Source organism: Poecilia mexicana, unplaced genomic scaffold (assembly GCF_051168715.1).
Source record: "Poecilia mexicana isolate PSO_F unplaced genomic scaffold, ASM5116871v1 scaffold_16, whole genome shotgun sequence".
In the NCBI taxonomy this organism is placed as follows: Eukaryota; Metazoa; Chordata; class Actinopteri; order Cyprinodontiformes; family Poeciliidae; genus Poecilia; species Poecilia mexicana.
Genome location: NW_028263385.1, coordinates 13,309,097 through 13,591,783, shown reverse-complemented (window position 1 = coordinate 13,591,783; position 282,687 = coordinate 13,309,097). Strand labels below are relative to the sequence as shown.

Genomic DNA, 282,687 nt, shown 5'->3' with positions numbered 1-282,687 from the left:
CACACTTTTGAAGGGTTCAAAATTATATATATTACTCTTACAGGCTAATATATATACATATACACCTCGTAATATTTGCCTAAATTTTCCTCAACAAGTTCCACCTTAAAAGCAAAGTCAGCTGCTGGTACAAATCTGACTGGATATTTTGATCACTCTACTTGGCAGAGTTGGTAGATTTAATTTAAACTGCTTGATATCTTGAAATAAAACGTGCTTTATCCCATCAATTTTCTAGACTAAAATCAGTTGTAAGAAATGCATGTTTAAAGAAAAACAGAAATGCTCCACTGGAGTATATTTTGCATTTATTTAGAAATTGTCAATGTAAGGGAACCACGTTCATTTTACTTATACGGTTCAGTGTGTTCAGATACTTTTCAACAAACAGAGAAATTGTCAACTTTGGCTTGGAAGTCTGTTGGCAGATTCTGATTCATCAGTGTCGGTGCTTTAAATCAGGGTCTGGAACGATTCTGCTCCGCCAGAGAATTGTGCAGCAGAGCAGAGCAGAGCAGAGCAGAGAAACACGCAGTGTAAATTCAAGAGAATACAGACATAACATTGCATCACATGGTAACTCTTAGAAGCCCCACCTGATAAGTCATTTACATTCACCTCCCTGGCAACTACCAGGGCTTGGAGACACAACTGCACCGTCCACAAATGTCTTCCAGCAGCACATTCTTTAATTACCTATTACCTATCCGTGGAGTCGTAGTTAGTATGGTTATTCCTGATAAAACAATCTTTGTCTAATCTAATCATAAACCTCTTCTACAGAAGGCATTTGACTTATCTGTGTGGGGGACTGCCATTTGCATTAAAGCATTTGGATAACAGTTGCGCAGCAGGGGCTTCTTTCTTTTCATTGTACTCTCACTTCAGGTACACGTTAAACTTGCTACACTAAATACAGAGTCTTCCAGTAGTTACCAGAGCCTCGGTGAGGCTTTGATTTTCTTGGACATCTTAACCATTTTTTTCTGTTTATCTTAGGGTCTCATTAAATACTCATACTCCTTCAGAGTCTGTTGATGAGGAAAGAATCTCTAGTTCCAGAACATGTAACTTTATGCTCCATTAAATTATATACACACTGGTGCACGCTGAAATGCCTTTGGATTTGGACAAACGGTAAGACAAAGATTGTGCTTTATGGCCACATTAACATGAGGAATGAGTGGACGGGTCAAAGTGTGGCTTTTAACCCAAAAAGCAATGTACAAACTGTTACGTTTGGTGCTGGTAGTATTATCTCATGGGGCTTTTTCACCTTTAACAAATCATTTTAACGATTAAAAATTTTTTAATTGGCAACACAAGCCTAATATACATGCAAATACACCTGATATTTGGTGTACATTATTATGTGTACAATGTGCATCTAATAATAAGGGGTATATTGCTACTTCTTATTAACAAGAAGTAGCATAACCTCAAAATTCTTTAGAATTGAAACTTGGAAACAATTGTTTGTTTCAGCAGGAAAAGGTCCAAAACATCCATCAAGACTGTTTTAGGAAAGATAAAACAAGCAAACACTAAACTTTTGAAATAGCCCCACCTTAAAGCTAATGTAAATTTGTAAACCATGTTTAAAGTTAGGCTCTTGCCAGGAAACCATTCATCCATTGGCTGTATCATCTTATCCTTGAAGGGTCACACGGGGGTGGTGACTCTCTGCAACAGGCATAGGACGGGAAGCAGGACAAACACTGGAAAGGTCGCCAGTCCACCGCAGGATAACACAGATACAGAGGGCAAAAAGACATGCACACACACTCAAACCTAGGGGCAATTAGGAATATTCAATTAACCCAACAGTCATGCTTTTGGACAGTAGAAGGAAAGCTACACTTGCATAGGGAGAACATGCAACAAGATTTGAACCCAGGACTTTCTTGTTTCAAGCTATCTGTGTTCACCACAGAGTTATTTCAAAACCAACCAATTTGAAATAACTCTACCAATTGTGCCAAGAAGGGTAGTCTCACGTGGAATTACATCAGAAGCTTGTTAAAGTATCAGTTAGGGTGTATGTATACTTTTGAGACTGCAGGTACACTTTTGACCTTGTGTGGCTTAGAGAAGTTAGTGTCATGTCCATAATGAGTGAATTGAATTTTTCTCACCGTAGTTGTATGTATTCATTTGGGGGCTGGCTTGTATTTCCTGAGCTGCCAGCTGATAATTGCTTTGAGTTGCTAAACTGCAACAGGACAGATTGGATTACACGCCACCAGGGTGGTTCCCCTGCTAACCTTCTTGTTTCTCCCAGATTACATCACATGTTAGCAAGCGCATACCTCACAGTCACATCAGAGGCCAGAAAATAGCCTAGTGTTTTAAGACAGAAAGGGGATAATGGGATATTATGGATGAGGGCAAGAAGCGTAGCAATCCTTCCTGTGCACGGCTTTCTATTTAACATCATACTCAAGATAAGAGAAGACGGTTGATGGTGATCTGGTTTCTGTTTATGCAACCCGTGTGTGAATGTTTGCCCATTGTTCACATCTGGCCTGAGCCAAGTCTCTCCTGTGTTCAAATCATAAATAATGAACAACTGAGAGGGAAATGAAACATTATCCGTATAAAACTCCCCGGGGTGTCTTATCTTGAGTGACATTGATTCATTCCTGTCGTATTACTATTGCAGGGTAAAAGTTGGCCAATTATAACAACACAATTGAGACAGATAAACACGACTTGCAGCCACAGTCTGGGCTTCTTTTTCCCAAAAGTATTTATTAATTAATCTTCAAAGGAAAGGGGTCAGGTCAGCATTGTAAAGCTTAATGGATAAACGGTAAGTGCGGAACAACGAGGTGAAGGCTGGAGTGTGTGAACCCAGTCGCTCTTTGCGGCGTGTTTGTGCAGAAAGGAACTAAGCTTAGAACTGGATCCAGTGAATCTGGTGACTCCCTCTGTTTTGTATATTTTGGTCAAAGCCTCATATAACGACCCAGTGCGGTTTCTTGGCTTTTCGACCCATCTGAAACAGCTGACATAAGGCACATAGGTGGGTGTGTGAGCTAAGCTTTGAGTTGAAGTAGTGAAAGGCCTGGGCAGACAGGATGGATGTTTAATTTTTTTTTTTTTTTTTTTTTTTGTAAAGCGAACCCCTGGGAAGTTTGGACGACCGACAGCTGAGGTGGAGCCTGAGGCAGCCAAGCAGGAGGGAGAGTGTTTTCATGTGTTTATGCGTGTGTTTTCCTTCACTACTGGGACTTTCTCTCAGGGCCTCACCTTACTGTTACAGGGTTCAGTTGGGGGGTGCAGAAACAGGTCTTAGGGACAACCTGTTGAAGAACTCCTGTTTCCTCCAGGGAGCAATACTTTTGACGTACAGCGCCTCCCCATCCTCACCCTCCGTCTTCAATGTGCCGAATCAGTGGAAGGCAGAAACCCGGAGAGTATCTCTGACACTAATATGGAAAATAGCCTGTTTGGAATGAATATAAGGGCAAATATTATTCTTCCTGAGCGTAACCACGGCGAGCACCTCTGACCTGGCAATGAAAGTGCTGAAACAAAAAGCCCAAAGACTTTCTCTGCTCCATCAAAGGAGAGCTACATAAAATAAACACGACCATCAGATTACCGCGCTGAACACGGGGCTGCGTTAGCCCAGCGCCGGCTGCCCTGCCGCCCAACCCCAGCAGCTCTATGGGAGTTAAGTGTGGGGTCCGCTCAGTCAACACCATGACGCAAAATGGAACAAGCCTCTGACAGAAGCCCCAGGCTGATGGAATAAGGCCCCTGCCCACAGGCCCGCAAAGCCCCCAAGCCGGGGAGAAGCACACTGAGCAAGAACAGGATGGAAGATGAGGGGAGAAGGTAGATGAGGAAAAAGAGTGCTGGTTCCAAAGTGATGCCACTGGCTCTCTCCCAAACTGAACAGCACACACATACATGCCCCGTTGCCACAGGGAACCAGCAGCAGCCGCAGGTCAGGACAGACAGCCGCCAGTGGAGACAAGGCCGGGGCAGGGCACGGTAAGGTACAGTGGTTAGTGGTGGTTGCGGTAGCAGCCAGTGAGACTGTGAAGCTCAGGATGCCCCAGCGCAGTCGGCCTGACCTCACAGGGGTTCTTTTATTTCTCTGCGTACGTCTCAGAAAGTTCGTGTGTCGGCGTGTGCGTTAAAAAAAAAGAGTCGGCATGTTTATGTTTACGTTTCTCGCTTGGGTGATGTAACCGCGAGAAAACAAATCCGTCCCTTGAGAAATCACCACGGCCTTTCTCTTGGCCTTTCAGTCACCTCACTGAGGCTCTGCTGTCCGTGTCAGCCACAGCTACGGTCTGTCAGACGTAGACTGATTTCCCCCCAGGCACCTCTGACCTTCTCCTCGTCATCTCAAGCCTCATTTTTACACCCCCAGTCTGTCGTTCTGTCAGAGATTCCCCCTGTTTCCTTATTTCCTTCCTGGCCTTCGCACAGGAGTCAGCCTGCACAATATATTCCACTCTCACGTTGTTTGAAGCTGACTCTCTGGTGAATGTGTCTCAAAAAGCCAGGTTCTGAGACCCGAAAGGAAAAAAAACCCACATTCCAGAGTAAAACTGGATTAGGTTTATATGCTCACTCTTTCTCATCTTATTTCCTCGAAAAGGTTTTTCCACCAAGCTGATCCAGTGCTAAACAGTATTAGTCTTTGCTTAGAGAGAATAACCAATCGGATTATTGTAGTTACAATGTTTAAAACTCATGAGTTAATGTAACTTTTTGATACAAAAAAACTGAAAAAAGCCAGAGGTACAATATTAAAAGAAATATTAGCATCAGAATAACAAGACGTCACCACCTCTCATCTTCCCACATTTATTAAGTCACAATTTTCCACTAAATCCATAAACTCTCTCCCTTATTAAGTTCCTAAATATTGCTGGACTTAGGATACTTTCAGCTGGTGTTACTACTGTTACTGCGACAAACTTTTAGCGCAACCATAGCTCCATAGGCTTCCCAGGTCCTGGTTAATTAATTGGTTTTGGGCTCCTGCTTGAATAAAAATTGAATTTTTACACTCAAAACAAACACTTTGAAAAACAGACGCACATGGGCACACGAGGCAATCAGCAGCAGCTCTTAGGAAATATGAGGGCAACCTACATCAACCTAGGAAGTGTACGATTAGCTAGTTAGCAAGAGTTCTTCCGTTCTGATGTCAGAGAGCTTCACAGACGTAAGCAGCGAGTCTATGGAAATGAAAGGTCAAATTCCAAGGGCGAGTTCAAGCTACATGGTTACACCGATAAGATCGCACATCAGCTGAGTAGGATGACAACTCAGTTCCTCGAGAGCTAGTGTCCAGGCTAGCTTAATTTGATTCCTGCTGCAACACAACTGAATTATTACCTCATTCAGGTTGGAGCTGAGGCATCAATTGGCCTGACGTTTTCTGGTGGGAGGATTAGTTACTGGATGAAATGTTTATGCTGACAAAATAAAGTGGCTCAGTTTTGGCAAATGGATTGTGGAAAACCTAATTTCTTTCATGGAACCAGTTAAAAACTGGCTGCAGTACCAGTCCTGGTAAGAGCACCAGAACTGCTCGGTGGAAAAACTCAAAAGGACTGCTTCTTCTAACCCCATGGTTCTCCAACATGCTACTGTTGGTGTTAGCTTTTAGTAGTATTGAGAAGAAATGTTGTTGACTTGCTTTGGTAATTATTTACAAATTGCTGTCATTGTTCTTTTGGCACCTCTTACTATGAGGTTGCCACAGCACAGCAGTCTACCCCACTTAACAGCTGTCTGCACATGGAGTCGGTAGACGTTTTATGCCGGATGCTCATCCGACTCATAGCTATACTCAGGAGAAAGGGAACGAGGATCAAACCAGGAACATCCAGGTCTGTGGACACTCAGCTGTACCACCTTGTATTATTATACAAGTTGATTAACCATGAGCTAATGAGCATCAAACGTTCAAAAATCACATTGGTCTTTCTAAATACTACTGGGTCACACTATGAAACAAATAGTGTGAGCCATTTTTTCTTCTTTTAAAAAAAAATACAAATGCCAAGACCTTGTTACGCTGCCGCCTTAAAGTCAGTCAGTATATTGGTTTTTGGAAAACTGGGCACCTACTGAGGAGGTTTTAACTTTGTGAGAACAATTGTTCTAAGCATCACATTCTGACCTTTATCCTCCTATGACGTGTGGCTTGAAAAGAACCCTCAAGGCTTTAAGATGACGCAAGGCTCAGGTAAAATGTTGCCAGATCAGAAACTTAAAGCCCTGCCAGGTTGTAGCTGTTTCAGCGTCAGAGCCATGGGCCTTCTTTCTGGTTCCTGAAAATGACTCCCGCGTGCGCTAGAACGAACACAATCACTGTGGTCCACCGGGCCTCACACCAGCAGCGTTGCATTACCACGTTCGCTTCCCTACTGTTCTCCTTTTCTTTTCATCCTTCCCTCGTTTCTCCTCTGACTCAGCTGTTTTTGTAGGAAACTCCATCTCTTTGAAGAAGGGGCTGGATCTTTCATTACTCCGCAGCAAGAAGAGAGAAGGAGATGATAGGGGGCTGAATAAGTGGGCCATTGTCTTCAGCCCTTCCCTTTATGGACCACAGGTAATTCTACTGGGCTAATTACAGAGAACGGCTGCAACAGGTGTGGGACTCTGCACCTGGGTTAAAAAAAAAAAAAAAAGGTCTGTGTGTGATTGTACAGATCAGAGTGAAAGTGTGTATGACTTTATGGATTTGTCAGACATTTCCAGACAAATTTAGTCTTAAAAAAAAAAAAGATGACTTATTGTGGAAGAATAATCTCATCTGAAAGCGTTTAGAAAAATCCAACCTTTCGTTTTAGTAAGTTCAAAACGGAAAATCCCATGTTAAGAAATGATTATTTTTCCCAAAATAAAAGTAATACCCTTTAACATTTCCCAAGATTGAAACATACAGAGAAATGGATCTTGGACTATTCATCTTTGTGCAATATCATTGGATCACCCACATTCCTCTCTAGTGGTCTCTTCTTTTCAGCCAATCCCACAGCTTTTGCTCACAATTTAAGCGTTGGGGCTGAGATGGCCACTGATTTTGATTTTGTGTCTGGTAAACTGTTTCTTGTTTATTTGGTCATATATTCTGGTTCACTGTGCAACTAAACGATCCAGTTAGGACACATTTCAAGGAGTTAATAAAATGCACAATGCAGAAGAAGTAACCCACAGCATCGCATATTCCCCAATGTTCCAAAATTTGATGCTTTTCCACATTTTCATCATTGTTTGTTCCTAAAAACCTGACCGGTTCCACTAAAGTTTATCATACACCACATGCTTACATTACAGACGTACCATTCTTTTCTCAAACAGTGAGTTATGGATATTTTTTTAGCTCCTTTACTTAGGGTTAGACATCGTTTGAAGTTGAATGATCCTGGTTCATATTCCAGTTCCACGTTTTGATGCTCAAAAAAGTCTACATGCCTTTATTGAGTTAACTAACCAGAGTTGCTAATGGATTTAAAAAGTCCCAACTTCTCAATTATTGTTATTTTTCCCCACATCAATACTTCCAACTTTTATATAATATCAAACATGTACTTGATATACATGTCATTAATCTTCTTTTTATGTGGGTTCACTTTCGCAAGACCTTTATCTGATGAAAACACTTTTACAGCTATTATCTGATGCTGCAGGCGCTGAAAACATGTAATTAAGCTCCCACTGATGTGCTAACATGGTGCAGAAGAGCAAACAAAGAAGAATAACTTGTAAAACCTAGTCCAGGTCAGCAGTAGGTACAATATATAATCATGAACGGCGAGTCTTTTCAACTACCTGGCTAATGCTAACAATTTTCAACTTCAAGTTTGTGGAAACTTTCTGATTTTTCTCTCCTGACTGTGACTGCAGTCAGGCAGGATGAAGTTTGGCGCACTGCATCAAAGACAAGCACAAGGCCGGAGGTATTGAAGCAGGTTGGTCGCGCTCCCTCCGTTTGTACAAAATATTCCTGTTGGAAATGTTGTGCTGAGCCGACGGCTCGGTTCTTTTAGTAAAGTGTAGCCACACTTCCAGCTGATTCTTCTTCAGTGTTACATTGGGGATCTGAATATCAAAACTAGCAATCAAAATTTAATAAATAACTGAACAATCCTGGGAGAATTGAAGTGCTAATCCTGGTTCCAATTGATTTTTGAGACTCGATGCCTGACCGTACCGTCCTCCTGGCTGAGTTTGTAGCAAAATAAACTCGAGTCCTTCTCTGGACTTGTGGACTTGCACGGAAACAGACCGGTGTATTGTGTAATACTTTACTTACAGATTCACTTATTGAGATGTCTCCTGTTTACGAATTCCTAAGATAAAGGGGCATCAAGTGGTACACTACGAATTAAAGTTCTTATGCTTCGATTAACTTAAAGTGGAAAGTATTAATAAAAAAAATGACAGAAATAATCTTATTTAAAGAAAAAATCTTAATGTGGGATTTTAATAGTTTGTAATTTTTTTTTTTTTTTACAATGGAGTGCCCAATAAATTTATTTGTCTGTAAAACACAGACAACTAAGTGTGTGTGTGTCAAATGCCTACTGAACCAACCTGGTCACACGTTCACACTGCAATGTATCACGACAACAGAATGGCGTACAGCAGTCATTGCATCGTACAGTAATGTCACACAATCATGGCATGGATCTATACCAAGCTGAACCCCATCTGTGTTTAATTATAGCCACAGGCTGCGTCTGCATGACATTACTGGAAAGCTGAAATTAGCGCACAAACACACTCTCACTCATACACCACACACCGAATCTCAAATGAGAGTGATTACAATCACTTAATTGATAAATCCTAACCACAGAGATGGCTCTTTACATGATTCACAATCTTTTACCGTGGGTTGTTTTTCATGTCATCTCGAGAGAGAGAGACAAAGAGAGAGAGAGAGAGAGAGAGAGAGAACCGGATACATCAGGGAGATGATGTAAGCCGAGGGTCTCTCTCTCTCTCACGGGATTTGTGTTTTGTTTTTGAGCTTTTTTACCGTAAGGGAACTCTTAGAAGCTGACCGGAAGAAAGGAAGGAAGCCGTCTGGCTGCGCACCAAGAGAGCAGCACGACAACTGGAGTTTTCTTAGACGTCAGAGAGCTTCTGTCTCAGGAGAAAAAAAGAAAAGTGAGGAATTGTTTTTATTGGACATCTGGCTGACTAGACGGTGAAACTGACTGGATGTTGCCAAATTGTGACAAACAAGCTCAACTTACTCACTGAAATGGTGATTTCACCTGGCTGGTGCGCGTGAGAGCTGGCTGCTCTTTGTGATAAATTGGATGACCTTTTTCTGGAGTTTTTTACCACCGTATCAGATACCAGAGACTGGAACCCCTTCTTATCAGTGTGCCTCATCTACTGTAGGGGAAATTAAACCTTTCCCGGCTTTTAAGTCACAAGGATTTAACCTTTACCACAGCTAACTTTGGGAAAGGTAACTTTTGTGTGTGGTCATCTTAGCCTCATTTACTCGCCTGAGTCACGACCCAGCGCAAATTGCTACCTTTATTACAGAAAATGAGACGGTTACTCTGGAGCGGATGATAATGTACTTGTGTCAGCTCCTTAGTCAGGCAGTTCCACACACTCATCATTTAACGTCAAAGGGGAGTGAGTCCTGCATCGCCACCTTGTGGAATGTTTAGGCTTCTTTTTATGGTGTGGGAGCCGAGGAGCATGCCAAGCCCCAGGGGCCCGGCTGTGGGGAACAAAGACCAAACGGAAACTGTAAGCCTCTTAGACCAGAATTCAGCATTTTATTAAAAACAAGTCATTTGAAAATACGCAGAGAAGCCAAGAAAAAGAGCGAAGTGAAGCCCAACAATTTTTGGATGTTCTCTCCCTGCTTTAAAACTAATTCCACAAAGACTAAACAAAGACACGATAACTGATTTGTTCAAAAATATTAGAAAGGGAATAACTGAAATGAAATTAGGATCGGACGAAGAGCGACTGCTAGGCAATTAAATGCAGAAATCATTTCCGGTTTCTTTCATTCTGCTGATATGCGCTCTTTCAAAGCCGCGTCCTCTGATTTGCGGGGAGCTCGTCCTGATCGAGTCCCCACAGGAAGGTGCGGAGACGCGTGACTTCCTTCTGGAGCTCGGGGCTTGGGATTGGCTGGGAGAGGTCGAGGCGAGGCGTCTCGTTCGGCAGGATGAGAGGAGGGTGGTCTAGAAAGCTCTCAAATATGTCTAAAAAAAAAAGAAATAAGAGATATTAGGAATAATTGAGTTGCGGCAGTGTGTTCACAAGCACCCAGCAAACATTTGTATCCTATTTTGTCACGCCACAACCACACAACTTGGTGTTTCTATAGCTTTTGTTAAAATAAAGTAACAGATAATTGTGACGTAAAAGAAATATGATGCTTTTCAAAAATTAAGAGGGATTGTAAAATAAATGAAGTCCTGTTTGGAGTTGGACGAAAGCAATGAAGGGAATCCAACAAACGTGAAGGCAGCTGCTAATGACGTAACGATAAAACTTTATGTCATTTCGAAAACTGACAACGCACATCACCCTGAACCACGAAACATGGTGGTGGCAGCTTCATGCTGTGGAGACTCATTTTTGGAAACTCTCTATATAAAATGGTGGAAGTAGGTAAATACATGATGGAAGAAAACCACTTAAGAGGGGGGAAAAATAGAAACCGGTGTAATGCTCCACCTTGGAAGGTGGACAATGACCCGTAAGATAAAAATCCAGAACCACGTTGGAAGGCATGTTCATATCTTAAAATGACCTGGTTGCAGTCCAGACCTTAGTCTAATTGGGAATCTGAAAACTTGAAAACTGATCAATGTGTTATGTGACAAAAAATTTAAGGATGTGAATATTTTTGCAAGTCCCTGTCAGAATAAACCTTTAATGGTTTTATCTATTAAGCTGTACCTCCGTTCAGGTCTGCGCCGGGCGGGGGAGCCCAGGATGCTGGCGGAGCTCGGGTGGGTCCCAGCTTGTAATGGGTGAGCAGGTGGTGCAGCTGGGCATGACTTAGCAGTTCATGCTCCTCTTTCAGACTGGTCCAAGACGACTGGAGGATGAGACGTTAAAGAGCCAGTGTTACACTTAATTAAAGGGTCGTATTTTTATTTTGAGCTCTACGGGGAGACGCGTGCATGCTGCAGTGCTACGAGCGGTGCAGCACTTGTGCCAAACCAGACACTCGCTGGGGCCGATACAAACATGTCTCATTTTGAGTAACAGGAGAAACTACCTGGACTACAAACAGAGGCAGAGAGAGTGAATATAAATCTGTGTTGTGAGCTTTTGGCTTGTCAATGTGTAAACTAAACCCTTGCATGCAAAACAGACTAAACAAAATGAAAAAAATTACGTTTTTTTATTGTTTTTTTTTCCCCCCCAAGCGTTTCAAGCAAAAAAGCAGGAGATGGTTAATTTGATTTAAAAAAGGGACAAGAAACCAATTTTAAGCAGAAAGACCTTCGGTTTTGTTCGTTATATAGGCGGGATGCTTTCAGCTGGCTACCTTCACACTTACTGTAAAGGTAGGGAAAGTAATGAGTGAGGTAATGAGTGAATGAGCTTCACTGGGCTGTTCGCTGTGATCTACCAGGAACAACAGTCTGAGACGTAGTTTTGTGCAGCTGTTCTTCTGAATGCCGTAATGCCATGAAGTCACTGACCTGAAGGCCTTATCCTGTTCAGTATTAGTATGAAGGTGAACTTGTTTAGTCGTTTAAAACCGAGCTCAGGATGAACAAGGGAGCTGATGAAGAAGCAGGAATTTTATGAACTTCGGCTTAAGTGGCGATAAGAAGATGAATTTACCTGGATCAGTCGTGTTTTGGGAATACATAGAAAGTTGACCGTAACTGAGAGTTTCTTCATAAACTCCGAGGCTATGTCTCCTAACCCCGCGCCCTGCAGCCAATCTAGAACCAAGTCCAGATTTGTCCGGATCTGCACCGCTCTGGACCATGAAAACAACCCATCTAGAAAAAAAAAGAAAAAAGAGAGGATGCAGAAGAGGGGGGAACCCCCCCCCCCCACAAAAAATATTGTATTTGTAACTTTCATCTCCCACAACAAATCCCCAAAAATAGCCGACCCAGTGCTGTCTCTTACCTCTCTCCAGCAAAGTATTCAGCAAGGAAGTGTTGGTGAAGAAGAAGAGGTAACCAAACGTTTGGGAGGTGAGCGGCGGAGACAGACACGCTTCTCGGGACAGCATCAAGGAGCAGCGATACACTTCCACCAGTCCGGCGACCTTCGGAGGCAAGACGGACACGTCGTCCTCAGCTCCGCCCTCTCCTTTATTCTCGTCTCCCTCTGCGCCCCGAGCGCCGTCCTTCTCCTTCTCCTTCTCATCACTGGAAAATGGGTTGGTGTCCAGGAGGGCTGGCAGGAGCGAGTACAGGGTCTTCGTGGACAGGCAAGACAAAAACTTAAGTTATTTTATGGAGAGGTGAAATTAAAAAAAAAAAAAAATTGTATTGACGTATTTTGGCTTTCCATCAGTTCTATATATGCATTGCTTTGCACAGTTGTCAGATTGTTTCCTCTCTGCCAATCGATGATCTAAAGTAATATTCTGCAATCTGATCGCAGTCTGCTGTAAGGAAATCTGTGTCTGTGACTCCAATGAACGACGCCTACCAGTTGGAGACCACTAACATTTAATTTAGTTGGCCGTCTGACCCAAAAAGGGATCAGAACCACAGTGAATAAAAAAAAAAAAAGTCCTTCAAAAATAATAAACAAGCAAATTAAATTATAGATAAGTACTTAACTACAAAGGATGCAGAGCGGACCCCGCCTGTTTGCGGTTCAGCATTCACTGAATACTTATTCGTGAATTTTTCTGTGGAACATGAAGCAGGGACGACTCAGCATCGCACTGCTCCAAAAAGCGACATAAGTTGGGGTGATGATTTTACCTTGAGCCCAAAGAACTTGTTTAATTTAGATAAATGAGCCTTTGTAACACCAGTCTCATGTAAGTTGGATGTAAAAAGCCTCAAATATATCAATTGTTTTCATTGCACGCCTGTTTTAACTGTTTGTTTATTCTGTTGTAGACAGAGAGGGATTTCAGTGTTGCAGTCTTTTCAATGATTTCGGAGACATGTAAAAAAAAAATCCTCATTGTCCCCTATTTACTTGTTGGTCTGGTGACGCGCCTTCGTTGAGCGATAGTTTAAAAAGTGAGAAGGTTTTTTTTTTTTGTCACCTTCTCTGGACTGATAGATTCTGATTCATTTCAACCCCTCGGCTCACAATGGACATGAAAAACTGGGATGATGGCAGGAAATTCCTAATAGGGCGTTGGACAACAATTTTGGGATACTTTACAGCTGACTCATTCTGCCCAGTAAAATCTTGCAGAAGAGATTGTAAAATATAATTTTGCCTTCCACCAAAAGAAAACACGCATTTGAAAAGTAGAAAATTCAACAGATGAAGACGTCTGCTGATGTCTAATGTCGTCAGACGCTCTTAGCGTTGATCGAAAAAGGCTAGCAGGCTTGACTTTCAACATATGTGGCTAACTTTGGAGAGAACATTTGAACATTTTTTTTTTTTTATCTTCTGGACCAAATAAGGACAAGAACTGGCTGACCTGAAGCTGCCATAAACGAGACATCCGCTGCGTCCTTGTCAAGCCACTTCGCTGTTTACTTGCAGAGTTTAGATGTAAAAGAATGAGACCAGCTTTATTGTTGTATTTTGATTTACCTTGGTGAGATGATACACACACTGCTGGAAGGTGTGCATTATGACATCGTCCAGCTGCGCAAGAGCCTCTGAACAGGTGTCCATGTCGGCTGTCAAAACCGGATCCCCGGGGGCTTTCCAAGAAACAATCAGCAAGAACAATTAGAGGCCGAGCAGCAGCTTTCATTTCTGTGCTGGCTCTTTTGCTAATTTGAACTGTAAACCCCCCGCCCCTCAGTATAAGTAATTTCCACGTTTTTACCTTCAAATTCCCACTCTTTCTCCATTGTTTCGACTTTGACCTGGAAGAAGTTCAGGAGCTCTGTGGCATTCGACATCCAGAACATGAGGGGTCGCAGATCAGAAGACAGCTGCTGGACATTTGGAGTGTTTATCTCCCCGTCCTGGTCTGGCGAACTGCACAAGACATTTAGGTAACTCCAAAGTTATGTTATTGTGTACATTCTCCGAGCTCACTAAAAATAGACAGAGTTATTTTTACCCGGCTATATTTGAGAAACTGTCCGACTGATGTGTTTTAAAAGGCCTTCATCATGTTAGAAAAATGTCCCAAAGACATAACAGCACCAACACAATCATGTATTATGAAAACAAAAGCAGGAGATCTCTAAACAGAGGAAACATTACGTAGGACAAAAAATGTTCTTACTTTTGCGTGGGATGCTTGTCCCCGAATTCCTTAATGTTATCCTGCAGAGAGAGTTGAAGAGGCGTCTTAGTGTGTGGTAGAAGGGGGTTAGGGGGGGTTGCAGAGTCTAGCCCTGCAGCCAGGACAATTACGGCACATTTTCCAGCAGCAGGGCAAGTGACATCAGCTCATCCTCGCTACCCAGCAGGCCACAACGGAGGGCATTTGTCTGTCTGCTGGTTTCTCTGTCTGACTGAATGTGGTTGTCTCACTCGTCTTACCTGATGTTTTTCCTGCCAACTTTGTTTGAGTGCTGTCTGGGTCATGGTGTCATGAAACGCTATCCTCAAAAAGTTAATTTGTTCCAAACGGAGACACTCCTAAACACTGGGGGTATTATGAACTTACTTGATCTTTTGTTTTGTTTTTTGTTTTTTTTTGTTTCAAATTACAAAGCAGGTATATTCCTCTATGGTTGGCAGTCAACTCATTTCCTTTCAAAAATTAAACTACATTATGCAGTTAAACGTGAAAACAGTGTCTTACAGCCCAGTATTCACAGCTGACTGAACTTTTTCCGGTTTTCCCAGATTGTAAACTTCAATTTCTTTCGAAATTTGTTGCAACTAAATGTAGGACATTTGCAGAAGCAGGAAGGTTTGGAGCTCAACACCCCCAGTGTCTCATTCAGAATCACAACGTAGCACGTTATTGAACAACGAGACAAAAAACTCAGGCTGCTGTTTAAACATTTAAAATAAAAATCTTACACATCTAAAGACTAAGATTTTTTCCCTTTATTTTTCAAATTCATTTTTATGAGTTTATGTCCAGGGTCATTATCATGCTGGAATGTGAAGGACTACCCCCGCCTCAACTCTTTTGCAATCTCTAAGTGGTTTTCTGCAGAACACCCCCACAGCAGGATGCTGCCACCACCATGAGTCACCATATGAATGATGTGAACAGGGGCATGATGATTGTTAGTTTTTCTACAAACAGCTCCCGAAAAAATTAAGAGACCACTTGAGATGATCAGTTTCTCTGATTGTATGTTTTATAGGTATGTTTTTGAGTAAAATGAACATTGTTCTTTTATTCTATGAACTACTGACAACATGACTCTGACATTCCAAGCAAAAATGTAGTATTTATTTGCAGAAAATGAGAAATGGTCAAACTAAGGAAAAAGATGCAGTGCTTTCAGACCTCAAATAATGCAAAGTAAACAAGTTAATATTTAGGAACAACACTAATGTTTTAACTCAGGAAGAGTTCAGAAATCAATAATCAGGAGGTTCTTAATGAGGTTCAGTGAAGTGGTCTCTTCATTTCTTCCAGAGCTATATATAGTCATTTAAATACTTAGTTATATTGATCTTCTGTGTGTTTGCTGCATCCCCTACATCTCTACAAGGATTATTATTATTTTTTGGTTTTCTTTAACAGAATTACTTTGTTTTGACCAGATTTTTTTGTGTAAATTACTACTAGGTCTCCTGTCAATGAATTCCTCCACATGAGCTGTGGATCTCTGCAGCTCCTCCAGAGCCTCCATGGGCCTCTTGGCTGCTTCTCTAATTAATTCCTCCTTCTGGTCGGTTTGTTAGATGGATATTTATTTCTTGGAAAATTTGTAATATTGCCATGCAATGTGTTTCAAACCTTGTCATACTGTTTTATTAAATAAGCCTAATTTTAATATTTTTAGAAACACAAATAAGATAAAAATACACATTGGTGTAATAAATTTATTTGCTATGTGATTTTTAAAGCTTTTTTTTCATAGGTATCAGAATAAAGGCGGCAGAATACAAATAGACGCAGCATTTTTCAGATTTAGGTTTAAAAAAGTATTTGGAAATGTCTTTCTTCCACTTCACAGTTATGGAAGTTTTTTGTGTTGGCCACTGAAGCACGCTTAGGTTTGTAGATTTGATGTGATATAATGAGAAAAGGCTTCAAGGGAGCCAATACTTTTCCATTCCACTATAGTTCTTAGAATTAAATAGTAGCTTGATGAAATTACACAGCTGGGTTTTCAACTCCAATGCTTGGTTTACACAAAAGTCTGTTGTTTTTGTTCCTTCTTACTTACCCACACAATTTCTTTAATTAGGTTGGCTGATTTGAGCAATATCTGCGGTGTCAGAGCGGGGTCCAGATGCTTGGAGGCGTGATCTATCATGATGGACAGCAGATAGGCAGGAGCTAAAGGTCCACCACCAGAGTCTGGAGAGGAGTTTTTGGAAATTATCTCCTGAAAAAAAAAAAAAAGAAGAGAAGGAAAAAAAAAAGAAAAAAACATAAATTTTATGCTTCCAGAGTTTACAACTCGCTCCAAAATGATTAGAAAGCCTTGTAAAGATCTAGACATCAGCCAAAGATATAAGGCTGTTATAAAGACTTGGAGGCCCCAACATACCCAACCAATGACCTACAGGGTTGTTTTACCCTCCTTAGCATCCACTTCATATTGTGTGGTGGTAAGATAAACTTGTTTATTACAGCTCTGTTTGTTTGAAACTTTAACCACCGCCTGTAAAAATGGGCATGTTGGGACAAGTAGCCAATTTCCAACGTCGTCTTTACTTGAAGCCTGTGTCGACACTATAGCTACTGACTGCTTTAGATATTTTTAATTGATTTTTCTTCCACCCCTTCTCTTGCCCAATGCCTGCAGGAGATAGCCTGAGTATGCACAATAGATGAAGAATGTTTTGTTTTTTTTCCCCTCTATCTTTGAAAAAGTAAAAAACTGTTTTCTTTGAAATTCAAATGGAAAATGCTACAATTAGTAATTAGTGCCAGACAGTAGGTGGGAACAATATGGACATTAGTTGCATCAAAATGTAAAGGGAGAAGACTGTGAGAATAGCTAAAGCAGAGCTGGGTTACAGATTTCAAAGATTTCTCCAAAGCAAAATTGTAGTTGTTTCTCCAGATTACAATTTTTGAGTGAGGATAAACTGAGACATATATGAAATATACCAGAAAATGGCTCCATTGTGTTTTTGGTTTAAAGTAGGAGGCATATGTGCAAAGTTGGCCTCTACATCATTGTTTTAATAACTTATGGATATTCACTACATGCATGCATCTCACTTTAAAAATAACTGGGTTTTTTCCATCAAAAATTCAATTTACATATATGATGAGATTCACAAAATTTCATTTTTGCAAACTATATATGTTGGAGTGGACAGGACCTCAAACATTATGTTCCTTTGGTTTTCTATTTTGATGAGTGGCTGAAGGAAATGTGCCTCTCTTTCATGTCACGTGTACATTTTCAAAAATTCTGAAAGAAAAAAGAAACGTAAGTTCCAATTATTTAAAAAAATAACTGGAAATGAATAATAATAACCACTGGTTTTGTAGAAAACAAACTATATCTCAAATCAGAATTTCCCTTCCACTTTATAAAAATACTCAATGTAAAGATAAGATTTCTCAAAAATTGTTCAATGTAAAATCTTCTGCAATACACAGGTGGACAAAACAGTTTTTAACCCGTGTTTTAGTAACTTATAACCCTACAACGTTTATTGAAATAACTTGAAACTGATTATTTCAGTAACCAGTTTCAGAATTATACTCAGAATTATCTGTTTAAAATCAGAACAACCTCCAAAGAAATCAAAGATGAGCTCCAAGGTCATGGTTCATCAGTGTTAGATCGCTTCTTCAGTTACTGATTTAGTCGAGGTGGGAGACAACCAAGAAAGCAAACCATAAATAAGCGAGACTGAATCTGCCACACTGCATATTGACAAGCCACACAGCTTCTGTGATACTGTCCTGTGGACAGATGAGACAAAACTGAAGTTTTCTGACAAGGCACTTAAGCTCTATGTCCATAGACACAAGAACAAAGCAAACCAAAAAGAGGACCCTGTCCCTACTGAGAAACATGGAGTAGGCTCAGTACGGGCGAATTCAAACCAGCTCTGGTTAGTCTTTAATAAAACTTTTGATATCCTAGACTTTTATTGCCTAGACAGTTTGGTTGGGATGAGGTGTGAATGTGCAATCAAACTGATTGATGCAGAACAAAAAAAGAAGCCTAGCCCATCTGAAAACCTACAGGTCTCAGTTCAGTTGAGGTGAACTCTAGAACGGCTTGAATGCACATGGCGGACGGGAGAGCACTCTAAAGGCAGGACGCGAACTATAGCGCAGGGCAATCTGGGTAAATACAACCAAAACAAACGTAAGAGTCTAGCGCTAGTAGGAGAAATGGCTCACAGTCTTTTGACCAAAAGACAAAAGAGAAATCCTACAACCGCAATAATCTGACCACGCTCTGTTTTTGTTTACATTTCGTGAAGAAGAAAGTTGTGCTGTTGTCTTCTCCAGAGGGTTTCGTGTAATTTCTCTCAGTGGTTTCTGGGTCAGCGTCGCCACAGGCAAAGGGGCAAAACAGGCTTGACGAAGGGTTTAGATTGTTTGACACAATGCGGTGTGAAAGCAAACAGCACCAGCTGAAAATGCAGCAAACGCTGCAACTTTGGTCCCCAATTGAACCGAGCCTACCAGACTATCAGGTGTGAGAAAACCTTAAGTTTGTCATGTCCACGAAGCGGTGCTGTGAGTGTGTGTCTCCTACTTTCTCTCCTGCAGGGCGTGTCGGACAGGAGCGGCCAGCTGGAGCTCATCTATCCATCAGGAGGAGCGGTTAAATAGAAGCCGGATCCTGATAGCGCTGCCAGATGGTTCTACGCTTCCAGTGAGTCATCGTTCCTGGTCAAAGAGTCCTCGTTCCTTGGTCTGAAGTAATCCTCGTTCCTGGTCTGTAAGAGGGTCTGGTTTGGCTTCTCGTCCAGCTCCACGCGGCTCCTGCTCACAGCCGTTCCCCGTCTCCTGCCTGGCTCCGTTTCCTGTCCGTCCGCCTTCGTTGCTGGATCACCCCCGCTCAACGCGCTCGCCTGCCTGTCCACCCATCGGCCCCCAGTGGATGCTCCGGCTCTCCCTCCCGGGACCCCCCCCGCCCCCCTCGCCTCCTACAAGCAAACCCCCGACGGGTCCTTACCCGCTGCCTGCTGCTGCTCCGTCCACCTGTCTGCCCCCCGCTGCTGGTCACAAATAAATTCGAACTTACCTTTTGCTGGTGTGGCGTTTGTAGTTGTTTCTGCTCTAGAGTCTAGTAAACAATCATGTCAGAACCATCTGGCCAGGTTGACTCTGCAGCGCAACTACGAAATGCATTAACGGAGCAAGGAGTTCTGTTAGGTCGCCATAACAACGCGCTTCAGGCTATGCAGCAGCAACAGTCTGAGCTAACGCAGAGCCTCTCCGAACTGTCGCAGCAGCTGAAGGAGATAAGTGCTAAAATCGAGCCGTCTGCTGCAAGAACCGGTACTCCTGCCGCCTCGCCAGCTCCCGTCACTACCTCCCCTTCACCCAGCTTCCGCGAGGTTGTTTCCCCTCCACCGGAGCCGTTTTCCGGGGAGCAGGGTAAGTGCAGGGGTTTCCTGCTCCAGTGCGCTCTGGTTTTTGGCCGATCGCCTCAATCCTTCCGCGATGACGCCAGCAAGATTTCATATGTCATTGGTCTTTTAAGAGGTAAAGCCCTGAAATGGGCTGAGGCTGTAATTAACGAGTCAAGCATGCATCTTTACTCGTATGATGACTTTATTGAGTCCTTCAAGCAGGTTTTTGATATGGCAGCCAGTAGGGAGGACGCTAGTAAGAGACTTTGGGAGTTACGACAGGGTAACCGGCCTGTCTCTGAACTCGTAGTGGAGTTCCGCATTCTGGCTGCTGAGACGGGGTGGAATAGTGCGGCTCTTAAAGGAGCTTTCCGCAACGCTCTCTCCGAGAGGATGAAAGATGAACTCTCTTACCGTGACGAATCTAAGACTCTCGAGGAGCTAATTAATCTAGCAGTCCGCATTGATAACCGAATACGGGAGAGGTCCAGACAACGATCCGGGACCTCCGCAGTCCCGTCGAGGGCCGAGGTTCCCAGAGTCACATCTCCGACCCCAAATCCTCCTTCATCCCCATTACCACCGCCTGAACCTATGGAGATCGGTCGGGCCCGGCTCACTCCCGAGGAGCGTCAACGGAGGAGAGACGCCGGATGCTGCTTGTACTGCGGGGTTCCCGCCCATTTCATCGCCAACTGCCCTGTTCGCCCAAAAGCCGGGGCCCGTCAGTAAGCGTGGGGGTACTGGCGGGCAAACTCACCACCAAACCTCATGTGAGTATCCCTTCCCTTCTTTGTATCCGTCGAGAGACGCACCCCATACTAGCATTTATTGATTCAGGGGCCGAGCAAAACCTAATCAGTCCAGAGGTTGTTAAGGAGTATGACATCCCGATCCACACTCTCTCTGCCCCCATTCCAGTGTCGGCGTTGGACGGAGGCCCATTAACTACCATAACCTGCCGCACTGACCCACTCTCGTTAGTGGTTTCAGGAAATCACCATGAACAGATTTCATTTTTTGTGTTTCCGACCAAGTCTGCCCCCCTGGTTCTTGGTTACCCTTGGTTACAGACTCACAACCCGCACATTAACTGGTCCACTGGTCTCATTGAGTCGTGGAGCGAACACTGTCATAGTTGCTGTTTACAATCTGCCGTCCCCAGGGGGCCCCCCAGTCCTACTGCAGAACCTGAACCCCCAGACTTATCATCAGTTCCCACAGAGTATCATGATCTTAAGAGAGTTTTCAATAAGACATTAGCTCTATCTCTCCCTGCACACCGCCCTTATGATTGTGCCATTGAATTGCTCCCTGGAGCCCCCCTGCCTTCAGGCAGACTTTACAATCTGTCAAGACCCGAACATGAAGCCATGGAGAGATACATTTCTGAGTCTGTTTCCGCGGGCATAATCCGTCCATCCTCTTCCCCCATGGGGGCGGGGTTTTTCTTTGTCCAAAAGAAAGACAAGTCACTCCGTCCCTGCATTGATTATCGGGGGCTTAATCAAATTACCGTCAAGAACAAATACTCTCTCCCTCTCATCTCTTCATCCTTTGAGTCAGTCCAAAGGGCCACCATTTTCTCCAAATTAGATCTGCGCAATGCTTACCACTTAGTGCGAATAAGAGAGGGAGACGAATGGAAGACTGCTTTCAAGACCCACATCGGACATTTTGAATACCTGGTTATGCCTTTTGGACTTTGCAACGCTCCAGCAGTTTTCCAGGCCCTAGTAAATGATGTCCTTCGGGATTACTTGAATGTTTTTGTGTTTGTCTATTTGGATGACATTCTAATCTTCTCCAACAGTCTCACCGAACACCGGACCCACGTAAGGAAGGTTCTTCAACGTTTACTGGAGAACAACCTGTTTGTGAAAGCAGAGAAATGTGAGTTTCATAAACCATCCTTGACCTTTCTGGGTTTTGTGTTTGAGGGAGGACAGGTGAGGCCCAGCCCTGAGAAGACTCAGGCTGTCCAGGAGTGGCCAGTTCCAACTTCCAGGAAGCAGTTGCAGCGCTTCCTAGGTTTCTCGAACTTCTACAGGCGGTTCATCAGAGGCTTCAGTTTGGTGGCCGCCCCCCTCACGGCTCTTACCTCTATCAAGAGACCTTTTTCCTGGACCCAAGAAGCTGACCGGGCCTTCTCAGAGCTCAAGAAGAGGTTTGTTAATGCACCCATTCTGATTCACCCAGACCCATCTACTCAGTTTGTATTAGAGGTGGATGCATCCGACACCGGGGTAGGGGCTGTTCTGTCCCAACGGTCTCACCTCGATAATAAGCTTCACCCATGCGCCTTTTTCTCTAAGCGTTTCACTCCTCCCGAACGCAATTATAACATTGGTGACAAGGAGCTCCTAGCCATCAAATTGGCTTTGGAGGAATGGCGACACTGGCTTGAAGGCACAGAGCAGCCCATCCTGGTCTGGACAGACCATTAAAACTTAGCCTACCTGCAGTCTGCTAAGCGCCTGAACCCTAGACAGGCCCGCTGGACGCTGTTCTTTTCCCGTTTCAACCTGACAATCACATACCGCCCTGGGTCCAAAAATTCTAAGCCAGACGCCCTCTCCAGACAGCATTCCCCTGACAGCTTGGACAACTCCTCCAAGAGTATCCTCCCGCCCACCTGTACGGTCGGTTCCATCACATGGGAGCTGGAGAGTTCCCTCAAAGCTGCTCAAGCAGGTGAACCGGACCCTGGAGGAGGTCCCCCCAATCGAACCTTTGTCCCCACCTCTGTGCGATGTCAAGTAATCCATTGGGGTCACGCATCAAGGTTTTCCTGTCACTCTGGGGTTAGCCGCACTATTGGACTCCTCCGACGCTATTTCTGGTGGCCATCCCTTAACCAGGATGTGCAAGAATATGTCAGGGCCTGCAGCACCTGTGCTAGGGGTAAATCGTCCTACCGTCCTCCTGCCGGCCTGCTTCAGCCTCTCGAAGTCCCTTCACGTCCCTGGTCTCACATTGCCCTGGACTTCATCACTGGTCTTCCCCCCTCCCATAATAAATCAGTCATTCTCACCATCATTGACAGGTTCTCCAAGGCATGCCACCTAGTGGCATTGGCCAAGCTCCCGTCGGCCCCCGAGACAGCCAGACTCCTTTTGCAGCATGTCTTCCGCCTGCACGGCATCCCATCTGAGATTGTCTCTGATAGAGGGCCTCAGTTTGTCTCACATGTGTGGAAGGATTTTTGCTCCGCGCTAGGGGCCAAGCCCTGTCTATCTTCTGGCTTCCACCCCCAGACCAACGGGCAATGTGAGAGACTTAATCAGGAGTTGGAGAATACCCTGCGTTGTGTTTGTGCATCTAATCCTGGTTCTTGGAGCACCCACCTACCTTGGGTGGAGTATGCACACAACACACATGTCTCGGCCGCTACAGGCTTTTCCCCGTTTGAAGCCTCTATTGGCTACCAGCCACCTCTCCTACCGTCCTCTTTTCCAGAATCAGCCACCCTTTCTGTTAAAACCCACCTCAGAAGGTGTCAGAGAGTGTGGGAGCAAACTAAAGCTGCCCTGCAACGCACCTCCTTTCAGAATAAAAGGTTAGCAGACAGACGACGTATGCCAGCTCCCCAGTACACCCCTGGTCAAGAGGTTTGGCTCTCTTCAAAGGATTTTCCCCTGAAATCCACCTCCAAGAAACTCTCTCCTAGGTTCCTTGGCCCTTTTACCATCATTTCGGTCATTAGCCCCTCTACAGTGCGCCTCAAACTCCCTTCTCACCTCCGGGTTCACCCGGTTTTTCATGTTTCTCAGATCAAGCCTGTTCGTTCCAGTCCCTTGTGCCCTCCACCGGACCCCCCTCCGCCCTCCCGGCTAGTGGATGGCCATCCTGCCTTCTCTGTCCAGCGCATTCTGGCGGTCCGCCCTCGTGGGCGTGGCCGTCAATATCTGGTGGACTGGGAGGGGTATGGACCTGAACATCGGTCCTGGATTCCCCGTTCCTTTATTTTGGACCCTGATCTCATCTCTTCGTTTGAGAGGTCATATGCTTCTACCTCTAGTTGTCCGCCAAGAGGCGTCCATTAAGGGGGAGGGTACTGTCATGTCCACGAAGCGGTGCTGTGAGTGTGTGTCTCCTACTTTCTCTCCTGCAGGGCGTGTCGGACAGGAGCGGCCAGCTGGAGCTCATCTATCCATCAGGAGGAGCGGTTAAATAGAAGCCGGATCCTGATAGCGCTGCCAGATGGTTCTACGCTTCCAGTGAGTCATCGTTCCTGGTCAAAGAGTCCTCGTTCCTTGGTCTGAAGTAATCCTCGTTCCTGGTCTGTAAGAGGGTCTGGTTTGGCTTCTCGTCCGGCTCCACGCGGCTCCTGCTCACAGCCGTTCCCCGTCTCCTGCCTGGCTCCGTTTCCTGTCCGTCCGCCTTCGTTGCTGGATCACCCCCGCTCAACGCGCTCGCCTGCCTGTCCACCCATCGGCCCCCAGTGGATGCTCCGGCTCTCCCTCCCGGGACCCCCCCCGCCCCCCTCGCCTCCTACAAGCAAACCCCCGACGGGTCCTTACCCGCTGCCTGCTGCTGCTCCGTCCACCTGTCTGCCCCCCGCTGCTGGTCACAAATAAATTCGAACTTACCTTTTGCTGGTGTGGCGTTTGTAGTTGTTTCTGCTCTAGAGTCTAGTAAACAATCATGTCAAAGTTATGTTCTGGGATTGCTTTGCTCCAAATGGCACGCAGCGCCTTGAATCTGCTCATCATCCGATACAATCTTAAGGATATCCAAGGATTTTGGAGATAAATGTGCTGCGTAGTGTCAGAAAGTTTGACCTCAGTCATGTGAATTACACATTTAAAATCTTTTTTACACGTATTTACCAGTGGCGCCAATAAGAGTGAAGTACGTTGTCTGCGTATCTCACCTGTAGCAAGACATCAGCGTGACGAGAGTGAAATTTCAGAAGTGCCTCAGTGGAGCCCAGATACTGCCTCAGGGCCTCCTGTCTGTCCACCAGCCCTGAAGGACAGCAGGGGGTGGAGGTGTCCGCCTGCCACGGCAGCGTCAATGCGAGCGGTGGGGAAGGAGTCACACGAGGGTCTCTGTAGAGGAAAAGGAAGTGGTCCCCCAGACCGACCACGTCTCCGGGCTTTAGGACCGTCTCCCTGTACACGGTCACTCCATTGTGGGTGACTGCGCCTCCTCTGAAGGGTCGCATTAGAGCTGCGGTGGAAGAAAATAATATTGTGGATTGGATTTGAGTGAACCCTGTGATCATAATGGTTTTCATTCTGAATTACTGATGTGTTTTTAGGTACCGTGTCCCTTGGGCGTCTCTGGAACAGCAGCGTCTCTCCTGACCAGCAAGTGCCTGGCCAAAATATCAGGAGCAGAAAGGAACGTGTCCACCTTCAGGGGTCTCTTCCCTTTCCTCTCTCTCTCTGTGTCCTTCTCCCTCTCCTTCACTGTAGGCTTTCTCCCGAACACGTGTGTAAATCCCGCCATGATGTACAAAACAAAATCCTACACAAAACACACACAGCGGAGGCTCAGGGAGGTCTGTTATCTGCCGAGAGCTGTAGTTTATATCAGATGTTAAGTTGCACAGAAGGCAGCTGATAAAGAGTGAAGTGTGTCACAGGTTGTTATAATAAACACCTGTGTGAGATCATTGTTTGAGGTGGAGTGCACACAGGGGGTTATTGTGCAGGCCTTTTGCTGTTTTGTGCCGGATTCTAAACAGGAGAAGGCTGTGAAGGGATGGAAACCCCGATGGTATGTGGCGATTACAGACATGCAGGTATGATGTCATGCGCCGGGTGTGTGCATGCACGTCCTTCTGCACAGCTCTGCTACCCCTCATTTACATATGTGCACATCAGACCACTTCGCTGTTTGGTGTGTTGCAAAAATATGCCCACGCCCTGACTTGTTTTCACATTTTGCCATGTCATAACCGTAACTTCAGTGTATTTTATCTGACTTCTAATGGCACAGGCCAACAAAAATGTGAAGGGGAACAGAAATATTAGAAAGCTTTCAAAAGCTTGAACCAATAGAAATCTGAAAAATGTGGCTTTTTCTATGCATTTACTCTGCTTTTACCTAAAGTCCCTTAAAAAAAAGTTGTGCAACTAACTGCCTTAAACCTAACTAGTAAACAGATACGACCAGTCCGCACTCAGAATTTACACACCTGAAGACCTCTGAAGTGTTTTTAGACAACATTAGTTTACAAACAGCATCGTGAACGCGCAGGAGTAACACAGGTCAGACAGAAATTTGCTTAAGTTAGGGTTCGGTTTGCTAAAAGCCTCATGTGGGACATAGCATGTTAAAAAAAAAAAAAAAAAAGATCCTCTGGTCAGATGAGACCAAAATTTAAAAAATGTTTTGGCATAGAAGTGGAATCCCTCCTATGTGTGGAGGAAAAAAACAGCCATGACAATGGTGAAACATGGTGGTGGCAGCATTGTGCTGTGTGAATGCCTTTCTTCAGCAATAATCTTATCATGTTTGAACTGTAAATACAGCATAACACCAGATTTAAGTCCAATCTAGAACATGAAGCAATGAAAATTGCTGCCCACAGATGTTTCCCCTGTCCAAACTGAGCTGAGAAAGACGGACAAAAATGTCTTTCGATGTGGAGATCTGGTGGAGACAGACCCCCAAAGGTCTGTACCTGTAATTGCTGCGAAAGGTTCCTCTACAAAGAGTCGAACCAGTGAGGCTAAATACAAATGTATGCCACATTTCTGACCTGTGGAAATAATGCATCCCTCTCCTCCCACGTCTCAGCTGTGCATTGTTTGTTTTGGTCAATCACGTAAAACAATGTGACGAAATGTGAGAAAGTCTGAATACTTTTGCAAGGCGCTGCAGGTATATGCAACTGTAAATTCTTTCAGAGTTGTTCAGCGTATGATATCATCTGTCGGCATGTCTTGCCTTGCTCTGATCATAACCCTGCAGCAAAAGGAAGTATGGTCGGTCTGTGGGTGGAAGGATAAGGCTCTGTGACATCACTTCCAGGTCGCAGTTGGAGTAATGCTTCTCTTCATCTGCTGGCTGATTTGTCCATCCGACCTTCGCCTCGGCTCTCGATGCTCTGACCTGAGGACATAGACATGATGGTTAGATACATTGAAAATGAGATGAAAATAACATTTTGTAAAAACAGAAAATTTCAAATGATCACAACACAACAGAATCATAAAGAGGAAAGCCACCTGACCGGCTGAAAATAATGCAATATATCAGAAATAACACATTTCTGGAGAATTAAACTAGTTTTCTGAAGGTTTCTTTCATCTTTTTTTTTTTAAGTTCTGTGGGGGAAAGCGGGGTTTGTTGTTGTTGTTGTTGTTGTTATCCAAACTCTCATCCTGTTTTTCCCATGGTCTGGATGTTGTTGTTTCGTAAATCTCAGAATCACTGCACTTAAGAGTTCCAAATGAGCACATTCAGTCCCGACTGCATTGTCCTCATTACCTCTCCAGGCTGCGGGTTGATCATGCTCACAATGTTCTTCCTGTCCTGCGCTCCTCCACCGTTGTTGGGCCGGTTCCCTGTACCACGGGACTCGTTGCTGACGTGGTTGCCCTGTCGCCGGCGCAAGCTCAGGTTCATGTCGCTGATGCTCCTGCGGAGCTCGGTGTTCCTCCCACGGTGACCTCGCTCAGCCTCCTCCAGCCCACCGCCAGACGACATCCGGCTCCGCCGCCAGCGCACACCTGCTACCCCAAATATAATCGCATCATTTATCAGGTTTACCACAGTGTCCTACATTAAGAGGTACGGCTCACTGTACATGCAGAGACGAACCTTGGTGGCTCTCCCCCTCCCTCTCCCGGTCCTTCTCCCTTTCTCTTTCCTCTCTTTCATAGTCTTCCTTCCTATAAATTTCAAAGCGTCGCTCGAATCCATCCTTGGGCCGCCACATGTCCACCAACATCAAGGGACATTCCCATGGGGCAACACCTCTCCGGCACTCTGTCTCCCATTTGATGGCGCCATCTGGCTGCTGGACAGGCTTTCCGATGACATCACACAACAGGAAGTCTTCAGGGCTGTGCTTCTGGATAACTAGAGGACCGTACAAGGAGGAAAGAAGACAAAACAAAGAGCAGTCATGTTTCTGTGGAGCTGCTGGTTTTGTTTAAAATGACTTGGAAAATCCAGATCTCATTTTTCAAGAGGAACCCGGGCAAAAAATCTGCAACACAGGGTCAGGGATATTTGTTGCATTGTTTTATTTAGGGGTATCAGACTAAAAGGGGGACTGAATGCAAATACTCACCAAACTTTGCAGATCTTTATTTGTGAAAAGCTTTGAAAAAAATGCATTGTTTTTCCTGATACTTTTTAATTACGGGTTAGTTAGCGACTTTCGGATAAAGCTCCAACTCAATATGTTGAATTTTGTGCTAATAAAATGAACAAAAAAATTCAAAGGGTCCAAGTGCTATTGCAAGACATTGTGCATCAAGTAACTGACGACTGGTTGCAATTTGATAAGATATGAAGGGATCTCAGCAGAGGTACACATGAGGGATCCCATACCTGCATCTTCTGTCTCCTCCCTTTCTCTTTCAGTGTATCGAGTGATGACCTGAGCGATGAGCTGCCTGGATGTGGAGTGAATGTTGGCCAGCAAGGAGCGATAGTTGGCTCCACTGGCAAAAGCATCCCCATAGATCTTGATCAAGCCAGGGGCCGAGGAGGAGGCGACGGGCAAGTAGTGGTGGGCCGACGGGGCGACAGAGGTAGCCCAAAGCTCTCTCTCCCTCTCCCCCACGGCCCGGTCCCGGTCGCTATTTGAGCGCCCCCGCAGGAAGAGCTGAGAAATACGCTTTGTCCGAGACTGGGGGCCGGCGGGCCGGGGCCTGAGGAAGGCCGGGGAAGGAGACGGGGACGGAGAAGGGGAAGCCAGCGAGGGGGTGGAGTTGGAAAGGGAAGAGGACGGAGCAGAGGGGGCCTCGTGGAGCGAGGCCGCGTCAGAGCTGGTAGTCGACCTGGAGACAAAAGAGCGAGGGGGAGGAGAGGGAGGAAGAGACGAGTCAGCTGTGAATTATAACTGAAAAACAACCAGGACTAAAATAAAACAGGGGAAGCAAACAGGGCTGACAGGATATAATGACAGTGGAAGTAAGATAAGATGGCATCAACACAGAGGCTGGGCCTTCAACAATTCTTATCAGGCTCTGGATCCTACCCCGATGATAACTGGCTGTGATGTCCTGTAAAAAGCACACAATGAGGAAATTGAAGGTAGCAAAAAAAAAAAAAAAGGTTTAAACTGACTTGACGGAGATGGCGCTGGGCCAACGACGTCCCAGCTTGGCAAAATGTTTCCTGGGCGAGTTGATCCACAATCCGACTGGGAAGTGAAGCTTTCTGAAGCGAGGACTGCCAGACCCCTCCATCTGATCCCCCACACACCCCCCAAAAAAAAAAAAAACAGGACGCATATGTCATTCAGACAGATAAACATTTCTATTATTCCTTTTTCTCCATTCAAACTATCTATGCGTGTCAATGATGCCAGGACAGAAAACAATATAACAATGGAATGATGTCATCGTCAAAACAATACAAGCAGGATACCTGCAGCAGGTTGTCAACGTGGTGCAAACAAACTAAAAAAGAAATCATCCCCGCTTCCCCTTCTCCCATAAAAAAGCCCCTGAAAATCACAGAGTGTGTGTTTCCCATTCTCAAACAGGAAGTGTGTTTTGTAGGACTCAGGTCCAGCTGTCGCGGAGGCCGGGAAAATCCCACTCCAAAGGTCACTGCCCCTGCGTTTCTTGGGAAACCTCAGCGATTAAATCCTAATTGTAGGTGAAAAAGCAAAACGGAAGACACCTGCTTTCTTGTTCTCTACAATCAAATTTCGGGGTCGAAGACAATCATTAAGCCTTTGTTGAAAAACCATAATAATCTCTGACTCCTCACATCCTGACACAGAAATCCACACCTCGAATCTTTTCTTTTCAGTCTGCAGGCGGAGACCATGGCTCACTGTGCGCCAGAGTGGGCTGAGAAAATTAAAGAGCGTTCATTTGTCTCGTAATGAATAAACTTACCCACTTTCACTTTGGTGAAATAAGATATGATTGTCGTTATCCACCCAAAGATAAATAAGCAGCTCAAAGAAGTCCAGTAACGGTGCGCGTTTCCTTCTCCTCTCCACAAAGATCCATTTTTGAAAGGCCTCGGCCTGACGCACTCACTACAGTACGAATGTGTTTCGATTTAAAATAACCCAAAAAGTACTTTACGCAAGTTTTTCTTTCTAAGTGGAAAATTTCTGCTGCCTCCCTCGCTGTGGTTCTCAGCCGCTCTGGGTCTATAGATAGAGTAACGGGCCTATTGTTCCAAGTGACAGAATTTCCTTCCTTTGCTTTGGACAACACCTATATCCTGGCCGAGAGAGAAAGAAAGGGACAGATTGGTAGAAAGAGTGGGAAGGGCGGATTTACATGTGCATGTTGGAGTTTAAAACGTTTCACATTTGGACGTGTAGGCACATAAAAATGTCAGTTTCTCATAGAAGCAGCCACTTTTTCAAATGTTTAATAAAAATCGAAATATTTCAATCGATCCCTAATATGTGTCCAACGTAAATCCAGCAGAGCAAAGTGAATTATAATGAGGAAGGCGATCCAATTCCAAGCCAAATCACACAGACATGGAGTTTGTGTGATGTTTTGTTGGAAAGAGGATGAAGGAAACACATGCAGTGACAGGAAGCGTGATGTAGACACCTGTGATCTTTGGCCTAGTCTTCAACAGGAAGATGCTGATGGAAAGGGAAAGGCCACTGTCCTTGTGTTTCAACTCATGTGCTTTCAAGTTCACAATGCTAAACCATATTTGGTAAAACAGAAAATTGTGGAATGTCTCATTCCAAGTACCTTGTGTAAGTATTCACACCCCTTTAACTTTTTTTTTTTTTTTTAACCACAAACATCGGCATATTTTGTTATGATTTTACATTAAAAAAAAACTACATACTTGTGAAGTAGAAGAAAAATGATACGTACTCTTTATCAGCAGACTGGTAAGAAAGAAAGCTGAAGAAGTTAAAGGATTTAAGTACTGAACATCTCGCAGAGCCCTGTTCACCCATCATTAAGTACTGGAAAGATATGGAACAGCTGCAACAACAATTCACCTGAAAGAAGAAAGACACCTGTGGTGCTTCTTTCTGATTTTTACTTAGCACAACCATGTACCAGTTTCTTACCGTTTCACATTTATGGGCTACTTTGTCTTAGTCTTTCACATGAAGTCCCAACAAAACCCTATTTATTTGACATTTGAATGTAGCCAAATTATGTCCATTTAGTCAGAATTGTCTGCAGTAAAACTAATATAAATGTAATGTAGGAATAAGAATGACACTTACTTACCTAGAAAAGAGAGAAAGTTCTGCTTGGAGGTTGCGTGTTTCCCCATGCCTGCGACGGTTTCTCTGGTTTCTCCAATGTAGATCAGAAGGTGATTCTGAATTGAATATAAGCATGAATAGTTGCTTGATCAAGATTGATTTTAGATACATACAAACTCTTCTTGTAGTAAGACGACGAAAACTGAGGTGGATGTAAAATTTAACAAAATTTTGGTGACGTACCAGTACTCTCACATCAGTTATAGGAGGATGAGCACATAGAAGATTGGTGGCAAATGAAGATTGGCACAGAAAGAAATATTCACTATCAAATTTAAGATGTGACAATTTGATGATATGCAGCAACATTCTGATGCACAGCAATACTAAGCTTTAGTTAGACTGCAAGTAATTTCCCATTACTATTAATAAAAAAAAAAGATTAATATACCTAGTGCTAAGCAGAAGGGATGTGAAGCCAGGTCAGTATTACATTCAATTTTTACTGTAATGATGCTGAGTGGCAGTCAAACGTCATTTTATGAAATAAGACTGTTTGTTTACAACATTTTTGCTACCATTGTGCCATTTGGAGGTTAGGTTAAGGTACAGTAATCACCATACATTGTCATTGGGAGTACTTTACCCTGCTCTAACTGATCTGATTGATTAGTTTCAAAGGCTTTAAATAATAATAAAAACAGATTGTGAAAAGTGTTATTTCTGCTTAAAATGTGCTATTTTGTAATGATCTTATATGTATTCATTTTAAACTATTTATTAGTCTTTAAATTGCCGGAATTTGCACGTACGTTTACATTTCAGAGAAAATCTAATAAGGCATCATATCCCTTATTTTAACCAAATACCTCTTTTCTCTTACTTGAGTGATTTCTTAGATGGCATGTTTTTACTTTTACTTGACGGAAAAAAAATGCCTTGAGGTAATACTTACATTTTTCTACCCACCTCTGTTAACAACTGCGATTAACTTCAGTTGAGCACAGCGTGATGATAAACTCCAATCGTGCCTCCCTGTACTCCCACAATCCTTTGCGGAACCGGACCTCTTTCCCGTGAGGACAAAACGAGCAACATCTCAAGGTTAGCTGTAATTAACTACGAGAATTAAGGGTTTCCTTAGACCATCTTCTCGACTAGCACTTATTGGTTCGTAGTCGAAAACGTAGATGATAATCTGCCGTTCTTTGAATATGTGTTAACAATGGAAGCTCTATAGCTCAAGTCCTTCAATCCGTTAGCTTTTAGCTAGCAAAGGGTGACCGTAACGACTTTGTCAAGAAAAGCTATCGGACTACCCCAACCCTATTTAACATAAGCAGCCAACTATCAGCTAGCCTTCTAGTTTGCAGAGTCTTTTTTAATAAAGCATCAACAGCTCTCAATACGTAAGCTAACAAAGCGTGAGTGATTAAGACAAAATTAGCTAAGCTAAAAATTAGCTTAGCCGACTTGAAATATTATGTTTTATAATTTAACCATAGGATAAATTTGACCGTCATGATATTCTTCCACGCACTGTAAGTGTTATTTATCGAAACTTTCCGTTGTTTTCAGCATCCCTTTGACCGCTTACCAAAGCCGACAAACATGGCCGAGGCTATGGATGAGAAGATTAAAAACTACAGAACGGCTCCCTTTGACGCCAGGTTCCCCAACACAAACCAGACCCGCAACTGCTTCCAGAACTACCTGGGTGAGGACATTCCCATATCCCGATGAGACGCATGAAACTGTCACATATTCCTCATAACTCCTGTCAAACATGAGCTGAAGTTTAAAAAAAAAAGGTACTATAAAGGTCATTAACAAATTAACTCCATGATATTGACACTGCTACTTATGGGGTTTCAGTTTAAACTAGAAATGATATAGAATTTGTTGCAATGGTCATTTTAAACATGTATTAAAAAAACAGACATTCAACATCATCCCAGTTTTATAGGATTGATTTGTCAAAAAATAAATAAATAAAAAAAGCTTTGCCACACAGGGATTTCGCTTTAAATTTATTCTCAATGTGTTAATTTTAGGCCTAAGAAAATCAGAAACATGTTGTACTTTAACTCCTGTTGTTGTTTGTTATAAACAAACAAGCTAGTAATACTGTGCTGGGCAGTTTGTTGCTAAAGTACAACTGAGTATTATAGGAAAATGTTGTGTTAATACATTTACTGCGTCTTTTAATTTCTGAAATATTCACAAATATTTGTAGCAACAATATAACACTGACAGCTGAGATCACAATTTTGATTATTTCAGCATTTGTACTTCAGATTTTCATTATTTTTGGTCATTTTGAAATAATCAAAGGTGTGACGTCAGTGCTTTCTAACATTAAATATTACAGCAAGTATAAAAACATAAGATCTGATCATTTTTGTACCAGCTCCTCTTAGTAAAGTGTAAATTATGAAATGTCCTTCACTTGTCACAAACGTCAGCATGTTGCGAGTTCTAACCGCAGTCGAACTGTGAGTTGTATAACCGCAAATACTTTCATTCGTTGATGTGCGAGTTTCTTGTGAAATAACAAAGGTTCAACCTCTGCATTATTTTGTGCTGCAGATTTTCACCGATGCAACAAGGCCCTGTCGACCAAAGGCCAGGATGTGGCCCCCTGTCAGTGGTACCAGAGGGTTTATAAGAGCCTCTGTCCAATGGGCTGGGTGAGTATTTTTAATGATAGTAATAAATTAATATATTTTACTCAAAGCCTCTTTCGAAACACTCGAGGACACTGTAGCAACTGTGAACCAACAAACTATCAGCAGCTTCTGCTAATCAAACATTACGCAGAATATTCAGGTTTGAAAAGATGAGTTTTGAGGCAGTTTATAAGCTAAAGTAAGGAGTCAACGTGATGGGTATCAGGTGGCAGTTGACTTCCTTCTTTTTCTTTATGCCTATGAAGCTTTATTTGTATTTCATACTATTGATTTGATAGCAACTGCAGTGCAGAGTCTCTGGTTTTTGTTTCTCACCTACACCTCTTTAACATCTTGTTCCAGGTGGCTAAATGGGACGAACAGATAGAAAATGGAAGTTTTCCTGGAAAGATCTGAAGTCAGAAGTTTCTTTCCGGTCGTGATGTTGTTACTCGAACCCTTACCTCTGTAGTGTGCCTGAAGACATCTCCATCACGTCCGTCACTTTTGTCATCAGTGCGACTAATTTAAACTGTAAACACGCACAGCTGTTACCATGTGAAGCTTTAGTTCTTCCCCTCCCTTTATAATCTCTCATATTGCATTATTGATTCTGCAGATTCAGTGTAGAGTAATAATCACATTGTTACAAAGTTTTAAGAAATGTGTTTAGTTGTAGCTTTCTGCCAGGCACAGTAAACATTTCCAAGCATATGTTTTATTCTGGTGGACATGTTACAAATTTCTGTCCCTTTGTAGTTGTTACTTTAACCCAGATTGCAAAGCATTTCATCGCACAGCCACAGATAAAATCATCTGGGAACTCACAGTTCATCACTAATAGGACTTCCTCGGACATTGTGTTCACATGTGTAATTTGGTCAGATTCAGATTGAGTTTTAAAACATTTGTAAAATAAAAATAAATGTTTCAACTCCTGCTGATGCTGTTGACTGATTTTTCTCCGGCCATGGTAGCTTCCAGGTTACTCTAAAAAAAAAAAAAAAAGATTTTGTCTTCATAGTTGCAGTTCTGGTGACCTGGAAGTAATAAAAAAACATTCATATTGAACACTTTTACCATGTAAAATTCTAAACTATTAATAAAAAAAATTATAAAAATAAAAAGGTTATTTCTGTGTTGAAAATCTTTGGAGTCATGTCTGTTAAAGATGCTATTATAAAATCAAGACTATTACAGGTGTTGGAGATGTTTTTATTTTTTATTTTTCTATTTATCCATCAGTCATTGTGACCGGAAATAAAACCCTATTTCTTAATATGATAAGCATGGCGTCTCCGTGTAGATTAGACAACTTTATGTAAAAAATAAATGTATAAAAAAAAAATCCGAGTGTGGTTGTAGTTCCCCCTGTTGACCACACAGTGGCGCCATGAGATCAGTTGGAAAAGAAAACGTCAGACAAAAATGGAAATGAGGAAAAATACGTGGTCAGATTAGGCACAACAAACAACCGCATTCATTTAACATTTCCAACAATTACAATCAATGACTTGTTCATTTCCACCAGGAAGCTAAAGCAGTGGGAAGCTTTTCATTGCTATTCAAAAAGAAATAAATTTCCCTCTTGTTCAGCTTCTGAACATCGAGATAAAAACCTCTAGCTCTCAGTGTTAATATTTTGACCTGGAACGTAACTTGGATAGCTGATTTAAAATCTTTAAAATAAGAGAGAAGAAACATTCTTCTGTCTTATTTCACAACTTGGGGAAATACCTTTATGTTTTTGATACCTTGAATCACAGCTGCACACGGATTAACAAGCATGTTGCTGATTGCTTCATGCAGATTAATGTAACACCCAGATTTCTTCAAGTCTGGAATCTACAAACGGTATGTTGTATCAGAAAGGGCTGTGTGGAAATGCACACTATTAACCCATGTCAATTAAACAGGGAAAGCTTCAGTTAAAACATAAATGTATAAAACACCATTACATTCTCATAACTTGTTAATCCATGGTTAAACCATATGTTTATGCTGATAAAATAGGCTTCCCTCTTGGGTCTAGTGGCTGACAACAGAATGAAGGTTTCTCTGTTTGCAGAGCGTGGATGAGTAAAGTTGTGTGTTAGCCATTTCCTTCATTGTGAGTCAGACGTTGATGACAAAACTATTCTTGTAAAACAATTGTTTCCAATCTCCATGGAAGTATTTAGTCGTTGAAAGGTCAGGATCAAATTGTATCTGCTGTAGATACGGTGCGGTGCATCTGGAACGCATTCACAGTGCTTCATGTTTTGCACGTTTTGTTATGTTGCAGCCTTATTCCAAATTGTATTGGGCTAATCTTGTTTTTTCAGAATTCTACATGCAAATATCAAATTGTGACGAAAGAGGAATAAAAGTGTTTTGAGCGTTGAGTAGAAATCCAAAATAAAATCACATTTACTTCAGTATGCACATTTTCTCAATACTTTGTTACTGAAACTCAAAATCGAGATATTCCCATCGATTGACCTTAAGATGTTTCTAACTTGCATTTAACCTGAAATCAAAGGAATTGCCTTGAGGTGCAAATCTTGGGAATGATACAGATCTGGCATCATGGAGCTTGAGAGGAACTGCAATAAAGAGTAGCAAAGAATGACTCAAACTGATGAAGTCAAACTTACAGCCTTAAGGTTGGCTTAAGGCTATGGTTGCTGCCAAAGGTGGATCAACAAGGTATTAAGCTAAGACTGGGAATGTGATTTGTTGGTTTTCTATTTTTCATAAATTTGCAAAACACACCCACTTTTTTTTTTACACGTGATCATAATGGGGTATTTGTAGAATGTTGAGGAAAGAAATTAATGTTATACTATTTGGAATAGGGCTGTAATAAACCAAAATGTGGAAAAGGTGAAGCACTTCCTGGATGCAATGTAGATAAATGAAGAGCAAATGGTGCATCAGTAGCAAAATAAAGAATCATTGTAAGGTAACAGGTGAAATCAAATAGGTAAAACTATATGAGTAAGTATGGCTACGCTTTACAAAATACTTGTACTACTGCAACTTCTTCATGTTTGATCACATTGTACTTGTGAAGCAGAAGAAAAACTTTGCATGTTTCCAAGTTCTAATACTCTCACCAGATAAAACATGAAGTGCGGTGTGTATTCATATACAGCCTCCTGTACTCTGATCCCCTTGAATGAAATCCAGCACAACTAACTGTCTGAGAACAAAAAAGGTTATGAAGACCAAGCAGTACACCAGACTGGTCAGAGAAAAAAGTTAAGAAGCTTAAAGCAGGGTGAGTTTATAAAATAATATCTCAAGCTTTTAATATATTAAACCTGTTCCATCATCTACAAATATTGAGATCATAGCCAAACTGCAAACCTACCAGTAACTGACCGTGCCCTGTGATATAGAGACTATGTATGTATGATTTTTATCACTTCACAAATACGCCTTAATTGTTGTTGTTCTTTTACAGACAGTCTGAATAAATATGCTGGTATTATTGCAGAATAATGTGACACAAAGTATTTAAGGGGTATGAATGCTGTTTTGAGGGACTATCATTTTGAACACTAAACTAAAATCACAAATTCTGCTTGAATGAGTGACATTCATTGAGGTCACTTCCTGCTGTAAGGTCAGACATTATGTAGATTTACAGATGGTGTTCAGCACACCTTGGATATAGGAAGTAGTTAATACTGTGGCTTTTCTATCATCTGAAACCAGTCCGCCTGTTCTCCTCTGAAATTACCAATGCATTTGTCGTCCACACAACTGTGGCTCACGGGACATTTTTTTCTCTTTTGGACTTTTTTTGGTTTGTGTAAACCTGACATATGGTTGTGTTTGTTAAAATCCCAGTAGATTAGCAGTTTCTGAAATGCTTTGACTAGCCTGTCTGAGCCAACAGCCATGGCATTTGGCAGGCTTCAGCAAGTCCATAGCTAGATGCCTGGCTCGATTGAATGGCTGCCTTGTGATTGGCTGACTCGTTATGTGGCGTATTTAACAGTGGTTGATAAGTGCACTCAAAGCTGACTTCCTGGAATACTACTAGACATGAGATGAAATTTAAAAAACCTAAATATTCAAAATATTTAAAAAAAAAAAAAAGAACCAAAGACTTCAGGGAACAAAATGTCCACATCAGAAATTTAATGTTTGGTAGCAAAGTTCAAGGTGACACTAAAACCTGGTTCAAAGTTGGTCTGTCCCAACTGCAGGAAGTTACTGTGTAATGAAATGTCATTTGAAAAGATGTGGCTCACATTATGGGCTAGATTTATCGCTTTCTTTCCTGTCTCTCTTCCTGTGTTTCTGGGTAAGCTCACTTCAGATACTTTATCAAATTTCGGGTTCTGATGGTTAAAGGAGATTCTGCTAAATTTGGCTGAGGATCCAGCTGATGTAGCTGGATAGATCGGTATGTTTTCACACTCAAATATTAGATTTTTAAGCATTTATTGACCTGAAAGCACCAGGCATGAAGATCAGCACGTCGCTGTCTGTAGTTCCTATTTACGGCCGTGGGAGGTTTTCCTTGCTGCATGACAAAAACGAGTTCTACAGAAGTTTAGAAGATCTTCCTGTTTGACCTTGAAAAAATAGATTTGTGACGTATGTTTTTAGACACAATCACATTTTCCCTGACGCTTTGGATTTACTAATTTCTGATGTCTAAATTCCCTGTTAAAATAACACTTATAGAGATATCTGCACTACATAGAAGTGGTTATGCGTTACAATCTTTCTCTTTATCAAAAAAAACATTGCTATTTGTGACAGAATATGCATGAGACAGAAAATATAGATTAGGTCTGCAGAGGAAAATCTAATTCTGTGCATTGAAGTGTTATAAAAACACTTTGTGCTGGATGGTTTCAGTCATTGTCATTGAGGCAGACAACAACCACACAGGAAACAGAAGCATGGCTGCCTTTGTCTTTATTATTAGATTAAAAAAGAAAAAACATCTGGGCTTGATTTTAACTACTTCTGCCACAAATAAATGAATGCATTTATGATCTTGCTGACAGAATTAGGTTTTAATAACATACTAACTTTGTAATTCTAATATAACTCACTCAGCACTCAGTCATGTTTGGGTTTTCCAGCTTTTAGTATTCTTTGATTAATTCTAGTTTTGTCATGTAAATTGATTCAATCTCAGGTAGATTACATATCAAGATGTGATGCTGGAGTTCACTGAGCTCCTGAGACCAACCCATTCTGTCACAAAAATGAGTAGAAACCGTCTGCATGCCAAGGTGTATGATTTTACACACCTGGGACCATGGAAGCCATTTGGAGGAGTACCCCGATACTTTTACTTAAACAATTTGTATAACCCGATCCATTATTTCAAACAAATTTATCCGATGGCTCGCCTGCTTTTGGCTTGTGTTTGGTTTTCGTTCCAAATCTTTATTTTTCATATTTTCATCTTACTGAATCTAAGCTTGTAATGACTTGCTTGTGGTGTATTACTACACTCAAACCTTTTAAAACCTTATGCCGATCTTTTGTCTTGAACTGTCTGTTGATTTATGTTTGTTTTTCATATCCATGGATCTTTGAAATCTCTCATCCTGGGAGTTCCAGTCAGTTCATTCCTTCCCTAATTCACATCCCCATTTCACTGTCATTCATTGGAAATTCATTTCTTCTTGTTTTTTCCCACTTCGTACATGCGAACAAATCGATTTTTACAAATATTTAGCCTATCAGTTTATTTTGTCCAAGTAGTCAAGTATTTAGAAGTGCTGTGAGAGTTATTAATCATAAAAGTGCTTAAATCTCACAGATTATTTGCATATTACCTTCTGAAAACTTTGAATCATGCAATATTTCATTGTGCCTACGCCTTTGACCAAACCATAACGATCTGTTACTTCCATCGTTTTTTTTTGTTTGTTTTTTTTAACCATTGTTTTTCTTTTACTACATTTTTTCGCAGCACTCTTAGTAGATTGCATAAAATGCTTTGAACTCTCTGGTTATCAAAGTTGCTACAAAACTTCTCCTGGTTGGTATGAACTGAGGCGTCGACAGTACCAGATGTCTGACCATGCAAGAGCTACAAAAGGGATACATTCTGCGTAGCTGTGAGACTGTAGGTCAACCGATCGAACAAACAAAAAAAAAATGCCCTGAAGTTATAAAAACGAGACTCCAATAAATTTAAAAAAATCATAAACTATTCCCTCTGTGGCACACTCCTACATCCTTGCAATTTTATTGACCCTTAACAAAACTTACACGTAAAAAGGTCAATGAGACTCAGAGTATTTTGCAAGTCTGAGCTTTCTTGAGAAAACACGCAAGTGCAATCAGCCTCTACTTTTTTTGCTCATTACTGCATTTCATCAAAGCCAGGAACTGCAGCAGGAAGGTTATTTCCCAATTCACACATAGACCTCAAGAGTCATTTGAGGGTGGATCTCAACCTCCACCCCTGCTGTGGATCTTGTCTATTCATCTAAGGGCCAGCAGAGACGTCCATCTCCTGCAGGATGCCTCTCCTCATTGAACATTTGCCTTTCAGCTTTCCACTCTTGTTTATTGCTCTTTAATAATTCCTTTTGTTTCCCTTTCCTTTGCGCTAAAAAACCTGTTGTTTCTAGGGCTTTCTATGGTTTCTGGAGACACATGAGAAAAGACAGAACATCATACAGTCAGTTATAAAAACCTTAAAACACATAGAGGCTTGGTTTAAAATGTGTAGCAATAAGAATGAAACTTGCAGAAATCTGTATCTCTAATTCTTTTTTTTAAAATGCTCACAAAAACTCTGGCCTCTGATAATAAAACCATTTGACTGAACCCGTGCATAGCAAACTGTGTCTGTGGGTCTTTATCTTCCTGACTCTGTGGATTCAATGCTGGTCAATTAGTGGGAGTCAGTTCTTAAGGAGTCAGAGTCCAGCTGTCTGGAGACGTCCACGTTAGAGCTCTCTGGACTCTTTTACTGACTTTTCAATCAACAAAGAGATGACCTGTTGATGATCCTTACTGTGGCAATGCTGTAGTGTATCAATGAGCTTAACGCATAAACGCCCAGTTAATGCACATGTGATGGCATTCGGTCAAATAATGCAAATTAGTTTATAGTTAAAAAAAATAAGTGGCATTAATAAGTTGGTAAGTAAGTTCATGGTTAGCAAACTGTATGATTAAATTTATGCTAAGAATGGTTTGAAATTTGATCAGAGTATCACATTTGTATTGCAAAAATCTTTGTTATAATGTATTTGTAAAAACGTGGCCGAGTGATCGCTCTTTTGAGTAAACTATCAGTGACGTAATTTTCTCCGGTAACCATGGCAACAAGAATTTAAGCAGTTAGGAGAGGGTAATGGACTCATGAACACCCTGAATGTACTTTAGCCGCTTTGTATCCTCGGAAAACTTTGTAAGTATGCATGTGTTTGAAAGACACGTAGACATATGTTGTGGTTGTTTTATTTGGATAATAAAGAAAAATGTAGAAAAGTGAGTAGCATATGAGCTAGTAATGCATTTCCTTTCTGTTATATTACAAAAACGTTCTGAGTTATAGCATTAAAATCAGAGTAGCCTGTAATGTATTTTTCCCCTCTGTTGCATTTCAGTTCCAAAATAAATCCGTTAACAAAAGGCCTTCAGTTAAGAAAAGCAAGCCAATGTTCGACAGCACACTTTTGTTTTAGTCTTTTGACGAAATTAATGTCATTTAATTTTAGTCAAAGGAATCGTTTTAGTTTTGTCTAGTTTTTAATTAGAATAAAGTTTTAATCGACTAAATAAACAAAATTGATAAATTTATTTGAATAATTAATACAAAATTAATGATGTCTTAACCAGTTATGGCATATAACGTTATTGTTATACATGCAAAAACAGATTTATGGCGTGTATTCTTTTGACCTTTATTTAAACAACAACATGATATTTCATAACACGTCGGATGCGCGCGCACCCAGACTGCAGAAAGAGGCTGCGTTGCCATAGTGTTATCTTGTCCGATGAAGGAGGCCACTGAGCTCATTGGGTCCTTCAAAGCAGCAGGAATGTTTCTGTATCCTTCACCAGATTTGTGCCTCAAGACAATGCTGTTTCGCAAATCTACAGAAAAGTCCTTTGATTTCATGTTTGGTGTTTCTGTCATCCACTGTCAACTGTGGGGCCTCATATCGTGTTCGTGTGTCTTTCCAAATCAAGTCCAGTTTCATGGCGATTCCCCTGAAAGGGCCCTCAAATTGTGAGGATATGTAATGTGCTTTGCGGGTTTGTTTTTATTAGTGTGGCAATAGCGGTGCCTACTATTAAATTTTAAAACATTACAACCAACAATGGCACCTGAGATCTTGGCCCCAGGACTATTTAGCTTCTAGTGTAAGCTACCCTGTGAGGATGAAAATAAATGCACACAAAAACTTCAGATTTGCTTGATCCCAAAACTCTAATAACACATGTTGAAATTTGTGGCATTCACATAAAAAAAATAAAAATAAAAAAAACACAAAACACTCCAGGGTATCAATACGCCTGCAAGGCACTGGGTTTAAATATTTGCTATATATGTGTTAAAAGCCCAGTTCTCTGGTGGTGGCAATGCTGTGGCTTACCGGACGATTTAAATCTGCAATATTCACGTCACATAAATCCTCTGTCCAATAGACCAGAGGGTTCAGCTCAGGCTGAATATAATTAAAGGGAGTCAGTGTAGCCCTTACTATGCTGTTGGGCTTGTCCAGGGCGGAGTAAGCCCTCTGTAGCAAGTCTGATTGCATCATTGATACTGACTGTGTATCTTGCACCTCTGTCACAAATCCCTCCATCAACTCCACCCTTCCTGCACTTTCTTCTTCACCTCTCCTGCACACCCTGCAGGTACTTAAATTATGTTTTATTAAATTAGATTATTTTGTATTCTTTCTAACCTGTATCAGGTCTGTCTGAGTTTGTGATATATTTTCCCCTATGTTACAGACAGTGAGCTTCCACAAAAAATTGCTTATAGTTTTTTTTTTTGACTGCATCCAACTAGTTATGAATTAATCTATGCTTCAATGAATGATATTCATTAAGACAGGGAGGAAAAACTTTCAAACGTTACTATTTTCTTTTTGTTGTTGTTTGTTTGTCCTCCTGAATAATTTGCTAATGTTCAGAAATAAGCTTTTGGCGGCTGTAAAGATTACGTTAGGGCGAGAATTAGACGGGAGCCCGTTCGTTTACCTCCCACTGAGCCGGTCTCATGATTTCTGCATGACCAGGCTTTGGGTCTGACCTGTGGGGGTGCAGCCTTTGTTGTAGCAGCCACGGTGGGCGGCCAGCGGGGCCACCAGCAGCCGGACAGAGCCTCCATTCAGCCGGCAGGGTTTTACTGTGCCGCCCCTTTTTTAAATGCGTGGTACGTGTCTACGTTCGCCGGAGCACGTATCCGAGCGGCAGCGCGTCAGCTGCGTTTCCGCAGACATCACTGCGCGGACGCGTTACTCACTTGAGATGCTCCTATTTGCTCATGAATAACAGAGACGTAACGTGCCGACGAGGCTTGTGTCACTCCGTATAAAAACACCCCACGCAGATAGCGTGAACACTTGTCAGAGCAAACACATCTGGAGAGGATTTCTTTGTTGAAACAAAAGATTTAAAGAAACAGTTCACATTAAAGGTAATTAGTCATTTTTATTTAATTACTTTTTATTTATATGCTTTATTTTAAAAGTGTGTTTATAACCTCGTCGTAGGAAAAATACACTATTCAAATTCAATTGTGTAGGCCAGATCACGATATGTTTGCATGACAAAGTTATTGTATTTATTAGCGGTAATAAGAGACAGTTCATACTGCAATTGCTATGTAAAAAGTTGAAGTTTTCGCGGTGTCATAAACTGGAGGAGCAAAAGAGGAGAGTGAGTGTGGAAGAGAAGGGAGGAGTTTACTGTTAAGTTTGAGAGTCTGACTGCTGAATTCATTCATATTTCAAGTCAGCATCCCTTTTCTTCTGGCGTGTGGTAAAAGCTTTCAGACTAGTTTTCCTCAGAATCGATTTGATATTGAGAAGATGCTGTGGCATTTTGTCTAAAAGTTATTGCACTGAAGGGTCTAAATATAGTTATTTTATATATATTTATTTGTTTTGATTGTTTCCAGGTTTTCCTGCCGCAGTTTTCCAAGAAGAGCGTGCTGGTTAGGCAGTAGAAACATCCATCCCTGAAGAATCCCAGAAGTCTTCGTCCTTACATCTTTAAAGGAGCAACGAACAAGATGCAGCAGCTGGACGAGGGCGAGGTAAACAAAAAGCCATTCACATGTCACACCAGAACTTAGTGGTGTCCTTTTAACAACTAATTAGCAATAACATTCAAGTTCTGCTGTTTTTTTTTTTGCCACATTAGCTACATTGTAATGGATGCGAGAGCTTATCAAATTGGGTAACAGAACTCCTGGTTCCAGTGCTGTGGTATTTTTCCACTCAGGAGCTCCGGATGAGAGTTGAGCACTTCAGGACATGACTAAGGATAGAAAAAGTGTGGCAGGATTCTTAAGGGGCAAGTTGGGACTTGTGTGTCCTTAAGTTTACTGCATTCAATTCAAAATTGTAGAAAATGACATTGTAGAAAATGTGTAGCACAAACAGAACCCTTACACAATATTCTAAAAGTTTTATAATATTGAGTAAAAATGGCATCATTGCAGTGTGTCATCATATATGCCCCAAAAACCTGAATGAAAATGTGCTGCATGATGTAGGGGCTTTTATTTAAGACCGAAACACTGTAATTGTTTCAGCTGATAGTCATTCTGAGGTATTGATTTGTAGTCAATAGAGGTGACTCTTGGACCCCGTTTGATGCAGTCACAAAGCACGTCCAACTCAAGATAGACTTTAACACCAGTTTACTTTGATTTGAGCCTTTTGAGTTGAAAAGTCTTGCTATCTTTTACTGAGTAGAAAGTCTTTAAAAAAAAAAAGTCCATCGTTTAAACATCTCTTGACTCAACAGACATTTACTTAACTCAGAAACCAAGCAAGAAGCTTGACGTTGAGAAACACACTGCAGTGTGGAAAACATGTAAAACTGCATTTAGATGTTTTTGAAACTATTTAGAAGAAGAAGAAGAAGAAAAGAAGAAGAAGAGAACTAAAATTTAAGATTTGATTCCAGAAGAGCATGTCTTGACTTGGTTCTTAACTTTATACCGGTGAACTGCATAGCAGCCACTTGATTCAAATCTTAGTTTTCAATGTGCTTATTGTGCAGGATTATAACAGAATATTAGGGCTGCGCTTGGAAAATAATATGACAAGAATAAAGTCATACTATTACGACTTTATTCTCGTAATACTACGACTCTGTTCTTGCATTATTATGACTTTATTGTTGTAATTATATATTCTTTTCCTCGTGTGGCTCTAATGCATTGTCGTACAGAACATCACCTCTTTGTAATTTGTAGCTTTTTCTCAAGTAACAGAAGTAAGCTGTTCTTAATGGTGGAGCTGTTTTAATTATGTAACTTATTTGAAGAGCTTTAAACCTTAGGAATAAGACATGTTCCTAATGTTTCTACCACATACATGCAAGATGTTTCTAGCAATGTCCAACAGAGTGAGACTTGTACAAACAATCTTTTTAAAGTAGCAAATAAAAATGTTGCATTCTTTATAACAAACTACACGTTTTCAAACATTTGTTGTAGTTGGTCTTTTGTAAGCAGTTGCTCCATTTGTGGATGTTGCTTAAAATATTTGCTTCATCTGTGATGGGGAAACTAATTGCAAGATGACATGAATGTGGAAGTTAAGCGTTGCAAAAAAAAAAAAAAAAAAAATCAGGACCAGTGTGATCGCTTGTGGCTTTTAATAGGTCAATTTATTTTCCAGTGAGTGTAAGAAAATAAAAAAAATAAATAAATAAAAATAGGACTGTGGGACTTTACAGGGGATTTCCAGTTTTAATGTCTCCAAACAAGAACTAACACAGATCACATAATCATCCCAACTTTTAGTAATATATTGCTGGGCAGTCTTATTCAAATCCTGATCATTTTTTTTACTGTAAATCTGAGATGTTGTGCAACATCACATGCTGCGTTGCCAGGCTTCATGACATGCATAAAAACAGACTGATGTACTCTGATGACTGCATGTCTGTGCAACCACCAGCTCTGAGACATGTTGCTACAGCCCCTCATCCAGCCATGGAATGATCATATGACGCTGCCGCTTCTTGCACAAAAGGCCGCTCCCCGTTTTGAGTTGCATGTTATTCATACCCTGATCATTTTTACTGTGGGTTATTACAAGTCTAACGTTCTCTAGATCATCAGAAATACCGTATCTTACACGTAATAACATTAACATTTGTTAATCCACGTGAGTTCGCTCTGTTCTGCACCCCAATAGAATGAAATGCATGTGATTTTTTCTGTTTTTGGTTCCCTCACACGTATGTGCCATTATATCTGTCTTGGATCTCTGCGTTTGCGTTTTCAGACCAAAATGCTGTTTCCTCCTTGAAAAGATCTGCAACTCAAACCTGCGAGCAAAGCTGAGCTAAACCATAAAAGCCACTGTCACAAGTTTTCACATCACTTTAATATCAGTGTTTGAAATTTAGGATGTGAGATTTTCTGCTAAAGCTAAAAGCGTCGCCTACTGACATTTTTTTTTTAATGTTATCGATTTGCAGTATGTCATAAAAAAAAAATTCAGGATTTCCTGTTTTTTGCCGGCTCACAGTGACTCGGCTGGAGCTTTACGTTAAGAGGCATCTGATGCAAGCAGCTGCAGACTTACTGCTTCTCTCTTAGAGTAAAAAAAAACCCTAAAAGATAAATGGCAGACTATACAAGAACAGGCTGTTTCATTTCTAGAGAGTTTGTCCTGAATAACACGAGGAGTGCACTTTAATAATGACTTATGTAATCTGTGCAGAAAGAGATATGATGAAAGACAGGACAGACCTTTTTGTGCTCATTTTGGTCGGCTTGCTTCTGAAAAGGTTCTTGATCCGAGCATGGGAACCAATTAAACAAAACAATGTACACAGCGAGTTGGCCTTTTTTCAAGTTGTCAGCAGCAGTGGGAACAGAGAGGGAAAAAAATAAAGTATTTCTGTCCGATAATGAGGCTGTTTGGATGGCAAACCGTTTCTATTAGACTCGACCCACTGCCCATGAAGTACTCAGTGATTTAGTAGTTTGAAGGGCATTTGGTTATGCAGTCAGTTTTTAAGTCAAAGTGAAACTTTTTGGAGCGCTGCCTCCACAAAGCATGCTTAAAGTCACAACTTTGTAAATACCTGGATTCGTTTCTGCTTCTCTACATTCTACAATTTTCACTTTTGGCAGCTTTGTAGAGAACTGTGAGAAAGAATTAGCCACGTTACACATTTGTTCTGTCCTACACTTGCATTTTGATTTTATCAAACAAATTCTAAAATCAGACTAACCAGGAAATATAAAGTGCGGTTTTCAAGCACCGTATTTTCCGCACTACAAGGCGCACCGGATTATAAGGTGCACTGTTGGCTTTTGAGGAAATAGAAGGTTTTTAGGTGCGCCTTATAGTGCGGAAAATACGGTAATTGTTTTGTTTTTTTATCAGGAGAAAAAAATCTACCTCGTCATATTTAAAACTGTGATTGTGGTCAGATTACTGCAGATCTGCAGAATCAAGAAATAACTTAAAGGGAACCTGTCAGACAGCATGAAGTATAGACTTAAATATCTCAAAAAGCAACGCATCCCGCTGCAATCTAAAGAAATTCAGCCACAGATACAAACCAAATTTACTCACATCTATCAGTCCAGAAAGGCTTACAAAGCCATTTTTAAGGCTGTGGGACTCCATTGAATCACAGTGAGTGCCATTATCCACAAATGGAGAAGTCATAAAAAAGTGGTGAACCTTTCCAAAACTGTCCAGCTGACCAAAATTACTCCAAGAGTACAGTTGATACTCATCCTAGAGACATCAGATGAACATCTTAAATGTTCTTTGAGCTGATGAGAGAGTTAAACATGATGTTGGTGCTTTGATGGTCTGGAAACGCTTTGCTTTTTCAGGGCCTGGACAGCTTGCTGTAAATGATAGAAAGATGAATTCTGCTCTCTTCTGGAAAATCCCAAAGGAGAAGAAGATCTTTCAAGATCTTGAGGTTGTGATTAAACCTCTCAGATTAAAGACTTTATTATAACAGATATTCCTGGGACATTCACAGCAATAAGCAGGGAATTCATCCTCAAAAAACCTCCAGTTTGGCGGAAGTAAAACGGCTGTGTGGTTGTGTCAGATTGGTCTGGATAGGTGTTTTGTTTTTGCTCCGCTTATGCTTGTCCAACGTTCGTTTGAAGCTCTTAACACATCTGAGTGTGACCAAAAAGAGAGAAAAAAGGATGCAAGAGAGCAAATACTTTGTCACAGCACAGTAACCAATTTTTTGTCAGGTGAATTAGCCAGTTATTAAAAGCTGAGCCCACTTTAATTCTTAAACCAGCAGGAGAAAACGTTCACCGAAGGATTTATGCTCTGAGCGCCTGTTTAGCTCCTTTTCTGAGAAATACCTCCGACCCACAAATCAGAGGACACGTGCGGCGCGCTAAAACCTGCTTTCAGAACTCGGCCTGCAGCTGCTAATGCGCTGATCTGAAAACAAGAGGGAGAGCATTTACAGAAAAGCCTCATTGTGTGTAATTACCAGTGTTCGTGTAAACAACCAGAGCTTTGTTTCTAGCCTGGAACTGGACACATCCAGCATTCAGACCCAGGGAGCCATTTGTACACGAGCTCCATCTGCTTTTATCTGCGCTGGCCTGTCATAACGCTCTGCCTTTTTCTCTCCCAACAGCCCAAGAAGAAGGTGAACCCCTACCTTCTCTTCTGCGTCTCAACAGCAGCGATCGGCTCACTGCAGTTTGGATACAACACAGGAGTCATCAATGCACCTGAGCTGGTGTGTGTCTAGTTATGCACTCATAGTTGTAGTCTCTATTTGGTGTTAGACGTGCAAGCTGGGTCACTGCGACCTACGTTAAGAACTGTGACACCAAACATGGGCCTCATTTATTTAGCAAACGTGCCCATTTTAGCAGTCCCGAGGTCTAACTCTGCCCCCATGTGGACAACATTAAAATTTCAGTTTGCTTTCAAATAAACATTTTTTTTCCTTTTTATTTTTCTCCAGAAATTACGAACCTTTTTCGAGAATGTGTCCAGTGAGCGCTACGGACAGCCCTTTTCTCCAGGATCCATCACCATAGTGTGGAGCTTCGCTGTGGCCGTCTTCAGTGTGGGTGGCATGATCGGGTCGCTCTCTGTCGGAGTCATTGTGAACAAGTTCGGCAGGTGAGCAGATGAGAATGTTTGCAGCGTTTTCTATTGTCTTTGTAGCTGCATCTCAATAAATTAGAATATTATCAAAAAGTTAATTTGTTTTATAGATTTTATTTTTTGATTAGATGTCAGTACTTATTTTATTTTAGATTATAAAAACCCAGTTTCATTTGATCAGAAAACAGGAATGTCACTTACATAAAAACTATAAAAAATGGTGTATAGATACAACTGCTGACTCGACAGTAACCAATAAAAGATCATTGCTCAGAAAACCGGCTGAAAGTGTTGTACCCAAGTATATCAATAGGAAGTTTAGTAAAGGGAAAAAATAAAAGATAGAAAAGGTTATAGAGGAAACAGGAATTCACATGGCTAGGAGACAAATGACTGATCTGTTGTTAAGTGGTTCAAAGTATTTTTTCAGAAGAAAGTAAACTTTGAATTTAAATAAGAGCTTAAAGTCCTGGAGTTTGGAGGAACATCAGAAAGGCACAACAACTAAGTACTGAGCCCATACACTGTGAAGTATATAAACACTCATTTTTGTTGTGTGTTTATCTTTATGGTATTTGAATCTGTGTTTTCATTGGCTGTAAGTCATTACAAGCTAAATGAACAGAATCAAACACTTGAAAATATCTCTCCGTCTGTGGAACAAAATCAGAATGGGTTTTTCTTTCTTCAGGTTGAGTAACTGAAACAGATAAACCTTTTGATAACATTCTGATTTATTGCAATGCACCTGGAGTTCAACAAGATATCCAGTTGCTTTCACAAATTCTTATCCAGACGTGTTTGTCTCCGCTTCTTTCTCCAATAACCAGGCGAAAATCGATGCTGTTTTCGAACGTCCTGGCTCTGTTGGGCGGTGGTCTGATGGGATTGTCGTCTCTCTGTCGCTCCTTTGAGATGATCATCATTGGTCGATTGATCATAGGTGTTTTCTGTGGTCTCTGCACTGGTCTGACCCCGATGTACCTGGGCGAAATCTCCCCAACCGCCCTGCGAGGAGCCTTTGGCACCCTGCACCAGCTGGGTGTTGTTGTTGGAATCCTTGTGGCGCAGGTATGCTCGTTTCCTTACTTTAATCGGGTTTTTTTTAGCTTTTGATCTTTGTTGCACACTTTTGTAACTTACTAGGAAGACACTGAATTGAAAAAGTATTTATACCCTTTGAACTATTTCATTTTTTTTTCATGTTACAACCACAAACGCTGTATTTTAATGGTATTTCATGTGGCAGACCAACTAAAAGTGGTCAAAAAATGCATTAAGCTAACGTGTATAAATGAATAATTTGAATTCATTTTAGTCCGATTTATGTGCTTCACTTCTTCCTCTTTGTGTCTCAGATCTTCGGCCTGGAGGCTGCTTTGGGATCAGACCGTCTGTGGCCTTTGCTGCTCGCTCTGACCATCCTGCCGGCCCTGGTGCAGAGCGCCATGCTCCCTTTCTGCCCTGAAAGTCCTCGCTACCTCCTCATCGTCCTCAACGAGGAGGATGAGGCCAGGAAAGGTTTGTTTGTTTTTTTTCCCTCTGGCGTTGTCTTTGACACTTTTGAAACGACACCTGCCTCCTCCTTTCACTCCGTGTCTACACCCGCTGATTTCATCTGCTTCTTGCCACAGCCCTTGAGCGTCTGCGCGGCACCGATAACGTGAACGACGACATCAAGGAGATGAAGGAGGAGGGCATGAAGATGGCTATGGAGAAGAAAGTGTCTATACCCGAGCTCTTCCGCTCACCAAAATACCGCCAGCCGATCATCATCGCCATCGTCCTGCAGCTCTCCCAGCAGCTGTCTGGCATCAACGCTGTGAGTGTACACCGCATGCGTCTCAGCGTAGATCTGTAAACTCGAGCGGGAAAGCTCACCCAGCTTGACTTGAACCTTTTTTTTTTTTTTTTTTTTGACAAACACACACCGAGAGACGCCTCCTGGGACTGTTTGAGTGGAGTCCCGTAAAGTGATTTATTAAAGGTTTTGACAGCAGGGTCACGCAACGAGGCCGTCTAGATTCATCAGTAGCTGTCATGTCTGTCATGACATTCCCCGCGCAGCCACAGCGATCCCAACGTTGATCGAACTCCAACAAACACATTAACTTCATTGACCTTGTGTCGACAAGCAGCTTATTCTCTTAACCGCATCCTTGTGAAAGCGTTGCTACAGCTGAACACATCCATATTTTCCTAAAAACAATTAATCAGACTAAAATATCTGGACTTGAATCAGGAGTATTAACACCTCTAAGTCCCTTGTAGCATTACAAAACGTTTCTAATCTTCACTTTTACTTCTAATGAAGCTTGTTTTTAGCTGCAAGCAACAGGAAACTGAAATCCCTGGTGGGACTCCTTGCAGGACATAATGGACTGTTTAGCCTCTGAAAAAAACAGTCGTTCCCTCAGGAGCACGAAAGCCCCCCAAAAAACACGACGACTTACTGTGTTGCTTGAAAGCTTAGTGAACACTTAAACTGTACTTCTGCATAATTAATAAATCAGAATTGTCGACTGCTCCTCAGCCTGTAAGTAAGGGTAAAACATAAAACAAAATCGAGAGATGTCCTTGATATTTTGTTGTAAAAACTGTATAAATTGATTTTAAATCCCTTAAAAAAAAAAAAACTGAAACTTTTTATTCGTCTTTTCAGTACAGATGTTGATAACAGTTTTCTGGAACTTCTTCGTAGTAATATTCAGTTTTTCTGAAGGATAAACATGACATGATACAGAAACCAAGACAAGAGAACGTGTTTGATAGGTGAGACAGATGTGTGTTGATCTTCATAAATATGTCCGCAGCGACAGAGCAAAATCAAAAACAAAAAAGTTAAAGTAAGTTGAACTGTGACAAGCAAGATTGGAGGAGACTCTGCATTTACGCTAAGAGCTTAAAATCTCCAAAGCTCATTGACAGAAGATGAACAACAGAGGAAGAGTTCCTTAAATGAGCACGTTTTATTCATTTAAATAACCACTCCTCGATAATGACCACTGTTTTCTTTTCCAGGTTTTCTACTACTCGACAGGCATATTTAAAACTGCTGGTGTCCCTCAGCCCGTCTATGCCACCATCGGCGCCGGCTTCGTCAACACTGTCTTCACCGTCGTCTCTGTAAGTGTCCGTGTTGTCCTGATTCGGTTCTCGTTTCCCGTTTGCTGACCGCTGATCGACCCGTCTTGCTCCCTGCGCTCCAGCTGTTCCTCGTCGAGCGGGCCGGAAGAAGGACGCTGCACCTGGTTGGACTGGCAGGAATGGCGGTCTCTGCCCTGCTCATGACCATCTTCCTGTCCTTAGTGGTGAGCCAGACACACAGGGAGTCAGTTTACTGTTAGGCTTCATGTTAAATGCGTTTTATCTAAGCTGCTGTCCTCTCACCATGCAGAAAACCAACCAGGTTATGAGTTACCTGGCTATCGTGGCTGTGTTCACCTTTGTCGCCAGCTTCGAGATGGGTCCGGGTCCCATCCCTTGGTTCATCGTTGCTGAGCTCTTCTCTCAGGGGCCTCGACCTGCAGCCATGGCCGTTTCTGGTTGCTCCAACTGGACGGCCAACTTCTTGGTGGGGCTGGGATTTCCTCTATTGGAGGTATTTATCCGCATACCAGCAGTAGACTATTTCTCACACGGTGCCTTATGACCATGATTATTGCCTTGAATTTATTTTCACACATTTTGTCAGATTACAACCATAAACCTTGTTAAATTGTTAAATTCTCAAGAAGAACCAAGACAAAGTTACATGTGTAGATAAGTGGAAGGAAAATAACTCTTGGTTTTCAAAATGTTCATACACGAAAACCTAAAAGGTGTGTTGCACTCGGACCGCTTTACTCTAATTACATCCAACACCTTCAGAAGTAGTTGCACACTGCCTGTGTCTGTGGCGACTGTGAATAAAAACGTGCTAGAGGCAGCCAAACACGCGAGACTTGGGCGGGGCTTTTATCATCCAGCAGCATCCAAAGAGACGTTTATATTGCAACGTGACAAAATGTGTAGCGTAACAAACGTGCTTCCTTTTTTTTTTTCCAGGAAGTTTGCGGCCCATTTGTCTTCATCATCTTTTTCGTCCTCCTCATCCTCTTCTTCATCTTCACCTACCTGCGAGTCCCTGAAACCAAAGGACGGACCTTCGATGAAATCGAGCAGGGATTCGCCGCCAAATCCGCTCCCTTGTCGGCGCCCGACTCGGCGCCCATGCCCACCACATAAATACTTCCCCCGGTGGATGTACCTTCAGAGAATCAGTAATAAAGTTGGTTGGTATGGAGGGAAAATAAACTGCAGCTTCTTCCAGTAAGAGTCAAAATGATACTCTACTCTCTTTGAATTATCTTGTACAATACTTCCCCCATGAAGAATAGGTTTATAATTAATAAAACCTGGGGTTAATCCTGACCAAACTTGACTGCTGCACCAGTGCTTAGTGTTTAAGGGCATCTTCAGCCCTGGCCCGTCTCATTGTGCCACATAAGAGGATCAATGTATGTTTGAATTTTCAGCTGCCCACAGTGTTCAAAGGTTGCAGGCATTACTGGGTTTATGGTATTGAGGTCAACCCTGAAAAGCCGGTATTGGACGAAGTCAGTTTGGTCCCTAAATTAATTAAAGAATTAGAAAAAGTCCCTTTGAAAAAGAACACTTTGCTTTGCTGCCACCGGAGGACAAGACTGAGTAAAAGCAGAGAAAGCACTGCAAGAAAGAACCCCCCCATGAGCATGAAAAATGTCATTTTTATACACTGAAGACATATTTTTAAGCACATAAAGGACATTTCTCCTTGCTGTCGCTGATACCTCATGAAAGCATTTTTCTCTTTTTTGGGGGGTTTTAAATTTTGCATTCGGCTGTGTTTGTACTGATAAGGAAACAGGACAAGAACAGGTTCGTAGGGGACTTGCAGTAAATATAATATTTTTTGTAAAAACAGAAAATGCTCCCTGAATTTAAAAATAAAACACTGTGTTAAAAGTGTCTTCGTCCCTAAAGCGTAAGCTTTACGGCTCCAGTTTAAGGATTTTTACTGCAGAAAACGATGTTGATGACAAGAAAAAAAAAATAATCCTGCCGTAACCTAGTTCTTTACATCATGCATATGCAGTTAAATTAAAGAAACTCAGGTTGTTCATTTCATTTCATTTCGTTTTTTTTTTTTTTTGTAAATATTTTAAGGTTTTATTGTACTTGAAATTATGTCAGCAAAAACTACTGGATCACAGGTCATCTTATCACCTATGAAACATTGTTTTGCCCATTTGAAATAACGTGTTCTCATTAGTCCTGTCTACTTACAACTTACTGTACAACACATCCTGAAAGTCACCAGCCTTGTGAGATTGTGATGTTGACTAGAGACACTAAATGGACTGTATTTATTTATGTGTTTAACGCACAGCATGTGTCATTAAATGTGTGTAAACTTGTTACTGATAACACGAGATCACGTGTGAATATTCTGTAGACTCAAGTTGCTGCATCAAGATCAGCTGGTTTAGGCTTTTTTGCTCCAAACCAGGTTGATTCTTGTACAGTTGCATTTTCCTTCCGGGTTTGCATAAACTGAACGAGGAAGCGCTTTTCTTAGTTCCAGCTTTTCACGTTGCATTCAGCAGTCAGACTCCTTTCTAATAATATTTATTCTGAAATTTGTCTCTTCCTGGTTTATGAAATTTGTTTTATTCTCTTTTTGTCCCATGTTTTGCTTTTAGTCTCATGTTTTTTTTTTTGTTTTGTTCTTTGCACAATTGTTAAAGACAACGCATTGATGCTGCTTTGCCATTCACAACATTCACATGTACAATTTGTATATTTTGCTGTTTTAATAGAATATTTGTGTAAATAAAGCCAGTCCAACTACATACATAAAAGAGTCACATTCAGATGAGAGCTGACCTTTGTTGTAAGTTATAATTTAAGCTCGCCATGTGTAACGTGTGACTTTAACTGATGAGGATGTTCGTGTGTGCGTGCGTGTGTGTGTGTGCGTGTGCGTGTGTGTGTGTGTGTGTTTTCGGTGCATGGTCCCGGCTGCTGCAGTATTTAGCTGTCATGAATGTTTAATGCAACTGCTGCTCTGTAAAACTTTATTAGGTCTGTCTAGTATCCGCGACTCCACGCTGCGGCTGTCTCCGTTTCCCTTTCCTGCTGTCGTAAAAGCTCGTTTATAGGAGTGTGTTTCCCTAATTTTAAAAACTGAAACTGAGTGCATACATCTCACTGAAACTGAGATGTATGCACTCAGTTTCAGGGAGGGCAACTGCAACAATAAATCAATTGTACTAAATGAAAGGAGAATGGAGAGGTATACAGCAACATTAGAAATGAGAATGAATATCAAAACATGGGCTAAAATTACCACATTTTTTGACTAAAATCTTCATATTTACCCTTTGAGTGCAATTATTGCCCAAGGTGTCTCAACTTTTTTTCATGAAAAAAACCCAGAAAGAGGTAAAATAGCCAGAAGAATATTATACCACCACTCAAAAGTTTTAAATCACCCCAGTTTTTCAAGTTTGTTATTGGAAATTATGCAGTTTAATGTCTCGTCGCACTCTGAAGTGAAAACGTTCAAATACGTAATTGGAGTTAAAACAGGAATTCACTTGTAGATCATAATTTATTCTAAGATTTTGACCCTCTAAAGCAGCCGCCTTCAGCAGATTAACCAGCTGAACGCACCCGTGGCGTTCTTTCTGCAACAGAAATCACATACTCTTCAGTAAGTTATTCCCATATCTGTTGCAGACGTTCCCATAAACATGTGGCACTTGTGTGCTGCTTTGCTTTCTCTCTTCTGTCCAGTTCATCCCGAACCAGCTTGACGTTGTCTAAGTCATGCTTTCAAACTTAGCATCTTGTTAAATTTTCCTGAAGTCGTTCTGGCATAGCTTGGACTTATGTTTTGGTTAATTATCTTGCTGAAGGATGAATCCTTGACCAACTGGACGCGTGGCACAGGGTACTGCCTGGTACTGCGGAGGGCTTGGGTAGCCATTTTGGTTCATGACACCTCTCACTACAAGTGGATCCAGCAAAACAGCCCCAGATCATCACACTTCCTCTTCCATGTTTGACAGTTGACGCCACACACACTGGAGCCGACCTTTAGCCTACTTGACGGGGTGCAAAGTTTCTGTGTGATGAAATGAAGATTTCAGATTTTGATTCACCATTCCATAAACCTTCCTCCAACCTTCAGTAGTCCAGTAGTGGTGTCTCATGACCGAGGCAAGCCTCTTTCCCTTATTTTGATGTTTTAGCATGGCTATGCTGCTGCTTCTCATCCTGTTTATTATATATCACTATGTTGTGACAGTATGGTATGAGACAGATAATCTGTGGGAAAAAAAGATCGAGCTTCTTCTAATGCAACTGTTTCCATCTGCATTTAAAGAACTGCTCCACAGAAACAACCAATCAGAGCCAGGAGGAGGGTCTTAGTCTTCCTCCTCAGCTCTGATTGGTTGTTTCTGACTCAGTGGTGTGTTTCTGCAGATGGCATTGGGACTACAGAGAGAAGACAGAGGAGCTAAAAAAAATAAAATCACAGATTATCTGTCTTATATATAGTGACAGTTTTAAAAAGTATGTGAAAAAACATTGTTACCTACAGCAGGTTTAAGCTGTGTTGGAAGCTAATGTCATGTTAGCCCCCGATCACACAATCTGTTAACTCTCTTTGCTCTCTGGCTTTTCTTTTCTGTCTCTCTTTTTCAACTTATACTTTATATTTTTGTTTTCATTGGTTTGCCTTTATTTATATAAATTTGTATAATTGTTTTGTGGATTTAATTACACGTAGGGGACACATAATAAAATTAGAGAAACATATTAAAACACCAGAGAAGCATAATTAGGACAAAAAAAAAAAAATCCAGAAAAGAGCAAATCAAATCTAAAATAAAACCTCAACACAGAAGTGAGATTTAAAGGAACACAAAGGCATGAATACAATATATTTTTTAATCATTTTAACATTTGTAATTAACAAAACAACAACAACATAAAACAATTATGGTTATCATTATTTTTGTAGTATCGTGTCGATTCTGTCATGTTTAGGGAAACCTTAAATAGAATGGAATAAAATAAAGCTTTTGTGTGTAGCAGCGGTTCTGATTGCTACAATTCTTTCCCCTCTTTGCTTTCAGTTCTTCTGCCCCCTTGGATCACGTAGCTTTGGGCTCAGACCCCCCTGGCTGGCTGGGGACCGGGCCATGTAACTGTGTCAAACCAACGAGCTGCATTTTCAATGTCAGAGGCCGCGGCGGTCTGACTGATCACACGAACTGGAGCATGAAAACCCAGCAAAATGCTGCAGTTCTGCAGATTGTCCAGTGAGGGGCGTGCAGAGACCAGCAGGTGTATTATGCTCTGGGGGTGTGTGTGCGTGCGTGTGTGTGTGTGTGTGTGTGTGGTTGTTAGTGCACGCTGTCTGGGTGATCTGTCTTGAGAGGCGAGGAGTGTGTCTGAGAGGAATAAACAGCGGGGGTTGTTAGGAAGAGAGAAACCACCAAAAGTACATGGAGAGCATCCAAAATGATTTCTGAATTATGCTCATTGTTTTTCTTTTTTCACCAAACCGACATCAACACACACAAAAATAGAAAAGTAAATAAAAGAAGAGTTGAACTCCCACATGCCACAGCTTTAAAAATGCAAGTTAGCGCAGAGTCCAGACATGCGAGGGATGCCGCGGCTTTCCGGGCGGCACTGGAGGAGCCAGCTGGAATGGACCTTAAACATGTCATGACAGCGGTTTGTAAAGACCGGACAAACTTGTATTCATCTCCTCTGTCTGGCAGACAGGGGGAACATAACTTTCACTGCGCTCCTCTCCCTCTTTCTGATGTCTTCATCTATGCCTCCCCCTTCCCACCCCCCCACTCCCCCATCTTACAGCAATGTTTTGCCGCTCTGTAAATATTTTCTTTACTCCCTCCTTCCTCCATTCATCCACCACCACCACTCTCCCTCCATCTTCTCTCCCTCCCTCTTTCTCCCAGGGAAAAAAAAGGAGCAAACAGACTCCTCCCCCTCCCCCTCCTCCTCCTCCTCCTCCTCCCTCTCTGTCACACACTCCATCTCCCTCTGTCTCTGTTTTTCCTGCTCCTCTCCCTTCCTCTCTGTCTGTCAGTGTCATTCTGGAGTGGAGATGTGGAGTGTCTTTCTGTCTCTCTGCCTTTTTTTCCAGCCCAATTCAGCTGAGGAAGGTAAGAGATAAACTTTTCCTCTCCCCCTCCAGATTCTTGGTGCCGAAGCCGCACAGACCCTCTCGTCAGGAGCTTGTAATCAGCATTGTCGGGCTTCCGCAGTTATGATGATATCTAGGAGACTTTGACAGTGTGTGAAACTATGCCACGTGGGAGCTCGGTGCTGCCGCACCTGCAGCTCTTAATAATTACCACCTTTATTATTATTATTATTATTATTATTATTATTATTATTATTTTTACCCCCCCTTGTGTGTTTGCGCCACTCTGTGAATATGCACGCGCAGATATGTTAAAGTGGCAGCAGATCAGACTGGACTTTGTTGGCGTGGAGGTGCAGGTGCCCCGGCGCAGCACCGGGTCCCATCAAGCTCCCACAACAAAAGGATATGGAAATAAGTCGAGGTGGGGGGAACAAGTGAATAATGCGTTGCATAATCCATTTTTTTTGCCTTTGGGCACACCAAGCCACCCCCGTCCAATAAGCCCCCACCACACCCCTCCCTCCTTCCTGTCACTCATGATCTCTCAGATGTGACAACCCGAGACCCCTGTCTTTCTCTCCCCCCCGCCCCCCACCCCTCCAGGACTCCTCTTTCACCAGAGGATGTTTTTGTCCACGACTCAAACTGCTGCGCTCACTAAATGGGAGCATTAGGAGTCTTTAAAAGTCGACGAGTGGAGTGAGTGTGTGTTCGCGTGTGCATGAAATTGATGGACAGCTAAGTGAGACTGCATCCTTGAAGTGGTCTGTCAGAGGCGAGCAGAGTGGGCCGACTCAAGAAAAGCATGCCTGCGATCATTTGGTGACTCAAAACCACCTTAACGTTGCACATAAGTGGCGAATGCTCAAGTGCGCGCATAGTAATTATCAACTATCTCTCTACGTCTCGTCCCCAACACCGGAGAGCGTGTCGGCAGTCAGCGAGCAATTTATTTTCCAAAGGTTATATGGCTGTACGTTGGAGGGAGCTGCACCTGTTCACGCTCATCTGGCTCTAGGAGTCTGAGTCAGTGTGTGTGTGTGTGTGTGTGTGTGTGTGTGCGTGTGTGCGTGTGTGTGTGGGTGTGTGTGTGTGTGTGTCTGCAGGGGGAAACGTATATGTCAGACTCACGGCACCGGATTTGAGCCGTGTTTGTAACAGATGGCTTGGACTTAGTTGAGACAGAATAACAGCGAGGGGAGAGGCTGCGCAGAATCACTGGCCCACTGACTCTTTTATGTGGAATAGAAGTGGGGGGTTCTAACATAATACAGTATTAACCCAATAGCATGACCGTCTCTATAAATCCACGCAGGCTGAACCGTCAAGTATCATGAGGATGAGCCGCTGTTGCACACTTTGATTCAGTCGTTTGATACAGGTTGCTGTTCTTTCTGCTCCCTGTGTGTTTCTGTGTTAAACATTTCTTCGCAAAGATCCCCACTGCCCTTGAATCGTTGCACATTTGATGTTGCAACTTCAAACTTCTCTGTGTTTTAAGGAATCCCGATACAAAAAGCGGAGTAGTTTAAAGTTCCGTTATGGACTAGAATGTGAGTGGAGAAATGTGCTTCATATTCAGCCCTGTTCACCCCGATAAAATGAGTTAGAACATGGGTTCAAACTTTTCCATACCAGGCCCCCAAACAGTTTGCTTCTGGTTGGCACAACTCCCACTTTGAAAACTGACTCTGGAGGAGCTGCAGAGATCCACAGTTCAGATGGAAAAAATCTCAGGACAGGAAAACTTCTAGTCATGCACTCCTCATATCCATTTTTTATGAACGACAAGCAATAATAAAGCCACCGTTGAAAGAAAACTATAAGAAATCCCATTTGCTGTTTGTCAAAAGCCATTGGAGAAGGTCCTGAGGTCAGATGAGATCGAATATGTGTGATGGAAAATTAATACTGAAGGTCACCCCAAACACTCATCCTTATGATTGAACACTGTGGTGGCAGCATCATGTAGAGGAGAAGCTCTCCTGCTGTTGGTCTTGGTGATGTCTCTCTTGCAAAAGAGATTTTTTGATCTCAGTGGGACAAACATGGTTAAATAAAGGTTATTATTAAGTTGGTAAGCTGGAAGATGATAAAAAAATGAAGGGAAAAGTGTTAAAAGCTCAAAATGACTGTGAAGAAGAGGTTCACCTTCCAGGATAACAACAGTGCTAAACCTGCAGACGGAGCTTCAAGGGAGTGAATTCGATTGAAACATCATGATATATTAGAATGGCTTCAGAACCAAACCTCAGAAAGATCCACAACTGGAGCCGCAGCAGTGTTTCAATTTCTCCCTCTCACTTTACAAATACTACTCCATGTTAGTCTATCACATACGATCCCGCTAAAACACAGTGACGCTCGTGCTGACAAAATGTGAAAACGTTCAAGAGATTTGAATTCTTCTGCACAGCACAGGCGCGACACTTTGCCTCAGTTTCTTGCACCCGCAGCCGCAGGAGCGTTGCGTCTTCTCCTTTTGCGTGCGGCATAACTGGGGAAGGTGCGACTTTGGATTTGTCACCCTCACGCGCTGCATGTGTGAGTGTTGGTGCACTGTTGATGGGAAGCCACATGGCCGGGCTCTGGAGTGCTGGATGTGTGTGGGAGACTGTGTGCTCACACTGGATTAACACGACGCATTAACAGGAAGGAGCCCGCGCTGGGAGCGCACCTGATGCCCTCCGGTGTTTCCCATCGTGGGTGAGCAGAGGCGCAATGATGCTCCCTGACATGTGCAATTACTGAAACTTGTGTTGTGCATTTCAAAGTTAATGATGTTCGATTCTGTTCAAACGGGTGCAGGCAACGAAAACGCCAAACAAATATCAGTAATCTCCTAGAAGAATGCACTGAAATTCGCGTGCAAAAATCCCACAAAGGATAAATTAGAGACTCTTATTTTCATCTTTATGAGACCTTTAGCAGTAAGAATCCTTTTTGTATACTTTTTATTTTATTTTTATGCAACCGAGAGGAAGATTTAATTCTCAAAGGATCTTTATTATCATCTCCACAACTGCCAAATACAGCACAAAGTTTAGTAGGGCACAGCTGACTTGTTTTACACACAGTGAGGCTTTTGTTTTACTCCAGTGGATCAAAGGGGCATAAAATACCATAATGTGTTCATCAAGTGTAAGAGTAATAATAATAAAAAAAAAATCATCAAAACACAAAATGCATAAAAAAATAACTCAGGATTTGCTTATAGAAAGTCAAGGGGAAGTACATGAATGAATACATAAAGTGAAAGAGAAGCTAGAATCAGATGTTTTTATTAATCATGATGGACATAAAATGTAAGAAGAGAATGCAAACTTGCATTAGGAAGAATCGGATTTGTTTCATATCCAGAGACTTTAGAGAATAAGTTGTGGACGCTGAACGGGCTGGAAAAAGTAGTCAGAGCTGCAGCGATCACAGATTCTTAACATGTTGAGAGGATTCGAGACCATCTTTAATCTTTTCCAGCAGCGGTCGACCTGCATAGATCATTCTCGGGCCAGGCTTCAGAAGAGAACCGAACAACAGCGACTCAGAGGATACATGTGTGCGCTGACAGGCGATTTATTGCTTCTCCTAACTCTGGTATAGATCAGATGGATGTCACATGATTTTTTAAAAAACATTTTTTTATCTTTTTTCACGGAACAGATGAAATCGAGTCAGATTTTTTGGATCAAAAGCGTAACATTAGAAATGATCTGTAAAACATGCTGGTGGTGGTTTTGTGCTTTGGGTCCATTGTCTCCTGCATCTGGGCCGGCGCAGTCTGCTGGTGTTCATGCAACGATGGGTCCCGAGCTACACAAGTGAACTCTAAGGGAAATTGTCAGGACATCTGCTCATGAACTGAATAACGACAGTAAGTGGGTCAAGCGGCAAGAGCCCAACAGCCCAAAGCCCAAGAGTCATTTTACCGCCTAAAGACGGATAAGGTCAGAGTTTGGAAAGAGCAGAGGCTGAAGCCTGGCTCTGATCCGATGTCGGGGACGGGCTCACGGTTCATTTGAGGGAACCGTTGCGCATCACAGAATTGATTTTAAAACGAGGTGAGGAAAGGAATACAATAGTTTCTATTCAGGTTCGTGTTGAACAATGTAGGCGTACAAAACACGTGACAAATACGCTGCCACTTTAAATTTAGAATGATGATCGATATGCAATCAATCTGGAGTATCGAGTTTTGACGTGAAGTATTTAATAAAAACGGTTTTATTTAATTCACTGACGATGAAGAAACATTAAATTTAATTAGATCTTGTGCTCAGGACAGACAAATCTTTGCTGCTAGTCTGGATTTTCTTATTTTTTTCTTAAATAACGACACGTATCTCTCAGTTATTTGTTTGCTCATTTGTTTGTTTATTCAGGAACTGATTTGTTCATTTTTAGTAATTATTTTTTTATTTTTCCACCATTTATAATATATGTATTTATTTATTTAATAATTTTGGAATTTATTTATTGTAGATAGTTATTTTGTATTTATAGTGCCTTGCGAAAGGCATTTTTTTGTGTTTTGCTGCCTCACAACCGAGAATTAAAATGGATTATTGTAGAATTTGCACCATTTCACATCACATGCCTGCGAGTTTAAGCATTTAATTTGCTTTGTATTGTGACACAAACAACAAATAGGACAAAATATCAGGAAACGTCAGTGTGCCTAACTATACGCCCTCCCCTAATTTCAGCTGTCATTTGCAGAAATTACAGCTGCAGCTTCTTCAAGTTTCTACTGGTGAAGAGCAACCATTTAGTCTCACCACAGCTTCTCAATTGGATTGTGGTCTGGGCTTTGGCTAGGCCATTCCAATACATTTATGTATGCATTTCCTCTTAAACCACTTGCGTGTTGCTTTATGCTCCTGCAGAAGGTGAACCTACGCCCCAGTCTCAAATCACTGACAGACTAAAGCAGGTTTTTCTCAAGAATATCTTTACATTTAGGCTCCGTCTTCATATTTCTCTGTTTGTTTTTTCTTAATTCACTTCATAAACTTGTAATATACAAGGTGCATCATATACAATTTGGATACATAAAACACACATTTAAATACAAGTTGTAAAGTAATGAGACAAAAACTGCATACAGGTGTATTTACTTTCACAAGGGGATGTTTGATTAATTTATTGTTTTACAGATTTATGTCTTTTAAATTATTATGCGATTTCAACAATTTATTGATTGGTTTATTTGAATTACTTTTTATTTTCCACCATTTATTAATTTATCTGTTTATTTACTTACTTGAATCTGTCTATTCATTAATACATTCCTTCACTAGTTTAAGAAAATATTTTAATTTAGATAAGAAATAAAACTTGATGACATTTCTTAGTTTATATATTTATTAGTCTGTTAATATATTTTTAACTTCTTGTCATTGTAATGTTTCTTAGTATTTTTTTTTTCCGGAAAATGTTCTTTAAAATGACTATTTCTTGTATAAGTGGTACATTCGTATTAGTTTCATTTTCTTCATACAGTTTGTATACACTTTAATCTGAAATCCAGCCTCATTCTTAATTATCAACATAATATTAAACACACTGTGGATAAACTAAGACAGGATTTGTAGGTCCGGTAGTCTAAAGGTGTTATGCATCATCCTGGGGATGAGCAGCCGCTTCCCAGCAATGAACCTGTCTGCATGTGGACAGTTCCCACCTCAGGGTCGCCTGGGCCGCCGCTCCAGCTGTCAGCTGCCACTCTCTAGCTGGGTATTAATTGGCCACATTGCCTTTCACCTTCTGAGTGTCATAAGCTGGAAATTAGCAAAGTGTCGTAAGGAAACAAATGGCACACTTGTCACAGATGTTCCGGATGCCGGCGACGTGTCTTGAAAAGCGTCGCCTTCCCCGGCCTCTCGTCCCCTCGCTGCTCGGACTCTGTGAGCTACACAGACCCCACGCTGATGGGAGTGCGGACGCCACATCCTCGTCCGTGGCGCTACAAAACCTACCTGTGTGCGTTACTTTCACGTGCAACGTCAACGGCATCTGTTGAGAGCGCAGCGACGACATTAGGTCACATTTCCCTCAGATGAATCACCCAGCTGTCTTTTGAAGGCGGGGAGGCCGAAGCCTCCGGGCGGCTGTGAGGAAAGACGCTCTGTTAGGAGTCAGACAATTCATTTGTGGGGTTATAAGTCGCAGCATGAATATAACTGAAAGATAAACACGATCTGTCGACTGCCACAATGGAGGAATGTTGTTTAAAGTGTTGGATTTCGCGTTGAGAGCTGCTGCTGCTCGGTGGTTGGTGCACTGGCTCCGACAGAACTTCGTGATGAGGAAAGACTCGGTGAGGCAGCAGAAAACTGATCTCCCCTCGTATTTACATTCCTTCAGCAGCCACGGTGCAGAAGGAGGAAACCGTGATGAAAATAGGTTTAATCCAGATTTCTGTCCTTAAAAGCAATTCAATATGACTTTTACTGGCAACGTCTGGGCCGTTTAGAGCCAACTGTCTGGTTTTCTGGTTATCCTTTATGATTTTAAGCCCTTTGTAATAAGCATGACTTGGACAGGGTGAGATTTTGCAAAAATACTTCTGTTCTAGTTCTAATTAAATCCTACAAAGTGATTAGCACTTATCCTACACACATATATCTATAATGTTATACAGTTAATGTTAATTATATTTGCCTAGTTGTATTTAATACTTCACTTTATGCACTCACAGCCTTATGCAGCCCTTTGTTTGCACTGACATTAGTTGGATTGCAGATAAAACAAGCCTGGGTAGGTGATAAATCTGCCTGCTGACACACGCAGAGCTCAGAAGTGAATGTGTCATTTGTTTGTCAAAAAGAAAGAACATTACAGACTGCTATTGTTTTCTCTGCTCATTACATGCAGATAATTGCAGATAGAAACGTCTGCGCTTTAAAAACACAACCGAGCCTCGTTTCTTTACGTCTGCGGGTTATTATCCGTTTGAAACAGACACCATGAGACATTTGCCAAAAGCTAATTACTGTGGATGTTCCTGTTTCTGGGGGTTATCAAGAACCTGAACGAAATGGAAGAACCTTGGGCTGCAGTGGTCTGGTGTTGCTAAAAGCTGAGTTTCATGAACTACAAAAAAAAAGAAAAAAAAAAGGAAACGAGTATTTTGATTAAATTTAGGATTCAGCTTTTGTCAATATGTACGTTTCTCCAGCAGCGATGGTCAATAACAAATCAGGATACAGAACTTAAAACGTTTCATGTGATCTAATTGTGGTGGTGAATTGATATACTGATTACTACCAGTCTAAAAAATAATATACTATGCAATAATATTAAGTTGATTTATTTCAACTTAATTCACTAAGTGAAACACGTTATTTAGATTAATTACACACAGACGGATGTTTCCAAATTTGGTGAGTTTTCACTAATGAAAACATGGCAGATAAGATTAGAATATTAGACAAAAAAACATTTTTAATTCACAAATGTGAGCTTAATGAAAAGGATGTCTAACACCTGCTTAAAGGTTATTTTCAAAAGGTAGTTTTAATCTGACAAATGAATATCACCACATCAAAATTCCAGATTTATTGCGTTTGGCCAGACTGGATCAGCTTATGTGTTTCAGCAGCTCTTTGTTTAGATTATTTTCACGTTTTCCAGAGTCTCGTTTTGTACTGAGTTTTGTAGTTTATCTCTGTGTGGTTTTCTTTGGATTATTTCTGAAGAATCTGCATTGGTCTTCTAGTTCCTTTTTTGGTATTGGCTCTGCTCCCTTTGGGAAATTAATTCCCCGCAGTCCTTTTTATTTTATTAGAGTCTCCCCAGTTGCTCTGCATCCTGTTTATTGTTTCCAGCTGGTCTCTATACCACAGTCACACCTGCAGAGTATTTAAGCTCCTGGACGTCCAGTGCCCCCTGCCGGGTTCTGTCTCTCTTGTGTGCTTTCGCTTTGTGCTTTGTAAATTGTTTTCTGTTTGATCACTAAATTAATCTTCATCTTCATCTCAAATCTGCTGTTCTCCTGCTGATACTTGGGTCCTCTTTGCAAGCCACAAAACACAATAATCCTGCAGCCGGTTGCTTTATAGATGTGCTGCACAGTTGTACCTTTCCCTTGTGGTTTTAAAACAGTCATGATTGGGGCTTCTTTGGTTTCCCATGCTGTCTGTGTTTTTATGAGACTAGAAACATTTCCTGACTACTAAATTTGTGTTTCTCTGAAGGTAAAAGGTGGCACATTTCAGCCAGTTGACAGAAAGTGTGCAGCAACATGTGTCGCTTGTGTCGCCAGGATGAAATTACAGCTTGTCCTGCTCTTTTCCCACATCTCCTCAAAAAGATCAAGTTTTACTTTGATCTGTACCTCACCTGTACTTATTGTACAGTCATTTTGCTTTGAAGAACCTAATTTTTGTTTTCTGTTTTATTTTCTGCTGCATTCCTGTCATCTGTCGGTAACACACCTGGAGAGACGAGCAAATCTTTGCATAAACTTATTTGAGATTCTGTGGCGGGATCAAATGCTGCACGGTTTTGTCCAAACAAGTCACTGTTTCTGTCTTCAGCAGCAAAGAGGACTCGACACATGGGAGTGCCAAGTTTCCATTGACTCCACATGAATAAAAACAATAGAAAACTTGTTCAGATAAGTTAATTTTTTTTTTATCTGGTTTTCATGGTGCCCTGGGCAACGGCCCATATGGTCCGTATCAAAAACAGCCACGGCTACCAGAACTGCAGGAAGCCTGGTTTGAGAGTTGTCTCAGCTTGTTAAGATATTATCTAGGAAGAACCTTTGCCGAATGTAATATCCTACAAGTGTTGTTCGTTTGGTCAGAAATCTGTATTAGAGGTGGCTAATGTAGAAAAGTGTGCAAAGTAAGCTGCAGAGCCAGAGCCAAATGCAGCTGATGAAGAGAACCAGGAGACTACGTACCGACTGGCACAGAAGAAAAAGCAAAGGCAGAGCGACAGCTGATCAGAGCAAAAATAACCAATCACAGCAAAACAAAAGCATCCACTCAATATACAGAAGAAAAGTGTTTTAACACAAAATACTTGAGTACAATGGAGAATGATCCAAAATCAATGAATCATGCCCCATTGATTTTCTCACTTCACTGTGATTAAGAACAACAGATGGAAAGAAAGTGCACTGACGGCATTCTTACTTTGGGCTTAAAATCAGGTTGGACAACTTAAACTCCAGTTTTGTTTGTTTTACTGTCCAAACTCCTTTCACAGGAGGATCAAGTTATGATTTGCTGTTGCAAAGTAAAACAAGAAATAGAAAAAAAGAAAGTGCAATACAGCAGCTTCATGATAAACCATCAGTACTTTGAGTAATCTTTTATCAGAAAGTACAATCATCTATAAATACTCAGAGCTTGACTTTTAGTCGTTTGTAAATAAACGGACTAATTTTCAAGTCTCACAAAGCTCTTCGACCAAACACTCATGTGGTACAACAACAACAGCATCTTCTGTTTGTTTTTGTTTTTTTATTTCTGTCACCTTTAAATTTTTCAGGCATTAAACTAATTGTGATATAAGATTTAAAAAGCTGAACAAATATAAATCAGTTTTTAAATTATAATTTATTTTGTTCAGGGGAAAAAAGCGACTCAAACCTACAGCATGTCTGAGTACAACCAGACCAGACGGCAGAAAATCACCGACAACAACATTAAGCAGAATAAATCAATTCAAGAAGACATAAAAAATAATAATAATTGACGTCTTTCATTCTGTAAAGGGTTACAAAGCAATAGCTGGTGCTTTGGAAATCCAGCAATTCACAGCGAGGACTTTTATCTGCAAATAGAGAGAGCATAACCTTCTGAAGACTGGATGGACAAATTATGACCAACATTATTCCAAAAGGTCATAAAAGACTCATGCAGGTCACAAAAATCTGAGCAATACCTAAAGCACCTTTTTGAATTACATATAAAGTCAAACCTGCTGACCAGAAACCCCCTTTTCTGTTGCAAAAAACATCTTGACTTCTGGGAAAATATTCTCCAGACTGATGGGGCAAAAGTTGGGCTTTTTGAAAGGTATTCCATCTGACGTTAAACTGAAAGAACCTCGCAGGTTCATGGGGGTCGCAGTGCAGTCAGAGACCACTGGAAAACCTGCAACCCTTAAGCCCAAGCGCATTTGTGTAAGGCAGCAGCAAAGCCAACCACTAAGTCCACATCTAAAAACCAAACAAAACAAAATGAAGATCTGAAGACGGCCGGGTCAAAAAGTTTGATTAAAAACACTGCGGCAGGACAAAAACTTTCCAACTGAGATAAAATTAAAACTATTCTGCAAGGAAGAGAGGGACAAAAACAGCAATGCAGTAGAAATATTTGCATTTATTACATTTGCACAATCTGGTATTAAATCTAGAGCGCTTATACTTTATGACATTAGTTAGTTTGGATCGCCTTTTTTCCCTTAATAAATAAAATCACCAACTGAATTCTCACCTAAATCTGTCACAAAATGAACAAAAAAAAAGTTGTTAGCTCAAGACAGGATTTTATGATTCAACTTATATTTGAAACATCAGCCTGTCTGAAAGACAATTTACCTCAAATACCCTATGTGGATCCAACAATAAAACAGCTTGGCAGATATAAAAGAATATTTTAAGAACATAGAGGTGATTTCCAAAAAAAAAAAAAAAAAAAGCTATGACCCGAAACTAGTTAGAGAAAAACCCTCTTCCCAGACAGATAATGAACATCTTGTCATCCAGCCGTCAGTTTTTGTGAAAAGTCTCCCCTCTGCCTGTTGCTACCTGCTCAGAGTTTCTTTGGAGATTTCACTCTGTCATCTTTCTCTGCTTAAATACAGTATTTTTGCAGCTGCACTTTCATTCAGCTTCAACCGCCGCTGACTTTTTTTTTGATAACTCCCTTTGACACGTGCATGCTTATTTCTGGCTTCACGTTAATCCCCCGCCCTCCTCTTTGCCTCCTCCTCTTCCCTTTCTGTCGTGGCGTATCACTCTCGCTGTGGTTGCTTGTAATGAAGGTTTAGCGCAGGCCTTGTCCTTCGCCGACTGTCTGTGGGTGGGAGCATCTGGAGCTTATAAAGAATGGGTGGGAAAGGGAGGATGAGTGGACAAAAGACAAAACACAATCTTAGAGTTCTTAAAAAAATAAAAACATTCGCCGACGCTGTGGGAACTGCTTTGCTAAAGTGTCTCAGTACACAGGTTCTTAAGAGCTGCTAATTCCCTTGAATTTTTGCATAAACTTTGGTGTATTTATTTGGATTTTATGCTAAGTAACATATTATTTGCGAGGAGCAAGAACATTTCTTTTTTTACTACAATAAAATCTAAAAATTTGATAGGCTTTTGCATTCATGCACCTTTACTCTAATTTCCAAATGATCCTTAGTAAATGAGTAAATCTGTGTGTAATTTAATCTCAGTATAAATCCAGTCGTTCTGTGAAAATTTCAGGACATACAGACCAAAGAACAGCAGACGGGTCAGGGAGGAAAATCTTTAACTCCTCAACTGCAACAGCCTTCCTTTGAAGTCCTAGATGCTTTCTCTCATAATTCCCAAAACTTCAGACAGAAACATGCATGTGACGGGTTTTTTTTTGCATAATTTTTTTGTTTTTTTTTTGTTTTTTATGTTCTTTTTTTGTCATCTTGTTGTGTTTTGTTTCTCTTTTTGCCACATTCACACCACTCCTAAATTACGTTTTGGTGAAAAATGGCGGTGGCAGGAGATGTTCTTCCTGAGCTCAGACAAGGAGAGCTGATCGAAGTTGACGAGACGATGGCTGGAGTAAAATCCTGGCCACAGCTACAATAAAACGGTTTAAGTTGAAGCTTATCAATGTGTTAGAATAGCCTAGTGAAGTCCAGAGACAAAAATCCAATTAAAAACCCTCAGTAAGACTTCATAGACACGCTCCATTCACTCTGAGTGAGCTTGACCTATTTTACAGAGAACAATTATTGAATACTGTAATTGTAGTAAAATGGACAAAGCATTGACTTGGGAGGGAAAAATTGAAATACACGTCTCACTTTTCAAATTTTAATTCGTAATAGATGTAAAAGAAAAAAATTTTTAGTTTTAGTTCCACTTCACAATTTCAATGAAAAACATTCAACTCTGCAGCTGCAAACTGATAAAAGTCCAAGAACTGCAAACACTCTCAAAAGGCGCCATGCATTTCCGTCCGCTCTCCTTTCCACTTTGACGCAGAAGCGTGATTCAAACTCGCATCTCTCAAGTGTTTGCGAAATACTAACAGCAAAGTCCTTCGCTGAGCACCGGGCCGAGCTCTGGAAAAGCGTGCTGTAAAGTAGCATACATGTGCTGTCAAGAGGTGTAACATAGGCGACAGAACAACACTTTAGTGCAGGAGAGGGTGTCAGTGCATGCATGGCCACACTGAGAGGGAAATGTGCTGGGCACGGCGACGTGAGTGGCGAGAGCAGAGAGGGGGTCATTCAGCTGAAGTGCACACTCCAGAGGCAGAGGGGACAGCCAGAAAGTAAGGCAGGTCACCTCTGCAACAAGAGAAAAGAGCATTTTACACCCACGGCATGCGCAGTGAGAGAGGAGAAACGAATTCATATGCACAAGCACAATCATATCACCCCTTTCCTTTCATAACCAGAACCTTTTTTTCTACTCTATTGTATCCCATTTTCTTTTGCCTTGGATATCAAAGCACTTTCCCAACAAATCCAGCATCAATAATGGAGCACAGCGTTATCTCCCTCCTTTATGTTCAGAGATGCCATACCCTGCTGTCACTTTTCAGATGAATAATACACACACAAAAAAAAAAGAAAGCAGAGGGCAGACGGGGGAGGCGGGGTGGATGGAGTTTAGACAACTTTTCCAACAAGAGAGAGTGGAGCGAAAACCGGCGAGGGGCCTCCGTGCATTAAGACGGCACTCAGGTGGAGACTGCAGACTCAGCGGTTCCTCCGACTGTTGGGGACAAACTTTGAGTGTTTCGTCCCTCAGATGGACATCTTTGTGGAGATGCCACAAACGGGGAGTTAAATAAAGGGGCTTTTACGACCACCCGAATGTCCGAAAGTCCCCCTTTCTCTTCGGGCGACGACACACATGAGCGGTGATTTTTTTCCCCCCCCCAAGTAATCTTGGAATTTGTGCAGCTCTCTGCTCTTACCTCAGCATGTCGCGATGAATAATTCAACGCGCTTAAGTCACACAATGAGACACACGTGACGCTGTTTGAACTCTCCTTCATGTAATCCTCGTGTACAAGTTTGTAGCAGAAAAAGAGCAGAGGAGAAGCGAGGGCCCGGGTCCCCCACGACGAGAAACTAAATAGCAGCCGCATAAATATTAATGTCAAAATTGTTTGCTGCGTGTTTTTTATGCATGGCTGCGCCCGAGGAGGATGGCTAAATGAATCGGCAATGACACATTTGCGCTACTTATGCATGTGTGTGTGTGTGATGTATTTGATGTAAAAAGGATGATACTTAATAAGGCCACAGCACACGATCTGTGAGCTTATGTGGTGCAAATGTGTTTTGTAACTCGCAGATCTTTGTAAAAGTATTCATCCCCCTGGAACTTGTCACAGGAACTACAGGGAAAAGGACGCATGTCTTTGAAATCTGAAATGTTTTTCAGCCGTCTCTCGGTCAGATTAGATGGAGAACACATGCCAACATATTCTCCTGACTACCAAGAAAAAAAATATTGTCCAATCACCATTTTTTTAAATCCCACATTCTTTGTAAGGTAATAAAAGGTTTTATGCCCTTACTTTGTCTCTTCCCATAAAATGTGTTATTACTGATGAACGCATTTTTTATGAATTGGAAAAAGTACGTACAAAAGTCCCACCCCTTCACATGTGGTATCATTGAAAAGCCCTAAATGTCCTCTGTAGATACCAAAAGGAATTAATTCAGTAGAATGCAGGGGGTGGGAGATATTCAAGTTTAGAAATGTCCTCTACAGAGGACACAAATGAACTACTGGTAGTCAGGAGGATATTTCTTCAAGTCTTATTGCAAATTCTCAAATGAATTTGAATGTGAACTTTGACTAGGTCATTTCAATGCATCAATATGCTTCCATCAAAACCGGGGATCTTCAAATCCAGGCCTCAAAGGTTGAGGTCCTGCAACGTTCAGATCTGTCCTGTTGAAATGTAGATATAAGCTCAAGTCTTAAGTCTTTAACAGGCTATACAAGTTTTTTTTGTTTTTTTTTCCAGATCTGCTCTATATTTAGTTTCCCTTCATTTCTGTCCAGCTCCTCTGTCCCAGCTGAAATAAAAGCATGGCCACAGCATAATGATGCCATCACCATGTTTCATGGGTTGGTTTGTTCAGGTTTACGTTTTCTTCCACGTTCAACGTTGTTGATGGAGACTAAAAGTTGGTCTCACCAGACCATAACTTTGTTTGGTCTCCATCTAGCAAACTTCAGTCTTCGTCTAAACTCACTTTGCCGACTTCTCCATAAAAGATTTATGTAGAGTGCATCTAATTGTTGCCCCAGTAAAAGATCAGCTGGGGATTTCTGCAGCTTCTCCACATTTAATTTACAGGTAGTTGGTTGCACTGGATATTATTTAGGAGTATCATAATAAAGGGGGTTAAGTGGCAATGCGTGTCACGTTTTTAAGATTTGTGTTTGCAAACCACTTTCCCTTCTGCTCCACAGTTGCGCTCCACTTTGCACAAATTACAAAGGTTTGGTGTTGTCATGAGAGAAAATTTGGAAAAGTAGAACTGGGATGTAACCACACACACACACACACGCACGCACGCACGCACGCACGCATGCACGCACGCACACAGTGTAATCAAAATAATTAAAACAAAAATTGTTTACAGATATTTGTAAAATTGTGTGCTTTCTGTGGGCTTGCTGTCTTCCGCTCCCCTCGACAACTTGGCTATTTGTGCTGCACGAACCTAAAAACACGTCACAGTCCATTTGTATTCCAGCAGCTGATGCAGCTTGTATCACCTCAAATCCTGGAGGACGTCCATGGAAAATCTGTGACTTTAATGAGATTGACATGAAGACAAGCCGGTGGGTGAAATCAGACAGACCCACTGAGGAATGAAGGCTTGCCGGACAGATTTGTGGGTTCTCCATCTGCGAGTTTAATCCTGCAAAACAGAGAAGGGGGGAGAAAAAAAAAAATCAGTTTTCAGAACAGCCGGAGAACAGCGATGTGTATCAGGGGCTACAGGAGATAACCGTGTTCTTTTGGTTGTCTGATTTATTGAGACAGGCAGCAGATTTTTGTGCACGTCTCTCTGCATTTCCGGGACTAAAGATGTATCTGTCGTTCTCTGTGGGTCACTGTTGTGTTTGTGGGGGTTGGCATACTTTTTAAATTCCCGGTGTGCAAACGGATTCAGAAGATACCATTACTCCATCTTTGTTTGGCTGTCAGGGAGAGCAAAAGAGAGCCGTTAGTTTCTCCAGTAGGCAGCGGGATGACATTAAATGGAAATGAAAGCATAAAAACATAACAACAATGAGAGGAATTATTCATCTGTAAAGAGCGGACGATGGTTCCTCTCTCCCACGGTGCCTCGTCTGTGAATATGTGTCTGGAGCCCTTTGGGTGATTAGTGCGCTCTGTGTTTTTTCCTCCATTAGCTCCGAGCGCGCAGGCCCGAAGTCTGATGCGTTCGCCACCTCTGCGTCAACGGCAAACTTTGGCGTGCATTCAGTTCCCCCGATGCAGGCTGTGCCAAGCTGAATGAAGAGCAACCGCCACAGTTTCTGAATACTAATGGAAAATTCAAGGGCTTCGAATCTGTGTGGGAAGCTGCCATGTGTCAGCATGCAGCACTCAGCATTAAAGTCACTCTGTGAGAGTGAGCCAGTGAGTGAGTGTGTGAGGGAGTGTGCGTAATTTCTTTGCCAGTTTGCTTTTTAAAGCACTTAAACCCCCAAAAGCAAATTTATGGGAAAACACCCTCAAGCGCAAAAAAAAAAAAAAAGCCTCATCCTCATTGCTCTCTCTCTCCAGATCATCTGAGGGAATGAAAGCATTTCTGATAAGACATGCAGCAAAAGTTGAGCGCTAAGCATGTTGATCCAATGGAGGAAATGTAAAGGGTAAAACCTGCAGGTTTCTATAAACATGTAACAGTAGCTGTCATTGCATTTTTAATCTTGGAAATTTGGTTTATAATCACGGTGCCCCTGCAGGTCAATCAGTTTTAATTTACTAAATCCCAGAAGTCGGTGCCAAAATGCTTCATCACTCAGAATCGGCTATCGGGTTTGACAGATGCACGCAGTTGGAGATTGCCCTGATTTCACTTCGCAGAGAAGGAAAGGAAAAAAAAAAATCAAAAAGAAATGTGGTGCAGCTACACAAACTGTGCTGCGACTTCCAACTTTGCGGGATATCAAACAAAAACTCTTAATCTAAAAGGATTCTTGAAAATGAATACCTAATGTACTGAACAGAGTTTCAGATCTTGATGGGATTCCAGGGTCCCAAAGGGTTGGCTGTTCTCAAATCTTCAAATATTGATTCTGGTTCACGGGTTCTTGTCTTACTTCGGTGCTCAAGCTGTTCCTCCGTGAAGCTATCAAGATTCAAGCAATTATTTTAAACAGAACGCTGCAGATGTTGTCTGTTTTTTTTTTTTTTGTTTGTTTTTCTCAAAACTTGTCTATGTTTCTGCTTGTTCCTCCTTCCAGTGATGCTGCTGGACACCACAGAGACTACCTCAGAGCTGGGCTGGACCACCCATCCAAAACTATCCGGGGTAAGTATTGATCTCATCTGCACATGTGGCTTCCAGGTGTTTTTGGGATTAACTCTGCACACACAGGTCTAAAATTATAATTTAGCTTATTAAAATGATCAAAGTTCCTGACTTAACCCCACTCGACTCCCAGTACGTGCTGTTGATGTTCTGACTGCGATTTTATCTCAGCTGCCCCCATAACACTGTAGCCAACACACAGTGTGTTTATGTTCTGCATTTTTTTGTTTCTGAAAACTGAGGAGTTGTGTCTGTATTTCTATAAATTGCACTCATTACATTGTTGATCTGAAAGAATAAGGATTTTCTGCAGCACTTTTCAGCCCTTACAATGACATTCTCAGAAAAACTGAGACTGAGTTGGCTGCTGCTGCTTCCATCCTGTCTTACTTATATGAGCTTCATACCATCAAATCTTTATTTTTTTCTCTTTTTGTCTGATGGATCAATCATGTTAGATAAAAATCAACTTACAATGAAAAGTTTGTTTGTTTGGATGCGTTAAATTACTCAAAATAAACTTTGGCTGATACGAGAATAACCCTGGTCCAGAATAAATATACATTATTCATGTTTGCATCAGGTCGTAGTTTTCTTCTCTTCAGACACAGACGCAGCAGCCAGAGGTGATCGCAGTGAGTGACATAAACGGGCATTTCAGGCCATGGTACGACCAGGCCGCTCTTTCTTTGACGACTGGACAGATGCTGGTTTGCACATGTTTAGTGGATGCAGTGACTTTGTGAATTTGGGCCAGGGTGAGCATGAAGTTCCTCTACGGCTCTGAATCACCGGTTACCAATTGAAAATGTCTGCTTTTGCTTAATGCTTGGTCAACTTGGAGGGGTGGGATGCAAATTAAGCCTTTTGACAGATTTATTACGATTATCAATCTGTGTGATAATGTTGCTTGATTGTTTGTATTGCGTCTAAACAAATAAAATGATTTAGCACACTAATGTAGAAATCACAACTGCATGTCACTGTTTGCAACATTCGTACAGCAAAGAACTGTTTGGAGTGCAATAGTTCAATTCGGTTCAACTCGGTTTATTGATATAATGCCAATATTTTCAATTAATCACATACATTCCAACTGATTATCAAACAGAGCAGTAAGCTCAGTTAATGGCTAATGTATTCTGAGTGTTATAAGCTTGCATTGCACATGCTAATATTACATTTAGCCCAAATCATGACAGCAGATGCTCACACCAGACAGAAATGAAATTACCCATAATCCTAAAGGCCAAAAAGAGAAACAGAGGAAAGAAGAAAATAGACATTTTTCATTTTTATCATCGTCACAAGATTTTCTACTAGAAATATAAAAAAATGTATTTTTTTTTAACTTTGTATCAATGTCTTGTTATCTTGAAATCCTGGTTGACTTCCTTTACTTTTTTTTGTGATGAGTGAAAAGGACAGGTTTATAAAAGTTTCAAAGAAACACACTTGCTGACAAGGGACAAAATCTTTTTCAGATTCATTGCTACCTCTGCTTATGAAGCCAGAGCTGATTTTTATAAGTAAGAGAAAAACTGAGAGGTTGGAGCTTTACAGAAATCAGAAAAGGCCAAAGAAAGATGCAATTTGAGCCTCTCCATGAATAACATTATATTGTTACTCAAAGGATCGAGGTCTTCCTTTAATTCAGGCAATAGATTTACTTTTTTTGTCAGCGTGCATTTCTGGGAAGAAGGGGAGAGAAAGAGTTCAGCGTATGAACCTGGTTGACTGCTGGCGTTAGTTTTACAATTGCAGACACAAGAGGCTTTTTCAAAACCAAAACCAACCAAATAAATCAAGGAAATAACGGCGTCAGAGAGCGAAAGAAAATAAATCTATTTTCAGGGAACAACAGATATTTTTCTGTGGATCAGCAGGTTTTAAATCCGAACTCTGAAAGGTGAAAGGATTGATTCAGTTCAAACGCCGCAGGATATACAGGACCTAACACTCTGACTGGATTCATTTCTTTAAAATCAGAGACACTCACAGTCACTTTCACACATAAACGAGGTGCTAATTTGTGTTCAAAGCAGACAGCGTCGCTGAAACCAGCCTCACGCTCTCACACATGCACATAAACCTAAACGCGCAGCTGAATTAGCACAGTTTGCTCCACACGTTTTCCACGATTACAGCAACTGAAAAGTACAGCTGACTTCCACAAACATCCTGGTTTCTCTCTCTCCGTCTCTCTCTCTCCCTCTTTCTCTCTCTCTCTCGCTGCATTCGACGTCTCTGCTTCTCGGTGTCGGTTCTGGTGCGCAGCAGGACATGTCAAAAGGGCCACTAGCAAATAACTGTGTTGCAAAACAGTTGTTCAATACAAAACGATTTTCAGGCTGTTGTGCAGCGTGTCGCTTCCTTTATTGGGGCACAGGCAGAAGAGCCTTGGGATCATTCCCAGGATATTCAAATCCAGCTTTTGCATGGTCACTTTTTCAACTAATAACTTCAGATTTACAGAGGGCTTGCAAAGGCACGTCTAATATATAGTTACGGGTTGGAGACAGGATTATTATCTTTTATAGTAGCTGAAAGCTGACTTTACGAGAAGCAGCCATAACAGGCCCCACCTCTCATTTCTCAGGAGACTTAAATGCCTTTTTCTCGTGTTTTTCCTCTATTGTTTATGGTAATCCACGACAGAATTACTCACAGTAAAGCAATGATGATGTTTGAACTCGGTGTGCTTATATTCAACACCACTGAGTCAACATGTTGGAGAAGCTCCTCTCGCTGGAGGTACAGGTGCAACTCTTTTATGGCAAGTTTCACCAGATTTGCACATGTGGACACTTTGCGCTTCTGCCCATTGTTCACAATGAGATGACTCAAACTCAGTCACACTGGGTGGAGAACTTCTGCCAACACCAGTAGTCAGTTTCTGCCGAGAATTCTGGATTGGATTTCTGTCCTTTGACTAGGCCGCTAATATATGTTTTTGATCTATGCCATTTTGTTGCACCTCTAGAACAAAAATGTTGTCCCACAACAGGGACATTTCAAGTGCAACAGCAGTAAAGTGAAAGGCAAGCAAAGCAATCACAGAAAGAATAGCAAAACATTTTAACATTAGTACAGTGCAGTTATTAAGAATAGCTAATTTGGTCCAAATAAATGTGCAGGTAGGTAGGTTAGTTAAACATGTTCAAAATGTACAGGTGTATTTGTGCATTAGATTGACAATCAAAACAGTGAAACAGCAGAAATGAACAGATAGTAGCAGAAATGTAATTTAAAATGAGTAAAAACTGTGCAAATACCAGCATCTCCTTCCTCTTAATGACTCCTCATTGCTCTCTCTAAACACCTGAACACCAGTGTCACTCTGTTAGTGGCCAACGCTGTAATACACAAAGTGAAAACATAACATTTTTCCCCACTTTTTTCCCCAGTTAAGACAAATCTTCACCAGTCTGAACTAGATGTTTGCCACAGTTGTGTGAAGGGTTAAGATTTGATTCTGTAAATGTCTGACTGAACTCCAGCTGATGTCAGCCAAACATGTTTTAACTTTTAGAACCAAATCTAGGAGAGCCGACTGCCTGAACCGTGAACAAGCTTAGCAACAGTCGATGTTGCTAAAACCAAATCCCAAGAAAAAAAAACAAACAATTACAGCAAAATCTAGACTTATTTCATGTGACTGAGGTCAAACGGTTGTGTTCACAGCCAAAAAGACTTTAAAAAGAAACTGGAAGAAGAGTTAAAAGGAAGTAAACAATATAAAAAACAAAATCTAAGAAAGACGTGGCAACAATTTATCCAGAAGTTGTTCAATGTGAATACAGCAGCACTGCAAAAACACAAAATCTTAGCAAGTAATTTTAGTCGAATTTCTAGTTAAAATGTTCATCATCACACGTTACATGCTTTTCTCACTTCCTGCAGCTCTGCTACCACATATTGTTTTTCACTCAACAGCTATAGATGCCTTTGTGTTGATCTGTCACATACAACACACCCAATAAAATACACTGAAGTCTGTGGTTATAACAAGATGCAACAAGAAACATAAAAAAAAAAAAAAAAAACTTTAACCACTTTTGACTGTCATGTTTTTTTTACTAGCTGATTTTATTAGTTTGTGCTCTGACGCTTTTGAGGCTAAATGAATCTGTTTCTCTGGTTGAATGTAAATGTTGGTATTTTTGAATGGTGATGCTGTTTTGCCGGGTCTCTTTTGTAAAAGAGACTGTAGATCTCATCGAGGTTTTTTATCTGGTAAAGTAGAAGTTATTGTTCTTATTACAAATACTCTTGCGAGGCCTTATAATGTCTTTAGGCCACCTTGAGGGTGTGTGTGTGTGTGTGTGTGAGTTTGGGGGGTGGTTTCTGCTCGCTATGTGTGTGCTTGCGTGACTGCGCGAGGGTCAACTCCTGGGTCAGTTAAATTCATTCATCTGTGAGTGATTATGGCTCAGTTCTAATATGGCTCATAATTAGACTTATACATTGTTCTGATGCTTTGACGCTTGTGAGTGAGATTTCCATTTTAAAGAGACCTGAAAGCAGACCGCCGGTGCAGAACGACTCCGTGTAGAGATGTTCAGATTTTATATTATATTAAGAGCATCAAACCACACTGGGAAGTCGCTGAAAGTGATTGGAAAGGTTTGATTGTAAAGCAGAGCAGATTTAAATTTTAACCAACATCTGGCAGGCAGACGCACCAACGTCAGCCTCTTATCTCCTTCTGCACTAACTCTACCTTCTGGCGGCGGCGGCGGCGTCCCGTTCTGTCTTCCAGCGACGGGACATAATTGAACATGATGTTTGATTAAAAAGGGCCTCGTGTGTGTTAGAAAGTTGTGAACCGTGATGGCAGCTGCTAATAGGAGGGACAGTGTGTGCGTGTGTGTGTGGAAGAGAGAGGAAGTAAGTCCGGGGATGAGCTTGAGTTTTCCTTTTTTTTTCCTTTCTTCCGCGGTCCCTGGATGACAAGTGCTGCTGAGATGAAGATATGGTTATTTGACCTGAGGGCATCGAGCTGAGAAAAGTAGAAAGACAGACCATGAGAGGAGCCGGGGAGGAGAGATGGTGTGTGTGTGTGTGTGTGTGTGTGTGTGTGTGTGTGTGTGCATGTGTGTTCTTTTTAACCCCGTTCTCTCCTTTCTCTTCACATCCCAGCTTTTCTTTCGCTTTAGGGTCCATGGATATCAGTTACTGCAGTCATTCCTTCTCCATCTTTCTGCACTCTTACTACTGACTTTCTCCCCATGTGTGCAACTCTTTCCTCCATTGCTCTTCACACACTCATTTCATCTGTCCTCCCACAATCATCTTGATCCTCTTCTTTTCTCTTTCAACCCCAAATCAGTGGAAACTTCTCATTTAGTTGCCTTCTTTTGCGCTAGTTATTTCCACTCTCTGCTAAGTGTGCATTTTAGTTTTGCATAAATAAATGTAGTAAATGTGCTGCATCTTCACTTGTGTGTACAATCCCGTGTGTGTGTGTGTGTGTGTGTGTGTGTGTCGTGTCAGAGGCCCTGCCCCTCCCTGTCCTCTGTCACTGGAGAGCTTGCACGGCCCTCTGACATTTCACTTCAAATTAAATCACAAAGATGAGTGTTCCTCTTTGTAACTTTTCCAACGACTCATCCACCCCTCCTCCCCAATTTGTTCCATTTTATCCCTTTTTTTTTCAAGGCAAAAGAGAAAAAAGGGCTGGAAGGGTGAGGAGTAATGGATGAGGAAGGGGTTTAAAGTCACAAAAAACAGAAAACTGTGTTTTTGCACGCAATCATGCAGACTCTGCTCTGTATACCTGTTAAGAATATTCAGTTAATTTGTTTTCTGATCATTTTTGCTGATAAAGCAAAATGGAATTTTTAAATGATTCATTTTTACAAAATAAATAAATAAATGTAAATGTGGCAGAGTATCTGTAATGATGTGGGGAAACCAACCTGGTCAAATGAGATCCTGTGTGATAAAACAGATCCAGTTGTTAAATAATAAATTAATTTCGATTTTGTCATGAGCGGTGTAGTTGATGGTGGTGAGGAGAGACGCAGGGAACCCAGGTTATGGTGAAAATAACGAATTTAATGATGAAGCTCTCAGTCCAAAAAAAACAGGCAGCACGGCAGAAAGACAGGCACACAGCCAAATACCGGTAGCAACTGATACACAGGACAAAAACGAGAGCTAACGCTATCCAGGACTACACAGTTCTACTGGAGCGAAAACAAGACGTGACTTAGACACAGATTAACGACAAGGATCCGACGAAGAACACAGACACAGGTGGGTTTAAATACACATGGAGGGTAATCAGGTAAGTAGACACACCTGGGGAGCAATCAACAGGGAGGACAGGACAGAGACTCACAGGGAAATAGGAACACATTGAAAAAACTCAAAAACACACAGAAAACCACGGATCATGACAGATTTACAACATTCCTACGCGATCTGTAGAGTCAAGAAGTCACTAAACAAAAAGCAGCACTCACCCTCTAATCTACAAAAATGAGAAAGTCACTGACATCTATCACTGTGAAAAGTTGTACTAAGTCCTTCTGGAGGCTCAGAGACGTCGGCAGACCACAGGGGAAGCCGTGACCCACAAACAGAGGAAACACTGAACAGAGCTGAGCATTCCCAGTCGCCAGCAAACAACTCATCCAGGATGTCACAAAGGAATCCTGAGCATCATCTTCAGCATTCCCAGTTTCACATGTCTCAGTTGAGCAGGAGTTTACCGGGAACAAAGAGGCCGGGGCAGAAACAGTTTGTTTAGCACAGCTGCAAAACCAAAATTAAACATCTCAACGATCCTCAGGAGTTACAGGAAGCTGTTCTGTGGACAAAACCTTCTGGTATAAAAACTAATGCATGTCTGGAAAAAAAACTGCTGAACTTTTACAAACTACCTCTCAGTCCAACTCACTTAAGAACGGTTGTAAGTGGCATAATGGGAAGGCATTGCTTTACCGAAGAGCAGGAGCTTCTTAAGGTGCAATTTCAAGGTGATAAAGTCAAATTTCTTTAAAGTTATGTTTGGTAAATACAGGATTTTTATTCCGTATGAAGGTAGGATACTTAATTGTGCTATAAAATGACATTGTTTGCCTGGAAAGTACATCATATTGCCTTTTTAATCACAGTTGTGTTGAACAGCAAGACAATGATCTGACCGCTAGTGAGGATTAGCTCAACCAGCTATTAGTTTTAGAGTCAGGTTTGCCGTTGAGACAAATTGGTTCAGATGTGATTTTTACACTCACAAATCAAATCATTATTCGAGAACTACTCAGGTTATCTGATTTTAAAATGAGCTCCGTGATCTGCGACATCTAAGTGTGGCAGTAAAGCTGAAGCACAATAAATCTGTGGAGGAGAAAACACTTTCTCACAGCCCAAATACAAAGCCTATCAATGTTTTACTGCACAATGGCTTTTAAACGCAAACCCATAAAACTTCACACCGCTGCTCAATTTTCAGCTCGCAATTTTTTATTTTTTTTCTCCACTCTCCTCATCTGCATCCGTCCACCCGAGCGTTCACTCTCCGTTGTTTCCTGGTTCCAATTTCCCCTCGTTGCCTGGTCTGAAGGAGTGAGTCAGAGCCTTGGAAAGACATTTTCTGTCCTTTCACTCCATTAGACCGACAGCGCCTCAGACGCTTTTTATGTGCTCACTGATCATATCATTATTCCAGCTGGTCCAAATACCAAATCACTCTCTGATGTGTGATGCTATGAAGATTTTCCTCCCCGCTGACTGTCAGAACCACAGTGAGTGAAACAGACCTAAGCGCGCCAAGATGGAGTAGCACGTACAAAACCATGAATCACACATGAAATGCGCCCCTGTTGGCTGGTTGGACCTTTTGTCTTCTGTCCTCTGTTGTACGGGGGGATAATGACGATCAGGGCCTAATACATAATTCTTTTGAATTAAGCCAGAAAAGGTCCAGCTTGTCCCTTCGGGGGCCAGGCGAACCTAGAATCAGAGTCTTTTCATCCCTGAAGGGAGCGAGCTCTGCAGCTGGTAAACCTAAAACCCGCTTGTACATTTGCATTTTACAAAGTCGAACCGAGTTCCTTGCCGAGTTCACTTAAATCTAAGTTTGTACTCTGCTGAAGGAAAATAAAACCGGATTATTTCTTCACCTGTCACAGGTGCACAACTCCAGGCAATGCAGAAGGATCAGAACAAGGCTGCTGAAGCGCAAAATTATTTCCACACTATTTATCGGTATCATGTAACTGTAGCAAATTGTTCAAAATGTGTTGTAAAATACGCCCGGTTCTCAGTAGTTCGCTGTGTCAACATTGAATTTTGTCTCTGATCTCTCTTTTCAAATAAATTCAGCATCAACACGTCTTTTCATGGGCGTCCTTGCTGCTCCGTCCTTTATACTGAGGGAGGATTCATTTTGAAAATCGCTTGCGTTATCTCCGCTGTTGTTATCCGTTAATATAAAAATAAACGTTTTTTGGGATATGGCGACTTTATTTCATTACTTTTTGGCATCGTCCCTTTGAGTCACTGAAATATTAGGCAAATTGAAAACAAATGAGATGGAAGGCTATGGAGATGCTTTGGGATCATTATTTATCCACACAAAAAAAATTCTAATATTGTGTAAATGGATTGATATTTAAAATGGTTATAGTTTTTTAAAGTTTTCCCTAGAGCATAAAGGACGGCAGGATTCACCTCACAGGGCTGCACAGATTCAAAGCCAAAAGTTAATGACACGTTTCTGCTTATGTTGTCACCTCGTTTCTTAAGGTATGTGGGCCACAGCTGGTGAACATGTGAGGGAGTGGCAACATGAGAGCCCTATGGATGTGTGTGTGTGTGTGTGTGTGCGTGTGTGTGTGTGTGTGGGGGTGTGTGTGCGTGTGTGTGTGTGTGTGTGTGTGTGCGTTTGTTTGTAATACCTTGTGGGGACGATTTTCCTGACATATACTACGTTGTGGGGACCAATCGCTCCTCGTGGGGACCTGAGCCTGGTCCCCACGAGGGGAAACCCTGTTTTTGGGTCAGGGGTCAGATTTAGGGCTAAGGTATGAATTGAGTTTTGGTTAGGGTTAGGTATGTGATGGTTAGGGTTAGGAAAAGGGTAAAGTTAAGGTTTAGGCTGTAGAAATGAATGGAAGTCAATGGAAAGTCCCCACAAAGATAGCAAAACAAACGTGTGTGTGTGTGTGTAGGTGTGTGTGCGTGGGGGTGTGTGTGCGCGCGTGTGTGTGTGTGTGTGCGTGTGTATGTGTGTGTAAATGGGAGTCATGCTTCTCAGCTGTGCAGCTGTCAAAATGTCAGCTTGTTATTTGAAATCACCAACATAACACCACAGCCACAGTTTTCAGCAGGAGAATGCAAAAGAAAAGCTGGGATGTGAAAAGAAAAGAGAATGGGGTTAAAAAGAACACACACACACACACACACACACACACACAAACACACACACGTGGACGCACACGCACAGACAAACACACACAGGCGGCATCACGTTTGGTAATTTTATTGCTCTTGTCTGGGATTCGAGATTTTTTTATTTTTTTTGTTTGGTTCTGTGAAAAGTGTTTCCCAGTTATTATCAAGGCTAGTTTTTATAACTGGACTCAATTTTATTTTATTTTGTGCGTTCGCATGCAGCTATAACGCCAGCTACGATTGTAAGCGTTCCTCTCAGTTTGCAAACTCAAGATTTCACACGGTTGGAGCATAAAGAGAGAGAAATCTTTGATCTCTTCGCACAATCTCTCTAGATCATTCAGGTCGTCTCTTGTTCTCTCTTCTCCTCAGTCGCCTCAAACACTCTCTGCAGGGTTTATGTTTGAAGGCTGAGCTGGCCATGAAAAGTACAGATTTGTTTCTGATTGTCTACTTCTGTGTTAATCCACATTCTGGATCGTTATCCTGCTGAAAGAGCAAATGACGACCAGCTTTAGGATTTCTGGCAGAGACTTAAAATGTCCCGGTATTTCAAAGAATGTGTAATGCTGTGCACTTTAACAAGTTCGCTTTGCACTTTGAAAAAAAATATGACAGGCCCACAGCATGACAGATCCTCTATCGTGCTTTATGATAAGATTGATGGGAGCTTATTATAATGGATTTTTCACATTTCCATCTGTTGTTTTAAGCAACCAGTGCTGTTTGATGCTAAAAGGGACATTTTATCATCATCTGCCCAAAGTGTCCAGTTTTGCTTTGAAACCGTTCAAAGCAAAACTGGATATTTATATTCATGATGGTGGGGAAGAAAACACTTTTTCTTTCTACTATCATTCTGAAATTACAAGTTGGCACACTGATTAATAATAGTTATTATGGAGGATCAATGATAACAAGAAGAAACTCTTAACTAATCAAGAGGCGATGAGCAACAAGTGTAGCGAAATGCAAGCAGGGAAACTGAAGGAGAGCGACTAATTAACACAGAGGGGCTGAACTAAGACTCAAATAAACTACATTTAAAAGAAAAACAAAACTACAGTGGTCTGTGAGAACCAAATTTAAATGCACAAATAAGAACTGAAGAACTGAAATATGGCGAGACCCAACGAACATGAGTAAACAACAAATAAATGCTTAAAACATCAACAGAAATAAAAAAAAAAAACGTAATACACACGTGGATCAGGGCAAGAAAGCAGAACATAAATAAATCCTTCAAGATAACAGTTTAAGTATTATTTTATCAACCAAATCACAGCAGCTTTTATCTGCACACTGTTAAATTAGATACATGTGAAAAGATGTTCAGTATTATTTAGTATCAAGAAGTACCCATCGAATACAAACACAGCTATTTAGTAATATTTCACCGAGTTTGTTAGTCGGTAGTTTTATCAAACGACTGGTGGAAGTAAGTCATTCAGCATTTCTGTTTATTTGTTATTCTATGCCCAGAATGTGGAAATAATTTACCAAAAGCGGAACATATGTGAACGAAAGTAGATTCTTCTAAGCACAAGCTGGCTCCGTCGTTCACGTGAACGACTGAACTCACACAAACTCAATTTGGCCCGGGCCGACGCGTCACATGATGTTTTGCAACTGCGAGATAACAAGCCGCCATCTAAGTCGAGTTAAATCGCTGCTTCAGTAAGAAAAAATAAAAATAAATAAAAAAACAGACAGCTTGTTTCAAGTGTAATTCAATAAAGCTGGTTTATTCTGTAAATTACAACTTTCTGTAAGGTTTTTCCATGCTTTAATTTGTTAGTTATTTTAGATTTGAATGCAGCTGTGACTTGTGCTTTTGGCCTGGCCTTTCTTATTTCTTTCTGCCTTGGCCAAAAAAAAAAAAAAAAAAAAAAGGTTAAAACCCATTTGAGGAGCTTTGATGGGCTGTAGCAATATCAAAATTTAATTTAGCTTTAGATATAATTTTATTTATACGAGCTCCAATTTTTGTTGCTTTGCTACACTTGTGTTGGATGTGACTGCATTTAACATAATGCATACAGTAATACAGTTACGACGACTAAATCCGCAAAACTGCAAATTCTACTCAAAGTGCCTCTTTTGATAATTAAATATTTGGTTACTTTCGAGCCGTTTCTTCCTATTGCACTAAAACATCTCCTCGGCTGAAAGACGTGAAACACACAGCATGAGTCATGCTGTGGGTCTAATTACTGTTTCCTAAGGGAACAATTTCCATAATGTCAGAGAACCATAAAACATTTATGGACAGCTTGAGACATCAACGTCGAGGTTGCCCAGTCGAAAAACACAAACCCACCGGATGACATCATTGTAACAAAGCTTTTATCTTCTGCTCGACTAACCTGGAGGAGAAAGGACGCAGAGACATAAAGGATGCTGCGCACGTCTGTGGAAATGTCACAAGTAGCAGAGAGGGGAGTGAAGCGTTTCTGAAAAATCTGAACAGCCTGGGTTAAATCTCAAATTATTTTATCTAGAAGAACAAATCCACGGTGAAACATTTCGAGACATTTTCAAATTAATATGATATTTAACGGGCAAACAAACAAATTAGTTTGACAAAATAACGTCGAAAATACAAATTCTTTAACAACCGAGTTGCACAGGTGGGTTTAGTGTATTTGAGTGTTTTTACAGCACAGATGTGATGCATTTATTTAACATTTATTTAACAAAACTATGTGCGCCAAGTTTAAAGTCAAAGCAACACTAAATTGATACATTAGCACGTCTAAAACCAGATTTTAATTGAAGTGTACTTTTTAAATAAAAGAAAATAAAAATAACTGTAAAACAAATCACAAATCAATTCAATTTCAGGGAGGAAAAAAATCTTTAATTAACCTTCGGAAGCAAAGGATTGGAAAACAAACAAAACAAATAAATAAAACTGTTCTGATGAAATAAATCAGATTTTATTCTTAGTTTGCATGTTTATTTTCTTTTTGTTTTGCGAGCCCTGTAGATATAAAACAACATAAATTTAAAGATCTACACATCGCAGCTACCTAAAAACATTATTTAAGTCATGACGAAGAGGTCTTTATTTAATGCAGGAGAAACTGCAGGCGGTCATATTCACCATTATTCAACAGCATACATGCCGTCTCTAAACCCCGGTGTTGTACTAACTGCTGTTTCCTCATTTAGATCTATTCCCTCCGCTCTGCACAGAAAACATAACTCAGCACAGCACCTGGAGCAGATGTGTTTGTTGTTGCAATTTTTTTTTTCTTTATTCCTTGACCTTAAATTTCAGTAGCGTAAGTGCTTATCAGCTGCTTCTTATGGCTGACTTTGGTTTGCAAGTGTTGAATTAATTAAACTAATTATCTGAGCTGATATCTCAAAGCTCTGCTGAATAAATCTCATTAATATCAGGTGCTTTTTGCAAAACAAGCAATATTTAACCCACCTGTGTTGGAACATGAAGGGAAAACTGCAGAACCAGAACATTTAAAGCTGAAATTATCTCATGGATTTACCTCGAGGGGAAACATGCAGAAATTAATTAGGTTATCTCTTGGTCATTAGTTTTTATCTGCAACACTTAAAGCATGTTCCAGGCACTAAACGAAAGGCCCAAGTGGTTTAATTACTGGGTTTGATAATCATGATTAATTAGACAGAGGAAAGGCTGGCGTGTGTGGACACAGACGTGGCCTACTTTTGGAGTGATTGTGATAAATATGCTTTTGTTTTATCTATGGATTCGGAACAGATTTGTTTTTGCACCTTAAGGAACAAAAACAAACCTGCACAATAGTTCTTGCAGATCAAAAACTAAAACTGATGCAGGATACTAATCTGATTTATCTCTCTCCCCTCCTCGCCACCTCCCTGTGTGGTCTCTGCCTCCCTCAGTGGGACGAGGTCAGCGTCCTGGATGACCGGGGGAAGCTCATACGGACCTTCGAGGTCTGCAATGTCAATCAGAATTCCCGTCAGCAGGACAGCTGGCTGGCGACACCTTTCCTCTTCCGTCAGTCGGCTCCGCGGATGTTTGTGACGCTGCGCTTCTCTGTGCGCGACTGCGCCAGCCTGCGGACGCCGTCGCCCACCTGTCGGGAAACGCTCACCCTCTACTACAAGCAGGCCGACTCGCAGGCGGAGCTAATGAAGACCTGGAGCCCGGAGGTGAGATCAAACACGGGAACGTTTGTCTATTTTGTCATTCTAGTTTGTCTGGAAACTCTCACACCGAGTGTCGAAGTGGTAAGGAACGCCACGTTCCAGATAATGTTAACCTCAGTTAGAGGTCAGCAATTTAAATCCTGCCTTTTCAAAATAGTTTGCAGATTTTTGCTTTGTTTTCTTTTTGAAACATCCATGCCTGTTTTTGCACTGCTTCTGAAGCACATGTCTAAATGCTATTTGTTGATAACGCAAGAGGAAAAAAAAAACCTGTGTCATTTAAATTTGCCGTGATTGGTGGCAAAGGCCACTTTAAATGGCCGTGTGCTGGATGGTAACTTTAAATGCCTCTTGGCGATTCTCAGCTCTGGTTCCTGTCTTTTTCGGATGATGTCACGAAACATGAAAAAGATGAGAACAGAGAGCAAAGATTTTTTGAAAAACAATGCTGCATCTGTTTAGTCTGACCATAGATGTAGTTTTACACATCCGTCACCTCCTGTCAGAATAAAATCTCTTCACACACACCAAAAGGAGACGGCAGAGTTTTGGCTTTTGGGTCAGTTCCTCTTTGGGACTTCAGAACTTGCTTTACAGATTCTTTCACATTGTAAAATACATATTAAAAAAAAAAAAAAAAGCCCAGTAAACTTTTCCACATTTGGTCACATTACAGCAGCATCTTTACTGGTTTAATTGGTGTTGGCCAAACTGTGCATAGTTGTGGCGCGGTAGTGAAATTACATCTGAATGTCAGTTTGCTGTTCTGTGAAGAAATCAGAGGTTTGAAGACAAAGGAACAGCTTAGGCAGAAAGTTGTGAAGAAGTGTCCAAGATTTAAACATCTCAAGGAATAATATACAATCCATCATCTGAAAGAAGAGATGCAGAAGAGAGCTGCACAGATCCACACCTCAGTTGGCAAAATCTGCGGACAGAAGTTGTTCAATCCACAAATCCGGGTCTTTTGCAAGAGTGGCAAGAGTAAAGTGAGAAACGGCAATGTAGTGGTTTACATAAGTGCTGAATGGCTCAGTCAAAGTCCAGACCGAAATCAAACTGAGAATATGAAGTGAAATATGGAAAATGCTCTTGATAGATGCTTCCCGTCCAGGGTGACTGGATTTGAATTGATGAAAACTTCAATCTCTCGGTGTGAAAAGCTGGCAGAGACGAACCATGAGAGACTTCAGTTGTTACAGCAAAAGGTCAAAAGGACTCTAGAAAGCACTGATGCAGGGAGACAGTTTCTGTAGTGGTAAAAATAAAAAAACTGAAGATCGTGTGTCTATGGAGTCTACACCAACATGGAGTTAGTTCTCTGTGATGGTCTGTCACGTAAAATCCCAACAGAATATACTGAAGTTTGAGGGTTGTGGACAAAAAGTGAGAAAGTACAGTGATGGTGTGAATTATTTTACAATCTGCTGTATTTTTATTTTTTTTTTGTTTGTTTTTTATAGCAGATAATTCCTTAAGGATATAATTAGCATACTTCCTAAGTAAAAAAAAGTTATTCTGCATACAGTGGAATGATGAGCACACACACCACTAGGACATTCCCAAATCCGGTGTGTGTAATTTATCATTTCATGACCATCTGAGTTTGAAAGTTGTGCTGATTCAAAGTACTCTGACTGCTCTGTTGTTTCCTCTTGGATAGTTACGAGTCTGCATCTGTTTCTCCCCTTTTTTTTTTTTTTTAAATTGGGGAGAAAATAAAGGAAAGAGAGAGAGGGGCTTCTTTTTATGGACTTGTCTTGTCCTTCATCCTGACTGCTGTGATGGTATGACCAGGCGATGCATTTATCAGCTGGCCATCACCACACACTGCCTTGACCTTTGTAAGGCGCATGTGTGGAAGGGCGCGCGTTGCTCAGCGCTCACACAGCGATGATGTCTTCACAGATAAACCTCCGGATTCTCAGCCTAAGGGGAAATAACCACGGCTACATTTCAGCAGGCATGTCAGAGCAGAGCAGCACGGTGCTGCAGAGACGTCACCGTCTTCCACATCCATTAAAAATAAAAGGCTTAAACCCAAAAGGTGTGGAGTGGTGTGAGAACTGAGAGGGGGACAACATTTTCCAAATGCGTACACGGTTAAAGTTTGCTAAATACATTCGATGATTAATTAAACGTAGCACCCAGAAGAATTGGCCTAATTTGGTCCTAATTTTGCGCACATGCCTGCAAGCAAATGTTTTAGTTTGCACGGCTTGGCTTGTCTAGGACGGGACCCGGAGGGAGGAGGAGGTAGCGCCATCGTGAGTGAGCCGCTTTGTATCCCGGCCCTGAGGGGGGCCTGGCATGTGACCATCTGTGTGCCGGTGCTACCAAATCTGTGATCCATTTGACTTTACAACAAAGGCAATATGGTCACGGGACCCCCGACGTTTCCTCTCCACACCGATGGAGAGCTTAGCACTCCCTTTTCTAGTTAGTCATCTGAAACCGTTAATTATTACTAGTGAGTTTAAGTTTGCGATGTTAAGTTGTTGACTGCCAGATCTGTCTGGTATTAAGTGTCTATACTTTGTAGTAACAAAACTGAATTTAATAGTAAATTTACAAAACTCTTGTGCATGTAACGTGCTGCTACCCAAAGCTGTTAATCCCCGAATGCCCACTGCAAGGCCCAAACGACTTCCTGATTAAGTAGTCTGGCCACAGCTGATTTAAACAGGTATTATTTTAGTCACTGCTTGAGGCAAAGCACCTCCAGACAGAATTATTAAAGTCATCATTAGTGATTCATCGCTGTTAACATTAAAGCGGCGGTCCTTTCATTGTCGTCTGACAATGACTGATTGCATAATCACTCTGATTACTGCAGAAAAAGCTGCTGGGATTTGTGGTTTCTTTAGACCGGACACACGGGCGGCGGTTTTTAATATTTAAAGTCTTTCAGCTTTCACCTTAAACGTCACATCATTCCTACGACGTGATGATGATAATAATAATCTTTAAGACATAAAATCAGGCCTTTGAATCTGGTGCAAACCAAAATGACTGAAATCAGACGCTGTTTTTCTTCTTACTTTTTCTCTGAGGTCATTAGAGTTTCAGTGATTCAGATTTTCTTTTTCCTGAGGACAACAATGCTTGGAGAAAGAACTTCTGCAGGGGAAATGATCACACACATTTATGACTCATCTCTCTGAAAGTCCAAGCAAGGACTAACACATAAGCCCCTGCTTGGGTCTGCACACACTCAAATCTGCAGTCACAATTATTATACAATATCAGTTGAAAGCATGAATATGCTAAAATAAATTGTGCTTGATTATCTAGCTACAGCTGGAACAAATGTATTGTGTGTTATGATTTCTGGTTTCATTATTATTGCATTTTATGCGACGCAAAGCAGTGCACTGCTGCAAAGTGCAGCGTAAGGGAAATACAGTTTCCAAGTTCTTTCCTATAAATGCTTTAAAAGTGAGGTGTGCATCGGTGTTCAGCCGCCTTGAGTAATTACTTAGAAGAACCTGTTAGCTGTTCACCACTCTGGGTTTTATAGCTCCATCTGCTTGCTGTTTCCCTAGCTATAGCAAACTGCTAACAGGATCTTTTATGGCCATCTTTCAAAAATGACTTTCTCTGCTTTACTCTTCCATTAAGCTGAGGTTATATTTGGCAGGAACATGACCAGTACCTCCGTAGGAGTCGATGTGTCTCATTACTAACAGTGATCAAATGTGCTTTGTCCTCTCTGCCTCTGCAGCCGACTAGCAGCGATAAAGAGTCGAGGGAGGGCTGGGTGAAGATCGACACCATTGCTGCTGATAAGAGCTTCTCCAAAGTGGAGCCTAGTTCACCTCACCAGTACCAACCCAACCGCTACAGTCGCATTAACGTTAAAACGCGAAGCTTCGCTCCTCTCACACGTGGCGGGTAATCAGCGCTGCGCCGTTTCCTGTATCTTCTGCTTCCTCTGTAAAACAAAGAGTCTTTAACACTCCCGTCTCTGCGTGCGACCTTGGTTTCAGGTTCGTCTTGGCAATTGTGGACAGTGGCGCTTGCGTTTCCCTCATGGGGGTGTCCATCTTCTACCGGCGTTGTCCAGCCACCAGCCTCCACTTGGCGTCCTACCCGGCGACTCCCTCTGGCGCAGAGCCGACCGCTCTGGTTCCCGTGATGGGGAGCTGCGTCCCCCACAGCAGGGCGCAGGGCGGGACGCCCCCTCGCATGCACTGCAACGCCGAGGGCGAGTGGATGGTTCCCGTCGGAGGATGCGTCTGTGACAAAGGATATGAGCCGAACGTCAACGGATCTGCCTGCCTGGGTGAGTTCAGAGGCCTGTGGTGAGGTTAATTACAGGCTGGGAAAACTCACAGGCTGGAAACAAGCAATTCTCTGAAGAACCTCAGCAAAGCCTGGAAGATCCTTTTGTGTTCAGAGTGAAACTGGTTTGCAATTAATGGAATCTTGTTATTGGAGTCGCTGCTGGGTGAAGGTCGGCGCTCCTGGCAAAAATAAAAAAAATGCACGGCGCTTTGTTGTAAAATATTACTAGGCAAGTCCACGGCTTTCTATAAATGAAGGATCTTCTGGCAAAGATGTGCATAAAGTGCAGCCAGCTTCTATTCCAAAAGCATTTAAGCTGCATCTTGCTCATGTTGTAGTAACAACAAAAAAAAAACTCCTCACCTACTATTGTTGGTCCAGGTCTCAGTTGCTTTGAACTTTTAAAATTATAGATTAATGTTTCGGGATATGTTATTTCCTTGTCGTCATTGCCTGAATTGTGAAGAGCAACGTACATCTTCGATTCTTATCTTTTACATTTCAAAGAACAGCTATAAAAAAGCAAAAAAAAAAAACATGTATTTCATAGTGATTGTCAGAGACACCGATAAGCTTCATGACGAAATGTGCATTACAGCGTCGTGTCTAGATATTTCAACTTCAGCATTTTTGTTGGAATATTTTCTTCAAATAGGCAACTTTTCCAGAGAATATTAGGAGTTGTATTTATGTCAACAATTATTTCTTAATCTTTGAGACAATTACAGTGCTTTAAAAGCTAAGAAGTGGCAATAACAGTAGTGTGCATATAATGTTTCAGTTCATCTTTGGAGCACAGGGTGCAGGCTTATTTATTGTTTTGTATTTTCAGATCAGTAACAGCCAATCGTGTCTCCACGGCAGATAAAAAGACAGATGCGATATCCACACAATTTGATAGTCTCACAAGTTCTCGCTGCATTCTTTCCAGCACAAGTTTCTCGTTGGGCATTTTTATCAAAGCAGCCCATTTGCAGTTGTAAAAATTCCCCGGCCTTATAAAAGTGCGGAAGCATAAAAAGCTGAACATTCCTCCACCAAAAGATCCTCGCTCCCTCCACACCACATTCTGACATCATCTCAGCCTCTTAAGCTTTGCCGACCTGAAGGTGCTCGGATCTGGATTTTGTGGCTGATTTCTTGTTTCAGTCTTTGCCAGCGCTTCGACCTCCGCTAATTTTGGCTGATTCCACTTTCTGTTGCCGGACTGAAATGTGAGAAAATGTACATTTCACTCAAAATTGTTTTCATAAGCTTTCCTGCCAAGATTATTATTATTTTTTTCACATTAAGAACAGAGGAAATGCCACTCTGTCTGTAAAAGCATGTATAAGCCTTTCTTTCGCTTCACATTTGTGTTTTACTTTACATTGATCTCATAATGTTGCATCTGTGGTTGAAGAACAACAAATTGTGTGGAATTTCAAGACGTTGATAAAGTTTGTTTTTTTTTGTTGTTTTTTCACTCTCGTAGCTGTGAGCTTAATAGTTTATCACGCCGTCGTTTCCTGATAGAATAAACGGTCTTGAAAGTCTTGTGTTTGTGATAAATGTTGCCTAGAGTGGAAGCAGAGATGTGACAAAGACCTCCTGTTCCCACAAGGTGCTCCTTCTCCTTACGGGTAATCCAGCCCTGACGTGTTGTGACATTGCCTTCTAACTGTCTTTGTGCGAGTTGAGCTCATTTGAATTCGGGTGTCCAAGGATCCGCGCTCGCAGTCAGTCAGCTGTTTGGATCAATTTTTTATTTTTTCCCCTCCCTGTCAGTTTTCCTCTGTGTTTTTTCCTGAGTCGCGGAGCCTGTTGATCAATACTGCTGTCGCTCTGATGCACCTCTGTGATTGATGAGGAGACCAGAGGGAATTGAGGGCAGGCAGGATGAGGCGGGATGAGACGAAGAGACTCTATCCTCTCCATACGGTCAGTAATCACTGGAGGTTTTTCATCCAGAAATACAGATAATTTACTGTCAAAGTGGGATTAATGGATCAAAGGAAGAAGGGATGCTTGTACAGCCAAGAGACAAAGAGATTAAGAAAAGGTCAGAAATGGTAAAACTGGTTAAGGAGCACTTTACACTTCACAAGTAAGGCAGAAAAACTGAGACGTCCAGATGGACAGGAAGGAATATATATGAAGAGAGAGTGGGGAGGGGGGAGGGTCAGAGGAAGAAAGGGAAAGAACTGTAGTGGGAGGGAAGTGACACATTTAGGTCATGGCGATGTAATGGCCACTCGTCTGTGAACAAGTGACAGAAACCGCAGGGGGAGAGAGTGGAGGAAAACTGGGGAGAGACTGAAAGATAGGAGGATGCAAGTTAATGACTTAAAGAACTGAGCAGGCAAAAAAAAAAATGTAAAGACGAGGAGGAGAATTTGGAGAGTTGCTGTGTGCATGTGAGTTTATGTCACTGCGGTGCTGATGTTTGCTCGGTGGAGGCCTTGAGAATACAAGGACCGGAGTCAAAAACTGCATCCTTACAGGAATTTCACCAGACGTAGTTGCTCAAGTCTTAACTAACGGTTAATCTTCAATCCTGCCAAGTCAGCTGTGAAATGTGTTTGCGCTCTTTGCCTTTGCATCTGCGCTCCGCCTGCCGCTTTGTGTTTGTTGCATCTGACTGATGTCTGCTGACAAACCGGCCCTCGAAAACGCTCGGCCGCTGCAGCGAAGACCTCCGGCGGCCGTCTGCGGCCGTCCCGACGCGTTGCTGCCCGCGCCGTGGTCGCTTGGTGTTCCAGTTTGTGTTTTGTTGATCACCTCACTGACTAACGACGGAGGCCGGCGTCTGGTGCATTGTCCTCTCTGGTTCCACGGGAATGATGAGGCAGCAGGAAGATGGTTAACTGGAAACGCAAAGACCAAACCATCGTTCCCAGTAGAGACGAGTCCCAGAGTTTCCTCAATCAGACATCTTGTTCCTAAGATTCAGATTTAATAATAAGATTTTTTTTTTTCGTCTAGATGTTGTAAATGAAACAAAAAGTGTTTTTTGGGAGGGGAAGAAAAAACTTTATCATCAAGACATAATTCAAATCTTTATTTTTGTACAACTACTCATATTTGTGGTGACTCTGGAATTTTTATTAAAGTAAATCTGCTATTTTTATGGAAATTATGGCATAACAATAAAAAATAAAACTTTTTAAAATAACAATATGATAGCAGTGTCCAAGCCTTTTGTCACTTCCTCGTTTTAAACCTGTAGCCTATTTGCCAGAGGCAATTATGCGTTACTCTTAAAGCCATTCCAAAGTGTTTATTAGCTGTGTGAGGGTTCTCACATTAACCAGCCAGAGAGACGCTGAATGGAATTCAAAAAATAATCTTAATTTATTACAAAAAAGTTCAAAAATAATCAAACAATGAAGAATTGGGCCCAAAACTGAGGTCAACATAACAAACTACAACTCAGGTGGTAACACAAAGAACTCAAGCTCAAAACTGACCTAACAAACAAGACATGAGGGGAACTTAAATAGTGGCTGATCAGACCACTGCTGACACACGAGGGGTAATTAAACATACAAAAACTTAAACAAATACTAATCAATACAATACCAAATCTTTAAATTAAACAAACATTAGACTGAAACTACCAAATAGAAGAAACATTAAAGAAATAGTCAAATTAAATTGAAGAAAACCAAATTTCCCCGTGCCCTGGCAAACAAATGGAACGGCCCGCTGAGGAGGTTTTGCCAGCCATATATGGATGTCAATTAGCTGGAGCTCTTCTGTGACCCTCCAGGAGCAGCTCCAAAGGAAACTGGTAACTCAAAACAAATAAATTAATTTGTTGCTTTTAACAAAAATATAAAGAACTGACAAATAAAGTTAACTAAATGTGTGCACTGCAAATAGTTAACTAAAAGGTCAGACTAATGAAAATAATTTTTAATAAAAATTTAAACTATTCACTAATTAATGTCTAAATTAATGTAAAGGGTAAACAAACAAAATGGTTACCATTCAGGTCTGTGTGACAGTAGGGTCATCTGTCACAAGCTGCAAATGAAATATGTTAATTTTCTCAATGCACAACACAAGAAACGGCAAAGCGAGAGAATGGCACATTTTACTCAAACAATATAAACTTTAACCACAGCTGCAAAAAGACCTGAAAAATATCACACAGGAAAAAAAAAAGTAACATTTGTTTTTATTCAGTGTAGAAAAATCAAACCACGTGAAGAAATAATTGTTTCTAATGAAAATCAAGGAAAACAGCCCACAGCATCATAGGTCCTCCATCATACTTAAAAGTGAGCGAACATGAAGTGTTTTCCACATGTATATTTTTCTTCCATCCCAAACGTGCAGTCTCTTTCCCAATGAAGAAAGTGAACTCAGTATGAAGTAGATTAGAGTGTTTGCTCTTCAAAAGCCTAACCCTATTTTAATGCATTTTACACATTTTTAACCTTTAGCTTTTGAAAAGTCTGGATCCTGTCTAGAGACTCCATCACAGCTTTTCAGTTTAATTTTATGTGCCCAAAAACAAGACTGCCAGCTGGCTGCCTAAACAGGCTGAAGCAGCTGCAATTTATTTTACTGGTTTTTTTTCCCCCTCGTTGGAAAAATGTCCCCGATTGGATCAGAAGGACAAATCCTAAAGAAAACACAGAAAGTACAGCTCTGACTCTGTAGGTGGCAACAACGTGAACATTAATTGGCAAGCCGCCCTGACTCTCAAATTACAGAAGAGCAGCACTCTAAATATAACTATTGAGATTCCCAAAACAAAACTGTTGCTCATTATTTCTTTCATGACTCTCACGCATTAATTTTGTCACCGCATGATACAACTTAATGGCCAAACAGTCAGGAAAATGTGAGCCAGACAAATAAAAAAAAATAAATAAAAAATGACAAAACAACTCGAATGCTCTTGTGGTTTCTCGTACACAAAACAATGCCGGTAATGCACAACGCAGGCAGTTAAATGGTTATTGTTCCCAGCATCTCATTTATTCATGTTTACGCATATTCGCAAAAAGAGGTTGAGTTTTCAGTCGAAGCCTAATCCCGCCAAAAACGTGTCGTTGACATGCGAGTGCGAGGCGCGAACTGTCTCTGTGAGCGCTGCTAGATTTTAGGAATAGATTCCTTTCATCTCCTATGGCGTGGACGCATTCCAAGATGGCAGCATTTAGGGCTCAAGTCGTGAAAAGAATAGTCCAGAAAGCATGAGACATCATTTTCACATGTCCAGATCTCGACTCCTTTGAGAATTGTGTAAGCCTCTGTTAATCTATCACATGCTTCTTGATTCTTCTGGCGTCATAGTCACAAAAACAACAGTTGGACTGATGATAAATTGAGACGCTGACTGAGACTTTGGACACTTGCAAAAAAACAAAGACAGCATTTTTGCGAACAGATGATTAAAACAAAAAACGCTTTTAATTTATTCTAAGAACTGTTGATCATATTTAAAAGAACACCCAAATTGTGACTGATCGGTGTGACATTCAGATGTCAGAAATTTGCTTGTAAGTCTTTAGAAAAATTACAGAAGATGATTGCGCCAGCAGCTGCCTGCTGGTTTTTAATAATTTTCCTGCCAAACAGCGTAAGGATGAGTTGGCCTTTTGACATTTTCAGCCCAAATGTGAAAGGGAGAAGCAGGGAGCGCACAGAAACATGACATGATTGCACCTGTTTGGTACAACATGAAACAGCTCTTCAGTTTTTTTTTTTTTAGCCCCCCCTCTGAGTTGCTTCCTCCTGGCGTCACATCGTCCTCTGACAGACGTCGTTTATTTGATTCCCTGTAAGCTACAGATGAGGATTTAGGACAGAGATTAGTGCCAAATGCCAAAATGAGCCTCGATTTCATTCGGTGCAACATGCTGCTGTTTGCGAGTGTGACCTGAAATATCCCACATGTCAGACTGTCCTGATTTGCCAACGAAGAGAGGTTAGTCAGCACAAATCTTCATGGTGTATGTCCGGAGGTGAAATCAGAGGGGTGGCACGGTGCTGTAGGAATGTCTTTCCACACACATTTTTAAGGTCAAAGATAAATCCACAAAGCAGTTTTCATATATACCAGGTTTACAATTATTCCATGTTTCTAGATAGTGGCTCTCAGTTTGCTCAAGTCCCAAAGACAAATTACTTTGCATCCCAAAGACATTAATCAACATTGACAAGTTGATTAATGTCAATGATCTTGTTTCTCTCAAAAGCTTTTATACCTGGGCGTGATGGTTTGCTTTTTGAGTTTTTTACGACAGGTTCTAGAGTTCAAGGGTTGATTACTTTTCCCTTTGGTTCTTTGGGTCTTCTTGATTTTGTTCATAGCTCCGTATTATTAGCAAGTCTTTTCAGGACTAATTTCCGAAATAAGTTCTTGCTTTGGGGCAAAACACGAGCAAAGCAATCAATGAAATAACTGATCAATGTTGACCTCTGGCTTGACCTCGCTGCAGGACGTTTCCAGGCCAACAGGGTGATTGTGGTTGAACACGCACAGCCAAACCAAATCAATCGCATGTTGGGGATTTTATTGAGCAGTGTCAGAAAAAGGTCTGTGATGTTTACTCTAAAGTAAAATGGTTTAAATTATGCTTCTTAAAGGAGAAATGATGGCAATCAGGATGTGTGTTAGCGAGGTTTAACATTTTTAAAGTGCATCTTTTAGGCTAAAATATGAGCAGATCTCGATTTTATTATGATACCTGCTGCTTATCAATTAGGGTTTGGGAAGAAGGTGAGTTATGTACATAAACACTGTGATAGAATCCAAATTGATGGATTATTTCCTGTTTTAGTTGTTTAAGGTAAGAAAATGCTTATTGGTTAAAACCTCTTTGTCAAGCCTGTGCTGTTTTTTTATTTGCTTTTCTTACAGTTTTTAGTTGACAGTTTTGTTATGTGTTAGGTTGAAATGATCTAATCCTCAAGACCAATGCAACCATACTGAAACCCAAAGAAACTGAAATATGCAAAAAATAAAAGATATAAAGAAATGTCACCCAAAATTTCAACAACAAAAAAAAAAGATAAAAATGTGTTGTGTTTTGGTAATAGTTATTTTTCAAAACTGAAAGATAAATGAGCCCTTACAGGACTCTGAGCAGTCGACGCATGCTGTCTCTAAGGCAATACAGTTAAAACAAGCTAATCCTAGCTCCAGGATAAATCATGTAACTTAATCCGGCGTCTCTCCTAAAACCTCAGATAAACGTGTTTAGAGAAAGCAGTCGTGAATGTTGCCAGGGCTTTTGCTCTTGGCTGCCTAAGTGCAGAGCAGTACAGATTACAAAAAGGACACCGTGAGCACATAACTTCTTAGATGTGCGGTCAGTTCGCGCTTTACTTTCTTCACAGTCGATGTTTTCCATTGCAGCTGTCAAAGCTAAATATATAAAGAATGTCATGGTTTGGATGCGTCTGTCTGTGGCGCAAAGAAGCTAAGTCATCGAGTGATAAATAGGTTTTGATTTTTATTGTCCCTTGTTCACAGAGTGACGAATGTGTTGATTTAAAAATAATTTGCATCTAAATGGTGTGAGTGAGCGCAAACAGAAAACGGGACAGGGGATAAACGTCTACATTAACAGTTTGTCCTGCTCTGCAAAGTTCTGGAAACACTAAAACTGGTCTGGCTGGGAAATCTCTCAAAGAAGTCCAAAATCCATCCTGTGTGCCTCCAGGTGTTATTTCAGGAGTGCAATGCAGGAGGGAAGAGACTTCAGAAGTCCTTTCTAAAAGTTTTGTTAGATCATGCAGTAAAGAGAACTGCATGAATCACCAGTCCTGTGACCTTTGTAGTGATTTGCAGTCTGTTGTTTGTGTGTTTGGCTAACTCGCTGCTTTCCCAATTTTCCGTTTCTGCATCTGTTTTCTGGAAAAACCCCCGTTTGAATGTGACGACGCAAAATTTGCATGTCGTTGGCAGCCTGAGCGATCTTAACCAATCAGAATTGGCGGCAGTTGTGGAAATTCCTGATGCAGAAATGATTTCAGCTTACACAGATCTGACTCAGGTCTACTTATGCTCACTCTATGTACATTTCTAACGTTGTCCAGCATCGATGCCCCTCATGCTTTCAGTGCGATTCTTGAGTTGCTGTGGATCTGGCAATGCAGCCACTAGAGGGCAGTTCTGAGCTTCTGAACCCAAAGGAAAGTTTAAAAAAAAAAAGACCAAACATGGCAATGAAGGAAATTATGATGATGTACACTCAGGAGGATACATAAAGAGTACAGTAAAGGTGGTACATCACAGCCATTCTTGTCATTGTGTCTCTTTTTGCTGGTTTGATGTGAGCTTTACTACGCCACATTTCCACCATGATCAACAGCGGTAACGCTCTGTTTGTTAGACACAGGACTTTGTATATGTCTGCATATCTAAGGTTGAGCATGAACAGGACTCGAAATGTTTATTTTTTATTTTATGTAATGGCTGCAATACAAATGTCAAGTTTATTTGCGTCGCACATTCTCAGAAACAAGGCACTTCAAAGTGCTTTACATGGTAAAAACATTTTATAGACATCAATTATGAAACGTGAAATATGTTGATCGATGTTAGCTAGCTTTTACTTTGAGACAGTGAATACAGTTTGAGTTTTCAAAGCTCCCTCCTTTATAAACATGTCACAATTTGCTGTTTCGTCTCACCCCTTATGAAAAACATATTGAGTTCTTTGTTTTGCTTTGTTGTGCTGAAAGCCTTTTCATTTAGGCTGCTTTATTTGTGAGCCACCAGAAGGGGGCGGCAGTCTTAGCAGCCCATCATCTCCCAAAGTATTCAAAGCAAATTTGAGACAGAGAAGATAAGAAGGAATAACAAGACATTTTTGAAACAATTTGCTACATTCTGGCAGCTTTTCCTCTGATTAACCATTTTGTAAAACAGCATCTCTGTGACGTTTTGCCGCATTTAATCGTTGCCGTGTATCTGCATGTCCGCTGGCCACTCCTCGAGCTCTGAAGCATTGACTGGTTTTTAATCAGCAGCTCAAGCAGCAGATGATAGCCGATGGGTTGTCAGACTGGGCAGAAGGAGCCAACACACCCATTCAAGGACTGGCAGGGAAACAAAATGTAAATAGTGGAAACCGAGAGAAGAAAAAGCCGGAGAGTCGACAGCAACAGGACTTGAGATGACAATTTTGCCTCGTAAACATGCATTTTCAGACAGATTCTTCAAATAAATGTCCCCCCAAGTAGCTCAAAAACTGCTTGAATCTGAGTTGCGCTTGTTTAGACCAACCACATGCAATTTTTGTTTTTTATCCCGCCGTATGAGCTCCCGTCATGATGATGCCCTGCTCCTCAGAGGGGATAATAGAATGGTCTGAATATACTCAGTGTCGCGCTACAGAGGGTTTATTTCATAAATTACGGTTCAAAATGTTCTCATCTGTCCAGGACAGAAGCAGCACACAAAGGGGGGGAAAAGAAGCGTAATTTTGCTCTTTGGAAACTGCAGATTTTCAAAAGTTTAATGACTCCAGGTCTGAAGTAAATATCCCAGTGAAAGGAACTGCTGCAATTATGATAATTTGCATTTGCTAATCTTTTCTTTTACATGGATGTTTGCTTGACAAAGACTGAGAGGGCCGTTATTCAGTTTGTGGGAAGTCCTTCTTTGAAGATTCTTCTAACGCATTAATTCACCTCACCGGACTGAATGCGACTCGCACAAGAGAGCAGAAATTATTTCTTTTATCAGCACCTGAATGAAATGTTCAAGCTCAAACAAACAACACGGCTTATTTGTGTGAGGAAATCCAGAAGGAGGCAACGGCTGTTTGTTTTTTTTTGTTTGTTTGTTTTTTTACTTTTTACATTTGGGAGCGTGATTCTGGAGCTCAGACAAAAAACAGAGAGCAGAAACGCTTCAGCTGAGAAGACAGGAAGTCAGAAAGACGAGGGCCGCTGAGAAAAACTCAAAGGTCCTCGTAGGTGGGCAGGTGCGGACTGGACTCTCCTGCTGCGTGGTCGCATCTGTGATGGAGCTTATGTGATTGTGTGCGTTTTTGTTTTTGTGTCAAAGAGCAAACAAGAAGGGAAAAAGCGAAAGAGAGAGAGAGAGAGAGAGAGAAAGAGAGATTACGCTGGGAGCCAGAAGAGAGGAATGAGTGCATGAAAAACGGACTAGAAGAGAGAGAGAAATTGGGTCACTGATCTACATTGCGGTGTATTATGTTGACATCAACTTACTCACCTCGCCGCCATCTTTTTTTTAAATTTTTCAGTTTATTTTTTTTCCTGGGGAGAATAATTTCAGTCTTTTTGTTTTTGCTTTTTTTTTTAGTTTGGTGTTCATCAAAGCAATCATATTCAGTTGGCTGTTTCTGACCGTTTCCTCTGTTATTCTTCAATGCATTTTATTACGATCACATACAACGCAACATCAGATCAACTGGAACAAATATCAAAGTGCTCATAGCAGGAGAATAATTAGCAAATATGCAATTATTTTAGCTGTTTATATTAGTTTTACTTTATCTGGTTTCTTTAAGCATAATATGTCTTCTTTGTTGTGAGCGATTATAATAAAATGTCTGCCCAACAGTTTGTGAAACGGGCAGAAAGCGTGGATGGACGGGCAGAGCTGGGGGGAAGGTAGGGGTTGCAGATCAAGCAGAAGGGCAGAGGGCATGCGTTCTGATTGGCTGATGTAATCAGGTGGATATGAGGAGGAGGTGGAGGAAGAGGGTCGAGCCGCTGCATCTGGAGCGCGTGTTGGCGGCGATGATGAGAGCCTTTGTAGCAGAGTCATGTTTCATGTCAGAGCCGTCCGGGAACGCGTCTGTTAATGTACAGCGAGGAAATAAATGATGGAGGAACTCGGCTCCAGACGCCGACTCTGTTATTGTTTTTCTTGTTCATTTTTCTGCAGCTTCCTCTGCTAACCCGTCGAAAATACAGCTGGAACCAGATCCATGTACAGAAATTTGCACAACTGTTTTTCACTGTCAGATACGAAATCTATGCTTTTCCTGTTTTTGATCAGTCAGGATTACCAAAATCATTTATCATTTGAATAATGAGAATTAATACTTAGCTCAAAGTGAATTAAAAACGTAAACAATCTGTGAAACATCAGATGATGATGTCATGGCTTTTGTAGCTTCTGATTCAACTCACGCCGTTAAGCTAAACGGAGACACACCAGTGGCTGCGCTTTGGCAAAACCTCAAACGTATTTTCTCCTGGTGATCAAGAAAAAAATTTGATGAAATCGGCTCGGGCATCAGGTGGAAGATTTGTATTTTTTTTTATTTAACCAGGAAAGTCTCATTGAGATTAAAAACCTATTCTTTGAGGGAGTCATGGCCAAGAGGCAGCAAAAGTTATACAACAATTACAAGTAGTTTCGAGATGCCTGGGACTGCCATGATCACCTGCTCCAGTAATTATGTGGGCAACGTGGGGATTTCCAGATAAAATGCTCAGGAAGGATGGCGAATGTGCTACCACAGAATAAAAGCAAAAAACTTTGTGAAGATGCTGTCTGTGCAGCTGGTAAGGTAGTTTAATTAGTAAACACTAAAATGAGTTTGTACTGACATGGGCTGGAAGGCTCATCAGGAAGGAAGAGGCCAAAATGCCCTCAGGAACAGATACCGTAATATTTGAAGGGATGTTTATTAAAAAGTATATGGATGTGGTTGCATCAAGTTGTGTAGTTTTCCTGTAGGAGAGACCTGAGCACTTTCCAACATATGTGAAATAATAAGGAAAGAACAATATGGGGGAACTTGTTATCAGGACATCTGCCAGAAAGTTAAAGATTGGATGAAAAAAGAACCCAAAGGATGCAGCCAAATTAGTCACAATGTAGCTTAATGACAGCAGATTTAATGGTTTTGAGTCACAATAATACTAATAATAAAATCCTGATTTGAGTCCCATGGAAAAAGTCTGTCCAGATCTTAAAATATTCTGAGCAAAGCCACCTACAAACTCGACTAAGTTGAGGAAAGATGCCCAAAACATTTGAACCAAATCAAAGTTTAAAGGCATATCTAACAAATATAAAGGAAATGTATTTTATTTTCTGAAATTGAAAGATGATATATACTATATTATTGAGGATTCAAGGTTTGCTTACAAAATGACTTCTTTTCTGATCTGCACACACTAATGTGCACACTATCTCAACGACAGACCAACAATCATCCAGAGCATTTATATTTATGTTTATGTCTCTTGATGCCAAAACTATATCATACTCTGTGTAATAAATGAGAGTTGCGTTTAGAAGAGAATTGCAAAATTAACTCTCTGCTGATATCCAGACTTGCTCAGATGCGTCATCGTTCCTCCGTCCTTCTCTGGCTGTCTGTCTCCGAGTTCACCTCTTCTCTTTCGCCGTCTCCCATCACTCGTTCTCTTCCCGCTGCCTCCCTTTTCCCACTTCACACCTGTTTGATCGCTGAGCAAGCTTTCAGAGACAAGTGAGAACACAGAAAGCCTTTTATCTGTTTATTCATCCCCTCTTTCTCATCCTGCCTTCTTATTTTCTCCTCCCACGCTACCAAACCACCACCTCTCACACACACACGTACACACACACGCACACACACAGAGCCATCCACGCTCATTCAGCATTTAAAGCTTGAGACGTGCTACATGTCTCTGACAAGGTTATATAAATAAGGTCAGACATTCCCTCTCTGCAGACCAGAGACACCAGACACACACACACACACACACACACACATCCTTCATCCTCCGACTCAAAAAGTACTTTAAAGCTGGTTAAAAACATATGAGTGGCTCTGTTGGTTCCACCTGCGGGTTCTGGTGGTATCAGCCTTCCATTTGCACCCAGCAGGAAGATGCAGCAGAGCTTCTCCAGGTGCAGAGACTCCACTTTAAGGTTACAGACAAAGTGAACCTGTTTTAAACGATGCAGCCTGTAATAGACACCGCTCCAGGCGCTCACACATACCTCCACGCAGACTTTAAAAACAGAAGCAGACCAACCCGCAGGCTGCAGGCTCTGTGTTCTGGTGATCTGAGAGCCGTCGAGGTTCTGGCAGGTTGCTGCAGAAGGTGACGTCTCACTCAGGTCGACCTCGGCTGTCTCACGGTTGACGCCAACAGTTGACCCTCATCGCAGGTTGCTTTCAAAACTGAAAAACGTTGGCGTAGGCAGCAGGATTCGATATTCTGTGTGGGACAGAAATAGTACACACAGCCTTTCCACAGGAAACTGCTATTCCTATCAGTTTAATTGCATCTCATTGCACCCAAATAGTTACACAATAATTAATGAAATATATCAGTACTAATTCATTCTGTGATAGTCTGATTGTAGGATTTTCTAAATAGTTAAAAACTAAATGCCTCCTTTGTTATTTGAGTGTTTGTACCTCAGGGTGACGGTTATGAAGCAATTCAGTTGAGTAAACTTAATTTTTTAAAATCTTTCCTCTTGTCTGTCACAAGACTTAATGATTTTAAATTTCCTGAAAACATTCAGATTGATTGATTAACCGTTTTAATTTACAGTTATTCTCTGTTTTATTTTGGTATTTATCCTTCATAACGTTTCTTCATTCTAATTTGTTATTGATTAATAAAGCTATTTGCAGTCGTGTAATAGAAAACCATAAAGAATGTTTGTCACAGTCTGAGCCCAAAGGGAAGCTCTTATCCAATTAAATTAATATTTTCTAGGAAATGGAGAGACAAATTGAAAAACTGACTGAGGCATCTTGTTCTGCGACATTTAATTTCTTTTTGACAAGACAAAATTGTATGCGTGAGTCACACTGCGCGATAAACTTAAACTTCCACACAGATATTTTTCACATTTTTGGGGGCATGTAAGTTAATGTTATTTATGTAGCACATTTTGCAGATATGAATCACAAACGGCTTCATAAAGACAGAGCATTAAAAGAGAAACGCAATTAAAGAGGAAAAAACAAACAAACTGAATAATACAGACAATTTAAAACAAGCGTCTGGATTTAGGTTAAGGTTGTCTTGACATATTGAATGTGCTTTTCCCCCCCCATTAATTAAATGTTCTCAAAATAAAGGCAGGATTTTTGTAAAACTTTTTTGTGAGATTATGACAATTATTGATTTTTTTCAAGGTTTTTTTTTTTTTGTTTTTTTACAAATCTCTGCCATTTGTGCCAATATATGCGAAGGTTGACTGAACAAGACATGCAGTAAAATTGAGAAGACTGTTCCCTCAGTTTTTGAAACTCATAAATGATTTCATATAATCAGTTTCCTTTTAAAAAGGTTAAATAATCTGTTTTCCTCTGATCAGAGTGAGTGAGGGCGATCTCTTTGGCCGTTGATTATCTATTAATTTCTAATTTAATAATTTTTGATCAAACAAATCAACCTAACAGCGTTGACAGAGCGTTTATACTGTGGGAAAGTAGCCGATCTTTATGTTAGGCCGGTGCTTTGGGTGTGCTCTGCTCAACCTGGACCACATCCTCTGTAAAAACAATTAAATGACAGAGCAGGGAAAAGTAGCAAACAGCTGTGAACTTCTGAACCAAAGGAAACCACAAGTGGCGCTGAAATGCTTTTAAAACTTCAAAACACATGTTGACAGGACTGACCAAAGCAATAAAAAAAAAAACAACCTAAAACACCAACATGACATCCAAACACAATTCAGACCATTTTAGTAAAAACCCTCTAAATACAGTTTGATGTTTTTCTCCTAACAGATACTTTGACTTTTTTTTAACTTTTTTTATGTAGACAAATTATTGTGGTGAGCATAAAGGGGTTCTCTCCAAACCTTTTTTGCAGTCTTGGTGTCTTCGGGTTGGTTTTATTTCAGTGGTTCCGTCCCAAGACAGGATTCTGCTCTGGATGCACACACACTATAGAGGTGCTGCACTTGGGACCGGCTCCAGCATCGGTAGGAAATTACCGAGTTTGTGCATAAAACTTGAAATCTCACACTCAGCATTCACAAAACATCCAAATACTTGATCAGTTCGTTTACTTACTCCAGGCTTTTCTTTAAGTACTTCCAATAGTTCAGTGCCAACTCAGCACAAGCCAATGGATTTACTTGAGAGATTAACTTGTCATAGTTAAAACTGCTGATGCACTGATCAGATTTTTGAGTCTAATTTCTTTTTTTTCTTTTTTTTCTTTTTTTTTGTAAAGCTCTGATCTGCATATACGACTTTTAGCCAAACCGATTTCTTCTTAAGAACTACAACACAAGAACATAGAATATCAGGATTCATAGTTTTATTATCTCACCTTCATGTTGCGTGTGGTCATTATTTATTAACATCAGTATGTTTGTAAAATCGGACAAAATGATATATCTTCAACATTTATATTACCAGTTTGCAAATTTAGCTTGGCTATTATAACTAAAGCTGTAGCTCCGTGTTTATAGACAATGCAACTCCTAAATTTGAGATTTCCAAAAAGTTGACAACATTTTAAATCCATTGTTTTTGTGACAAAGGACCATTTGAAGCCAAAGGGATAAAACAACAGGAAGGCTGTAGTCCATTTAGCCTTCCTGTTATCTGCTGAAAGGGTAGGGTTAGGGTTAGCAATAAGAAATGTGCTGTTATTTGTGTTATTTTTGTGTCTGTCCTTCACCATAACATCATGAACTTCATTCTTGTTGCCATCTCCAATAAACGCGATGTTCTTAGCTGCTGCTGGTGTGAAGTTGCATTATAAAAATTAAATCACAAGGGGATGAGCTTTGGCATCCTTCTCTTGCCTGTGTTTATGACTTGGCAATGAGAATGAAGAATAAATTTTAAGAAATCTTTAACAAAAAAAAAGACCAGAGAAATGATCTAGCTTCCTAATTTTGCACAAATGCATCATTTTTCATGATTGTAAATGTGTCTGGTACACATATCCATAGCTTATTGTGTTGTTGTTCTGCCCAGCGCTTTTCTTCAAAGCTTTAAGACTTCTGTAGGATTCTGGCTCATCAGGATCAGCGACCGCCTTTATTGTATCATCCGTCACTGTGAAAGTACTCAACCATCCTTGTGCCCTTTTCTGTCTCTCCGCAGCTTGTCCTGTGGGCTACTTCAAGTCTGTGTCTGGCTCCAATCCCTGCTCCGTGTGTCCGTCCAACAGCAGAACCAGCCAGGAGGGATCGAGTGTGTGCGAATGTCGCAGCGGCTTTTATCGTGCAGCCAACGATGCCAACTCGACCGCCTGCACAAGTGAGCCTTGTGTGTTTGTTTGTTTATGCCCAACTCTCTTGGAGATGTGCAAGGGGCCCCCTGGAGTCAAACTGTGGAAATAATCAAGTTACAATTACCAAATCCATCTTGTTTTATGGATTGATCTACAAAAGACAAACCTGAGAAGTATTAAAAAGCTGTTCTCGCTTAAGAAATGCATCACTGTCGAGCTATTTTATGAGCCTCTTTCAATTACTTTTATACAGGAATAAATGGCTTTGCCAGCATGAAACCTTCCTTGTGTCATAAACTTTTCACCAGACGCTTCAGTCTAAGTATCCCCTGCTTATATTATACATGCCGAACCCTCCTGCTCCCTCCGTTTCTCCTCAGCTCCTCCTTCTGCTCCAGTATCTCTGACATGGGAGTATGAAAGCGGCGATGGAGGAGTCTCCTTAAGATGGCGTCCGCCGGTGGACATGGGAGGCCGCACTGAAGTGTGGTACGGGGTAGTTTGTCGCATTTGCCCTTCGCCCACCTTCAGCAACCCAGCCGCATGTTCCTGGTGTGGAGAGGGAGTCACCTTCAGTCTGTCACAGACCAACCTGAAACAGACTAAAGTCACCCTCAACAATCTGCTGACCAGGGTCACTTATCTCATACAGGTACTGGTCCCTGTAGCGATGAAAGATATGTCATTATATAAATAAAAGCTTTCATTTATTAATGAATATCCAATATTAGACAACTTTCAGCCCGGAGTATGATTCCTATGAAATGATGTAAACACACACTGATTTGTTTATATTTAAATATTTAAAATTTTAGATGAAATCAAGACGACACAAACATTTTAATTCAGATTGCATATCAGTGTTTGTTTTTCATTGCAGATACTGATTTTGGAACAAATGTCAAGGGAAGGAAGAAAACAAAAAGTGTTGTGCCTTATTCAACTCTCACCAGCCATTATGGCTATAAAAATGTTGCTCAACAGTAACATACACAGCAGCAGCATCAATAAATACAAGACAGATAGTGAAACAATAAAAACGGATTATGTGCTAATATTAGCTTTGATCCCAAGCTCATAGCACAGCAAGCTGCCATAGGAAGTTAGAAAATAATCAGATTTTGACTCATTGCTTCAAAAAATGTAGGATTTTTTATGATCAATTTATTTAATTTTTGGCAGGTGGAAAACATTTAGCCAATTAAACTATTTCAGTGTGGACTGTAATAGTGTGAAACAGATGAGACTACAGACCTTTAATATAATCATTGGTAATAATCATTAAATCTAAAAGAAAGGAGTTCTAATATTATCATTTGTCCGGGTGAGTCTCTGTCCTTTCTAGGTCGTGCTTAAGATGAAACCAACTTGTAGACACAATTTATATTAGTCACTTAAAACTTTTCAACCACCTGGAAGCTGTTGTTTCAGCCGGATAACCCAGTGACAAGAACTACTCAGTATCTAGTTTTTAATCCTGTGTTGACTCTAGTCACACTTTTGACTCAAAACTCTTGAGCCGTTAAAGCAGCTCAGGTGCCATTTGATGCAGACTCAACCCACAGCAAGACTTGTAAAGGAAGTGCTTTGCTGCCACCTAGTGGTCAGAGTGTGACCTACATCTGATCGATGTTCTTAGTGGTATTTAAAATATTGTGTGATGACGACCAATAGTTGCACATAAACATATGTTGCAATTAACCTTCAAAGCCACGTTGGAGCACCACACACCTAAATTTTAGCTAGATATTACGGACTACATTCAAATGTGCAATCTTCATTGAATCCAGCTTCTGCTTGACAGAAAAAAATAGTTTTTTTTTTTTATATCTATTTGTAGATCAATTCGGGTATTAAAATATTTCCAGTTTGAACAACATGCTCTAGATGTTTCCTCAACTTTTTTCTGGCCTGCTCCAAAACCCTCGCTCATTCAGCACAAGCCTCTCCTCCCCTTCAAGATGCACATGCTCCAATTACTGACTTTTTCTTTTCCTGGTTCTCTCTCTTCCGACTGATCAATGAAACAGGTTGTAAATTGGGCTTTAAGACCTTCATGTGAGTGCTGAGGCCTTTTCAGTGTTCACATAAGGAGGATTTTAGAGGGTACGAGCTGAATTAATTTAAAAGCCCCGCATCATCAAATACACACATTTATTATTTAGTTCCACACAGCTCAGTTGGAATCACGGCCTATTTCTTATTCATTATGGGGAGATATTTCCCATTCACTGGGATGTGTTGACTTGACATGGTGAATGCTCCGTGGCTGTCTTTGTTTCTCGCGCGTGTCGTAAATGTCAGCGTTGGCTCTGAATGTCACGTCAGAGTGTGTGTTTTCTCCATATTGACAGGTGCAAGCAATGAATGAGGTTTCATCTTTGAGTCCTTTTCCGGCTCGATACACAAGCATCAATTTCACTACCAGCCAGTCAGGTGAGAACGGGACAGAGCGGATGAAAAAGATGAGATGAAAGAAAATGAGAAGCTCTGTGGATCCTGTCTGTGTGTGTGTGTGTGTGTGCGTGTGTGTGTGTGTGTGGTGGTCTCTGCCCCTCCTCTTTTATCTCTTTCGGTGCTTCAGCCCCATCTTTTCTGCTGCTGCCGCTCTCTGGACGAGGGGTCGCTCAATGTTTCAGCGTGCTGTCAGATCTCATTATGATCTCCGAGTGGGAAGAAAGGGACGAATGAGAGATGGGAAGACAAAGAGACGGACAGGAAGAGAGATGAAAGCAAATGAGTTGGGAGACAAAAGGAAAGCTAAGCGCTGTACAGATCAAGTGCATGATTTTTGTAGCTTTCCAAGAAGCCAATTACGAGAAACTTGAACTTTAATTGATCTAAATTATCCAACAACCCAGTGTAGGGGCCTCAGGAGATTATTGATTACATACAAAGAAAGTTTTCTGTAGCTTGAGTCGCCTTGCCATCGCAGTGACTGTAACGAGATCCTGCTTGGCGCTCCATAAAACTCCACTTTTAGACGCTCTTGAACATCCCACACAGGTTAAGTAATACTGCCCCCATGTGGTTACGAATCTTTGTTAGGATTTAATTCAGCAACAATGAAATTTTAGGTTAAATCATTGTAAGGAAGATTCAGTTAATTGCATATATACTTTAATTAGCTGCAGTCCAGTTCAATTAAGATCAAAACAAACCACTGCTGAATTGATCCGCACAAATACAGGATTCTTAATTATTCTTAATTAATCTGATCAACACCAAAACCTTAATGTTGGTTTAATAACTTACAAAAGAAAAACTAAACACATTTATGATATGGATTGACTACACTTAACAGTGATGCATTTGAGCATTTATGTCTGCTTATGTTGATAATTATGGTTTGCAGCGAGTGAAAACACAAAAAGGAACATCATCAGATGACAGAATGTTACATCAGAACAGCAAAAATAGGATTTTAAATCAGAAATGTCATCCTTCAGAAAGGTATGTCAGAGTATTGTACAGTATATGCACTCAGTACTTGTTCAGGCCTCCTTTTGCATGAATTGCTGCATCAGTGCAGTGTAGCATGGGGGATCAGTCTGTGGCTCTGCTGAGGTGTTAGTGTTGCGTAAATATTATCCTTCAGCTCGTCGTTCTGCTCTGCTGTCCTCTTATCTGCCTCCTGACAATAACACATAGCTTCTCTGCTAGCCATTCAAAGTGTGATACCATTGTCATTAAAGAAAACGTCAATGTCGCCGTGAAGCTTCTCAGCAGACCACAAAGTGTTTAAAACTTTAGCGTTGCAGATTTTCGGACAATTGACCAACACCAGAAACTTCACGGAGCCTCTAAGTTGGACTCTCTGCTTCTCCATTCTTCTACAATTATTTTCATTTTTGGATTACTAAGCAACAACCTCATATTTGTCTCCTCTTCCTTAACGCTAGTAAGTCACCACTGACGTCTCCGATTCAGGGATGGCTTAACACCACAGATGCAATAGTTGTATCACATGTTTTGAATGTGTCTGGCTCTTAAAGCACTGACTCAGCAGCAGTATATATTTTGTGCATTTCCTCCAAAGTCTTGAATTAAAGAGTTGAATTGACTTTACAATTTTCTCAAGGCCTGAGAAACCTGTTGTCTGTGCATCTTTTTCTGCCGTATTTTTTCCTTCCACACATCTTTCCCTTAATATGTTGGGATACAGTACTCTCTAAACAGAAAGCTCTGACCTTTTGTGACTTACCCTCACTGTATGTGACTATCTGTGTAACATTTTTATAACTTTTTTTATTGTTTTCTTGTTTGTTTTTTTTGTCTGTCATTGACTTTTATGTTGTCTTTTGCTGAAAGCCATAATCATCACACCAGATATAAAACTGCTGTTGTCTCGCCCACCACAGTTCCCAGTACAGTTCCCATGTTGCACCAGTTGAGCCGAGCCCCAGACTCCATCACGCTCTCTTGGCCTCAGCCGGATCGACCCAACGGAGACATCCTGGAGTACCAACTACGATATTACGACAAGGCGTGTTTGCAAACCAGTTTAATAACTTTCACATGCTTTTTACTTGGCTAGAGAAAATGAACGGGACTTTCTTCGCCTGCGATCCTCAGGGCTCAGACGTGGACAGTGCCATGACGGTGTACAGCGAGACCAACACGGTGACCGTCAACGCCCTGATTCCCGGCTCCATCTACGCCTTCCAGATCCGAGCTCGAAATGAACGAGGCTACGGCCCCTACAGCAGCACCATCTACTTCACAACGCTGCCGCTCGGTACCTCAACTTGTTATCACAGTATAAAAAAAATAAATAAAAAATTGAGTTGCACTTGTGGGATTTCAGGTGATGGACATCGGCACCAGGGCCCCTAGCAAAGCTGAGAGGGATAGTGTGATGGATGGATGGATGGATGGATGGATGGATGGATGGATGGATGGATGGATGGATGGATGGATGGATGGATGGATGGATGGATGGATGGATGGATGGATGGATGGATGGATGGATGGATGGTGGGATTTCCTAGGAAGGAAATGTAGTAAATGTAATAATAGTTAGTATTATTTTGACAATGGAATATTCAGGATTAGATTATTTATTTTGCTGCTGTTGTTAGTTGGTTTCACGCTGGGGTTTCTCATGTCCGTAATAAAAACAAAAAAACATTCCTTTTCTTTTTAAAATATACATTTAAAAGTGAATTTATACTTTGAAAACTAGACCAGATAATCCCATTAAACATGCTTTTGACAAATTGAAACAAGTTGCACATCATTTATGTTTATTGTACTGTACAAAGCAACTTACATAGACAACTCATAGGGTAACTAAGCACAGGGTACACTTCAAGGGCAAATCTTTTCAGGTGGAAACGCTAAAACTGCGCATTCAAATTGAATGCGTTCAACAGCAGAGGTTTGGATCTGAGCCTGGACTGTCCTGTTGTGTCTCCCACAGAGGAGCATTCACAGCAGATCCAGAACCGACTTCCTCTGCTCGTCGGCTCAGTGATGGGCGGGGCAGCGTTTCTCCTCGTGGTGGCAGCAATCATTGTCGTGGTTGTGTTTCGCAGGTAAGTCTTTAAGAATATGCATTCATGCTTTTATGTTCTCAATTATCATGTTTTGTTTTGTTTTTTTTTTAGAAATTGACATGCTTTTTGTTCATTTTGCAGCAAGAGGAGAGAGAGTCCTTACAGCGACCGGCTTCAGAGGTACATCAGTAATCGTGGTGAGTATGTTTAGTTTACTGAAACTTTATTAGGTTTATTTATATGTGCATAACGAGACAAAGACATAATAGCAAAAGTTCTAGAAATATCACCAGAACGGCTTAAAACTTCCGCAATCCATCTATAGCTGAATATTTTTTTCAGAATAAATGAAATATTTATTTTTGTAAAGAGTAGATTAGCGATACTCTTAAGGATCATCCCATCATTGGGATAAGAAAATCTGTGTTGGGATTTGTGTCAATAAGTGGCTAAAATCCCTGATTTCTTTCTGTATTTCCAGGTGGTGTTAAGTATTACGTGGACCCGTCCACTTATGAAGACCCCAGTGAGGCTGTTAAAGAATTTGCCCGTGAAATAGAGCCTTCTCACATCAAGATTGAGGAGGTGATTGGTGCAGGTTGGTTTGATGTCCTCCTAAATCTCTCCTGTAACCTTCTCAGCTCCGGCTAACTGGTTTGGCTCTGCCCCCGTTCAGCCCAGTTTGGCGAAGTGTCTCGTGGACGTTACCGTCCTGTGGGCCGCAGGGAAGTGCTGGTGGCCGTGAAGACTCTTCGCTGGGGGGCGTCTGACAGAGAGAAGGGCATGTTTCTCAGTGAAGCGGGGGTCCTGGGACAATTTGATCATCCCAACGTGCTGAAGTTGGAGGGGGTCGTCACGCGCACTCCTCCGGAGAGGATCATCACAGAGTTCATGGAGAACGGACCACTGGATGGTTTCCTCAGGGTGAGAAAACGTCTCCTTTTTTCGTTTGCGCCATCGGACTCCATGCTACAACTCAGATGTTCTGTCCCGCTTCCTCTGCAGGAGAACGAAGGTCAGTTCAGTGTCCTCCAGCTCGTTGGGATGCTCAGGGGGGTTGGTGCCGGGATGCGGTATCTCTCCGAGAGAAACTTCGTTCACAGGGACCTAGCTGCCAGAAACGTGCTGGTCAACTCCAACCTGGTGTGCAAAGTTTCTGACTTCGGCCTCTCCAGACTCATGAGGGGTCTGGATCACAACATGCCCACGTACACCGCCTCTCTGGTGCGCTCCGAGACCTTTGTTTTCATTTCATTTGACTTCTTTGATCGGTGATTGTCAGTCCGACTGTCTGGCTCTGTTGTCTCTATCAGGGCAGTAAGATTCCAGTGAGGTGGACCGCACCAGAAGCTTTTCAACATCGAAAGTTCAGCACAGCCAGCGACGTCTGGAGCTTCGGCATACTGATGTGGGAAGTGATGTCCTACGGAGAGCGCCCGTATTGGGACATGAGCAACCAAGAGGTGAGGATGGGACTGTGACCTAAGCGGGAACTTGGTGATTGGTGAGCATACGGCATACTCACTGCAGTCCAAAACCGTGCAGAACTGCTTTCCCCCCTGGGAAGGTAGACCGTCTCCAGAAGTCCTAGATTTATTACATTTAAACTCATAGAGGGTTTGCAGGAATAATTTTTGTGCACGTTTCTACTTTTTTGCTTGTTTTTGCTATTACACATACATGCTGATTCAGAATAAATGTGCTCCCTTTCTCCCTGCTTCTTGAATATTTTAGTAGTTCACAAAATGCCAAAGGGCTAAAATCTCCATAGTGTTCCTCCAAATGCTCTTACAAGCACACGTTGACCTTTTCCGGGAGCCTCGTCTCTCTTCATCTGTGCGTAACCTGTGCATTCGGTGCCTCTGGGTCTGCAGGTGATGAAGGCGGTAGCAGATCAGTATCGGCTCCCTCCACCTCACAACTGCCCCCCTGCCCTCCACTCCCTGATGCTTCAGTGCTGGCAGGCCGAACGGGGGGAGCGACCAGGCTTCGACCAGCTCCTCTCCTCTTTGGATCGACTCATCAGGCACCCTGCATCCCTCAAGGCCGAGCCAACTCGGTGAGGCAGCAGCAGCTTCGAAACACACGCCGGGCAATCTGCGTCCGCAACAATGCATCTCAATCTCTTGTTTTTGGCGTTCGCAGGAGCTGCTCGCAACCGCTGCTCAGCCCCACGCCCACAGACTTAACGGCAGTGGTGACCGTCGGCGATTGGCTGAAAGCGCTGAGGATGGAGAGATATCAGGAGGAGTTTGACCGGGCGAACATAGACACCTTAGACAGAGTCAGCATACTCACTATGGAGTAAGTTCAAGAGTCATTTCTACAATTTCAGGTTGAAAAATATTCAGCAGGTCTTGTGAGAAGTTTGCACGCCCTCGTGATATGTCATAAGATCAAAAGGTACTATTTTCAAGAAGAATAAGTTCTTTAATTGTTATATTTTAACAAAAAAAAAAACAGTATGTCAAAAATCTGTCCTGTGTTTCTCAATAATCCACGGAAAACCTTCTTAGTGGGTGTCACAGTAAACAAGCTCTTTTTATAATTGCTCAGCTTCTTTCATGTTTCCCCTGATATTCTTAATCATTCAACTTTGGTGATGAGCCACGTTTTTGAGGTTGGACGATTATCAAACTAACCTTCAGCTCCATCTACAGATTCTTAGTGGGATGGTGAGAACAGGTCAAATGTCATTTGTGGAAAAGTTTAGGGACAAATATTAGACGTTTTTTGAAGTAAACTTGGAATAGTCAAGGTGAAGAATGTCATATGAACTGTAAAGCATGGTGGTGGATGCATCACGATGAGGCTCAGTGGAAGTGGTGCATCAAAGGGGATGCAATAATGATTAAGAAGGACTTCTGCCTCAATTTTCAACTTAGAACAAAATCTAAATTCTGATGGTTTGCACTGGGAAACCATGGTGAGTTCCAACAAGACAATTATCAGAAACACACACTGGCTGATAGTAAGCGTCTGAAATTGCCGACATAAAGCTGAACTGATTGCTTTATGTTGCTAACTGGACTGCATTTCTTTCTGTGTCTCGTTCAGAGATGTCCAGAACCTTGGTGTGAACCTGCTGGGCCATCAGAGGAAAATCTTCAGCGCAGCCCAGCAGCTCAGGGCCCACCTGACACAGGGCCAGGTGGAGGTCTGAGACCGCAGCCAGAGCACAATCTGTCCCGGTTTCCACCTCCCTTCACTCGTCCTTCTTATTTCATGGGGGCACTTGCAATTAAGCAGAAACGGAAAAAGAGGATCCGCTAAAAGCGTCACTCTGAACTGTATATTCTTAAAAAAAAAACCCTGATACGCCACAGTAAGGGAAGGCCCTCCCACTGGAAAGAACAGAAGAAAGGTGCACTATGGGAGCTGAAGTCCAGGTCAAACTGAGGTTTGTAAGATTTCTGAAGAGGACTTTAACGTTTCTTTTTTTCCTGTGCTGTTCGCTTGTCTTTTCATCATCTTTCTTTGCCCTTTCTCGCTGAGACTCTATCCCATTTCACCCGTTCCAAATGACGTAAGACAACAAAAAGGTTTTTCTTAAATAATAAAAAGAAAACTCAAGGAGATCTTTCCTCACAAAGAATTGCGTGAAGACAATCAAAGGTTTTGTTATTTTTTTCTTTTAGTTATTTGTAAAGCTGTATCACTTCCTCTCTACTTAAACAACCAAACTACCTAACAGATTACAGTGGCTGAACTTTGCTTTCAGAAAAATATAAAGTTTGTTTAGTGTTTAAGCAAAAGTGTGATAAACCAACAGTCCAAAGTCAGTAAGTCACTGGGAAAACTGAAATGTTTTTGTATGAACACTCTAAGCCATGTTGTGTCCTTTAAGAAGGCAAATCCAGGGTCTAAAAGAAGCTCCTCTCTTACGGTCCGCGCCGTCCTCGGTGACGGCAGACCTCCCCACATTAAAATTTCACCAGAACCGTGACAGAAACAGAAGCCAGCAGCACCGTCTGTACATTTCACACGTCACCTCTGTTTCATTCGATTGCCTGAGTAAAGACACCCAGTCACTGGAGCATGGTGAATGTGAGAAGCGGGAAAGACGGAGAAAATCTGATCTGATTTACACCTGGAGGGAGCAAGATGCTTTGTGGCAGTTTGACAGAAGCACGTGTGTGTGTGGCTGCGTGTGTGTGTGTGTGTGTGTGTGTGTGTTGTAAGGATGACTGTGCTGTTATGTCCACCAGGATTTTTGCTGTAACATGATTTTGTGTGTGTGTGTGGATGCGTTAGAGATGAGTGTGTCAGGCTACACACACTTCTAGCAGTTTATTTGTATGAGGGTTCACCACTATTCTGTAATTGTGCAAATTTGTAAAATAAATATGATTTTATTTAAAAAAAAACATTGTTTATTCTTTCCTTTCAGTTTGTCTTTATTAATGAAATTAACATGGTAAGTTTTTCTGATAATTTTTTATTGTTTTTAATAGTTATATTGAAATAATTTAGAATTTTCTAATGATGTACAGATGATGTATTAAAGTTTCCTGTGTTATAAATCACAGTGTTTAAATCGAAGATAAAGTAAAGCTATTACTCAACCATTTTCCACTGTTCCTGCTATAACACAGAGTCTTCCAAAAGTGTTCTCACCCATAAACTTTAATATATTTTTACAGCAATGTGTTTTTTTTGGTATTAAGCAACTGATCAACATAGTACAGTGCCTAATTGTGACATAAGACGAAAATGGTTTTAAATCTTTTCACAAAAACTGAATTGTGGCAGGCTTTTGTATTTTTACTTTTACTTCTCGAAATGAAAAACCGATGCAAGAAATTAGGAGATCGGGAGCAGAAACACCCTGCTGGACATGTAGCCTGTCTACTGCATGCTTATGTAAAGAAAAGCAACCATGCATACACATACTCCTAATAGGAATTTAACAAAAATGAATCAGCCTCATGTTTTTCACAGTGGGAGGAAGCTGGAGTACCCGGAGATAAAATGCAAACTCTTTGAAAACAGACCCCAGGCCAGGATTCAGACTCAGGACCTCCTTGCTGCAAGGCAACATTTCGAGCAACAGCATCCTTTATTTAGCAGAATAAATGATTATCAATAAACAAAATACTACAGCTAAGCAAATTATATCTTCATCTTTTTTTTAAACTTGCCCATTTTACATTTTGGAAACAGTTTTGCATAATTCATGCAATTCCTAAATGAGCCTGTCTCAGATGAAGTCTATTAAAACCTTTTGAAACATTTAATATCATGTGTTTGAGCAGATTTCCATAAATACCTTGGTTTAAATAATGTTCAAAGTGTCCTGAATATAACCATCTTTGTGAGAAATAAATCTGTTTCAGTATTCCAGTCACCTTGTGACTTCACCTTCACAGTGTTTCAGAGTGAACTTGTTGTTCCTTTTGTTCCACAGATCAGCGGTTTTTAGCAGAATCTCAGCTTAGGATCTGTTGGGATCAGCACCAGCCCAAATGCAGACACAGACCCTGGTGGCCCTCATCTCCCCCAGCTGCTGATGGCAGAACAGATCTAAAACGAAACCAAGATTGCACACACATCATATTTCTTCACCCGCATGTCCTATTTTCATTAAACATCCGGCTGCAGGGCAGTCGGTGACCCCTCTGGAAGCCACAACACTTATTTTAGCACCTAGCTATGATATAACTCCATACATTTGTAGAGAATTTTTTTTGTTTCATTGAAGTTTGGTCCCAATTGGTTCACAGACTATATTACTCTGCATGTATACCAAATAAAATCTATGTTTTTGAGAATAAAATCTTCAGTATATCAATTAAACTTTACTTGAAACACATTTGTTATAGACTGATAACAGAAAATATACTCAGTGAAAGTATATTTTAAATTTGTGGAAACATTTCCCAAAACAAACCGGGTCTGACTTTTACTGAATGACATTTAGAAATGAGAACCTTTCTTTCTGCAAAGCAGTTTTAGGTGGAATACAAAACCGTCTTCAGTTTCTTTTCATCAATAAATTCAGAATTCAGTTCTTATTTAAAACAAAGACGGGGCAATGTTTCAGTGTTTTGATCTCCAGCTTCATCGTATCAACAGACTCTGGCAGAAATAGCTTCTGTGTGACACCTGTAACCATTTACCAGACTATGACATCTGCCTGAGGAGGTTCTGACCCATTCCTCCGTCGGATGAGCGGGTTATGACCATTTCAAGTCATCCCAAAGGATCATTGTCAATGAGATCAAGATCCAGGTTTTGGCTCAGCCCAGTATCTTTTATTTCTGTGTCCCAAAGGTTTAGCTGAGGCTGCTACAGGTTCCATAATTACATCTGAGGAGTTTTTGGATGTCTGGACCTTTCCTTTAGAGACTTGATGAGATGCTCGGTCATCCACGAGGGGATCAGAGCAGAGCCGCTGCTGCTCCGCATCAAAAGGGAGTCAGTTGAGAGGCTCTAGGATCTGGTTAGGATGCCTCCTGGTGATGTGTTCCCACCAGGATGAGACTCAGAGGAAGATCCAGGACACACCTGAGGGACTGCGTCTTTCCTGGCCTTGGGATTCCTGGGGGAAGTCTGTCCTCTATGTTTAGGCTGCGGCCTCCATGACCCGACCCCAGATTAAGCGTAAGATAATGGATGAATGGATGTTGGAGAATCCTTTCATTCTTCAAATCCCTTTCTGCATTCATGAACTGCCACAGTTTTGGTCAGAGGGCTTCAGAATGCTGTTCACTCTTACTCCTCTAAAGTAATTGTCTGAGGTTTCCAACCCTGTTCACCTGACATAATGCACACAATTTCAGCCGTTTTATGTAGGAATACATGTGAGGATGTCCTACTTCATTCCCCACCAGAAATAGAATCTTTTATCACATTTTATCACTTTAAATCTTCTTTTTTGTTGTTGTTTTACATTTCCAAACATGTTAGACACACTCAGAGGGAGACTCGGATTTCGTGGAATTTTCCACCGGACCAAACAGCGTCATCGGGAGGAAGAATCGTATTTAATAATGATATAAAGACGTTTAAATCTAACAATAAATACAAGAAACAATCGATGCTTGAAACTTTAATAGGTTTGTTTGTTTTTTTTTATTAATTATATTTCGCTGCCGCGCCTCTTACATAATAATCATGTAACACGAGGCTTTGAATGAGTGCCAGCTGCCCTAAATGCACCAGCTACACATGTAATGAATGTTTTCGGCGGCGGCCCGATTCAAATTAATAAGGCCCGGGTCCTGAAACACTTGCATGAAAACCACAAAGTCATGTTTTTTATGGTGTTATTGTTTCCCTATAAAGACATTAACAGCGTGGAAGCCGCCGGTCTTTATGACAGTGCTTAAAAATCGGTGCTCCCTGTTTGGTAAACAGCTATTATCTCCACAATATGAAATGACGGCCATTTGCGCAGTCATCACCGGGGCCTCCTATAGTGTCTGCCTAAACCCTGTTTATCCTGCGGCTAACCTCTCTGCCTGAGTCACAAGCTATAAATGATACAGGAAAATACTCTTACACTACAACCCGGGTGACCAGATTGTTGTATAATTCTACTGAATCAGTAGTTTACATGTGATGTAGCTGTTTTGGAGTAAAATCTGTTCAATTAAAGCTCAGTTTCTTTTTTTTTTTTTCTTTACAAATGAAACGTTTTTTGTTTTGTTTTTATGCTCGGTGAGGAAAGTGACAAGGCCTTATTGGAGATGACGCTGCCTCCCTCTAAATGATCATTATGGTCTTTGAACTGCAGCAATTACCGTTTTTGTGATCGCTCCTGTTGACACATGAATGGTGCCCAGCATGTTAAATCACTCTGAATGAAGCCATTTGCGAGGTGTTTGCTAGAGCAAGCTGCAACACGCAGAAAAAGCACGTCGTCGTCTTCTTCCTTTCCCCTGCAATTTCTCCAACTTTTAGAGCAATTTGAAAAAATCCTGCAGCTTGGAGCGACATGGCTTGATGCGAGGTTTAGATTACAATGCTGCGTTTGAGCAATTTCCAAACCGGTTTTCCTAACCGTTCACCCGAAGTATTGACCATGATGTGAGGATAGTCATGAAGCTGCAGAATTTTTATAGTGGCCATGCAGGTTTTGTTGGTAACGCAGAGGAATGCAGATCGGCCTGGTAATGGCCTCTATGAAGTCTGCACTCTCCTTTTTGGGAGAAATAATTCTGACCCTGGCTCAAATTTTTTTCTTACAAGTTATTCCTGCACAATTTTAGATGTGAATGCAGTCTCACTATGATGCTGAAATATGAAATCCCTTTTCATGTTTAGGTTGCAAACAAAAACCTCAAAGTTTTGGATCAAAGCCAGCTGATATTTGGTCATAATTTAATCTCCTCTGATAAAAACAAACCGTAAAACTGCTGCATCTCCAGAAAAGCAGCCCCAGAGCATGATACTGGATGTCTGGATTTATTCCTTATATTTGAAATAAGGAATAGTGTTCTTTAGGTGAGGCACAGTGTCGATTCTTTACCAAATGTTCTCTTTGGATTATTGCCCAAAAGTTCAGTTTTATCAGATTGCAACACAATCACACACAAACTTTTAGCCAGATCTGGATGATTTCCTCCTGTAGAGCCTCTTGGCAGCTTCCCTGATGACTGTCAGTCTTGTCAGTAATTTTGAAGAGTTTTATTGATTTCAATTTTGTCTCACATTTTACCCAATAACCTGTTACTGAACTCACTGTCTCATGCATCTTTATCCTGACTGATACCTTTAAACAATGACCTCCGTAATTTCTCTGTAAACGGCTTTAGCTGAACGATGCAAATGAGGAAAAGTAAAGAAAATTCAGTTACAACCACTTCATTAATATTATTTAAGGTTAACTGATTCAGTATGCTTCATGGGAAGCGTGAACGACTGACTGCTGAAAGGAACACTTCTTTGATGATGCTTCAAAAAAATATTTGGTTTAAGAGTGTGCAAACTTCTGCAACAAAATTATGGCATGTTCTTAATTTATTTTAATCTTACTGAACCAAAATTATATCATGTGGAAAAAGTTTACATTTTTGCTTCATCTTGACAGAGATGTACACACTTTAGAGCTCTGGGAATGTCAGGGATTGGAACCAGCATCCCTCCACCCTCAAAGCAAGTGAGCTTCACTGGTAATTTCAAATCATCATGATGAAGGCGTTCAAAGTCAACAAGTGGACCGAAGCTTCAAACACAACTTTCTCTGTGGTATTTCTGTAACCAGCAGGTAAAGTCTACCTGCTCATTACCACCTCACTGTCCCTGCCTCACCTGTCCGCTCCCCGCCCATTCATTCCCAGTCCCACCACACGGCTCCTCCCCTTCCACGCTGGGGTCATATATAATTGCAAAGCCTGTGGGATTTCTACTCAGGGACATTTTCAAGTTGCTGAGCCCAAATTTTAAGGGTTATGACTGAGGAGTTGTAAAAGAAGAGAAGCAGCGCTTTTTTTCTGTGAGGGTAAGACGGCCTTTTGCTTTCAAACTCCTAAAGAAATTGTTTCTGCTTTTAATATTATTCACACTCTTTGCAAATATAGACCTAAATCAGGTATGTTGACCTGTAAATAACTAAAACCCTTGTATATCACTTTTCCAGTTGAACATCAGGACTCCATGTCTCCGTCTCTGGCCAGATCTGCTCCCAGCGAGCTCAACCACTGGTGGACCCAGCTGAGGTTTCGCCTTCAGAACAAAAAAGGATGGAACGAAATGCTGGATGAGACATTTCTCTACTACACAAAAAAGTATTACATTACCTGAAGTCACTGCAACTGTTTTTTTTTTTTTTATTTTTAGGCAGCATGCATTAAAAGTTTATATTTTGTGGCTTTCGTATTGTTTTGCAGCATAAATGACATTCCTCTCTTCTACGCGGCTAAAAACAACAGTGCTGGCTGCATAAAGAAGCTACTGAGCTGTGCTTCCACCAACATATTTGAGAGAGGTAGGAATAGCACTAAAGAAAAAGAAACCTTTTTGTAGTGTTTTATCATCTCTGTAACATTAAAATAATTCCTGTCACTCAGGATCCCTCGGAGAGACGGCTCTTCACGTTGCTGTGATGAACGACAACCTGGACGCCGCCATGGCTCTGATGGATGGAGCTCCCGACCTCATCAATGAGCCCATGACCTCTGAGCTTTTTCAAGGTTCAAGAGCGTTAACACTCCAAAACTGAAACAGAGATGCACATTATTAAAATGTCAAAGTCTTACTGTTAAAGGAGACAAACGCAGCTAGATGTGCGATAAGTAGAGGAAAAAGCAAATGAACAGCAGACAGAGTCTAAGATAAAAAAAAAGACGATTCTGAGTCGAAGTAACAAACATGTAAAACTAGATTTCATCAAATCTTTAGACAAAGCAAAATTTGCTGGTGTAAGTCTAAATAAACAACAAATCGTCCAAATCTTGGTCTTTGCAGCTTTTTCCTCCGCTAGAGGAGAGCGGTAAACAACAAAATGTATCATCAGCCGGGCTCGCTGGGTGTGTTTCAACTGTTCATGATAACAAGGTCGTTGACACGCAGATTGGCACTCAGAGTCATTTTAGTCCAAAGCTTCACTTTCACCTGAGGTAAAAAGTGCAGCTTTTTACCTCAGGTGTCCTACTGCTGTTTCTGCTGGATGCTGAGATTTCTAACATGCTTTAGCGCACCAAAACTTTCTGACTTCTTTGAAATAGTTTGGTTTGCTCGCAGTGTTGGGAATTAGCTGCTCATATCAAAAGGCAGCTTCGGGGACGAAATGATCAGTTTGATTGTTGACGTGTTCTTGTTATTTTTATTAATTGTCTGGGGAAATGCTTACTGAGACGTTTCCAGTTGCCTAAAATCTCCTTATTGGTCTCTGTATGGTGGACTTGAGGAAAACTGTCAATGTTTTCCAGTATTTACACAAAAATTTAGAAGAAAAGAATTCATTTTAATGTCTATAACATTTAATTAAATTGCTAATTTGAATCTAAGCTAACAGAAGGAGCATTTCATAAACTGCTTATTGATAAGGAAATTATACTTTTGTGTTTTTTCTGCTCTTTACCAAAATATGACTAGATATTTCTCAGGTTATTTGCTTGAGTAGCTAGCCTGCAGTCAGCTGCTTAACAGAGATAATGCTTTTTATCATCATGTTAGTGCTGGGCAACCTGGGAAAACTTTGATTGCTCCAGTACTTTCTCTGCCATCTCAATAAAATGACTTCAAACATTTGAAATGGTACGATCGAATATTTTCTGAAACTGTAACTTTGGTAAATAAACTGTGAGCAGGAAGTTGACCAGCCTTCTCTCTTCAACAGTGGAGCATTATGACCTTTCTGAGTGAACTTGTTTTTCTTTATTTAGAGGCTACGTTTGAAAACACAATTTGGGCCAAATTCTTCTCAAATCAATCCAATTTATTGAAATCCAATCAAATCATTTAGTCAGACTCAGCTTAATCAAGTTCTGTTGAATTCAGTTGATTATTTACTTCCAGATAATAAAAAAAATTATATATGAGTGGCCCTGCGACAGACTGGCGACCTGTCCAGGGTGACCCCGCCTCTCGCCCAGAACGTTAGCTGAAGATAGGCACCAGCACCTCCCGACCCCACTAATGGGATAAGGGTGTAAAGAAAATGGATGGATGGATGGATGGATGGATGGATGGATGGATGGATGGATGGATGGATGGATGGATGGATGGATGGATGGATGGATGGATGGATGGATGGATGGATGGATGGATGGATGGATGGATGGATGGATGGATGGATGGATATTTTGAAGTTAATCAGTAATTCTGGGAATACATTTCTTTCTTTTAAAATTAAAGTCAATCTAGATAAATAAATCTTCATAATCTAACATGCTGCCTTTTTTTAAGACTTACAATTTTCAAAAATGACCATAACGTTGTTTATCTGTGCCTCAGGTGTCACTCCTCTCCACATCGCTGTAGTGAATCAGAACCTCAACCTGGTTCGTCATCTGATCAGCCGTGGAGGAGACGTCATCAACCCTCGAGTCACTGGTCTGTATTTCAGGAAGAGGATAGGAGGACTTTTTTACTGTGGTAAGTCAGCACAATCTCGCAATAACAACATACCAGGAATATTGACTTGTTTCTGGTATTTGTTTGGTATTTGTGTAAAATAAGCTTCTTTGTTGTCTTTCAATGTGATAAAAATCACGTGGTGTAATTTTTATGCATCTGTGTTTGCGCTACAGGTGAGCACATCCTGTCTTTTGCTGCTTGTACCGGTAATGAGGACATCATTGCCATGCTGATCGACGCTGGGGCCAGCACCAGGATCCAAGACTACCTAGGTCTGAAATCCCCGTTCAAGAATTGGAAATTTAATTACGATTGACTAACATAATAACATGACATGTGGTTCCAACTATAACAAACAATTTACAAATAAACTCTGTTAATATGCCTTTATTTTATTTTAATCCATTTTATTTGGCTTTTATCTCCATGCATCTCATCTTCTAGGAAACACACTGCTTCACATTTTAGTCCTGCAGCCCAATAAGACCACAGCGTGCCAAGCCATTGACCTGATATTGGCCCGTGATGTGGAGCTGGACCAGCCGGTGCCCCTCGACATGGTGCCCAACAACAGAGGCCTCACACCTTTCAAACTGGCTGCCAAGGAGGGAAACATCGTGGTGAGTGCAGAGCACAGAAGGAAAAGAAAGCTGCGGCAGATTATTTCACTAATGCAGCGTTTCTCTCAGGTGTTTCAGCACCTGGTTAATAAGAGGCGCGTCGTCCAGTGGAGCCTGGGCCCCTTGAGCTCCCACCTGTACGACCTGACTGAAATCGACTCGTGGGCTGACACCATGTCGGTGCTGGAAGTGATAGTGGGCAGCCAGAAGAGAGAGGTAGAGATCACATAGGTGTTAAGATTTAGTATTTGGTTTGATTTATCGATTCATTTGGCACCGTATATAAAAAAAAAAGACAAAAATGCATGTCATACCCTTTACTGGGTAATATATACACATGCATATATGGAGAAATATGTACAATAAAGATGCATACAGTACAGACAAAACATTGTCTAGGTTGTCCAGTTAATGTTTTATGTAATAACTACTGTAGTTAACACAGAAACAAAAAGTGGATGTAGCTTGAAAAGGATTGGGAATAAAACAAATTTATTTACCCCCGCTCTATGTCCACACATAAACCATGTGGTTGCCACTGTAATTTAAGATTTGGTCAAATTTGTGTTATGAATATAATTATATTTACCAATTTGAAATATTGGCAAATATTTCAAATTGGTAAATATAGTTTAGTATTTTAGTAAGTATGAATATTGCGGTGGAAAAATAACATTTGTTTTTTTTTAAAAAGGCGAGGAGGATTCTGGAGGTGACTCCTGTGAGGCAGCTGGTCAGACTGAAGTGGAATCTATATGGGAAATATTACCTCAGGTAGTTTCATCTTTGTGCGGAGTAAAAAAAATAAAATGAAATGTAGATGGATACACCGTGTTTTTAACTGTTTTTTCTCCACCTCTCCTATGTCAGACTGCTTCTCCTCCTGTACCTGCTGTACATAGGGACCTTCACCCTGTCCTGTATCTTCCGCCCTCTAAAGGACGCTGACAGGAACTACACAGACACGGACCTGGACAAAACCATCCGGGTTCAGAAGACCCTCAACGTGGGTTGCACTCATGAATTCATAGCACAAATGTTGAAGTTTTAGGTTTACCACTTACAACTAGAACTGTTTTTTGAGCATCAGCAAACCTCAACAGTGCAGTTACATAATGTTTGAAGCTTACTTGAGTAGATTTAACTTCATCATATAATTTGTAATAAAACGGTAAAATAATAATTTTTTATTGCATTTATTGGATATTACTTTTTAGAAGCACATATTATATACATTCAGACTCAGTTTGACAGTTAAAATCTGAAGATACAATGTGGCATAATTTCTATTATTTAGATGAATGATTATAATTAAGTTTCTCACTGGAAAGAATAATTTCCTATTTAACTACCTCAGCTTTAAGTTTAATTAATTTAAAGCGATTTCACATCAAACACGTATCTAAACAGATACATTTCTTTTATATGCAGTAATTGTAAACACACTGTAAACACAGTGCTTACACTTCTTTAATAACCATTCATGGTGAATAAATATACTGTGTTTCAGTTGCATAATCTGTAACCTATCATTTAATTAGATTACAGGTATTATTTAGCTGAACAAAATACCACAACAAAAGTAATAATTTTGGTTGAAAAAGCAGTAGTGCCACAACTCTTTAAGGAATCACATACAGGAAATATGGAGGAGAAGTTTTATTTTTAAATTTATAGTTCTGAGGTTATAATATAATATTCTGAGAATTAAATATTTCTTGAGTCACAACCATCCAGATTAACAGAAGTAAACCTATTTAAAACATGTGTCTAATGAATTTATGCCATATAGTTTTAATTTTGGAAATTAATTAGCTGTTCAATGATATTCCCATTTATTGTGATTCACATGTATTTGCTTTCCTGTTCCTCTGAACGTCTATAAACAAACTAGACGTTTGTGTGAAGGCATGTTTCCTATAATGTTCCCTTTTTTAACTCATCTTCAAACCGTGACGACTAAGTTGTCAGGGTTTTTTTTAATCCCACCACATGGATGTAAACATCAAACTGAGCGCTGATGCTCGCTGTATTTTCCTGCTCCTGCTTCAGGAGAGTTATGTGACTTATGGGGACAGTCTGCGGCTGGCTGGAGAGGTCATCAGCGTCCTGGGAGCCATACTCATCCTGGTGCTGGAGGTCAGCACATGACTCATGTCCTATCTTTATGCTTTTATGAAGCAGTTGTGTGTGCTAAAGCGTCCTCCTCCGTGTCACTTTACCAACAGATCCCTGATATACTGAGAGTCGGAGCAAAGCGTTACTTCGGCCAGACGGCATTGGGAGGACCCTTCCATGTCATACTGTAAATAGAAGCATTTTTACAGCAGGGACACGACAGCAAAGTTCGCAGACCTGTTGTTTGATGCTTCTGCTGTTGTCTGTGATGTTTTGTGCAGAATAAGCTACGCGACCTTGGTGGTGCTGCTGTGTGTGTTCAGAGCATGCGAGGTGCACGGGGAAAGGGAAGTGATGGCGGTGTGTCTGCTTCTTGGCTGGTGCAACGTCATGTTCTTCGCTCGCGGGTTTGAAATGCTCGGCCCGTACGTCATCATGATACAGAAGGTGAGAAGGAGTGTCAAAGTTATGCGTTGCTTTGCAATACGCCAACATATTACAGCTGTTAATGGTGCAGTACAACGTGACAGGGTGATTTATGTGTCCTTTTTTTAAAATCCCTCTTTCTTTCATTTCCTCCTAGATTATATTTGGAGACCTGACGAAGTTTATGTGGCTGAGTGTCATTATCCTCATCGGTTTTTCCACCTGTAAGTGTTTATTCTTGGTGTTTTTACATTCTTCGAAATTGTTTTTCTCGCTCACGTGTTTGTCTAATCTCCCCCTTAGCTCTTTGGATGGTATACATGACCCAAGACCCAAGTTCTATCCCTCAATACACGTCCTACCCCATCACCCTCTTCTCCGTGTTTGAGCTCAGCGTGGGTCTGATCGACCTGCCTGTGGATCACACCTTCATAACACCCCCCATCGTCCACGTGCTGCACGTCTGCTTGTCTATAGTCTGCTACATGCTGATGAGCAACGTGCTGATCGCCATGATGAGTGACACACAGTGGAGGGTGGCCCAAGAGAGAGACGAGCTCTGGAGGACTCAGGTAGCTGTTAAGCGCTCTCACGTCATCACCCTGTCAGCGTGGATTCAGCACTGCTGTGTCATGCTTACATCTGGGATATTTGTTGTTCAGGTTGTAGCCACGACTTTGATGCTGGAGAGGCGGCTTCCTCGCTGTCTGTGGCCTCGGCTCGGCGTGTGTGGGCTCAGCTTCGGCCTTAAAGAGCGCTGGTATCTCAGGTAAGAGAATGTGGCTCAGATCTCCAAGAGATAAATTGCTTAAGTAGCGTATGATAACAAGAGCCGGAAAAGACAATTACTAAAAACAAACTCTTCAAATCAGATCTTAAATCGGCTCAAAATAAACAACAACAACAAAAAAAGTTTCACTTTGAGTTTGCAAGAAAATCACTGAGGCTACAAGTCATTTAACAATCAGATGGATGAAACAACTCCAGACAAAAATAGGTTAGAAGCTGGAAAAGGCTTAAAAATGAGCAGATACTTTACCCACCAGCAGGTTAACGACCCTGAACAAACATCCAGAAATCCAAGAAATGGTGTACATTAAAGCATCCAACAACCCAAGGATCAGTAAATAAACCTAAAAATTGCAGTTGACAAACACTTAACGTTCACTCTGAGTCTGAGATGCTCTATAAAGAGAAATAGCAAATAAAAATCAGCTTCTCGTTGTTCAAAACTGGCAGAGAATTGCCTCAGAAGACTTGTAGTTGTCATTGCAGAGATAGGAGGTTTTATAAAGATGGACTGAAGGAACCTGAAGATAAATTTAATCCACAATTTTCAGATCCACATTTTTGTCTTGGTTTGTCCTTTAAAACCCGAGTGAAGTACTGATGTTGGCTTAGGATAAAATGTGAAAAAAATTTGGAGGGCATTGTGATAGAAAAAAGAAAAGTGCAAAAGGAGGGAATTGATTGATCAGGAATGTGTGAGCTCCTTGTCCTCGGAAAGTGCTGGATTATAATCAAACCAGTGGAAATCATTCAATATGAAAGCCTGTGGTGATTTTTTTATTATTCTAATGATGTTTTCCACATATTTATCATCACTTTTTTTCTGCATTGCTTTGGACCTCGAATGGAAATGTCACTTCACTTTTTGTAGAAGAAACAATTCAGTATTTTATGCATTAAAGACTTTTTTGCACTTAATATTTTTTAGTTGTTGTTTTTAACAAGCCTCTCCTGAACCACATCCTCTGGTAGATGAGACAAACCTCCTGTAGTATGAAAATAGTCTTAGAGATAAAATGCTTTATGCTTGACCTTCTGAAAAAAAAACATGTACTGAAAAGATAAAACTGAAGATCTGCTGAGGCTTTGCGGTAAAAAGGCACAACTTTTATGATTTACCAGAGTATTTTTGTCCTAAAGCATTCCAAAGTCTCATACTGTAACTTAAAGTAAGGTTTAATTTAAAAAGTTACCTTTGCAGCAGTTTATTTATTTTCAATTGAATTTTTTTTTATGTTATTTGTAATTGCTCTCTGTTTTATTTTTCATTTTAGAAAAACTAATTTCAGTAGAACTAGCACAGAAAGGATCTCTGGGTAATCAGTTAAAAGTGGAGGGAACCTTCTAGGCTGGTGCTCCCCCTGGTGGTGGCTAAACTACATAGCAACTTAACATTAAAGCACAAATAAAAGTGGAGAGTCAAACAAACATTTTGTTAGCAGAAACAGTTTTATAGATGTTTCTGTTCACATAAAAGCAAGCTGCTACAGGAAGTGAATTAATCCAACCTTTCAGTTCATTCATTACAAACTTAAACTTATCCTGGTTATCAAACAATCTTTTCTTCATGCTATTATTCAAACAAGTCAAAATGTTTTCTATCCAAGGAAATCAAATAGATTGCCACAAAGGCATAAATATACAAACTATCAAAAGGGATGAAAATGATCAGCACCATGTTTCCTTTTTAATTTTACTTGACTGAACTGAAACGTGACCTCCAGCCCAAGAGCGTGTTTTGAGTTTGAACGTTGTTCATGTTCCATTAAAGTTCGATTTACTGAAGCTCCTCTTCTGCAGGGTCGAAGACAGGAACGACCCCATGATGCAAAAGATGCGACGCTACGTCAAGGTCTTCTCTAGTCTGGATGAGAAGGAGGGCGTCGAAAAGTCGGACTCAGCGAAGGACAGCCCGGTGCTCCGACACAAAAACACAGGCAAGAGGAAGGCACAGGAGGGGTGGGACGTGATTCGTAACAGCGCTTTCGGTTTGGAGATGGAGCAGATGGAGCAGAAGGAGCCGATGGAGATCCAGGACATCAGATACGTTTAAAGCGAAACTATGGGTGATCATAATCTAAACTTTTCGATGCAACGACACGTCACTGACTTGAAAATGTATCTGGTGTTTTTTTTCTTTGTAGTGAACTGTGCAATTATTCTTGCAGTATTACGCTATAGTGAAGCATGTTATTTTTTATAGCAATATATATCAAAAAATTATATGTAGCAGAAATGTATACAGAGGGAACATAATATTGAAACATTCCACGTGACAAAAAGGTGAATGCACACGTTTGTATGAAAATAAAGCGTTATTAAAACAAAACCTACTGATCTTTATTTGAGTCGACATGAAATGTATCGTCATAAAACATCTAAAGTTGATGAAAGCTAAACTACTAAAGCAGGAATCAGAATCAGAAATGTAATATTTACTTCATCTAAGAAGCTTGGATATGATTGGAGTGTGGCGTGAGAACAAGCTGTTGGTTGTGTTGCTATGGAGACGATTGCTGATGAGACAGTTTCCATCAGAACTGCAGCTGACAGATGAAGTAGGTGGTGGACTGACAGGAAGCTCTGTCCCAGTTCTTCTCAGCCGGGCCGTCACTGTTCAGATAGGCGCAGTCTCCACTGTGTGCAGCTTCAGTCCAGTAGCTGCAAACGTCACAGCAATTAATGTTAAAGACCAAACTGAATATACAGGAAATTAAGTTCTGATGAAAGTGAAATATCGTCTGGTGTTTGTAGCTCTTTTTGAAAAAGACAAAAACCAGCCTGAGACAGGAAGCTGATTTTAGCTTTAGTTTCTTTATCTTACCATGTCGAAAACAAAATTTGGCTCCGTTCTAAAATGGAGAAATTAACCGCATTTTTTTTATCTAGTCCCACCCGCATTTTTGATAAATGTATCACAAATGCAGAGTGTGTGTATATGTTAATGTCAACTTTATTTATGAAGCACTTAGCAACAAACAAGCTGCACCAAGTCCTGCACAGGAAAAACAAAATAATTAATTGGAGTTAAAAAGAAAAAAAAAGGAAAAACATGTAGAATACACGAATAAAGTAACTAGTTTAAAAAGATTTAAAACAAGCAAAAATAGTATTAGTTAAGATGTGAAGCTCTATTTAATTCAAACGTGGAAAAAGCAGAGGTAGGTCTTTATAAGGTCTTGAGATTGTGAGACTCTTGTATGCATCGGAACATTATTTCACAGTTTTGAGCCTTTTCAGGCAAGACAAAGCAGAAAAAATGAGGAGAAATTATTTAATACGATTATAAAACGGATCAATATTTAGCTGTCAGTTGTCTCGTAAATCATCCTAATCATCACTGGATGTTTCATGTACACATTATTTCTCTACATTCACCTCTGCTGGAGTTTATTGTTGTTGACCCAGGTCCATGTGGAGTCATCAAGTCTCAGTCCAATCCAGTACTTCAGATTCCCTTTCCTTGTCAGGAAGTTCTAGAGCAAAAGGCAGAAAAAGATTTGCACAAAATGTAATGTGCAAATAATCATAACCTAACAAACTGCTAAAAGTGACAACAACAAGTGTCACAGTGCAAACCTGAACAGTCTGGTTGGTAACAATAGCCAGAGATCCTCCACTGGAGCTGCAGTTCTTCTGACTCTCTGACCAGGTCAGTCTGGTGGTGGACAGGAAAAAACAGGAAGTGCCAAAGGTGAGCCAGCCGTTGGCGCACTGCCGGCAGGGAAGCTCTAAAAGATGAGGCAGATCAGGTGTGTTAAAACCTAACACAAAAAAAAGATAAAAAAAAAAAAAAACTCTACAAATATTCACTAAAACAGATGGTTAGGTATATAAAAACGTTTTTTTTTTTTTTTTTTAAAGCTCAGTACAGTCATTTCTGTAATGAGTGCTTTCAAAATGATCCAAAATTACAAACTGCCCCACAGCAGATGATTCCTACAACCCTGTAAACTACAGAAGTGCAACATAGTTTACGAGTGAAATGACCGACAACATAACAAAAAAGATCTCAACAACTTTGCTCCCACAGTTGAGTAACAACTTTAAATGACTTCGACATATTGTTTATCTGCTGTGGGCTGTTTTCAAGGTTTGATACTTTGTTTTGTTCCTATTTGTCAGCAGAATTTGCTGTCATGGTCAGAGAAAACGAGACGAAAAGCAAAACACCTGCAGAAAGATTGGATAACTTCTGATCAGGCAAAGGTCTGGTAAAGCAAAACTATCTTGAAAAATGCAGTACAAGATAAAGTATCAGATGTTTAAAAGTTTTTGTCTCATTTTGTCAAATTTACACTTACTCTTGAATGTCATCTTTGGGAAGCGGTTCTGGCAGTCCTCAAGGCTGCATGTTGGAGAAGGACTTTGTCGGTCATTAAATCTGCCATTTCCTTGGCAGGGTGTGGGTTCAGTTTGGACTAGAAGACAGAGGAGATTGGGAAGAGATATGAGGGCAAGAACAGCACCCTCAGGCTGCAGCTCTGCAGCCAGCAATGGACTGCATGGGAGATCTGTTGTTACAATGAAAGCTGGATCAAAGAATAAGATATTGCTTCCTAAAGCATGCTGGGTTTTCACTGTCTGCTATAATAACCTACTTTAGATCCGACATCTAACGTAGGTGTGTGATTTAGTTGCACTAATGCATGGCGGCGCGTACTCACGTTTCACACCGAGAACGACAACCACAATGAGAAGAATGAGGCAGATTGTTGCGAGGATTAAACACAGCAGACGGTGCCGTCCTGTTTTTCCTTCATCCTGTTTGCCTGAAGAGGAGAACCAAATGTCAGTGAGCTCTTACAAAGACCACCGTCAGAGTGGAAAAAACACTTCATCCCTACCTTTCTTTCCCTGCAGCTCAACCGACAATTTTGCTTCATCTGGTTTCTCTTTTTTATCCTCAAAGTAGCTGCGAAAAAATTTGATGTACATTTAGAAAGCTGTCCTACTGCGTGCCAGGCAGGGTGCTTATTCTTTTGTGTTCTAGCTCAAGTGTGCCTCGGGTAGAGTTTAAAGAGTCCCCCTCCCACCGCAAGCACCATGACAACGCCCAGTAATTTCTAAATTATTCACGTAGCACAGAGCTTGTCCTTGAATGCCCCCAAGCTTTAATCTCTTTCTCTTGAAGAAACAGTCACAATAGAGACTTTGTACTCCAAAACAAGAGATAGGGTTTCACTGGAAGCCATATTAGATCCGTGTTTGGGTCACACTTATCATAACGAACGTATGCTGACAACTTCAGTGCAGGAAAAGTAATTAGAACAAGGTCGTGTTCAAAACCATTTAGACAACAATAGGAAAATAGCTCAAGAAGCTTTAGTTGTAGATGTGCATTACTCAATATTACACTATGAAAACTCACAGAACATTGAGAACACACCAGGCTCTCGCAAAAGTCCCAATAGAATCTTTTAAAGCACCTTCCCTATTTACTTTACTTTATTGTAATGGTATGAAATTTGATACCCTTGTAGAACTTCTCTACAAATATCCAAAACTTTCCTTTCCCCGTGCTTCTGCAACAAACAGGAAGTCATTCATCTTTGATTGAACTTGCCACCGTGACCCTGTTTTGACTGCTTATAGCTTCTGCTTTTGATCATCTTGAAATTTAGTGACTTTGCTCATAAGGCATGGGGGACCTACAGGGTTCAAAATTGTAGCTTTTTATCCGTGTCTAAGAGCCATGGCCAGTCTTCAAAAATTTGACTTCCCAACAAGAAAATGAAATTATTGCAGCTCTTACAAGAAAGGTCACAGAGACACAAAACTTTCTGTGGTTCGTCCACATTTGGGCCCCAAGAAAAATCAACGGTGAAAAGCTGCCATCACCTAAAGCCCAACTCCAGAGAACAGGGAGAATAATGTTTTATTTCAGAAGGTCCGTATTTAAATTGTACTCTGAACAGTAACATAGCAGAGAGGTTTATTTTGACATATCGCCACCTGCATAGAATCATGTGTTATCTAAATGGTAGCTTGAAAAAAAAACAAAAAAAAAAACGAACAAACGACTATTCAATTTAGAAAACCCAGAATAAACATAAAATGACATGTCTGCTAAATTTAGTTCCGTAAATCTATGGATAAACATTTAACATCTGGGTTACAGATTGATTAAATACTATTCAAAATGAATAGCATTTTCTTAAAATGCATGTAGCATCTCTTGTATGTAACCAGATAGAAATTTATGCTGTTTATTACAAATTTATTTTGTAAATTTACATGGGGAAATGGTTATAAAATGAGGAAGAAAGATTCCTTTCTTCCTCTATATGTAAATGAGTTGTTTGCTGAATAAAAAAAATCACACACTTCAAGTATGCAGACCCACAGTTGTTACTGCTGCACTTTGCAAAACCAAAAACTAGAAACCATTTCAAATCTTTTAGAACGCTAAAGCCCCCACCACTAAGTGACTGGCAGCCTGTTCATTTCTATGACATACTAAAGTGATCTCTTTCAAATGTAGCTTTTTTTTTAATTATTTTTAGTACTACACATTATTCATTTTGTGAATGTTCATTTCTGCTGTGTTTATAACACATCAACACTAATTTAATGCTGAGATGCAAATATATCGATTCGGTTTCATTAGACATGCAGAAACATGCATAAGTACTGCTTTTTGGACTCCCTGCTTCTCCATGACTGTGTCTGATTCAATCACTTTCATATACCTGACATTTTTATTATTTAAAATGTGAACAATGCTAGAAAATATTGCATGCAAAAATGCTAAAGAAAAAAAACTATTAAAGAAGATGCACCTTTTAATGCATCACAAAATGACCTTATCCAGACTAAGTAACATGCTGAAGCATTTTACATTTTAGACATATGGTTAATTCAGCTGAGACATTTTCCTCACTTGTCCTGTCCGCTAGTCTTTGCTGTACATCCAAAAGAAAAATACTCCTTTTCTGATTTGCAGACATACCATCTCCTGGTCTGACTGCCGGAGGAAAGGCTTCTACATAGACATCCTCAGACGGACTTTGCAGGCTTTCGTAACGGACTGGTTCTGCTTCCTCTAAAGACAAAAATACAAACACATCTGGAGCTCACTTTCAAATTTACACACAATTAATTTAAACACCTGAGCACCATCCTCTGTGCTAATTCACTAAATATCTTTTCCTCACCTTGAGCTTTCACCTCCAGCATCGGCTCACCTGCCCCCTCCTCTTTGTTGCTTTGTGGGCTCTCTGCGGGGATCTCCTGCATCTCCATGGCTGCCTTTGCGTTAATTCCCTAAATTTTTATTCACCCAGAGAGTTTAAGTTTTCTGACAATGAGGGTTATGTAACTTTTTCAAAGTTCAAACACAAATGCAGAGTGATGCTAAGTTGCAAATATGTATAGGTCAAATTGGTTATAAAGAATAAGAGCAGCTCCTTATGTCTAGTCAACGTGTGACTCATTTCAAAGAAGACTCATCACTTCCCCTAAAACATTTCTTTTTATTTTATTTAATTCCGCCCTTCCCCTAAACTGCACGTAAACAACTGACAAATAGCTTTTGGGGTTTGATCTTGCCTCACATCTTAGCTCACTTGAAAGCAGTGCAATGTGTGATAATAATATCGTTTTTTTTTTATTCAGAGGAAAGACTTAAATAAGAGAAATCTTTTAAGATGCTATGAAATCATTTACCGCCTTGGGCTTTATTTTCATTTTTTACCACATAAAAGCCTGAGATATTTTGTTATAAATAATGAATAACTGGGAAATGGAAGGCATTGTTTTTTTTTTTTTTTAATGTATTGCAATTGAATATCTGCAAAGTATTATGTGTGTCTATTCAGCTCTTTTCAGTCCGATACCTTAAAGTATTTTTTTTAAAACATGCAAAACACAATATAAAGAAAACTGCAAATCAAGAACCCATCTGACTACATGACAAACTAAAAGATCTAAAGAAAGGCTAAAGAAATGTCCTTCTCTAAGGAAAGTTAGGAACAAAGTTATTATTTTAGTCTATAAATAGTTTCTAACCAATATCTAAGAGGCAATGCATATCAGCTGCTCCAGATGCACATCGCAACAATCAATGCAATATAAATAATTAGTTTTGTTTAATAAAGTATCAATCTTGCCACAATTAGTGGTACCCCTCAAACATTTATATACAATAAATGTAAGGAAGCATTGCTTTTTCCATTGATCTGGTCTAATATTCTCAACATTTAATCTTTGTTTCTCATTAGCCATAATCATCCAGATTAACAGAAATAAACCCATTAAATGCATCAATCTGTGTAATGAACTGACGGATACGTTTTAAATTAAAATTATATCTATTGGTATTACTTAATCGTTCAATGACTTTATTGTGATGCCCATGTATTGGTTTTGTTCTTCCTCTAATCATTTATAAACAAGCTAATTCCTTGTGAAGCTGACTCAGAATATGTTGATTCTAGGTCAGACTATTAACAAAACCACACAGCTCTCAGAGTTTAATAAACAATGATAAATTACAAAATTGTGAGATATACGATCTAAGCTAAGGAAAATATCTATATAGAGCATACAACTATACGTATGTAAGATATTTTATTAGCAATTTCTTTCTGCAGGTCTAATTTGTTATAGGAAAGTATTGCAGTATTCAAACCTGCAATTGAGCAAGATATGTAAATCAGAGCTAGACCACCAGACATATTTTGTCTTTACAGAATTACACTGTTAAAAATATAAACAAGGGCACAACCTTTTAGTGTACTGTAATCTATTAAAAAGAGCTGCCTGTTTGCTACTGCAGTGGTGATGAAGAGGCCTGTCAGTGTCTGTTGTATTTCATTACCTCTCTGCTTAAACCGCTACTCCGTGCTGAAGCAAAAACAATACAACGTTCAACGTTTTCCGTAATCTGACAAGTAGTAAGTCTACGCCACTTTATTCACCAAAAACGTTTTTTTAATTCACCAAAAACTGATCTGTAATCTGGAACGTTCGCCACGTTGAGCTCTGCAGTTAGCCGCCTTATCTCACTGTGAGAAAGGCAATTGCATTGTGCGTCATGGACAAAAGGTCAAAGGTAACAAGGTGACCGGAGGGTTTATTATTATTAAAATATTTTATTATTAAAAAACCCCAACAAAAAAAAACAAATAATTTTAGTATATGTTATTATGTGTGAGAAGAGGGCTTAGGAAATAATAATACAAAAAATAAAAATAAAAATGAACCAAAAGGACACTTGGGGGCAAGGAGCAAAAGGGGCAGGTGCTCAAGCCACCCTCGCCCTCCCCCTCTGCACGTGCCTGCAAACATGGTAGTGGTAGCATCATTCTGTGGGTGTGTGCTATACTTCAGGAACATGGTAGAGACATGTTGAAGTTGAAGGTGGATTGAGCCAAACAGAGGAAAATACGAGAGGGAATCGAAAAACACGCAGAGTGGAGTGGTTTGAATCAAGGCGTGTCCAGTTATATACAATCTGGTAATGTGATCTACTCACAAATGTTGTTTTGACTTTTTTCTTTCATTTCCTCATCGATTATATTTGGAGACCCGACAAAGTTTATGTGGCTGAGTTTCATTGTTCTCATTGGTTTTTTCCACCTGTAAGTACTTATTCTTTGCATCTTGACAGGTTATTAAAAGACTGTCTTCTTTTCACTTATTGGTTTCCTCTTGGCCCTTTGGACCGGCTACATGACCAGGTCCCATTCCTGCAATCCAGGGTCTGCTTACATCTTGTTGTGCAAAAATAGGTCAGGTTTGCCTCTGAATAACGACGAGTAAGGAAATTATAACAAAGTTAGTCATTTAGAACAAACTTACATAGCTGGGGAACCACTGATCTGGTAAAAACCAGCCCCTTGTTCCACACTTCACTTCATCCAACTTACAGCCCATGAACATAGAGCCATGTTTAGCTACCATGTCATCCAGTGAACTTTGTGTCTTGTTGTAGGTTGGTTGATGAAGGACGCAAATGCCGAGAGGCAGAGGCAGCTTGTTGGTGAAGAATGTTTTAATGAAAAAAAATATGAAAACAACACAAAAACACAGGGAGCCAGAGCCAAAACAAAAATAGGAATCCAACTGGAGGAACAAGCAAGGAGTGTGAGCAGGAGAAAGGTTTAAATACTACGAAAAAAGACCTGGGTTGATTAGCTAACGGGTTGATATGACACTGGAAGGACCAGGAAATGAATCTAACTAAATATCACAAAGAATAAAACTAAGAGCAAACTAAGAGTAAAACATGGCAAAACTGATCAGATGAAAATAACTGCACTAACAGAAGAAACAAATATGGATGAATGAAAATAAGAAATCAGTGCAGAAAAATAACAGAAGCAAAAAGTGCAAATAAAACGGAATCTGACATTTTGTTGGAAGAGAATTTTTCCTGGGCTTCTACATGAGCAGATCAAGCTTTATTCAATCTCAGTGTAATATGTTCAAGATTAACGATTCTATGAAGGCTTCACAGCAGTCTGTAATTGTTTTTGTTTTTTTTCTAGACGTAAACCCAGCAAATACGATTTTTAAAAGCTAAACCACTGATTTACACGATGCAGCAGTAAGTAGAATTTGATGGCGTACATTTAATTTAGTCCACAAATGTAATATATTTTTTTATCTAAGAAGCTTGGATATGATTGGAGTGTAACATGAGAACAAGCTGTTGGTTGTGTTGCTATGGAGACGATTGCTGATGAGACAGTTTCCATCAGAACTGCAGCTGACAGATGAAGTAGGTGGTGGACTGACAGGAAGCTCTGTCCCAGTTCTTCTCAGCCGGGCCGTCACTGTTCAGATAGGCGCAGTCTCCACTGTGTGCAGCTTCAGTCCAGTAGCTGCAAACGTCACAACAATTAATGTTAACGATTCAAGAAAAGGTAAAAAATACGAAGGTTATTTTTAGAAAAGTGAAGTAATCTCTTTTGTGGCTCCTTTTACAGAGAAGATAAAAAAAACAAAACAGCCAACGTTGAGTTTTTTCCTATGGTGTTAAAGCTTATGTTTACTGTTTATTTATGTTGTAATTTTTATAAAATTTTATAAAAATAGAGAAATTTACTGCTTTTTGTGAACAAAAAAAATCAAGTCCTGCCCTCTATTAGCAGACAGTGTGTGTGTTGGGGTGAACGGCGCAAAAATTACTTTGAGATACTTTGTCAGTGTGGAGATTGCTGTGATTTCATGGTCTTGTTTTATTTATTTATTTATTTATTTTTCAAACTTAATAGTTAATTGATCAGTTGGTGCTGAAAATTAATTTCTCTATGAACAGTGATTGAGTGCCCCCACCTGGTCAAATAATTATGAGCTAAATTGATCAGTATCTGACTCCTCATATCAACCATAGTAAAAACAGAAATCAACAGAAATAACATAATAAAATTAAAGCAATATTTAGCGATCGGTTGTTAAATAAATAATCTATTTCTCATGAATCACCTCTGCTGCAGCTTTCTTCTGTTGACCCAGTTCCATGTGGAGTTTTCATGTCTCAGTCCAATCCAATATTTCAGATCCCCTTTCTTTGACAGGAAGTTCTAGAGCAAAAGGAGAGACAAGGGCTCAGATTTGCACAAAATGCACAGTGTAAAAATAATTATAACGTAACAAACTGCTCGCAGTAACAGTGACCCTCGTCACAATGCAAACCTGGACAGTCTGGCTGGAAACGATAGCCAGAGATCCTCCACTGGAGCTGCAGTTCTTCTGACTCTCTGACCAGGTCAGTCTGGTGGTGGACAGGAAGAAACAGGATTTGCCAAAGGTGAGCCAGCCGCTGGCGCACTGCCGGCAGGGAAGTCCTAAAAAAAACGAGACAGATGAGTTAAAGCAAAAAGCATGAAAGAGAAAACTGTCTATTAAGACAAATGTGTAGATAGGTTTGAAAATGTCTTTGTGCTTTCATGATGTAATTTAGCATATTTATTGATGTTATTAATATACGTTTAACTTGTGCTATTGTCCAAAATATTAGAGTTGTTTGACATTTCTTAAGCTTTTAAGGTTCTGATCTTCGTTTGGGTCAGTTCACTCTATTGAAATGTGACAGATTATAATCTTTGATCAGGACTAAATAACTCTGAGCATACTCTTGGCAGACAGGATGTATTGGAGACACATAACAAGATAGACTGTAAGAAAGTTATAGAAAATTACTTTAAATCAGATTGTCAAAAAAGGTTTGAAATGATCCATAGCTACAAAATGTCCCGTGGCAGACGGCTCCCCCAGTACTGCAAACTACAAAACATGGTGAAACAACTAGCGCGCAAACAAAAAAGATCTTCAACAACCTTGTTCCCAAATTACCAGTTGAATAAAAATAACTTTAAATGACTTCAAAATATTGTTCATCTGCTATTGATAATGTTGAAGGTTTGAAACTTTGTCACACTTGTCCCCTTTTCTTATTTGTCAAAGCACATGCTCACAATTTGAACTTCTGAACAAGACCACTTTGGATAAAGGCAAGGCAAAAATAAAATAAAATAACTGACAAAGTATCAGATGTTTTTCTTTGCTTATAGAGGGTTTTATTTAGCACCTTTACACTTACTGTTGAAATGATTGTTTGGATAGTAGCTCTGACAGTCCTCCAAGCTGCATGTTGGACTTTGTTGGTCTCCGGATCTGCCGTTTCCTGGGCAGACAGTGGATCCAGCTCGGACTACAAAACAGAGCACAGTGGGAGGAGACATGAGGGGTAAGAACAGCAACCTCAGGCTGCAGCTCTGCAGCTAACAGCGGTCTGCTACAATCTGTTGCTACAAAAAAACTGGATCACCCTAAAGCACGTTACAATGTCACTGTCTGCACAAATATAATGCCCTACTTTACATCTAAGTCATCCTGAGGTGTGTGTTTTAGTTGCAGTGATGCATGGCGGCGGCGCATACTCACGTTTCACACCGAGGACAAAAACCAGAATGAGAAGGATGAAGCAGATTATTGTGAGGATTAAACACAGCACCCGGTACAGTCCTGGTTTTCCTTCATCCTGTTTGCCTGAAGAGGAAACCCAAATGTCAGTGAGCTCTTACAAAGACCACCGTCAGAGTGGAAAAAAACACTTCACCCATTACCTTCCTCTCCCTCCAGCTCCACGGACAATTTTGCTTCATCTGGTTTCTCTTTTTTATCCTCAACATAGCTGCGAAAAAATTTGATGTACATGGAGAAAACTGTCCTCCGACTATATATCAGGCACCTTGTTTACTCTTTTCTGCTCTGGTTTCCTGCTCTGCTGACGCAAGCGTGCCTCTGCTGGAGTTTAAAGAGACCCCTCTCCCACCGCAGCACCATGGCAACTCCCAGTAAATCCTTAATTATTCACATTGCACAGAGCTTGTCCTTGAATGCCCCCAAGCTTTTTATGTGTCTTCCTCTTTAAGAATGAGAACTTGTTTGTGTGTGTGAGAGAGACAGACAGTGAGCAAGAACAAAATCCAAACATGTCACAACAAAGACTTACTTCTCCAAATCAAATCTCCAAATCTCCAAATCTCCAAATCAAGAGATAGGATTTCATTACAGATCATATTAGATCTGTGCTTGAGTCACACTTATCATAACGAGTTCTTCCCAATGACATCTGTGAAGGAAAAGTGATAAGAACAACTTTGTGTTCAAAGTTTTGTATGCAGAATTTGGAGAACAGCTCAGGATTCTTTTGTTTTAGTTCTGCGTTGCGTTGCTTATTATGCCACTTTGCAGCCAAAGGCACTGAGTCACCCATCCAAATCCCTCATTACAGGAGTTTCAATCACTTCCAAAGCCACTGGTGTATAACATGCAACACATGGGTGTGCAGATTGCTTCTACAAAGAGTTGTGACAGAATGGGTCGCTCTCTGGAGCTCAGTCCAGTGTGGTGCCACGATGCGATGCCACTTGTGGAGTAAGTCCAGTCCTGAAATTTCCTCAGGCTCAGAGATACATCGACTCTGATCTTCTAAAGCTTTGTGCACAAAATCAGGTGCAAACTTGATCAAATGTGCAAACCTGATCCAGAAACAATACGCATAAAGGGTTACATCAGCAAAATGTGGACAATAAATTAACGAGTTTGTCTTCATGAATATGCAAAACAAATGCTGAGAAACTGCAAAGTATTGGAAGGAGGATATTAAAATGTACTGACTTACCGCCTCAACGTGATTTATTAAATCAGAACCAGATTGCGGGTGCTGTTTTTGTGTTTATATTCAGCACATATGAAAAGCAGGTGTAAACTGGCAGGTAAAAATCGCTAACTGTACGGAGGAGGCGGCATAGATACAACGACAGAAGGCATTATGCTGTTTATTTTATTTATTTATTTATTTTTATTCATATACTTTATATACTGAGGCAAATGGTAAGTGTTAAGAACATAACTATTATGCAACTTTTATGACTTCAGTGAAACTTGAAGTCATAAAATGAGAAGTCTGAGAAATTTCCTTTCTTCCTCATTTTGACAGCATTTATGTGAAGGTGTTGCTCATCAGACTAAACCAAAGACTTGACATTTCAAGTGTAAGGAATCCAAGTTGTCACTAAAACTGCTGAATTTTGCAAAAAAAAAAAAAAAAAAAAAAAAGCAACACCCTAGTCTTCAAGAAAACGTCCTTCTTAGCTCCTGACTGCCCACCTAGTAATTTTTGATACACTAAACTGATCTCTGATTAATCTAGATTCTTAAAAATAAAGTAGTAAAAAAGTAATTTTGAGAATTTTGATCATTTTTTGCAGTGCTTAGAGTACATTAATATTGATTTAAGGCTAAGGTGCAAATCTAACAGTTCAGTTTCATTAGACAAATACAACATGTGGATAAATGAAACGGCTTTTTTGCAGCAGTGTGAAACCACACGCTAGACACAAATGAACAAATGTAACCAAACTGTAGTACTATCTGTGGCTAGTACTACATTCTGCTCAGAATGTAAATAATACAGACATATATTAAATAACAAAAAACTAAAGTGTTGAGGAAAATGCATCACAAAGGGGTGACACAGACTGAGAAACATGTTGAAACATGAGGAGTTCTGTTGCTTCAGCAGACATTTAGCTCAAAGGATAAACTCATTTGTCCTGTTAGTCAGTTTTATCTGTGCATTTGTTATATAAATGCATACCTGTTCTTGATTTGACTGTCGGATGAAAGGCTTCTGCTTCTACGTAGACGTCCTCCGATGGACTTTGCAGTTCTTCGTAATGGTCTGGTTCTGCTTCCTCTAAAGACAAGAATACAGACAAATCTGGAGCTCATGTGCATGTTCTTGCCATGCAATTAATGTAAACACCTGAGCACCAAAATGCACTCAAAGTAATTGGCTTACTTTGAGTGAATTCATAACAGATATTGCTCACCTTCAGTTACCACCTTCAGCATCGGCTCACCTGCTCCCTCCTCTTCGTTGCTTTTTGGGCTCTCTTTGGGGATATCCTGCATCTCCATGGCAGCCTCAGGTCTGATCCCCTAACTTTCGATTTACTCAGAACGTCTATGGGTCAGTTCACAATGAAGGTTATGTAACTTTCTCAGGGTGCAGAAACAAACAGCTGACACCAAGCTGCGAATATCTAGATGTCAAAATCAGTTTAAAGAGAAAGAAAGAAATAGTTCCTTATGTCCAGTCAAACATGTGGTTCATTTGACTGAAGACTAATAACTTCCCCTTCAAAGATTTCTTTTTACTTTTTTTTTTTTTTTTTTATTGCGCCCTTCCCCTAAACCACATATAAAAAAAAAACTCGGACAAATAGCTTTAGGGGTTGGAACTTGCCTCATCTCTAAGTTCCTTTGAAACCCAATGTAACTTCAAGTGTCAGTCAGACAGCAGACTTTAACATATTTCTACTAGTTTATAAATCGCTAAACAGCTAAGCATCGAAATACATCAAAGACCTGCTGTTGTTGTAGCAACCATTGAGACCCCTCAGGTCTTCTGGTTCTGGTCTGCTCTGCATCCCCAGAATCAAACATGGAGAAGCAACTTCCAAAAAACTGAAAAACAGCTGAAACACAGAGCTCCTTTAAATAAAGGATGTCTCTTCCTTCCACTTCATTATCCACATATAAACTCCAGAGAATATCCACTGAAATTTATGAGTAATGACCAACACTGACAACGAGATAAAATGTGGAACGATAACTGTTGCATGAGAGGTTCAGCAAGGCGCTGCACCGGATTTGACAAAGACACAAAGCGGCATGAAGTTTTGAATTTTCTTTATTTTACGCAAAGGAAATTCTGATAATTTACAAAACACAAGAACAACACTATTTGCATTAAATACAGGTGACTGAGAAAGATAATGAGAGTTGTCATGTTATTACCTTCCCTTCATAATGCTTTCACTCTTCTAAAACCCTCCCATCCCACCATGAAATAAATCCACATCACTTTAAAAGTGTTTTTAAATGCATCATGCTCAGCTTGAAATACTGTCAAAAGGTACAGCCAAATCCAGAGACCCTTTCTTGTCCTTTCATAAAGTCCTTCTTCCACCTTTAATTGCAGTTACTTGTCAAAGCGAATATATAGAAGGGGCGCAAAGCGCAAACATTTGTCAACGTTTGCTCCAGTCCCAGTTTGTCTACTCTCATTGTCCCTCCGAGTCCTTTTCCAGCCTTTCGTTTTGCCTCAGGCGCCGTACACGCTCTCGTTGCTGTACGTCATGTAAAGAAACAGGTCCTCCTCATGGTGCTCCTGAAAAACAAGCACATAATGATGCACTATTAGCATGAAAATGGAAAAACCGGGAGCCAAACAAGCCGAGTCCATTTCTAGTTGGATTAAAAAAATATACCACAATAAGAAAACATATTTTGCTCTTCCAGACGTCTTCTTTGTCCCATTTAAATGTTTCAGATCACCAAACCTCATTTTGAAAGCATGATTTCATTTAGAAGGGAAAAGAAAGATCATTATCAAAATCCCTGCCTGAAAAATAGTCACCTTGCATGTCACAAGGAGAACGATCACATGAAACCTAGTTTCAGTTTGAGTGTTACCTCATACACAGTTGAAAGTGGACAGCTGGATGGCGGGAGGGAGTTGTTGACAAAGAAGAAGAGTGCATCCTCTGGTCTCAAAGACATACGCTGACGAATCAGAAAGCACAACTGGCCCACTGAAAAGAAAAGAAAAAAAAAAGAGGAAGGAGATGAAGAAGACAGTCAGCAAGGATCGCAAAAGTTTGTTTCATTTAAAGTGAGAGGAAGTGAAAGAAACCCCAACTGCCAGTAACGATGAAGTCAGCAATGTGGTTTAATTCATGTAGTTTGCGATCCGTCTCCCGCTCTCACCTGTTAAATCCGACGGCACCAGGTACTTCTTCTTGTCGAGCTCAGGAGCGCGTGACCTCGATGCCCTCTCCACAATGATCTGGAAATTAATGGGACGCAAATTGGAAAAGCAACTCGCTGTGTTTACCTTGTCAACAATAATTAAAATGAAAATGATAACAACTGACATCAACAGTTCAATCCAGGCTGACACTGTAAAGGGTGATTATCAGTTTTACTCACCGGTATCTTGTCAGGATGTTTGGCTCGAACTCGCTCTCCCTCTGCTCTCCTCACCTCCAGCGGTATGGAGCGCTGATATTGACTGCCCATCTAAAAAAAAAAAAAAAAAACCAGCACAGGAACAAATGAAGTTCACAACAACAGTTTTATTTACTGAGCAGGAAGTTAGAAACTCTTGACTTCAGTGAGGAAAACTGCCAAAGTCATTATGAAAGCCGTCAAGCTTTCTGGAGTGGTCACAGCAGATGCAACATTACACAAATGGATATCCTGCAATTACTCATTTTAACATGAAATAAGTTCATAACTTTATTGGAAAGCTGTGGCTTGATCGCTGCTATGTAATATTTAATGCAGTATTAATAAAGAAGATAACACTTTTATAAAACATATTTCCATAACGCACTCAGTTCAGTTCATGGTTGCATGCATCGTGTGTAGCTTTTTATTCAAACTGCATTTTGTTTTAAATGACAGGCTTTAAAATTTTGTAATAGAGCATAGCTGATATTTCTCATCAAGGAAACGATGTAATGATAAAAATTAAAACCATATCAAACATTTAGATCTTTTAAGCTGAATTGAAAATACAAAGATGAAAGAAATGTTAATGTTAGTAAAGGTTAACCAATCAGATGTTGGGTCCTATTTGACGAGCCATAGTAACGTTTTTAGTAACTTTACAATGCACAACAGTGCAAATTATTATGGAATTAGTTATTTAATTAATGCTCTCATTAACAGACATATTTAAGTTTATAAATTAAATATAAGTATTTTCTGTACCTGATATATATATATATATATATATATATATATATATATATATATATATATATATATATATATATATATATATATATTTGCAAAATAAAAATTATTGTGATTTAATCAAATCTAATATTTAGATCTGTTTATTCCAAACAATATCTTTAATGGCTGCCTCAAAGCCTTTTTGAAATAAACAGCAGTGCTATCATTCTTCTAGGTTTTACTCCACAGCCGCGCATTAAAACAGAGGCTCAGTTCAAAAATGTTGCCTCTGCAGTGGGAAGCTTCGTACCCACAAGGGGGCGTTCCGTACCTATTTGACAACTGAAGCAATTTTCTAATACATCTTTAATCCAAATAATACCCCCAAGCAGGTTTTTCTTATTCTTGTTTAAATCAAGGTTACAAAATCTGTTAAAGTTCTTAGATAATATAAAACAGTCAAATTAAGCTGATGGTGAAATCATCAGCATTTTTGTGAAAACTTACGTCCATTATTCAAGTAAGCAACGAAAAAATATACTGAAATGCTATGGTCAATTACAACCATTAAACCTCTATGTTGTCATTTCGTCCCTTCTCATTTCCATTTCGTACCCATTTAGACCGTTGTTTTGTCACTTTACATATAGTTGTAAAGAAGTTGAGATAAATAGTTATGTAAATGCTTCAGTTTTATATAGAATTTGCATACAATTTATATTATTTTCTGAAAACTTTGTATAAGACCCTAGTTCGATTTATTTTGGTTCTAAAAATCTAATTTTGACAAGTTGTCTTAACTCTAAGCAACCTACTGTGTGTAAATATTACTTACTGGAATCACCCAGCATTGCCTTACATCGGACTGCAACAAGACTATATAAATTTAAATGGTTTGTTGTCGAAACGGGAACGAAACGAACTCATGAACGGTCAAAACGAAATGAGCAAATCTGCAAACGTACGTGAACAACACTATATTTAAAGATCCAGATTTGCAGAAGGGATGGGGAAAATGCCAATGCATATGCAGGAAACAGTGGTAAGTGGTGTAAAAGGGGCGAAGTGACCCAGAGACGAATAACAAATTAAAGCAAGGCACAGTTTCCAGTATTTACGCAGATTGGGGATATAAACGTGTATATGTCCTCAGCTATTACTCACTTCATAAGTGGGCTCTTATAATTGGGGTCCAAGATGTAGTGGGGAAGATGAAACTAGATTTTTGTGTTTCTGATGATTGTGAAGTGACGCCACGTCACTCTTGACAACAATAAGATCAGATAGCTCGCTTTCTTCATGAAAATGGCTTACAGCACAACCCCAGGCAAACATACTACTGTATATAAATATTTATCGCCAAATATAAGACAGTTGGAGGTTAAATCTTACGACAAATTCTTGCTGTAGTTGGTAAATTATGAAGTTTAAGGTGCTAGCTAGTAACAACCGTGGCTAATAATTTCACAAACCTTACTGTTTACATACCTTTAGGAAACGACCAAAAAACAAGAATCGCTCAAATCAGTTTAAACACAGGTATACTCCTGGGTCGTAAAGTCCCTCAAAACAAGCACTGTGATGACTTAAAGCCTCAAAGCTGTCATTGCGTACAAGTCAGAACCTGCCTTCAAAGATGTCGACTGCTCTACTTTATTCTGCTGAACATAAACAACAAATACGTGAGTACCCGCCCCTTAAAATAAAATCAGCCAATCACAGATGAGATATTTCATTGACACCAAAAGATGTCCAATAGAAGGAAAGATAGAGGCGGATTGCTCTGCATTGATTGGTTGGATCTGGTTGCTAGTGTGGAGCAGCTTCAGCCCGTTTTCCCTAAGTGGCAGGAGGCAGATCCAGTAGGAAATCCTGGAAACCGAGCCAAGCCGAGCGAGGAACCAAGTTCACAGTCACGCCTAAGGCAGACTACGTGCCTGGCGTGTACCATTTTTTTTTTTGCGTTGTATGAACTGTTCACAATTTGTTCTGTACACAGAGCTCATCCAGTTACACTGGAATGCAAAAATCACTCTTTTTCACATTTGGTAAATTTACATACATTTTGTTGGGATTTTATATGATAGATGGAAAAAAGGCCTAATGTAAAATTAAAATGGCACATTGTACACCAAACTTCCTAAAAAGAAAAGTGAACAAACAGTGTCATGAAGACCCAGGAGGCACAGCAGACACATGGATGAAGCTGTGGAGAAGATTAGAGCAGGGTTAGATTTTTAACAAAGCTTCTAGCATTTACCAAAGCACTGACCACCCATTTACTTAGATCAGGAATTGAGAGGAAAAATCAATGAAGTCACCAAAAGGCAAAGGGGGAACTCTAAAGAAAATGTATAGAGATTCACAGCTATGGTGCGAAAGTCTGCTGGCACAGCACCTAGTCTGATGAAGAATGGAAAGAAGAAAGCTGTTTTTGAAAGAAAGCCATTCGAAACCCATGTAGAGAATAAAGCAAATATGTAGAAGAAGATGCTCTGCTCTGATGAAACCAAAATAATTTTGCGGGGGGCCCTAAAAAGAAAATGCTTTGTGTGGAGGAAAACTATCACTACTCAACACGCTGCCAGGATCATGGTGAAGTGATGTTTTTCTTCAGCAGTGGCAGGAAAGTATGTAAAAGTAAGAAAGAAGATAGATGGGGCTTAATTAAGGGCAATTAGAAAACATGTTAAGAGGCTGGGAGATGTAAAACTGGAGCAAAGGCTGTGGTTCTCTAAAATGTGGACTTGGAGAGACGAATACAAATACTAACAAAACTTTTCTGATCTTTCTTTGATGAAAAAATTGAAAACCTTTAATAGTTTTGAAAAGCACTGTAACTCAGTCAATAAAAAAATAGTGAAAAATATTTTATAAATGGTGAAGACACACAACTCCAAATCAATGCATATCCAGAAATCAGATGTTTCTTTATTTTGTGAATTTATTTTAATGTTTTGTTCAAGCTCTGTACATAGGAATGTTATTAAGAAGGCATACCTGTCTGCTCCCATGCATACATGGATTCTTTTTATTTTATTTTATTTTATTTAAAAAAAAAAACACTATTTTATTTATTTGGTCATCATATACAAACAATTAGTACCTTACCAAAATATTTCTCAAAGAAAGGAAGTAAAAAAAAAAAACCTTAAGATATCTGTGTACACTGAAATCCTCAATGTTAGCAAGGCAGTTTGTATATCAGGTAATCATTGAGAGTATAAATGGGGAATGACTCTCAGGCCTGTTTTTTTATCGTTATTCCACATAGTGAAATAAGTGGGGCCCAATTATGCACTTAGCTGAATTTCTCCAACTTTTTCTTTAGCCAATGGATAACACAGAGAAATGTCAAAATAGTTATGGTCCATTTTCAGTAGTAAAATGCACACAGCAGAGAAACTTCCTTTCAGGACATCCCTCAGCTCACTGCCACTCTTAGTGTTGTACTCAGACAGCAGCTTTAGCCTTTGTTAGTGTGAGAGCATCCGACAGGTTGCGCTTCTTGACTTTGTCGTTGCTTATGACTTGCAAATGGGAATTGGGCACCCATCCAAAATGCTGGTCCGACAGTCTAATCCCCTCTATCCAGTCTGCAGAGAAAAACAATCGAGTGTGAACAAATCGGCAAAATAATCTCAATTTACAGCTCTGTGAAGAAGCCTTTGCTTGTTTATGAAACTCTTCTGTTGGGATTAAACACATTGTTTTTTAGAAGTTGACAAGGCCTCATTACTCATTACCAACCTGTGGCATCAAGAAGTCGCTTAAGTAAAAACCTGTCCGACAACAGTAAGTAGGCTAAAAGTTCTCCAAAAGCAACAGATCAAGCCTGACCTTGAGATACAAAACAACCTGCAACTGGAGAGGGAATAATAAAGTCTAGAAAGATATTTGCTACGTTTTTGGCTAAGATCCAAAGTAATTTTCTTAAATTAAATTTGTTTGAATTTCTGAGAAATTAAAATGTGGGGAAAAAACCCAGAAGAAATCTGAAGTTGACCAAATACTTTTTCGCGGCACTGTATGCACATATCTTTTCAATCCTAAGATATGGATCTGTCAGTAAACACTGTAATTCATCAAAATGGGGAAAGAAAGCAATTGTCTTACTGTCTCCGCTGTCCTGGTGAACCAGAATGATGTCTGCTTTTTCTACAGACATCTCATCCGGCTGCTGAGCAACGTAAGCTCTGATGCACTGCATCTGTGCTAAATCTGGATGAAGAGCAAAGAAATCATGTTAAATAATTTATTAATAATTGGGGACAGGGTTACAATGAGTAACCATGTTTAATTAAAATTGGTCTGTTTTAGGTTTTTCTTGTTTTTGTATTTGCGTTTTATGACCTCATACATAAAGAGAAAGCAGCTGAATCTACACCCTAACATATCCAGTTTTACTTAACTAACAGACTACTTTAATTATCAGGAGAGCTTACACAAACGATCAGGGGTTCTAACAGTTTTTTTCACTGTGATACCTAACAGGTAAAAGGTAAATGAAAATCTCCATTTAGGACATGAACACTATATTTCACAGTATTATTAGCATCTGGACAATTTTAGAATTGCTCCATTGATTTATTTAATTTTTATTTTCTTTACTTAGTTTAACTTGGGCAAAAGTGAATCCCAATTGTCCCTCTGTATTTTTGCGACACTACACACAACATGGTTGGTTGCTAATGAACTCCCTTTGGGAAACGTCCAAATTACTGACACCAACACCCATGAAACATGGGTGTACCAGACACAAATGAGCAACTGTTTATCCACTAGAGGGCAGCAAAATGCAATGTCAGTTATACTGACTGGAGAAAGAAAATTGATTTTTATTGGCATAATTCATGTTATTAAATAAGCATATGCAGAGTCAAGTACTATTAGTTATTATTATTCTAAATTAAAGCAATTAATTAGTTGGATGTAAATATGTTTACTTGACGAAAATACCAGTGGCTCCTTTCGTGTTTGTCAGTAGATTTTATGCCTTTTACAATTTGCATCAGCCTGAAATGGGGGTTTCTTTACATCACATTATTAATTATTTACATTCTGATTAATATCGAATATTCTGAAATCACATTTGAAAATCCAAAATGTTTATTCAATTCTCAAATGTATTACTTCATACATCTCATTAAATTGTAATATGTGATCCAGTGAGGCTTGTTTGTCCAATTAAAAGTTTTATATATTAACCTAAGAAATCAGTTACTGTGTTTTCATTGGCTGTCAGAGAAAAATCGTTGAAATTAGCAGAATAAAAGGCTTGAAAGTATTAATCTGTGTGTAATCAATATGTAAAATCTGCTACCGTTAGTGGACTGAGTTTCTGGAATACATAAACTTTTAAAATCTATTGAGATGTACCTGTAATTGATGCATGAATGCAGTTTTTGTGGATAAAACTTACTTTCTGCAGTAGAAAAATCAACTGTAGGACGAGTCCTGGAGAGGGCAGATATCCAGCGTAGCTTATCGCTCCTGATTGGGAAAACGTAGCGAGTAATGCATAAATGATCAAACTCTAATGGTGTGGAAACCAAACAGATGTCCTCGGTGCAATCTCTTACTTTGTCTCAGTTCTTAGCAGCAGGGAATTCTGTGCCAAGTGTAAGCGGAAGCTGTTCTTCTGCAGGGTCAGGATTTTGACACGGAAGTCTTCGGTACGCAGATCCTCCACAGGACAGTGATCGATGACGGTAAACCTTCCCCCTCTGCGAAAGGCACGCAGCAAAAAAAATAAATAAAATCACACAAGTCAGGCAGTGGAAGAGAAAGGATGTGAAAAACTAAACAGATGATGAACACAGGCAGCAGATAGGAGGATAACAGGCTGCAGTTAGATGGTGATGGTGATCACATTTGATGACAACACAAAATGATCTGTTTGCTGACTCACTCTTTTTGTGTCGATACTAGCAGGTAGTCATTGAAGAGATGTAAGTAAATGGTTCTCTCCGTTTGCTTTAGAGAGAAATCCATCAGTTGAGTGATGGGACCTTCTTTCACCAGCCGCCGTTTTTGACTGATGAGAGGAAGAGTCTGAAACACAACCAGGAAATAAAGCTAATTAATATGTTCAATAACGGGGTCCTAATCTAAGTTAATCAGCTGTTATGTGAATTTGCAAAGTATTCATATTGTGTGGCTTGATGCTGTATACAAAATAAAACCTTTTTCATGACAAATTGGACCAAACAAGAAAAACATGTTCAACAACAACTGAGGAATTTGTCTAGCAGAGGTAAGTAATCCTCTTTCTCATGTTAAGTTGCTAACTAGCAAATAAAGTCGAATTCCCAGAAAGAGTAATGCAGTTTTCAAGGAATTTGCCACAAATGCATCCTGCACTCTATGACAAGACATTTTGTAGGGTAAACATAAATCATAAAAATTTTATCCAACACTATTCGTTTCTATATATTATTAACTATTCATTCAGGGTTGAATTCCAATAACAACTTGTTTATTACAGTTTGTTGTTTTCAACAAATTCTAGCTAAATATCTTGATTCAAATTTAACCACCATTGTCATTTGTCGTCCCACCTGTCCAGCAGAGAATGGCGAGGTTCATTTGTTTGGTATTTGAAGGGATGTGAATTAGACTGAGATGACACTGTCAAAAACATGACATAACACCTGTCATGAACAAAAAGAAGTCTTTATGAATGTCTATGACTGTTGCCATGAAGTGTTATTCGATAAATAATGACACTTTTAATGTGAAGTTGCTCTAAAAGTTGAAAGTCCATTAAAAATGCCAACTTTGGATTAAATTATCATAATTTACAAAATCATGCAAAGTTGGCACTTTTAATGGAATTTTAATGCAACTTTTAGAGCAACTTTGCATTAAAAGTGTCATTATTTACCAAATGACACTTCATGACAGCTGTCATAAACATTCATTAAGACTTTTTTATGTTCATGACAGGTGTTATGTCAGTCTTATGCACACCCCTTCAAATAAAGTGTTACCATTTGCTTTTTTGTTTGTTTGTTTGAAGGACTGAATCAAATTTGTAAAAGACAAGAGGTGTTGGAAGACTTTTGATTAATATGTCATTAGAATGTATCTCATTTAATAAATTGGTTGGAATTTAGCACATTTACCTCCACATATCTTAGCTGTTTAACATGCGTATTTTCAACCAGAGATACTACAATGTAAAAAGAGGCACCAAAACTCATGTGAAGACACTTCACCTTAAGCTTCTCACAGATCTGTGTATGGGTTAATAAATATAAGGGCAGAGTGAAGTGTTGCTCACCTTGCAATCCACAAATTCCACTTTGCCACTTAGCGATACCAAAGACTCAATGGTTTTCATTTCAGTGATGCTGTCGTTACTCTCTTGAATGATCTAAAACAGAAAGAAAAAAACAAGGACGTTCGCACTTTCACTTTCTAAAGTTAAACTGTGTAAAGATACTGTGTAGGTAGGGAGTTTCTGTACCCTTTCCAAATGTGTTAAAGCTTTAATGGTGTTTTCTGCCTCCACTGTTCCAGGGGTTGTTCTTTTTACAATATTCTACACAGGAAAAAGCACATGGATCAGGTAAAAAAAGAAAAAAGGTAAAACATTTGGATTAAATATACCAAATAATCACTGGTGTTTGGTTTACCTGGACCAGCAGCTTAATTCTGGTGATCCTTTGGAACGGAAGCACCAAGAAGGAACGGAGAGGAAGCCTCTGACAAACTTGACTCTTCTCCAAGTTGTCCACAATCCGCTTGAATTGAGGATTGTCATTCCTGAACGCAGCACAGAAAAAATATTGTTATTTAGATTTTATGGGATATCTATCTCAAAAAGAAGAAATGAAAAGCCAAACTTTTTACATGAGTCTTTGGTATGTGGCGTCCTGATACGACTGGTTGGTGAGGTAGGGCACATAAACCTTTCTGAAGCGTCGACATTGCTGAGCAATAATGTCACACACTGTAAACTGCAAAACATCGGATTCCACACGCTCTTCCAGCTTCGCTAAAAATCTGAAACGGATATTGCAAGGAAACAACTTTAACCTTTTTGCGCTCATAGTATTTTTCCTCACTAACAAACGGGGGTTACACAATCAATATTATGCACACCTCTTAGTTGAATGCACCATTTAACAAGCGTAGATGGACGTAAAATTTGATTGACAACATTGTTCAAAACATCCAACCTGTGGCTGATGACGCGAACTTCAGTCAGACGGGAGAACAGCCAGTTCTTGTCCTGAGTCGTCAGCAGCTTCCCTAGCTCTTTATTCTTGACAAAATGTAAAACAACAATGTCCAGACTTCTGCAGTAGGAGGCCTCGGAGGTCACCACTTCAAATCTCACCTTGCATGCAAAAATAAAATAAAACAGGGGGAAACATGGAACTGATTAAAAGAAGGAAATGATTGCTTATATTCATGTAGTTGAAATGACTAATCAACCTCCTTTTAACGTGTACTGGTGAAAGCTGATGCAATCAAAGAAGTGCAACTCCAAGTAATGCAATGAGACCTTCTGGCCAGAGTCACAGCTAATAAAATAGTGGATCAGTTGAAGGGTTATTCTGCAATGTGGCAAGCCAGTATGATCTGTGTGAATTCAGGAGTTTGAGGTGTGGCGCAACAAGTATGAACAAGCACAAGGAAATGAATCCTAAAAAGAAAAGAAGCAGTCTCCAATTACCGCCAGAGCACAACAGCATATTAGAGTGGGAAAAATAGATAGATAAAGCAGCAGGGAGCAAAACAAATCAATCATATTACTATTAATGCATTTCAAGAACAATATTCTTTTTGAAAACATAATGTTGCTTTCATTTAAATTATGTGTATATCTGGTTGAAAAGGCCAAGTTTGGACAGGACATAGAGAGGCATCAAAATAAATTACTTTTTTTTTTTTGCAGATGTTTCTTATTTTATTTGATTCAAAAGGTGAAATATAAATATTAAATTGGCCTTCTGCAACACTAGTTAATTTGCAATATTCCCTGTGACTGTGTGAGATACAACATGTAATGTACTTCTATGTATACAAGTGACATATACACATATATGTCTGGATTAGAAAATTGTCATTTTCATTGACTTTTTGTAATATTTTGCTACACTTCTTCATTAGCTATGATACACAGTCATCACATTTATCAGAAAAAAAATGTACAGTTGAAATATACAACTGTGTGTATTGATAAGTTAGTGACTATTTGAATAGAATTACAAAAAATAGTCACCATGTATGTCGGAAAATAAGAATTTTGAGAAATCAGCTTACTATTTTGAAAGAGGTCATTCTAATAGCAAAAATAAAAGTTTAGTTTTTCTAGTCATAAAATCCAGCAGATCAGCTGAAGTGGGCGGGAGAGAAAAATAAGCTCTCTAAGTTAAAGTCCAATGATCAGGCGGTAATTTAATTGTTGAAAGGCAGCTGCTGTACGCGATAGAAAACTCACATTTTAAACATTTGTCTGGTTTGAATAATGAAAATGACTTGTGAGTCTCAAGAGTCTTTATGAAAATAGGAGAGAGGCTATTTGGAGTTTCCAGTCTCCTGAGTCAGTGGTTTCTAGTAAATTTCCCGAGATTGAAGAGCAGATTACTGTTTGCTACTACACAATTCTTGAACAAGTCGAGATAAAACGTTCGCATGCTAAAGAGAATGAAGGGAGAATTAAAGATTATCAGAAACTATCTTCCTAAATGTTGTGAAGCATTTAGGGAGACCCGTTAGACTAAAACAGACTCAAGAGAATCAGAATTAAGAACTGTCATCTGCTCCACACAAACAGACATGAACCATCAAATGTGGACCGTGTTCCTGATGTGTGGTTAGATATTCACCTCCTGCAGTCGCCTCTGATCATCTGTGAGCTTCATCAGCTCGGGGTTGTGACAGACGTTGGGCAGATCCCGCCAAAGTAACGACGACTGCGTGAGCGAGACGGACAGACTCGGAGAGGAGGCCCTGCGTTCGCTCTGTGATCGGTCCGGAAGAGACAAGGTCGTGGCGCTGGAGTGACCACATACCGAGTAGGACAGGGAATGAGGGTGTGGGCAAGCCGGTAAAGGAGGAAGGGGTCTGCGAGCGGGTGGAGGTGAAGGTAAGGGGGAGCGACTGTTTCCCTCGCCCACTGTGAGGGTGTCTGAGCGGGACTGACGCAGAATCTCAATGTTCTGAGACTCCTCGTTGTACTGCTGATAGAGCTGAGGACGATCTGAAGGAAAGAGAGGAGACAGATATGCTGAAATTTAGCAAATTTAAAGTAATCTTTAAGCTAACCAACATGATTCCTCTGACTTGAATTAGAAAACAGTGACAGTTATTGGACAAATGTCCTACTTTCTTCTCCCCACAAAACACCTTTATACACATAATTTAGCGGAGACGTTGGAAAGAGATCATTTGCTTTAGACTAGTCTATACACAGTTTTCCTACATTGCCTGCCTATATCCAAAGTTTACCGAATTCCAAAAAAGATCATTCAAATTGACATTTCCTGAGTTTTCACAACCAGAATAAAGGCTTTTGAAATCTCAAGTTGTGTCTTGTATAAACAAAATGGAAGCATGTATTTTGTTTTTTTGTTGTTGTTTTTTTTTTGTTAAAAAAATAAAAATACACCACAAGAAATAATGCTTGGAAAGGTTGAACCAGACTCCTGAGAATCTATGGAGAGTTAACAAATGGACTGTCCAACCTCAAAGAGTTGTAGCTCACGATAAAAGCATTTATAATAAAAATATAAAAAATCCACTGGAGATATCCAAAAAGATTATGGGTTACTATGAGAAGTGATGTAATTTTAGCAAAGGCTTTTGAGAAAGGTAGAAATCATTTACAACATGACTTTTAAAAGAAAAAAAAAGAAACTCCTCAACATTATCTTTGTGTCTTTTGGGAGATGATTGTGTCATTTCCACTTACATACAAACTTATCGGTTGAATAAAAAAAAAATATTGAAAAATATTGAAATCTAAACCTACGAGATTTGGAAATACTCTAAGCCCAAACAGAAAGCGTTACAAAGTCAGAGAACTCTTTTACTCTTACATATTGGAATGCAAAGTCACAGTCGCAGATGAACACTTGCAGAAACCTGCAGAGGCTTGCACAAACTCATTTATATACAGATCAAGCACAAACACATTCTCGCAAGAGCCATGTGAGCCAGTAGACGGCAAACTGCTTCCATGTCAGATTGCTTAAAACATCAGTTTATAAAGCTGTGTGACCTAAACAGTAAACTGACACACATTTGCCTTTGCTTGTGTATGTGAGTGAAAATTTCACATTGACGTGAAGTGATTAAGTGATAAACACCCAGTGGGTTTGGATTTACACAGAAATGAGTCACGCTCTCTGAGAGGAAATGCATGACCATGTCATGGTTTCCGTCAATACGGCCAGATCTGATGTGATCTGCAGACCTGTCACGTCCCCTGCAATTTACTGATATCCTAAATTTACCGTATAAATGCTTGACTGACAGAAAGTAAACTGTGAAAGTAATTACAGACCACAGTGTTATTTTATACATTGTGCTAGACTTATATTAAAAGTGAATAATATGAGTAAACAAAATTGAAGCTAAAACTCAGATACTCACTGTAAAAACTTTTCCTATTCTTCTTTATATTGGAGTTTAAAGCATTCCTGTAAGTGAATGGAAGTAAAAGAAAACATGTTAATCCAGCGCATTTATAAACACCTGCCTAAAACCTCAGTTATGACAAAACAAACTCAAGGCTTCAGAGATAATTCACACTAGACTAACATGATGAATAACTAAAATTGTTCAAGGACTAGTACATTGCTTATATTTTTTGACACAAATATATTTTAAGAATCATTTAAATGTTGCTAAACTCACCTTAGTTCTGCCTCTCCCCAGCTTTTGCTCTTAAAATCATTATCATCTGGAATAAGAAAATATACATTTGTGGTGGGATTATAAAATAGCATTTTAAATAATTTAAGACTGTTTCCAAAATCAAAATACATAAAACTTGTAATAAATATGAAAAAAAGTGAAAATAAATTAGATTAAATATAGATTTAGTTGTTTCTAGAGCTCATGCTTCTCTTGTGTCTGGAAGGATCACTGATGATTTCCCCCTTTTAAATCACACCTGTGGTTTTCCCCACCTCTTGTAATTTCCACTGAATGTAATTACAACTCCATGACATAGCTTCCTATTCCGAGAAGCACTCAAGCTCTGCGTAGTTCTGGATCTTTGACAGTGACAAGACGCAGATAACAGCTTCGAGATTATGATTGCCACAACAGGAAGCGAATGTCATTCAGACTAGAAAACAGAAGAAGCAGTAAGAAGATCAGGAGATGACAATGTGCGTAGTGTTGATTTGAAATTTGGATTAGGATTTGCGTTGTGGAAGCAATCACGCCTAAGAAGTGACAAGAAATAGGAGGTGATTCTGGAGCTTTCCGAAATGATTAATGGATTCGAGTAGATATTTCTAGTTTTCCCCAGTCGGTATTCTGGTTTACCTGGGGAAGAAAATATTCTTGCTCTGCGATCTCTTCCAACACCTTCTTCTTCTTCTCCTTCCACGTCAACATGCTCTCTGTTTCGTCTCTCTTTGGCCTTACGGATCCTAATTTTTCGTAAACGAATTTGAGGACCGGAATCCTGAAAAGTGCAGGAGCTCTTCAAGGTCCCCTCTCTTATGTCCACTGTCTTGTCTCCTTGTCTTTCGTCTACTCTTTGCCCATTTTCATCTGGCACCTCCTGGCTCTCACCTTCTCCAGGTAGAGTCAGGAGGTCAGATTCAGATTTATAACTAAGAATGGGACAGCTTCTAGGCTTGTAGAGAGTGTCACTCACACTTAGATACATATCCACCTCCTGTTCCCTGCCTGTTTCTTCAGCTGCTTCTCCTAACTCAGCTAAATCTGCCTTCCCAGCTTCTGTCCTTTGCTCCAAAATGTCATCGTCCTTCCCTATACTGTTAAACAGTGTGTCAGAGTGAGGGTGTGTGTGTTACAACATGCATAACTGTAAACTAGTCAGCATGCTTGTTGCTTTGGGTCTGCCTCATACCTTTAAAATCGAAGTCGTCGTCCTCCTCCTCTTCTTCCTCAAGATCTGGCTCTGATTGTTGATCATCTGTTGTCAGAGTCACAACAGGCAAGTTCACACTCTTGCTCTCAGCCTCTTCTTGATGCTCATCATTCACAGCCAGCTTGACATCCTGGTTTTCTTCTGCCCCCGAATTTGGTTCGTCCTCTGTCTGTTCACCAGAGTGGCCCAGGATCTCACGTACTATACTTGTGGCCCATTTAAGGTGAGGGGCATCGGAGCGCCGCTTGGTTCGCTCAGGATCCATCCATACCCCACTCATTCGGATGCGAATGGCCTCCACCTCCTCTGGACTCATTGATTCAGTGTCTAGCTCATTCAGGAAAGGTTGAATTTGTTCTAAGCTGCTGCAATGAGGAAGATCGCCACAAGATGTTTGATCCTCTTTCCTGTTATTCTTCTCTCTCCATTGTTCTAGGAGCCTTTCGGTCTTTGAGTCTCTTTTCTTTATCCCCATATCAGTGGGCAGTGGCTCCTGTCTCATTATTTCTTCAACTTCTTTGTCTTGAAGGTCCACAGGTACTGCATAGTCATCTCCACTCAGGTCTCGTGAAGTGAGGCTCTCTCCCCTTGGCTGCTGATTCCTTCTGCTTGGTGTTGGGTGGTGCTGAGGTTTACGTGTATCCTCATCACTTCTCCATTGATGACCTTCTTTATTTGTGTCATATGTTTCCATCCCTCCCTCGTCATCTTGTGACAGTGACACCTCATGGGTTTCTGACCGGGAAACAGTTTGCCCAACTGCACAGAAGATCGACTTATTTTCTCTCCCTTGTTGCTCTGCATTAATCACTTCCTCATCCCTTGTTGCCGAGTCCTTTTCTCTTTTGTTTGAGTTTCTAGGTTCACTAAATTTCTCCCTCATCCTAAATCTCTGCTCCATCTCATGCCCATTATCTACCCCAATGGACAGAAACACATTGCTGGACTCGGAAGACAGCATCCTGTCTCTGTTTGAATTGCAGCTGTTGACACTCCCTCCTCTACTCCCAGAAGAGCTCCCACCTTCTTCCTCTGTGCCACTAGTGCTATTTAACAAGTTTTCTCCCTGAATATCCATCCTCCAGCTTCTCTCAGCTTCCTTCCTACCACTGTTGGACAGCGGCTCCTTGTCTTCACTAAAACTGTCTCTCCAGACTTCCTCGTCCTCGTCTCCATCTACACTCAAACCCTCAGAGTCCTCGTTGCGTCCTCTTACTTCTCTACTCTGGGTCATGTTCCTCTCATCTGGATCCCCTCGTAATTGCCACACATCTCTTTCCCCTTCTTCCGGTGACTTTATTTCCCTTTCGTCTATTCTCCTCCCCTCTTTCTGCCTTGGTTGTGATGTGCCCCTCTGTGGTTCTAGCCACATCCGTGCCTTGTCTGAACCACAAGATATGCTTTCATTTCTGTCAAACCTCTCACCTCTTACAATTTGCCTTTGTCTTTTCTCACCTGTTTGCCCTGGGTCTATTTGGGGTTCTTTTCCAACACTGCCCTCCCTTCTTTGTTCCCTGTCAGAATCTCTTATGTACCTCATGTCACTATGCCCCTTGCTTCTCCACTCTCCACTGATTTGGCCTCGTGGTGTTGCTCGAGGAGAAGAATCACTCAAGGATCTGTTGCTTACGCCTTCCCTTCCATCTTCCTGCCTTTTTTTCCCCTCTCTGTCTTGTCTCTGATTTCTATATTGTTCATCCTCTCTCCTGCCATCACTTCTGATCGCTTGCCTTCTTTCATACTCTCTGTCTGCTGGTCTCATTTCTGTTCTGAGATCTTTGTCCGTTGACCAGTCATCCTTTTCTCTCCTCTTATGTCTTTCTTCCCTATATCTCTCCTGGTTTCCACGTCGATCCTTTCCCCGCGCTCTTCTGCTCTGGTAGAACACCTCATTCCTGCTGAAAGGGGTCCTCTGCTCTATATCTTTCTCCCTCATTTTTTCCCTTCTCTCCAACTCTCTCGCATCAATATCTCCTTCATTCCTGACATCTTTCCTTGCTGTTCTCTCCGTCCTTCCTGTGTACATTTCTGTTTCTGGTCTCCTTTGTGGAGAACACCTTTCAGAATCCTTTGTATCCATCACAGCTCTGAACTGATCTCTTTTTCTACCTGCATCCCTATCTCTCCTAACCCATGAATCATCTACTTCTCCTTTCCTGTCTTGAAACTCAACTCCAGATACTTTATATCTTTCTCTCTTTTGTGTTCTGATATCTTCTGGTGGTCTTCTTCCATCTTCTGTTGCCCTCCTTTGGATCTCCTCTCTTTCTCCGTCTTGGCGCCTAGATCTTTCAATTTCCCAGTCCTCCATCTGTTCTCTTCTGGGTCCATCCCTCTGCCTCATTTCTCCTTCTGCCATCTTTCTTGTAATAGGATCTCTGTCTCCCTTTCTCTCCCTGGGAAACGTGTCACCTTTCTTTGTCCCTGTTTTTACATACTGCTCAGTCTGACTCATCTCTACATTTGACGACGGCCTGCATTGTTTGTCTCTGCCATCGGCTTGCCTTCGTTCTCCATCTCTCCACTCTCTTTCTCCATCTCTGATGCGGGGAGGTCTGTCTCTGTCCATCGATCGCTCCAGGCCGACCACTTCTTCACCCCTCATTTTTGGAGTTTCGCTCTCCTTCCTCCTGTTTTGTTTTTGATTGTTGTCTCCTCGGTGGAAGATGCCCCTCATTCCTGACAGAGGACTTGGATCCCGAGAGACCTTGCCTCTTGGGAGAAGTTTGTCCATCGTTGTTTAGGTTAGAAAGTGTGTCACCGGTGTTAAAGATGGCCGTTTTTGGTCTCCATTGCACCAAATTGAGAAGAGCCTAGAACAAGGTAGTAGTTGTCAGTTAAATTATTACAATTTGCATTAGTACTGCAGATTAAATACCTAAGTACAGGTCAAGTCAAGTACTTCAAACCCTTAGAAATAGTTTCAGTCCACTGAAATGTTGCTTTAATTTGGTTGTTACTGTTTAAACATAAAACGCTGCATTCTAATTTTTCTTTAAATTTCTGCACCTCTATTTGAAGTTAAAAATCATTTGACAATCAACTTAAACGAGGACGCGAGGAGTGAGAGGGAGGACAGCCTTTAACAGTTCAGTAAGAATGCAGCACGGACCTGCAAAAAATGCAGCATACCACAAGGAGCCTTTCAGAGAGCAGAGGCCCGTGACACATGGGGAAGGCATGTAGTCCTCAAACTAAAAATGAATTAGGTCTCCAATCGGGCTTCAAATTAGAGACATCTTACAGAAGTAAAGAAGCACCTTAGAGTAACTCACCTGAATGTGTGCCTAAGGGAGATGTGGTCTACCCCTTCTACTCCAGCTCAGCCAAAAAGCACTGGATTGCACAACATATTAGTTCCTTGTGCTGACATTATCCGGGTGACAGATCAAATGGCAAACTTGTTTTTCCAAATACGTCTGAACAACTATTTAGTCTCTTTTCTTGTTTCCTCCTCTCACTTGTTTTTACTCTTCTGAAAGGTTCATGTTTACGCCCGAATTCTCCTTGCTTTTTCCCTCTTGCTGCCTCTCTCTGTCTCTTCCCCCCACTTCTCCTCCTTCCTCAAATTCCCAAACAAGTCTCAACAGATTGACACTTATCTCTTCCCTCCTCTTTGTCTCTGTCCCGTCCTTACAGTTGCAGTGGCGTTCCGCAAGTTGGTCTTTCACAAGCAAAAATCCCTCTCAGCGTGTCCACTACTACTGTCCCCTGTGAGTGTGTATGGACCCCCACCTTCGGCAACAAAACAAAACAAGCCCAGAAAACTCTCCTCTCCTCTGCTCCACTTTTCTTCCACAGAACACAGGAAGTACATCTCCTTGGCGTGTCTCAGTGATTGGTAGAAATGAAGCGACCGGGTGTGTCTCTTCAACATGCATAGTCAAGGTAAGGGTTGTGATAACACAAGGAGGGCCGGGGGGAGGGGAGGAAGAAAGTGAAGAGTGAAAAAATACACACTGCTGAAAAACTTGTGGAAGACCGGAAGAGAAAAAGAAATAAATCCCTACTTTTTCTCCAGAGACTGAGCCTGTCGGAGAGAAAAGGAAACAAAACCACTTTTTAATTTTGCTTTGTGAAAAAATAACAGATGAAGCAATCACAGAGGAAGAAGGGAGGGGCAGCATGCGAGGGTGACAGTAAATGATTTGTGTAACAATGGCTGCTGTGATTATGCAGCCATGGAACTTAGATTTGAAGTGCATAACTGCATTAATGACAATATGACTAAAATGATTTGCTTCAATTTTGTTGCTGTCAGGTTTGGTTTTTCCACATAGTTCATGCAAAAACCTTGTGACCCCATTTTTTACCTGCTTTTTCACATTTCCAGCCACACAGCATGATGCTTTTACTCCTTTTGATATAGTCTGGCTCAGTTTTTTTAAGAACATAAAGTTTTGCATGTAGGCCTAAAACTACAGTTTTGATCTATCTGACTGGAAAACCTTCTTCCATGTGATTGCTATGGACACTTAATAATTTAACAATTTTGCTGGAGAATCTCTATGCTTTCTTGCCAAAGCTTGATGTTTGTTCACTGCTGTTTTCAAAACAAATACTGAATTTTGAAGCCCTCGCAGATTTAGCAGCAACAATTTTTTAAACAGGGCTGGATCCACATACTGTACATCTCATATATATATATATATATATATATATATATATATATATATATTTTTTTTTTTTTTTTCCCCAGTCACATAACCTTTCTCATCCAATTTCATAATTAAGCACTACTTTGTGTTTGGTTTATTACACAAAATCTTCCTAAAACACCTAAAATGTGAAAAAGTTCAAAAATAACTGCAATAAATATTTTTGAAAGGAACAATATTTACAATAAAAACTTTCTTTATGTCAAACTAAGTTCAAAGTCCAACGTAATCATTGAAATTTTCACACTTCAGTGCGGTCATACAGTTCAACAGCTGATTAAATTTTATGGTTTTCTGTGGACCAGTTTATGTCTCTGCTGAATTGCACTGTGTTTCTCATAGGGGAATTTCTTCAGCTTTGTGCAGACTTTTTTTTTTAAATCAACAAAAGATTTACCTTTATTCCCATCAGCCAAACATGTTCAATACCTTGTTCAATATTATAGGGTTTAAAATTGACAGAATCAAAGTAAATAAATGATTTCTAAAATATTTATACATCTGCTAATTTTAATAAAATCGTAACAGATGTATCAAAAATGTCTGCAGTAAATTAAATAACTCAAAATTGTAGTAAATGTAAACTTAATTATATGTTTATCCCTAAATCCATTATTTGTATCAACTTCACCTTGCAGGGTCGCGGCGGGCTGGTGCATATTTCTAGCCGGCATTGGAGGAGATGCAGGTTACAGAGCAACACGGTGACACACAGGACAAACAACCCCCCACACACACGCACGCACACACACACAGGCACGCACACACACACAATTAAAGATGATTTAAATAGTTCAATTTACCACAATTAACAGTCATGTTTATAGATTGTGGGAGGAAGTCAGCTATTTAAAGGCCACATATATTTATCCGACTTACAATTGCTTATATGTGTAGACTCCATTTTCTACATGAATGTAACACAATTCTGCAGAGTGAAACAAAATAAAGTGTTTGGAAGTTACTTACTGTCAACCAATTTACTCATTTTTTTTTATTTTTATTTAATCATACAAAGTTTAGTTTTATCTGGACAAAGGACAGAGAAAAGGGAATGGCACAGTGCTATCAGAGGAAGGTCTCCGTCTCTCCTCTTTAATCTTGTCGTTTCTGGGTGCACGACTGAATCAGAAATAGGCGGCTACTGTTCCCACCTGACTGAAATACAAACAGGTTAAAAGGTGGGCTTTTGTTGAGATTTATGCTGATAAGTGGGAATCAGGAGGTACAGCTAACTAGAAAACAAGCTTTGTTTTTAACTTTGCTGACACAATGAAAAAATGCTGAGGCAACTGGAAACAGTAAACTGGTCATACTGGTATCGGCTTTGAAAAGCTTAAAAGTAAATTCTCAAGTAGTTATTCACATACATAGAGCCTTTCGTAAGTATTCTAGATGAGACCTGCCTGTTGTCTTCCTTGCTGTTCGTTCGTTTGTTCACTAATGTTCTCTAATAACCACCTGAGGCTGTCAAGAGATATGTGTCACTTGGTTTTCTTCTGTGTTCCTGATTATTTCTTGATTTGATATTGTTAGAAAAGGTCTTGATGTATTCTGTTGCTGGTTACTGCCATTAGTGTCTGGAATATTTGTTCATTCCTTTGTGTTTAATCTCATGTTTATTTCTTTTAGATCAGTGTTAGTCCCTTTCCCCTTGGTTTGAGGTTTATTTGTGTCTTGTTTGTTTTATTATTTACTTAAATATCCCATATCCCAAGCCTAACATAAATGTACATCAGTGAAATTATTTTGTAATGGTTGATAATCTTTTTTTTATTTTATTTTATTTATTTTTTTAATTGTGATCTGAATTTAGAAAGTCTGGTTAACAGGGTGTTCATGAATGCACCGTCACCAGCGGTTGTTATAACGCTGCATGAAGGATCAATGGCTGACGGTGGAGCAGAGGTGGTGCGGAAACACATTTTGCAGAAGGATTTGACTCGATACGTTACCTGGTTTTGCAGGAGAAAAAGACAAGCCAAATACGTTTTTTTCCTGAAGTTTTTTTCACTTCCGCTCACCTGTAGCTCTCCCCTGTCAGCTGACAAGGGTGTAAGAGGACTCACCCAACGCTGATTGGTCGGCTTCTTTTTCGGTCACATGCGCGTGTTTGTGTGTTTAGTTTCATTTCCGCATTACGCTGCTGCCTGTAGCCTGTTAGCATCTTAAAAATCACACTTCAACACGACTTAAAAGAAAACCTATTAACTCTCCAGGGCAACAATAACAGCGTCAGCAGAGGTGTCCGAAATCCAATTTAACATTTAATTTACATTGTTTGCATGATATAAATGCGGTTTGATGTTGGTTAAGTAAACCAGGAAGCGACGTTAGCGTGAGGAAGCTCATTGCAACTTATTCTGACTACAGTTTAAAAAGCAAGTATTAAGCATTAGTAAGACGGTTTTTCCTCCACTGATTTACAGCAAAGGAGGCCATGAAGGTAAGTGGACGGCACTGATAAAAACCTAGGCTTTTGAAGTGGTAACTTCTGGCAAAAATTGATTTCTCATGTGGAGGAAGAAAAATCACATGCTTAGGTATGATGACTTGACCTTATAAGCTAATTTGCATTTACATCCAGACGATGGGGTGACATGGCTGCGTTAGTTTTATAGAAGTTTTCATCAATGTGGTACCTATTAAGATTATTGCTTACTTTTTTTTTGCACTTGTGGTTTGCTCTATTTTTGTGTATTCAGAATGGAGCCATATTAAACTTCTGTTTTGGAGGATCAAAACAAAAACTGATAATTTGTGTCTATTTTAAGCATAATTTATCCAAATAGAGGTGGATCTCAATAAAATCTTTTTAGAGTAAATTTTGGGGATTTATGGCAGAATAGTTGGTAGTAAGAAAGAAGGTCCTGGGTTTGAATCTTGTGGTCCTGCATGTTTTCCTCCCCCTCTGTGCATGCATGCATTGATTCTTTCCATGGACTCTGGCTTCTCCCCACCATCCAAAAACATGACTGTTTGGTCAACGGAATAGTCTAAATTGTCCGTGTGTGTGTGTCGCCTTGTGGTGGACTGGCAATCTGTGCAGGGTGTACCTTGGTTCTCCCTGAAAGTCCATTGTTGTCAGGTACCATCCACCTCCTTCTTATATGAGGTGGTGTGGATGAAATTAACTTTGTGCAGACTTTCCGTCTGCTGACCATCAGTGTGACGCAAAAGGTGCGCAAGAGGCATCAAGGTACTCCATGTGTCATAGATCCACAGACTTTAACTGTGGTAACTTTAAGTATGACAAATGATTTTGGAATTTTAAAACCCTGACATCTGCAAAACCTCAGTACAACCCGTTATAAATTAATAACATGGCATGTTGTTTCAGGCTTGTTAAGATTAAATTTAATCCACCGCTTTCCATTACTTTTTGGGCTTATCAAGACACTAAAAGTTGTGTAATACAGTGATTCAGAATATACTTGACAGTTGCTTTTTCTTTATGTTCTAGCTGTTCAGAATTCCCATGCGAGGTTCTGTCTTGTTGTGGGCCATCTTGACTCAGCTGCTGCTGTGTAGAAATGGTGTGTTCGCTGGAAATGGCACCAAGGCCTGCAAACTAGGCACCGAATCATCATCACAAAGGAAAGTCCTTGAGCGACTGGAACCTCTGGCCCACAGAAAGTAAGTTTGGCACCATCCTGCCCATTGAAGTAAAATCTTATTGATATTCAAGGAATATATAATTAAACCCAAAGCATTGCATCTGCTCTGGGTTTGCTGCTTTGTTGTTTTTAGTGTGCGGTCTTACAGTAATGGTTAACGGCTCCCAACTTCATGTTCTCATGTTGGCAGCTTGTCAGTGGAGGTCACTGAAGAAAAGGAAAAGTACACATATGTGTTCCAGCTGTGTGGAGATGCAGGAGGGGTTCCAAATGCGGGAGTTATTCAAAAGAAGATCGACTCGAAGGATAAACCCACAATCATTGGCTCATACACCTCGACCGAGGTCATTGGCGGCAGTAAGACTTTGCAATTTATTAAACCTGATTTTAGTTTCATTTTGTGTGCATTTAACTATTTTTGAATAGTATCGTGTAAGGAGACAAACCATCAGAAATGTACATATGAAGAATCTGAGACATTCGATTATCTTTTCTGTTTTAACATTTTTTTTCCTTACCTTTGAGGTGACTGGGTGATGCTGCTTTACCATAATGGTGACAAATATGATAGCCACTGCAACAAGGAAGAGAGAAAGGCCATGATCATGATCTCCTGCAACAAAAACACAGAGGCGGTAAAAGAAACACTTATGAGTTGCGCTTCGTGTATTTACATTTTCAGTTCTTTTAATTTAAACAAATTATCAAATTTTTTATGGTGGCATGTTGTTTCAGGCTTGTTGATTTGAAATTTAATCCACCATTTTCCATTACTTTATAATACAGTGATTCAGAATTGTATCAGAGTGGAAGGATGAGAAACGTGCACTAACTTGCTTTACACACGTCGGTTAGCTTTCAGAGTAAATTTCAACACTGTTTTTTTTTAATCCTGGAAGTGAAGACGCATGTTTGTTTCCAGTAAACTCTAAATGAAGGGTTGCATTTCAGTCACTGCCAATGGACTTTCGCTGCCGGGAAATATTTCTTTCTGTAAATGTTTTCCAGGTGAGTGAACGAAAACCCTAACTTACCTTGTCTTCTTGTTTTTAGGGTAACTTTGAAGTTATTCTGGAAGACAGAGACAGGCTGAAAGATTGCTTTTACCTGTTTGAGCTGGACTCCAGTGCAGTGTGCCCTCCTGTTCAATCCCAGCTGAGTGCTGGCTCCATAATACTCATCATGTACGTAAAGACATGTCACAAAGGCACATAGGCTTCCCATACTGCAATAAGAAATGCTGATTGGAAGGTTTGTCTTCTTCCAGTGGTTTCTGCTTTGTGGCCGTTTACCTCATTGGCGGCTTCCTCTACCAGCGGCTGATTGTTGGAGCCAAAGGGATGGAGCAATTCCCAAATTATGCTTTCTGGGTGGAAGTTGGGAACCTTTCAGCGGTACGATTTATCTAGCTTACAAGAAAAAACAAAAACGTTCTTTCTACTTCACAACTATGCAGTACGTTTTGTTAATCTATCGCATAAAATCCCAATAAGACACGCTGAAGATTGTTGTAATGAGAAAACTATGAAAAAAAGTTTAAGGGATACGATTACTTTTGCAGTGTAAGTAAACATTTATTCTTTTTTTTTGTTGTTTTAACACTCAATGTGAACTTGATTGTTTTGTTACAGGATGGCTGCGACTTTGTGTGCCGTTCGAAAAATCGAGAGGAAGCTCCAGCTTACCGAGGAGTGTCGGCTGACGCTTTAGACGAAGAGCCAGAAGAGAGAGACGACCACTTACTACCTATGTGACCTTAGTATGTCAGAAACATGGCATACATTTTCACTGTGTGACAGGTTGCGCTTCGGAAGCTTAGATAAAATTACTGGTGCACACAAGTGTGTTTTCTTTGCCTGGAATGAGTCAGTCCCCTGTTGAAACCTTGCTTGTATTTTAGACTTGTGGCTCTGAGATGGTTCCTAAGAGGCAGAAGGCCATGTCTCCTTTCCTACTCAAAACATTTCAGTTTCAGTTGTAATTCATCCAAAGGAGTGACTCACACATTAAAAAGACAAATCCCTGACTCTTCTATGGAAATCAGGTGGAAAAAGGAAGGATTCAATTCAGTTGTAACGCAAACTCACTGGTTATGTTTTATGATGATCTTACTTAACTGATGACGTTCGTTTTATGGATGTGCAGGCAGCGCCAGTCTGGTTTCTGTTTAGGTAATGCTTGCTGCAGGCTATGCCAGATAATTATACGTGTGTAAAGGGTTAGTTTGACCGAATTGTGAATGTACCTTTTCAGCTCTTAGCACAGTGACAGTACATACAGCCTTGCTGCACATCTAGAGAGCAGTGCAAAAAAACCAAAGCTTATGCAAATCTATTAGTCTGGTTTATCCCCCCCCCCCACCCAGAAGTACAAAGAAAAGTTTCTACATTAGTTCAGATATTTTGTGTAGTAGTCAATGAAGGTGTCAGGTGAAAGTGTCACGTTTTTAATCTAAACAAGTCAAAGAGGTGCAATGCATCTTTAATAAACTTAAAAACATGATTGTTTTCCTATTTAGTGCTGATGGACAATTTCAAACTGTTTGTTCAGCGCCAACCACAGTAATTGGCACCCCTGGTAAAGATTTGTAAAGAAATGTGTTTTTTATTACAACAGCATAATCCTAGAAATAATCAAACCTTTTTTTTTTCTTTCAGTGCTTCTGCTGAGTTGGGAAATAAGTGTTTTTAACTAAATCACCAGTTTCACAATTAGAGGTAACCCAGGAAGTTTCTGTAAAACAAATGTAAACCGAAAATGAAAACTGAACCAATAGTATTCATTTACACTTTTGAAAATTGATAAGTTTCTTTGAAATCTTATTTAGTAATCTTTTGCTTTTGTTTCTCTGGGTTATAAATATAATTTTTAGAAAGGTTGTGCAAGGACCCCTATTATTTATATTGCAGGCACTGACTAGTAGTGTTACCGCTAGACTATTAAACACTGGCTTCACTCCAGCTGGTTGTTCCAGATTGATGTCAGAGAAAAAGCCTCGTTTGTCCTGCCATCACAAATGTAAACGGGGATCTCTACTTAAGATCTCTACTCGGATCTTAACTGGAATTGTGTCAGATTAGACAAGGATTAAACACTCCAGATAGGTTTTTAAATGGAACTAAGGAGGACTGTGTGGAAACAAAGCACTATTAAGTTGGGCAACCCTAGCCAAATTCTCATACATTACATTCCATATCAAAATCAGAAGAGTGCTTTTCTATTGACGAGTTGTACAAAGTATTCACAGAGGGGGGGGTGCTTATAATTGTGTCACTGGTGATTTTGTTCAAAATAATTAATGTGAGAATTGGATGTTTAGATTATTCTAAATTTTCTTTTTTTTTTTTTTTTACTGATCTCTATCAAAGGTGCCAATAAAAATTGGTGGCACTGACTATGTTTTTGTTGATTTCTGAAATGTGGTATGCTGTATATTATTGTATTTTGATATGAATGAACATTAACAATGTCCGATATCCAATGTTGAAACTTTCCTGACTGCTGATATTGTAATTGTTAACCTAAGCACCAGAAATAGTCGTACGTTTACCGACTTTTGTTTTCTCTTAAGTTTGACCAAAACCTTCTAACTGCAGTTTTTTGCTTCTATTTTAAAACGTTAGAAGTTTTCAGTGACGTCTCCTGCTGTATTCTCTATTAATATATTGAAAATGTTAGTTGAGGATATCATTCATAAGGTTTATACATTTTTTACATAAATTACTGGTGAAAACAAAAGTAGAGTGTTTTGGAATTTCACTCAGTAGGTGGAAACAATATTCCTGCTTTGTTTTGTCACAGGTTACTAATGTTGGCCTATTTTTCTAAGTTCAGTGAATTGTCTCCTGTATTCTCTGGTAAAAATGGTATCACTTGTGTTTGAAGTAAATAAAAATGCATCCAGTTTGATAACTGTTACAGTAAAGTGTGATGTAAAGGTTCCACTCTTTTATTTAGTGTTTTTCTTGAGTTGCACCACACTTTCTTGATTTTTTTTTTTTTTTTGAAAGCAGAATGGAAGCTTTTCCTCAGTCAGTGCTTTCTTCATGGTTTTAGGCATTCTGGATTATGCCTATGTCTTGATTTTTATTTTTTACCCCTTAAGTTTGCTCAGTGAGTTATCCAGCTTTAAGTGTCTAACTGCAGATACTTCATCTCATAAGCTATTTTGACTTTATAATCATCACTACTCCCAACATACTCTGTGTTTATATCCTTACTGGTATTTGCAGACTTTTTCTTATTTCAAATAACTTTACTAATACTGGCACATCCGTTACTGCAGTTTTTTCATTTCTTGCAAATAGTTTAGTTTTTATGAGCAAATATGCATATTTTGTACATGTTTAAATTATTCTACACATTTGCATATTTTTCTGAATCAGATAATCCTATGTTTTTTTAACAGCATTGTCTTTCCTTATGGTATATATTTCCGGTTTATTAGTCGGTTTATACATGTTTATATCTATATCTATCTATCTATCTATCTATCTATCTATCTATATATATATATATATATATATATATATATATATATATATATATATATATATATATATATATATATATATATATATATATATATATATATATATCTTTGTGTGGTTCTCCGTACTTCGACTTGCCTCTCACTTTGCTGCTCGTACACTTTCTCACTGAGAGAATAACGGTAAAATCTGTCTTTCCGTAATATGTTTGGCCAGCAGGGGTCACTATTCATCATTTAAAAGTCTCAAGAAATGATTCACAGTCCAAAGTTTTCCCGCTTCATGAGATGGTTATTAGAAGTTTTTTTTTCCACCTAGTCTACAGTTTTAGGTAGAATAGGTCAACCGAGTTTCTTACGATCTAAAAAACAACAACAAAAAACACTTTTTACTCCCAACAACTTTATTTGATCCTGCCTATGATCTCCCACTCCATGTCTAACGTCCATTCACAGGTCAGTTGGGCCATAGCGCCCTCTAGAGGCCCCCTAAAGTGGACAAACAGAAGAAAGAAGAAAAAGAGTGGCAGGGGGCGGGGTTTCACTGCAGGCAAAAATCCTCAAAGGCTCAGTCGTTGTTCCCAGTGTAAAAGACAAATCAGGACCACTTTCATGCGTGTGTATTCTGTGAAAAGGACAGACAAGCCTCTCGAAAGGTAAGCACTTGAATAAACAAACATTTACAGACCAAAGGAACTGTTGGAGGAGCTACAGTTGCTGACTTTCTGCCTGTTGAAATCAGCTAATGTTGCTAACTGGTGTTAGCATATGTATAACTACTAGTTAACGCCAAATGTTTTCTTTCTTTGTCAGTGCTTTCAAATGTTTATACCCAAAGACATTGTTTCTAATATTCGGATGCTTTTTCAGCATGTATCCCAATTCAAACGTTATAATTAGGGCATATAACTGAGTGGAAGAATAATAACTAAGTAGCAAGAGTTAGCCACCGATGGATGAAAAGCTTGGTTTTTCGTGATCTTATGAAGTTTCATTAAGTGATCTTTTGCTCATATCCAACTAAAATGTTTACATCTTATTTGCTAACGAAAACATCACAATGCCAGTTGTTTTTTACAGTTATTTTAGATCTGATTGTGGCGGGGAAAGCGCTCATATTTACACCTTTGTTTATTGCCTTAGGAGTTGAAGTAAAGAATAACACACACCACCTCTGTTAAAGCTTTAATTTACTTAATCATAATGACGCTAAAAGCGTTTGTTCTGTAATTTCAGCACTATAATTATGTCGATTGTAACAGTTTGTGTCCGTGGTTTCTACCTACACAGTCTTGAAAGTATTGGAAAGTAAGGAGTTTGATTTATCTTTTTTCCAGATCTTTATAAAAAAATTGAAAACTAATAAATTATTAGGAAATATGATTGTTTTTTGACTATTTTCTTTTACATTTTCAAAAAGAGTTAGAGTTTTGTAAACTGTTAAAACAAGCAAAGTACTTTATGATTGAGTTTATGTGACAGACAGACAGTAATTATGCATTGGTTGGCTAGTGGTAATGATGTACTCAAAGGTTTTAAAAGACTCAACAAAAAAAATCAATCATATCACTCCTCTGCTCTGCTTCATGTCACCTCTTAACGAGATACCAGAGAAAGTTCTGGAGTGGCCAAAGTTTTCTCAGCTGCCTAGTGAGCAGATTAGAGGACCACTTCCCCTCCCCACTTACTGTCAAGCACTGCTGCTCAGCTGGCTGAAAGACGGCACGTCTCAAACAAAATTAGCTCCAGAAACTAATTGCGTACAAGTCTCTGATTCGTACCCCTGTTTCTAATGTCTCAAAAAACAATGCTTTTTAAATTGTATTTTTGTAAAAAAAAAAAATAAATAAATAAATAAAAAGAAGAAGAAGAAAGTTTGTATACTTCAGCTGCCTATTAGCCAAGTCATCACAGAAAATTAGATTTTTTTTTTTTTTAACTGATTTACCTGGTTAAATAAACCAAGTAGTTGCTGGGCACTCCCCGTCAGCTGACCAAAGGAGGGTTCCTACATTTTCCCTTACTTGGAAGTTTGGCTTTCTGGATTTATTTCTGAATGTGAATAAGATCAACAATGGTAGAAACTTGTGACTTTTATCAAGCGTGGCTGATTTTTAAACACTTGGAAAGCTACAGGCTGGTCTGTTTAGCAGCCGTCTGCGGCTCCACCAGAGCCTGACTAATTAAACCACTAACATCTACTTGTGGTGTTCTGTAAAGAGCAGAGAGGCAAAGATTTTTAAAACGTCTGAATTATTTGTTTATATATTAAGACAGCAAAATCACTACAATCATTATTCTACACTTTATCAGCAGATGGAATAAATGTTGCTTTTCTGCTTGAAATAAAGAAATTACATCATGTTGCACATTTTTTTATAAACTTTGGCACTTCCTCAAAGTTATTGCATTGTGATTTCGTAACAAGAATCACAATGAGTAGAAACTTTTTGTAATCCTTTCCAATCATTGAGTTTTTTTCGGTTTCTAGTAGCAAACATGGAATCAGGCGAAGACCAAAACACAAGCAGCACAAACGGAAACCCTCAGGCGAGCGGGAACTCCCGGGCACCCCAGATCGCCCGCATGTCTTTGTATGAGAGACAAGCTGTACAGGTGAGAGATTGCTTATAAACTGATGTGTAAAAATGTCCAATATTATTTAAATTAACCATTTGAATTAATCTTGAATAAGTTTATGTCAATGCTTTGTTTTTTTGTTTTTTGTCTAGGCTCTCCAAGCTCTGCAGAGACAACCTAATGCAGCCCAGTACTTCCAGCAGCTCATGCTGCAGCAGCAGATCAATACGGCCCAACTACAAAACTTTGCTGTGCAACAGGTGTGCAGTAATGACAGCAATCATTGTATGAGAAAACTTCCCCCATAAAAGTTTTTTTATTATTATTATTTCTTCAGCTTACCTGGTTGGATGTGCTGATTATGAACGCTTTTTTCTTTGCACAGCATTTTGCTATTTATGTCTTTAAATTAGCTACATTACATTTAACCTGATTTCCCTTTTTAAACCAGGCCACACTGGCAGCTAGCCGCCAGTCCAACACACCAAGTAACAGCATTTCTCCGGCTCCCACCACTGTAAGTTTATTCATTGAAAATTGTAAGGATTAATCTTTCAGGACTTTATAGAAACCTGTATTTTTTATGCTTCCTGCAGGTTAATTTAAGCACTACATCTGCCGGTGGGACTATGAGCAGTCCTCGTCCACACGGTCCGGCTACGTCTGCAACAACAACGGCTCTCAACCAGTCAGTGCTGCTGGGCGGAAACTCTGCAGGACAGGGACAGATGTATCTCAGGGTGAGTTTAAAATGCACACACATGCTACCAATAACTAGATTTATGTGTTCTATGCTCAGTTCGTATCTAAAGGGAGAGTTAAGCCTCACTCTGACGCATCATTTTCTTCCTGCTGCCGTAAATTATGGACTTATCTTCCTTGAAGACATGAGGGCAGAAAAAATGAAAAGTAAACTAAAAAAATGTTCTTGTTCAGTTTGGCTTTCAGTTTAAGTTAATCGTTTTTTTATACTGATAGTGATGCAGCCCAAGATTGTGGGGTGTTTAACTGAAGCCGATATGAAACTGTGTAGAATCCTAGTATTTGGATAACTAGTATAGTGTAAGTAAATCATAACCAGGGTAATAAGCAGTTTTTGAGTCCTACACGTTCTTTCTCATGTGGTTAGGAGACGATCTGATCACATCTTCTTGTCTTTGCGTAGGTGAACCGCTCTCTAAGGAATCCGCTTACCTCTCAGCTCATCTTCATGCCCGGCGGGACGACCGCCGCCGTAGCGACGGTAGCTCAGACACAAACACAACCCCAGCAGCAGCAACAGCATGACACTGCTTCCACCACTACATGTGCCCAGGCTGACAACGACCAGGTCTGATCTATTTAAAGATAAGTCTCCTCAGCGCTACAGCTCAGGGAAGACTCTTTTTCACCATAAATGTCTGGTCTCTCTGCTTCCCAGGTGCAGAACCTGGCTCTACACTGTGCCTCTAACGCCAAAGCCGTCGCTGTAAAGGCTGAAAGTGTAGAGAGGAAGGATGCCGGCAGCTTTCCTCTCGCTCAGCAGCAGCAGCAGCAGACTTTCTCTCAGCAGCAGCAGATGGCTAAAGCCGGCTTTAACCAGCCGTCTGCCTCCAGCACTCTGACTGTGAAGACTGGGAACCAGGCTGCCATGACTGTGGCCCCTGCAGTCTCTGTGGCCCCGTCCTCCTCTTCCTCATCCCCAGCGCTCCCCCTCTCTCAGCTCCTCCTGGCCCCGTCTTCCCCCGTCATCCTGGTGCCCACTTCAAATGTCACTACCTCCACCCAGGGCTACCCAATCGGTTCTGTGGCCCCGAAGGCCAGCATGAACCCACAGACTCTGGTGGTGCAGCCCCTTCAACAGGCCAACGCTAACATGGAAAAGGGTCCCGTCCCCATACAGCCCAAGACGGCTCAGGGACACCGCTTACCCGTTCAGCTGTCTCCTCGGCAACCGCCTCCCATACTGCCAGCGCCACCGAGCAACAGTCAGGCTAACGCCGGGGGTCATAACCCTCCACACATCCCGGTCCAGCTGGTGGGAGCCAGGCAGGGCTTGGCAGGAAATGCACAAGCTGTGGCTTTGGCTCAGGTGCGGAGCAACGCGGCTCTGGAGAGTCCGTCTGGTGCGGCGGTTAGCTCAGTCCCCAGCAGTGCTGCCATGGTAAGATCAGGATGAGCTGCTCTGCTCAAGCTTTGTATTTAAAAAAAAAAAGCGATAACTGGTGTCTCATAATGTGTTTTTTTTTTTGTTGTTGTTTTTTTATTCACATGCTTTCAGGCAAAGCCGTTGGTCGGTTCTCTGAAGAGAAAATCTGAGAGTGATGCGCCAAATGAGATGTCAGAAGCATCAGATTCTGCCCCCATGAAGGATGCAGCTCCTCCTTTATCTCCTGCCCCCACAAAGGACTCGGGTAATACCAGTTCACCATCTATTAACGTGAATTTCTCTCAACTTTGCATCATCCACTTATGTCTGCGACTGACAGTTATTTTTGTAACTGATCAATCTGTTGATTATTCAGACGATTAATTGATTAACTGGCACATTCTGCAATTTTTTTCATTAAACTACTTAAGTTTTTTCTATACAATGTTTGAGATACGTTAACATATGGAAATAAACAGATTATTTATTTCATTGTTTTTTAATTAGAAAATAAACATTTAGTTGCCTAAAATGCGAAGGAATAGCATTCCTTTAGTGAACATAAAAATGCCTCTTGAAGAGTTTGGGGTAAAACATTTTAACACATAAAGGTGTTTTTATCTTAAATCAAAGATAATAACAAAATTTGAAATATTTTGTTCAAATTTGGCTTAATTACTTCTCTGAATATGTTGTTTCTTTTCAAATGGTGTTTTATTGAGTTTGTTCACTTCAGTTAACGATTAATCGTTTGCTAAATTAGTTGACAGTTATTTCAATAATCGATTAATCGCGATTAACTGATTAATCGTTTCAGTCTCGCTTCCATTTCTCCTCAGCTCCCGCTGTAGACGCCACGTTCTCCGCGCCCCCGACCTTGTCCTTGCCTCTGCCCTTGTCCAGAGGCGGCCATGGGGACAAAGTTCCTCAGGCGGTGGTCAAACCTCAAGTCCTCACTCATCTCATCGAGGGCTTTGTTATTCAAGAGGGAGCCGAGCCCTTCCCTGTAAGCGACCCCTGCCAGATCTGCATGTTAAAACTTTATGGTGAAAGGTGCAGGTTTCTGACTCAGTCCTGGAAATTATGGGAAAATCTGGAATTTGACTTGAATCAAAATTAGTTTGTATTTTCAGATTTTATTCCCTCCCCATATGTCTAAATAGTGTGTCCTTCCTTCTGTCTGCCATTTTTTTTGTATTCTTTCTTCATTTTTCTTATGCTTCCTGTGTCCTAGTCCATACCTTCCCTCCATATGTGATCTCTTTTTATCCTTCATTTCTACGTCCCTCGTGTCTTTCCATTCTTTTTTCCTGTTGTCCCTCTTGTTTCATTCTTCATTGCATCCTTCCTTCCTCCCTCTGTTTTTTGTCTCTTCCATATTGTTCTTTATAGTGCTCTTTTTTTCCTTCCTCCCAGTCTTGTCTTGCTTGTGTCTTTATTTTCAACATTTTGTCATTCCTCCCATTTCTCCTCTCTTTGCTTCTTTATTAATTGCTTCCATGTGTCATCTTTCCTTCATCCTCCTCTCTCTTCTTCTACTATCTTTTCTTCTCCTTTTACCCTTGTGTCCTTGCTTTCTTTTATTTCTCTCCTTGTTGTTTTACCTCTGGGTTCTTTCAATGTATATCAAATTTATAGTGAACGTTTGTATATTTTAAAACATTTTTTTGGTCTTTATAAAACATATGTAGGAATACTAGAAGTAGGTTTCTTGCTAACTTCTCTGTTGTTTGGCAGGTTGCTGGACTCCTCAAAGACAGAGACTTTGCTCTGGTTGGCCGCACAGAGAACGGTCCTCCACGTAAGTAAAGATTTATTTATTTACTGTGGTTTACTTTCTCCTTCTTACGGGTCGGCGCTCTGAATATTTTCTTTTTATCTCTCAGTGTTGAAATGTGAGTACTGTGGATGCTTTGCTCCCGCCAGCCAGTTCAGGGGATCAAAGAGGTTCTGTTCAAACACTTGTGCAAAGAGGTACACTCTCATTCCTCATAAAGATACTGTTACACTGCCTTGCAAAAGTGTTCATTCCCCCCCACCAAACTCCAGTGTGATTTACTGGAGCTTGTCGCAGACTGACCCTCTTGATCTTCAGGTATAACGTAAGCTGCAGCCAGCACTACAAGTCCAGCAGAGGGAGGAGCGGTGGGGGGCCGCCGCTACCTCCGAACCCCACAGAAAACTCTGCTAAACGCAGAGGTCCTTCCCGACGGGGGAGTTCAAATAGCACCTACAGTAAAGTATCAAGCAAGCATCTTTCTGTCAAGGTAAGATTGTTTGTTTTTTTGTTTTTTATTGCTACTTTTAAATAAAGCAAAAGCAAAGTCATAGTTCACATTTTGAAGCACAAAATTATAAAAAAAAATATCAATATATCATAGGAAAAACTTTTCATCTAGATCTATTAGAAGCTGTTTTGGTTCACTCCGAGAACCTTGTGCTAAAGAAGATTTCAACCCTCGGATTTGGATTATTTCCATAAATTTAGTTAAAACCTTTACATTTTCAGTCTTAACATTTTTTTCATTACATTTTTAAAAAGTTAGAAAAACTGACTGAAAAGTCTTTAAAATCTTGAAGTTCAAAGTGTCACAATAAGCAATTCATCAATTTAATCGTATCATAAATTAAAAAGGGAGTGATAATTTACATTCATAGACATCATAATTTTATTTATGGTTTTGGTTTTATGAATTTTATTTCTGTTTCATGTATTGTTTTTTGGCTGTTGTCTTTTTTGGATGCTTTACACTTCCATTGTGACGTTTTCTTTACAAAATTCAAGTTTGTTGGTCGTTGAGAGGCTGAACTTTATTATGCCGTTATCAAAGCATTGCTTCAAAATAGTCTCAAAACAATATTATCGTTTATCGTAAAAACTTTCTGGAACAATTTATCGCTCAGCAAAATTTGTTATCGTGACAGACCTAGCATTACTATTTTAATGTTTAGTTTATAGCTTTGTGTTTTAACCTCTGCCGTCTCCCTCATAGTGTCACTCAGAGTCCAGTCGCTCGGAAGACGTGTCCAGTGAGGGGGAGGAAGAGGAGGATGACTCTTCCTCGCTGTCCAGAAGCTCGTTACGCTCCTGCTCCAGAGCCGAGCACAGCGCTCCTCCCTCCGACAGCTCGGCACCTGGAAGTCTCCTGATCGAAGGGGCCAGCTTCCTCTCCGCGACTCCGGCTCAGTGGAGCGTGGAAGAAGTCTGCAAGTTCATCTCCTCGCTTCAAGGTTAGCGGCCGGATCGCGGCTCGCTTTCGATTGCTTAAGTACGTTCAGGTCGTCTGTTCTCACCCGTGTCTTTGGCTTCCTGCTGGGTTTTAGGTTGCGAGGAGCTGGCGGCCCAGTTTCTGTCGCAGGAAATAGACGGACAGGCTCTGCTGCTGCTGAGAGAAGACCACCTGATCTCCACCATGAACATTAAGCTGGGTCCAGCTCTGAAGATCTGTGCCTCAATCAACAGTCTGCGCGAGTGATGGCTGGGCCCTCATTTCTGACGCCTCTCTTGGACTCGATCGTGTGGATGTGTTGATTTACAAACAGTTGATCCCTATCAATCTGAAGATGCTTTTCAGACCACATGAACCTTTTAATCCAGTTCCTCCTCTTTGATGTTGCTCTTGCTTTAGGGTAGGAGCTTTCTTAACAGCCCATGAGTGACATAAAGGGATGTGATCGATTCAGTTAAGAGGTTGCATTGATTGACTGAGTTGCAGTCAGTTTGTCCTAAAGCCCTTAGAGAACCTTTAAGTTGCTGGGTCCCAGAACGCCCACAGTTCCTTGCTAAACTATTTTCTACCCCTTGATTTTTTTTTCATATTTTGTCTCATTGCAACCACAAACTTTGAGTCTTTTTCTGGGATTTTACATCAGCCAACACAAAGCAACACAAAAGAGTGGCGTGCATTTGGATTCATACTCCATAGATCTACCTTTTGTTTGTTGGAGTATGTCTCTACCTGCTTCATCCTCTGTAGAGGACGTTGCCATGGAGATCCATTTTTCTTCAGCTGCGCAGTTCTGCTGTACTGTGTGTTGGTCTACCACCGTAAACGGTTGTTGTCTTAACGTGACGAAATGGGGGAAAAACTTTTAAGGGGTGTAAATTACTTTTCTTTTTTCAAGGCACTAGATAGACAGTATTCTTTCTGGACTCTGAATGTGCAGACTTATGCATACTGGTATGTGTAAGCCGTTGATGTCATGAACTGAAGTGTTCCTTTCATAAGTGTTTGTCTTTTTCTTTGAAACCTGGTATAATTGTATGTGGACTCCTTGAAAACTCCAACTCTCGCTGCCTGTCAGGTGGTCCTGTGTAAACATCTCACTTCAAACAGTATTTTAAAAAGGTGCTTCGGTCTTCAGGTTGTCTGCGACAATTACATGTGTTCAGTCTTTTGTTGTATTCTGCTTATGTTTTGTTTTTTTGTTTTTTTTTGTCATAGATGCCAAACCCAGGCTTCAATCACATCACCGACAATGACACTCAACAAGCCTGGTGTGTTAGTAGTTTTCTTTTTTTGTTTGTTTGTTGTTGTTGTTGTTGTTTTTTTTGAATAGTCATGAAGAGTTTAGTTTTGTATTTTCTCATTTTTATAGTACAATCAGAATTATTTTTTCATGGGACAATATAGTTGTAGAAGCTTTAATAAAGTACCTGGAGGTGGGTACTGATGCTCTGCTTTTTCAAGGGCTAAATGGAAGTGCTCTCTGTACATGTATGCAGTACTATCAATAAACATTACTGGAACTGAGTATGTTGTTTATTGGTCATAGGTTCATTTCAACCTCACGATAATTCATATTGCCATTAACATTTGAGTTTATGTAAACAGTCCGAGTTCGGATCTTGCAGACATCTGCATGACCCGTCCTCCTTGAGCAAACGTAGATACGGGTATTATTCGTTACACTAACAAATCCTTCCCTTTGTAACTCCTTCTGTGGTACTTTATATTTTGCATTTTTTTTAGAAAAGGTATTGGTCCATTAAAAAAATAATATATGCTATTCACCCTCAAAAGGTTTCCTAGCTGAGAAAGAAACAAAAGACTGAGACTTTTCCAACAATCATGAAATTTCCTCCCAAAATCAACTCACTGAGGAGTTCCCTGTTCAACTGAGTGAATCCTAAGAATAATAACTTAATAAAGATCCCATTTTATTGCCAAAAGTGCTCAAACACAGTTTGCAACACTTCGATTGCATCTTAAAGTCACTTGTATAAGTGCTCCATTAGACTTGGAGATAGTAGTGCAAATACACACATATTCTTCTTTGGCATTTGACGTCGTAAATGATCAGAAAACGGTGTAGCTGTTGGCTTCTCCGTATCCGGCCTCCTGCAGGTACTGTTCCAGGTTAACCGTCCCCGAGGCTTTGAGGACTTTATCAGAGGCGCTCTTTTCTCCTGAAACAAGCTTTCGGCTCAGTTCAGCCAGCAGGGGTCTATCCTGCTCCTTCCACTGGCAGCAGCTTTTGATCAGCGCATATCTAAGAAAAAAAAAAAAGAAAGAAAAAGCAGGGTTTTGGTTATATTCTGCACTGAATGAACAACTTGAAGAAGGTTGTTGAATCATTTGTAACATGCTTACAGTGAGTTGGAACAGTTGGAAGGTTTTTTCAGGCTTTTTCCTCTCTGATGAAACTGCAGAAGCTCGTTAATTGAGATTTCTGCAAATGGAGCATCGCCTAGATAAAAAGAATATAAATATTTTGAACAGCCAAGTAAAGATGGTTCCATTGTAACATTTACACGAACTTTAGAAGGAGACCCGAAAAAGTGTTCCAAGTTTTTTGTGATGTTGAAGTTGATGCGAGTCAGATTTCCCTGCTTGATAAATCTACCAAACACTGCAGCAATGCTTGGCTGCAAAAAAAATCAAGCCTACATAAAAAGTCAATCTCGCCTAAATATTCTTCTGTGCGCATATTTCTGTTTATATTTCCTCAATATATTCAGCAACAATTTACAACTTAAAATCTTCAAGTTACTCTTTAAATTTTTGTTGCCAAAATCAGATTCACAACAATCAAAGTAAAGTGTTGACTGGAATTACTATAAAATATGCTCCAAGCTTTATTATCAACAAGTAATATCAAAACAGAAAGCAAACACATTAGCATTAGCCTAGCACTGACATCCACTGAAGGAGTCAGATGTGAGTTACTTAAGTAAAGTAAAGCCAGCCTTTACTTTACTTAAGTAAAGTTTGTGTTGAGTGGGATAAATGTTTAGAAACCTGCGACTGTCCTGCAGAAACAAAATATCTGTTTTTGTCAACAAAAAATAATAATTGCTGAGTGAGTAAAGATAGATAATGTGTACTTTGTTATTTTACTGCATTTTAAAGATACTGAGTTTTCAAGTACAAAATGACTCAGAGTAGTGAAAAACAAGACAGCCCTCTCATGAACACTCCTCTTTTTGGGAACATTTCTAACTTCCTGTAACATCCAGCTGTGCCGTGGTGCTAACTTTGAGACGAATATTTAGATAAACTGAAGAAACCAGGATCAACTCAGTTTCAGCCAGTACCCGTTCTTAATATGGCCGATATGGGGAGCTGCCCAGGGGGCAACAGAAAGCATGTGTTGTGCCACATAAACAATATTTTCTATTGTTTTTATGCATGTGCAGTCATGAGAGACTAAACTGCATGTTATCTTCCTACAGAATTAAGATGGTTTCCTGCATTTTATTGGTAGGAGGGGCTTTTTGTGTGAGAACCGGCATTTTTTTTCAGCTTCTATTTCTGTCATCTACGAAAGCGCTAACAACATTTTTGTCAGCATTGCTGCTTAAGTTTTTAAGAGTAAAGTTTACTTTAAAAATATCTACATATATATTCCTCAGCAACCACAAGGGGGAGCTAACGTCTAAGTGTTTTCAAAAGTTATTGCTGGACTTACCTAACGATGTTATCTCAAATAGCAAGATCCCAAACGACCAACTATTGGAGCAAACAGAACAAAGAATGCATGTAGTTAGTCTTCTATTCAGTTGAAGCTCTTAGAAGTAAAACGTACAAAACACACAAACCAGTGAACATGATCTGAACATCTCTGAAATGTAGGAAACTGGATTTGGGCAGCTTTAAAGAGAGAATCATTACAAGACAAAAACCACTGACATGTCACTGCTCTTAGTTGCTGCCTTCCGGACCAGCAGCTCCGGTGCCTGCCACTTCTTCATGCTGGGATCGTCCCTCTGAGTGGCTTTCTTGCTTTTTCTTATGTAAACTCCATGCAGACCCCAGAGCTTGGCTGTGAGCTGCTTCGTGACCAGCACGCTGCGGGCCCTGATGTTTCCGTGAAGGAGATCTTTGCTGTGGAGGAACTCCTAACAATGCAGCAAAACAAGAACTTCAGGATTAGATAGGCCACAAAAATCCCGTTCAGAATAAGCTAAGAAAAACTTTTTTTTTTTTTTAATGTGTTTAGTTAACGTGATGGACACATGACAAAAAATGGCAAAAGTATATGGAAAACATCTATTATCGTATCATATTTTGTATTTTTGAAATATTTTTAGCTGCAAAAGAGAATGTTTCATTATTGTACAAACCAGAGCAGAAGCAACTTGACTGCCCATAGTGAATATTCTTCTTTCAGTCATTTCACACGGATTATCCACTTTGTCCTGGAAAAAAGGAGACATACTTGTTAGACACACTTGCATTTGAATAATAATGTAGTTTTCTATCAGTTTGAATATTGTAGTAATTTTATACACGGCTGTGAAACGTAATTTCCCCCAAGTAATCCATAAAGTGAATATGATTAACCAAACATTTCAGGCAGTTGATTTAAATTTCACTAGCACACAAGCCTGATTACTACCAGACCTGTGGAGTCAAGAAATGCCTTGAACAGAACCAGTCTGACAACATGAAGTAGACCATAAGATCCGCACATCATGCTCCAATCTGAATAAGTTTGATTATTTCTTACGCTCTGGGACTTCAGCAAACCACAGAGAGAGATATTATCAACGTAAAGAGAGAATAAGAGCCAGTGCTAAACCTGGAACTCAGTTAGAGGGTAAATAGTGTCTCACACCACTGTGGCCTCCAAACTTTGTGATGCGGTATATGAAAATAGAGCTAATTCTCTTCTTTACCTGTCTGCATTGCCACAAGTAGCTGAGCAGATCCCTGTTTTCAAGCTCCTCCACCACCGTGACCAGGGGAGCTCGAATCGAGACCACGCCGAGCAGCTCCGGCAGGAATGGATGCGGACCAAGCTGAGAGAGGAAAGACGCAAAGCCCAGGAAGTCATGTCTCTCATCGGCGTCTGCTGAGTCTGTGGAGGGAACCGATGGTAAATGACTTTTTAAAATCTGGTCTTGAAAACAGATTTTTTTAATTTTTTTTATTTTTAAGGAAATGTCTTTAAAAGACGTAATTTTCCTCACCTTTGAGGACCCGGAGCACCACATTCCTGTTTTCCATGCGTGCCCTGTAGAGAGACACAGACGCGTCGGCTCGCAGGGAGAAGGAACCCTGCAGAGGGGCGACCAGGTTGAAGGACTCTGGCAGCCTCTGGCGGGGCAGCTCTCTGGGCTGGACGATGGGAGTGAAACTGGTCTTGATGGGATCCAGCAGGGGGCTGGGTGAGGGAGCGGGAGCGCTCATCGGCGTGGGAAACCTTTGAGATTGATACGTTTTCGAAGCGTCGAAGGTGGAGTAGGAAGTGGGCATATCCAACGCGATGCTTTCATGCTCAAGTACATTGATACCAGGTGGAGCTGAAAGAAGTGAGAAGAGAACAGACGAATTAGCAAGTAACAAAGTGTAGATGAATCTGTTTTAGGTCCTATAGCGATAATTTAAACTGTCAGAAATTGTTCTACATGAATTGAGGAGTAGATTCTCTTTTAATGTCATTTGTGCTACAAGCAGATTATTTAAAGACATTTAAAGAATTAAATTATATTATTGAAATGATAAGTGATGTCACCAGAAGTCTGTGAATGTGGAAGCAAGTTTTTAAATAATTTTATTGGTTAAATCCTGATCAAGAGGAAGACAAATACGAAAATGGGCCAACATGTTATCTGTAGGCGACAAAATATGTCTGATGTGTTTGAATAATGTTACAGAAAGGTGAGGCTTGTAGCTTTAAAAGTAAAGTTGTTATAACAGAGTGATGTATAATGGGTTGTAGGGGTTTTTTATTGTTCTGTAAAAATATTTACATCAATTTCAATAGAACATTGTGATGATCATCATCACAATAAAGTTGACTTGAGATAAAGAAGAATTAATAACTCAGTTTTTTCTTAATGCTTGGACACTTTGTGTTCTCCAGTAACATCACTTCAGACAAAATACTGCATTTTAAAGATGGCCACATAGATAGTATGCATAAAAATACATATTATATGTTTTTTTTTCTTCCTACCTTATTTTCCTTTAAATACAAATTTTCAGCAACTCAAATATTTCCAGCAAGCTTCTATATTTAAAAATGTTTTTTAATGTTCACATAAACATAAATAAGACATTTTTGGAGTGACTATAAGACAACACATAAGGATGTCAAAAAATTGGCTCCAATATTAATTCTAATAACTTTTTAATTTTTGTCTCAAGTCATTCAAAAGGGTTTTTTTTTTTCATCTCGTGTCTGCAAACATTTGATTTTACATCACACTGAAAGTATCTTTGGTAGAAAACAACACAACATTAATTTGGAAGTGGATTCATCTCTATGGAATAAACAACAAATGTAAAACCTAACTTAAATAACAAAGATGCATTTTGAATAACAAAAAAAGAGAAGAAAGACTCAATCTCATCAAATTTTCTATCGGCAGGTTTTCCAAAAGTACAATTCAAGGAAGTACAAGGAAACTCCAAGAACTCAGATGACTTACAAGATCATGTGACACATGAATGACAAACAGGTTTTGATGCCAACCCCACATAGTTCTCATAGTTTTTGCTCCACTTACCATCAATGCCTTGCAGTATCCTCCTGGTGGTAATTTTCTTTCGTGGACGGATTCGGTCGACCTTCTCTGGGCAGTAGCGCAGCAGCAGAATGAAGACCAGAGTGACCAGGAAGCTGGCCAGCAGGAGGACGGGCACCACAATCACTTCCTGTTCATAAACACGGATCTCTGCAAGGTGACCGGACATGAGGTTATGTGTTTACTTAACTGGCAACAAGTCTGAGGTTTTACTTATTAAAATAAAATGTTTCTTTTATTATAATTTGGACAGTGTGTGTTTTGTTCAGATTTATGTAGCTTATTAACACAAATGAGGAAATATCACAAAGATAGGATGTTAAATTCAGGTTGCAAGTTCAAAAGACGAAAAAAGAGAAAGACAAATAAAAAAAATCCGCATTTATAAAATGGAAAATTAAAGACCTATAATCCAGAGTCCAAATTAGGGATTTTGCAAATACTTTCATAAATTGCACCTGGCAGAAAGGGACATTTGAGTTTGAGTTCTGGACTTAGGGAGCATGTTCAGCCCCCTTTAAGGACGGAAAATGTATTTTTTAAGATGATGCTGATCCGGACCGAAAAGTATCATGAAAGCTGTCTCTGTTTAGTGGTCAGAGGTTCACGGTTCTGATAAAACTCACCACAGAAGGTGTCTCCATGAGTGCAGAGAGAGTCTGATCCTGACATCCTGTCAGTTTGAAAGAGATCGAAGGGACACTCAGGAACAGAACCAGCAACACACATTCATCATTTCCAACTTCAATGAATAATTAAGTATTTCCCATAAAGCTCGGTAATAACAATAATAACAATAGAGAAGGTCACTTCACACAAATAACAGAGATCTTTAAAGACTGACTTTAAAGATCAGTCTTTAAAGTGCAAATAAGTGTTTCTATTTGAGACTGAAGGTGTAGCCTCAGGTACCGAATAAAACATCAACATTGACTTCTTCATAGAAGTGGAAATGAAGCATCTATGAGTCTAAATCAACAAATTAAGGGACTGGATTTCCCTGAAAGACACTTAGTTGTGTTGTTTGTGGAGCAAAGTCTGTAACTTGACTCTCACACGTAAGCGCTAAGAAAGGCCTGAACTGTAACCGAGACCAGGAACCTCAGATGTTGTGTTAACGCGCCAAGTGTCAATGTTTTCTTCCTCCCCCCTTCTCAGTTTGGTGTTTTTATCTTCTGGCTACACAACCATCATAATTTTACATATTCATTTTGCAGCTGTGGTCCAATATTTGCATTAGTTATCACCATCAGAACTTGTGTAATCATCACCAAAGAAGCATGTATAACCAAGTAATCTGTCCATGCTGTGTGCTGGATGGTCTGTGGTTTAAAAAATGCACTACAAGGCAGATATGGGGTTCGCAATAAAATCTCTTCAGTCTCGTCATCATCCCTTCACGTCATATCCTAGATCACCAAACCTGTTAATCTGCATTTTACTGTCACATTAAAACTTGTGTTGCACCTCACACCCAGTGTTCAAACATAAAGAACGCCAGTTCTCAATAACTGGAAACAACTAAAAGTTGCATTTTCTAAGCTGTTTCTGAGTGGATGAATGAGCTCCTGTTGTAAAACAGATCGGGTTGTGTTTCAGAAACTTAGTAAAGAAACTCTTACCTCACTTATGTGGGCGAATTTCTGAACGTCAAAGAAAATATACAGTGTGTAGAATCGTCTTATCGCAGGTGCATGGTTCCTTCCCTCACACCGTTTGGCACTTTGCTTGCATCCTGTCAGCTGAGCTCCTCAGCTCCTCCTTGTGTTCTTCGTCTCCGGGGATCAATTTGCTGCTCTCCGTTTGTCTACCTTCCCACCTTCGGTGTTTCCTTTGACTCCACCCTCATCACCTGCACCACATCCTTCACTCCTCACTTCTCCTTCCTCCGCCCTCACGCTCCTTCGCTGCTGGAGTGATGCTGCTGAGGACTGAAATCAGCTGTCCGGGCCCCAAAACACTCACCTGTCGCCTGTCTTCCTCTCTCTGACAGCCGTTCGTTAGGTTTTTTTTTTGAATGCGAATTCCTTTCTTGCCCTCCTTTTCTGCCCTTTGTTCACAGAAACAGGTCCAGCCACTCCTTGTCACTTTATAGTTTCCACCTCTTTGATCGGAAACTTGCATAACTGGCTTTTCTGTCTCATGGGCATTTAGTCAGCAAAACACAAACAGCTTTTTATTTTTAATCACAATGAGCGCACATGTTTTCATACCTCGGTAACACAACCACGACCCTCACTGTGCACCCCGGTTACTTAATTGCTAAGTGGAAAAAAGATGGACCAAAAAATATTTAGGGTGATCTGACTAAAAAGGCCAGATAAATATGTAGGCCAAACAAATTGAGCGCCATCTTATATTTCCCTTTGGCTTTATAATCATGTGCTACTTTGTTTTCAGTCTGTCAGATGAAACATTTGGCTGTAAAGCAACAAAAGATGTGCTGATGCTTTTATCCCTGGTTCTGTATCTGATAAACCTTAGGTACATAAAATAGTATGAATTTGATGATTTTCAAAGCAAAACAACGGTTGAATATCCATCATTTAACAAAAAATATAATTACTTATTAGTACATTAGTCTCACATAAAGGGTTAGGGTTAGAAACCTTAAACATTGTTGTTGCATAAACACAATTTACGTTAAATTTTTATTGTGTTTTTCAGATTTAGGTATCAAATGACAATGTGACCATATAAACTGAGTCCAGTTCTGTTTCATCGTCAAACGTTTGTGTCAGGTTGATTTGGCAGCTCCTGGAGTGTGTTGACAAAAGCTTCTAACCACAAATGCAAATTGTGTTTTGAACATTAGCGACCACAAGCCAAAATCTCCTGTCTGCACATTGCGACGGCCGACTGAACCGGAGAGTGGCAGATCTGCTTTACACAAAGCCAGTTTAATAGCAAATATTTCCAAACTGTTTTCACAGAAGTAATGCAACGCCGCTGGGTCCGGTGAAGAGCGGCCATTTGTGGTCATGACTCACAGACATCAACTGGTTCTCCTGCCCTGTCAGGTAAACAAATGTCAGCATCCTCTGGTTATGTAAGCAAACAAAGCTGGGATTGTATCAGAGGTTAAACTTCATATGAAGGGCGCGACAACCTACTAACTGTTACTGTTTTCCTTTAAGATAAAATAATGGCACTTGTTGTTCTTGCAGGAAAAATTACCAGTGAATCAAAATTTTAATAATATTCTTTTTTACTCTTTTCATTTTTTTTTTTTAGATAAAATCACTTGTTTGGGTTATTTTCTGCATTACTCCCTCTTCATATTAGGTTAGTAGAATAGGTAACGTCTGATATTTTCTTGGCTCAATTTTTAGTTCAACCACTTATGATAAATACAGATTTCGAAGAGAAAGATTGAAACGTTAAAAGTCGCCGAGATCAAATCCTTGATGTTCCTGTACTTTTATTACGCTACATTTACTCTTCTACTTTATCACATGTCCTTTTACTTATATTAATTTTCTCATCTTAAAGATACTATGTTAGTGCTGCATTTTGTTTTAAACTAACAAATTTACACAGACAATAAGGCACAGCTCGCTAATGAGCATGCATTTCCACTCCAGGTCTTTTAAAAAGAAATAAGAATTAAACAACTGACTCTGATTTGTGTCTGTTCATGTTGATGACATCACAAGAGGCAAAAGACGTAATTAGCTAATAGCTTTAAACAGCTTCTCTATTTTTTTCCCCACTTATTGTGGTCTGCTTATCTCAAGTCGCAGAATCTAGAAGGAGCAGTAAAGCCCCTCCAGAAAGTTCTGGTTCTGCTTCGTTGGAAGTCTCCTCTTACTAAGACCGGTCAGAAAAACCTCCGATGAAGGAGACTCCCTCCATAAACACTTGTCAAAGATCGTATCCTTCAGGCAACAATTGACCTCATGATAATAGATGAGGGGTCAGTTCAAAGTTCGCTTCACCAACACAAACTGGAATCCAGCGCTCCCTGCTGGAGAACACCTTTTTAAGTAATCTAATCTAATGACAACTACCCCTGGGGAAATAAATGTGTTCAGATTTAGGGAGAGGGTTTTCTAAAATCTTAAAAGTTCACAGACTTTCATCGGACCAAGACAAGATTTATTAAAGATTTATTAAAGTTTTTATTAGTTACACAAACATCAACTTTGCTCTGGTCTTTGACAAAAAGCCATTCATTCATTTGATTCCATTAATCCCATCTCTCTGAATCAAACCTATGGACAGACTGCAACGTAAGTCACAGAGCCACGTCAACAGCAGAGCCAACAATAAAAATGACCTGTTAGCATCTAAATGTAGCGTACGCTGCTGCAAGGAACATTATTTTCAGAAAAAATGTATTTTTTACTTTTTGGCTCAAACAAACATTATGTAGACTTTAAATAAATTTCAGAAGGCACAGCTTAGAAAATCTGTGTTGGCTGGAATAGTGAGTTAAAGGAGGTCTGATCTCACAGCCTGGAGGCAGACCTGTCTGGGTTAGGCCCCAACCACTTCTCTCCTGCAACAAACAAAAAACCATTACCGTTTAGAATACGATAGATGTATCTGATTCTGTAGCGACATGCAAAATCAGAAACAAATGAGACCATCTTTTCAAACTCCAAACAGCCGGAGTACGGAAACACCTAGTCATACAAAATCCCACGATTTTAGTGAATCGTAAATTCATCCTGAATCTGCTTTTTTTTTTTAAATGAGTGCAACGTTGAAGTTCAGTTAATGTCCTATGACCCATTAAGTCATACTGTGTAAGTAAAGGTGCCTTATGCCTCATATTTTCTTATAAATAGTTACAGTCATCCTGGCCATCATAATTTTGTGTGTTTATTTAAACCCTGAGTGAAATGATTACACCACAAACAATTACAGTGATTTTAGAAACAAGAGTTATGTGCAAACATTGGAATCCATTTTGGCGTTGTGGGCCAAAATTAAACACACAGGCTCAACTATATACACTCCCTATAATATATGTATATTAGCAAGTTTCAGCTCAGCTACAAACATCAGTTTTAGTATATTTTAAAACTGTTCTGCGCAAAAATAGCAGAGTTTGTTTAAATTGGTTGGTTTCCAGGCACAATTCTGTCTTTTTAACATAATCCATACATATTTAGCATACTGAGCTTTACAAAAAATGAATTAGCTTTGAAAAAAAAATAATTTCAATGGGGGTCACCCTGTGAACCCCATTGAAATTTATGCCTAAAAGTTGAATCCATGATTGGAAACCAAACAATTTAAAGGAGCTCTACCATTTCTGATGAGAAATATTCAACTAGAATTTTGCCATAAGTTTGTTGATGAATGTTAGGGGAAAGTTGCTCAGTAGCATTTAAGCAAACATTAGCGTGATGTTTGCCTGTATATCTGATTCTACATGTACAATTTTGGGAAAATCCACCAGCATCTCCAACTTGAATATGCAATTATAGGTTTGATTAAAAAAACGACGACAAAAAAACAGCGCTGAAGTTGTTATATTATCATTCCACCTTAAAATGGTTCAAGTAAATAATTCGAATCTAATATTCCTACATTCAAATCAATGATGATTTGGCATGTGTGCAGTATTTTCTGTGTTTCTCACCAATGCAGTTGGCCATGAGCTCAAATCTGTCAGATCCAAAAAACATCTCGGGTTTTCCATCAACATGACAAATCAGCATCGGGAAACCAAATGCCTGGGAAAAAAAATAAATAAATAAATAAATCACAAGTATTGTTTCTTTAAAATAAACTAATTTCTCTACAAAGTACAACGAAAGCAAAAGCACCACCAACCCCGTAGTTGAGGGCCTCCTCTGTTGAACGTTTAAGCTTATCTTTGATCTCCTGCGAGGTGGACAACTTTAGCGCTTTTTCAATCTCATCGTCACTCAGTCCTGCTTTTTTGGCTGCCTGGAAAAAAAACAAAAAACACAACAGATAGAAATGAATGTAACTCAAAATCTAATCAGAAATGGGACCAATGCGTGTGTTTTTAAGCAACAACCTCAGAGAAGGATTCAGGTTTAGTGACGTCCTTGTCTTCACTCCAGATCCTCCTCCACAGCTCCCTGGAAACCTGCTCCACCTGCTTGTCTCCATCCGTCTCCATGTGCTGCACTGCTGTCACGAACCGCATCGCAGACAAAGTTCCTAAAAAGAAAAGAAGTACTCTGTCTTATTTACCAGAAAATTCCTGATAAATTGCAGATTGTCTTTACTGTACTGTTTATATAACAGCTAGCGATTAAATCTTTATTTTACTATCATTTAGCTCTTGCTAATGCTAATTACTAATTTTAGAAAATAACTTATTTTAATTGTTTGTACAACCTGGGAAAAAAAATACTGACTTCATTTTGCAGCAACGGTTACATTCATGTGATTGTATTTATTATTGTATTTTCACTCTAATGGAACTTGGACAGGATTTGGATAAGAATCAGACACTCCTCCATTTTTATTGCTTCGAATGTCTTTGTCAACATCCCAATGCTGAGTCAGTAATGTTGGTTTAAGACTCTCTTATATCTGCAAACATTTACAGGTCCTCATACTGGAGGACCGCCTCTTATCCTTTTAGTTTGAAGAGCTTCTGTCACACGTGGATCCACTTCCTTCCTCATCACTGGACTGATCCAGTGCTGCATTTGTTTTCCCACACAATGATCAAAAGTCTTAAAATGAGTTATTTATTTTTTCACATGTGTAAAAATGGCATTTGAACAGACAATGAAGAAGTCTGAAAATGCAAATGTTTTCCATGCTTTCATTTCCTTTTCCAAACCTGGAAAACAGGTTCGTCACATTCTGGACATTTGAGTCCAAAAGTAATGATCTTGACCTGAAATAATGACATAATGCTGCACAATATGTCGAACGGCAGTCATCAATGCAGTATTATGTGTGTCTAACTGCAATCTTAAAGGAATGCTGGGATGCAATCATTTCTAGGAAGTAATATTTCAAGCTTTTTGTTGCTGCGTCGTAGCTTTTGCATTTTGCTGACTTGTCTGTGCTACTGTAAGATACTAAGTGCTACTTATTTAAGTAGAAACTACAACATTTGGGGGACCGTCTGACTCAATTTAAGTAACCCGTCTGATCAGAGCCCAACAGAGAACCCATGCTGATAGTATTGATAGTATTTACCTTTTTGGAACATGACCTCAAATGGGTCAGCAGGTGGGTGTAAAGGGACGCTAAAGTAGTTGGCCAGGCGGTGGAGATCCTTAGTCATGTAGGCAAATTTGTTGGGAACTAAACCAGGAGGCTTGTTTCCTGTCATGAAAGACACTGATTATTTTTCCAGTCCATTCCACGAGGATATAAGCATGCACATGAGATTTAATTTACACTTTCTAGATCCTTCATGCTCACTGACCTGCTCCATGCATGATGCCTCCGAGGAATGCAGGACGAAACTTCAGGTTGATGTTCCACACGTTTCTATAGCGGCAGATGATCTGGGAATACAAAGCATGGTTTTAAACACGCCAAAATATGGACTGGATCTGCAGGACGAGAAAGAAGGAAGACACAAACCTCAAACCCGAGCCAGGAGTAAGGTGAGACCACATCATAGAACAGCTCCACCACTTTCTTTGAGGTCATCTTCGGGTCTTTATCTTTGCAAATGCTAACCCTTACGTTTAGATTCACACTAACTTAACTCGGTACAGGTCGAAGTTCTTGTGCTGCTCTCTCAAGCAACCTTGGAGAATCTCCAAGTGAGTCAAAGTTGAACTAACCTGACGCAGAGCAACCTAGCTTGGCGTTTGTAGTTCGGCAGAGAAATGATAAACAAACACAGCGCAAATCCGTTAGCAGTTAGCCACAGCGCTACAACTGGTTACTCAAACTGGCTCAACAATTAGCCTCAGTCTAACATTAACTCAAATAAAATATTAAATAAAAAAAAAACTACTACTCAAAAGTAGTATTTCTCTTCTTCTGGTTCTTAATGGAGGTTGACCAACAACGTTACTTTGCGATCCTGCCATCTACTGGTAGAGTGATGTATAGGAAATAAACGAACATTAAAATCTCTGAAAATAAAATAATCTCACTTATATTTTATAATAAAAAACCCCACAACAAATACGGATCTTTATACTAGATAAATATTCTCAAATTAAAGATTGTATTTTTTCCAAATGTGCTGAGGGTGAGCTTATGCTACAGTGAGAAATTTAAGTCATTGCAGGCTATTTTAAGCATATTTAGCAGGGATGTCATTGTGTCATCTTAAAGCCTCAACACGTGTACTGATTTAGATGCATAATTTTTTTTTCTGTGTTTTCATAGTTTACTTTTTCCTGACTTTTCTTTGGTACACAGCATTCCAAATGGTAAAGACTTACTTCGTTGTTACTGTGTTAATGCTTTAACTTTAAAGAGGCACTAGGGTACATTCATCTGATATATGTCCATTCTTCTCTTAATATACACTGCTCAAAAAAATAAAGGGAACACTCAAATAACACATCCTAGATCTGAATGAATGAAATATTCTCATTGAATACTTTGTTCTGTACAAAGTTGAATATGCTGACAACAAAATCACACAAAAATCATCAATGGAAATCAAATTTATTAACCAATGGAGGCCTGGATTTGGAGCCACACACAAAATTAAAGTGAAATGTTCCCTTTATTTTTTTGAGCAGTATATTTAGTCAATCAAACTTGATTATTTCTATCCCTCTCACTTTCTTTATTATAAACTAGGACTGCCACCTACTGGCAAAAATCCTATTTTGCAAACTAGGATTTTCTTTTGTGATATTTGTAGATGCGTATTTGCTGAAATGCTACATAACGTTACACACAAAAAGACAACATTACAAGCAAAACTATCAGTTAGTTTGGAGCAAATTGAAATATCCAAAAATCTTCAGCATTTCTAACCATTACCACTTTATTTAATGTAAAACTCAAAGAGCTCTAAAACTTTATTCTGCTCTACATGCCAAACAAAAACACCCAAACTCACAAGTTTTTGCTTCATTCAAATCATGCTTTATGAGTCATTTCTGATTTACATTTGTTCATGTGTCGATACTAAATGTAATCTTTAAAGTAGTGTAATAGGGGCATCATAAATAACTAAAGTGACAACGTCTCCAAATTAATAGACAGTTTGATTTGTACTATCAGATCAATCTCTAAAGCTCTATGTTTTTAATTAACTACTGTATCAGTATAAATGAATCACCGAAGCCAAACTAAATGTAAGCTGTTAAAATAATCGTAATCTTTTTTTGTGCCGTTCTCAAAAATTTACATTTTAAATGTTCTCATTAATCTAAAATGTCTCTATGATTGTATAATAAATATACTTTCTACAAAATCTATTTACTTTTAAATTCTCTTTACAAACAGGTAATTCACAGGTATGACAAAGGAAAAAATCTAGTCTCTAAATTGTCATATGGATCTAGAATCTCCAATTAAAGGTTTTCTTTATGTCTCCTCTTGAGGACTTGCTTGGTCTTTGAGTTCAGCCGTTCCCGAGCTGTCACTGAAAAAAAGAAGCAGTTTCATATTTTCATCTCAGGGCACAAAGTCAGGAAAACAAATTTGACTGTTTTGTCTTACCTCTCCGCATCTTTGTCCACCTGCACAGGAAGAAAACGCTTCAATATTCTTTGATTAGAAATGATAATCACTCAGTCTAATTAAGTGCTCTAAAATATGTTTTACCTTTGGCTTTTGTGATGAATTCCCAGTGCTCTTCCTGGGAACACCCAGAGTCTCAAATGAATGGCTTCGCACTCTGATGGCTCGCTAATGAAACAATGATTTTGGAGAAGAAAATGATCAAATATTTAGAAGGTAGTTCAGGGCTTTTGAGATGAGGTTCAGAAAAAAGAATATTTGCATTTGAAATTTAGGTAACGCTTTATTTGAAGGGGGTTGAATAAGACTGACATGACACTGTCATAAACATGACATAACACCTGTCATGAACATGAATAAGCCTTCATGAATATTTATGACTGTTGTCATAAAGCGTCATTTGGTAAACTATGACACTTTTAATGCAAAGTTGACATTATTCAAAATGTCTTTGTTATGACAACTTGACATTAACCAAGAAATCATTACTGATATAAATTTGTTATAAAAGTATCACTGATTGCACTTTAAAAATTAGGTAACTTTATGTTATTAAAGGTCAAGTTTAAACAGTAATGATTTCTTGGTTAATGTCAAGTTGTCATAACAAAGACATTTTGAATAATGTCAACTTTGTATTAAAAGTGTCATAGTTTACCAAATGACGCTTTATGACAACAGTCATAAATATTCATGAAGGCTTATTGATGTTCATGACAGGTTTTATGTCATGTTTATGACAGTGTCATGACAGTCTTATTCACCCCCCTTCAAATAAAGTGTTACCTATTCATCTGCAGAACATAACTTGCTTAGTATAAAACCAGATTAAGTTCTCTCAGGGGGTGAAGACCAAAGTGGACTTTTACCTTCTTAAACATATTTGGTATAAACCTTTGAACTGTTGCCACATTCATCTGTCATCTGTTATTTAAAAGAAGATGATTGTTTACATGGAAAGAGGAAGTAGGAGGCAGTGCATCATAATCCTCCTGTGCAGAAACATTTTAAGTGAGATTTACTGCTTGTAGTGAACATGGAAGTATGAGATTGAACCTTTTACCTGACAAAAATGTTTTTCCTCCAGACCCCTTCAAAATATGCTCCGGACCTTCAGATTAATCCAAAAATAACCTCCTATTTTCCATGAAATGTTTCCTGAACCGTTTTCGTTATTTTGGCTACAGTAAAAGTTTGTTAACTGTTTATTTTCTCTCTTGTCTGCAGAAAGTGTCTCAGAAAAAAATATTAAGCAATGTGAAAATCAATAAAATAGCATTAAATCACTATACTGCTTTTGCTTTTTACTGTCATTTACTTCATAAGTTTGAAAGTTACTCTTACTGGAAATGTTTTGCATGTCTGGCCCATCGTATGTTTCACATTGATGATGCCTCCGGCCTCCATTTCCTAGTTGAATATTCAGTGACTTTTGTATTATATTCTGCTTAATGCAAAATAATCTGCCATGGAGTCACTTAGGATCATGGAAGTCTTGGTTTCTGCCTGACGAGCAGTTTTTTATTTATTAAAAAAGCAACGTGTCTACTTCTGATAGGTTATTGTTAATAACCTTTAAACAGAACCTCACTTTAAAAGTAAATTATGTGATTAGTTTCTTTGCTGTGCCAGCATTCACCTTAAAATTTTCAATAAAACCTCCACTTCCTTCAGATGGGCCTCTTGTGCTCTCAGAAGGTGGGGCGGCAGCGACTGACGGATCTCCCATCATGCAGCGGGAGCGGCTGAACAGTTCATTGTGCAAGCTCTCCAGGAGTGACGAGCGTGTACGCAGCTTAACATGAGAGGAGCAGGCGCCAGAAAATACTTTTATAAGAGGAAAACAAATTACAGAACAGGTCTGGGTGTTATTAAAGAGTGCTAATGAAAACACGTTTTTTTCCTCATGCTACCTCCAGTCTGCTGAACTGTTCCGCCTTATAGCAGGCGATCTCTGCGTTGATGAGCTTGGTGAGAAGAAATTCCCTCAGTTGTGAACGCTTAGAAACAAGAAAGGGAGAACAATTCATCATTGTGACACAGTTCAGGTTTATTGGAAGACTTTCATGCATAAATCATATGCAGAAAAGATCCAATAAAGTTAAACCTTAACAGGCTTGTCAGTGAAATTGACTTTAATCCACCTCTTGTATCTTTATTTTCTTTTCTAACTTACTTCATGTACTGTGTGGTTTTGATAAATAGTTTTCTACATATTTATTTCATATTTGGCTGATTTTTCTTTTCTTTTTGTCCAGTTCTCGTAGCAGTCCATTACAGCTTGTAGTGCAGTGCTTATAAAATGAGAATAGTGAACAAGAGGAAGGAAAATGAACAGATGTGAGGCTTAAAACAGTCATTAACAGTGTCTGAATGTAATAACTTTAAGATAAAGAAAGATCTTTAGGAAAAACTTAACACAGGACTTAGAAATCGACTGAGAAATGGCAACAAATCAGATCCTTGTGACAAACTGTCAGTATAGTAATGCCTAAATATTCAATTTACAAATGTTTCTCTGCTAGATTATAATATTCGTGTTGATGTTACGGTCTTAAGAACATTTTAATATCTGAATGAGTAGAGGTAGTTGATACAAATATTGATTCAACATTTTTACGATATAAATAATCTGCTTTTTACTGAATCCTGAAATTACTGCAGTCTAATCCAAAGTGTGCAAAGATTTCATAATGTCTCTACATATTTAAAAAAAAAAAAAGATGATGACAAAATAGAAAAGTTTTAGAACAAAAAGTTTGCCTTTATACAAACTTCTCTTTGGTTCAAAGGAAAGTTTGAATAAAACAAGACTTTTTGTTTCTTTTTCTCCAGATGAGGTGAAAAGCAGCCAACACCCAAAGAAAAACGTTAACAAGCTGTTGAGGACTACTGACCAAGACCACTTCAAAAATAAGAGGACAGTCTAATCCAGCAGGAGATTAGCCAGCCGGTAAGTACATATCTGCCTGAAACTCAGAACTTCAAGAAACAAAAACCCTAAATAATAAAATAAAATAGTAAAAAAAAAAAAAAAGAAGTGTCTTACATCTGTAAAAAGAGGAGGATCTGGGATGACGGGACCAAAAGGAGGAACGTCTTCTCTGGCTGTAACAGACACCTGGGAAGTACACCGCAGGACAGCATTTATGCATTTATATCTTCAAGATCCTTCATTTAAATCATCATTAGGTCATTGAAATACTCTGAACAGCAGAAAAATATTCATTTTCATCTACAGTAACTAGAAAAAATATCGCTTTCTCTAACGATACCATCAACCAAGGCTAAACTTCCCTTCTGTCTTCAAACACTGTCTACTTCCCTTTTTCATTGGGTACAAACATTGAACCCTATGCATTATTGGGAAGAAGAAACATAAAAACAAAATACGAGAGAAAACAGAAACTGCGGAAAGTTAAGGCCACAATTCTCACACAAGTTGAGCCTCTTCCTGGAAACCTTTTGAAAGAATTAATGTTTACCCCTTAAAAATGTTTCCACATTTTGTTACATTAAAACCACAAAATGTACTATACTTTACAGGGATTTTATTTGATATTCCACAGGTTTTCTTACTTGAACTCCAAACACTCCCATCCCTTAATGATGTTCCCATTAGTATGTTTAATGTTTTGCTCAGACTGTGTTGGTTTCCCTCTGTGTTTGGTGTTTGACTGTAAAATTACACAGATAAACTCTGTTTACTGATTAGGAGCCATATTTTTTGCACTGGATTTTTCTTTTCTTTTTTTTTACAGCTGTCAGAGTAACAACCTTATACATGTCCACATGTCCCAGGCATATGCTTCGTTTTCCATTCGCCTCAGAATTGCGCACTACTTTGTGTTGATCCATCAAGTTAAATCTCAACAAAAACTCTGAAGTTGGTTTTAAAGTGGCAAAATGTGACAAACTTAACAGCATTTTTTTAACTATCGATAAAACTGTAGTGAATAAGGATAAAAAACAGACCACATCAGACCTCACTGTCCAACATGTTGATCACTTTATGTGGATAAATAATTAATCTGAAACTGGTTCACACTCACCTGGTAGGCAGCTCCGCCCTCCTCCTCCTCCCTCTCAACCCTCCGCACCACCACAAAGCAATGCAGGAAGTGAGACTTGATGACATCACACAAAAATGGGGTCTGTCCCTCCTGGTACACCAATGCTACAATGTCATTACCAATGTGTCTTTTTCTCTGTAACTAAGAAAGAGAGAAAAAGAGGAAATATCTTCAGTCTCAGCTCTGGAAACTTTCCGTCTTCCAGTTAAATTGTCCGGAGATCATTTGGACCAAAACGACACGAGCTGTGACCTGCTGAGGGTCAGCCTCTGTGTAAGGCAGCTTGGTTGCAACATGGAACATGATTTCTCTGCCATTAAAGGAAGTGAAGACGGCTTCGTTTCCTGTTTGGCCGTGACACACATCCAGTCCACCTCTGAAGCTAAAAAAGACATATAAATCACATTGTAAGACCAAAATTATCTTTGCAAAACTACAGTTTTGTGACTAATTGTTTTTGTGATTCATCCATAATTAATAACAAAATCTAAATGCTAAACGTCGTGTGCCAACTCCAACTACTTTGTAGTTGCGTCCAAAGAATTAGAACAACCATTTATTTCAATGGTTCAATTTAAAAAGGGAAACTCATGTAAATTCAAGGTATGTTTAAAAATAAGTGGTTGGTGCCAAATTATATTCTTAAATTCAGCTTTTTAGAAAATAGGAAAATTGATTTTAAGACAGAAATTGTTTTTTATGATCTGTAAAATCATCCGGAGGACATGCAGCCTTGAAAGATGACAAAAGCTAAAAGCGTTCCTAAGGAACATTGTTGTTCAGAGAGTGATGTATCCAAGTGTACCAATTAAAAGTTGAGTGGAAGGAAAAACTATGGTAAGAGAAGGCATACAAGTGAAATAGATATCCACAAGCTTGAGATGATAGTGAAGGTGTATCCATGCTTCAGACTCTACAGCATGGAAAACATAATTGTCCGAGAAGAAATTCAATAATGTATGAGTTTTACTGTTGAAATCAAATTATCCCCTAAATTATTTTTGTTTTGCCCCCAACCACAATTCAAGGATGTTTCTAATTTAAAAGGCTAACACAGGTGATTTATCCAGATGAGCTTTGAACTTGATGGCTTTTCCTTTCATGGCTAAGGCTTAGACACCCATATTTTCTTTGATGAATTTAGTGAATCAGACCTTAATAATAAGACTAACATTTAAAAATGTCCTCTGTTTAGCAAGAAATGCAGCAATGACTCACACCTAATAGGAATCTGATAGGAAACTTGATTGCGCAACGTGTGTATATACATTACAAATCTACAGTCTCGGGAACAGTTCTCCTTTTAGAGCGTTGACGGCATTTCCTCTACAGTTTTTCATGGACTACAGGCAAACAATGCTTACCTAATGGAAATGCATAAAAACGTGTTTTAAATTGTTTTCAAATGAACTTTACCCCGTGAATCCCTGCAGCTGAACTGTGTCTCCCAGAATTGACAGGAACTCCCTGAACTTCTCACTCTCCTTGTTGTTACTCAGTATGTCCTCTTCTGTGAACTACAGAGACAGAAAGCAGGTATGTGAGAGGAAGGAGATGTGATATTGTGACATATTTTAGCTGTTTCTGCTTTCTCTTGTTTTAAGGTAACATTACCTGCCCTTCCCTTTGATACAAAACACCAAACTTGAAATTAGAAGACACTCTGTGCTCATCAAATGCTGTTATTAGGTCTGGAGCCTGAAGGACGAAGGAGGTCAAAGTCAAGCTGCCTTTCTTTTTAGACAGAAACGATTTCTAAGTTTCACTCGGAAAAGTACACTTATAAAATGAGGTATCTCTGAAGTCAGCCTTTGTTATTATTACCAACAGGTCATATTAATATCATCTGTCATATTACTACGTGTGATCAAAGCGGAGGATTACCTTGAGGTAGCTGACCACGTCAAACTTGGAAACCGTCACTTTATCAGACAGCCTCTGTAAAGAATAGAAATGTAAATAGTTTCTGCTATTCTAAGCCTTATTTGACTTCTTTAGTGAGTTATCATTTGGCATATTGATATTCAACCTTCAGTGTGAATCAAAAATGAACCTTGACACAGAGCTTAATTCATTCCTATGAATAAGGGAAGCTAATGGCACTAATATAATGTACAAGATGAGAACTTTTATTCGCAATGCATGCTGCTACTTTAATAAGCTTTTAGTACTGTAAATAATAAAAATATCTTATTCTTAACTGCTTATTTGTAATTCACTGTACCTTTGCTAACTCTACAGCAGACGGCATGTTGGTAAAAAGGGACAAAGAGAAAGTGCCATGCAGGGAGCACTCTTTCATCCTGGGTAAGAAAAAAAAACAACATTGTTTTTTTTATACAGTCATTTTTTTGTGTAGAGTTGCTCATATTTAACACCACAAATAGACATTTTTAAAATTACTTAACATCTTCACACTAAACAAGATCAGGGAAAATCCTGTATTACCAAAAGTACTGGGTCATGCTTTCAAAATTATTGAAAGTGTACAACTTTTTAATTTTGTTGTACATGATACAATGACAATAAATAAGCCTCAAATGTGAAACCATCTGTCAGAAAGCTAAAACCTGCCTAAAATGTGTCAACAAGACAATAATGCACAGCGCAATACATGCATAACAGATAAAATAGCCTTCATAGACACATACAGTAGATTAAATTTGACCTTAGAATAACCCGTAGTTTGTTCTCCTCCTCCTCCAAGCATACAGAGAGAACCAGAGGCCCCAGTGATGGATCCACGGCGATGAATGAATGGTGATACTGTTGGAGGGAGGGGAAAAGGTTGTTAAACATGAAAATCATTCTTTCAGCCGTACCGTATTAAAGTTTGGCTTTAAAACTAGGCCTTACTCACTCGAGAGCGGAAAAACTCATGGTAGATTTTGGCCTCTCCGTCCCTCTCCATGATGTCGTAGCTCTCCGGATCAAGGCCATGTTGGGAGGAGGTGGGACTCACATTTCTGAGCTTTTCCAGCGGCGGGTCGATCCAGTAGCCTCCCAGTTTGGAGGGGAGAACCAGAGGCAGATCTGCACCTATTTCCAAAAGCTGAGACTAAAACGCACACAAAAGAAGCTCTGGATAAGTTGGAAAATGAGTGTTATGGGGTAAACATATTATAGTGATTATGAAACACTCGTATCAACACACCCGTATCAACACACCCGTACCGCCCTGCAGAGTGAGTCAGCTGAGTCATTCTCTATACTGTCGTGATGACTTACCTTCAGAGGAAGTGGGAATTCACATCGCTGCTCATCGATCCTGCTGCCCTGATGGACAAGAGCACCGATGATAACAAAGCTCCTCTGTTCAGACATCCGCCGATACACACTCGCTGTACAAGATCAATCAGACTGAAACTCACCTGCAGCTTTGCAATGATTTCAAACAGTTCTGCGTCCTGCACACACAGGCATTCAAAGAGAAAGGGAAGGAGGAACATGGAGGGGGAACAGGAACATGATTAATGCATTAAAACACATAACTATGACTTCTCCTGCATGCACAAATGAAATTCTTACACATGTTTTTTACCAGAAGTAAAGGGAGAACATTAGAGGGAAATCACCCTTTGGTTGTTGCTGGTAGAAAGAAAAGGCTTGTTGCCAGCAGTGGTTGGAGAGTCCAGAGCCTCCAGAATGTTGTCCTCCACAGACTCGGGTCTGAAGCAACAGGTTGATTTACTCAAAAAGTGTGCACAATTTGTCAACCACTACTGCAGCTCATACAGGACACAATGAAGTTAAAATGCTGCTGGTAAAGAAAAAAAAAAAAGCCTCACCTTGTCTCATCCCCACAGGTGAATCTGTCCACACTTTAACAAGAAACTCAGATGGTTAACTTACTTTTTTTTTTTTAACTTTTAAATCATTTTAAATTAAAAGCAATTTGACTGACTTTTTGAGAAAAAAGTCCAAACATGAGCCCATACTCACCCGCCATATGCCCCAAAAGTGAAACTTCTCTTTCTAGAGAAGGACATGTCATTCCTCTTTTCTCTCTCCATGGCTTTGGTGTCACCATGAATGCTTCTACATGCCAGTTTGGAACCGAGTCAATCAGGGCTGCCTAAGGTTGAATTAATTCACTCTATCATTCTGTCTCTCCTCCTCCTGTTTCTGCCCCCCCCCACCCCCGCCAACGCCACTCACTCATTTAAGCTTCCCTTTCCTCCCTCCGTCCTGTTGTCAGACAAACAGGCAGCGTTAACCCGCTCATGGTCACACTTGCAGCCTCGCTCCAGCCACCTCGGTCATGCTGCCTCTTTACGCCACTGATCCCACACAAACACAAATGTGGTGGTGGTGGTTTATCGCAGGTGGACTCTGCTTAAAGATAGACCTGGAAATAAATAAAGAAATGAGTGACACTTTTGTTTTTCTTTCCCTCCCGGACCTGTTACCCTTTGAGTCAGTGAGAATCATCAATTATTGACAGCGCACACAGCGAGGGCGAGGAGGTAGACAGCAGGGGAGGGAGAGGTGGAGAGCGCAGGGGAACATCAGAAAGGAAAGGGAGGGAAAGAAACTGAAAGAAAGGAAGAAAAGGGAGGTGGGCCTATTCTAATAGCCTTAAAGGAGGGACATGACTGTAAATCATTGTTTTCTTTGTGCAAGTTAAAAACATTTTCTAGCATAGGAAGGCTGATCAAGTAAAACTTCAGCAGTAATAAAATGGATAAAGTTTATGTTTGACAGCTTTGGCTCCAATAATGCGATATTCAGTCTCTTGCACATTAGTCAAATTCCTTAAATCTTTTCACATTTTGTAATGCTGCAACCACAAACGTCATTGTGTTTAAGTAGGATTTTATGTGGCAGATTAACGTCACATAAAATCCTGTGCTCCCTATCAAATTAGGGAGCACAGGGGAAAAACAGATTACAGATTTTGTTTTCTGACTTTGCCTTTTTTGTCACTCTTAATTTTTCTCTGGATGAATTTTGGCCCATTCTTCATTTGCTTGTTTTAAACCATAAACAGCTTTATGTCTAATGCTTAAAGTTTAAGTCGAGTCTGTAGGCCGGTCAGAACGCCGGTCCAAATTCTGTTTTGTTTTCTGTTGCACATGATGCTTTTCCTGGTTATTTTGTGACCTCCTATATGACTCTTTGATGCACTCTTTGAGTAATTGGCCTTTTGTAAGCTTTTCTAGACTGATAGATGTCAGTGGTTTTGTTTCTCAACTGTTCTTTAATCTCTTTAGAAATTAAATGTGCCACTTGCAGATCTTTGAACCTATTTCATGTTGTGAGACAGATTCTACTTAAGCAATTTATCCAAAAGGTTGGTGTGACTGCCACTTTGGCCATTGTTCCCATGCGACAGAAATGATCTCAGCGGGATTTTCTGTTCAATAAATCTAAATAAAATGAAACCCCCCGAATTCCCGTTACACTTATATATAAAAAAAAAAAAAAAAAAAAAAGCGAAAGCAACTCATGCAGAGCTTTTCACTCTTGTAAATAATCATTTTTACATATTTCAATAACCATCCTTTTTTCCGAAACGCCTCTTTGACGTTGTATCACGAAGTAGTCCCTGTCAATTGGCTATTTATTTACGATTCAAATTCAAAGTTGCCCTTTTTACTTTAGTTTTACAGCATGGGGGGGAACGGCTTATCATTGGCTACTGAAAACGTCACTCAGAATTTCTTGTTCTGTAATTGGTCAGAATCGCTGAATATTTCCCGCCTTCTCTGTTTTGCAGCCTTTCACCCCGCGGAAGTTAGTCGGTGGAGGGAGAAGGAGGATGTCAATGTGTGTGGTTAATTTGCATGAGGCTCTGTGAGAGGTGTGAAAGGTTTTTGGTGTTTCTGTCGGACTGTTTGACGTTTTGTTGCATACACAAAGGAACGGTAAGTCCTTGGTTCGATTGAAAGGTTTTAAAGAGAATTAAACGCAGCAAAAAGTCGAAGTTAGCTAGTTAGCCAGCTAGCATCGGTAACAGCCTCTATCGCTCAGGTTAGCATCAATGTCAACACTTGTTGAAATGTAATTTTTGATGACCATATTTACATGCGTTCTGATTGCCCCGTATTGTATTGGAAGCGTTTAAAATAAACCAACTATTTATATGGTATTAAGTTTTACGAGACTGAAGTGCTTTTTTTTTTTTACATTACTAGTATAATTTATGTGTCATTACGTGAGAAAAAAAATGGTTTCATACATATGACAACCTGCGTGATACAGCCAGATAACCAGCACCACGAGAGGGAAAATATAGTTTATGTCCAAGTAGAAACAAGCAGATTGTCAGCGGAAGTGGATGGATTCTCATGGATGTCCTGTTGGGTTAGTGAAAGGATCTGCAACCTGAGGCTCCCGACCGCTTTGACCCTTCAACTGTGGCTCCTACAAAGCCAAATAACATGCTTTTAATTGTAAAGGCAATAAGGAAACATGGTTTTGGCAATCCCTCTGTATATTGTCATGCAGTATCTGCATAGAATAACACAACAGAAAGGTATAAGGCTTTTAAAAGTAAGCTTTTTAGCTTCAAGGTATGTGCTTAATGTTAGTTGGGCATTACAAAATGGTGTTTTTTCTCTCCTGATGAATCAATAACAAAAAATAAAATCAAAATAACTATTCACTGTATATGTAAAGATCACCAACGAATTGTCTGACAAAATCATAAACGAAAATAAACTATGATAATCAAACGTTACCTTATTTTTTTCTGTTGTTTTAGATGTATATTTTAATGTAAATAGTAAAAAGAAACAGTTTTAACTCCTCACAACAATTACTCAACAGATGAATCCCTTTAAGCAAAGTACAATTATTTAAAATTTTGTCCTTACTTTTTTAGTTATTTAAATAAACCTTTCTAAATTCATACTCATTCTTTAATTTCAAATAGGGCTGTGTAATAGTATCGATTTTGCGATATCGATATTTTTTTCCTAGAAAAAAATCGATTTTCATCCGCAAATATCGTAACATCCAACTGTCACCTTGCTCACTCACTGCTTGCTTCGCTAGGAGAGTGATTAGGTCATCAGGCTAAGAGTGATTCCTTCAGATGTTAAGTGTTAAAGTTAAAAGGTATCAAACTATTCAGAGCAGGGTACTTGGTGCACTTTATTTACTTTACAAATGCATGTAAGCTACAGTTTGTACTGTTTCAATTAAAAGAAATATGTTTTCTCACCACTTCTTTGATTCATTTTGTCCAGCTGTCGACTTTAAGTCTGTGTCCATGTCCAACCAGAGCCAGGTATTGTGTAGTTGGTGCTTTTAATCAGTTTTCAGTTAAATTAATTCAGTCCAACTCTATAACAGTCACAAAATGTCACCAAAATCACTCTGTCCCTCTAAAATCTTTCAGAAAATCGCAAAAGTGTATTGAATTGTATCGTTTGCTGAGTATCGCAATATATATCGTATCGTGAGCAGAATATCGTGTATCATATCGTATCGTGAGATTATTGTATCACTACAGCCCTAATTTCAAACCACTTCTATCCAGCCTAGAGGTTTATTATGAACTAGGTACTTTGTCAGTGCAGTTCTGATCTTTACTAAGTCATGAAATTTTAATTTTGTTGGTTGGATGCCAATAATCTGATGCATTTATAACCTGCATAGCTTTCTTCTGAAGAATGTTGATAGGTTTTTAGTTGGTTTTGTAAGTTTCCCCATTTCTTTACATAATAATTGATGTATGGAAGTATTAAACAAGATTAAAACATGTTAGAACATTTTTTAAAACTTTTTTTAAATCTTTTTTGAACCTCTAGACAATTTGCGTTATGTGGCAGCAGTCGCAAAAGTGACTCTTTGAACTGAAAAAGTCAAAGGTTGCTCCCCCTTCGTGTGGTGTGTTGCAGGAAAATGTTGGAGTGCGGCATGCTGGAGCGGGACAAAAAGGCTCTCCGGAGAAACTCTGCTGTTCTGTGCAAACAGCTGGTCGTGGATGAGCTGCTCATCCAGTCACTGCAAGCTGATGGCATACTTACCGAGAACATGGCAGAAACCATCATGGTGTGTGAGCACAGATATTATGCAACACATTAAACAGTCAATAATCAGCCTGCTGGCACGTTGGAAAAACAGCAGCCGGCGTTACAGTTTGAAGGGTTTTTTTTTTTTATGAGCCTTTGTGTTGGTCTGTTAGAACTGCTGCCTCATTTGGGGTCCAGATTGATGCGTGGTTAGTACCAAGTATCCTGCAAAACACAGCTTTTTATCTTTCCATTCTACAACTACACAACTATTATGTTTATCTGATTCGATTCTCAGGTTCTAATAATTGTATCTAAGCAAGTAATAAGTACTTTACATCATTTCTGATTCACATGATAAAAGCCAGAACCACAGCTTTAAAGTAATTACATTTTGACGGCCAAACTATGAGGGATAAAGTTTGGATTGCAATTATTGTTGGTTGTGATGCTACGACGCACGCTTGCATGTCAAAAATATAATCAGATCAAATAATAATAGAGAGCTAAAGAAGAGAATTTGTGAACACTAATCTCTCCTCACCTCTTTAATCCAAGGCAGAGCAAACATCTCAGAAACGTAGCTGGCGTTTGTTACTTCTCCTACCAAAACGGGGACCTGAGGCCTTCCAGAGCTTCTGCTCGGCTCTGAAGGAGACTGAGCAGCAGCACCTCTATGACTTGATAGCACAATCCCCCGAGAGGAACAGCAGAGAGACACACGTGGATGTGAGCTGGAACCTTAATGTACATCAGCTGGAGCATTCATCTCTGCACAGTATTTATGTTGTTTTATGCTTGCAGTGTATTCAGGCTGAGAAAGTGCCAGAAGAAAAGTCACAACGACCGGAGAAGACGCGAAGTAACGGAGAGGTGAGCAGGGGGCATGAAATCCATAAATATGATGACTGCAGACTTTTGGTGTTTCCTATCAAGTCAAGCCTTTGTAAGTTTTTTTCCCCATAGCAGCTTAAAATTGATAGAAATCCCAAAGAATGCTAAGCTTTAGTAAAGTGGTGTTTTTCAGTCATCTTTATTAGACAAAGAGGAAAGCAGTGAGGTGAGCAGCACCTCGTCACTCTCAGCCAGGCCCTCTGATAGATGCGGAGCATCCTCAGAGTCGTCCGGAGAGATCAGCCCAGTCAGAGAGGAAAACAGGGACAAAGGAAGGAAAAAGGCAAGAAGAAATTATAATCAGGAAAATCTGGGAATTGTAAATCCCACCTATTAGTTCTCATGTACATAGTCCAGCAGAGTTCGTCAAACACCTTCCAGTAGAGACTCTGAGAGCTTGAGTAGGATTATATATTCACCATTTAAGATGCTGACATTTAACTTTAATTTAACTTTTTCATTCCAGAGGACTTCTCTCCCATTTCCAACTCAGGAGGAATACGCTGCAAAGAGAGCAAGGACACACAGTGAGTACTTATCGCAGCGTGTCCCGTCTGCATTCAAAGTAAATTAGGTTATTCTGAAGCCAGTGTTGTTGTCAGTGTTTGTTTCCAGGGAGACAAGAAGGTGGTGTCCTAACAAAAGGCCTTATCTGTTGTTTCAGTTAAAAGAAAATGTTAAATATTTAAACAGGAATGCATTTAGAAACTACTTGCTGAAATAAGTCTCGTTTCAACTTCCTAAAGTTTAAGTCTTGTAGTATTTTTCTGTATGTGTGAGGTGTGAAAGTCTGGCTCCTCTACCTAAAGGCACCCCACCCTAACAGTGACTCATTCACAACAATGCTGCATAATTTTAGTTGTAAAAACACTTGCAGCTGCTTGAGAGATTTGAACGAGCAGAAAAACCAGTGACGAGCAGAGCTTTTTGTTTTTGATTGTCTGCAGCAGAGTCCATGGAGTTCAGCCTCGACGCCGACAGTCCCATCAGCACTCCTGTTCTCCCGTGCGCTCCTGACTTTTATCTGTCTCACTGCAAGCAGGTACATTACCAACAGTCCAGCTCAGCAGATCAACAGTAGTAACACTATTTTATGGTTTTGTTTATGACCTCCAAGTAAGGGAAAGTCATTTCTGGTTTGTGCTGCAACATGTTTTGTTTGTGCAGCCAATACGTTTCCAGAGGTCATTAAAGGTCAACCAGCTCCTTACAAAAATCAAACGAAACTGATTCCAGTCAACTTTACTGGATTTGTGTTTTTTTTTTTTTTTAGCAGCACAAACCATCACAAATGTAGCACCAGTTTGGTTCGACTTGGGTTTTGTGAAGCAGGGAGGGTTCACCAGTGTAAATCCTTAATATCTTGCCAGCAAAAGCAGCACAAACAATAAATGTAGCAGCTTGTACATATATCAAAATTAATTGGTATCCATTTTGTTTGATTCTAATGTTTGGGATCTGGTTAACCGCTGATAACCTCTGGAAACATTTTTATTAAAATGTCTAGAATAATAAGACACAAACAAAAAACAGTGCTACACAGAATTGATTGACACCACTTTCGTTTCATGTTGTAAATGAGTTTATGGTTAAAGGATGGATTGACCTTTGATGACCTCTGGAAACATTCATTAATACCTTTTAAAATGATAGTAACACAAATAAAAAAAATGCTGCATAAACATTTGACACAAATTTTGTTTGATTTGAAGAAGGTGGGGCAACACTAATATATTGGAAATGAATGTTAAATTGTCATATATGTTGTATTATTCTGTCACATTAAAAGATTTTCATTCCCTGCTTCAGTCCTACAGAATGAACTCCTCGCCACGAGGCTTTGCCCTGGTCATCAGTAACGTGACCTTTGACTCCTGCTCTGCTCCTGGTCTTGACCCAAGAAAAGGAGGTGAAGTGGACGACGAAGTCCTCAGGAAGGTTTTCACGGAGCTGGACTACCACGTCAGTGTCCACAGAGACCTCACTGCTCAGGTGCAACTCCGAATCACTCCTGATTTAGCAGATGAGAAGTCGTCTTTTCACATGATGAACTTGAACAGGAAAAGTAAATCTGAGGAGCTTTGACATCAAATAGGTTTCCTGAATCTGCTTATTGAGCTTGTTAAGGACCTTTTTAAGCAACTGGTGCAGGGAAGATCATTTAGAGCAACATTTGTTTGCTTACCCTAGTTTAGCTGTTTTCCATCTGGTGGAAAGAACACGCTTGACAAAGCAAACATACGGTTTAGTATTTTAATGCGTTCTGAGAAGCCGTTTCTAAAAGCACTAGAAAGGACTTACTTTTTATTTACATGAGTGTTTCAACTAGTTGTCTCTTAAATTTGAGCAGGGCATGAGGACGTGCATTGAGAACTTCTGCAGGCGGCCCGAACACCGGACAGTGGACAGCTGTGTGGTGTCTCTGCTCTCCCACGGCGTGGAAGGAGCAATTTATGGCACAGATGGACAACTTATCCAGGTAAATCTGTTTAAAAAAATGAATTTAAGATGATACAATTGTGTGTTTTAATTTAATCTTTTTAACTTGCTTGTGTTCAGCTGGACTGGGTGTTTGAGGCCTTTGACAACGCACACTGTCCTCTGCTTCAAAACAAGCCAAAGATGTTTTTCATTCAAGCCTGCAGAGGAGGTAAATAACAATAGTGCATGTAGTACGTTGAGATTTAGTTTGTCATTTCTTGGACATTTTGACATAATTTAGAGCAGCTTATGGTTAGAAAGACATTAGTCAAATAACAGTCTCTTCCTCCACATGTCCAGATATGATCTACTTTCTCCTTTCTGGCTGATGAAATAATCAGTGCATTTGGTGTTTTATCAGCCATCTTTCTGCTGCAAAGCTCCAGATGCAGATTGTGTCAAATGTGCCACAAAACCCTGTTTGGTTTAATTGTGAACTAAATAAGTGCAACATTTATTTTGCGGGTTTCTACTGCATTATAGAGTGGAACTAAAATACAAGCATCACAGATTTGTTGCAGTTTCTGATCTCCAGTTTTCTGTAAAGCTTAGATATGTCATTAGGATTTTTGTCTGTAATAATAGAAGATATCAGAATAGGGGTTAAAACATTTTTATTTACTATCTTTGCTACTACAAACGTTTATTATTCATTTATAGTAGGAGATGATGCCACACTGATAACGGCTGCTGTAAAAAAACTGCATTTTGCTGCTTAAGAAACAAAGAAAATTTTACATTTTAATTATTACACCAGTTGCAGACTTCTTACCGAAAGAGAAGCAAGTTGCTCAGATTGATCTTATCCAATATTTCCTGGATAAGATAGATTCTTACTTTATTACTGATTGGAAATTGATCAGATCTCTTATATTAAGGGCCATTCAGGCTTAAAATAATCAAATTACAACAGCAGCTGATTTTATTTATTTAATTTTTTCAAAAATGTATTGTACTGAAAATGGATTTTTAAATATTGTAATACATATAATGTGACACATTAAATTACATCACTAATTTGGACCGATGAATTGACTGGATGCCTCAATCTCTTTCAACCCCAAAAAGGACAATGGATGCGATGAAAGTGGAAACAATTTAGCTCCAGTCTAATCTTAAATCCAATGTTTCTCTGGGCCCACGTGGATTTAGAGTGAATGATAGTTCTTCAGTAAACTTATTGAGGAAGTTTCCCTGTAACTGCTGTCGTATCTTGGATTAGAGGACGTCTTATTTCTTCTAGAGAAGTTAACATTTCTGCTCCTTTGCAGCAGTGGAACTCTACCGGGCCCATTTCAGCTGCTGTTTTGAAATCTGGAAACCATTTCTCCTAGAAAAGCGATTACCAATTGACATGACTCTGCAACATGAGATTAGCAGTAGGCTTGCTTGATGGAAAATCAATAGAAAATACTCCCTTTTCATCAAGGGCCCAGTGGTGATCACAGAGCCCTTCAAAGCGCTGCAAACACCAGGGAAGCAGGTTGTTTTAGTAAGGTGTTTAGATCAGAAGTGATACGTTGTTTGAAGGAAGTCGTGTTTTGACAGATTTCTTCATCCCTGAAGTGCAGGTAAAATGGAAAAGACCTCCCTGTCTGCCGGGGTGAACTTGAAAAGGCTCGATATGATCATGGAGGACGTGAAACATGAATAATGGAGATTTTACACCTCACTAGACAGGTGGTTTCTAGTGTCAGCCATGGACATGACGTCATGTTACATCCCTGTTCCAGCCGAGGGCTGCTGCCTTAATTTTATCTTAACAATGGAGAACCTGTTCAGTCAGCCTTACGCAACATGTAGCTGGAGTTCTGTCTGTGCAGACGTAGCAGACAGATCGAGACAAGTCTGATGACGGAAACATCGTCTCCTCTAAAGTGCCTCAGTTTTATAGCCCGCACAATGCTAAAAGCAACTAACTGGAGCCTGTTCTGTTTTAGACGAGATGGACTGTGGAGTCGAGCAGCTGGACGGGCCGGGGAGGACGTCTTCACCGAGCTGCGAGCAGCGGGACGCAGGGAGGGAGGCAGAGGGGGACGCAGACCCCAGACAGAGGCGGGACGTGGGGAGGCCCAGGATTAAACTGCCTCAGCGCTCAGACATGATCTGTGGCTTTGCGTCTCTCAAAGGTCAGAGAATTTGTAAGTTTATCTTGTTTGTCTTACATTTATATTTATTTATTCATGGAAAATAAAAAGTGACGTCCTAATTTGTGAAAGTAGGGCAGCAGAGTTCTGTTTCTGTCGTTTTATACGTTAGGTATTGAACGTTTGTGTCAATATTAAAACCTCAAAATCTAAAAGCCTTAAAACCATTGGACCTTAACTGGACAGAACTATATGATACTACATATATTAACTCAATTGTTTTTACTGCATCACATTACTACAACATTCACAGTACCTTGAAAAATAACTGTTATCCCTTAATTCTCTCCACATTTTGTCACATTACAACCACAAACTTCACTGTTATTTATTGGAATTTTATGTGACTGAATTTCGTCTTTGGTTTGCCTTTTCAGTCTTTGAGTGTTTTTTTTTTTTTTTTTCCAGAATGAAATCCTAAACGGGTGTAAAGTTACCTTTTTAATAACAGATTAAGGTACATCAAATTCTAAATGCCAGAATTATGAGGGAGAGAATATGTCAGAAATATCTTAACAATAAGACGTTACATGCATTTCTTCTGTGTTTGGTAGCGTCGCCTTTGAACTGAATGACTTGGGTCAAACGTTTTGGGTTTCTTCCCACAAGCTCCTAACAGTAGTTTACTGGCGTTTTGTTCTCCTGGCAGAACTGGTGGACCTGGGAACAGATTTGTAGCCTCACACATTTTCAGATCTGACCACAACTTCCCCATCAGACTGAGGTCAGGGCTTTGTGATGGCCAAAACATTGATGTTATTATCCTTAAGCCACTTTGGTCATTTTCAAGAAGGTCATTTTGTTATTGTCCGTCCTGAAGACAAATCTTCACCTGTGCTTTGTCTTCCTGGCTGATGTTTTCAGATGTTGCTTCAATATGTCCACATAATGTTGTTTCCTCTTGATTCCATGTACTTTTGGAAGTGGATCAGTTCCTCCTGCAGCAAAATAACCCCACAATATGAAACTGCTACCTGCATGCTTCACAGTTAGGATGGTACAACTGTCCCTGTTTTCCAGTCTGTGGTCATTATGGTCAAACAAATCCTCTCTAGTTTCATCAGACCTCGTGTCATGTCTCCACATTGAAGATCATTGTCCCTGTGTGGATTTGAAAACTGCAATTTGACTTTTCTATGTTTCTTTTGGAGTAATGGCTTCCTTTTCAGCCCATGTCACTGCAGAACACATTTCACTCCGGATAATAACAGAGTGAAATGTTATTATCTAATGAAGAGGTTTCCCAGCTTCAGGAAACCTCTTCATTAGGTCTATGGCTTTTATTCTGGGTTCAGTTTGCACATTTCAAAATTAAACACGTTCATCTCTCGGACTCAGAACTCGTCTCTTTCTGCCTGATTTAAGTCCACACAGTGAGAAAAAAGGTGTATATATCTTTTGATTTGGTTTTAACTTCTGCTGCTGCTGATTTTAGTTAAAAGCACATTTTCCACAATATTCATTCTCGTGACTTTTATTTGTGTATCAAGTCTCTGTTGTTCGATGTCTTTCTACTGAAGGCACAGCAGCAATGCGAAACACCAAGCGAGGGTCCTGGTTTATCCAGGAACTGAACACAGCACTCCGCCTTCATGCCAGAGACACACACCTTTCAGACATGCTGGTGCAGGTGAAAGATGCTCTTTTTTAAAGAATAAACTCATACTGTTGCTTCCTCATAAAAAGCTCATGAAGCCGGTTTTATTCCTCTGTCCAGGTAAATGCACGTATCAAGGAGAGGGAAGGTTTCGCCCCAGGCACCGCCCACCATCGCTGCAAAGAGATGTCCGAGTTCACCAGCTCACTCTGCAAAGACCTCTACCTTTTCCCCAAGTACCAGCCCCAGTATTGATATGCAGAAACGCACTTTAAACAAACCACACACAGATCATTCCTTGTGTTGAAGCCTTTCTGTAAAAGCTCAACAGAACTGCCGGTTATTACCTCGCATTCCCCGTTACAACTTCACATCCACGCCTCACTTATGTTGTTCCACTTCGACTCTGAAATAAGAAGCAAAATATTTGTGTTTATGCCAGTTTAATTGTAAATCCTTTTCAGTCGAGCTGCACAGCAGCTCCGAAGTTCCTCAAGGCTCTTTTTAAAACCTGTATTTTGTACACAGATATATTTTTGTGGCTTCGTTTTGTATGGAATTGCTTTTATATGGATTTTTAAACCCACGCTTTTTATTTGTACGCGTTTGTTATGAGTTGTGAAGACAACTTGCTTTTAGTGTGGCGACAGGCAGAGGGCAGCACCACGGAGACGAATCATTTCATCGCCTCTTTTAGATCAATAATATTCTCACCCTGTGGTTTTACAGACGGATGTAAATCAAAAGAGGTTTAAAAAGAAACAGGTTAGAGAGGTTATGTTTTTATCCACTCAGGGCATCTTCAGAAGGATGTCTTTCAGTCATTTATTCTTTTCATTTAGCTTTAAATGCTGAGTTGGAAGAATGCAGCTTTATAAATGTTTATTTTATGTCTTTATTCAGTTATAATCTTTAAACTTCTCCTGCCTACTACATGGCGATGGGCTGGATTTTGGTGCTACTCTTATTTATTCATCTACAGTATGATTCCTGACCTTTTTTTAATAGTACCTTGCAAAATTATTCATACCCTTAAATGTTTTTCACATTTTCTTGCATTGTAACCATGGATATCAGTGTATTTTATTGGGATTTGGAATGAAGAAACAACACAAAGTAGAACAATATTGGGAAGTGGAAAGAAAATGTTTTACAAATAAACGCCTGAGAGCGTTCGTAAACCTTCACGTCCTGTCGCAAACACTTAATCAGATTCAGGTATGAACTTTGTCACCTAAATATGCTCTAGTTTAAATTGTTTTAATGTAGCTCTGGAGTTGTGTTCAGGGCTTAAGGTGAACTTCCACGACTGTCTCGTTTTGTTTTTCTGCTCTGTTTAGCTTCAGCTTCTCTGTCCCTGCAGAGGAGCAACATTCCCACAGCATGATACTCCCACCACCACCATATTTCACCATAACGATGATGTCTACACTTAGCCAAACCTATTTTTATTTTCCTTACTGTTTTATAAGCTAACCCTGCTTCAAACTTCTCCACAAATTAATCAGTGACCTGCCTGATGTGTTTCTTTTGTAATTTTGGAAATTATATCTCCCACTTTGCAAACAAGCACATCTTTGCACAAAACTCAGGTGAAATGAACTGATGTTTGTAGTGACAATGTGACAAAATGCAAAAAGATTTAAGGGTTTAAGAGGTATTGATACTTTTGCAAAGCACTGTAGTGTTTATTTTGTGAAATTACTACAACTGATGCAGTCAGGATAAACGATGTCTTCCATAAACACGAAGCAGCTTCCTTCCAGCAGCCTGTGCCATGTGAGGATTTTCTGTTTGGTGAACTCATGACCACAGTGGAGATTTTCTAGTAGTCGCCCTCCACACAGAGGAATATCTCCAAAGCCTGTTCGACAATTAAAAGCCCCCCAGAGAGGCCTCGATGAGGTGAAGTATGTTCAGTTGCGTCAGTGTTGTTTTGTGGGAAAACTATGTAACTATCTGGACACGACCTTGTTCCTAAAGATTACTCTGCTGTGGAGCAGAGATATTCCTTTTTATACTGATATAGTGGAGATATAACATAAAGAGAGAAGCTGGTGTGAAAAGGTTTGAAGGTCAGACTTTATTGTACCACACTGTGTTAAAGGGGGGAGGGGGCTGAGGAGATGTCTTCACGACCAATGACTGCCAAATGTTCATTACAATAAAAAAAAGCTTTCATTTTAAAAGTTTGTTTTGTTTTTTTCTTTGTAAAAATGCGGCAGTTTGACTGGAGAATGTAGTTTCCACCATGCAGCCCGGCTGCTCCTGTGCGTGCTCCGCCGTATCCGATCCCCCTTGTTGCCGTGTTTGTGTGTGTTGTTGCCTGTGTACAGCCTGTCCTCTCCGTTCTCCGGTATAGTATAACTGGCTGCGCACTATTTCGCTGCGCTCAGGTCTCTCCATGCTGCAAACTGGGATGTAGGAACCTCTCGCTTTGCCCGCCGACACCCGCTGATAATGTTCTTGGTGTATCAGATACAGGCCCAGCCAGCTGTCCACAGTCATTCTCCCCCTGACACACACACACACATAGTCAGAGTAACACATTTCCTGCTGGCCTCTGATGTAGCTGTGAGATTAAGATGTTATGTGCCTGCGTGTGGACCACAAAGCGGGCCAGAGTTAGGAGGGATCTGTGTGCGTCTTTGTGGCTTTTATAATGGCCGCCTGTCTCATTAGCCCGAGAGGAGCAACCCTCCAACGAAAGAGAGACGCCTACATAAATACTTCCACCAGCATTTGTGGGAATTTTTTTTTTTTTATAGTTGTCTCAATATGTTTTCAAAGTGTTTCTCTAAACATTGCCCTTTTTTATTTACAAACCCATTTTCAGTCAAGTATCTGACCTCATTTTTTAGAGGAATTTTGTAATTTATAAGCCCATTCACCTCTGACGGATGAATCATTTTGATATATTTAAAAGGCTGAATTCAAAGGATGAACCAGTGTTGTGTTGGATAACTTCACAATGAGTGTGTGTGGGTTTTTTTTTTAGTTAAATCTATGACAAATGCCAAAGAACAGAGTTTAGTGGATATAAAATAGTGTTTTGGCAGCAACAAAGTGATTCCTTGAGCTGGTAGCTGGAAACTTGCCATGCAGCAAATGAACAACTCAAGAATGATGAATCTACCAGGTCTTATCTCAGGTCTTTGTTGGTCTACTTTGTACGGTAGTTGCTTCCAGATATCGTTCAAGTTGCACTTGAAACTCAGAGTTTTCTACTGAAATCAAATCAAATAGATGGCTTACTAAATTTGAAATTCCAACTTGAAAAGTTAGAGTCCCCCAGCTGCCTTTAGTTGAATTGCAGTGCGAATCCCATGTGCATAAAATGACAGTGAAAGTTGCAGGAACAAACTGTTTCTTTTCACTTTAGATGCAGAGATGGAGATTAAAATGTTACAAAAGAAAAATATTTAATAATGAATTATTAATGTATAATACGACCATAGTGAGATATTTGATAACTGCTCATGTTGTGACATTTTTGTTTATTTATCCAGCCATTGGCTTCCACTAAACCACGACTGGGTCATGGGAGCGACAAGTCCAGGATGAAAACCCAAACATCTCTACCCAGTGACATCGTCCAGCTCATTCTGGAGGACCTTAAGGGTTCCCAGACCAGACCAAACCTGGTCCCTCCACCAGGTTCTGGATCTTCTTCTCCCCCTGGGTTATGCTTTGAAAACCTCCAAAGCGAGGCGCTCTGAGGGCATCCTGATCGAATGCTCGGACCACCTCATCTGATAAGCAGTGGTTCTCCCACTCAGCCCATCTAACCGCCCTCCTGAGGGAGCTCATTTCTGCCGCTTTTATATGGGATCTCGTTCTTTCGGTCATCATCCACGTGTCACGACCGTAGGTGAAAACAAAGACAGACCGGTAAATGGAGAGTCTTGCTTTTTGGCTCGACTCTTTCTTCACCACAAAATGGTAAATGGCTTGTACTTGTACTTTATTAAGTTCAGAGAACCCCAAATCGCTTCACACTGCGGTCAGTCATTCACGCACACACTCGCACGCTGATGGTGGCAAGCTACTCGATAGTAGCCACAGTCGCCCTGTGTGACCGATAATAGACCGAAGCAGCGCCCCCAGTCGGTTTGTCCATCTCCGGTTCCATTCCAAAATTTAGAGATCGATCAGGATGTGTTTGTCTGTTTGGGATGTCGTCTCTCAGGATATGAGACCTCTGAGTTGTCCGTCTTCTACAGCACAGATTGACTTAACTCTCCTGCACTGGGTTACCTGCGCCAGCTGCAGGGTTCAGGAACATGCAGAGGGCTTTGCAGGCGGGGTTCTTCAGGTTGAGTGTTTGCTGTGTGAGGGTACATTTAAGGATGAGGGCGCTGCCCCAGCATGTGAGGGTAAGGGGGGAATGCCTCGCTGCATTGGCTGCTAAGGTGTGAGCTGTCATAGGGGGTGTCATGTGCACCTTCTCGCTCACGTTGCAGGGGCAGCCCTGTGAGGGGTGCCCTTCTAGCTACCACCCCCTCCACCGCCGGTGTCCAAACAAGAACAGGCCATCCAAACATACACACACACACACACACACATCTAATGGTTGGCTGGTAGGGAGGGTGCTGCAGGAGCAACAAGTTCTGTTTGTGTGTGTGTGTGTGTGTGTTATTAGGTGTCTGCAGTTCTAATAAAGGAAAGCGCTGTGTCCCTCTCTGCCTCATCAGATGGCTTTGCTCTGCTTTGTCTGTCCGTCTCATTTCTGTCCGTCAGTCCTGAAGTGGAGCCGGGCCGCTCACAGCCTCTGGACCATCAGGAGAGGAGCGCCTTCACCAGTCGTCTCATCCGCTTAGAGTTTTGCTCTCCTCAGCCAGGAGACCGAGAAGCACAAGATGTTTGTGTGTTTATTTGACCTGGTGTGAAGAGGGTACATATAAGACTGCGCGGTGCATGGTGTTTGCCAACGCCGTTGGAAATGCTGGGGTGTCCAGCGGGGTTATTTTTGGATCAGTGACAGCGCGTCAATGGCTGCAGATGCGTCGCAAAGGAAGGCTCTGAGATACCAGCAGACCCTGGTAAGTGTTTCTACCTTTACCTCCTCTCTCTCATCCCCACATCCTCATGGTCCGCCTCTGCACCCGCTTTCTCTACTCGCCAGTCTTTCCTTTTCTGGTTACTTTCGTGTGAAGTTTGTTGCTTTTGCTCAATTTCTTTAAATTGTCCTCCGTGTTTTGATCACAATAGCTACTTTTCATGGCCTCTTGTCCAATCAGTATTCCCCATCTGCTGTCTTTGTGCTTCTTTTCTAAGCGGGACTTGGTATCAAACACATTAACAGACCTGCAGTTTTATAACGCCCACAACGCCAGAGTGAAAGCAGTAAATGGAAAGTCATCTCAACAATAAACAGGAGTTATATTACCATTATTTATTTTATTTTTTACACGTTGAGTCACTACTTGAACTCTTACCTTTCCCTGTTTATATCCTGGAAAAAAATGATTTCTCTGTGGCACCTGTACTCCCACTCATCCTGCAGCCTTTTAAGTATTGGTGGTTATAAATACTATATACAGGAAACCTGAGCAGACAGGTTAGCTATACATGCTGAGATGTGGCCATGTCACGATGTCATCTGTTAAAACGCTCATCCGGGGTTATTCTGTGAGGGCACTGCAGACTTTCTTATTTTCATCCAGCGTGTTGCTGCTGCAGACGTAATGGACTCACAGCTTCAAACTGCCCCTTCCTGCAGCTTTGATTGTGAATTATAAGACAAGATAATGAGCAGTCACGGCCCCGGAGCAGCTGGGTGGAGAGCGAACAAATTTGTAAATGACAAAGTAAGCAGAGACACGGTTCTTCTTATTTTCCTGGCCCGTCGCCCGAAGAGAGTCTCTAACCCCCCGACCCGTCTCCATGAACCCCTCCAAGACCCGCAAGTCAGATATAAATAAGAAATCTCAATTTGTCACGCTGTTTACAAGCCGGACGTTTCAGCGATGTGACACTCCTCTCTTTCTCAGGTGCAAACTCTGCTGTGGCGACCGGAAGGAATTAAAAGCCTCGGAGGGTTTGATGTGTGGAGCTGTTAATGGGTTGTCATAATATGACTCATTTATTGATCTGGAGCAGAATGCGGTGCTGTGTGTTTTCGGGTCGACGCGCAGATTTGTTTTTGCAGCTCAGGGAAAGAGAATAAGATAAACTGTTTAAAAAAAAAGTGCGTTTCAGCTGCTAAAAGCAGTATTCATACTGAGATTTGGTCTAAAAGGGTTTCATTGGGACTTTATGTGACACACCAGCATAAAGTGGTGAATAAATGTAAAGGAAGGAAAAGGGGAACTAACGAAAGTCTCTAGATCAGCGGGTCAAACTCAGTTTCGTTTTGGGCCAAATTAAGATCCTGAATGCTCTTAAAGGGCCGGTTGTGCTGAATGTATTGATGAAACCTGTTCACAAACTGTTAATATATCAATGAATTCTTAACATTAAATAATATCATTGAACATCTTTTCAGTCCCTCCAGGATTTTGTGATTCTTTTTTTGCACCAAATAGTGTTTGCGGTACTAATTTGGAAATATTTTCGATATTTGCACTTATTTATGACGGTAACTGCGACTTTTTATTACTCGCTGTAACAGGTCATGGACTATAACCAAACATCAATTAGAGCTGGTGTAAGAAGTAGGAAAGTTTTTGACAATTTTTGAGAAAAATCTGCAATAAACTCCCAATTATTCGGGCAAAAAAGTGCAGAAATTTGTTGATTTTGTGTGAATTTCCACAATAATTCTCAAGACACCGGAGGGACTGATTGATATAGTTTGCCAATAAACAGATTAAAAACTGCATTGATTTGACTGATGACATAATATTTAAGCACTAAGATTTTAGTCTAGAATCTACAAGGCCACATTAAAAGCTATAGTGGGCCGGATTTGGCCCACGGGCCTCGGATTTGGCGCATGTGCTATAGATGTACAAATCTGGTAGAGACAAACACTTGAAGACTTCCTGCTGTTCTTGCAGAGAATATGGGCTTCTTCAAAATACTGACAAAAAATAGAGGGTCTGAAAACAAAATAATGAGTTTTTAAGATTTTTGTATGAGAAAATGTTGAGTATTCTGTATCATTTTCCTCCTACTTCTCAATTCTTTGGTTCTTGTGGGGTTTTTTTTTTCCAATCACATAAACTGCAGCTGCAGTTGAATCGTGACAAAAAAGGGGTTTAAATGCTGTGAACATTCACCTTCTGGAGTTATTCTAACATAACATTTTGAGGTTGAACTACTGGGGTAGATAAGACACATTTATTTTATAAAAATGGAGGACCATGCGTTTAAGTGGTGGCTAACCCTTTTAATATTTGTTGAAGGAATATTTAGAGTTCAGATTTTGTATGTGTGAGGAGCTTCTGCTGCAGAAATAATAAACGTTTTCTAGAGCATCTGCTAAAATGCTAAATTCAAAGCTAAAATTAAGTCATTTATGGAAGTAGGAATGTATTTCCCTCAACAAAATTTAAAATGAGCTGTAATCAATAAATTGGCAGAGCAGCATCCAGTGAAGGTGTGCAATTCTAAATTGGAGAGCCACTAACACTGTCTCTCATTGTAATTGTCGCATTTTTTATTTTTTGTTGGGGAATATTTAGAGAATGGAAAGTAAATCATTTGTAGTCGAGGAATTTCAACTCAAACATAAAAAATGTTGAGTTTTTAGTCTGTTTGGATGTCCTCTGACCTGTAAATCTGCAAATTAAAGCATGCCGGGTTGGGACTGCTGCGTTAACTTCCACCAGGAGACACCGCTGTGGTTGACCCCTGACCTTAACAAAGAGGAAGCTCCCTCTGTGGACCCTCAGGACGCTGACAGATACGCTCGAGCAGGGTGGCGAGAACACAGTGCTGCTTATTGGTGCTCTCCAGACGCACATGAACTGTATCTCTGAGCCCGACTTGATACAGCTGGTTGTGTGTTACGGTTTATGTGAATTGCTCGGTCTAAAACGAGGCTGTATGAGGAGCAGATCAGTGAAACGGATCTCGTAAGTCTCAAATAATACGGGCCACCAAATGAGGGGGGACATCGCTCACCTGCCAAATGTCTCGCACGCTGGAACGACTGGGATGTGGACGATTAAGCCATTAAACTTCACACGATGTGGCTGTCACTGGATGTTTTTTTCAATTACAGACATGGTTATGATGCTATAATGACATCGTTACATCAATAGCTTCGAGATCAGACACCACATTATGAAATAGTGTCAATAACCTGCCATTGTTTGGTGCAAAGGTTAAAACGCACCACCTGTCCGGAAGAAAAGCCTCCCGGGAGAGACGGGCGGGAGAAAAAAAAAAAAAAAAACCCACGACAAACCGTTAGAGAGAGTGAAACAGAAGTGTGTCAGTGAACATTGGGTCACACGCCTGCTAAAATTATCAGCGAGTAAGGTTTCAGCTCGGGGGTGGGGCTGGATGGATGGATGAAGACACAGGGTGGTGAGAGGGAAAGTTTGACGGGGGGAGCAGGAGGGCAGAAAGGTGAAAGGTTGCTGGGAGAGTTCAGACGCAGGTGAGGCGGTTTGGACGGAGAGCATTTGTGGCATTTCAAAAATCAGGTTTCAAATGAGGGAAACCTGTAGAGAAGTGTGGTGGGTGGAAAAACAAGCGAAATGCTTCCTGTAAACTGAGCCTGCAGGTTGATTTATGATGCTACTGAGGCTTAAGGGTGGAATAAAACGAAAGTGTGGTAGAGACAACAAGTCAGACCGAGCAGCTAATGTGGCGTCAAATAAAGTTAAATCTTTAAGTTACTGATTAGAGAAAAAAACAAAAATGCTCTATAAAATTCACTTTTCAATTCAAACATCAAAGTTGTATAAATGCATCTGTAACATATTTTAAAAGTGTTCATATTGGGGATAAGATGAGAAGGTGAGACACACATTAAAGTTGCACTCAGGATGTATTCTACATGTCATGTTTTCCTGAACTATTTAAATAAGACATGCTCCAATCTGAATGTTTTGCCCTCAGTTTGTTTATGTAGTGATAATAATTCAAAATAATTTTCATCTCGACAAAATTCAAACAATCGCATCCAATTTAGGTCAATAATTTCAATAAAGATTTAAATTCAAATCCAATTTGAATGAAGTAATTTGTATAAATTAGTTTTGTTATTAATTTCAGTTCACTCTACCAATTGACTAAAACTTTTCTGCCTATGCTGAACATCTTTTCCTGCTGCTAACTATTGTTTGGCGTTGTCTCTTGTTTATAAGGTACTAAATATGGCTTGGCCCCAGAATATGTATTTCAGAGCTTCTTGGTCCACAGTCTATTTGTGGATTTCTTAGATCATCTGCTTTTTTCTTCCTGAAGGTCTTTCATTAAAGATTGATCACTAATGAAGATGCTTAAGAACAGTCTGCAACTTTAAAGCAAAACTAAAGACAGATTTAAAGATGCAGTATGTAACTTATAAAAAGTATTTAAAATGTCACCGTGTGTGTGCCGCTCCCTCGCCTTGCTCTCTGCTATGAAACACCTTCTCCCTGTTAGCAGAATAGTTAGCATGGCCACTGATAAACAGTTTTCCTGTAACATAAATTGTTTCTCCACCATTAGCACGCTTAGCGGCACGTTCACAAGAATGATTGACAGCGCTAAGACCTTCCTCCTGACTCCGATTGGTTGATACTTGGATGGTGGAGGAGCTCGATCTTTTCACAGATTATCTGTTTCATAACAGATTGTAATGACAATAGTTTTAACAAATAAGTAAAAAAAAACAACATATTGGTTTGGTAATGTTTCACCTTTTTAATGTAATTTCTCATTTTTCTTCCAGATTTTTTATAAATCGTTTTGTTTTTCTTGTACAGCGATTGTCTTTAATTGTTCTTTATAAGTAAAGTTGGCATATACATAACATATCGTCTATTTGCCGATTTGTTAGTGGGGGTGGCTGTGACTTATTGGGAAGAGTAGTTGTCTGATGAGTTGTGATCTGAAAGTTAACCCTCTTAACTTGCCTACAGATCTACGTATCCTGTATCGCAGTCCTGATTCAGGAGTTCTTTCTATTGCTGACAGACAACAGGTAGCGCATTTATCTTGCAATCCAAAAGTTGTGAGCTTAGATCTCTCAATGTGTCCCAAGTTGCCCACCAACCACAATCAATTGGTATGAATGTGAGCATGTTTGTAGGTGTGATTGGGTGAATGTGGCTCTGGCGTAAAGTGATTTGATTGGTTAATTTGATTAGAAAACAAACCGCTATAAAACATTTTGTCTTAGCAATGAGTGTGAGAATCGTACAAGCAGCCTGACACCTCTACCTTTGGTCACACTGCGTTTTCTTCAAAAAGCTTTTGTTGCAAGTCGGTCAGTGTGGCTGTGTGGTTCACTCTGACAGGAACAGCATGCCTAATGCTAATAATCTATGTTCTCCGCCGTCAGATAAACCTCTCGCAACTCAGCTGCTGAACCTACACATGCATTTTCTTTGCAAATGTGGCAAATGTGTCCCCCAAAAAGAGGAAATAAGCAGACTTTGCAACGTAACAGGATTTATTGCCAAAGAAAAATTGGTACAGGAAAGAAATAATAATGTCCTTACTTTTGAGCTGAGTTATCAAGGTCAAAGCAACCTGTCATCAGGCAAGCTTAAAGAAACTTGTGGCTCAGTTTTTTGTAAGTGTTAGAAGTTACAATCAGAGGTTGTTGTTGTTGTTTTTTTTTGGAATAACAAACTTGTTATTCACTATTTCATGCTTGTGGAGATCAAAATACTTTTGGAAGAGATTCTGCTCAATAGGCAGTATAAACCGAGGTGAAGTGAGCTGGGTCAAGCCGGAGTCCTTAGAAACACTAAGTGTTTTTGTTTCAGGTCTTTTATAGAGTAATTGGAGCCCACCAGTATTTGCTGGATAAAAAGCAGCCAGTACCAGTGTGCTCCAAGGTTTGGCTCCCACTTTGCCCTGTGAACCCTCACTTAACTGACTCACAGAGCCTTGCACAGAGTGTATTTAGAGTCCGCTGGAGAAAAATGTTTTCATTCAGACAGACGTTGCTGGCAGGTGACAGTTTTGGTACTGCAAAATAGACTAGCAGTTCCCTCAAAGTAAGACTTAAATAAAATTTCAATCCTCATACCTCAATAAAGTCACATAGATTGAACCTCAGTTACATAAATTCCAGTTTTTGTGACCATAACAATTGAAACCATAACGTAAAATCTACCTTGACAACATGCCTTCGTGGAGGATCCAGATGTTGTTGATACAAAGCACTTATTTATCTGATCATCAGCAATTGTGATTACCTCAACAAAAGCAGGAATTTTTTTCCATTTTGCTGATAAAGACAAGAGAATACAACTTTCCAGTCTCAGTAATAGTGGACATGTGAGCAACTTCACTCCAAGGTCTGACCACTTAATGTTCAGAAAAACCGTCAAACCAGAAGACATCCTCATATTCTACTGCAAAGTTTATGACAAAACAGCCGAAGGAAGAGTAAGCAGAAGCATAAAGCATCTTCTCTCAAAGTTGCATTTGTATAAACAAGATTTCTGGATGTTTGATTGAAGCCAAGCCCAGAACGTCAGCGCAAACTCATCATAGCAATGATTTCATTGACATGCATAAAGGTGGCTTACCAAGCTTTTAGCTGTGGAATATACTCAGTTACATTTAAATAATTGTAAGCCTGGTAATGATTACATAACTTCATTACGTCCTGGTCAATAAGGCTGTATAAGTGGAAGAGGAACTGCTTTCATTTTGCTCTATAAACTCCAGTTTCTTTTGCTTTACAAAAATCCCTCAAATAAACAAATTTGGTTATGTTACCATATGAGAGAAGTTTTATCTAGAAAATAAAAGAAAACGCTTGACCAAACAGCAAGTTTGTAACGCCAAATTTTTTCGAGAAGCTCGATATTCTGTCATTTTGCATGTTTTTAGTCTGATAAAACAGAAATCAGTGCCAGAGGAGTTTTAGGGAAACAAAATAAAGATCGGATGTTTATCACAGCGGAGATGAATCAAGCTTTAGGGAAGCATTTCATCAATGCTGAAGGTGCTTACAGTAAAATGCAGCCAGCCCCGTGCAGACTGGACACGACTGTGGCCTCCTCTCAGTCAGCAGGTATTATCTTCATACCTGCTGCAGCTCAGGTCCTGGTAACATTTATAATCTCGCTGCAGGACGCCGCTGGACCGGCCGCCTGACTCAGAGACTTCCCCTCTGAATTAAGAGCTGCTGACACTTTATTGTCAACCCTCAAGTGGACGTATTAACCTCTGCTGCCTCCCCATTCAGTGTGTGCGTGCAGCTCTCACCATACCCGTCACTCACTGTGGTTACAGTGCAGAGGCAGATTCGGTGTGTGTCCTCCACATGGTCAAAGACAGCAAAGGACAGATGTAAGACACAGATACCCAGGCTGCTTGCTGCAAGTTGGAGAGACGCTGGAGACCGAGCAGCTTAGAGGAAAAACGACAGGAAAGATGAGAGAGCGTATCAACACGTTTGAGACGGTTCTGAATATAGATCAGTTTCTGGTAAGTCTCGCTTTGTAATTTAACTGGTTTCCCTCTTAGAACAAGGGTCTCCAAAGACCCACTGAGGCCCCTGGAAGCAACTCAAGAATGGTACATATGGTACCTCATCCAGCAGCAGCACAGCACAGATGAGGTTGGAAACTTTTCATTTCATTAAAATATTAGTGACAACACAAATGTATGTCTGTTAAAAATCAAAACTTGCTTTCTGTTTAATTTCATAGTAAATAGGATGAGGAAATGCCCATCAGTTTTTACTCTGAAGCAGACCTGGGTGGACCCAAATCTGCACTCGATTCATTTCTTAAACCTGGTTTAATATGACAAACATTTTAAAGGAAAGACTTCGCTTGTCTTTCAGAATAAACAAGATGATAAAAATCAGCCGAACCCCTGCAAAAATTTGAAAACTAAATGATTTCTTCTTTTTTTATTATCATTTAATGAAGCAAGCCTACAAAATCCTTTTGATATTTTGGATTTACAAATCCTTTTCCCTGAAAAATGAGTTTCATAAATCATATTTTTGTGTGGCCCTCAACCATTTACAACTTGATGATTTGTGTCCATGTGGCAGATTGTTTGGACGTCCCCCTCTTAGAGTATAAACTTTTTACCACAAACACTTTGATTTTTGAACGAATCATCAAGTTTTATTGACATTTCTATCTATCTATCTATCTATCTATCTATCTATCTATCTATCTATCTATCTATCTATCTATCTATCTATCTATCTATCTATCTATCTATCTATCTATCTATCTATCTATCTATCTATCTATCTATCTATCTATCTATCTATCTATCTATCTATCTATCTTATCAAGTTAATGTGAACAGAATGATCTCTGTGGTTTAGAGTTGCTGAGTTCCTCGGTGTAAAGTTTCATTGTTCGGTTTTATGTGTTTTTCCCCCTTTTGGCTCCGACTTGCCTTAATTAAAACATGACAGCTTGAGCAGTGTTTGGATGAGCCATGGGATTGTTATTGTGCCGGTTAATTAGTGTATGCATATGGAGACACACACACGCTCTTGGAATGTGCGTGTGCTTATCTGCTGATCAGTGAGTGGGTCAGATTTTATCGTTAACCTCGTTGCTACGGGACGGGGCTTTGCTCTTGTTAACCTTCAATCCACGCAGATTCTTATTTGCCAGTCTCACGAACACGTAGAGGAAAAGTTTGTCTGTGTTTCTTATGAATATGCAGCTTTTCCTAATAAGAGATGCAGGAATGTACGTTTATTTTGTGTAATTAACTCTCAATGTCATGCTGCCCTTTAAGCCTCTGCCTCTACCAGCAGCTCCTGTTGTGGTCAAAGAGCTTTTGCTCTCTTTCACTCTGCAAAGTTTCTCTCTGTGTGCGTTAATTTTCACGTTGGGTTTATTGGTTGTTGTTTTGTTTTTTGTTTTTTTTGTGAAAAGTATGATCTTGTTAAAGTGAAGAGCAGAAAGATCCTTCAGGCCTCCCGCCAGCGCCAAAATGTTGAGTCAGTCCTCATTTCTTTCAGCTCGCTTCCAATGAGTCAGACCTTAGAGCCGCAGTATCAATGTCTGCATAATCGCCATCATTTGGTATCTCGTCATATTTAAAGGGACGCACATCAATGCTCTGGATGCAATTTATTTGCTTGCATTTAGTTGGTCTTTCCTGCTCTTTATGCATAAACATGGTAAAGCTTTCAGTCAACAAAATGCATGAACTCACAGAAAGCAAGGGGGGAAAATCATGATGATGGAAAACGAGGATAGAAACAATCCGTGTGTTCAAGATTTCTGAAGATCTTTAAAATTTTCTGTGAGCCTTTGCAGATTTTTGTCTTTATTTTCTGCCCTGTACCTGTGCTTTTTTTGGCTGAAGGACTTTGATTTTTAAGCCTAACTAATTTATCACTAAGAAAGTTATTTAATTAAGTAATTCATATATATATTTTAAGCACTTATTTGTGCTATCTTGATTATAATCACTTCCATTTAATGAAAATCCTTAGTTCAGTTTTTCTTGAAGTGTAGAATATTACATAAAACTCACAAAAAATCTTTTTGAAGCACAAATTTCGTCATGTTAAAAACCATAAGCAGAGGGAGGATTGTTTGACAGCAGATAGCGACTGTCGACGCATCAAGTCATTGCTAAGCAAGGCAGACAGTATCCAAACATGTTTGTAATAAGTTGAGTGGAAGGAAAAAGTGCAGTAGGAAAAGTTGGGGAGCTGAAAGGGATAATTAAAGCCTTGTGAGGATTGTGAAGTGAAGCCCATGCCAGGGTTTGAAAGAGATTCCTGAGGTGTGGGCTTGGGTCTGTAGTTTGTGCTTCCTGAGTTACCACTGACAGACATATCCAGAACTCTGAGTCGCCACGCTACCACGTTTAACCACTCCTGAACTAGTGATGTTATCAGAAATATGTTGAGTGGACCACATAGAAAAACTGAGCTGTTGCCTGCTCATCCTAAATTCTGTTTCCAGGTTAAAGTATATTTTGCATTTCAACAAGAAATCACGAAATGAGAATTTGGAGGAAGAATGTAGAGCAGTGGTGGTCACACTTATCCTGTCTGCTATGTCTTGGCTTGTTTTCATTTATTTCTGAGTTCATAGTTTTGATTATTTGTTTCCCGTCTTCTGCCTTGCTCGTTCTTAATTCGGTAAGCTCAACCTGCTGGTTTCTGTTTTACTTTAGATCAATCTGTTCTTGTTATTTTAGTTTGTGTTACTCGATGGCTTTGGATCCCGCATTGCTCACATCAAAACCACAGAGGCACAAATTTTGAGTTGCATGAGGTTCAGTTTCTGCAGTCAGTGGTGAATTGAGGAGGCACAACATCTGTTAGTGTTTTACTGACTCCAAGGTCAAAGCTGCTGTTCACTTTACAGAACTTCATCCTCTAAAGCTTTGCATAGATGCTGATTTAAGTTTCCAACAGCGCCTCCACCCTCCAGAAGTACCAACACCTGCTTTGAAGACCACAGTGGTCAGTGGGTTTGCTGCCCAGCAATGCAGCATATTTTACTGATAAAACTGCAGCATCGCAAGAGAAAGAGGAGAAACATCAGAACCAGCAGCACAGACTCGTATCAAACCAATCTGGACTTCTCCAAACACACAGTAGAGCCTCACGGTTACTGCTCTTATGAAGCAATCTAGTTTTTATAAGAACTTGAAATCTGTAATGCATCTGTAGACGAGTTTCTGTAATTAAATCAATTAATTAAATGAACCTTTCAGTGGCAGTCTAATTTATTGCTCTGAGCATGTAAATCTGACCCTAGTAAACTTCAAAACTAAAAAAAAAAACTATTTAAATTACATCATCAAACATTTAGTCTTGAGCTTTAGACATAATTGGTTCGGCTTCTCAAATAAATCTATAGAAGCGGACATGAAAATGGTATTTTTTCATAAAACACACTGGATGGTCACCACTGGGCATTTTCTGAGGAAATGAAAACAAGCATCACTTCCTACCAGCATCCGCAGAACATTCTAGTACTGTGGTTGAAGGTGTGTCAATGTACTGTCCTGCAGAAGACAGTGATGGGAACTGAGGACCATCGATTACCATCGAATTGATCTGATCTGGACAGATTCGTGTTCAGAGGGGAACACGGCTCTGAACGTTATCAGACTTCTTGTTCTCTCTACGTGTTGCTGCCATGAGGGGCATAACCACCTTATTTTTATGTCCATCAATTTCCTAATTTTTCCTTTAAAATAAGAAAACTCCTGTTTTGTTTTGTTGTATTCTCTCAGGTACACAAGTAAGTGAGATAAGGACATATTTGATTGAAAAATTGGTTGTGGAACTGAAGGCTGATTTATCTGCAACATCTTTGCAAAATGTTTTCTGTTGTTTTCTTCTTCTTCTTCTTCTTCTTCTTCTTCTTCTTCTTCTCCAGGCTGGTCCTCATCTGGATGCCGTGGCTCTGTGGAAGTGCAACGTCAAAGCTAGGCTGAGGCTGGAGTTTTGCTTCCACAGAGCCACTGGGAATATGAGAGCTTTTATACAGCTATGGGGTTTTAACGATGTACTGTGCACCATTTCTAATCAGGAAGAACTAAATTTTAACAAGCTGCTAATGTAAATATTTATTGTTTTTATTTGGTTTTCATTGACCTGGTTATTATGCAAGTTTATTGTTAAATCATTGTAAATAAATGTTTTGTTAAAAATCAAAAAAAAAAAAAAAAAAATCTTCTTCTTCTTCTCTATTGCTTGGTTTGTGTATTCACCCAGCTGGTGACTTTTCTCATGTTTTAAGCTCACACTGCACCATATTCTGTCATGATCAGATGCAAAAATTGACTGGAAAATCAGTGAGAAAAACCTATAAAGATGTTAGGAAAAATCTGATTGCTTGGCAGCAAAACAAACACTCCGAGATTGTTTCAAACTTTGTCTTTATTTATAAGTAAGCCTAAGGGGAATAGTGCATGATATTTCATTTTCTATCACTAATTAGACTTGCCAAAAACACAACCAAAGCAGTTCATTTCCTGTAAAAGTTTTTTTTTTTTCTTTCACTTTATGCTCCTAATGAGAGGTCCAAATGTCTGAGGTGAGCAGATACGACTGGCTGCCTTCATGTTTCCTCAGAGAAATTCAAGGGAGAAATTATTAAAACCACAAGGAGATATGAGGGAATCTTGTAGTGAAACAAATACGTGAAGGAAGATGACTGAGAAGAGAGACTTTATTTTGGGGCTGCGAGAGCCAAACTGTTGCAACATCGCTGTGACGTGGGAGAACATTTAGACAAAATGGTTACTGAATCACTGATATCAACTCGGTCCTGTGTTTTTCACTGTGCAATGAGCCTACAAGGTCAAACGCTGACACAACGAACACACAAGGCTGAGAGAAAAGCAAAGTGACCAGACGGGAATAAATCCTGACTGTGGCGGCCTTCTCACGCTGTCACCGGCTCATTTGTTCAACGTCTTACACTGCCTGGTAAAAGTATTCACATTCAGTGAACTCTTTTTTTTTTTTTACGCTTTGCCTTGTAACAAGCACAAACTTCGGGGTATTTGAACAGGATTTTATGAGATAGCTGAACACAGACGGGGCTTTTAGTGTGAAAAGGAAGGAAAATAGCACAGCAGGTCAGCTTTGCTCGTTGAAAAGCTGACCGTCTTCTCCGAGCCGAGTCAGGTTGAACGGAGAGCACGTCAATGTGAACGCAAGTTTTGACGTTTGGTCGCAGATTCTCAATTGTATTTAGTTCTGAACTTTGACTGCGCCACTCCAACACATGATTATGCTGTCCTCTAAAGAAGGGCTGAAAACTTGAAACATGTATAAGAGATTAGAAAGAGATCAGTAAACAGGAACAAGCCTGGTGTTGCATAAAGATTTGAGAAAAAAGAGCACAACTAAACCGAATTATATGAGAGCTCTCGCTAATTCATCAAAAGGCTCAACTACCATGAAAAACAAACTGATTTGCAGTCGTTTATGTATGAAATGCCAACCCTGTACCTTCACGGTACAAGAGGAAGTGTGAATTGATGAAGAGCTCAATGAGCCTTTATCGGATTTTTAGAGAACAACAAACTTCTTTAAAAAGGACCCAAATCTGTCGAGTAGATTCAAAACCAGCTGGCTGTGAAGCTCCACCATAAACTACTTCCCCAACGAAAACCCAACATAATGCAAGAGCCTTCTGCAGCCTGCTTTCCATTGTTTCAGAGCAGAAGGTAAAATGTTCAGCCGGTAGTTCTTCGTCCTGCAGGTTCCTGTTGTCGCTGTCCCTGGTTTCGGTGGCGCCTGGTGCCAGCAGCTGTTTGATGATGTTGATGGATTAGCGTTCCCATGTTAATGTGTAGCATATCAGTGTTGGTGGTGGTGAGCTCGTCTGCAGAATGTGATGAGAGACAGGACAGCACCAGAGCTGCTGCCACATCATGCTGAAGACAACTGATGAAGAACAGGTAAAACCCGCCATGACCAAAGGCTCCATGCAGACGGAGGCTGACTTTATTTAATTACTTTTATTCACCCTGAAAGGGGCTAAATGGTCTTTTTCTGACTCTTTTTTTTATTTCAATAAGGTGTAGAAATAGCTCAATACATTTCAGTTTTCATTCAACTATTTTTTATCTCCAAAAAGCTTCACTGCTCAGAGATGTTTCTAATTTGCTTGCATAAATGTAAAAACAGTCATTTTTACATTTATCTAATGACTTTTATGTCAAAATAAAAAATTCTCCATCGTTAAATTAGGTGTTAAATGTACTTTATTATTTCTCAATGCTAACTCCTTCTTGAGAAAAGATTGTTTTTCAACTATTATAAAATTTTTTATCATAGATTTGATTTTCTTTGCTCTGCGTAAAATCTGGCATTCATGTTTTTCCATTTTGGACATTATAGTCGGACACTTTGGGGCAGGACACGTCCAGCAACAGAGTGAATTCAGAAACTAGCTTGTCTTTTCCTTGTTGCTATTTCCTCTCAGTTCATGTTGGTGTGACACATATTTCACTTATTTCACTGTGGAGAATCACTCACTTAGTCTGACCGGCTTCAGCTTAGCATCTTCACAAGGTCTTTTGATTTTGTTCTGGGACTGATGCTCACATTTTCTACTAAAACACTTTCATTTCTGTGAGACAGCTGGACATTCCCATGGTGTTTATACTGCATTTAAACTGCTGAATGCATCTGGAAATTGTACCCCAGGACATTCACTGCTGATATCTTGTCTGATTTCTGTAGATTTTATACCAGGGAACAACATAGACTTATAATACATCCGCATAGGGCCTTCAGTTTACCCAAATGAAGAGAATTAATCATTAACTAATCAGAAATTACAGAGCTCATCATCTGGGTTTCCCAGACTGTTTAAAGATTGTTTTGATATTTGTTCCAGAATGTCTCCTGATATTTCTGGCATCTTGCAAACAGAAACAACTTTTGTTAATCCTAACTAATCTAAAATGAAGACATTTAGTCTGATTTAAAACAAGACCAAAAAAAAAAAAAACAGAAATAAAAACCAGATCCAAAATAATGAACGACGTTCAATGTTTCATTTTTTGTCCTCTGAACAAACTCCTGAGCTCATCTTCAATGCATCTTTGTGAAATGTTTACCGCTTTCACTCCGACGGCATCCGGACTTCAAAACGGTTGAAAACATCCAAAGTAAAACTGAGATTTCTAGTTGTGTAAGTAATCTCTTATGAGGACGAGTCTACTATCCTGTCAGGGATGCAGCTGATGTTCCGAATTACAGTTTGTGATTTGTGGTGTTTAACGAGATTTAAAATAACTCGCTAGACGATTTAGAGGCTTCAAAAGCCTGCGGCAGTAACTGCATGGCCACCTGCTATGTGGTGCATTCATGTATTAATTATAAACTTCTATATTAGTCACTTTGTCATGTGGTTGCAGTGAGTCAGTTATCACAGTGGGGCTGTTTGTTAAAGGACGGAAATCAGAAGACAATCTTTCCTAAAGAAAAAACTAAACAACTTGTCCCCGTCAGGCTGAAACTTCTCTCAGCAGATGAGCTCCCAGATTGTCCGTCTACCTTCATATTGCGACTTCATCGGGAAATTATGTGCTTGGAAGCTTAGAGTGCATCCTGCAGGGCCTCGTGCTTGGATGTGTCAGCTCTCCTTTCCTGTGTGAACATGAGACAGAAATGCGTGGCAGCCAGCCCTCCTTATGATTTTTTAGCTTGAGTGGTGGGATGCATGTGATCTGCAGGGGTTTGGTTGCAGCTCGGAGCCTCTGCAGTGTTTTTACGGCTCCTACGATTTTAACGAGTGCTCTGCAAACCGATCGCAAGGTGTCGTGTTTTCTGGCCCCAGCGTGTGTGCCAGGCCATAGGCGTTAAAGCAGGAGCGCAGTCGGAAGAAGGAGATGTGGCATGTGTTTTCTCCTCCAGGATCTCCTCCTCGGGCTCTTGTTCAGCCTCTTCCTCCACTCAGGGAGGGGTTTTTCCACTCTCCATGCCATATTTGTCTATTTTTGTCTGTCAAGGTATTCAGGCTGATGTGTATCCCTTTACACACAAGGCACAAAATCCACATCTCTTTCTTGTAATCCCAGGATTCACACTAGCAAATCTCCTTTTATTCCTCTCCAAAACCGTTTCCCCTTGGCTTGTGGATTTCGCCCAACTTTTTTTTTTACTGCTGCGTCCTGTTTTCTGCAAACAGAAGGTTTTCTTGGCAGTGCTTTTTGTTTCTCAGTGACCCTCGGTCTTGCCCCTGCGTTGCAGCTGTACGGGGAGTACAGGGAGCAGCTTGGAAACTTCGCCCGACGGGAGGCCGCCCGCCTGCTGACAGAGAGACAATGGAGAAGACAAGCCGGGGAAAACACCTCAGCCACGGGCCGCAGAGGCCTCGGCCGGCGGCATCACCTCCATCAGAACCCTGCCATCTTGGAGTCACATCAAAGCCACAACTCCTCCACCAAGAAGCCTCAGCCCTACTCCAAATGCCAGGGTGAGCAACGCCGGCGGCTTTTCCCGAACCTGCAGCCTCGTTGTCGTCGCTTTCGCTTTGCAGATTTGCCGTCTGTTTTTGGTGAAAGCAAAGTTCTGTAATCGCACAGCTCTGCCGTGACAGAGAGATTATTGTACAGCATCGGTTTCTGAATGCTTTGCACATTATGATTTTACATGCCACACGATAAGCTCATAAAATGTGATACAGAACTTTAATACCAGCAGGACTTAAGGTAGAATTTTAAGCCACCGATATCAGGATGACCGCGAGGAGCCGACACCGTCAGGAGGATGGAAAACAAAATGCACGGCTGTACATCACTCGATGTACAGTTTGAATCAGTAAATTAAAATGTGCTTTTGAATTCATTTCAGTTCAAATAAAATGTACAGTCGATTAAATATAATCGTTACTCGTATTACCCAAGGTTCTTCAAAGAGTTGTAGATGTTGATGGTTTCAGGAAGGAAGGATGGCCTGGAAAATTATGACCGCACATCCCATGAACACACCGTCTCCGGGGTGAAACATGGTGGTGGCAGCATCATGCTGTGTTGATACTCTTCTTCAGAAAAGACAGAGAAGCTGGTCAGAGATGGTGAGAAGATGGATGGAGCTAAAAACAGGGAGAACAAGTTAGATTTTCATTTGGAGTTTCTCAGTTTTTTTGTTTGTTTTTTTAACTAAAGCTGAGCAGAAAGTCTTGTTTTAGGTTCAACAAAATGAAATTTGACGCCTTAATATTTACTCTTTCTCGTTCTTTAGTTTGTATTTTATGCTTTCTTTAAAATTTCCTAAGCTTGCAAACAACTCAAATCATTTCAGGTTCGATGTTAAAATAATCCTGGAGTCCCGTTTTAGATCCAATTACCAAAATTGTAATTTAATCAGTTTATGCTTGCGGTAGATTTGAATGTGACTCAATAATTTCATGTCTCTGACCCAGACTGCTTGGCTCGAGTGAGGCGGTATATTGTGACGAAGATGGGGGAGGACTGGATATTTTTGATCCTTCTGGGCTTGACTATGGCTCTGGTCAGCTGGAGCATGGACTACGCCAGTGCCAAGAGTCTACAAGGTATCCCTGGTCACATTTACTCTCATGATTATTATTGTTATTCAATCTGTATTTTCATAATGGTTTCATCATGCCGCAGCACATATTTACCGTGTTTATTCTCACATGTCGTTGTTGCTTTTCTTTTGTGTTAAAGCCTACAAATGGATACATGGAGAACTTAAGGGCAATGTGCCGCTGCAGTACCTCGCCTGGGTTACGTATCCCATAATCCTCGTCGTTTTTGCCTCGCTCTTCTGTCATCTGGTTTCCCCTCAGGCCATCGGTTAGCTCTCGCCGTCTCTCTCTACCTCTCCTCTGTCTCCGTTTGTCTCGCCGTTTGAAGTTAGCAAAAACGTAACTTTGCTTTTACAGACGTAGCTGCAGTACTCTGTTCACCGTTTGGCGTTTTCTGTGTTTCGTTGACAGGTTCTGGCATCCCAGAGCTCAAAACCATCCTGAGAGGCGTAGTCCTGAAAGAGTACCTGACCCTCAAAGCCTTCGTAGCTAAAGTCATCGGCCTGACTGCTGCTCTCGGCAGCGGGATGCCAGTGGGCAAAGAGGTTAACAGACCCACTTCTTAACCTCTTTACCTTCAAGATTGCTCTGTCACCACACATCTATTATAGATCATCCTGTAGTCGTGTCTTTCTCTACCGCTCTTTCTGCTCTTTCTCTCCAGCCTGTGAGTAATAAATCAACTTCTGTCATTTTTCCCCTCACTCCCTCGCCTCACGGGACCGAGGCAAATTATTCAACGGAGTACATTCATTTTCTCCATTACAGTAACGGGACAGCTGTCACATCCAGCAATTACTCACTGATTTATCTGCTCTGATACCCGTCCCAGTCTGGATCCTCTTGTTTCACTGAAACTGGTCTGTGTGAAAGTCCGTCCAGTAACTCTGACCTGCTTGCTGTCTTCACCTCCAGGGTCCGTTTGTCCACATCGCCAGCATCTGTGCGGCGGTGCTGAGTCGATTCATGTCCATCTTCTCTGGCGTGTACGAGGTAAGCTGAAGCCCTGGCCAAGAAACTCCACTTTGATCAGCGAGTTTATTGAGAAACAGTCAAAATACCAAATTAGATGAGGAACGCCGGGTTTGTACGGTGCTTTGCAAAAGCATTCATACTTCTTGAACTTTTTTCCATTTTGTCATGTTACCGCCACAGACTGATTTTTGGTTTATGTGGATTTCATGTGACGGACTAAAGTCTGAAGCAGAAGGAATACGAGAAACATGTTTTTTTAATTTGAAAAATGTGGCATGTATGTTTGCTTGCTTATGTTCAAATTTTTGGCCCAAAAGCAAGAAGCTACGAGTGGAAAGCTTGAGCCAACCATTCCTAAACACGATGGTGCACACTTCATATTCTTTCCGCTTCACATTTATGTGCTGCTTTGTGTTGATTTACCACCAAAAATGCTAATAAAATACCATAAAGTTTAATCTTAATCTTAAATTTAATGTGACAAAATGTGCAGAGTCAAGGGTTTTCAATGCTTTTGCTAGGCACTGTAGTTTTCTGTATTGTTTGTGTTTTTATCGTCATTAAAGTTACAGGGTTCCCACTGAAGAGTCTGTTCTTGAATCTGTAAAAAAACTGTTTGTGAACACAACAAGTATACAGTTACACATATGGGTTCAGTAAGGATGAAGCAACCGGCACAAAGACACTAACTTTCTCCTGTGGCCTGATGACATTAACCTGAAAGATTAGTCCTAATGATCATCTTTAAATTCGGGGAAAACAAGAACATCCAAATGTGAATTACATGGGTAGGAGCATCATGTTGTTTGAGTTTTTGCTGCAGGAAGAACTGGTGCACTTCACAAAATAGATGTCATCACAAGGAAAGGACATATGTAAAAAAATATTACAGCAACATTCCAACATATTAGCCTAAGCATCCCACTAACTTCTTAGTAAAAGTCAACAAAGACAATGTTTTCAAGTGACCAAAGTTGTGAACTTATTCCTACATAAACTTGACCATAAATCTGACTCAGTTCCACCAGTTCTGTCAAGAAGAATGGGGGGAAAATTACTAGCAAGTTCTTGTGAGAAGCTATTGCGGAAGGACACCCAAAATGTTTGACCCAGGTCATACAGTTTAGAGTTTAAAGGCAATGCTACCAAATATTAATTCGATGTGTGTAAAGTTTTGAATTGAACTCATAAAGTTTTCTAGAAATAATGGAACAGGAATAATTGCATCTTTTAACCAAGGTTTATTTCAAGAGATTAAGAGATTGTTGCTGCTCTTTGTTGCTGCTTTGAGTTTCCTTCAGACTGACCAGCTAGCTTAAAATGGGAAACCTGTAATTGATTTTCCGTGTTTGTGTGTGTTTTGTCCTGCCCAGCTCCTGCTTTCCCCTTCCAGTTTGCCTTTGTTTTGATTGTCTCTCTCACACTTCGCCTGTGTTTGTGTCTGTATTAATAGTGTGACCATAATGTCTGGCATGTGTATTAACAGTGATCTCCCGTGTCCCCGTCTCCCTCTCTCCCCACTCTCCTGGTTCTGGCTCGCCCCTGCATGTTTGTGTTACGCCTAACCCCAGAGTGACATCCATAACAAGGACCTGCTGGTGTGTGCCTGTGCGGTGGGAGTGGCCACCTGTTTTGCCGCTCCTATTGGAGGCAAGTCTGACCAGCCAATCAGATACGAGTCTGCGGACAGCTTTGCTCTCCTGAAGAAACATCTGAAGCTCAGATAAGATATTTGACCTCTGTCTTCCTCTGTAAACATGGCACAGAACAAATAAAAACTTTAACCTCTTTAATCAGTAATAGCTCTGAACATTTCACTGTAACACTTTTGGAAGTATATGACTCTGGTTTTCTCTAAATAAATTACTCTAAATGCATCTCACCCCGTTCATAATTTGTAAACTCATGTATACAAACAGCTGCCAACTTAAACCCAAACTACAATCAATAGCCAGGTGTATTGATTATCATATACAATGGTTACCTCCAAATATTATGAGTTTATTACTAATAACTGTAATAATAAGTAATTAATGAGGGAAAAACTTTAATGGAAAAATCTCAGCTTGTGCCAGCAATAATTTTTTCATGTTAGAGAAAAAAAAAACTTTACTTTCCTAAATGATTCTTACCTGTCAGTATTTTTTTTTAATCCTTACCAGGAAGCGTTTTGTATTTAGATGTTAAATGAGGCATGTAGCTTTCAGTTTCTGAGCCTTTCTGACTGTTGAATGATAAATTTCAAGTCGTCTGGAAACAGATGCTCTCAGTTACTCAGGCAGTAACACTTGCTTCATTAAGTCATTGTTGATATCTTCCTGGCCTGGTATTGTGTAAACACCCAGCTGAACCCTACAGACTAGCAAACTGCCAAAACTTCTGCTCTGATGAGAAGCTGGCAGCTGCTGGTGATCATTTAGCTCCACCTGTCTGATACTTCCTCTCTTAAGGAAGCAGCAACAGTGTGTGTGGTTTTTCTCACGACTGTTTTTCATGTCTAAACAATGAAAATATGAGTTTTTGTTCAATCCAATGTTGATCACGATGATTTGAAGTGTTTCAAGTCTGCTGTTTGTTGCATGGACCTAAATCTGAAGGCGATGTTGTTATTTGATGCAGTTTTTCTAAACACTGCGCATCCTTTTCTTTATATCTTCTCTTGCTGCTTTGTTTCCTCTCCCTGTCAGTTTTTATCACACTATAGTGAGCATTATTTATTCACTTTCTTCCATTTTGCTCCCTCACTGTCATTGTTCTCCTCCCACCCCACCCCTGTGGTTCTCCATCCTGTTCTCTCCACCTTGATCTTTTATTCCTTTTTCCCTCCAACTTACTGTCCTGTCTTACTTCCAACTGTCATCCTAATTTTCTCCCCGTATCATCTCTGGGCTTTCATCCCTGTCTCACCTCTTTACCTCCCTCCTCTCCCTCTGTTTTCTGTGTCAGTAGAACCCATATGGTTACACAGATATACTGACTGTCGGCTGTGCCGTGGGGGTGGGATGCTGTTTCGGCACTCCACTAGGAGGTACTGTACAAACTTCACTCTGTCTCTCGTTCTGAACCGTCTCGCCAATCTTGTTTTTTTGTGCTGCCATAAAAACCATAAAAAAGCCATAAAAACAACAAAAACTCTTTTAGATTCTGAACACAAAGCTCATATGGTAAAATATAAAAAAATATTTATGTAGTTTAAAGGAAGTTAATGTAATTGTTTGGAAGTTCATTAAATAGCCCCTACTTTTGTCCTACACTTTGAACCATGCGGCTTGTATCCCGGTGCGGCTTTTCTGTTGATTTTTCTTCAACCACCAGGGGGCGCTTTAGCAGGAAGTGAATCATTGGGAGTCAAAATTGGAAATCAAAGAAGAAAGTGCTTATTTTCATTTAGAACAAGCACATGCTATAGCTGCAGGCACGACGGAGAAATTTCTTCAAACTCATATGATGCAGCTTTTAAGTTCAGGATTATCGATCTGGCAGTACAGGAGGGAAATAGAGCCGCTGCTCGGCGTGAACGAAACAATTTTGGAGACGGAGAACTGCGTCCTTAGTAAATCCAGCAGATTTATTAGGACGCAGCCCTCTGCTGCCCTCTGCTGGGTCCTCATGGAAAACCGAGAGTGCGGAGATACCAGCGGCCTGGCGCGGCTTATATGTACGTTTCCTTTTTTTTTTTTTTTTAATTTGTAGCTGCGGCTTATAGTATGGTACGCTCTTTAGTCCGGAAAATACGGTATGTTTTTGCTTTAAAATATATCTTCTTATATAGTTATCAAAAACAGTAAGAATATCTGTGTTTGGTCGGTGTGTTGGTGAAACATTGCGTCTTGACAATAAATCCAACACAGGGGAGAAAATTTACTTTATATAAAAATACAAATACACATATAAAAGTAAGGAAATCTGATTTAAAATAAGACACCTACATCTATTTAAATGAAAATAAAATCACACAGATGCATCCTGCTTGGTGCATGTCATTGTCGTTTTGAAAAACATTCGTCCAATTTAAACCTCAGGCATTTAGTTTGGTTGTTGAAGTGAGAAAAAAATCAAACTTTGAGCTCTACAGAGCCGCATCAGGCTTTCGGAAACATAATTCCAGCAGCTTTTGAATCTGGTAATGATCTCAATAGCCCCTGAAATGTTATAATATTTGAACATTTTAAAATAAAGAATTAAATATTTAATCAGGTGCGCTAATTTCCTCACATCACTGCACTATTGGCAAAATTCCAATAGTTAGGTCAGATCAGTCATGTTTTATCTATAATCATGAGTGTTAAATGCAATTTGTTTTCCAATTATTTTATTGTGAAAATTTACTGCAACTAACTTGGGTAATTTGGACTCAAGCTTTCTTGAAATCCATAATTACAAAAGATTTACTCACTTAATTAGTAAAACACAAAACCTTTAGCAGAAATCCTCAGTTTTTAATAGTTTGCTCAAGTATAAATAAACGTCTCCTATTATTCAGTAGTTTGCAATTGTCTTGTGCAGAGCTCTGCCTCAAACGTCTTGAAGGTTGTTGGATGTGACTGCAGCTGCATATTTAAGCTCAGCGTCAGGCTGCAGGATGAATTTGGGACTGATTACATGCCTCTCTGATGGTGGATGGCGGATAAAAGTCTGTTTATCCAAAATGTATGAAACTTCTGGACACGTTCTAAGGCATAAAAAATTCAAAACCTGGCGTACTCTGGCCTTTAAATATATTTTCGTCCCTGTACAATGTTCAGTTGTTTTTGGTTAATTCACTGTGTTTCATGTCTCATTTTGCTTTTCTTTTGTGTTTGTGTGCTACTCAGTGTAATTACTTTTATATGTGTGTTTGTTAACTCCCCACTGTACTCTTGTTGAGTATAATTACTAGTTTCTGGACTCATTCTGCTACTTTAAACTAATCTCTGTCTTTTCTCACCTTCTCTTTCCCCTCTCCCAATTACCTCTCCATCCATCCTCATTTTCTTCCTCTCTGTAATCCCTCCTTCCCTCCTCCCTCACCAGGGGTGCTGTTCAGTATTGAGGTCACGTCTACCTACTTTGCTGTGAGGAATTACTGGCGGGGATACTTTGCTGCTACATTCAGTGCCTTCATATTCAGGGTGCTTTCTGTGTGGAACAAGGATGCTGGTGAGAAGCTAACTCCACACAAACACACAATCTGCTGTGGAAAGACCGCTGAGGTTGCATTTCACACACAAAAAAAAATGTTGAGCATGGCAGCTAAGTATAATTTGCTTCTTTAGATAAAGCTTAAACTTTTGAAGTCATCGCTCATCCTATAAAAGCACTTCAGCAGCACCATCCAGTATTTAAATCATGCTGTTTGTTTCTCTGAGAAACAAAATGCCAACATTTAAAAAAGGTTAAGTACGTTTAACATTTCACAGACTTTAAGTCCATACTTTGTAGACTTTGCTTTTACAAAGATGCACATATTTGAACCTCATTAAATGCAGTTTGATCATTAAAGCTAATCTTGTTCATAAACTTGGACATGTTTGGGTATTTTTTTCTAAAACATTACACAGACAAAACATCGACCTGCTTTATTATTGGCACTCTTAGAAGAAGCTGCATTCGAAATCCTTAAAGTTGTTTTGGAGACTTATTGGCCCTCAGGCACCATTTTCTCTTCAGCTATTTAGCAATAAACTTTTTATCTGCAGCTCTGGAAAAAAAATCAAGAGGCCACTTAAAATGATCAGTTTCTCTGATCTCACTTTTTATAGGTTTATGTTTGAGTAAAATTCTTTTTTGTTCTATGAACTACTGACAACATGTCTCTGAAAGTCGAAGCAAAAAATTTGGTATTTATTTGCAGAAAATGAGAAGTGGTCAAAATAAAAAATATGCAGTGCTTTCAGACTTCAAATAATGCAAAGAAAACGAGTTCATATTAATTTAGAAACAATAAAGCTAATGTTTTAACTCAGGAAGAGTTCAGAAATCAACATTTGATTGAAAAACCAGGAGGCTGTCAATGGGCTTCAGTGCGGTCGGCTCTTAATTCTTTCCAGAGCTGAATATTCACTAGACTATCACTCTTGAATTTCAGAAGCTGCTGCGTTGCCATGTCTATTTCTAACCCTGCTTGCTGCCCTATAATCAAAACTTCACTTCAAACTTCATTGTGTAAATTGTCCTCTAAATAGCAATGAGTAGAGAAGTAGCTGCTTGCTGTAATTGTCTCTATTGTTTAACTCTTTTTTGTTATGCAATTATTTTTGTTCCACTTTTCTCAGTCACAATCACAGCTCTATTCAAAACCAACTTCAGGATGGACTTCCCCTTTGACCTGCAGGAGTTACCGGCATTTGCAATCATAGGGTGAGGATGCTTTTAATGCTTGTACATGTGTGTTTTGTTGCAAACACTATATTTTTGAGTATTTAACCTTAATATGTTGTTATAAAATGGACTTTGGACTCTTGGTGAACTCGTCCATGACGTTTAAACTCGAAGTTTTCTTCATGTTTTAGGATCTCTTGCGGCTTTTTGGGAGCGTTCTTTGTTTACTTAAACAGACAGGTGGTTCTCTTCATGAGAAGACCAACAGCTCTCACACGCTTTCTAACCAAACAGTAAGATCCCAACACACACACACACACACACACGCACACACGCACCCCCACACACACACACACACACACACACACACATAGTGTACAGATGTTGCTCTCCCTGGCGCTGCAAATGACTGCGGCGCTCGGCTCTAAAACTGCAGTGATTCTTGCAGAAATGGTTTCCCTAAAACGGAAACCATTTGTGCATTTAGATCCATTTTCTCGTAATGTGTCTCAGCTCTGCTCTCTAAACTCATCAGTCTCACAAAACTGGCCAGGAGAGAAGCAAAGCCTTAACAACCTTACACTCAGTTATTCACTCAATGGGGAGATTCACTTATCCTCTGAGACTATGCAGTCAGGGAACATGAGGCTTCGCCATTAGGGAGAAGTGAGCTGCAGCGCCAGGAGACTCATGCAGTCAGCACTGGTTACAAACAGACGCTAATTTAAATGACGTGCAGTGCAGTTGGTATCTGAGAATACGATGTTCCTCCTGATGAGTCTGTGTTTGTGTACGCGTTGCAGTCGTTTGATCTACCCAGGAGCGGTGACGCTGATCATCGCCACCTTCACGTTTCCTCCTGGGTTTGGGCAGTTCATGGCTGGAGAGGTGAGATGCAAACTCACTTTTTTTCATTCTAATTTTTAACTATGTTTCTATCTAAAACAGAGACACAAAGGTAGAGTGTTGGGCTGATTAGGTGCGTATTAGAAACACAGATTGAAATGCTGAAAATGTTGGTATCCATCCATCCATCCACTCCTTTTTCCTCTCTCCCTCCCTCCTGGGAGGGCATCCATATCTGAAACAACTCCACAGGAATGTGTTCAGGGGGCAGCCAGACACTGAAACCACATCACTTTCTCTAGGCTTCATAGCGTTTTAACCACTTGAAAGACTTTAAAGGGGATCTATGATGCAAAATTCACTTTTTGCATGTTTCTCTTCTTCCATTGGATTTCTACTTCTAAAAAAAAAACTACCTAGCCGCATTTTTCTTAGCAATAAGTTAATGTTTACTCTTGTCTGGAAACTGAGCTGTTTCAAAAATCTCCCGTTTGATGATTTACCATTGACCGGCACTGCGCCGCTACCTAGCAATCACAATTGAGCTCAACCCAAGTGGAGCTCAAGCACATTTAGTGAGCTGGTTTTACTGCTGTATGCGCTGTACAATGGCTGCTGGAAAAGACAAGTGTTTTGCTGTTGACTTACAATATAGAAACCACTTGCTGCATTCTTGTTGGTTGTGCAGGAGGCTCCACTTCTGCTTTTTAAAGATGTTTTAAAGGCAAGCGTAAATGTTGAGTTGGGGGCATGGCCAGCAGCAACTTATTTGGATTTGAAGTGACAAGAGTCTTTAAAACAGCTCATTCTGAAAGTAGCTCAGTAAAATCTCATGAGGATTTTCTGCAAAAACTGCAATGAACATGTTTCATGTTACCAATCCTAACCTGTTCAAGGAAACATAATAGGTCACCTTTAATGTAATAAAAGGCTTTTATTACTGACCATTTTTCCTGTCTTCATATCTCCGCTCTGACAGCTGATGCCCAGAGAGTGCATCAACTCTCTTTTTGATAATTTCACCTGGACCAAAATCTCCGACCCGGCTGCTGCCCCCGGCCTCGGCCGCTCCGCCGCTTGGCTGCATCCTCATGTCAGTGTCTTCCTCATCCTTCTCCTCTTCTTCGTCATGAAGGTATCTTCTCCTTCCTTTTCACTGCGCGTGTGAGGTGTTGCATTCAAAGAAACGACATAAATTGAAACCAGTAAACCTGCTGGGACTGACTGGGCTTTATCCCACCTTGATCCTGCCTTTGTCCTGTAGTTCTGGATGTCAGCAGTTTCCACCACGATGCCTATCCCCTCTGGCGCCTTCATGCCGGTCTTCATTTTGGGTAAGAGGATTTCGTAACGCGAGTGCAGTATCTGACGCTGAGCTTCTGTTCAGTTTGTCTTTACCAGCGTGCCTTATCTCTCTCCTCAAGGAGCTGCTTTCGGCCGCCTCGTTGGGGAGATCATGGCCACTCTTTTCCCGAACGGGATACTGTTCGATGGCATAGTTTACCGCATCCTGCCAGGAGGCTACGCTGTGATCGGTTAGCCTCTTGCTCCTCACATTTACGCACTGAGATTTGCAGGTCTCAAGAGGTTTAGTGGCAAAGTTAGAGTTTTCTTTAAATAACCTGGAATTTATACACTTTATTTGGATATTTATATTTAGTGATATGACCCATTTGCCATTAAGACAGTCAGATTTCACTTCGACTAATAAATATCATAACTTTTTGATCATCAGATAAATTTGCTGAAATGTGCTACACAAATACTCTTCACTTGACATAAAACAAGGTTTGGCTAGGATAGTTTTCCCCTTAATAAATTAATGTATTTAATGACCTGAACTATTTAAAATGTGCAAAGATGCAAAAATCTACTAAAGTGAACAAACTTGTTCATGACGGTGAATTTACTTGTATTTGTACCACTAAAAAATGCTTCAGATTTCTATTTTGTCAAATCTGTATTTTTTACTAAAATCTTCAAAAGTTCGCACCGTTTAACTATCTCTGGTGCACCTTGTTAAAAAATTTGAGATAAAAATGTGACGCTCTGAATAAATGCTTTTAAATAGTTTGAACAAATGTTACCGATGTGTAATTCCTTCATAATCTAAATGCCACTTTTCCATGTCAAGTTTATCACGGTTTGGTCTGGTTTGCGATAGGAGCGGCGGCCATGACGGGCGCCGTCACTCACACGGTCTCCACGGCGGTAATCTGCTTCGAGCTGACTGGTCAAATCTCCCACATCTTACCCATGATGGTGGCGGTCATCCTGGCCAACATGGTGGCCCAGGGTCTGCAGCCGTCTCTGTACGACTCCATCATCCAGGTCAAGAAGCTGCCCTACCTGCCTGAGCTGGCTCTCGGGCACATCAGGTGACGTCTGGGGCTTTTATTTCAGCGTAGTCAGGCTTTGAAAGAAGCACGGCGTTTACTGTAGTGTGGCTGCTTTTCTTTTCACAGCAAGTATAATATCTTCGTGGAGGACATCATGGTGCGCAAAGTGAAATTCCTGTCCTCCCAATCCACTTTTCGGGAATTAAACCACCTGTTGGAAAGCACAACGTTGAAAACGATCCCGCTGGTTGACTCTAAAGGTAAGGCGACCCACACTTTCCTTTTAAAGGCTTAGTGTTAAAGTATTAGACAAGCCATAATCCGTGCTCTCTCCATAAAGCTCAGTCTGATTCACCTTTAGTCAATTTCCAGGCTTTATGCTCCGCCAAGGTAACTTCCCTCTCACAGCCATGAGAGTAAAGTCAATACTTTTATAAAAAAAATGTTTTGCTTTCCTGCAGAATCCATGATCCTTCTTGGCTCGATTGAGAGGACGGAGCTTCAGGCTGTCTTAGACTGGTGGCTCTCTCCAGAAAGACGAGTCTTTGAAAGAGGTCCCAGTTCACCGGGCCAAGGCTCCAAACTCAGCTGGGAGTCCTTCAGTTTCGTGGATGAGGAGGGAGAAGAAAGCAGTGACAAGGTTTAAGGAATACATTGCTTGTGCAAAACTTTTAAGCCTTAAGTTATTTATATTCTGAGATAAGGAGCCAGAAATTCTTGTAATCTTTTAAAGTGCTCTTGGCTGCCTCTCTGATTAAAGCTCTCCTGTCAGACCTGGCAATTTATGTGAGAGGCCATGTCTTTGTATGGTTGCAGTTAGCCCATATCCTACCTGTCAATCAACGGGTACTGCGCCGTTACCTAGCAACCACAAACTGAGCCCAGCCCATCACCTAGCAACCCAAGTGGAGCTTCAGCACAATTTGGTCAGCTGGTTTTATGGTGCGTTCACACCAAACATGTTACATGTGCAAAAAAACGCGTCAAACCCTTAAAGTTCGACACGTGTGCACTTTGGATGCAGACGCTCCATATTTTGCTACGCCTAGCATTTCGCACGTCAGGTGCATCTGGTTTACATTCAAAGTCTATGTTGAGGCATGTTAAGGGGGTGTTGAGGGCGCGTCAGACACATCAAAATCACTCTAGTCGTTGTTTTCCATTGCCAGCCTATTTGTCGGATACGTTGGACGCTCCTGACACGTCAAATGCTCCAGACGGTTCAAATTGCGCCACGCTAGACACAAGAAACGCGCCGCAACGGCCCTGAATGCGCCTCCACACAGACTTTGAATGTAAACCAGTCGCGCCTGATGCTCAAAACTCGTTTGGTGTGAACGGACCATTGCTGTTCTAAGTGCTGCACAATGGCTGCTGGAAAAGACAAGTGTTTTGCTGTTGACTTACCATCCTGAAACCACTTACTGCGTTCTTGTTGGTTGTGCAGAAGGCTCTGCTTCTGCTTTTTAAAGATGCCTCACTGTATAATTGCGCATGTGTTTTCAGCCATTTTGACGCCCAACGTAAACGTTGAGTTGGGGGGCGTGGCCAGGAGCAGCTTGTTTGGATTTAAATGGACAAGATGCTCAAAACAGCTCATTCTGAATAGGCAGAACTGAGCAGACTAAAATCTCATTATCTAAGAATGATTTTGTAAAAAAAATGCAATGAACATGCACCTAACACTGATTTAGATGACTTCTTATGGTAATTTTATTCAGGGGTATCAGTGAAAGGGGGTGAATGCAAATATGTGCCAAACCATGCATTGTTTTCCCTCAACTTCACAACTTTGGACTATTTTGAGGCAGTATAATGCTTTAGGAAATACTTTGAAGTCTGTGGTTGTGAGGGGACAAAATGTAAAAAAAATACATTTACAATGTCTAATTAGAAAATTACACAATGTTGAACACCTAGCATCACCTGATTTGGCCCCTAAATTGACCAAACACAAACTAATCATGTTGCAACCCTCAGGCTGTCTCTCCTGTGCAAGAAGGATGTAACGGACCCATCCCGGCCCCAGGCCCCCAGGAGCCGGCCACCAACCACACAGGATCAGGTGAAACGGCATTTCCACCAGTTCGTCCGTCACACGTCAGTCTGTCCTCTCTGACACGCGTCTCCCTCTCGTGTTCTCAGACAAACGCAAGCTGTCGTCTGTCAGGAGGACCCTTCAGAGACTCTTCTCGTCGTCGTCCTCGTCAGGCCAGACCGAAACTCAGGTTCCTTAAGATCAGCGGACACGCACACACATCACTTTGACGTTGGCAGCTCAAAGCAGCAGGGCATCGGTGATCTGCTGTCAAGCTGGCAGCGACAGCAAAGATGGGGTTATCAGTCCAGCCTGGCAGCATGAGCCAGCCTCACTAATGTGAGAAGAGCGCAGCATGAAGCATGTAAAACAAGGACTGACATCTCTGCATCAGCTGAAACCTTGAAACCACCAGGGGTATCTCATTATGTGCTCAAACTGCTCATTGGCCGGTCCATCATCTGTTCCTCCTTTCTCTTTCAGGAAGACGTGCCTCCTCCACTCACTGACACCATGTCCCCCGAGGAGGTGCTGTACGACACTGATTCACCGGCCACACAGCTAGCAAAGAGCCAACAAACCAGTGTCCTGATCAATAATCTGTGTGTGTCTCTCTGCTTTGTGATTGGCTGGTTCAGATCAAAGCTTGGGAAGAGGAAGAGCTGGACAAACCAGTCGACATGGAGGAGATACGCATAGACCCCTCCCCGTTTCAGCTGGTGGAAAGGACGTCGTTGCACAAGGCAAGAGCTGCGAAAACCCCATGGACGGTGACATGCATGAAGGAAAGCTGTGCATTTTCACACCAACTTTTAGGACACAAAAGTAAACTTATTTAGGCAACAAAAACCCTCAAAGCTCCTCTTTTGTCAATTGAAACTGTTTAATTGAGAGAAAATTGACACGTTAAAAAAAATAAAACATTTCTTAATCACAAATAAGTGCCAGAACACAGAAAAGACGTCGGCGAACTGGACCTGTTCGGAGCTCTTAGGTTAAATAAGTTGCTCTGGATACGATTCACATTACTTCCTGTAAAAGTGAAACATATTTTTAGATTTTGATATAACAGAAGTTCTTGATCTAATCTGAGTGAACTTGAGTTATTTTATTCAAAGTAATGAGCCACACTCAGACTTACTTCACAAGATTTGCAGGTATTATCTTGGAGAAAACTGGGTTTTACCAACTCAGATGTTATGAAAATAAATCTGTCACACTATATATAAACTTTTAAGCTCACTAATTTAGCTGTAGAAAAAAGAAGAAACCAACAAAAACATTGAGAATCAATCATCTGCTTTATAAATATGTGCTGATTTGTGTTGGTCTTTCAGATAAAATTCCAGTAAAACTGGCTGAAAGTTACAATATGTGAAAAATAATATGCATTTGGATTGAACAATTTATTGCCATAAAACGAGTGAAAAAGTGACAAAAGTCTAAATAAAACTAAAGAATGTGGAAACCAACCGATCGCAGCATTTCACATTGCGCAAAGCTGTGTTTGCTTCAGAGACGTTTAAAGTTTTTGAGTCAAAAATAAAAAAAAATAATAATAATCAAATGAATCAATCTTTTTTCAAAATCTATAAGAAATATGAAACAAATTGTTAACAAACTGAAAGTTCAGTATCAAAGGTAGAGATGATGTGGGGAGTGCATTCCTCTTTTTTTCCTGACAGTTTTATGAAGGTGGGGGAAAGTGAAGGAAGACTTTTAGTACGACAGGCTGTTCACTGAAAAGGCTGTCAGGAGAACGCTAAATGAACTTAATGCTGTCATATGATGTGTTTTACCTGTAAACAAATTGTTTAGCAGTTCAGTCACGCAGGGTCAAAACTGTCACTGCGCATCTTATTTATCACTGACTGGGTGTGTCCTCCTCCCTGTCGTTACTCAGACACACACTTTGTTCTCCCTGCTGGGTCTCAGTCACGCCTACGTCACCAGCATCGGGAAGCTGGTGGGAGTCGTGGCACTCAAAGAGGTAAAGTCACTCCGTTTTGCTTATCCGCATCGTTCTTTTGTCGCCTTTCGTGGTCGTGTGGCATCGGAGTGAGCTCTGATGATTTGTGGGCAGCTGTGGTGCCTCATGCTTTACAAGTACATTTCAGTGAGTGAGAATATGATCAGAAAGGTAGTTTATTTGAGTAATTTAGTTTAAAGGGGATCTATTGTGCAAAATTCATATTGTGCATGTTTTTATTTTTCCATTTTCACTTCTAATCTCCTGTGTATGACATGTGACTTTCACTTTTTGAATCAAGTTACTGAAATACATAAAAATCTCACCCCTCATCTGTTCAGATGCTCACTTTCCTGATCACATATTTTCACTGTTGCCTCCCGATTCTTCTCCGTGGGGATTCAAACTCTTTTACTTTTCCCTCATCTTACAGCTGCAGAAGGCCATAGAGGGCTCGACTCGCAGCGGCGTGCGGCTTCGTCCCCCTCTGGCCAGCTTCAGAGACGCCAGCAGGAAAACCAAGAAGCATCAGCCTCCCTCGTCCTCCGCCGCTTCCTCACCCACGCGGGACAGAGACCTGTGGGGAGAGGGGAGCCGAAGAGAGAGCGAGATGCTGAGGAGGGAGTCCAGGGACAATTCCCGGGGAAAGACTCCATCTCTTAGAGGAGCTCCCGGGTCTGAAGCGGTCCCCTCGCCTCCCGGCAGCGCGGGGAGCAGCAGCGGGAGCAGCAGCGGGAGCTCCGCCAAGGCGAGAGGAGCAGAAGGAGTGTCTCAGGAGGCTGCGTCCCCTTCAACTTCCTCCTCCTCATCCTCTCCGTCGCCTCCCATGTCCCCCGTGTCACATACGAGCCCAGTCCTCACACTGTCCTCCCTGCAGGAGGAGAGGGAGAGCGAGGAGTCGGATGAACAATTGTAAGAGAGCCAGGGAGGAAACGTGGAGAAGGAACTTTACTTTTTTTTTGTGATTTCACTCCTTCTCGTCAGAGACAGAACAGTCTGAACAGAGGAGTCGAGCTTCCTGTAGCCCTTAACGACTCTCAGCCACCGGGACGAACTGGTTTACACGAACCCGTCTTGAAACGTTTAGTCCTGGATAGTTTTTATTTTGTTCTATTTTCACAGAAATCTCACTTTTTCACTTCTGAGTCTCAGGTGTCTTCCTGTTTCCTTTGAACTGCAAACAGCCACAAATCACGGATGTTTCGCCTCCGTCCAAATCCGAGGTGGATGGAGATGAATCTGTTCGGTTCATTATGTACATGTGAGCTATACTGACAGCTATGAACTGTGCAATAATGAATTAATTAAAAACTGATTTAATTTGGCCAAATGGTCAAAGAGATCATGCATTTAAAGTTAATTGATTTTTGTAAAAGCACATTTAAAACGCTAAAATAAATTCACCTTATATGTTAAATATTCAAATCATTGTTACAAGTTTCTAATTTGTAAAAAAATGAATAAATTCTTATATTGTCTATTAACTAATTTGAGTTATGTAGAGCTGAGTTGGTGCGCTGCAAATTGCAAATATTTAGTGACACTTCTGCTGTCCACCGTTGTTTTTTACCTGCTTTTCTGAAAAGAAAAAAAAAATCTACTCCTGAAAAAAACATGAAGATTTCTAAGCCATGATGGCTGCTGCTGTGGATGGAGAAGAAGACGCAAATGACGTTGGTTCTCCGAATTCAAATTGCCGCATTTTGTCACCCCCGAGAGAGCCTGTGTGCGCTCTCAGAGCATGCAGATGGGATTGTGGAACCAAATGGGGCGTGGCTTATTAACCATCCTCAGGCAAAAAAATTATTCTGCAACCTCCTCGTATCATTATCTGAATCTGCAATGGCGTCTCACTCTTACAGCTCACTCTGCGTCTGTGACTGATGGCCTCCTGACGAGGATCAGGGGTGTAAAATATGTGGGCTGACCTCAACACCCTCAATCTGTGGCAGGAGCTTTCAGTTTGCCATTAGATGTAAAGAACATATGCAGACAAACAGAAAATTATCTTAAAGGGGTCACATTCATGTTTCACCCTTCCAGCTCATAGAGGTTAAACTTTTTCTAACTTCCTCTTGAGGCGGGTCAAGTTGGTGGGTAAACTTCAACCCTCGATTCACTGCCCCCTACTGGAATATTTCAGAACAAATCATACAAATGAAATGAGGCTTTAGCCGTCTGAACGGTTTCTGTTCATAAGTGCCATCTTGCCACCTCAGTTCGTTACAGGAAATACGCGGTTAGCATTAGGGAAACATGACATTACTAAATATCACAAAACCGATTATGATTAACCCAAACTACACTCTCTCTACAACTGTCCTTCAGCTTTAGGATCCTCTTTAGATGCACAAGAGCTTGGACAGGAAACCTTCACCTCTATTAAGTTTTCAACAACAAAAAAAGCAAAACAAACAAAAAGTGAGTCTGAGAAGTTCTACCTCTGGTAGCCTAGAGCTAAAGCGAGCTTGGTTACATTTTATGTAACTCTTTGTAAACTCATTAACCGACTTGATGGACCTCCAGCAGTCAATGAGGTAAGTAAATACCACCACATCACTTCCAGCTTTCGAGTGTATAAACAGTTCTGTGTTGTGAAGGTCAACAATGTGTTTCAGGCGCCGAGTCCTCTGTGAGCTTCAGCAAATAAGCAGTTTATCCCAACGGAGGGCATTTGTTGTTTATATTCTCCTGGCACACAATTCCTGATAAGGACCGGGAGAGGAGGGCTTTTGGAGAAGCACAGATTACACTGCTGCCTATTGCTTGTCGGCTTCTCTTCTGGTGTGTCTGTCAGTCACAAATAAGACGCGGAGAGACAGAAAACAGATAAACAACAGAAATGTGTTAAAGCTCAAGAGGATACAGGAAACCCCGTGAGATTGTAATTATTTACAGCCTGCGAAAAGAGACCCACACATATCCACAAAGAAAAAAGACAATTTGTTTGGTCTGTTTATTTGCTCTTTCTCCACCAGGAGGAAAATAAAAGGAGACGGGTAGAAGAGCCGGAGAAGGTGAAGGAGGCTGCGTCGTGCAGGGGGAGAGAAAGAGAGAGCCGTGGACAGAAGAGAGGGGGGAAACCACATGGAAGAGCCAACCTGTGAGAACCGTCCTACAAGCATGCATAGGTGTGTTACCAGTCACACTGCCTCGTTTAAGACAAATCCAGTTTTATGCAGACGTTTTACAGAAGCCATCAGATTTTATACAGCGTGTTTTTTTTTTTGCTTGTTTGTTTTTTTTAATACAGCCGTTCTCGCCACACAACTCCAAATTTTATGCATCGAGGGCTTCGAAACCCTCTTGGACTGATGTGAAAAGTTTATTGTTCCAGGCAGTGAATTTTTCCGGAAAGACAGCGGACATTTTTTTTTCTTTTTAACTGTACACATACAGACATACACACGGATACAAGTATACAGAACGGACAGAGAGGAAGAGAGGGAGAAAGGCAGAGGGTCGGAGGCAATATTTGACCATCCTGCCTGCAGAAAAGTTACTGAAACTCCTCGGAGACGGCAGTGGCGATTACACGAAAACAGGAGGAAACCAAATGAAGTTAACAAAGACATGATTGGTAAACCTTTAACATCCACAGAAGAATATTTGGTTTCATATTATCTCTTCATTCATTCATCGAGATCAACAAAGGTTTTTTTTTTTTTTTATTAAAAAAAAGGGAAAAAAACAAGAAAACTCAAAGAGAATCAGTGTCTTCCTCTATGAAATATCTGTTTTTAAAAGCAAACAGTCGAGCCCAAATACGCTGTGAGGCTTTTGTCTCAAACAAAAGCATCAACCTTTCAACTTTATTATGTCTTAAACTAAAAGAAAAAAAAGATGCTGCTCCTAAATGAGTTATCTACATGAAGTAACAGCCTCTGTACAGCATCAAGGTGTTTCTCCCTACCAAGTAATTGTTCAATAAATAAATTAATGTGCGTCACAGCGTAAAAGACGTTCTGTTAATGGGTTTGAGTTCTCTAAAGACGTTCTTGCAGCTTTTCAAACTAGGTTTCAGTCTACGAGGCCTTGCAAAAGTATTCGGAACCCATGTCAGTGTGGGTTTTCTTTTTATTTTATGGGATAAATAAACTCAAACTCGTGCATGGTTGAACATGATGCACTTAAAGGCGTGGCGTGCAATGCTTTGTAGAACCATTTTTTGCTTCAATTGCAGCACCAAATTTTTCAGGATTTGTCTCTACCAGCTTTGCGAATCTAAAGACAGAACGTAAGTGTAGCAGCTGCTTGCTACGCCTTTCAGCTTCCAGTATGTTCAAAGTTTGTGAAATTCATTTTCTGTTTTTGTTCCACATCACTAATTGTGCACTAATTAGTGTTGATCTTTGACATAAGACCCCACTAACACACACGAAAGTGGTGTAAACTGTGAAAAACGTCAAGGGTCATAAATAGTTTTGCAAGGCAGTGTTCAGTTATTTCACGTTAGGAGCTGCCAACCTATCGGTCTCAAAACCAGAACAAAACACGTCTGTGTTACAGCCCTGACACCTATCCTAACTTATACTGGAAGGGATCTCAGCAAGGCAGTAGAAAAATAAATATTGTCCCTCGACATTGCATAAAGAAGCACTCAATAAATAAATTAATTCAAGTCAATAAACTCCAGATTTTGTCTTCAAAGTGTCTTGCACAGTCCTCAAAGTGAGAGAAGGTGTTTCCCAGACGGTAAAAAGACGCGAGCAGAGAGTTCGCCGCCGCAGTTCGGCTCCCACTCCTGCTGGGAAAACATACACTCTTTCTTAATTGCAAAACAAAAAAACAAAAAAAAATAGATAGAAGATAAAATAATAAAAAAACAAAAATTCTCCTCACACATCACTACCACACTCCCAGGCAGCTGCTTCACAGTAGTAACGATGAGCAGGAAGACACCAGTCTCGTTTCACCTCCAGTCTTCAGTCCTGTTACCTGATTGAGCTCAACCAACTGGTTTCCAGTCTGATCGATTGCTCGGTCCATTTCATGTTTAATTGTGCAGCAGTAAACAAAACCAACAAAACAAAAACAGAGCAAGCTTTCAGCGCAGTCCCCCCACAAAAAATAAATTGGGACCCGAGAGGCGTAGAAAAATAAAGAAATCATACTGCAAAAGAACAGCCGTGACTGTGACTGAGAGGCAGTTACTACATACTGTATTTACATCTTAACGACAGAGCTGGACTGGTCTTTTCTGTGTCTTTTTTTTTCTTTTCTTTTGGAAGGCCAGTGTTTCCTCTGCCTATTGCTGGTTACAATTTAGATATTCCCGTGTCCGTGTGTACGGAGTGGCTCTGAGTGACCAGGAGGCGACCCTCTCACCCCCCACAGTCGTCCAGTACATTCAGAATAGTGGTCAACATCCTCTGTGTGTCAGGATCTGTGTGAAAAACAAAGCAGCTGAGTGTTCCTGCATCGTGAAGCGGCTCGGGTGGTTTTGGTTTGTCAGAGCGGGGAACGAGCCAACAGTCCAAAGGCAAACTCTGATCTGCTGGATTGCTTTAGTGCAAAAAAAAACAAAACAAAAAAAAAAAACATTTCACAACAACGAAAAACCCAACTAAAGTCGCGTACGCAGCCGTCTCCGTCGGGGAACTCCCACCTTGGGATTAGAACGGTTCAGTGCAAAGTCTTTTACAGTGCTGTAGAGTTACAGGTACTCTGTGGTACTCTGAAGGACATGCATACAGAGAGACAGAGTAGGAAGCTCGCTATCTTACAGTACAATCCTTATCTGTGCAGGGTTGGGTGTGTGCAGTCAGCAGAGCAGGCTCGCCCCCGGGTTGTGCCACAAAGTCGCAGGAGAATGGATTTCAGACGAGTTAAACTGCATTTCACCGAAATGCTGAGACTCCTCTGAGAAATTGCTCGGGTTGCTTTTTGTTGTATTAGGGTGCACGTGTTTGATCCAAGAGAAAGAAATGAAGTCAGGGCTGTAAACAGAGCAGCTCTCCCTCAGGAAACCTGTGAGATCTCATCACACATCGCTTGCTGTTCTTTTTTTTTTTTTTTTTTTTTTTGCTTTATTACAAAAATTGTTCCTCTTATTATGCTAATGTAAGTTAGATTTTTATTTTCATTATAAGACAAAGACAGGTTTGAGTTGTTGGTCTTCAAAGAAAAAGCATGCATGTTTCCATTCCCCTCCTCTTCATCACAGTCTGGTTTCTTTCCCCCCTTTGGAAATGTTCTTCCTCCTCCTCCTCCTCCTCTTCTGCTCTGTTTTAACTCTATTTTTCAAACCTTCGGGGTGTAAGGCTTACAAAGATAGAGGTGTCCTTTGTTGCATGAGCTCCTGTCTGGTTGTGAGTCATTTTAAGGAATTCACCTTTAAAACGAAAAGTTTTTGATACCTGAAAAGGAACGGATTAATAGATATATATTGTTGTATGTTGCTCGTCCCTTGCCGACTCCCAGGTTAGTTTGTGTTCAGGAGTCTAAACCATCAGGAGCTCAGTTGGCGGCCATGGAGGCAGGTGGCCCAGCCTCCTCTTCCTCCTCTTCCTCTTCCTTTTCCTCCAGCGTCTGGATGAGACCAGCGGTGACATCGGAGGCCTTCCGCTCTGTGATTGGCTCAGATGGCGGTTGCCCCGGACTACTGCCTCCAGAGGCATCTCCCTGCTGCGTGGGCGGAGTCAACATGGCCGACTCCTGGTCCAGGGCCAGCATTATGTCTTCTTCCTGATCAGGACAGAGGCGAAGGAGTCAGTGTGCTCAGACCCAAACCAGCAGCTGTTGTGCCACAGATTATTTGAACAGGTGCAGAGAGAAACCTCACTGTTATATTTTTTTTTTTACTTAACTGTGGAGAGAAAAAAGTAGATTCTTAATTGGATTTTATCTGTACTTTGACTAGGTCATTCTGTCTCTTGAATATGCTTAAACCTAAACCATTTAATTGTCTTTTAAAGCCTCTAATTGATTTTCTTTTAGGATTGTTCTGTATTTAGCTCCAAACATATTCCTATAAACTCTGACCAGTTTCATCTTCCCCGTTGATGACGAGCACTCCCACAGCATGATGCTCCCACCACCGTGTTTCACAATGATAACGTTTTAGCATGAGAATCAAAAGGTTGCATCTTGGTCACATGAACTGGACATATGAAGCATTCTGAGTGAGATGTTGTTTTATTACTCAGCCATGGTTTAACAATGTTTTTAGTCTCCATGATGCTGTTTGTTCACTATAGTTCTTGAAGAAGCATCCAAAGCCTTCACAGAATGGCTTGAAGGCAATTTTCTTTGTGATTAAATTAGCTCAAACTTTCATTTTTAACATTTTCAGTCTGAGATTGCAGTAGCGTGATCAAAATAATATCATTTTAAGTAGTTTTTAATGAAATTGACTGGTATTACGTCTAAAAAAAACCCATATTGCAACAATTCACAATCTATTCAAACAATGTACTGAACTGATCATCCTAAAAAATTATTCTAAGAAGCTATTTTTTAAGTACATCGTTTTAAAACCCCCTGCTGGGACAGGAGAAACAAATGTTACTGGAAATGAAATTATCTAGAGAAAAATTTTAACCATTTTGTCAAATTAATAAAAATAAAAACAGCATGACTAAGAATGATATTGGAGTGGTTTAATCTTTAAAAGAAGAATTGGGCAGCAGCAGTTCAGTGCACCCCAGATTAAAACAGTGAAATTAAAAATTTATAAATATGATTTATGGATGTAAAATACAAAAAAAATGCTATGAACTTGAGGCCTGTGGGTGAAAACAGAAAACCCCTGCAAGTTGTGAACAAACTAATCAACCTTCTCACACTCAGCATTCAAATTTCTTCTTTCTGCAGTTGTTACATCTAAGCTCATAAAATAATAGGTGAGCAATTAGTGCTTAACCTTGATCACTGGCAAACATTTCAACTGCGAATTCCTAGAATATTGTAATGAAGTGATTAGATTAACTAATTAAGCTGAAGTCAGAGTTAATTGGATAAACCCTCCGTGTGGTCGCTCCCAGCCTCGGCTCAGACAAAGTCAGCCTTCGATTCCTGAGGAGAAAATCGTGCAGAAAAGCCACATTTTGTCCTCACCTTGAACTGCTCCTCCTCCTGCTGCTCCAGCAGCGGGGAGTGCTCGGTTCCCACCACCTCCTCCCCCGCCGGCACACACAGGCCCGCCTCCACCACCGCCGCTACGCCCATGTAGCCTCCGGCCTCCGCCTGATAGGCCTCCATCTGCCCCGTGTTCCACAGATCAACCAGCGGCGGGTGGACCTGGTGAACCAGGCTGTGGATGGTGCTGTTGGGTGTCGCCTGCAGAGAGTGGTTGGCACTGTGCAACCGGTGCTCCAGAGCCTGGAAACACACAAGATGTGATGATGACCAGGAAATTTAATTTAATGTGAGGGAAAGGAAAGGGAATTGGATTAGCCGCTTATTGTCATCTAAAAGAGGAATAAATTCATCAAACTTAGCAAAACGTTTCGATTTACCCGCCTTAAGTTTTTATGTGGCCCTGTAGACTGTGGAAATAGAAACTTCAACATTATAGTTGTGGGCTTAAATATTATTTTTGTCAATCAAATCAACAGTTTTACTTGTATATTCATATGTTAGAGTTGAGACTAATACAGCTCTGGAAAAACAATGAAGAGAGCACTTTACTGAACCTCATTGAAAACCTCCTACTTATCCCACCAAATATTGATTTCTGAACTCTTCCTGACTTAAAACATTAATATTATTGTCTCTAAACAAATATAAACTTGTTTTCTTTGCATTTCTTTGCTGCATCTTTTTCATTATTTTGACCATTTCTCATTTTCTGCAAATAAATCCTAAATTTTTGCTTGGAATTTCAGAGACATGTCGTCAGTAGTTCATAAAATAAAAGAATGATGTTCAATTTACTCAAAGATGAAGAGTAAAAGCAGGGAAGTGGTCATTTTTGCAGTGCTCTGTTAATTTTTTCCAGAGCTGTATCTAACTGATGATCGTCAAATCTTCTCATCCAACCCGACTGAGGTTGAATTTTAAAAGAAGAGCACAGCTAAAGGAGATAAACCTCAAAATACCGACAGCGAAAGGTGGCTCTGTAAAGTTTTATCTCAGGAGGGCCAAACAATAAAAGCACAAATTATTTTTGTTTTAAAACCATAATTTTTTTTTCCCACTCTTCAACTATGTATCACTTTGTGTCAGATAATCGGATAAAAGTCTATAATCCTATGGTTGCAACATCACAAGTTGTGCAAAAGTTCATTGGATTTGAATACATTTGCAATGTACTGAATCTGTTCAAAATAACTCCCAGTGTCCTTGAAAAATGTCCCTATTTTGAAGACTGCAACACCTGCAGCTCAGCTCTGCAGACATCCTAGTGTCTCCTTCTATTTTCCTAGCTGACTCAACTTGAACATTTTTTAAGATGAGGTCAGATCGGATCATAAAACTGCTAAACTATTTGCACCACTCCTTCAATCAGGGCCTGATGCACTCCTTTCATGCGTCATAACCGTGACTTGGACTAAACCCAAGCCACATATAGTCTCTCCCCGGTAAATGTTCCTCCTGGCAGCGCCGTGCGCTCACCGCTGAGAGTCCACCTGCTCTGCATCAATCACCTGTTGTTGCTGATACTGCAGGAGCTGCTGATGCTGGTACTGCTGGATCTGTTGGAGCTGCTGCAGCTGCTGGAGGTTGTACTGCTGCTGCTGCTGCTGCTGCTGGGACAGGAAGTGAGCCGCCGCCTGCCCGTCGTAGCCGTCCGTCCCCATGATGTAGGAACCAGCAGGGGGAGACGCCACGCCCGAAGGGTCGCTGTTGGTCGGTTCCCAGGCGTCGGAGGACGAGAGGCAGTAGTGGCCCTGGGAGACGTACGTGTGAGGCCACACCTCTGCCGAGGACTGGTGTAATATCTGATCTGGAAAGATTTAAAAATGCAGCAGCTGCTACTGGAGCTCCAAGAACAGATGTGAGAAGGAACAGGAACCACATCGTGAGAAGGATGTCTTTAAGTCATGCTGCAGGTTTCTAGTTCCAGCAAAGACTCCTAATTATTGAGATTTACAAACAAGGGTTTGTAAAGAATGAGCAGAAATGCTTCCAAGTAGAGCGTTATGACAAAAGCTCCCAGTTGCTACTGAAGCAGTCAGTCAAACTGCAGAATTTGACATAAAACACTTTTTTTGCTCTCATTCTCTCAGGAGAAGATACGTGTTAATGCTGAGGAGTTAAAACAGCAACAGACATGTTTTACACAAAAAAAAAAAAAACTCCTGAATATGATCTGAGGCAAATGCAATAATCCCTCAAGCCTTGGGATGGTTTAAAAACTTTAATCTCAAATTTCACTCATAAATGCATGGCCAGAGGGAGAGAAATTTTCAGATAAAAAACACACTTGGAAGCATTGAAGACTCCACAACCTTATCAGTGATGCAGGGAGACGTTTAAAATTTGAAGTTTCAAGCAAAATTGTTCTTTTTTTATGTAAATGTAAAGAAAGTTCTTCTTTCAGCTGCACATTTGAAGATGAATGTCACAGAAAGCTTTGCTGAGAAAGTAAACAACTAAAACCAAACGAAGAATTAACCGAAAGAAAATTTATAGACGTTAAAATACTAATGTTAGTTTATAAATCACTGAAATACATTAAAGATCTGTTGTTGTTGTTGTTGTTGTTGTTGTTGTTGTATCAACCTTCCAGACCTCTCAGGTTCTGGTTCTGATCTGAAGAACCAGAACCAGAACCAAACATGGTGAAGCAGCATCCAGCTTCCACAAATTAGGAACAAACTTCCTTAAAACTTCAAAACAGCTGAAACCCTGAGTTCCTTTAAATAAAGCCTAAAAACTCACCTCCTTTGATTAGTAAAGTCATTGATCAATTTATTTGACATGTATTTGCTTGATGATTTTGATGATATTATTATTGCTTCTTCATAATTAGTGACTGCATGATGCTTTTCTGATGTAAATCACTTTGAACTCTTGTTGCTACAAACTCTATTAGATCAGTTTATTTTCCACACAACAACAACAAAAAAACACATCATGCAGATATTCACTGCGGTATTTTTATTTTCATTTTTCCGACAGCAGCAGGTCTGAACGTGGTTTTGTGTATCCTGGCAGTTTTACCTCGACCTGCCTGTCCTACCAGCTGCTTTCTGCTGAGTTTTACCTCGACTGGTGATGCTCTCCTGGTTGACCTCGCTCAGGTGAGCCACGCTGCCCTGGTTTGAACCCGACCGCGGGCTCTCCCCGTCCATCGACGACCACGCCAAGAGCGTCGCCTCCGAGATTGCAAACTGCTGCAGGACGCCTGAGGTCAGAGGTCAAAAGAACAGACCCAGGTCAAAATTGAGACATGCATCACATTTAATTGGCTAAATGTTTGCCTAATGAGCGCATAATGCTGCTGATGACAGCTAACAAGCCCGGGACTCTGTCTGCCCTCTGGCTGTGTGCTTGCACCTCACCTGCAGCGAACCGAGCCTCCTTTTCTCCGTCGCTGAGGTCGCTGTAGGCGTCGTTCTCCGCCCGCCGCTCCTTTTCCCGCTCTTGGGTGCTGATGCGGGACTGGGGCAGCCCTCCTGCGCCAACCGTCTGCATGCCCCAGTTCTGCCATTCGATCATGTGAGCAACACGGCCCTGGGCCATCGCTGTGGGCTTGGTTACTCTTTCCTTCATGGTGCGGGTGACTCCTGATGGAGTAGGAAAAACAAACAAAAAAACATGCAACACAGGAGGAAGAAGCACAGAGAAGGATGATGGTTTGAAGGAAGATAGGAGAGAACATGATGAAGAGATTGGAGGAGATGTAGAGGTGAAAAGATGGATAGACAAAACAACAGGGAAGAAGAGGGAGGAGACAAATAATAGTTAAGTTATTATCATGTTTATATTTCTGCTGAGAGATGGAAACTGTGATGATGAGTGAAAGTATCGATGTGCTGCAGGATTGGACTGATAAGCTGCTTTGAAAACGAGACAGATGGCAAGTGGTGAGATTTTTTAATATTACCAGAAGATGAAGTCCAGTGGAAAAATCTTTTGACACCCTGAATTTATTTTCTTTCTAAGAAGTCAGACTTCCTGCCACAGTCTCTATCAGTTTTTTTTGTTTGTTTTTGTTTTTATGAAGGTCTTTTGAAGATGCTCTTTAGTCTTATTTGGGCATTATCCACTCATTTTCAGTCAAGCACATGACAGTTTTCAAAAATAAATGTTTTCTGGATTTTTTTAGCTATTTATGTCACTATCCTTAGGTGTTACAACTTTTGCTTTCGTTTAGGTTCATGTTTTGATCTTTCTTCTTTATTTGTTTAGATCTTGTTTGCTCCTTGTGTTTCTTCATTTATTCTCAGCATTTATGAGATTTATTCCTTAGATTAATGTTTCGTTCTGTTGCTGTTTATACCTTTTTCCTGCTTTGCTTATTTCCCCCAACTCTGCACAGCTGTTGCACATCTCCTAATTTTCCTCTTCCTTTCCTCTTCCCCAGCTGTCCCTACTCACCTGTGATTAGCTCTTTCACTTCTCCACTCCCTAATCAGTGTATTTATAGCTTCCTGTCTGCATTGTTCTCCACTGGTCCTCCCTCTATTTTCCAGTCATATCTCTGCCTGAGCCTCATTACTTTTTTAAATTAAATATCTGGAACTTCACCTGATCCCATGAATTGCCAGCGTTTGGATCCTTCCCATTTAAACGCATTATGACAATTTAACTTTGACCTACGAATCCTTGGGGCATAAAAAGACTATTAAAGCCAAGCAATGAAACTTCAGTCAGTCTTAAAAAGTAGAACTGATTTTAAGTCAAAACTTTAGCCATGTTTTATGAAGTCTGTCACAAATACAGTGAAAGAGAGACTATATTGGCTGCTGCTGCTGCTGCAAAATATGAGATGCTTTCAGAATAAAACAGACTGCAGCGTCCGGGAAATGAGTTATTCGCAATATTAATTCAGAACATGTAATTTAACCCAGCAGGATGTTTTACTTCATAGGCATAACATTTAGTTTAATGATATGCATAGGAACTTGGTATCTGCAAATATCTTATTCTTAAAGAATTTGCATTTGCATAAAATCCAGATCAGGTTAGGGATCGGGATTCCCAAAGAACTGAAGGATGAAACTTCTCGTAGGGTTTTCTTAGTTATGTCTTATTTTTCAAAGATATGAGTTTCATCTCTGTTAATCTGCTGTAGTTTAGCTACACTGACAGAAAATAGCTGCAAAGAGCAGTAAGAAGGACTGTAAAATATTTTCAAAAAGTCAGGAACACTGAAAGAAAAAACATCACAAAGACTTACACGTTATCTGTCCACTTGGAAGAGAAAATTACTGATGGTTTCAAACTTTTACATAGTACGTTGTTCTAATTAATTGGTTTGTTAATATTATGGTAATTATACTCTGATCCCAGCACCAAACAAATACAGAACAACTGAACACCTTCAGGCATGAAAATGAATAGATGAGTAAATAAATGGTATAGCAGCCTAAGCTGAACTATACCAGAGTACAATAAAAATAAAAAAAATAAAATAAATCAGTCCAATCCTGCTGATCAGATGTGTGCGGGTAAATGAGGGTGGTCATTAGCATGGATTTTGAGAACCGCTGAATATTGGTCGCCGTGGCGGCGACAGCTTAATGAGACTTCACCCGGTCCCGGTGCATGGAGGAGACGAGGTAGTGCATGAATCTTTCCTGACACAGGTGCATCTTGGGATGGAACGGGTTAATTGGGGTGAGGCGTCTGCGTGGCGTGAATGATGAGAGGTTGGCTTGTTGACATACACCTCTGCTATGCTGCGCTGGGTAAGCAGAAAATTTCTCCCTGTTCTCTCTGCTGTTTGTATCAGAACTCGACTCGACGCTGCTGAACGTACATTAATTTCCCGCTGCCGCGCTCCAACTGGCTCCGACTTGCTTTGCTCCACGTTTCATGTGACCAACATATGACGACATGAACTGTAGCTCCCTCTGATGCCGGTGCGTGCGGGTGAGGGTGACTTTTATGAATACATTATTGAACAAATCAGCGCCGCAACGCACGATACGACAGCTGCACTCCACTACGCTGAACTGCAACTTCCAAATGATTCGCGCACGAAGACAACCAGAAACACTGCAATGAAAGAAACCACTGCACTGAACTGCGTTACCGCCACAGCACTTCACACGGGGGGAAACATCCAAAGTAAAACTTGACTGGAGCACCACAACCACCACTTTACAAAGGAAAACAGAAGTTGGTCCCCACAACCCTCTCGACTGTTTTCTTCAGCAACCCTGAAAATATCCTTGAAGTTAAGTTTTAAACGAGCATAAAAACAAAATCTCCTGTGCAGTAGCATCACTGAATCCTGCATGATGTTATGACCGGGAAGAGTCATAACATCAGAAAAGAAAATTAGTCTTTTTCTGAATTTCTAAGTAGCTGTCCAATGTATGATCTTAATTTATAATAAAAAATAAATAAATAAAAACTTTTTGTTTAAATAATCCATAATTAACCTTAAATATTCATTTAAGAGTTAAACTCACAAGTCCCTACAAGATTTGAAGTAGCCGCCACTACATGGTGGCTCAAGAGGCAGGAGTTTGATGGTCTGATGGTTCTCTGTCATCGCGTCATCGTTCCTGGGGGCAGCCTACCCCTGTCAGGCAGCTGTGGCTACGATGTAGTAGCTCACCACCATGAGTGCGTGAACGGCTGAAAGTAGCGTAAAGAGCTTTGCGGCCCTCTGGACTTGATAAACTACAAAAGTACAGGTCATTTACCATTTAATAAATGCATGAAATGCAACCCTCATCTTTTGCTCAACAAAAATTACATGTTGGAAGCAGATTTAGGACAGAGATTGTGTTTTATCTACAAAGACACATTGTTTACATTCCTGACATTTTTCCTGAGTTTAAAGAAATGGGGTAGAAAAAAAACAGATTCTAACGTTGAAACCTGAAATACCACTTGTTTCCCCAAAGTCTGTTTCTGATTGGTTGATCAGCACCTGGCGATGCCTCATTACCCCCAACAAGGACCACAGAGAATGCTTTTACAAACTAAACCTGCTCATCTTGCCAGATTTAGTTACATTTAATATTTTTGTTTGTGCTGGATGACTTTCTGTGGAGTTCCTTTTCTTTGTTTCATTTTGTCTTTTCGACTCTTCTTCTTCAGAAAGCTCCCTGCTCTAAACTCTCGAAGTAGATTGTAATCAAAGATAATTTGTTTGAGCCTTTTTTTAACAAATAACTCATCATGAATTAGACTTTGGTGTGATTAACAATCAGTTTTGTCCTTGATTTAGTATCGTTAAAGCGACTTAATTTTGATAAATGTCCAGAATCTCTTTATTTATCCATCAGGCAAATTTCAGATAATTGAGACCAACGATTTTCATGTATGACTATAAAATAACATAGAAAACAATCCGCTACAAAATGAATACATCCTACCCACCTTACCTTAGAGAAATAAGCTGCACGACGATGCAATGTGTGTGTGCACTGTGTTTTATGCTGGATTTATTCCGTCAATGCCTTTTGAGGAGTCATTGACGGCAGATGCGTCAGTGTGAAGAGGAAGTGATAGAAAGGGAACCCTTTGAAGGGTACCATGCTGACTCCTGAGCCCACTAAGGAGCGGAGCCAGCATGGGGTCATTTACCAGAACCAGCACAGACACACACCTGACACACCTGACAGAGAAGACTTAGCCAAAGCCCCGATGCCATAGGCATTTGAGTTCCTCTTGAGCCGAGGCAGGATTGATGTGGTGTCCTCCATGGACAGCTGGAGGGAGAGAAGAGAGAGGAATGGAAGAGGAGGAAGGGGGGAGGAAGAAGAGAGTGTGGATGGTGTGACGGGAGACACAAAGACATCGACATAGTGTGTGTTATAGAGAAGGTGAGTGGAGAGGAGAAGTGATGGAGATGTTGGGTTAATACAAAAGACAACATCTGTATTACCCAAATCTTCAGTCCAAGTAAACTTAAAAAAAATTGTGCTCACTACTGTGCACCACTACGGTAAAGCATAGGGTCTAATATAAAGCTGAGGAGGTGAGGGGAGGTCATGAGGGAGCGAGAGCCTGTAGCTACGGGGTGACGCAAATCAAAAACAAGTGGAGAGAAAAGGCATAGATGGAGGAACGATGCCACAACACTTACATTGATTCCTTCCCATGAAAACTCTGAACGTCCATGCTGAAGAAGAGAAACGGGAGGAGGGAGGGATGGGGGGGAAAGAAGGAGCAGCAAAGAGTAAGAGAGAGTGACAGAACATCGACATGCGTCGAGGAGGAGCGAGACACCGAGTTGGTTCGCAAGTCGGACGTGCGGATGAGGAGGATGAAATTAAAGGAGGCGAGTAGGGAAAGAAATGAGAGACGGATACGTGAGTTTCCAAAGGAACAGAATGACAGGGAGAAGGGAGGGGATTAAACAGGGATCAGTTTATATTTGCTTAGTTATGTTTAGCAGAGTGAATACGCCATGGTTAAACGAGCTTCCTCTTCGGGGGGCATGTGCTGCCAAAACCCATGAAAGATGGCAGAATATTGTGTGTGAGTGCTTGAGAGAGATGTCAGTGGTGTACTGATCAGTATCTGATGCTGCAGATAGACGAGGTGCCGAGGCTGACAGGAAGGTGTGTGTGCGTGTGTGTAGGTGTGTGCGTGTGTGTGTGTGTGTGTTGTGCAGGGAGAAGGCGGACTCAGATGATGAGGACAATGAAGATAAGCAGCAGTTTCTGCGACACTATTTCCCTCTATCAGCTGAGAGTGGAGCACTTGTGGCCTGCCGGCTTAAATATTTTCACCCCACTGTCGATGTGCACAGACACAGTAAAAACTCAACTGCAGCACGTCTATTTCTTCCTGAATTGCATTTTCATATGGATGAGGGTTTTTTTTTTTTTTTTTTTCTGGACTGGTACATGGATTAAAGCTATTTTTTGCAAATATTTGGACACCCATGCTGTAAACTGCAGCGGTTCTCAGATACTGTGGCATTTTGGAAAACACATTGCTTTGCAAAATATGCTACTCTTGAGCTTTTTCACATTTTGTAACACAGCAATCACAAACCGCAATACATTTAATTTCCATTTTATGTGGCAGATTAACAGAGAATGACACAAATTGCGATGAATCATGCAAATGTTTTGTCCTTAAAACGTCGAGCCTTTTCAGGTCACCTTATTAGTAAATGGTGGCTAATTTTATTCTACGTATAAATGTAGCTGTTCTGTGAAGTTTCTTGGAAAAGATTAGAAAGCAAAGAGCACCATAACAACCAAGGAATGCAGCAGCGAGGTGAGGGATGAATCTGTGAAGAAATGTAAAGCAATATTAGGTCTTAAAACAATGTTACAAGCTTTGAACATCTCAGAGTGCCCTGGTTAAGTCATCATCTGAAAATGGAAAGAGTTTGGCAAACCTACCAAAACATGGCCATCCACACAAAATGAACGAGAGGAGAGCCACATGTGGCCAACTTCATCAACCGAGTGAATGAAAATAAGTTCTGGACCCCACTGAAGAACTACAGAATCAACATTTAACAGATTCCAGCACTCGATGTACTGCAAAGGGCGGGGCAACTGCTGCTGTTATTGTGCATTAATATTGCAAAAGGCTGCTACACAAGTAAAAATAAAGTACTTTAGAAAAGAGAGAGGCTCTGTAGAGCAGAACATGCAGCTAAGTTTAACACATTACAGCTAGAGAGCCTGAGCCTGCAGTAGAGGTTCTCACATGACCAAACCCGTCTTTGTGCCGCTTTCAAAACAGTTGAAATGCTGCAAAATTAACCTCATTTTTTAGGTGCGGTGCAGTTCTGCAGAAAGCAGCTTTGTCTCCCTATTATCACCCACTCAGCAGACGGGGTACCACCTCCCTGTTGACCGCATATGCATAAAGGCAATACTTAAATTTTATTATGAGATCCTCATGCAGCCCTCTTCTAATGCCACCCTGGGCAAACCACCAACATGCCAAAATTATGGCAAGATGAGAGTTCGATTGGACAAGAGCATATTAGCCAGTAAAGCATCCATTCCAGCTGCAACTCAGCAGAAACAATGAGAGTGTTAAGTAAAGGTACCAGTTCATAAGACCACTGACTTACATGGAGCTTACGGAATGACATATTATTGACTATTATCAAAAATTAGCTAAGAAACATTGCTGCTGCGAAGTTTTGATTGCTTGATAAGAAATCAGAGAACTGTTACTGTTGTTAGTGAACGTGTTGCTCACATTGTTTGAATGTGCAAAAATCTTCAAAGAAAATGACATTATAATTATTATTGGCCTGTGACAGTATTTAGCCTGGTCACTGAGCAAACCAGGGAGAAAGAAAACAAAACTGGAACGCATCGTTATGCCGCCACCGCTGCATTTCAGAAAGTGCGTCGTCGCTGATTAGAAACTAAATGAAAGAAAATCAAGAGCAGTATCTCGGTGTGTCATGCTTCTGTATTCATCCCCTTTTATTCTGATACTCCTAATTAAATCCAGTGCAACAACTTGCCTTCAGAAGTCAACTAATCAGTAAATAAAGTCGTCTGTGTGCGGTTTAGTCTCAGTATCAATCCAGAGGATCTGTGAAAGTTTCAGAGGTTTGCTATAGAACATTAGTGGACAGAAACAACATGAAGACCAGAGCAGGAACAAAGCTGGACATGCATGCATCTGATAAATGGAGCGGCTTAGACTGGAGCATCCATGTGTCCTGACCTCTATTCAACTGAGAATATGTGGAAATATATTACAAAGGAAGGATGAATACAAATGTACACCACACTTTTTAATTTTACCAATTAAAAAACATGTAAATCCATGCGCCATTTTTCATAAAACATCCCAGTAACGTACATGGCAGTTTGCGATTGGAGCACGACAAAATGTGGAAAAGCTCACAGAGTGTGAACAGATCTGCAGGCTCCTGTAGTTGTAGATGTTTAAAAGTGAAAGTAATTGAAATTTTCATGTTGAATCTTGATTACAGTTTTTTGTCAGAATCGCCTGCTGAGTTCACTGACTGGAGTCGGGCACGTCAGCTGGATACAGCGGGTATCCCGACTGTAGTTATGATTCGATATGAGCGCCCTCCTGTCTAATTCATGCTTTTCTTGTAATTCTATTCTTTGCTCCCTTTCCTTTCCTCTCTTTCTCTCTTCCTTTCTCTCCTCCCTCCCTTTCACAGGAGCAGGAGTGATGAGAGATTTAACACACTTGAGTGGTAGAGCTGAGCCCCTTGAAGCAGCTTTGCCATTCTTTTTCCAATAGCTGACCGTGCTGCCAATGTGTGTGCGTGCGTGTGTGTGTGTGTGTGCGGGCAGCTGCTTTTTCTTTCCAAAGGGCATTCTGGGACATAACACATAAATAAATGATGCAATCAGTCCACAGTGCATTTGGTGGAAAAGTAGAAGTCTCTACACTTTCGTTCAAAATGGTTTCCTCTCCGGTGTCCTGTCTCATGGGATCAGTGTTAGAGGAGAGAGGAGAGAAAAGGATACAAAGCAATGGGAATGTGTAAAAGTTGGAGAAAGAGGGAAGGTGATGTCTCTGCGGTTCTTTTTTTTTGTTGTTTTTTTTTTGTTGCAGAGTCAGATGTGTGACAAACATCTGACTTCTTGACATCAAAACCAGTGATCGCTGATTCTTTAAGATACGAGGGAAGAGCGGTGAGCTTTGAAGAACTGATATTTCTAAACTACCAGTGTGAGCACAGTGAGCCGGCGAAGTCATCATCATGTGGAAGCTAAACAGTTTGTGGCCATGTTGGTTCCTCAGGTGGAGAAGCAACAATCCACAGTGAAAGGAGTCAACAAGACGACCAAATGAGATGGAAAGCTGAAGACTTACTTGCTCCCCATCCTTTTGGACTGGCACCCCATCTGCCGCTGTGAGCGCATTACAGGAAGAGAGAGAAGAAAGTATTATTATTCATCTGTGGCATAACAGATCAGACAGAATGTCAAACAAAATCTTCAGCTTTTAATAAAATGTCACCCGAAAAATTGTTTTTGCACATTTTACTTCTTTGGCGACCTCAATTTAATAATAAAAGAAATTTCACAAAGGTCCCATATCGCCATAGCAACAATAAAGACACTTATTTTACAGCCTGATATTGTCCAAGTGCTTACAAGTTACCCTTATTACATTCAACAGATACTTCGCGTGAGTCTCTTCAAGCAGGTCACCAAGTTATGAATTGAAAGTGAAGATTCTCTGGACGTCCCAAAAAACGACAACCAGAAGAAGTCAGTAACACTGAACCGATGTTGGAGCCAAAAATGACTCTCTCCAGCTGAGGGAGTAACGGAGGAGGAAAAACCAAGGAGCAGAAACGCAGCAGGGTTCAAAAAAGTCTAACACACAGCAGGCGCTTTGTTTTTTTTTTCCTGCTCTGTCTCTGGTGCTCGGTGAAGTTATTTGGATGTCTAAGCAGTTTTTAAACTTTGACTTCCTTCCTTTTTTTTCCTTTTCCAAGCTCACCACTGCGAAATCAAGATTAGATAAACTCACTATCAGGCTGGTAAACCTTTCTCTTTGAACTCCTGTGAGATCGGTATATTTCTGATGGAAGTTAATCCTTTTATCACCTTATGTAAATATGAGCAGTTACGACAAGAAGAGCCTGGAAAATCACTTCCAGACTTAAAAAAAATGCTCAAAGGAGATAACATAAACTGTTCAAAGCTGTCAAATTCCCCAACACTACTGGATGTTATAAGTATTCCTGATTTCCAGAATCTCCTTGCTTCATTAAATGTGTGACGATAATGATTTAATGGGATTAAATAAATAATGAATCCTTTGGACACTTTTTGATAGATTCACAGACTGAGAACAACCATTTATCTACTTAAATAGTTTAATGTAATTCATCAGTCTGCTACAGAACTGATGATTTAATAAAAACACGAGCAAAGCAACAAAACCCACTGGTTCTTGGTAGTAACCCTTCTCACATTTTGTTTACATTGCTGTATATTGATGCATTTCGCCTAACAACTGATTATATAATTTATTGGGAGATTGTTCTCGAATTAATCACTTAGCCGTACATGAGACTCATTTGAAATCCACACTCTGTGCTGGATAAATGAACGTTATTATCCCTCCTCATTCGGCTGTCCAAATCCTAATTAAAACATTGGTTTAATTAGAGAGTCTCTGCTCCTGATGGAGTTTAAACGCAGCCTCGGTCTCTAGGTGCTCTTCTGTATCAGAGGGTCTGTTCTCCGTGTGCGTGCGACTCTCAGAGGGGCTCCCTCCTCTGCGGGTCTCTCGGTTCGCCACCGAGCCAGTCATGTATTTCAAGGAGCTGCAATTGGCAATCGCGAGCAAATTCTCGCTTGAGCTTTGAGAGCCGCACCGAGTCGCTGGATCTGTGGATGTCCAGCGATGTCTGTGACCCACTGACCCAGTGATTCAGAGACATCAGCTATGCTCTGTCTCCGCTGGGCTCTCGGATATTAGCCTTTCCTCTGAACTCCGTTCAGTCACATCAGATAACTGCAAGGGCAAGTGACGAGGGACGGATTTCATTCCAGAAATCCTGTCCTCGCTTCTGTGAGAAAAGGGCTGTCAAACTCCAAATATGACCGCTGTGTCACAGTCGCACATGTGCTGCAGAGTTGGGGTTTCTAAAGAGGATGCTTTTAGTCAACTCACCGGGAGCAATCAAAGTCTTTGATTCACACTCCATGAAGTTTAATCCCACTTAATTATAAAAGACACTTTAAAAGAATTTCTATTATTTCCAACGTCTATGTCGGTCTCGTTAGGGAAACTGCAGCTTATCACAGTTTTGTCGGTGTAACATCTGCTGCAATAAGTATTAGATCTATAATATTTATTCCTTAAAATGCAGCTTTGAGCTTTTCTGGAGATTGTGTGCAAGTTTTATTTAATGATGATGTGTCACAGTGTCGTAATCCTCTAGCAAACTAGAACAAACATGGTTCCTAAAAGTAAAACCCTTAAAATGAAGACATGTCTTTACATCACAGTTTTTACTGAACACATTTATGCTCACAGGCCACAAATAGACGTGAACTTTGTGTGGCCTCAGAGGAATTGCAAACATGTTTGACTGTTGGCCCTGAGAGTTGTAATGTGAGCGGCTCATTTATTGGCTGCTGTTAAACAGAAAAGCAGCGCAGAGAAAAGTGAAAGGTTTACATATTCCCACCATGAGCAAGACTCTCGTGTTGATTGTGAGCCTTTTTCTAGCCTTTACTCTTGCAGGATGGAATGATAATATATCATACAGTGTTAAAGATTTTTTTTATCAAGAGAGTACAGGTTTGAGTTTATTGTAAATATTCTCTAATCCAGAAATGATTACAATTAGAAATACAGACTCAAACATATACACACAGCCACACTCAACTTAGGCTAAGTTTTCTACATGGTTGATGTTTGCGCCATTCACAAAGATTTATCTATTCAAATGCAAATTTTGGTTTCCATTCAAATTAATAAGTCTTCGGTTTTTATTGTTCTATCCACTTTGCACCAGTATCACTGGTAGCAAAAGCAGCCCCACAGTATCATACTGCCAACACCGTACAAGAGAGTTGGTCAGGTTTTCTGTTGCTTGACTTCTCTAAGCATTCTTCTTCTCAGAATAGCCAAATAGCTCATTCTTTGCCTTCAAAATTAGACTTCTCTGAAAGGCTTTCTTCACTGTGGAAGGCAATAAACAATTTAAAATAGATAAATCAGGCTGAAACCTGAACATTCCTCCTAGTATCTAGTATCTCGACTTCAGTTGTGTTGAAAATTTGTGGATTATGCCTGAAATCCAGATTGGGGGCACTAATTAAAATTAATTTTGGCCACAAAAAAACTCTGAGAATGACATCAGAAGCTTATTTTTGGCAGCAATAAGTTGCAGGAACAACTTGCTTATGGACATTTAACAAAATTGTATGTATGTATTTATGCCTGCATGTACAATTTGGAACCGTTGTTGATCAGAGAAAATAATAACAAATGTATTTGTTGCATAACCATCCCATCATTGCAAAATAACAATATAAACGCATTCAAATAATAAAAATAAAATGGCATTCACATCAACGATAAGGGTATGTAAACTTCTGACCACAACTGTATATCATGTACGTTATTTGCAGCCGAGGCAGAGGGAGAGCGTCCTAGATTTTTTACCCATCTGGGTTACAATTCTGCCCTGAAAACACAAACTACCCATCAACATACCCATCCACATGCATGTGGCTGCCAGCCACATATAGTCTAATTATGCACTCACACCGCTTTCTCCCTCCTCCTGCTTCTGTCCTCTTCTCGAGTTTTCACAGCCTCTCTCCTCCCTCCATCCATCAGCCTCATTCGGCCAATTAGCAAATTAGCAATCAGTCTCTGTGCACATAAATCACAACATGGCCCAAGAGTTCTCTGAACTGCAGCAGAACGCACAGCTACTGAGGAGCCGCTCAACCGTGACACCGGATCATCACAGCGTGTCGTATTGACAACGCTCACTTTCTAGCGTTTTTCAGTTTCGACCTTATTGACAATCATGTTAAGGGATTTTTTTTTTTTTTTTTTGTGAAACAAGACGGTGTGCAAAAGTATTCATGCCCCTTGAACTTTTCCCCATATTCTTGCAACGACTTGAATATATCATAACTGGGGTTTCATGAGATAGACTAATAAATTAGCATTTATTGTAAACAATATTTCATTTATAGATTTTTTAAAAGGGTGGTGTTCACCCGACTTTATTCCAAAAGAGAATAAACATAAACAAACAGTAAACATAGAGTTAAGGAGAAGTATAAAGCAGAGTGAAATCATAAAAATGAAATCTCACAAACATCTCACCTAGCTCAGTATAACCTGAAAATAGAAAATCAAACATGTTTGATTTCAATATATGCCGATCCACCTAAATCACGTCAGCCAAGGAGAGTGTTAATCAGAGAGGCAACCAAGAAGGCAACAGTAGGTCTGCAGGAGCAACAATTAGCTGTGAACTCCATAAATCTGGTCACTGTAGAAAAGTAGTCAAGTTAAGATTATTTGCAGAGCACATGTCATGAACAAGGTGATTGAAAGTCATCTGCATGATAAAAACACAATAAGCAAGCAAAATAAATTACATAGCAGTGGAAAAATAAAGAGAATGAAAAGTTGTAATTCATGTTAAAATTAACTATGATCCAGTTGCTATTAATCAAAGACAGCTCTAAACAAATGGGATTTCAGTCTCGGTTTAAAATTACTCAGTGTTTCAGCAGCTTTGCAGTTCTCTGGAAGTTTGAAGTTTGAAAGACTCCTACAACAACAACGACAACAGATATTTAATGTATTTTGGTGCTAAGCAACTTAGTGATTTATAAACGTACAAAAGTATTTTAAAAGTCTATCCTCTGAGAAACTTGGAGCCAGTGTAAAGACTTTGATCCAAATGGATTTCTGGCCTACATGCAAAATGCAGTGAGTGGCATACATCACCCTGAACGCATCCCAGACAGTGAAATATAGTGTTGGCAGCATAATGATGTGGCGACCAGGTAAGGTGGTCAGAGTTAATGGGAAGGTTGATGCACCTAAATACAGAGCAATCCTGGAGGATAATCTGGTAGAGTTTAAAAAAACATAAGTCTGGGGTGGAGATTCACCGTCCAGCAGGCCAACAACCATAAACATAGAGCCAGAGACACAATAAAGACGTTTGGATGAAAGCAGGCCTAAATCCCAATGAAAGACTGAGAACAGACTTGGAAATTAATTTTTATAGATGCTCTCCATCCGAAGTATTGGATAAAGTTGCACAACTCAATCAGTACAGTTGAAGTCTTTTATCTGAAAGCAAAAAATATAAAAAATAGAAACCACTAATTGTTTCTTCTTCTGCTGCACTGCTTGTTTGGTCTGGCACAGAATATCCAAACCTAGGACATCGAAGTTAAAGAATATGAAAAATGTAAAGGTTATGAATACAACACAGTGCATCTGGTGACCAGCAGTAACTATTACTCATCATTTCAGGAGATTTTTGAAGCCTCCTCTGCCTGTGGACAGGTGATGCTCTCAGCAGAGCAGTAAGTGTTATTCTGCTCCAGAGAAAGCAGGCAGAATCCCTCCTTGAGGAAACAACAAGAGAGCACATGACCGCAGCTCTGAGCCAGCTTCCCTTCTCCTGGTGCGTGCTCCCTCCTCTCCCGCACATACAGCAGTGCAGAGCTGGATACCCCCCGCCCTGCGGTCATGGGGGAGCCGGGCTTAGTTCAGGCGAAGAGAAGGAGCAAGGGAGAGCAAAAAAGAAACGAGGAAGCGATGTGTCGGTCCACAGCGAACAAAGAGATGCTCGGCGTCTGCACTGTCAACTCTGGCTCCAGCTGTAGTGCTGTGACGCCTCCCGCTGAAGTGAGAAACATTTGAGCTTCATCAGTCATTTTTACTCCAAGTGCCCTGCAGCAACAACAGCGAGAAACCAAGGGGGGAAGAGGGGGGGAGGTTGGTGCTTGTTTACCGTGACAGCTGCAGCAAGGCTGGTTGCCACGGCGGAGCAGTGGCTTTGGATAGCAGCCCTCTTGCAGCGCCGTGTGCAGATGCCGACTTAGTGAGGCACAGAGTTCAGCGAAAACACAGCTGAGGTCCTCAGCCCAGATGGTCGGAAGAGTTTGGTGGACGAAACTGAGCTAAAAGAGCCTCAAGACACAGGCTGCACAGGAAAAACCACCATGCATTTACTGAGCCACTCAAACACAACATGAGACGACCGTCAAAGCTGAAAGACGTTCTGGAGCAGCAAACTTGATTCTGGTGCTCAGCGCTGCAGCGTGGTGATGGAAAAGCTGCAGCCTGTGCTGCATCACGACGTTCTTTATAAATATATAGAGCCTTGCAAAACCAGCAGAGGCAAGACAGACTAACGACTGTATCCTATGTGCTGTGGTGTTTGTTTAATTAAGGACTAGAATTACAATAAAAGCATTTTAAAAAGCTTCACAGTCTTTTTAGCAGTTCATCTGTCGCTGCATGCAGTCAGAGAAGCCACAGATGCAAACTTTGCTCTAAAAATAAAACTCACATATCTTTTAATGGGTGAGAGACTGCATCACTCTACAGTGAACAATAACTGCATTAAGTCTCTATTTATAAAAATCTGTTAGACATAGATAAAAATATTATAAATCTATTATAAATAGATATAAATGTTTTTATAAATAAAAATCTTTTATTTATGATGATAATCATTCCTGCTCATTTTGATTAAAAAGTGAAAAGAAATAGCTCAAACAGTAACAAACTATGTTGTCAATTGCTGGAGGCTGCAAAGCATCATTTCCGAACTCGGTATCATAGTGATAAATCCCTGCTTCATCATGATCATATGATAACTTATACAGTTTACTGACATCCAACTGAACTGACAGGCAAGACATGGAGAATGTTAATTAGAGAAAAAAGCCAAAGAAAACATGGCTACTCTGGAGGAATTGCAGAGACACGCAGCTCAGGTTGGATAATCTGTTGACAGCTATTACTTGTTTACTCTTTAAACCTGGGCTTTCAGAGTGACAATTTCCATTGTTAAAAAAAAATCCTAAGCAATCCAATTTTCAGTTGTATGGAGGACATGAAAGAAGGTTCACCGGCCAGATGAGGCCAACATTTTTGTGCTTAGATTAAATGCATACACAACATTAAACATGGTGGTGGCAGTATAATGCTACAGGATGCAGCAGGGAGCAGGAAGCTGCCTAAAGTTGGAGGGAACTAGATATAGCTTAGACCTGAGTAGCTGTGGATCACATCCACTTCTTAAGATTAAGAGCTGGCGTGTGAAAAAAACAGAAATCAAACATGTTTTATGTCCCATAACTACAATTTGCCTCTTTTATTTTGAAAACACAGCTTTTATTGTGAAGCTGAGGTCTTTGTTTTGCTATATCAGCATGTATTTATCAACAGAAGTTGAATTTAAGCTGTAAGCTGTAAAACTGTAAGAAAAAAAAACTGCTTCAGGCTTGTTCTTGGTAAAACAGTAACTGGATGATCAGCATATATCAGGCTGTGCTAATTCAACAAGTGTTTTTGTAAAAATTGTTTAACTCAAAATAAAGTTTAGACAGTCAGAAATATGGATCACATTAGATTTTTTTCACATTCAATGTGAGCTGTTACCGAAGAAGTTAAGAATTTCATTTACAGCTCGTCATCAAATATATAATTGGGAAATTTTGTTCAGCCACTCGTCTAGACTTCAACAACAGTGACAGTTGCTCGTGTGACCCTCTAGGAAAATTAATTGCATGTCCCTGAAGTGCACAGGAAAAAAATCCTCAGAAGAAGGACTATTATTATCAAAAGACTTAATAATATTCATAAATTTGACTGCAACAGAGATATTTCCCAAAGAAGAAAGACCAAAAGTTTCTGTCTGTAGATGCATAAAAGCTTATATTTTCTCTATGACATTCAGAAAGAGCTTACCCATCACTGAGAACATAAGGGTTCTTTTTAATCGGTCGTAAAGTGGTTAGCGGTTGCAGATATTCCAGAAACAATAAGTGCTGGTCTCACACTGAAGGCGCACAAACGCATATAACTACACACACCATGCTTTTACGCACAAATCAGATAGTAGAGATGAAATTTCTACATGACAGCGTTATGTTTCAAATTTCATAACTCACTCAGAGCCTGAGTCACAGTGTTTACAGAACGCCTGCCATCGTGCGCCCACACACAGGCCTCTCATTTCTGATCCGAAGCACAAAATGATACATGCAAGGGTGTGTGCAGTCCTCACACAACCACACGCAATTTGCTCCACCCCCCACATGCAGCGGTATCTGGCTTAGAGGACAGCAGATGCATCTCCTGGAGTCCTTGAGCAACGTCCGAACGCACGTACACACACACGCCAACGTGCGATGAGGGCCATCGGGTCCAGCCTTGCTCCTTGGGTACCACATCTCCGAGTCGTTTTTGCCTCGGCGCGTTCCTTCTCACAAGGCTTTTCCAACCTGGAGAGA

General features: G+C 40.4%; 17 protein-coding genes across 24 annotated transcripts; 8 read left to right on the top strand and 9 right to left on the bottom strand.

Moving 5' to 3' along the window:
* Positions 1-9,760: 9,760 nt before the first annotated feature.
* On the bottom strand, positions 9,761-30,101 carry rasip1 (Ras interacting protein 1). The gene is made up of 16 exons (XM_014984935.2): positions 29,835-30,101; positions 29,053-29,174; positions 28,312-28,763; positions 27,574-27,834; positions 27,241-27,482; positions 26,698-26,862; positions 25,065-25,269; positions 24,671-24,969; positions 16,461-16,622; positions 14,384-14,424; positions 13,976-14,130; positions 13,735-13,847; positions 12,124-12,418; positions 11,827-11,990; positions 10,927-11,068; positions 9,761-10,223 (listed from the first exon to the last, which is right to left on the bottom strand). The coding sequence occupies exons 2-16, from the start codon at positions 29,172-29,174 to the stop codon at positions 10,045-10,047; spliced, it is 2,997 nt and encodes a 998-aa protein (XP_014840421.2). The 5' UTR covers positions 29,835-30,101; the 3' UTR covers positions 9,761-10,044.
* Positions 30,102-32,135: 2,034 nt separating this feature from the next.
* Positions 32,136-34,749, top strand: cox6b2 (cytochrome c oxidase subunit 6B2). Of its 2 annotated transcripts, none has more exons than XM_014984937.2 (4): positions 32,136-32,245; positions 32,720-32,858; positions 33,731-33,831; positions 34,174-34,749. In XM_014984937.2, the coding sequence occupies exons 2-4, from the start codon at positions 32,753-32,755 to the stop codon at positions 34,225-34,227; spliced, it is 261 nt and encodes an 86-aa protein (XP_014840423.2). In that variant the 5' UTR covers positions 32,136-32,245; positions 32,720-32,752; the 3' UTR covers positions 34,228-34,749. The 2 variants fall into 2 exon arrangements, with proteins under 2 accessions (XP_014840423.2, XP_014840424.2); XM_014984938.2 differs by having other exon boundaries at positions 32,158-32,311.
* Positions 34,750-43,292: 8,543 nt separating this feature from the next.
* Positions 43,293-54,994, top strand: slc2a3b (solute carrier family 2 member 3b). Its single transcript, XM_014984941.2, has 11 exons — positions 43,293-43,444; positions 43,928-44,065; positions 48,631-48,735; positions 48,967-49,127; positions 49,943-50,183; positions 50,471-50,633; positions 50,747-50,934; positions 52,134-52,238; positions 52,322-52,423; positions 52,510-52,713; positions 53,160-54,994. The coding sequence occupies exons 2-11, from the start codon at positions 44,042-44,044 to the stop codon at positions 53,337-53,339; spliced, it is 1,473 nt and encodes a 490-aa protein (XP_014840427.1). The 5' UTR covers positions 43,293-43,444; positions 43,928-44,041; the 3' UTR covers positions 53,340-54,994.
* Positions 54,995-58,231: 3,237 nt separating this feature from the next.
* Positions 58,232-118,924, top strand: ephb6 (eph receptor B6). The gene is made up of 19 exons (XM_014984942.2): positions 58,232-58,342; positions 74,999-75,066; positions 88,360-88,632; positions 92,354-92,523; positions 92,619-92,914; positions 108,930-109,085; positions 109,440-109,711; positions 111,414-111,495; positions 113,421-113,545; positions 113,635-113,797; positions 114,482-114,596; positions 114,699-114,754; positions 115,039-115,155; positions 115,234-115,481; positions 115,563-115,781; positions 115,871-116,020; positions 116,432-116,616; positions 116,703-116,861; positions 117,615-118,924. The coding sequence occupies exons 1-19, from the start codon at positions 58,285-58,287 to the stop codon at positions 117,718-117,720; spliced, it is 3,018 nt and encodes a 1,005-aa protein (XP_014840428.2). The 5' UTR covers positions 58,232-58,284; the 3' UTR covers positions 117,721-118,924.
* A 4,988-nt stretch (positions 118,925-123,912) lies between these two features.
* On the top strand, positions 123,913-132,863 carry trpv6 (transient receptor potential cation channel, subfamily V, member 6). Of its 2 annotated transcripts, XM_014984943.2 has the most exons (17): positions 123,913-124,002; positions 124,141-124,288; positions 124,391-124,488; positions 124,571-124,693; positions 126,459-126,599; positions 126,755-126,853; positions 127,026-127,201; positions 127,271-127,417; positions 127,896-127,975; positions 128,072-128,207; positions 129,254-129,340; positions 129,430-129,506; positions 129,601-129,766; positions 129,903-129,969; positions 130,049-130,317; positions 130,408-130,514; positions 132,335-132,863. In XM_014984943.2, the coding sequence occupies exons 2-17, from the start codon at positions 124,158-124,160 to the stop codon at positions 132,585-132,587; spliced, it is 2,157 nt and encodes a 718-aa protein (XP_014840429.2). In that variant the 5' UTR covers positions 123,913-124,002; positions 124,141-124,157; the 3' UTR covers positions 132,588-132,863. The 2 variants fall into 2 exon arrangements, with proteins under 2 accessions (XP_014840429.2, XP_087869860.1); XM_088013734.1 differs by having other exon boundaries at positions 130,049-130,514.
* Positions 131,965-137,826, bottom strand: LOC106916567 (early activation antigen CD69-like). 2 transcript variants are annotated; one of them, XM_088013735.1, is made up of 7 exons: positions 137,692-137,826; positions 137,487-137,579; positions 135,202-135,306; positions 134,839-134,955; positions 134,114-134,265; positions 133,913-134,010; positions 131,965-133,195 (listed from the first exon to the last, which is right to left on the bottom strand). In XM_088013735.1, the coding sequence occupies exons 1-7, from the start codon at positions 137,777-137,779 to the stop codon at positions 133,069-133,071; spliced, it is 780 nt and encodes a 259-aa protein (XP_087869861.1). In that variant the 5' UTR covers positions 137,780-137,826; the 3' UTR covers positions 131,965-133,068. The 2 variants fall into 2 exon arrangements, with proteins under 2 accessions (XP_087869861.1, XP_014840431.2); XM_014984945.2 differs by lacking the exons at positions 137,487-137,579; positions 137,692-137,826 and adding an exon at positions 135,382-135,561.
* Positions 137,827-140,513: 2,687 nt separating this feature from the next.
* On the bottom strand, positions 140,514-146,645 carry LOC106916566 (rheacalcin-1-like). Of its 2 annotated transcripts, XM_014984944.2 has the most exons (7): positions 145,885-146,645; positions 145,650-145,748; positions 143,429-143,533; positions 143,085-143,195; positions 142,178-142,329; positions 141,968-142,065; positions 140,514-141,363 (listed from the first exon to the last, which is right to left on the bottom strand). In XM_014984944.2, exons 1-7 carry the CDS (start codon positions 145,970-145,972, stop codon positions 141,237-141,239), a joined length of 780 nt encoding a protein of 259 aa, XP_014840430.2. In that variant the 5' UTR covers positions 145,973-146,645; the 3' UTR covers positions 140,514-141,236. The 2 variants fall into 2 exon arrangements, with proteins under 2 accessions (XP_014840430.2, XP_087869900.1); XM_088013774.1 differs by lacking the exons at positions 145,650-145,748; positions 145,885-146,645 and adding an exon at positions 143,611-143,835.
* An 84-nt stretch (positions 146,646-146,729) lies between these two features.
* On the bottom strand, positions 146,730-150,465 carry LOC106916568 (gamma-aminobutyric acid receptor-associated protein-like 1). Its single transcript, XM_014984946.2, has 5 exons — positions 150,290-150,465; positions 148,049-148,138; positions 147,827-147,905; positions 147,533-147,651; positions 146,730-147,227 (listed from the first exon to the last, which is right to left on the bottom strand). The coding sequence occupies exons 2-5, from the start codon at positions 148,136-148,138 to the stop codon at positions 147,162-147,164; spliced, it is 354 nt and encodes a 117-aa protein (XP_014840432.1). The 5' UTR covers positions 150,290-150,465; the 3' UTR covers positions 146,730-147,161.
* Positions 150,466-151,727: 1,262 nt separating this feature from the next.
* On the bottom strand, positions 151,728-165,732 carry arhgef5 (Rho guanine nucleotide exchange factor 5). The gene is made up of 15 exons (XM_014984947.2): positions 165,164-165,732; positions 161,868-164,701; positions 160,676-160,721; positions 160,412-160,458; positions 158,644-159,017; positions 156,988-157,148; positions 156,659-156,811; positions 156,442-156,571; positions 156,273-156,347; positions 156,087-156,179; positions 154,713-154,855; positions 154,384-154,527; positions 154,224-154,294; positions 152,918-153,022; positions 151,728-152,397 (listed from the first exon to the last, which is right to left on the bottom strand). Exons 2-15 carry the CDS (start codon positions 164,620-164,622, stop codon positions 152,255-152,257), a joined length of 4,440 nt encoding a protein of 1,479 aa, XP_014840433.2. The 5' UTR covers positions 164,623-164,701; positions 165,164-165,732; the 3' UTR covers positions 151,728-152,254.
* A 2,907-nt stretch (positions 165,733-168,639) lies between these two features.
* Positions 168,640-174,088, top strand: m6pr (mannose-6-phosphate receptor (cation dependent)). Its single transcript, XM_014984952.2, has 7 exons — positions 168,640-168,992; positions 170,010-170,182; positions 170,354-170,520; positions 170,689-170,798; positions 171,217-171,347; positions 171,431-171,557; positions 171,795-174,088. The coding sequence occupies exons 1-7, from the start codon at positions 168,987-168,989 to the stop codon at positions 171,915-171,917; spliced, it is 837 nt and encodes a 278-aa protein (XP_014840438.2). The 5' UTR covers positions 168,640-168,986; the 3' UTR covers positions 171,918-174,088.
* A 1,003-nt stretch (positions 174,089-175,091) lies between these two features.
* phc1 (polyhomeotic homolog 1) lies at positions 175,092-184,114 on the top strand. The gene is made up of 14 exons (XM_014984948.2): positions 175,092-175,308; positions 177,144-177,268; positions 177,385-177,492; positions 177,684-177,749; positions 177,829-177,972; positions 178,398-178,562; positions 178,653-179,375; positions 179,493-179,625; positions 180,200-180,366; positions 181,098-181,161; positions 181,247-181,334; positions 181,456-181,627; positions 182,354-182,591; positions 182,685-184,114. Exons 2-14 carry the CDS (start codon positions 177,152-177,154, stop codon positions 182,834-182,836), a joined length of 2,337 nt encoding a protein of 778 aa, XP_014840434.2. The 5' UTR covers positions 175,092-175,308; positions 177,144-177,151; the 3' UTR covers positions 182,837-184,114.
* styk1b (STY kinase 1b) lies at positions 184,106-191,350 on the bottom strand. 2 transcript variants are annotated; one of them, XM_014984951.2, is made up of 10 exons: positions 190,959-191,350; positions 189,963-190,009; positions 189,319-189,486; positions 187,777-188,109; positions 187,483-187,664; positions 186,928-187,002; positions 186,494-186,702; positions 186,273-186,313; positions 184,955-185,051; positions 184,106-184,853 (listed from the first exon to the last, which is right to left on the bottom strand). In XM_014984951.2, the coding sequence occupies exons 2-10, from the start codon at positions 190,006-190,008 to the stop codon at positions 184,661-184,663; spliced, it is 1,344 nt and encodes a 447-aa protein (XP_014840437.2). In that variant the 5' UTR covers position 190,009; positions 190,959-191,350; the 3' UTR covers positions 184,106-184,660. The 2 variants fall into 2 exon arrangements, with proteins under 2 accessions (XP_014840437.2, XP_014840436.2); XM_014984950.2 differs by lacking the exon at positions 190,959-191,350 and having other exon boundaries at positions 189,963-190,080.
* Positions 191,351-193,428: 2,078 nt separating this feature from the next.
* Positions 193,429-197,247, bottom strand: LOC106916575 (glutathione S-transferase kappa 1). Its single transcript, XM_014984953.2, has 7 exons — positions 196,873-197,247; positions 196,712-196,793; positions 196,480-196,608; positions 195,335-195,480; positions 195,124-195,240; positions 194,930-195,023; positions 193,429-193,837 (listed from the first exon to the last, which is right to left on the bottom strand). Exons 1-7 carry the CDS (start codon positions 196,939-196,941, stop codon positions 193,788-193,790), a joined length of 687 nt encoding a protein of 228 aa, XP_014840439.2. The 5' UTR covers positions 196,942-197,247; the 3' UTR covers positions 193,429-193,787.
* A 982-nt stretch (positions 197,248-198,229) lies between these two features.
* rap1gapl (RAP1 GTPase activating protein-like) lies at positions 198,230-207,119 on the bottom strand. Of its 2 annotated transcripts, XM_014984949.2 has the most exons (19): positions 206,964-207,112; positions 206,810-206,842; positions 206,597-206,690; positions 206,393-206,428; positions 206,250-206,297; positions 205,882-206,079; positions 205,690-205,787; positions 205,246-205,324; positions 204,906-204,959; positions 204,636-204,719; positions 204,438-204,538; positions 203,274-203,403; positions 203,001-203,162; positions 201,998-202,069; positions 200,862-200,948; positions 200,588-200,743; positions 199,033-199,116; positions 198,928-198,947; positions 198,230-198,850 (listed from the first exon to the last, which is right to left on the bottom strand). In XM_014984949.2, the coding sequence occupies exons 1-19, from the start codon at positions 207,032-207,034 to the stop codon at positions 198,793-198,795; spliced, it is 1,665 nt and encodes a 554-aa protein (XP_014840435.1). In that variant the 5' UTR covers positions 207,035-207,112; the 3' UTR covers positions 198,230-198,792. The 2 variants fall into 2 exon arrangements, 1 of the variants encoding a protein (XP_014840435.1); XR_015765672.1 differs by lacking the exons at positions 198,230-198,850; positions 198,928-198,947 and having other exon boundaries at positions 200,588-200,775; positions 206,964-207,119.
* A 1,525-nt stretch (positions 207,120-208,644) lies between these two features.
* casp2 (caspase 2, apoptosis-related cysteine peptidase) lies at positions 208,645-220,290 on the top strand. 2 transcript variants are annotated; one of them, XM_014984955.2, is made up of 12 exons: positions 208,645-208,888; positions 210,869-211,022; positions 211,541-211,711; positions 211,787-211,855; positions 212,343-212,403; positions 212,824-212,918; positions 213,686-213,868; positions 214,227-214,355; positions 214,436-214,526; positions 216,298-216,498; positions 218,025-218,134; positions 218,222-220,290. In XM_014984955.2, the coding sequence occupies exons 2-12, from the start codon at positions 210,873-210,875 to the stop codon at positions 218,354-218,356; spliced, it is 1,395 nt and encodes a 464-aa protein (XP_014840441.1). In that variant the 5' UTR covers positions 208,645-208,888; positions 210,869-210,872; the 3' UTR covers positions 218,357-220,290. The 2 variants fall into 2 exon arrangements, with proteins under 2 accessions (XP_014840441.1, XP_087870250.1); XM_088014124.1 differs by having other exon boundaries at positions 208,646-208,888; positions 216,298-216,486.
* A 15,786-nt stretch (positions 220,291-236,076) lies between these two features.
* On the top strand, positions 236,077-256,146 carry clcn1b (chloride channel, voltage-sensitive 1b). The gene is made up of 23 exons (XM_014993005.2): positions 236,077-236,590; positions 238,893-239,118; positions 240,067-240,198; positions 240,335-240,463; positions 240,607-240,740; positions 241,111-241,188; positions 244,120-244,198; positions 246,184-246,309; positions 247,425-247,509; positions 247,662-247,763; positions 248,274-248,358; positions 249,296-249,451; positions 249,581-249,650; positions 249,741-249,851; positions 250,481-250,694; positions 250,782-250,915; positions 251,117-251,295; positions 252,636-252,720; positions 252,801-252,883; positions 253,177-253,221; positions 253,332-253,436; positions 254,597-254,683; positions 255,096-256,146. Exons 1-23 carry the CDS (start codon positions 236,564-236,566, stop codon positions 255,576-255,578), a joined length of 2,955 nt encoding a protein of 984 aa, XP_014848491.2. The 5' UTR covers positions 236,077-236,563; the 3' UTR covers positions 255,579-256,146.
* A 1,735-nt stretch (positions 256,147-257,881) lies between these two features.
* fam131bb (family with sequence similarity 131 member Bb) lies at positions 257,882-270,438 on the bottom strand. Its single transcript, XM_014993008.2, has 6 exons — positions 270,342-270,438; positions 266,113-266,337; positions 265,815-265,955; positions 264,253-264,551; positions 262,721-262,984; positions 257,882-261,349 (listed from the first exon to the last, which is right to left on the bottom strand). Exons 1-6 carry the CDS (start codon positions 270,436-270,438, stop codon positions 261,122-261,124), a joined length of 1,254 nt encoding a protein of 417 aa, XP_014848494.2. The 3' UTR covers positions 257,882-261,121.
* Between the last annotated feature and the right edge of the window lie 12,249 nt (positions 270,439-282,687).

What these genes read in the sequence shown, in the direction of transcription:
- LOC106916567 (XM_088013735.1), bottom strand. Translation starts at nt 137,779, where the DNA reads ATGGAGATGCAGGAGATCCCCGCAGAGAGCCCACAAAGCAACAAAGAG. An exon ending in GCTGGAGGTGAAAGCTCAAG is followed by an intron (nt 137,580 to 137,691) that starts GTGAGGAAAAGA and finishes TTTTGTCTTTAG; the next exon opens with AGGAAGCAGAACCAGTCCGT. An exon ending in TGTCGTTCTCGGTGTGAAAC is followed by an intron (nt 134,956 to 135,201) that starts GTGAGTACGCGC and finishes TCTGTCTTCTAG; the next exon opens with TCCAAACTGAACCCACACCC.
- LOC106916568 (XM_014984946.2), bottom strand. Translation starts at nt 148,138, where the DNA reads ATGGGCAGTCAATATCAGCGCTCCATACCGCTGGAGGTGAGGAGAGCA. An exon ending in AACATCCTGACAAGATACCG is followed by an intron (nt 147,906 to 148,048) that starts GTGAGTAAAACT and finishes ATTAATTTCCAG; the next exon opens with ATCATTGTGGAGAGGGCATC. An exon ending in CACTTTCAACTGTGTATGAG is followed by an intron (nt 147,228 to 147,532) that starts GTAACACTCAAA and finishes CTTGTTTTTCAG; the next exon opens with GAGCACCATGAGGAGGACCT.
- arhgef5 (XM_014984947.2), bottom strand. Translation starts at nt 164,622, where the DNA reads ATGGACAAACTTCTCCCAAGAGGCAAGGTCTCTCGGGATCCAAGTCCT. An exon ending in TGGGGAGAGGCAGAACTAAG is followed by an intron (nt 160,459 to 160,675) that starts GTGAGTTTAGCA and finishes ATTCACTTACAG; the next exon opens with GAATGCTTTAAACTCCAATA. An exon ending in TGGAATTTGTGGATTGCAAG is followed by an intron (nt 154,856 to 156,086) that starts GTGAGCAACACT and finishes GTTGTGTTTCAG; the next exon opens with ACTCTTCCTCTCATCAGTCA.
- clcn1b (XM_014993005.2), top strand. Translation starts at nt 236,564, where the DNA reads ATGCTGAAGACAACTGATGAAGAACAG. An exon ending in TGTGTGGAACAAGGATGCTG is followed by an intron (nt 246,310 to 247,424) that starts GTGAGAAGCTAA and finishes CACTTTTCTCAG; the next exon opens with TCACAATCACAGCTCTATTC. An exon ending in ACACGCTTTCTAACCAAACA is followed by an intron (nt 247,764 to 248,273) that starts GTAAGATCCCAA and finishes TACGCGTTGCAG; the next exon opens with TCGTTTGATCTACCCAGGAG.
- rap1gapl (XM_014984949.2), bottom strand. Translation starts at nt 207,034, where the DNA reads ATGGAGAGAGAAAAGAGGAATGACATGTCCTTCTCTAGAAAGAGAAGT. An exon ending in CTGCTGTAGAGTTAGCAAAG is followed by an intron (nt 204,960 to 205,245) that starts GTACAGTGAATT and finishes TATTCTTTACAG; the next exon opens with AGGCTGTCTGATAAAGTGAC. An exon ending in AACAGTTCAGCAGACTGGAG is followed by an intron (nt 200,744 to 200,861) that starts GTAGCATGAGGA and finishes TCTCATGTTAAG; the next exon opens with CTGCGTACACGCTCGTCACT.
- rasip1 (XM_014984935.2), bottom strand. Translation starts at nt 29,174, where the DNA reads ATGGAGGGGTCTGGCAGTCCTCGCTTCAGAAAGCTTCACTTCCCAGTC. An exon ending in GGAGGGGGAGAGCCACCAAG is followed by an intron (nt 27,483 to 27,573) that starts GTTCGTCTCTGC and finishes TTGGGGTAGCAG; the next exon opens with GTGTGCGCTGGCGGCGGAGC. An exon ending in TCAACCCGCAGCCTGGAGAG is followed by an intron (nt 26,863 to 27,240) that starts GTAATGAGGACA and finishes CTATGTCCTCAG; the next exon opens with GTCAGAGCATCGAGAGCCGA.
- LOC106916566 (XM_014984944.2), bottom strand. Translation starts at nt 145,972, where the DNA reads ATGGAGATGCAGGATATCCCCAAAGAGAGCCCAAAAAGCAACGAAGAG. An exon ending in TTTCCAGCCAGACTGTCCAG is followed by an intron (nt 142,066 to 142,177) that starts GTTTGCATTGTG and finishes CTTTTGCTCTAG; the next exon opens with AACTTCCTGTCAAAGAAAGG. An exon ending in AGAAGAAAGCTGCAGCAGAG is followed by an intron (nt 141,364 to 141,967) that starts GTGATTCATGAG and finishes TGACGTTTGCAG; the next exon opens with CTACTGGACTGAAGCTGCAC.
- trpv6 (XM_088013734.1), top strand. Translation starts at nt 124,158, where the DNA reads ATGTCTCCGTCTCTGGCCAGATCTGCTCCCAGCGAGCTCAACCACTGG. An exon ending in CAGGATCCAAGACTACCTAG is followed by an intron (nt 126,854 to 127,025) that starts GTCTGAAATCCC and finishes CTCATCTTCTAG; the next exon opens with GAAACACACTGCTTCACATT. An exon ending in TGGGCAGCCAGAAGAGAGAG is followed by an intron (nt 127,418 to 127,895) that starts GTAGAGATCACA and finishes TTTTTTAAAAAG; the next exon opens with GCGAGGAGGATTCTGGAGGT.
- LOC106916575 (XM_014984953.2), bottom strand. Translation starts at nt 196,941, where the DNA reads ATGACCTCAAAGAAAGTGGTGGAGCTGTTCTATGATGTGGTCTCACCT. An exon ending in AACCTGAATCCTTCTCTGAG is followed by an intron (nt 195,241 to 195,334) that starts GTTGTTGCTTAA and finishes TTTTTTTTCCAG; the next exon opens with GCAGCCAAAAAAGCAGGACT. An exon ending in AGGAGGCCCTCAACTACGGG is followed by an intron (nt 195,024 to 195,123) that starts GTTGGTGGTGCT and finishes TTTTTTTCCCAG; the next exon opens with GCATTTGGTTTCCCGATGCT.
- ephb6 (XM_014984942.2), top strand. Translation starts at nt 58,285, where the DNA reads ATGTGGAGTGTCTTTCTGTCTCTCTGCCTTTTTTTCCAGCCCAATTCA. An exon ending in CACTGGATGGTTTCCTCAGG is followed by an intron (nt 115,482 to 115,562) that starts GTGAGAAAACGT and finishes CTTCCTCTGCAG; the next exon opens with GAGAACGAAGGTCAGTTCAG. An exon ending in GGGACATGAGCAACCAAGAG is followed by an intron (nt 116,021 to 116,431) that starts GTGAGGATGGGA and finishes CTGGGTCTGCAG; the next exon opens with GTGATGAAGGCGGTAGCAGA.
- slc2a3b (XM_014984941.2), top strand. Translation starts at nt 44,042, where the DNA reads ATGCAGCAGCTGGACGAGGGCGAG. An exon ending in TCATCAATGCACCTGAGCTG is followed by an intron (nt 48,736 to 48,966) that starts GTGTGTGTCTAG and finishes ATTTTTCTCCAG; the next exon opens with AAATTACGAACCTTTTTCGA. An exon ending in CCATCTTCCTGTCCTTAGTG is followed by an intron (nt 52,424 to 52,509) that starts GTGAGCCAGACA and finishes CTCACCATGCAG; the next exon opens with AAAACCAACCAGGTTATGAG.
- cox6b2 (XM_014984937.2), top strand. Translation starts at nt 32,753, where the DNA reads ATGGCCGAGGCTATGGATGAGAAGATTAAAAACTACAGAACGGCTCCC. An exon ending in CTGCTTCCAGAACTACCTGG is followed by an intron (nt 32,859 to 33,730) that starts GTGAGGACATTC and finishes TTTGTGCTGCAG; the next exon opens with ATTTTCACCGATGCAACAAG. An exon ending in GCCTCTGTCCAATGGGCTGG is followed by an intron (nt 33,832 to 34,173) that starts GTGAGTATTTTT and finishes ATCTTGTTCCAG; the next exon opens with GTGGCTAAATGGGACGAACA.
- casp2 (XM_014984955.2), top strand. Translation starts at nt 210,873, where the DNA reads ATGTTGGAGTGCGGCATGCTGGAGCGGGACAAAAAGGCTCTCCGGAGA. An exon ending in ACATGGCAGAAACCATCATG is followed by an intron (nt 211,023 to 211,540) that starts GTGTGTGAGCAC and finishes CTTTAATCCAAG; the next exon opens with GCAGAGCAAACATCTCAGAA. An exon ending in CATTCAAGCCTGCAGAGGAG is followed by an intron (nt 214,527 to 216,297) that starts GTAAATAACAAT and finishes GTTCTGTTTTAG; the next exon opens with ACGAGATGGACTGTGGAGTC.
- styk1b (XM_014984950.2), bottom strand. Translation starts at nt 190,065, where the DNA reads ATGTGTGTTGCTGGTTCTGTTCCTGAGTGTCCCTTCGATCTCTTTCAA. An exon ending in GTCAAGTTGCTTCTGCTCTG is followed by an intron (nt 186,703 to 186,927) that starts GTTTGTACAATA and finishes CTGCATTGTTAG; the next exon opens with GAGTTCCTCCACAGCAAAGA. An exon ending in ATTTGAGATAACATCGTTAG is followed by an intron (nt 185,052 to 186,272) that starts GTAAGTCCAGCA and finishes CTTTTTATCTAG; the next exon opens with GCGATGCTCCATTTGCAGAA.
- phc1 (XM_014984948.2), top strand. Translation starts at nt 177,152, where the DNA reads ATGGAATCAGGCGAAGACCAAAACACAAGCAGCACAAACGGAAACCCT. An exon ending in ATGAGAGACAAGCTGTACAG is followed by an intron (nt 177,269 to 177,384) that starts GTGAGAGATTGC and finishes TTTTTTGTCTAG; the next exon opens with GCTCTCCAAGCTCTGCAGAG. An exon ending in TTTCTCCGGCTCCCACCACT is followed by an intron (nt 177,750 to 177,828) that starts GTAAGTTTATTC and finishes TGCTTCCTGCAG; the next exon opens with GTTAATTTAAGCACTACATC.
- m6pr (XM_014984952.2), top strand. An exon ending in GAACCTCTGGCCCACAGAAA is followed by an intron (nt 170,183 to 170,353) that starts GTAAGTTTGGCA and finishes TCATGTTGGCAG; the next exon opens with CTTGTCAGTGGAGGTCACTG. An exon ending in GACCGAGGTCATTGGCGGCA is followed by an intron (nt 170,521 to 170,688) that starts GTAAGACTTTGC and finishes CTTACCTTTGAG; the next exon opens with GTGACTGGGTGATGCTGCTT.
- fam131bb (XM_014993008.2), bottom strand. Translation starts at nt 270,438, where the DNA reads ATGGAGGACACCACATCAATCCTGCCTCGGCTCAAGAGGAACTCAAAT. An exon ending in GGAGGCTCGGTTCGCTGCAG is followed by an intron (nt 265,956 to 266,112) that starts GTGAGGTGCAAG and finishes CTCTGACCTCAG; the next exon opens with GCGTCCTGCAGCAGTTTGCA. An exon ending in AGGAGGAGGAGCAGTTCAAG is followed by an intron (nt 261,350 to 262,720) that starts GTGAGGACAAAA and finishes TGTCCTGATCAG; the next exon opens with GAAGAAGACATAATGCTGGC.